The sequence below is a fragment of the Manacus candei genome, unplaced genomic scaffold, assembly GCF_025592945.1.
Source record: "Manacus candei isolate 608988 ecotype Guabito, Panama unplaced genomic scaffold, ASM2559294v1 h1tg000050l, whole genome shotgun sequence".
In the NCBI taxonomy this organism is placed as follows: Eukaryota; Metazoa; Chordata; class Aves; order Passeriformes; family Pipridae; genus Manacus; species Manacus candei.
Genome location: NW_026138098.1, coordinates 17941186 through 18165481, shown reverse-complemented (window position 1 = coordinate 18165481; position 224296 = coordinate 17941186). Strand labels below are relative to the sequence as shown.

The window sequence follows — 224296 nt, the reverse complement described above, 5'->3', positions numbered from 1 at the left end:
AACATTCTCTCATAAGTGTTGCTGGGTTAAAGGTGAGAGTTTTGCAAGCACACATGAATCTAAAGCAAGAATAACTTCTGTTAGAAGTAGAAATATCAGATTAATAGAGCTTGGATTCATTAAAAGAAAATTTTACCTCCAGTCAAGACCACTGTTTTCTGCCTTTCTAAAAAAGGCTAAAATTTCCTTTGTTTTACCATAGGCTACAGGAGATTCATAATCCTGTATTCCTCAATCATAGAAAATTTCATAACCATCAACTAAAAATGCTGCCACAGCTATTCCATAAATGCATTAAGCCACTGAACTAGTGACTGAAATTTTTATCTGCTAACACCTTGAAAGGTAGCTTTAGCATGAAAAAAGGCAAGCTAAGCCCTAGCTCCTCTCAGGGGTCAGGATACCCCAGTGCAGAAAGGAAAACCCCACTCCCAGGAGAGGAGAGTGACTAGGGTTGCTGGGGGCTCACAGTGGGCACACCTGCAGAGAGGGAGGATTTTACCACTTTTTCCTCAACAGAGCACCGCAATATTAGGAGCCTGGATATTCAGAAATTACCTTCCTGGAAGGTTTGCACAGACACCAGGCAAGCTGGCAGTTGGATGCAGACCCTGCTTGAACTCCAAAACCTCACTTATTTCCCCAGCTTTCTTTTCTACCAGAAAAGCACAAAACAGTCCAGAGAGTCAAGAAGTTTCTTTTTGGAGCCGGGGGAACTACTTTTTCATTCTCTTTATAATTGAAGTGCATCTCATCAGAGGACATGAGGGCAATTTACCCTCTCAAGGGGAGGAGATTGAGGGCATTCAGCTAATGGAAACAGTCTGCTGTCTAGCGGGTGGTCCAAAAGTCCTGTTTGTTTGTGCAGGGAGCAGTCCCAGCCAGGGCAGGTAAGCAGCACACAAGCCTTGCTGCTCCCAGTAACCACAACTCACAAACAGCCTCAATCAGCAGCCACACAAAGTCTACCAAGGACAAGAGCGATGAGCAATAATTTAGCACCGTTTACAGCACCAGCTTGGGTGAACAGCACCATCTTCCCCAAAGACCTCAACATCACCAGCAGAGCCCCTGTTGATGCAGAATGACCAGAAAAACAGACCCTGGAGCTTGAAGGAAAGTTATGTACTTTAGACTCATGAAAGTTTCATTTACTCTGCTTATAGCTGCTAAAGGAAGGAATTAGTGGCACTAAATGTAACATTTCTACCAAATACATTTATGGTAAGAAAAAAAACCTTTCAGCTGGGACCAAAGCTATTTGTGGACACAGACCAGCTCCAGCAGAACTTTCAGGTGAAAAGTCACTAGAGCTGCAGCAGGCTGTGTGCCACTAGAGTTGCTAGCAGAAACAGATCCACTCAATACCCTCTGCACGTGGGGGAACAAAACATTTTGTGAACTTGTTTCCAATTTGTTTGGAAGCAAAGCCAAACATAAAGCCTCAGACTATAGCGAAATGGAACTAGCCACCCCTGCCCTGCTAGCCAGCAGCTGTGATGCTAAGGCTAGTGACAGCACCAAACCCCATGACTCACCCTATATTGCCTAGCTGATCAATCAACATTAGCTGGCAAATTCTTATGTTCTCCCCTATCTTTGCACCAGTCCTCACTGCCAACAGTAACTCAGTTGAAACCTATAAGCCCAAGGCCTCTGTTTTGCTTTTAACCAAGGCTTGTGCCCAGCAGGCTCACTGGCAAACACTCATATCTCACTCAAAGCATCTCACTAGCACATGGGCCATACTGCCAAGCAGGGCTGCATGCCCAAAATGCCCATACAAGGTTCAGTTTGCTATAGCTGAAGTTGTCACCTGGCCCGAGACCCCATCAGGGTCACATGCTCATTGCAGCCTGCTCAGTTACCAAGCCTCCCCAGTTTCCAGCAGAGCCAGACACAGGACAAGCTTCTGCCCACCCTGCCAGGCACCCAGCAGTGCACATCTGATCCTCTGGGTAGCATGTTTTTCTGGAAGAGGCACTCACCTTTAGAACCAATCTTTCACCCAGGTGTCTCCAGCTCCCACTGTCAGGCAGGTCCTACTTTCAAGGTGCTATTTTGGTGGGGAAGTAAAAGTAACAGCAACAACAGATGGGCGAGGTCATTCCCTAATAGCTCAAAGTTCACTTCCCAACACGTAGTAGCTGTGCCCAGCTTAGAGCTGCCTTCTCCACAGGAATAAACATCACCCAGCAAAGCTTACTTAGCTACTGCCTTTGATATTTAAGTATCCTACTGTACTCCCATAGGCCACCACAACCAGCCAGCCCACCCTTCGCCTAAGACATGACCTCTCCAGGTGAATCTTGGTTGAAATCCTGAAACCCCAACAATTGCCCCAGGTGCAGCCTGGGAAGCAGGAAAAAGGCTGGGGAAGAAGCAAACAGATGGATGCTAGCAGTAGATGAGCAACAATATCTATTGCTAGTCTCAGATCCCAGCTTTAAGTGTTGGGATAATCCTGTAACAGCATGTTGAGAACATTTCTGGAGGGCATGACAGCAAGCTGTGCTTGGGCAAGCTGCAGCAGTGCACAGTGTAAAGTGAAGTTCATGATCAGATACAAACACAATCAAATACAAATATGTTCTGCTCAGGGACACGGTCTGTTTGCATAACAACATGCCTGACACTTTGCTTTCTTTTTAATGGGAACAATTTGTCAAAGAGTTTGTATCTCAAAGCAAGTTATAACTTTGTGCTTTAAATTTATAAGAATGCTTCTCTTTTCTGAGTCATTCCCATTCAGAAATAAAGCAATACCAGCTGGTCCATAACATCCCCCAAACCATCAGCAGCAGAGAGGGTGCAGTCCAAGCTTGTAAACACCAGTACACAGGCTGAAAGACATTACTCTGATATTTTTTTAAGCCTGTATTTAATTAGAAAATAATGTAGTATAGTTGGAGTAAGGGACAAGAAAATTTCATGCATCTTTGGAGATTTTATTCTGGGTTTTTTCTGTAATTTTGACTCAAAAATATGCCATGAGCAGTAGCACAAGCTTAGCAGGACCACATTCACATAAGGTCCTCTGCTGCAGCCAGCCCACCTCCTTCTTGTCTGAGAACTTCTGAAAAATAAACGCTGTTTTCAGTGTTTGGTTTGACCAACTTTATGCGAGGACTTACTGTGAAGAAGACAAAGGCAAATCTGAGACAAGTTACTTCCTATTTGGCACCAAAACCTGATCTGAAAGATGTTCCTCAAACTCAACCCCGTTGCCCATGAGCAGATCAGATCTTTGTCCTGTCTAATGTTTCATTTTTTAATAAGTATTTGCAATTGAGAAGCAAATGCTGCTGCACAGCATGTTTGTAGGAAGCAAAAGGAAGTAAATACATACCAGAGAGGAGGGGTGTGGGAGGAAGAGGAACACATAATCGGCTCCCAACTGTCATCAAATGATTCTCTTTCTGGGGGGCGTTCATTGAGAGAATGGCAGCAAATCTCCTGGATGCTCACATGAGAGACCCAAGTTAAAGCACTGCAGCTAGAGACCTCAGGCCTGACTCTGGTCAGTCTTATGTGATAACTAAAAATGATCAAATCAGTAGATAGATAGATAGATAGATAGATAGATAGATAGATAGATAGATAGATGTCTTATAGTCTATAAGTCTGGGTTGGTTTTGCAATTTCAAGTTGCATTAAAGTGAGGACGTTTACAGAAGGGCCTGAATCTGACCTGGGTTCATATCCAAAGGTGACCTCAACTTCTGGTCCTTTTGCTCACAGCAGAAGACAGTGGCATTAATGGCCACACAAGCCAAGAAAGCCCTGTAGTTACCTCCAGCCTCCTCAGTTTTCACTCATTTTCCCCCTTAGCCTTCTTACATCTTATTCCATCTTCGTTTTTAGCTTTCTAAGTCCATGGTGGCCTCTCAAACATACTAAATATAAATGTGTGGACTCAGCTATGTAAATAAAATGGCTTACGTGGTGAGCACGTGAGAGCAGGGGGCCTTTCCCATGGATGAGAAAGCTGATTGCCAAGCAAATCCCTGCACTCCTGTACAGAGAAAGGGAACCTAAGATTTAGGAGCTGTCACAACTTTTCTTAAAACAGATGATCTTTTCCTGTACCTAGGATAGAAAATGGCAGTCACTGGCACTCTAAAATCTGCTTCCAGCACCAGAAGATGGAGACTTGGAAGAGAGAGGGCCAGGGAATAGGGAGATGTGGGGAGGAATTTTTACAGATAGATGGTATGCAACCAGAAGGGAGGGATTTCTCCAGTCTTGCTGTTGTGTTGCTGGTATATGTGTACATCAGTGTTGAACAGGGTGGACAACTTATGTGGGCAGTTGGAGATAATTCATTTGAGTGAATCCCTTGTTCCTTCCTGAAAGAAAAGCAGCTCAGACTTGAAAATTAATCACAGGGCAGTTCAACAGTGATGTTGACTGGATCTCAGTGTGAAGTGAGATGCAACACAGCCAGTGGTGCGCAGGATCACGGGGGGGGCCAAGCCAGATGAATATAATACATGGCAGAAACTTCTGCCCATATACCACAGACTCACCTGGACATTTGATGTGATGGACAAACTCACATTTACATCCCAGCTTACCAGCTGAGGCTGGGACAGCCTCCTCTTCTTCCTCCAAATCACAGTAGCCATGGCAGGGTCACAAGGTTTGCAGGGCGAGCGTCCTTTTTTTGTGACCCAGTGCCTGGGGCCTAGGATGGGAGACAGAGTTGGGATTTGGGGTCCCTCCAGGGACTCCTCTAACCTTCTCCAATCTCCATCTCCAGGAGGTCTGTCTCCTTTGCTCTTCCTTCCCCTTGCTCTCAGCCTCTTCCTATTCCCAGGCCCACCTAGGGGTGACATGACAAACCTTCTGGTTTTAAACTTATATGCTTGAAACTCTTATAGACAACCTAGTAAAAGAGGTGGTGGATCCTGCTGTGCTTGTTTGCAGCCTTTTGGAGGCAATGCCAAATAAAAGGAAGCCCCAGAATAAATCCTACTGAACAGGAACATTTTTACAAATAAGCTCAGCTACACAGCTTCCAAGTGCTTGAGCGTTTCTACATCTCTGCAGCCAAAAACATGTGTTTTGTATTGCTTCACATAAATCTCCCTGGTTATTTATCTGCATAAAGCCTTCTGTAAATTGCTCACTGGGACTTGAAATGCAGCAAGTAGGCTCTTTGATGTATGTCTCAATCACCAGGTGCATCAATCATTGCTGTGTACACCTTGTTTGCTTCCATGCAGGAAGAAGTTACCAGTCCCCTTTGCTAGAAAAGAGGGCAGAGAGTCAAATGGTTTTGATGGATGGATGAATGTCTATGGGCTAAAGCTTATGCACAGAGCTTGTATATACTGCATTACTAGCACTCTAGTGCTATAAAATACTCCTCCACCAGCCTTCCTTATGAAATACACTCCAGACCAAGAGCCTGCACATGAATATTTGATCTCTTTGTGAGCTCCTTTTACGCTACTGCATTTCCTCCTGTGGTGGGAATTCCTCTCTGTACAGGAATAAGTAGAACACTAGCCTTATTCTGTAGTGTTAAGGTGGTATTTTAGTCTTGTTGCAGACCTGCTCCAGACAGAGGTGGATCTCACTCTGCATCATTATAGCACAACTTTTAGCATTCATTTTGAGCCCTGGAAATGAATCATGGGTTTAGGTTAGAGTTTAGCTGAGTAACTTCCTTGATTGAGAGCTAGCATTGTATTTCACAAGGGATGTGCAGACTCATTGACAGGCAGGCAAGATTCATCATCCTTGAGTAAACTGTAGTGCTGACATGTGATACTGTCTGGATCAAGGCATCACTCTGCCTCAGTTTCCCCATTCAAAATGAAAATTAGTCAGTGCAGTGGAAAAACTAAGATCGTTTACTTTATGTTGACACATCACTCCTGTTGGCCACATTTTCAGGTCTCAATGATGAGAATAAGCCTGCATATACAGAACACTGTAAGATGTCATACTACTCCAGGGAAAGCAATCCCTTGTGAACACCCTCACCCCTGCATGTGGCTCCTGCACTGCTGCCACAAGCTGCTGTCTTGCAGGGTGACAGCTGATATTACAAATTTATTTTTCAGAGTGGAGGTTGAAGGGATGGAGAAGTTGGAGGAGGGGAGATGGAACCTTAGAGCAGCCTGGCCAGCAGTTCAAACACCTACTGTGACAGCCCAGAGCTCATATCCGCTGACAGCTACTGAGGAAGAAATTGTCTGGCTATGGGAGCAAGCTACAAACTTTACTCAGGGGTCCCACCAGCAGCTGAACTGCTGATTCAGACAGAATATGTGTGATTGATTTCATCCCTTCTTCAGCTCTGTACAAATAGGCTGAAGCTGTTCTGGAGTATTAAATGGGTGATTTTTCTGCCTCTGCACTGCTGCTGTGTAGTTATCTTTGGTGCCCCCTGGACTCTGTGCTGTCTTGTGACCTGTGATGTGGGGCTGGACGTCTTTTAATACAGTCCACTGCTAGAAACAATATGCTATTATTAAAGGTGGGGATGGGTCTTTCAATCTACAATTACGTCCCTCTTTGATCGCTCCAGTCCCATGCGACTTCTTGTGGGGTGAAGAATTTTCCAGTGTCAGCGGGAAAAGTGGATGTGTGCTCACATGTATCCATGTGAGGTGAAATCCATGGCTTTCACATCCAGATCACCAGCTATGCATATATTGCAGTAAGTGATCCTAAGCACATCTGCTCTGCCTGCCCGTATGTGCATTACTGATCACTTCTGGCTGCCTCTTAGACAATACTAACCAACATATCCACCTGCTAGGACAGCTTTGTCACATCAAACTCGGGAAGTGTTTTAGACTTCAACTCAGATATGCAGGCTCTATGGAAAAAGAAGATGGACCTATTTTCAGTGGAACAGTCCATTGAGAGGCACTGATGCCAATTTCAGCGTGATGAGTCTCTCCCAAGTTCTGCAGCTGACTGATCCACGGTGGGGGTTCCTGGATGTGTGGGCCACATGTTCTGTGTGATGTGTCAGTTCACCTTTGAACCCGTCTGGAGTTCCCACAGTCATCATATGGGAGCAGTTTACAGCAAGGGAGTCTGCCCAAGCCCTTTCCTGCAAGAAAGAATGGGAACCGAGGGGCAGCAGACATATAGAGGACATGCAGGGACTCGTGCAGGGTGTAGCCATGCCTTAAGGCCACACATGTAGCTCCCTTTATGTTTCCCTTCCCTCTTTACATGGAAGTCGAGGTCTTCTGTCATCCACCTGAGAGCCAAGATCAGTCTCATAAAGACCAGAGATTCCTAAGGAAGATGGACAAGGCCTGCAAGTCCCCACTACCAAGCCCAGCACTGAGTTCTGCTTCCTTTGCCCTGGGTATACCACAGATGGGCATACCCATCACACTGAGACTCCCCCTTGACCCTGCTCCCTCTTGGTGGAGCTGACAACCAGCTCCTTTGCTGTGTTGCCCCACTGTGCAGGGCAGACAGTCCCACTGGAGAGGGCTTCTACCTGCAACCCGGAGCAACCCACCACTGGGTGCACCAGGCACATCCCTGATGAGCTCCCTGGCAGCTCCCTGGACAGAAGGCTCATGCCTCCCACTGCCTGGCATCCCCTCCCCCTCGCTAATTTGGGGGAGCATCCCTATCCCTGTCAGGCCTCTGCTGTCTCCACGGTGCTTTGTAGCTCCCAGCCCCACTCCTGTCTCAGTCCTTCTAACCACTCACTCTCTGCTGTCAGCAAAGAAACTGCACAGGCAGATGAGAAGTGGTGAGATCAAAGGCATTTGTTGTCTTGGGGCTTAGACTTGTAGTTAGAGTCTTGCATAATCACAGGTTTCTGGGAGCTGGACACGAGCCTCTGGGAGCCCTGCTATTGAACTGAAGATCAAATGCATAATAAATAAACGTCATTTTGATCATTCTTGTTATTACAGCTTATGGTTTTTCATTGCATACATACACACACATACATATGTGTGCATACATCCTGATGACACATCTCTGTGCCAAATACTGTGTAAAATGCCACAAAGTCAGCACACAGTGCCCAGCCCATTCTGTCTTGGAGAGCAGAGTGGCACTGGGATGGGGATTGATCCCAGCTGTACTGAGCAGAGCTGAGACCTGGATGATGGCCAGCCAGGAGCCCCTCACACATGCTTCCACAGGGAGCCAGTGTTAGTCCAGTTTTTGGAACCCTCTAAGGTTGGTGTCAAATAGGTGACCAAATAAGACAAGGGAAGTTTATGCTGACATGTTGCCTTCCTGAGTGAGAGGCGTTAGCCTGGGAATGAGGTGAGGAGGTTTGCAGGTTTCACAGGGAAAGTAGGAATCACCAACAAGTCAGAGGCACAGTCTACTTGGACCCTTGGCCCTCATCCACTGGAGGAGATAGAGGTGCTGTAGAGGTCTGTGAGATCCCCACAAGTGTATCAGATACCTTCCTACATCCATTTGCATTGACTGCCTTTGCCACAGAAGCACCAACCTCAGCCCCTTCCTCTGGCACCATCCCCACATCATCTCACACCACAATGTTGTGAGTTTTATTAACACCATATACCTGGATGAGAGCTCACCTCCCAGCCATTGCCAGGGGCACAAGGCACAGACTGTGCAAATGCCAGGCCTGGCCCCAGGATAAATTCAGTGTCTCTCCTTCCTGCTGTCAGTGAGAGTGTCCCTAGGAGAGGCTGTGAGCACAAAGGCTCTTCATCAGCCCCTCCAGCTCACCCTCTCTGCTGGTTTAGCCTCCAGCACTGGAGCTGTGCACCAAAACCCTCTGGGGCTGGCTAGTCTGATGTGGGACAATTGGAGCAGTGTACAGCTGAGCCTTAGCATCCCTGGTGGGGTGGGAAATTCCCAGAGGAGCAGATACATGTTCGGTAGCATGTTGATTCCTTTGATCTCAGAGCATAAAGTGAAAGAGGTCGGTTATTGATTTGTGTTTGCTGCAGTTCCGGACTCTCCCCAGCCCCTTCAGATCCATGTGGTGTCTGTCGTGCTTTTCTTGTTCAAGCAGTAAAACTTAACGGTGCTCTTTCATCCCCACCTTGCAGAGGGCTGGCTACAGCCTGCCTTTCGCAGGGAGCAGCCGGACTCTCTGTGTAGTGATGGGGCCCTGCTGTCCCCTGCTGGGCATCCCCAGCACGGCTTGTAGTGCTGCCCCAGGTTTGGGAACTCCTGGGGCATGATTTTGTGGTTATAACATAGGAAGAGGGGGCACAGGCACCCTGCTGCCATGTTTTTCTCTACTCCAGGAGAGGAAGGAGGTCTGCCAAGCTTGCCTCAGATGCTCTCAGTTCATTTAGACTGGTTTGGAAAGCTGTGGACCTCTGGGGATACAAGGCAGAGCAAATCTCTGGACTGCAAGGTGTTTGCACCCAGTGAACCCACAGTTGCAGGTCGGTGCTTCCAATCAGCTGGGCCCATCTACCATTAGCTGGCTGCAGTGACAATCCGTTTCCTCTCCACGGCAGATGACCTGGTGGAAGGAGGGCACAGGAAGGCAGCACATGGCACCACTGCAAAGACTCTGGGCAGCTGCCTGCTGGCCCCCTGTCCTTCAGTGGGCAAGGGAGGGTGTTGGTGTCAGTCTGTTTCAGATGGACACATTGATGGAAGGACCTCTGCTGCCACTGCTCAGAGAAGGGACCAAAGCTGCCAAGCAAGGCTGCCAGACATGGTGGTTATAGCTGAGGATGTGGAGGGAGGAGGGAGCAAAAGAGCAAAACCAGATTTCCAAATCATTGTACAAGGCAGTTTGGGAACTGTTTTTATACACTGGGCAAGCTAAGTCAAGCGTGTTTCCATAAGTTTCTTCCAGAGTATGGGTTGTGGCACCCTATGCCCCATCATGGGCATCTCCACTCTCTGCAGTACTCTTGCACCATCACCAATTTTCGGAGACAAACATGAGGTGTCTGTGCTGGTCCCCCACAGCCTTACAAGGGCAGCCACTCAGCACAGGTGCTGCACTGTGGCCTTGGTCACAGAAGAATGGCCACAATGGTTGTGCCACAGCAAAAATGACTTGAGCAAAGTGTGAGGAGGAAGAGATGAAGGCAAAGACTACCACCACCATGAAACCCTAACACTGAAATAAAATCCTCTCAAATCAACCCATAAATCACGGGAAGTAGCCTGTAAATGTGAATCCTGGCTGGCAGCCAAACTGCAAATGGCAAGCCTCTGAGCAAGAGAAGTGGCTTAATGTGCAGTGGAGACCATTGCTATTATGTGTCCTGGAACAGCCTGTGCTGGTGCATAGGTTTTGTAATGTTGGTTACAGTCTATTAAACCCCTCTAAGATCAGAAGTTCTCAGTCCTCTTCTGACTGCATAGCTCATTCCTAAAAACCTTACCAAAACACTCAAATGGCTTATAGCTACATTGAGGGTATCATCTCCCCACTTGAACAGAGGTGAATGAAAGGATTCTTCTAGCAAGGAAAATCAAGTTCATGTGAGGTTGCTTTGTAGGAGCACTAGACAAAGAAATCCTAAATGGAAGTAAGGAGTGATTAAATGAGTGTTGGTACAAGTCAAGTCTGAAGATACTTGTCCAGCTCACTCCATGCTACCCTCTTGGGCACTGGAGTGAGAGAAAGACCTAGTGCATGGAGAAACAGTGGGTGAAGACCTTATGTTACCCCAGGCTGGGGGTTTCCCCACGTGGGGGACAAGGACCTTCAGGAAGGCTAATATAGGCCCACTCAGAGGATGGAGGTTGGGCAATAGCTAAAGGAACACAGGAAGGAGATGGAAAGTTTAAATTGTTAATGTATTAATCTGCGTTTTCCAAACAGATTCTGTCCCTCCATCACCACCACCACAGGCACCCATAAATTTACATTTATTTAAACCCCTGAGGTATGTTGCTTTCCAGAAAGGAAACATTGCTGTCAAGGGCACTTGGACAAAGTCATTTACTTTCTGAGTGAGAGCTCAGTGAAGTTTAATAAGAGTTCCAGAGTAACAGCCCAGCATGCTGCAATGCCTATGTTGGCTAAGGGGACCCCCATCACCGGAGGAGGCAGCAGCTTACTGCCTTGAGCAGTGCTGGGTGCTGCTGAAGGGTGGGTGCTGACAGCTCAGGGTTGCACTGTGGTGTTTTCTGCTTTTCATCAAGCCTAAGCTCATGGCTCTAAGTGATTCTGAAACACTCTTATGTCTTCCTTTCATCTATTTGCTCTTCAAGTAGTTTTCTAGTTTTCATGTTTGCAAAGAGACACCTTAAATTCAATGCATCAATGTTAAAAAAAAAGAACATGGAAGCAAGGAAAAAAAGCATCCAGACTGTTTGCACAACCTCAGGGCTCTTAAACTGGTTTGGTGATTTCTGGAGGCAGAGGGTGTCCCTGGAACCTGCGGCACTGTGCTGTGAGAGGGCATGACCCAGGCAGTGCCCAGTCGCAGCAGGCAGGGCAGCAGGGTGCCCTGGCTGGGCTTTTCCTCACTCTTCATGTGATCTTCCCGGCTGACTGCCTCTGTTTTCCACTTTGTGTTGCTCTTAAAAAGGAAGTTTTGACACACCAGTGAGTCACCAGTTGTGGAAAATGGGTAGTTCCTTCAAACACCGGAGATGGTGCAGGAGGACAAGAGGAAATGTAAACACCCAAAGGCAGTGCCAGTGCTGCAAAGCAAAGACATGTTTTGGGTTTGCACCATTCAGCATTGCCCTCGGGATACTCTGGAAGCCCTTCTCCAGTGGGCTTTTCCATTTTTCACATGAAAAATGTGCACTGCCCCCAAACCTTGTCAGCACTGCCTACTGGAAAATCCCTTCTACCCATGATCTTGTGAGTGTTCAAAAAAACACTATCAGCAGTTATTTACAGGAATTATAGACTCATTTCATAAGCTGAAGCATTTGGCTGCCCTGGGAGAATCCCAGTCTGAAATACAGACTCAGATCCTGTGGAAGAGAAGCTGTCACTGTGCCCTTGGACCAAGTCATCTCTACCCCTGGGACAAGTCAGTACAACACATACTGTCCAGGTTCAGCATTATGGTGTCAGGCAGGTGAGAAGGGATCACAGGGGACAGGTTCAGCTGGTAGCTGCCTCCCCACAGGACTGTCTGTGCATGAGCTGAGTGTGATTCACCCAGCCCCTTGCCTGCACCACTGCCAGCTTCACAGCGAGCGCAGTGAGGGGCCAGGGCTTCAGTGACTTGCCAGACAGTGGCTGCAGCACAAGGTGAGCTCACTGACCTGTGAACCTGCAGCCCAGTGGCACCAGACATCCGTGCTGGGACTGTGCTGTGCTCACATACCCCTCCTGCTGGGACTACCATGACCAGATGCTGTTGCCCACACCAGCTCTTCCCTGAGCAGCAGCATGTGGGGATCGATGGTGAACTCCAGCGAGATGCACCCTGTTCGAGCACATAGGAGTGTGGGGCTGGGGTCCAGAGCAGGCCAGTTCTTTCTTGTCTTGTCCTTCTGACACACCTAGGGCTGCCCCTATCCTGAGGCAATGTGTCCTGCAGAGACAAGCCAAGGACCCCCAAGCTGTCTACCAAATCCAAGGCGAAGAGGTCAGAGTACCTGTTCAGCCCATTCTGCATGTTAGGACACTTGCGAGCCCCTGATGCTGCTCAAATGGCTCTGATAGCTACAACACAAAACCACATTTCACTCGGGTTCCCCAAGCAAAGAAATACGAATCTCCCTTGCTATGGTTGGTCGGAGTCTGTAGGACCTCTGTGAATAAATTTGATCTCCTTGTTTCTGTGGTTGCACATCAGCACAGACACTTCCCAAGCCATACTAGTCTGGAGCCTGGAAGAACCTGACAGTGAGCAGCAGCCATGGCAGGGGACTGAGCTGCAGGGGGCAGTGGGGCTGGGGTGCCTCTTGTTGCTTGCCAGAAACGTGCTGCTCTCTTGCCAAGAACAAATATTGTCATCCTCACAAATGGTTAACCTGCCGGGAGCTGCACAGCACTAATGACTTCACATTCATTTAATCAGCTTGGGCTTCCAGAGCCTCCTCCTCGGGAGCAGGGAAGGCCATGCACCCATGCACCCGGGGTACAAATGCTCCCAAAGCCGCACCCCTGCCTTACCAATCATTAATCACCCCGGGCCAGCAAGGAGCAAGCGGCAAGCAAGCAGGAAAAGGCCAGGTCTCCACAGCCCCCACGGGAGCAGCAGGAAGCAGTGCTGACCGGTTCCCTGTGGTGGCAGCTCACTCTCCGACCACCCTCCCCTGGGAGGCCCCGTGGAGGTGGCCAGTCCTGCACACACAGTCCTTTCCTTCAGGAAGGTCACTTGGTCCAGGGAGCCGGAGCTCTGCCTGTTTCTGGGAGCTGCTGAGCTGCACATGAGGTGGGGGCTCTGAAGAGGAGATTCTGCCTGGCTGTACCGCCGTCTTCATCTCTTCACCATGCAGCACAAGGTGTTTTGGAGTGCCCTGGAGTACACCTGCCGATTGCTGGGCATCTCCACTGCAGCAGGTAAGAGGAAATTCTCTTTTTCTTTGTCACTAAAAGGCACTGAGTGGGTGTTGGGACCCCCAAGCTGTCTCCCTGCTTTTGGCCAGGTGCAGCCACTGCCCCATCATACGAAGGGGACAAGGAAACTTGCTCACTTTTGCTTTGGGACCAAGGGAGGGAGCATGCTGAGTGCCTGGCCAGGCTCTTTCCAAACACTGCGGGAGGCACAGTGAGACATCAGAAAGGAAGAGCCACCACTCAGTATGTCAGAGGGCAAGATAAAGCACATATAGAAAAGAAAACTAAACCATATTCTTCTAAAACAGACATGGGCACAGTCAAGATGTGAATGAGATGGAAAAGCAAAATACTCATGGCTGTGAAAGACTGCCAGGCTGCTCTGTGACATGTGAAGATGAAAGAGGAGCTCCTTGTGCTTTGCACAGTGAAGTGTCCTGTGCCAGTCAGGATGGAGAGGTTCCATCCTAGCCATCACAGTACAGTTACTGCAAAAGCACTGCTCTGCCTCTTCAGTAACCTGTTGGGGAGCAGGCTCGGAGCAGTTCAGGTTATAGCTGCAGTACAAACATCATAAATTCACCCACCTGGCTAGTTGCATCCTCTCACCCACTGTCAGGGGCTGCTTTGGACCAGGGTGTTCTGCGTTTGGTGACACATCCAAGCACTTGGTTTCAGGTGACATGCAGGTGTTTTGAGCCAGGAGTCAGACACAGCATCTCACACAGAAGGACTGAACAACCCTCTAACATGGATGATTCTAGATGGGATTAGGGAAGAAACTAAAGCAGAGGGCCCAAGGGATGACTCTGGCACTGACTCACTGTTGCTGACTCACTGTTATGGGACAGGACAGACAACACTTTCTGCCTCAGTTTCCCCATCAGTAAAGCAGAGATCAAGGTGCCTGATTTGTCTAAAGGCTGGAGGTGTGACGCAGAGGTTCCTGGTGAGAAGTGACTTGAGGTGGTACCTGTGGTTCCTGTTTCAGACCCCCAGGGATTTCATAATCAGACACTGTAGAGGAAGTCACAGCAGGCCCTCCTACCTTCGCATTTCCTTTATCAACTGCGGACAGCCATAAAAGACACACTTTGCTCTTGTCATGGGCAAAGTAAAAAGCACACAGGTCAGCCGAAGAGTGCACAGGTCCCCAAGGACACACGAAGCCCAGCTGGGACAATGAAGGCCCTGGAATGTGCTAATACTGATAACAAGCAGTGATTTGAGTCTCTGAGTTTACACAAACTCCCAGTAGATAAGTGCACATCGTGATGAGACCGCAACAGTGGGAGTTGGGACACAGCTTTAATCAGCAAATGCAAATCTCTTCATTTCTCCATCCCCATCCCCCTTGGGCTCCTATGAGCCCCATGCTGGTCATATTCTCACTTAAAGCTCCCAGGAAACTCATAAAGACTTTCCTGGGATAAAATGTGAGTTTGTTGCCATGAGAAAACTAAAGCTAGATCAACAAAATTGAAAGTAATTTACAATGTGGAAGTGTGTTAGTGGAATATAATCTCTCTTTCCTTATTTTCTTTTCATCATTTTGCATCATCTGTATCTCTTTCTTTAGTTTTTCTTTAAATGAACAGTGCAGTTGTCTCTCTGCTGAGCATCACAGAGCATAGGACAGCTGTACAACCAATCTCTGTGCTTTTCCATACCTCTGGTACATTCCCAGTATCACCTGACTTTCCAAAAATACCATTGAAGGATGTGCCTGTGTTTTATTCCCCTTTGTGTCTCAATGGAGTAAGAAATCAGCTTGATGCAGTATTCAGTGCCTGATGAAGTGTGTGAGGGTTTTGCACGAAATGGAAACCACACTGAAGAGACTCCCATGGGTTTTGTTTGAAAAAAACTATGAAAGAGAGAGTGCATCAGCCTCACTAATTGATTCTGAGAAGGCCTGGCCAGCTCGATATGCTGCTAGTAAATACAGGTTATGCACATAATATAAACCTCCCTTTCCCCCAGGATCTTGGAGTGTAACAGCTATCTGCAATGGTGTAGCTACAGAGTTTCTTCTGCATGAGAAAATGGCTAACTTGTCTTATGGCAAGTTAGCAAAATCAAATAGCCCTGCAATTTGCTACAATATTGAGGCATCTCTCTAGTTCAGCGATTTTAGGCCTTGTGATATTTACATCTAGGAAAGAGTTCCTACTTACTTCTTAATTCTCATGCTTTCAACCATTTAATTCCTAATCATGTGCCTTTAGCCACATGGTTTGGACAAAATCCAAATCAAGGCAGCAACTAGTCCAAATAAACACCTCGGAAACAGCCCTTTTCTTCCTGCAGATTCTTCATCCAAACAGCTTTGTGGATAAAGCAGAAGCTGTGCAAAATGAGGAAACCTCCCCATCCAGAGCAGAGGCTCGAGCGTAACAGCCAAGCTGTTGAATTCTGCATTCATCCACAGGGAATAAATGAATAAATGAATGAACTCCACATTTGTAGGGAAGATTATAAAGAACAGTTCTCAGTCACAAGATAGTAGCGGACAATACTTTGTGTGTAGGATTACACAGCTCATGCAGCTTCACAGCCCTCTGATGAGACTAATTTCTCTGTGCTCTGCTCAGGGCTGGAAAGGCAGTGAAGGAGGGTGGCACATGGGCCCCATGTGTTCCCTTGGCTGACAGGGGCTGGCAGCTGCAGGTGACACAAGGAAAATACAGAGGTTCTTTGTTCAGCCCCTGTGGGAGAGCTGACCCTTGGTGTTGACCCACCCTGCAGTCTTGATGGACAGTGATATGCATCCTTGTTTGGGAGCCTGGTATCCTTCTCCAGATGGGACAAACCACAACTCAGAGAAATGGATCCAACCTGCATCTCAAAACTTGGGCAGTGGGCATTGAGCAGGATCAGTGGCGAACTTCCTGAGCACCGGTGAATGGGTGGGAGCTGCCAGTGAGGTGTGGAGACATCAGGTGCAGACACAAGTGTAGTGGTTGTCCAGAGTGATGCTCTGGCCGTAAAATCTGGGCTCCATTCATCTCTGTGCTGCTGGCACTGGTGCACTGTGACTGCAGCTGATGTAAGTCACTATGTTTCTGCTCCATTTTAGAAATAGTCTTGAAGGAAACTGAAGGATGTTTAAGGAAATGTTCCATCCCCTGAAGCTATTGGCCAATCCATCAAAGACTTTAGCCTTATTAATACTCTTAATCCCCCTTAAACTGACTCCCTGGTGTTCTGTACTGGATGGGGCACTGAGAGAATGTTCATTCCCTGTTTTTAATCTGCCTGCTCCCATTATATATTTTTCTGTTTGGCTAGCAAAGGATCTTGATGCTATGGCTACAGCCCTTTGTGAAGGCAGCTGGCACAGTTCCTGTGTCCTGCTGCTGCCCTACAGCCCTGTGTTGGGTGAAGCAGGCCTGGGCAAGCAGAAAGGGCAGGGAAGTGAGGCTGGCAGGCACTGGGGGGACCTGGGCAGAGATGGATGGGGCAGTGGGCAATGGGCCCTGTGGCAACAGTGATGTGGTGGTGTGGTAGAGGGTGAAAGGGTCACAGGTCACTGCTCACTTGCCCCATCAGTCCAAGGCCAGCTGGTAGCCCCAGAGCACCTTTCCCCAGCCCACACAGTGGCAAGACTGCCATAGTAGTGGTGCTGCTGAGATGGGTTTCAGGGCTGTGTGTCAAGGCCAGCATTGAGCTCTGACTCCCATGGGCTGGTGTGTCAGCATGAATCACTGATGCTGCCAGTCCTAATGTGCTGCACTGCATGGGAGAAGCAGCCTTGCTTAGCCTCTGGGCAATGAGGGCATTGATCCTGGGAGCTGGTAGGGCACCAGGGAATCGGGAACTAACCCTGCAGTCAGCATCTTTCCTATCTTCTCTTTCTAGTGCTGATCGGTGTGGGCATAGAAACTCTGCAGCGAGGACAGTTCAAAAGCCTGGCTTTCTATCTGCTGTGAGTATTTTTGCCCTTGAATTCAGAGCTGGCAGAGAGTGACACGGTCAACCCCTCCACCATATATGGCACCAGACCAGACTGCAACAACAGCAGGGAACAGTGTCCAAGGCTTTGGGGATTTCAAGTCTCCATATTGAGGTTTCAGAAAAATAAGCTATTTCTGGTAGAGAAAGACATGCTACTGCAGATTCAGGCAGGCCAGAGGTGACACTGGCTGCAAGTTGACTCCCTGGGGACAGGAGGGCTGTGAGCTCTCCTCTACAAACTAGCTGAGCAGAGGGTGTTTGGACCTCAGCACACAGACTGTTGTGAACTGGATAGTAAATTCTGGCTCTCTGTGCCCCTTCTGCCACCTAGACAGCACACTTAAGCCCAGCCCTGTCCCCCTGACAGCTCCACCTTTCAGTTTTTCAGGGGTTGCAGTTACTGTCTGTGAAGGCTTCTTCTTTATCAGTTTGTTCCTGGAGATGTGTTTCACGTGAGTAGACCCTGTCCACTCTTCTCCAGCCTTGGCGGGACCTCCTAAGGCAACTTGCCTCTTACAGGCAACACCAGACCTGAGGGAGCTGCAAGTGCCAGACCAAAGGTCCTTTCCCTAATGCCATGGCAAGTGTACTCAGGTAGGGGTGAGGTAAGTGGGGCCGTGTCCACCACCATTTACACCTGTGTTTTAAATCAGGCTTGTGCCTTAGTTTGCTGAGCATCAGCACAACAAACTCTGCTCTCCAGCATCCACTTAACACAGTATGTAGGGAAAAGTACGGGGGTCGAGGAAAGAGCCAGATCCCCAGGATGAGCTTCAGCTCCCTTCCAGAGACAGTGCAGAAGTTAAAATTAAAATGTACAAAATCCTTATGTACTTTTCAGAGGCTGAGCACTGCCACTGTCTTCTAGCATAAACTCAAAAGCCCTTATATCTTAGAGGCAACACCTTACTCCAGCTACTCAGAGGCAACAACTTACTCCAGATAATACGCACTTGATTAGTGACCAAGTGGGCAAACACATTGAGAGATTGTCTGAGATGCTGGCCTCTGGCAGATGCAGCCCCAGACTCCTGGCTTGGCTTACCTTCCCTGACCAATACACCAGTCTCCTGGAAAATCAGCGTGAGGATCTGCACATCTGGGTGGGTGACAGTTAGGTCCAAATTCTTACCATGTGCTTGGTGCCTCATCCCACAAGGACCTCTCTTTCTCTCCCCAGTCACAAGCCTGAATCCCTGGCACAGGCCTGCTGGAAGCGAGCTAGACGCCCAGGGAGCTTCCAGAAATTCCTGGGGTACACGCTGCTCTCAGTGGCTTGCTTCCTGCATCCCATCCTCGTCTGGCATGTCACCATTCCTGGTGAGAAGCTCGGGTGGGGAGCAGTGCAGACAGAAGAGGAGCATGGTCTGTCAAGAGCCAGTGAGGGTGGGGATGTGTGGGGTGCTGGACCAGTGGCAGATGGCAGTGAGCTAGCCAGACCAAGCACTGCTTGGTGAGCTCTTCCCACCTGCCACAGCCCTCAGCCAACATAGCCTTCTCCCCAGGGTCCATGCTGGTGCTCACTGCCCTGGCCTACTTCCTGCTGAGCAAGAGGAGGAAGAGCCCAGGACACAAAGAGATGCATCCCCAGATGAGCCAGTACTTGGACCCTTCAGCCACCATGGCAGCCCCAACCATCGTTGGTGACACTGAGCAGATCTACACCTTCCACGGGGCCCAGAGGGAACAGCACCACTCACTTCTGGGCCACATGAAGAGCATCCTGAAGGGCAGCAAGGACAGGAGCTCAGCCCCAGTAACTCCTGCCCAACCAGCAGCCATGTCAGTCCCTCGCAAGCAAGTGCACTTCCAGGAGAAGGTGGTGCAGATCATCCCCTCTGTCAGCGAGAGCTTAGAGGATGTGGAGAGTGAGGCTGAAGAGACCACATCAGACACAACACCCATCCTCACGCCGCCAGATGCCCCCATCATCGTCGCTCCACTCAGCTCCACAGGGCTCTTTTGAGCCCTCAGCAGGAATGAGGACATGACAGACCTGCTACCCCTGGCACTGGCATTGCTCCCTGATGCTCCAGTAGCCAAAGGGCCCCAGGAAGTGGCTCTTCTTGCCCTCCCTACGTCCAGGGTGGCAGCTGTGCCACCCCCCTTTTCAAGGGGCTGCCCACCCTACGTGGTCCCACATGTTGTGGCAGGGTCAGGGGACAGGCGGTGGTTCAGCCAGTGTAGTTCCAGGACAGAGAGGTTTCTGCTCCCATGGCCTCTCACATGGGTCACCCCTCTGTTACAGCACTACACATCACTGCAGCTGCTCCTGCCTAACATCGCAGCCACGGCATGTGCCTCCCCTCTGGCAGCAGCAGGCAGGAAAAGCGGAGACTGACATGCCCCAGAGCAGCCTCTGCTGGAGCACTTGTCTCCCTTTGGTCCTTTGTGCACATTGGAGAGCTCAGGGCTGGGACACGTTTGGCATGGGGCACTGCATCCTGCAGGTTCCCTCACAGCACCTGCACCAGCTGCAGCGGCCTGGGATATCCAAAATGTCATTTTGGAGGTGGGCTGAGACCAAATACACCCCTGGGGCTAGTACCTGCTCAGTACCTCCCCTGAGACACACCCTGAGCCCAGCAGGAAAATTACCTCTGGCCTTGGGAACACCCATGGGGCAGCAGGGAACACCCTGGGGCTTCCTTGTGTCCCCTGCTTGGACAGACCTCTTGAATTAGGAGAGCTTTGGGATTATATGGTAGCTCAGGTCCTGAGATTCAGCTCCACGCTGGCACGACAGACTGTGTGCCACTCCCAGTGTGTAATTATGGCCCCTAGAGGGCAAAGGCAATAATAAAATTACATCGCTGTCTCACCAGTTCCCTCCATGCCAGCTCTTCCCTGGACACTTCATCTCTGGCTTAATCCTAGCATAATTTCTGCCTCTTGAGGACCGTTCTCTTATAATCAGGCATTTCCCTCCAGTTCAACTTATGTCTTTGGCTCTATCCCACCTGAGAACACGTGGGAAAGAGCTCAGGTGGCTGGGTTTCCCCTTGAACATGGAACATTAAGCCACACTGTCACCCCTGTTGGGATGAAGAGTTGTAACTGTGCGGAGCCCAGACACACAGCATTGGGGTAAGACAATAGTAGAGAGAGAAGTTCCTTGAGACCTGCTAGACTATTTATAAGGTAGAAGCCAGTAAAGCTGGCTGTTTTTCTTGAAAATAGGTTATTTATTCTCTTTAAAATCTCACCTCTCCAAGTGACAATCATCATGCTCATCCAGGAAAGCGATGTAGGTCAAAGTGTAATCAGAAAACACTTGAGATAAGAAACCAGTGGTACTTTTTAATACACTCTTTTAAACTGACTTTTAATTTGGGAGATGGATGAGGAAGAAGGTGAAAGATGTTGACTCACAGTATTTGACTGCTTGATAATGAAATGCTGTCAATAAGAGAAGCTTACGAAGGGTTGCACACGCTTGTCATTCCTACAATCAGACATAGACAAAACCTTTTTGTTGCATCATCAACATTTAAAATGATAGCTGGTATCAATCTGCTCTAAACATGATGCATGGATTAGAGACCTCGTTTCTGACTGCAGAATTTAACCTTCCCCCCCTAATTGTGTGTTGGAGAAGAATCACGTACACATCTGCCTTTAGGGTAGATTTGCACCTGGAAAAATGTCTTCAGAAAATTGCATCTGGTTCCAGCTGATAGCAGCAAGCCCAGGATCCAACCACAGCTCCACCCCAACCTAGTGTGTTCTTCACATTAGGAAATAAAAAATAAAATTATTTTCCTCTGAAGTTGGTGACAAACAAGCATACCTGCACCCATGAAGGTCCTGATCCAGCCATGCTAAGTCACCCACCCTTGCCAACTGCCCAAAAAGGTTGTGCCTGCAGCTGGCTCCCCAGCTCAACTACACATCTGTTCTGCAGTTAGAACCACTCTCATACACAGAGTCAGCTTTCTGCATCATTCAAGGTTCTTCTTTGAACATTGCATAATTAATTACACACAGAGAGACAAACTTTGTTGAAAAGGCACCGCTCCCAGTGTATCATGCAATCTGCTGACTCCTCTCTAGCCCTCAGCAAAGGGCAGCCTGGGTAGGAACTGCTGCTCTGAAGCAAATTCCATCCTTCAGCCCTTACTTGATCAAGCCCTTACTTGATCCACATGGGGCAGCAGGGCCAGCTGGCAAGGGGAGAAGCAATGTGGTGAGAGCACCTGTGGCACCCTGAAGCGTGTGGGGCGCAAATTTCCTTGCTCTGTGAAATGCTTAAAATGAATTTGTAGTTTTTAGAGTCTGAAGAATTAGGTTTCAGTTTTTAGGCTCATCTTTTAAAAGTCTGTTCTAGGTTTCCCTTCAGAAGCAAGACTGGGGAAAGCTACAAGGTGAGGTGTTTTTTCACCCTTCATGGAGACAGCATTCAACCTTTCTTGCCTGCTCCCTTGTGTTGGCCTGGCTCCTCTCCAGCCTCACAGCTAGTTGGCTCAGGAGATAAAGGCTAGGAAAAAAAGCTGCTCATCTTTGCTGTGGTATTAAATTGACTGTTCGGTTAAGGTCCATGGCTGACTCACCCTGGAGTCAGCCAAGAGCCTGCATCAGTGCTAGGGAAGAGGAGATTCCTTCAGAGGCAGACAATTCGTGCCCCTAAAAGCACCAGAGGAGTGCGATCCCACCACAGGAGCTGATCTGCTTCCTGGCTTGCCCCTGCCAAGAAGTCCATTTGTACCTCCTCTGCTCTGCTCCTCAACACCCATCCCACCCCTGGTGCCATATTCCAGCTCCATCAGCGTACAGACCTTGTTAGACCAGAGGAAAAATAATTAGGAAAAAGAAAGCAGGTGGCTATCTTCTTGGGTAATGACCCAAGTAAATTCAGGGAGGGCCAGCCACAAATGAAGGGGATGGGGAATAAAAGCACCTCTTTCAGAGGCAGAAGGCTGTTAGAGCAGCTCAACTGCTTAAAGAAACACAGCCTCAGGCTTTCTTTAAAATCGCAGTGCAGGGAAATGTTCAGCCTCAGGGGGTGTCAGATGACTTTGCAGAGGCCTCAGAGATTATTCACTCAAGTGTACGCTTCTCTGTTGGTCCCTCTCCCTAAATCTATCTGAGAGGGTTATCCCAGAGGGTATAGAAAGCACCAGAGATGCCGTGGAGGGCTCTGGGGGGGTCTGTATGAGAAAAACTCTCATATATGCAGGGTAATTGCAGGAAAAGAAAAAGAGGAAGCACTTGATGCTATTAACTGTGTAGTGCAGTAGTATCTGAATTTGAGCTGCTTGAACTGTAAGTCCACACAGCACTACATGAACTCTGCTATATAATTTTTGCCTGCATTGCAAAAATTCATTACTCAGCCAGTCCACTGAGATTAATTTACCGAGTTAGAGTGCATAAAGCTATAAACTCCTGTGGATTCACATACTGAAAAGAAACAAGATGAATCATCCAAATGAAATACATGTGTAAGGTAAAACTCTGTGAGGTAATCCTGGCAGAAATCGTTTCCTTCCAAGTTTCCCTGAAAGATATCCCTGCATGAGGAAAAATTTTCCTGCTTTGCATATACGTGTGTAGTGGAAACACTCTTCGATGCTACTTGACTGCTCCCATCACAACTTTGTGAACTGCTGTGTTGCAAACAATTACTCCATTTTAAGTTTTATATGAAGGCAAAACCAGATTTCAGTGCAAGCTTTAGTCACAATTCTTCTCTGCCTCCACTGCACACTAGTATGAGTAGCTGTTGCAGAGCCCCAGAGACAGCCCCACACGACTTGCCCTGCCACAGTGCTCCCACCTCACACCAGGTACTTAGATGATCACCCTCCAAACTCCCTAGCTCCTCACTGGGACTCTGGTCCCCAGGTTCTCTGAGCACTGCTCCATGTTTGAAACATGGAAATGAATGTTTTTACCCAAACAACAGCAGTGTAGGAAAATAAGGTACATTTGGAGAGAAAAGTGTTCAGTTTCTGCAGTGTCAGTACTCAAAATCAGCAGTGCCCTGCTTGTATCTGTGACTGCAACACCCATGGCAGCAAATACCTGTGTCAGCATTGGTGGTGTGGGTGGCTCCTAGTTCAGTATTGAGTCATATCCCCATGCAGGAGAGGACCTGTCTCCTTTTGATTCCAAATGCTTCATGTTCACATACCTGCAACCCCACCACTCATCATCACTGCACCTTCTATCCCATTCAGGAGATTCTACCAAGTGCTGGACCAGAAATGCAGGTTCTGTTTTGTCTGGCCTCCTGCATTTTGTGCTGTGCAGGAAGTTACAGGAAGCAGAAACCAGATCCCAAACCTGCCTGGGATTGCTTGGAGCTGTCAGCTCCCTTATCTTCTTGACATAATGCAAAATCAGGAATGTGACTTCCAGCCACCATATCTCATCTGACATACCACTAGTGAAATGACTGCATAGGTTATATCTGAATGATGATTAAGGCACCTTTTGGATTCTAATTCTAGGCAATTATTCACTCAGCATGTGACTAAATTGAATCTTGTTTTGAGGCTCTTGGCAAAACACCAGAAACCAACCCAGGTCTTTGGATCGCAGACTAAAGAGGGAATCCATATTTCAGAGAGAAACTTATTTTTTCAACATTGTTTTTGCTAGACTGCATTACTTCCTTCAATAGCATGAGAAAGCAGAAGAACACAAGAGTTTTATTGTGCACAAAACTGAGCTGAAGAAGCTCTTCTATATTGGCTACTCTCTCACACACTCGAGTAGAATCCTCTGGGGGAATTTGGTATAGTGACAAGACTTTTGAATTTGGTGCAGTAGCACTACATTTCTCCCTTTCAAGGTGGGGAGGCTTACTCTGCTTTCTTTATTACTTCTTTCCCTGTTGTGCCTATTGAGGAGACAGTCCCCAGGACGGGAACAAGCCTGTTTCTCTGCCCAATCAAATGAAGCGACCACATCCCATTTTATGTCACACGCTGCCAACTTATGTCCCCATACCATGTGCTCAGAAAGACTGAGGCTGCCAGTGAATGTGCAGGTGTATTCTCTCCATTGGATTCTCTCCATGCTCCCAGATTTAGCGGGTGAAGTCAGATGGGCCATTTAACCTGAAGCTCTTTTCTGGGATACATTTGCAGCCGCATGGCAAGGAAGCTTGATCTGGGAGGTTCTTGGGGGATTGGACTTGAGAATGGAATTACACCTTTTAGCCACACATTCCCCTCAAAAACCCAGGCCCAGACATGAAAGTGAACCTCATCTTATTCCTCTCAAATTAATTATTATTCCATCTCAGCATCTGTTTCTCATGTAAGCACATGCAAGCACAGAAGAAATCATCAGCTGCATAAATGAAAATCCAAGTGTCTTCCCCAGCATAGACATATTATATGTTCCACACTGAGAGTGCATGTTGTGACAGTGTAAAAAATATAACAATCTTACTGTCAACATCTCTCGTGGAAGTGCCCTAAGAAGGAAATTGCAAACAAGTTCCTGCTGACTGCTTTGGAAATGGAGAAGGCTGTGCTTTTGTCATTACTTTTCCTGGCTCTTATCCAGTACTAAAATATTGCATTTAGGCTATAATTATTTTATCATTGTTACTCATTGTTTCAAGTTTTCTTCCCTTCCAACTAGTAGTCACAGGCAGAAACATTTCCTTATTTAAGCTGATTCCTTCTAAGTCAAAATTACATGCCTTTATTTTCCACTTACATAGCACTTTCAACCATGGAAAAGCTGGCACAAAATGGCAAAATATTTTTTGCTTTGTGTCCTGAAGCTACAACTAAGAATGCCCCAAACCCATTAATTGTAGCATTGCTCTTTCCTGAAAGAGTGCCATATGTATGAATTACTCCATTAATACTGTGTATCTACACAGGGCACTATGACAGATCATGCAATACAAGGCAAAAATACCATATGGAATTTATACTGCCATGAAATTCTCTTGCAGCCACTGTGCTGGTTCTGCCCTGATACAGTGTCCTGTGTGCCATTCTGGACAGACTCTCTCCTTTCTTATTACCTGCTTATAGCTGTAAATGACAGCAGAGAGATACCCAGAGCTCAGCTCCAGTTGCCTGCCCACCTGAGCATCTTCTGTGGCTCCCACTCTTGTGTGGCTCACACCTGTGAGACACTCATACAGCCACTCAGGACTGCATGGAACTGCCGTGCAAAAGCTAACCTTTGTTACTCAATACTTTTATTGAAAAACTAATTATTTGAGTTATTGCCCCACAAACAGCTAAATCAGTAAAACAGTTTAAAAAAAAAGTGTAAGAAAAATCAAGTTGAGCAATGTGTTAAATCTTTTTTATAGGACTGTAACTCCATGTTGCTGGCATTCAGATCAGCCATTCAAATGGGAGTGTTTTCTTGCTAAAAAAGATTGTACATCTCAGGCAAGCACCATGAAAATTACAAGTTGATTGGCATGCAATCAAATCTAGGCTCAAGTACAAAATCATTAATGATTATTTTTAATCAAGTAGAGTTTTCACTTAACAGTAACTGGAAATTACAAGTTGAATCATATTTCTGAACACATTCCATGGATTTTTAATGCATTAGTTACTAAGATGAAAGATAATTTTTATAGCATTTTCCTTTTGCTGTATTCTTTTAAGGAGTCTGACATCTTTGGAAACTTTTTTGTGAAGCTGAGTAGGTGTGTATATGGCTCTGTACCTGTGCAGGGTAGCTGCTAAGAAGAACTGAAGCCAAGTAGAATTTCTCTTTTACTATACTGTGGTTTATATTTCATTTGATCTATTTAATCACATTTAAAATCTGATTTATTCAAAATGGTCATGAGAAACTTTAACAGACTGCTGAGTTCACAAGTCTATAAATTTACTCTGCCTTGGGTGAATCATTCACAAATGGATGTGTACAAAAAGCAGGAGAGGTAAATGGAGATTTTTTTTTCTTTCATTCTGAGCAGAAATATGGCAACTTATAATTGAATTTGGAACTGAAATGGTCACATATGTTAGGAGTGGCTCTTTCCCCTTCAAAGACCAGAAGGCAGACTAAAAAAAAGCAAATATATAGCAAACATAAACAAACGTGGATACATGATGATTAATTGCCCTGTATAACTTTTCCATCAGCTTTTTAATTCTGAGATGGTTTGAACACCTTGTGCAATACTCTGCTGCTTGCAGCATCGCTGTGTGGTTTCGTGGCAAGAGCAGCAGGACAATGTGCATCACTTCTTAGTGCAGATGGAGATGACTGGATGGGACTCTGAGACATGGCACATCAGGCTGTGGAAGGGAATGGCCTGTCCTTACAGTGCCACGGCTGCAGCTAACCAGCATTTCCTCAGCTCATACAGGAGGTACCACGCCTCTTCATGCTATGATTGTATTTAACAAACCAGGTTCACCCTAAATGACCACCCCTATCTATTACTAATAAACAAGACAAATGTGCATTGCATAATAAGACCCTGCTATTTCATTCTGTGTCACTGCAGTAAATCCACATTGCTTTGATGGGAAATATCAAGATGATTGTCTCCAATTAGGTACGGTGACAGTATTTCTGACTGTGATTTTCCAGACAGCAATGCATGTGTGCATGCTGAGTGCAAGCCTTCTGGGATTCACATGCTAACCTCTGCAGCACAGTGTGTATCACAGATCTCTTCAAGCCAAATGGTCTGTTGCATGTAAGGAAATATACCATGGCTAGAAAAGTAATAGTGGTGTAAAGTAGCCTCACCACCAGAGTTAATACCAAACCAAATATATCAGAAACAAGAAAAAAAAAAGCAACACAACTGAACCAAAACCACCTAACCTGCATAACATCAAAAACTGGATAAAAAACTATATTACCTACAAAATATTCTTAACTCCAAGGATAATATCAAACCCTATATGATCATGGTAGTAATTTTCAAGCTTGTCATAGCTATGAAGAGCCATAATTTAAATCATAATTGTGTTATAAATTAATGAATTTACTAAGATTTTATTGAAAGGTTGGTTGTAATTTCCATTAAAATTACTACTCCTGGAGTCATGTGAGGATATACTGAGTTTCTGTTGAAAGAGTCATACCTCAGTCATACAGAAGAAGGTTGAAAACTGGGAACACCTGCTGATCCTGGAGAGTTTGTTCGTGTCTTTAAATGTACAGAACTGCCTAGTCTGCATCACCTGTTAAAGAGAAAATATTTAAAATTCTTCTCATAAACAGCCTCCTGCTTTCACCCTTTCTTCCCTATAATGTTCAGTTACAAATAGCATAAATTTTGCAGACAATAGATGTTCATGAGTTTAACCAACTCGTGTCCATTAGTTGTCACAGATGGACAATTTCTTCTACACCTGAAAATCTGGCTGTGCTTTGCATAAACCAAGTGAAGATTACCTGCAAATCCAGTCTTCATTATTTACTAATAGCTTTGTAAATAAAGCAATCTTTAACAGATAAGGATAAAACATAAGGTAAACACTTCACAGACTCCAGACATGATCTAGCAAGAAACTGGTTCAGCCAAAATTACTACATAGAAAGCCAAAGACAAATCCCAGAGGCAGGCAGGATGCCCAAGTGCACCTGAAATGGCACCAAACCCCATGTTTGGTTACTTCTTATTGTTGGATCCAGGGACTGATTACTGGTGTGTTGAGTAGCCCCTTTTGCTACACTCCTTTCTTTGTCGAGTGTTAGGTAGCAATGTCTAAAGATTGAAATAAAAAGAAAGAGCAGACAGATTAGTGCCTGAAATTCTGTGATTCTGCAAAAAAAAAATTTCCCCAAAATTCTCTCTGAAATGAATTGCCATCTAAGGGAAAAAATAGCCATTGTGAGTAGTGGATTTGTATGTGCACACTCTGTGTGCATATATACCTTGTATTTATGATTTCACCTGCTGGTAGTTGACAGCTGGTGTACCACGCAGAGGAGTCAGTTTGCCGTAAGCAATTACCTAGCTCTGGCTTTGATTTAAATTTCTAGTAAATAAACTCCAAGGCTGTAATTCTCTGCAGTCCCAAGTGAAAATTACAGGCTAATGGCCACAGAAGCCATCTCAGAGCTGACCGGCCCGATACTGCTCCCCCTCCCTGGCGCCACTGGCAACAAACAGCGCGGAGAAGGCATCAAAGCCATCACGCACGGGGAAGGCATCGTGTGGGAGATCTGCTGAGCCAGGCAATCCTGCAGTGGGAAAGGGAAGGCTGTCTCCTTCCACATATAATCCCAACAGCCCTCCTCAATGTCCCTTGCTAAGACATACAGTGTGAAAAGGACATTGTATGGTGACACAGTTCACTTCTGTGCCACCCGGAACAGCCACCGGGGTGTTGAACATGCCAGGTGAGAATTCACGCTACACAAAATGCTAATGTATCTTTCTGTGTACATTCCAAACCCCTCAGAGACCGGGAACTCCCATCCATTTTCAGGTGGATCCTGTCTTCTCTGAACAGGTCTTATTTCAGTTCCTCCCTTGTTGAAATTGAACCATGCACAGCCGTGCAGAAAGCAACGTCAGTGTGCTTTCTAAGCCGGTGCCTTCCATGGAAACAAATGCTTTCTTATGAAATTAAAAAAGCAGGTACCCAATATACACATCACATACAAGTTTTGCATGGCTCATTGCCCATCAGGCTGTGTTAGTAATATCAGAGGGTCCATAATATTGGAATGACTCATTTATTAAAAATACTGGTACATATCTTTATAATTTGAAAATTGTACTAGTCTAAAAAAAATAATTTTTTTTTGCAACGACAAAATCCCTTTTCAAAACATGAAGATGAGCAATCCAGCAGCAGTGTAGAAGCATACAGTGATTTTATTTAAAGGCTTAAGGAAGGATGGTTTAGCTGCCTTCCTGAGGGATTATGTGGTCTGTGTGTTCGTCTGCATGTTTCCTGGTTTTCACTCGTAACAGCATAGTCCTCCACAAAATATCTAGATTCATGCGTTGCATGACAAAAAGTTGACCAAGAGAAAGATTACAGGTGTCCTGACCAGTGAAGACTGTAGCACAATTAGGAAATTAGAAGAGGAAGAAGAAGAGCAAGAGAGATACCCCAATCATTGGAAATATTTAACTGGAGCTTGCAATCAACTGTAAGGTACAAACAGACAGGAAACCAGTGTTGCTTCACCTAGTGCTCAGGGAACAATTTATTAAGCACAGAAGAATTCTGGTAGGATTGAATGAAAATTCTGACAGCATTGCTAACTCCAAGAATCTACCTGCCTGTTAAAATTTTGTTTCATTTTTTTTCAGATATTTTCTTTTTTTTTAAGTCAAAAAAATCACTTCTTAATTTCCAGTAGTCTATTCTCACAAGTCTCTGTCAGTGCAATTTAATAAGGACATTTCTGTCTTTATGATTTATATGAATAAAATCTGACATCCCTTAGGGCGCAAAAGGAAGGATTTCAGCCACAATTTTCATTTACTTATTTGAATATTCATTCAGATTAGCAAGACTGCAACTTGAACTGAAATATCCCTTAGAAGCTGTTCAGACAAGTAGCAGGGACAGTTCGTGCACAAAATCCTCCTAATTGAAGGTGCCATCTGGAAAACAGGAAAGAAACAAAAGCCCTGGAGACCAAAATTCCTTGAGAAGATTGAATAACACCGATGAGTGGCCCAATGTCCTAGTCATTAGACCTGGACACCAGTTATTTCAAGATGTCAGGATGACCTGAGTGAGATAACAGGAATATAACAAGTGCAGAGTGATTTGGCTGAGCAGTGGTGTAGGGTGCCAGGGAGTGTAACAGCAGGGAGGTGTCAGCCCAGCTTTGCAGCTGAGGGGCAGGGTGCAGTGTCAGGGGTACAGCTCCTAAAAATGATGCTGCCAGAGCCAGGTCTTAGCTGGTACCTCATATGCTGCACTGTAGGGATGCTCAGACCAGAATCAGCCCGAGGATCACTGCACCACAACTTGTTGGACAGTGAAGATGTGACCAATTTTCCTGTTGGCTTTCAGAAGGAAAAACAAATTACCAGCTTTTCAGACCTGTTCATCCTCTAATATGGGAGCCTCTCTGCTGCAGATTGACAGTCCCACTAGCAGAGAGCATGGATCCATGAGGCATCCCTGCTGAGGGACAGTGTCCTCTTACACAGACCTTGGGAACTCACTACTTTTCAGATGGTCACTATTACCTGCTCCAGGGGAGCAAAACAGCCATGACACCCCTCTGCAAAGGGATCTTCCTGCTTCAAGACACTTCACAAAATGCTTCTAAAGGTCATCCTGATCATAAAAAACACATGGATTTCCTTTGTGACAGTCAGAATTATGCCCTTTTCTGATATTACTTGTCTTAATTAAAGAATATTCTCTTGCTTCATGAAAACTTGGAATGTCTAGTGCAACATCCAGTGGAGCAGAGTTGAAAGTGGTCCATAAGTTTCATTTGTCCTTTGTGCAATGTTGTGGAACTGTGTGTTGGCACTAACATTTTAGAAGTAAACTTCCTACACGTAGCAAAAGAATGAAATATTTTGTTGACATAAGTAAAATAGAACATGTAGATTCTTCATTTGGTTTTGAAAAGAATCACTTTGGGCTCAGCAGACAAATTTTGTCTTTATAAGGGAAAGCTTCTATTGAAAACACAGACTATACTAGATAAGCAGCTGTGCTATTTAAAGTGCATTTCTATATCTAAGGTTAAAATATTTTTATCATGTTCCATTTTCCTTACAAAAGGTCAAAAAATATTGTAAGTCTTAAGTGCAAAGTAATCATCCTAATTTTATAATTACTTTATATTTCATTTTTTGGTTTTTTTTGTAGAAGACAATGAGGGAAAATTAATGTTGACACCCAGAATAGAACAACAGTTTGTTTTGGTAATTGTATCTTCACTTTATAAAGAAAAAGTATTGGATCTATGAGTTAGCAATACCTTTGCTGTTTCAAACAAAATTCCTACTGTGTGTAAAGGTGCAAGTGAAAAAATAAGGGCTTTACAATTTGGAAAAAGCACATCTATGATTATCTAACCTGTTGACATAGCAAAAGTTAGTGGGATATTGTTTTTTATGCATGAAAAAATTCAACAAACCATGATGGAGATGATTAGTAGTGGAATTCATATTTGAAGAGAATTTTCCAGCAGAAAGAAGGGAAGAAAAAGGTGCTCATGGGAAGAAAAAGATGCTCATGGGAAGAGAGCCAGTGGTCCCAGCTTCCAGCCACCTCGATGCTCAGCCCTGACCTAATTTCATTGCCCACTCCAGGCTGCTACCAGCTTGACCCTCGCTTAGCCCAGTTACAGGTATGCAAAGATCCCAGTTTGAGTGGAGAACAGTTTTTGTGATCCTGTTCTAACCCCCCCCAGCGACCTCCTTCTGTCTCAGAGCAAACCTGTTACTTATAATTCTTAGCTCTAAGAAAAACCCAAGCCACTCTGCCCAGAATCCCTCTGACCCATCCTTAAAAATAGCTGGGTAGGTCCTACTGATGCCAACACAAAACTGACCATAGCACATTGCATGACCCAGCCCCACTCTCATTCATTAGTCCAAGCCTGCCAAAGCTTAATGGCTCATGCTCACCAGGACACTCACTAGCACTGACTGGTGCACACTGAGCGTTAAGTCCTGCATAGTGCTCATACTGGTTCCAGTTCTTCTCCTAGAGGATTTGAATTCACCACTCCCCCCCCCTCCCCCCAAGACTTTCATTTAGCAACAACTGCAAGAGAAATAAAGCATACTTAATTTTCATCTTTCCACACATGTAGGCAGATTTGTGAGTTCCTTTTTTCTCTAATTACAATAGATACCTATGGGGGTGATGAGGTATTACTCTATACATTACTACATTACTACATTACTACAAAATCAACAAAGAGATAAAAATTACACCTGCAGACTGTGGGGTAAAACAATTTGAACAGTTATGCAAAGCTTATAAATTGCAACACAGACTTCATCCACCCTCAGAGGTGAAGAAACCCTGGCTTCCATACATTTCACAAACTTCAGCATCAGCCAAAAAGTATTGTAGAAATAATTGCTGTTTTCACAAATTGTATTTTCCTTGTATAAGTTAAAAGAGAGGCCAGTGCTGAGCTTTTCATTTGCAAGTTGCCCCTTCTATGGGTGACTGGTGCTTGGGCAGGAGGCTAACACTACTTGGGACATTCCCAGATGAGGAACTAGGAGTGTGAGCAGAAGAGGCAGGTATGCAGCCCTCTCTGTCCTTCATGAGCCTTTCCTTTTGACACTTCTTACTATACCTATACACCCAAGATTCATAATTATCTAAGTGCCAGCTCAGAGCTACCTCACTCATCACTTATGAATATTGTGCCACTCAACCTCATTGCTGGAAATCCACAGGCCAGCCCATGCCGTTGACCTTGATGATGAGCACCAGGAATATTTTTGCAGGCCTGACAGTGCTGAGGAGAATCTTCCATCCTGTTCTCATTAGTGTTCAGCAAGTGTTCTCACTAGTGCTTTATGCTTTTGCACTCCAGTCTCTCTTTGTGTGGACTCCACTGGGAGGAATTCCTTCACTGTTTGGACCTGTAGGGTCCATTGCTGAATAGGGAAGGTCTGCCTTCACCCCCCAAAATACACCTGTCCTGGGGGCCAACAGTGGTCCAGCCAAGGCAACAGTATGGGGCAGGTGGCTGAGGGCAGTTGTTGCATTATTAATTGTATTATCCCAGGGACACTGTGGAGAGCACACTGTTAGACCCTGTTCTTAGTTCTCAGTGCTTTACTCACTCTCAAGAAGCAACTGCTTGCACCATTATGGCATGAAATGTTTTTAAAGCCATATGAGTGCTTGAGGGGTTCTTTCTGTTTTTTGCTGCTTTACGTTCCCTTGGAGACTCCTGGATGGCAGCTTTCACAAAAACAAGTCTGTCTCTCAATAAAGCATACCTCCCCTTAAAGGCCCTCCTTAACATACTTAAAATAGCCAAATGTTTCTGATAAGTACGTACACTAGCTGGATGAAGAAGCCAAAAGGACATATTTGATCCATGATGAACTGCTATATTCAGCTGTATACAAATATCTTTCATTCCTAAGTCACTTCCAGAGCCAGGTCTAATTCCCAAAATAGGAGAGAATGGGGAGAGCAAAAAGTTTACAGAAAACATCAAAATGCTAGCAATTATATGCTGGACATTGCTGGGGCTTTCATCCATAAGGAGCACTGAAGGAGTTGACTTTCATAAACTGAGTGTGTAGTCAACAATTTATACAGAAGCGCTTATTTATATAAGGGCACCTAGAGAGACCAGTTAAAAGTTCATTTACATATGACTACATTTGTGAAGATGCAACCACACCTCTCACAGCAACATCTCAACCTTTAAGCATTTCCACTTAATTCTACACCTGATTATAATGTGAGTAACTTCCCCTGAAACCTCTCAGTTTACAACAGTGTGCATGTCTAATCTTTTTAGAAAATCAGCCCAATACCCACTCTTGTTCATCTTCTTTCCCCACCTCAAACACTCGCTTCAAACACGTACTGCCAATAACCTGCAATGACTTTATCCAATAGTTTGCTATTTATGGTATTATGCCATTTATACCTTGTCCTTTCATGCAATATTTTTTTTACTGAGTTATTTTTGTCATTGAAGCATTGCTTTGCACTAAAGAATGAAGCTGGCTTTGTTCACCACGAGTTAATAGCACATCTTAATGACTTAGAATAGCATGAGGTACTCGAAGGCAAGTATGCATTTAAACACTTCACTCATGAAATTCATGTCAAGCTTCAAAAGACACTGAGACTTTAAAAAGGGGAAAACCTGCTTTTCTCAGAGGGAAGATGAAAGAACTTAGAGTATATGGAAGGAAATAATGAGAAGATTCAAAAAAAGCACCCCATCCCATGTGTAGAGTCAATATTTGAAAACACTCCATGTCCTAAACCAGCTCTTTGAAAATCATTTCCTCTCCTAATTCCTTGCCAGAAACTGAACTCAGATCTTTCTATTTCTCTTTGAAGGCCTGATAACAAGTCTTGTAGGAACAAGTCTTCTCTTGAGATTTTCTTTCATATTTCTTTCTGTAAATATTAAAGAAAATAACTTTTAAGGATATATTAAATATTTTTAGTCCTAACAACAGCCAGTACTGGAAGAAGAAAGCATGCAAGCTATAAAACAAATAGAAATGTCAAAGCCTGTTCAAAACCTTGCTCAACATTCATCTCAGTGTTTAAGCTGATCTGTTCTATGTGGATGAACAGTATCTGTAAGACGGGATGAATATTTGGACAAACAAGTATAGCAAAATGAACAAGAAAGAATAATTAGTTTAAAGATTTAAAAGTACCATGCTGGAAAGGCAGAATGTAAAACCCACCAAGTTTATACCAGAGTACATAAGTGAAAAAAAAAGCCTCAACTCAATCATGCAAAGTTTGTACTGTAGTTGTAGTGAAGACACCACTCCTGTGGTGAAACATGGCTCCACAAAAAGAGCCTCACAAAGGCCACTATCCCGAAGACATAACTGTCTACTCAGAACTACCTACTTAATTTCCATTGTTGGACAATATTGGCCCACTCCCAGTATGCTTGAGACCACTGACACAAGTCTGCCCGTTATGGTAATGTTTCCTGAGTCCATACAGATTATAGAAAAGCATACTAGTTTCATAACTATTCATTTAGAAAAAATCTATTGAATTCTATGGCCATCTAAGAGATGAAAATATAAATAGAGGAAAATGTCCTGAAACCACTCCTGCAACAATGTAGAATTATAGAACAGCAACAAGAGCATTAAAAGAATAAAAGAAAAATATGTGCAATAGCATCTGTAGAGGTATCAAGAGTCAGAGTTCCTTCCATCCTTTCCGGATAACATGAGAAGCTGGAATTGGTAGGTTGTTAGTAAAAGAGAAAATTGTTGCAGGTTTATTGACAATTTCATTAGGCATGATAAGGTATATCTATGAATATATTTGTTTTCAAAATTCCTGATCCTGCTCTGCCACTCCACAGAGGCTGGTATTCTCCTTAAAAATCCAGCAATCTGTGATAATAAAAGAGCCTTGTTATAGTTGTTGTGGCTAAGGAGCTGGAAAGCACGAGGTTTAAGGATAAAAGGAGTCACCTCTCTCTGGTGCTACTTTAGAGAAAAGCTGAAATGATAGTAGAAGGAATGAGGAGTGGGGAAGAAATAGCTACTTATTGTCAAGGTGCTGCATGATTGGGGAAAAAGCAGTGCATGACCATCATTTCACTGCCATCTTTACCCAGCACAACTTCCTAGCAGCCAGGAATTGAGTTTCTATTCTTCAATAGCCACGGTTGCTCAGCCAAACTCATGACTTCTGGCACAAGGTCAGTAATGCTTTCAGTTATTTCTGATCCAAAACTAATGAAGACTTTGTGGGAGCTGCAAAAGATGGTATCAAACCTGAGCTTGAGGATTTCCTTTAATATTTGGAAACAAATATATTTCATTGTGTTGTTTTGTTTGTAACTCATATGGCTCATATGTGACCATATGGCTATTTCTTTAAAAGTTCCTTTTGGATAAAGAGGAGTAGCCTGGCTCACCTACCATGAATTTAGGTAACTGTGGGATAGCTGCAGAGGTATGGGAAAATGGAAAGTGAGGGAATAAGAAAGCAGCAGCTTTAAACCAAAAGAAAGGATTCCAGCTCGGTAAAACAGGTTTTTTTAAACATCTGTTCCTTTTTCTGCAAAAGGAGCCAAGTATTTTCAACACACAGATTGTATCGGAATGTAGTGCTACGAATTTAGAATATAAATTGTTGTTCTGTCATAAGAAAAAAATAAGCTATCATATTACTCTGGAGAAAAAGTTTAGAAGTCTTCTTGTTTAGTAGAACAGTAAATGCAGTAGGTTTTTTGGCTGATTGAGTCTGGCTTAAAGATCTGTTACTGGGACAACAGAAGTTCAGATGTGGCCTCCAGGGGTTTGTGTCATGTAGAGAGGATGCTGATTCAAACACTGCATTTTCTTTGAGCTATGAGTATGTAGGTCTTCACAGACAGTGGAGCTGTTACGTGTGCATCTAAGCACACATAACATAGTTACCCTTCAGGTTTTTTTGTTCCTTACTTGCTGAACAAAACTGGATGTCCCTGCACTCAGTCTCTACCTAGCATTAGATTTAGCAAAGTTTTCTTTTCCTTTCTCCATCCTCATCCTACAGAGTTGAAAAAATTTTGCCATTGAGCAGTTTTGTATACTTTTCACCAGGCAACTATAAGTAACTGCTCTATTAAGGTTCTTAAGTTTTCGATTAAATGATATTTACTTTTTTCACTTTATTTATTTTTTTATTTTTTTTTATTACTGTCTTTGCTTTTTTCAACTAACTATCGAATAACTTGTTTGTCTGCACTTTGAAAACTTCACTGACAGTTATTGATTTTACTTACAAGTTGCCCGATAACACCTGTTTCCAGGGTTAGCCAGAAATGTTTCCAAATTCATCCACAGAACAAATGTGTGGTATGGTAATGCAAGTGACCTACTTCTCAGACAAATGAGTGAAATCCGTTTCTCCAAAAGCTTTGTTCCTTTTCTTGGATTCATTGATATTTTTGCCCCATCAAGAGCAACATCCTGATCCACACATTAGCAGAGAACCCAGGTTGCTGCCAAACTCCCTCAGATAGGTGTTTGAAATCAGCTTTGTTCTGTTTAATTAACAAGTAGAGTGTCCCAGACTGGCTCCATTTACTATTAGGCAGAACTTCCCTCATCAGGGACCTGTCTGGATTACAAGTGCAGAGCGGGACTACTGACAGATGAATGTATCGCTTTTTGCAGGGAGAAGATATGGCTGTTTGTTGCTGTGATGTGTTTGTTTCAGGGAATTACTTATTCAGAAGAACTGAGAAGAATGGAGAGAGCTGTGGATCCTGAAGCATTTATGAATGTTGTAAGTTGCTTGGTGGAGTGACCTGAGGGTGGACGTAATGCATGTCTTATAGTAGAGAGGTTTCTAAGTGTTAGAAAGAACAAGCTGCTTTATTTGACCTATCCTCTGTAGTCACTGTATATAGTATTGCTTTCTCTTCTCTTCTGTTTGCATGTCTAACAGCACATCTTCTGTTTGATAGAAATTGAGGCAAACACCCTTCCTTAGTAAATCTCCGGAGTTAATTTCCTTTTACACATCACTTACCAGTTTGCTGTTGCTGGTACTATCTGCATATCTGAAAGAATGACCATCTGGAATGTCAACATTTCATCAGCAAAGAAATCTCTAAATAACTAGTGGTGACCAGCATAGATCAGAAATGGCCAGCTTTTCAGAAGAACACCTCTCACCAAGCAAACTTGTTTAGGTCTTTAGTAGCTTTTTAAAATCTTGGGGTTTCTGTCCTGCATGACAGAATACATTGAGTAATTCTCTGAGTACAAGTTATAAAAACAACTCTCTTTTGTAAAAAACAGGTTGAATGTTACTGGGTAAAAATATTTACTTCAGATCTTAAGATGGGCTGTGCTAGTGATTTCCCTCATGACTATGCAACTGCCCGATCTTGTTTTTTTCATAATGTAGTCAGCTTCTCAGTAGTACTCATTGAATCTATGCAGTTCACAATAGGGTAGTTGTGAAGCTTTCTGGGTTTCTCTGAAGGTAGTTTAAATAAACTGGTTACAGCTTCCATTGCAGCAGACCAGGAGCATTGCACTCAGGTAGCTCCTCATCTCAGCAACACACCTTATCTCAGCTCATAAACTCCTGCTATGAGTTTATAGTGATTCTTTTATCATCAGAATGCAAGATCTTGTGATGATTGCATGGCAAGAGTATAATACAAGTTTTACATGACATATTTTAACTGAATGGTAAAACCCTAGATATTACAAAAACAATAAAGAAAATTTGTTGGTTTTTTGAGGGTTACAATATCCAGTCTGATGATGCTTTATTCAGATGCTTAATATATGTAGATTAAATGCCCAGTCTGCTTTCTAACATTTCTTCATTCTATCTTATGCATGTAATACATGAAATGGAGTTCTGCAAGCAAATGCATTTGTACCTTCTCTTCTAGAATGAGCTCATTACTTACAAAGGGTACCCCAGCGAGCAGTATGAAGTGATGACAGAAGATGGTTATATCATTACCATTAACAGAATCCCTTATGGTACTCAGAATCAAGGAAGCTCAGGTACAGTTCTTTAATATGACACAAGACCAGCCTAGATAGGGCATGCTCTAAAAAGTGATACCTTGTATTTGTATAATGTCCACCAAAGCTTGTATACATGAGTGAAATTTTAAGAGCGTTCAGGCTGCCCTGAACAACCTGCAAGATCTACAAAATTAATGTCAAATATACCTATTTATAATAAAAATCCATTATAATATGAAGCATATGCCTCCTAATAAGAGTTGATGAGTAAAAGTTAAAAAAAAAATAAAAATAGGATAAAGGTTGTAATTTGCCTAATCAGCCTGTTACGAGAAAGCAGTTCTGGCTTCTAATTTTGCTTTGGTTTTGCTTACATGAGGTTAATATCAGTGACTGATTCATATTTTGAGTAAAGGAAACCTCTGCAAACAATCCCACACCTTCATTCTCTGTATCAGAGTTGAGAATCTCAAGCTGAAGCAGCTGAGCTACACAAACAAAGACCAGAGGGTGCCCAGTTAGATGTCAGGCAGATCTTTCTGTAAATCCTTACAGAAGCTTAGAAGTTCTCTCTTACACACAGGGATGTTTTGTTCTTATGATTAGTTGATGCAGGAACAAATCCCAGTATTGAATAATATCCCTCAACTACAAGGAAACGAAAAAAAGTTATGAATTGTTGTTTTGTTTCTGATTTGCTTTTTCAGCTTCGAAACCTGTTGTGTTTCTCCAGCATGGATTATTGGGAGATGCTAGTAACTGGGTCACAAACCTGCCCAACAACAGCTTGGGCTTCATGCTAGCTGATGCTGGTTTTGACATTTGGATGGGAAATAGCAGAGGGAATCGCTGGTCAAGAAAGCATCAAAAATATTCCATTGATCAAGATGAATTCTGGGCTTTCAGGTAGACAGAACCATTGAAGGGCATATCCATTGCCCATCCTCACATATTAATTTCAGCTGGCCAAAAATCCTACCTTTTAAAAAGCATTCTTAACCTTCACTTTTGCTGAGGTGCCCCTATACGTGCATGTGAACTATAATAGTAAGGGAGACTGCTTTAATTACTGCTAGAACAGGTTCTTCAAACTAGAGGCATAGCAGCAGAGCAACTCAGAGGAACCTGCACAGGTGATCTCCAAGCCATTCCTATGCCCTGGAGGCAATTTTGGCAGCTATTAAAAACATTAGTCTGTATATTACAATATCACAAAAGTGGCAGAAGGAAAAATGTAAATAATTTTTACATTTATTTTAATGACCGTTTAGAAACAGACCTTTTTTTTTAATGCCAAATTGTATAAAATGTGTGATTCCAAGGAAGGAGTTCTGTTATTATATCATCACCTGTTTCTTCTGTATATTCAGTTACAATTCAATCTGACACTTCTTGAAGCTCTGGTCCTTCTGTTAAAGTCAAGGGAGAAATTACCCCAGAAAATCTTGAATAGTATCTTCCATATCCAGTGTCAGGAAAACACAGAACCAAAAACAGATGAATGATTCACTAAATGGTTCAGACTGTTTCTTTGCTGACAGGCCATTAATAAAATTGGGAATTCAATTCAAAGTCTGATTTTTCGTTTATGCATGCCTCTCTTTCAATCTCCTGACTGCAGTTTTGATGAGATGGCAAGGTTTGATCTTCCAGCAGCAATAAATTTTATTGTGGAGAAAACAGGACAGGAAAAGTTGTACTATATTGGATATTCACAAGGTACTACCAACGGTAAGTTACACACAACAGATGAATGCTTCAGAAAAACAGGAGTAAAATGTGATTTGAGATACTGAGCTACTGAATGTACCTGGGGTTTTTATTTACTCTTTATAGGTGTGAAAAACACATTTTACATTTATTATAAAGACAGTAAAATGTAATGGACCAAATGCACTGCTACTGGAAGTCTGTCAACTTAAAATTATACTGGAAATTACTGTGGACCATGAAAATTGTTCTTTCCAAGATGCAGGGGTGTGCCCAACAGCATCTGGTCAGTTGACCAAAATAAACAAAATGGGAAGATGAGAGTACAGACAGAGAAGTTGGCCAGTTTGGACCGGATGTACACACAAAAAAAGAAAACATGAAATTGGACTGACAGGAAGAAAAACAACTTCTCCTCATATGAAATGCATGAATATACATCAGAAGTATACATTTCTGTTTAAACAGGCCTGCAAGAAAGCTGCAAAGGCAAAATATAGAAATTTCTCCAAAAAGGGAAAAAACCTACAAGCTGGTACTCATGGAGATGAGGGATTTCACATAAATCTAGACTGAACCATAGTCTCTGAGCAACTAATAAGGTTGCTCGTAGGCTTGAAGTTTCAGAATAGCATTTATTAATAATGAAGGAAATGTACAAACAATGGTTTTTTAACTCATCTTTTTTGTTTTCTCAGCTTTCATTGCATTTTCAACAATGCCAGAGCTGGCTCAAAAAATCAAACTCTATTTTGCATTGGCACCTGTCACTGCTATCAAGTATGCTAAAGGCCCTGCCACAAAACTCCTCTACCTTCCTGAAAAAGTGCTCAGGGTATGTGATATCTTGGTTTTGACTGTTTAACTGTATACTTGTTTATTCAGCTCTTAAAATGGTTAAACAGAAAGTACAGGGCTTTGCGAAGTCTACTTATTTGCATGTGGGTAGGTTTACCTTACGGCTGAAGCCTTTGAAAGTTCAGACTGGGCATTAAGAAAAGCTTTCTATTGAAGGCAATACTGCAGCACTGGGATGGGTCACCCAGAAAGGCACAGAGATGCAGACCCTCAATGGTGTCCAAGATTTGTGTAGACAAAACCACAACTGATATGCAAGCTTAAAATTAACTGTGAATTGGAGTTAATGTTTAACGTATCTCTTCATTAAAAGTGATGTAACAGAAATTGAGTAATGCCCAAGAAGGCTGATGCAATGCAAAACCAAGTTATTTTTTCTTGTTTGTGGGAACATCATTTGGCAAATGGAGAAAAGCAAGCAAGAACCACTGACAGTGCTGGAGAAGAGGAACAATGTATACTCTTAAGTGAGTGATACTTTGTATTTCACAGGGTATGCTTGGCAAAAGAGAATTCCTTCCCCAGACTGAGGGTCTAACAAGGATAATAGCCCCTGTCTGCAGCCACCGAGCTTTTGCCAGCCTTTGTAGAAGTGTCTTCTTCAGTCTGGGTGGCTGTAACTTGAAAAACATTGATGTGGTATGTATAACTGTTGCCAGCTCTACTGGGAGTTTAAGCTTATGCTCCCAAAACTCACCTTCTGTCCTGTAGTGTAAATCCTGAATTTCTGTTAGTGTGATGTTGCAGGGAACAGTCCCCACTACTGGACAGCAGTATGTGCTGATTGCCCTATCACTAACAGGGGACCACTGCCTCACTCCTTAGAGGAGCACTTGGCAGCATCCCTGCAGTCAACAGCTGCTCAGAGCCCCCCAAAATTCTGTAGTCTGCCTTCTGCCAGACCTCACCCAGGGCACATTTTACTCCTGGTTCATACTGTGTCTGCCACTGGTCTCATGAGAAATATTTAGTATGCTGGCACACTGCAGAAGAAGAAAAAAAACACTTCATGTTTTCTCTTTGCAACAGAGTAAGGAGCACATATATTTCCCCTTGTCCTCCCCCATGCCCAGAGGCACAAGATACCTTGGGGATACCTGAGAGAGAGTTGGCAGACACTGTAGGGGGTTATTAAGACATACTTGGACACCTCATGCTATGTTCAGCTCTAGGTCAGACCACATCAAAATTTTGCTCCAGCATTTTTCAAAAAATGCCTCAGAGTGTGTTTGCCGAGGAGGGATCGCAGAGCAGCTTGTTAAGAAACCTGGCAGGACTAGAGTGTGTTTTCTTTCAAATAGTCATGCATTCCTAAGGCAATTACATTTCCCTTTGCTATTCTGTCCTAGAGTGATGCTCTCTCACATAGGATCTGATACAGATTTCTGAAAAAAACTCACCTAGTTTGGGGTCTAAATTGCTGACTTTCTATTCTATACTTTCCACCTGTAGATTCTTTTAGATTCTCAGTCATACTGGAAAATATTCTGATTGGGGGTTGTTCTTCCAGTGCTACTCTTAACCTAACACATTGCCATATCTGGAGTAAATCTGAAGGAGTCTCTAATCACACAAGCCCATTTTCTATTGGTTTTATCAATCCATGACACTGCTGTAGCAGATGTTTTGATGTACATCTGAATGGAAGAAGAGAGTGCTCACTGAGTATTTTCTTTCAGAACCGAATCAATGTGTATATTGCCCAAACCTCCGCTGGAACTTCTGTGCAGAACATAGTCCACTGGAGTCAGGTATGAGCAAACCCCTGGAAGACAAAATACATACTCACCTTGGGGTGAATAGAGAGGTTTAGAGATATCCTGTTATGAAGCCATGGCTTATTTCTTGGAGACACATGTAACTTATGGGGTATCTAGTACCTTTTATAAATGATGTCCACAGTTCTGTACAGAACTTCGCTTAAGACATTAGTCATATTTCCAGTGTGGAGTGAAGAAATGAGCAGGACTTAGGCTGCTATGTAAATGATCAATTTTACTAGTAAAAGCCCACATAGTTTCATCTCTTGCTTTCAAAGCTCTCAGCAATATAACCATAAATAGTAAACTCTTTATTTAGTAGACTCTTTATATCCCATACCTACAAGGTACTGCCACAGTACTCCTGCCACAGCAATGCTGATGGGAGCTGCCTTTCTGTGTTGGGGCTCACACTTTCAGGATTCATAAAGCCTGGGCTCACTCACAGAAGCCCCTGTAGCAAGGCTGGTTTCCTGGCTGCACCACAGGCTCTGGAGCAGCGCAGGAAGCAGCGCTGAGCACAATGAGCTTGCAAGAGTGTGAATGCACTTTTCAGCACAGCAAACACATGGGTATGTCTGAGTGACATCTGTGCAGACATTTACTCAAAATTAAACAATAGTTTTGGCTGTTCAAATAAGATATTAGATTTGACGAAGTTGCTTTTGTAACCATGACTTAGACCTGTAAAGAAAAAGGGTCCCAAAAACACAGTGGGGGAAGTTCTGTAAACTGGCGCAGATGTAATTCAGCATCTAACCACAGATTAGCAAGCACAAACATGCAGAAGTAATATTCCTGAGTCTTCACTGTCCTTCCTGTTATTACTCTTCAGGGAGCCAACAGACTTTCAATATTAAGATCCCATTGAAGGTGTCTCTCACAGTAGTAATAATCCATGCTGTAGACAAAGCCAAGGAGCACATAAGAAGAATTAGAAATGGTGATTTCTGTACTTAAAATAGAGTGGGAAGAGAAAACATAAGATGGAGCCACTCATAGAGCTGAGTGATGGCAACACAACTGTCAGAAGAGGACAAGACAGTAGCAGTGAGGGGAACTTGCTGAAGGCAGTTGTTATTAGCAGTTTTCCAACCTGAACAAATTGCCTGCAAGGACATCTCTGGGTCTTTCTGCAGAGGAGATGATTTTTTTGGTTCTGACAAAAATATTTGACTCCTTTTCACTGTTTGACATTTTTAATTAATTTACTACTGGCTCTTTCATAGCTCTTAGAAGAACTTCTGTTGGGGCTTTAGATTGGAGTCAGAGGCTCAGCAGGAAAAGAACGCACAAACTTCCTGAATAATGGCTTTATAACTACCCTTCTCTTGTTCACCCTTCTAGGTGGCCCGCTCGGGGAAGTTCCAAGCTTATGACTGGGGAAGTTCAAAGAAGAACATGGAAAAGTACCAACAGGTATGTTTTGGTGAAACAATATTACCACCCTTGGACATCACAGAAGCACAAAGGAAGAGAGCAAGTGTGTAGGAGGAGACATATTTTCAAAATATAAGTAGATGAAAATATTACTACTTTTCACTTGGGAGGTCAGTGGAGAAAGCATACAAGCACTAATGGAAATAATAAATTTAATACATTTTAAAAGGAAGAAAGAGAGCAGGGAAGAGCAAAACTTTTTAATTTCATGATCAATGGGAATAAGAGGAAGTAAGGGCAGAAATTATATAAAATGGATTTTGAAAAAGAAAATTAATGGAAAAGAATAGAGACATCTTACCTACTAGTGGATCTGAAACAGTTGACAATGCATGAGAGTTCACAGAAACAATATTAGGAAGAGTACAACTGAAGAAATAACAGCCACTCCTAAATTCTGGCAGCCAGAGACAAAAGGACTTTTTCCTCAAGAAGACTCTGAGGGACATCTCCATTCAGGACTCTAATCCCATCCTTGACCCTCCTACCCTTTAGGTCTCCACAACAACCTGTCATTATGAGCTACATGTTTTAATTATGGTTTGCATGAAACACAGCTTCTTTCGGTTTGACATGAATTTGCTTGCTCCTGGAAAGTCACTGGGTACCTTTTAGGTTTTGTGTTATGAGAAGTAATGGGATAAATACTTCCTGTGTTCTTTCTTCATACTATTTGTTATTGTATAATCTAGTCTTCTGTACTTGCTCTGGCCTCTGTTTTCCAAACTCAGAAGTCCTAAGCTACTTTCCCTCTCCTCCTACAGAAGCCACTCCATGATCCTTTTCATCCTTGTCTCCTGGACATTCATTCCTGTACTGTCTCATGTTTTCTAGGCTATTCCTCCTGTCTACAACATAGAAGAGATGACTGTACCAACTGCAGTGTGGACTGGAGGACAAGACTTGCTCGCAGATCCCAAGGATGCGGCCATTTTACTGTCTAAAACTAAGAAGCTTATCTATCACAAGAAGATTTCTGAATGGGCACACCTGGATTTTATCTGGGGATTGGATGCACCTTTGCATGTGTACAATGAAATTATTGATCTGATCCAGAAGTATCCTTAACCCACAGCCAGTAGCCTTACCTGACTCATTCAACAATATTCACTTTCATTCGGTATGAAAAAAAAACCTTCTGTTGCATCTGGAGGCAGAGAAAGGGTTCCTCCTGCACACCCCCTGTCACTCCAATGCTTTTTGCATCCTGATAGTGCACTTCATATTTTCTGGTAATTTTCTGTAATACTTTCTTGATTGATACAGGTTAGATTCTGCGATAACCATACTTTGCTAACAGAGGACAGGGTTTGCTTGCAGCCTGCTCTCTTCTTTAGGCTGTAACAGTAACAAAAGCACTTACTTTCTTTGGATACATTCAGTGATCTCAAGATGTTTTCCATTCTTCATGTTATTTCTCAGTTCATTGGTTTGACAATTATTTAAAGGCATAGTGTAAGCCAAGACTAACTCTAACAGTTGTAGTATTTATTAATTTTCTTATTAAATGAGATGATAACCATAAAGCAAAACCTGAATTAATACAAAAAAACCCTCACTCCTGAAAAGAAGATGATTCGTCTTAATTTTAAACAGGACTGCTCACTGTTTTCATGAGGAAGAGCAAGGGACACAGGGAGACCCAACAGAAAACAATAGCCAGTCTCATGGTTCAAGCATGCACTTGGAAGCTGGGAAACTTGGGTTCAGGGCCCACCCCGAGATAGGGAAATATTTACAAACTCTATCTCTGCTGACAACACTTTCAGGATCTGTGTACATGATCTTTCCAGTGTGGGAGAAAGGAGCCGATTTTATTTTGGCAACACTTCCACAGGACACTTTAGTTCAAAGTTATACCCTGAACCCAGCAGGAATCTCACATCTCCTTTTATTTCCCATGTAAGCTACTGGTTACCACACAGCTGAGCTGTTCTGACCTTCATCGTGGCTCTGAGCAGCCTCTCTGGAGTTTAAACACTAAAATGAAAAGCACCCAAACATTGCTAGGAAGAATCCATTATCTCCACCCCATGGGTATTTAGAGCACTTTGACCACTACTGAAAAGGGCTGCTTTCAAAACAGTGCTGAAGAAACTGTCATCCTATTAATTTCTCAGGATAACTATGACTCTACCAATCTTCTTTCAAAGAGGTAGTTACTGCACAAAACCACTCAGTTGAAGGGGAACCTCCATGGTTATTAGGTTACAGCGTTATAGGTCACCATCCCTCCACAATAAAATGCCATTAGCTTCACTGTGAAAAGAAACACAGTGCATTTAGGGGTTTCCTTTCAGCATGACAGCTTCATTCTCCGTTTGAATGAAATGTTAATGTGGGCCAAGTGTGGGATGCTATCCAGGGCAGGTACAGCTGTTAGACTAAGACAGTTCACTGGTGACACTGTATGACCAAAAGACCAGTGCCTCACTCTGTATAATGGTTCATTAGCCAAACAAATTAACCATGGCTGTTGCCACTTCTGCACCTTTCCCTTCCAAAACAAACAACAGGCCTGTTTCATCTTCTAAGCCCACTACTGAAGCCTGTTCTGTTTCCTTCTGCTTCACAAATGTAACTAAAGTTTGATCCAAACAAAACAGCTCTCCTCCAGACAAGGACATTCCTTACACCAAACACAAATTCCTGGAGTCAAATACCCTTCAGAGAGTCACTCTTTCTCACTGCTTGTAGGGGAAATGTATGAGGACTGAGGTTTGCATTATAAGTTTTCCATACTTTCAATGGTAAATGAAATTGCAATATATGTGAAAGTAGCCAGAGCATTCCTTAAAGTCACCTAGGAAAGAGCTTGCAACTGTACAGCTATTTTACTACCTGAGACACCATAGAGAAGGCAGGGTGTTGAATTTTCTGGAAAATCAGTAAAAGCAGGTTGGGCAAACAGCAATGGACACATTGTGGGGACTGTTGATCTCACCTTGGGACATGAGGAGGGATGAGGCATCATGTTGCAGAAGTCCTTCTGAGTGATTAATTTATGGTTTAATGAAAGTTGTCATTTACAGACATCAGGGAAGCCAAGTTATAATGCTTTTTACTGAGAAAATACCAAATTACATTTTTCACTATCCCAAACAACATTATTTACTTTGTATGTAAAGCAGAACTGCTACTGTGCCTTCACTGACACCTGTTATTTCACTCTTTTCCTTCCCCCACTAGTCAAAGGTATCATATCATTTGCAATGGTGTTCCCAAGAATGCACCCCTTTCATCTGGTATTCTTCTAAATGCTCATCAGCTCATGATGAAACATAAGTTCTTCTGAAGACACTTGTGAATGAATTGGCTGAGCAGGCTGATCCTCACACAGGAGGATTCTGCTTAGTTTATAGCCCAGATGCCCAAGGGCACAGAACAAGTCCTTCTGCCCATGGTCTTCAAACCAATTTCAGTGAGGACTGAGCCCTCAGGCTGACTATAACTAATTCAGCCATTAGGCAAAGATCTCCAAAGATACCATGTTTTCAGAGCTGATGAAAATGGCTTGGGATAAACAAGACCCCTTGTTTGTTCCCTCACTGGGAGAAAGGTTGTATGTTGTGTTCAAGCATTTTTTGGTGCTGGAGTGTGATAAATGCAGAATAAGATGTGTTTCATGACTTGTGATGCTCAGTGGGAAACAGATTTAGGTCAGTCTGGAATCGCAAAGTTAACATAAACAAATGAAAAGCAATAGCAGAGACTGTTCTTGAGAGACTGTGTTGGGAGAAGCTGGACACTTCCTCATTTTCATCTTAAAAGATTATATTTGAAGCAGCCCCTCAGTTGGGCAAAGTACTGGTCAAGGTCTGCCACAGCCCCAGCAAACTGGAACACCCAGGTCCCAGCTAAACATCCTAACCACTGATTTGTAGGCAGTCTGTAAACTCTCCTGCTCCATAGTGCATTTTGGGTTTGTGAATTAAACCGGAAGATCTTTTTCATCACAAAGATTTCCCCACTTCTGAAGCATTGCCAAATCAGCACTTAAACACGTTCTACAATACATGCTGCCAGCTCATGACACTCACAGCTGCTTCCCCGAAGTGCTCATTTTGTTTTGACTTCCTTTTATCTGCGCAGGTTTCTGCCAGTGAATCAGTCTGCTAGTGGAGACGGACGAGGCACAGTGGCAGAAGACACAAGCAAGGCAGTCAAAGCAGAGGTAAGTTGCTTGTACATATGTGTTCATGGTCTCTTTCTATGTTGCCTGTCTCCACAAAGATGTGCTGTCTTGGTTTTATGCAGTTCGTTGTAAAAATAGACAGTGTTTGCCTCTCTCATCTGTAAGCTTATTGCTATGCACAGAGGTGCTTCTTTGCTCAAGTTAGAAGGCAAATAAGTTTGACATGCACAAAAGGAAGAAAAAGAGCAACTATTTAATATTTCTCTACTTGTTTTCTTCAGTCTGAGAACAAGGGAATGAATGCCCCAGAATTGCAACAGTGTGTGTAATCTGGACCTCCCATTCCTGCCGTGTAATGCACATGTATGTTTTGTTAGTGAGTAAGGCAGCAAATTCTCATATGTGTTTAGTCACAGTCGCTTTTCTGGTTGGTGTGTGGTTGCCTTACAGCTTCTGTGAAATAAATTTTAGGCTTCTTAAAGCACAAGGGTTGAAGGATGAATTTCGGAATGGGTTTCATCTTAGTTTCACTAAATCTTAAAAGTACCTAAAGAACTTTCAAGGGCATTTCTTTCTCTGACCATTTTTTCATCTAAGCATGTTCTTTTATAACAGTTTGGTTTCACTAAATCTTAGAAGTACCTAAAGAACTTTGAAGAGCATTTCTCTCTCTGACCACTTTTTCATGTAAGCATGTTCTTTTATGACAGTTTACCATGCCCAGTAGTTACTTAGTTATTTCACCTCACTAGGTGGAAACAGCTGCTCACATCTCCTGTCTTTATTCCCAAAGCTTAAGGGAGTAGCAGCCTGCCAACATTGATAGTACTCAGCCCTCTGTGTCTCATTTAAAAGGTGAATACCTGGAAGTCCATGAGCCATGCCAGCTAAGCCAGGTGATGACAGAGTGCACTGAGGAAAGTTTGCCCTAACAAGAGGAATAATTTAGCCTCTGCATTGCCACAACTAATCTTGGTAGTGATTTGGAAACAAGCTGAGCGGAACTTTTTCTTCCCAAATGAGATTCCCAAATGAGAGAGGTATATTTTACTCCCACTAGAACAGAACAAAACAGCAGAAAGCAAAACAGAGTGTTGCACTGCCTGAGTATGTACTTGTGAGGCTTCCTGTTTTGACAACAGAAATTAAGAAGTATTTGATATACAAAGGGAATCAAATGAATGTGTTTTGATGCCAAGTTTAAAGTTTTGGGTGTTTCCAAATGCTGCCTCATTTCAACTGTTTGATGACTCATGAGATTTAACTTCTTCAAATTTGTTCAGTCAATTTTAAAGGTTAAATTGAATATCACAAAAAGTCAAAACATATTTTCCTATAAGGACATTTAGAGACTAAAAAAATCTCTTGGTTACCCCTCTCTCATTCCCACAAATCCTGTTCATATTCCCCATTACTTGACAGGGAATACTTTCTTATTTTCTCTTGATCTTGATATTGAACATTTCCAAGTACAAATAAACTTCATAGAGCACCATATCTCATCATAGCAGATGACTTATGCTAGAAGCAGACTCAATAAACATGTGGCTGCATGAGAACCTCTGTTCTTCATTAAAAATTACATTCTCCATGTCTAATGCCTGCTTTAAGAAAGACTTGTCTCCTGGGTCTGCTTAACTTCCTAATGAAAACTGTACAACAGACACATGTCCTACAAAATTCACTCACAAACCATGCATGCTGTAGCTACTTTGAAGCTACATGGACACTGAAAAGTTGACTTGCTCACTCTTGCTGACTGCTCAGCTGATTGCCAGACATACAACATCTGCCTTCAGCCTGCCTCCCCTCATGCAAGGCTAAACCCCGTTGAACAGTCCTTCCCTGACAAACAGTCCTCAGGAGCTCTTGTGAACCCCATTAACTTACAGGCTTGTATCTCAGTGCTGAACTTGGCAGATATTTGACAATTACATCAAAAGTTAATTATGAGATGGACAGAAAGGTGAACTAACACAAACACACCATGGTCACAGAAGCATGTCCTCTTCTTCTAAGGAGACCAAGCTCACAAGAGCAGTAATGTCCCCAGTCATTACTGGTGAGGCAATCTTACAAGACACCTTGATGAGCTGAAGCCTTACACTGCATTACGTGTACCTTTTGTCCCATGGATTCTACTGTTGAACATTTGGGTTTCCTGCCTGATCTTTATGGTCTTTATACACATGCAGAATGGCTGCTACTCTTCCCTTCACAGCCCTCATTCTCTCCTTCCACATTCAAGCACAGCATACAACAAAAATCAGATGTATAAGAGCTTTTCCAGAATGTGTGAGCACAGTACTGAGCTTCATGCTTTAATCTTTTTTGTACAGTTTTTTAGAAAGAATAATCCCATCCCCAAATCCCATCCCCTCCAGCTGTCTTGTAGGCAAGGAGCACTGAAGTTGTGAGCACTTCTCTTGCTCTCCAAACAATTTTAGCCCATAATCCCACACTCAGTAACTTTCTGGGTCACAGAATCTGTTCTTCCCTTTCCTAGGTTGTATTCAAGTCAAAATTTTCATGTCAAAAAAAAGGTCTGGGAAGGTCACAGAGAGCAGCGTTCCCGCTCTCATGGACCTGGATTCTGGAAAATAAAGACTAAAGCCTGGAAGCAATATCTCCTACTCCTACTGTAGGTGGAGTGGACATAGACTTGTACTAGGTCAACTGCACTCTGCAATTTCTATTCAGAAAAGCTAATCTGGCACCATCAGTCAACCCAGGAAAGGGCAAGATCTCACCTCCCCATGACCAATACAAGATTTGCACTGTGGACAGCCATTTCTAAGACAGAAAGGAGACAGGCCCTTGGCAACACAAAAGCAGTCTCGGGATCCACTGCTCACTGCTCAGGCTGCTTGGCTTGTGGCTGAGAGGTAAGGCTGACTGGGAACTGACTCATGGGAATTTTGGGGAGCCGCACATGGCCACCTTGTTTGCTTCATATTCTCAGAGGAACTAATTTCAAGCAGGACTTGAACCCGGTCTTGGGCACATCATCCCGTGATGAAAGCACAAGCTGGTACTGAACCGGTGCAAGTATGTTCCCCTAAGCCAAGTACATCTCCTCACAGAGTCCTTGAATCACTTCTGGCCCCTTCATGAGCCTCATTATCTGATCCGTCACCCCAGCATGCCACTGACAGCCCTAGGAATGGCATTTGATCACAGAAGAGGAGAGGGCAGGTGTAAAGAGAGCCCATCCTGATCCTCTCTCACCCCATTCCTGAGGAGACAGGAATCAAACAATACTTTCTTCTCCGTTCACCTCTTCTGCTGGCAGAAGAGTGGAGAGAGATAAAGGCAGGCAAGCTGGGTGATAGTCATCTGAGGTATTCATGCTTCTTTGTCAAGCTTCTCCTAGACTAATACCAAGACCTGGCCTTGCCTACTGACCACAGTTCTCTAGGAATCTACAGAGTGCTCAGGCATATTCTTGCATCGTATCCCAAAGTGTTTTATTCTCCTGTTCTGCAACCCTACCTGTTAAACAGGGTGAACTGTACACAGCCCCTTCTCACACAGATACTTATTCTGCCCTTTGGGAAACAGACCTTGGGCAACCTTCAGGAGATTTCTCACCTAGGTCTTCTAGTGGAATTCCACACCACTCCCTTCCTAACAGACACACCCCTGCATGTGCTCTTTCACACAGCCCCAAGATGTGGTGCCTCCTCCTGCTGCTCTGCTCCCAGGGAATTGCCTTTTCAGTAGGATTCACAGCACACTCCACTCTGAGTGCAGACACAAGCCCGTACAAGAAGACTCGCAACCCTGAATGCTTTATGAATGTTGTAAGTTGGATCACCTTCTCCCCCTTTCTTTCTAAAGCTTCTCTCCCAGTACCATTACCACTGTTCCATAACCAACAGTCCTTGTCAGGAAGCTAAGAAGGGCCCCTTTTACATTTCCCGTTTTCCCAATCTGCTCTTTCCAAAACCACTGCCTTAGAGTCACCATCAAAATGAGGTCTGGCTCTGAACGTGCCAGGGACATATTGCACGAGGGCAGACACATAGCACTGTGTCACAGTGCACAGCTAGAGAATGCTGGCTGCTACTTTTGGCTCCAAGGCTAGGCAACTCCCTAGAACCTCCTGAGGAGCACTGGATGCCCAGGCTACTGAATTTTGATCCCAGCAACTGGACTCAGAGGTGGACTGTGGCCAGAGCACAGATTACGTGCTCGAGTCCATATCAAACTGAACAGCAGACTTTTGCTGCATGTGTTTAGGGTGAACCCCAACAGATATATGATAAATGTGAAGCTGTGTCATGCCTCATGACAAATGTTTGCAGCCAGCTTTTTCAACACATGTTGGTATTTTGGGCTACCGCACAAAGGGAGGAGTGCGAACCTGGCAAGAGGACAAAGAGCCCTCCAGCAACAGCCTGGAAGAAACCTTGATTCTCCTATCTGAACAGTCTGGGCTGCCACAGAGAAGAATTCCTTTGCAGTGGAGGCAAAGGCTGGTTTCTAATCTCAAGTGAAGCAAAGGCCTGCCCTTCCATAACAACCTGTTTGCTCAGAGGTAGGAGAAGTTGAACCCCTCCTTCAAACAGCAGATTCTCACAACACAAACTAATCCAAGATAGCTTGCCCTGAATCACCAAAGATTTCCTCAGAGTACATGCAAAATTAGGTGTAGGTGGTCTTATCAGTTCCTTTGACAAGGTCTCCACCCTTATTTGCCTTGCCTGCATGGCTTACCCAACCATACTTTGGCAAGAAAGGATTCAGTATGGACCTCCCCACAGCTTTTAGCATTGTCTTATGCAGATAGGGCGGCATATTTAATCTGTAGAAAGGTACAACCTGTATCAGCCTTGCAAAGCATGACAACTTGTCTCCCAAAAGGTTAGTCACTGAGTACAGTTCTGCTTTGTCCCATAATAGGGAGCCAAAACCCAAACGACTACAATCTAAGCAGGTCTGGAGAGGACTCTACTGCGTCTTTTTACAAGACCTGTAATATTTATTGTCAGCCAAGGTTCTTGTGGCCAGGGGCCTTGCCCTACCATCACAGTACATCTCACATCCACACTGTTCATTTTGGTTACCTTCCAGAACAGGACAACTTGCACGTTAACAAACTCTCCTTTGGCTTTCTGCAGAGTGAAATTATCAGATATCATGGGTACCCCAGTGAGGAATATGAAGTTACAACAGAGGATGGATACATTCTTGCTGTTTTCAGAATTCCTGCTGGGAGGAACGGCCGAAATACAGGTGTGACAGAGTTATAGGACATAAAGAAGGTCTGAAACCCAACTCCTACTTGGGTCCCCTCCCCTTGGCACATGCAATGGCATGTGTACCACACCTTTCTATCTCCACAACAGCATCTCATCAGAAATGTGGTTTGAACACTGAATCCATCTGAAGTCTGCACATTCACTGTCTCTGCCCTTATTTCAGACTTTTCTAATAATTTTGTCGTATCCCAGTTTGGGGTTTTTTTGCTCAAATGAGCTGTGGGGATGGATTGGTAAACTGGATTTGGAAAGGTTTTGTATTAACACACTAAGTAATAAACATATAAAATAGAAGCCTCATAACAAAGCCTCTGAGGTTAGGCATATGAATATTCATTCCTGGGCTTCTGAAGGACAGAGATATTCTTGAGGAAGGAGGTAAGAAATCATGTCATCAGTGAAAAGCAAATGCATTGCATCAGTAGTTTCATCACATTTTCTGAATGGAATAAAAATGTCTAGCTGAAATTTGAAGCATCCTGGGTACCGCTACTTTGTTTAGTACTCCTTGTTAGAATTATAGAATTATTTATTTTGGATGCCTTCTCCTAATTGGATCTCTTCCTTTGGAGACCATTTGGACCAGCCTGACTCTCACAGTAAGGCTAACCAAGGTTAGATCAAGGGCCTCTCAGCCCTGCTCACTTCGTTACCTAAGGGTGGATATGCTTCTTTGGATGAATTTTTCTTTGTCTTCCATACACTATTACTCCCTCAGCAGTTTTCAGCTTTGGGTAGATGGTTTCAGCATAGGCCCTGTAAGTTGGCTTTCCAGTGCTAGAAGAGGTAGGGACAGGCCTCCTCAGTAAATTCTTTATTTGCCAGACCTGTCATAAAATGGCTATGAAATGTCATAAAAAGGTTCCTGCTTGCATGGAACAAACCTCCAGGTTTCTCAGAACAATATCTAAGTATAGTTCTCCTGGGAGCTTCTTGAAGAAGGAAACCTTTCACAAGCTGAACTCTGCACTCCAATGTTAATTACTGCTCCAATTAAGAATATTTTAATCTTTTTCAGGGCAAAGGCCTGTAGTCTTCCTACAGCATGCTTTTCTAGGAGATGCTACTCACTGGATTTCCAACCTGCACAACGACAGCTTGGGCTTCATCCTCGCAGATGCTGGCTGTGATGTCTGGCTGGGAAACACCCGAGGGAACACTTGGTCTTTAAAACACAGGACCCTTAATCCCAGCCAGAAAGAATTCTGGAAGTTCAGGTACTCTGCAGAGAGAGAATTACTCAACATAGAAACTCCAAGGGGACTAGATAGCTTCAGCCTTATGCCTTTTACCTAAACCAGCATCATAACAGGATCTACACCAATCAAGGAGAGTAGAGAACCAGATGAAGAAGGATGCTCATAGCTACTCAGAGTCAGGAGAACTGCCTGGGAATTTCAGACACTGGGAAATTAAATATCATGCTGAGGAAAAGAGAGTACTGTGAGAGGGAGAGCAAGAACCTCAGCTAGAACAGGCTGAGCAGCCTTGTCTAGAGATCTCTAATCTCTCACAGTTGAATTCAACCGAGAAAGAAATGTGTTTTGTAACCCATGCTGGTGAAAGTGTTGATTAAATTCAGTTCCCCAAGGGCTACAGCTGTCAGGCAAAACTGGCATCTGCTCCACAGAAAGCCCAAGGCATCAGGCAGCCTGGCTGTACAGCTGTGTCCTTCTGCCCACTTCCCCAAATCAAGCAGGCACAGCCTGCAACCTCATCCTTCAATGGGTCCTGCTGAGTGCAAGGAACAAAACTGACATTCACTAACTCACACTGTGATGGCTGAATTATCTGCAAGCTTTTTGTGTTTCTCCCTTTAGCTTTGATGAAATGGGTAAATATGATATTCCAGCAGAGCTGTACTTCATCATGAATAAAACTGGACAGAAGGACGTGTATTATATTGGTCACTCTGAAGGCACAACTGCAGGTAATGTTAGGACACTTATTCACAATGATTCATGTTCCAATCTGATCAGTAGGTGGGTCTCCCCATTGATTCTGTTGTTTTTCTTTTTCATAGAGAGCTAGAAAAACATAGAGGGTTTTCTGGGTTTAGATTTGGAAAATATGCAAAACTTTTCTAAAAACAGTTTTAGTCACAGTTAATAAGAAAATAAACCTAATAGCAGATGCAAATATAGTTTAACTTCTTAAATAATTAGAGACATAGAAGTGAACATTTACTGGGTACTTCAGGTACTGCCATTGGCTATTTTTCTCAGCAATAGGAATTTTCATTAAGTTCTTTGTTTGTATTAAGACGTACAACTAGAATCATAGAATCATAGAATATCCTGAGTTGGAAGGGACCCACAAAGGTCATCAAAGCCCAGCTCATGGCTTTGCACAGGCCAGCCCCAAGAATCACACCATGTGCCTGAGAGCATTGTCCAAATTCTTCTCTTCTTGAGCTCTGGCAGGATTGGAGCTGTGACCACTTCCTTTGGGAGCCTGTTCCTTGTGAACAGGTTGGAAAAACTAAAAATATAAAACAGCACATATAATACATAATTTAAATTAACAGAAGACAAGGAAAAATAACCTCAACATTTCTAAGTCATGTGACTTAATGTCAATCCTACAATTTAAAGTGTAGTTCATGAGTGGCTATAACTGGCCACATTACTGTTTAAAAGCGTAGTACCAGAGACTGAAAATTAGGAAAGAAAAAATATTATTAACTTCTTTTCTCTTAGGCCCAACCTTTAGCATTAATTTATTTCATGGCCTCTGAATGCACCTAACTTTCTTCTAGCATCAGTTGAAAGTTCTTGATATTTATGGCTTATATGTAAGATCCATGAACAGATATTGATCAGAAATGAACAACTGCCATTAGTGTAAACAACCCAGAAAAAAAAGAGAAGGAAGAGTGGGAAAATCATAATATTATCACAGCTCCAGATCTTACCTTCTTTGCCTCTCATAAGAGATTTAAAGACCCTCATGGCAAAACAAACTAACCATCTAGGCTTTCTTCAGCTACTGGTGATGCAAACAATCAGTTGAAAACATTCAAACCTCCCAGTATTCAGCTGATTATTGTACAATTTCTTCATGAAAGCATAAACAGATAATATATATATTATATACATAATATAATAAACTATAATCTGAAAACCTCATTTTTAATGAGTGTTTCTTGAATTTAGAGGGAATTAATGTTATCATGAAAACCTCATTAACATGTTGCTACAAAAACTGTTCTGATGAAGGCAATGCCCAGACATGCTCTAAACCTCAGAATGAACTTTGCCTCCCAAATAAATTTAGTTTCAAGACTTATCTTCAACACTTGCTGTAAGCAAAACACGCAGCACAGACAAACATGAACAACAGACAGCAAATCTGGTATCAGTACCTACTGTTTATGTATTTAATTTATCTGTGGAAGATATCTTCACTAACTCAGTCTGTCTCTTCTCTGTTTGCAGGCTTCATAGCATTTTCTACATACCCTGAGCTGGCTCAACGGGTGAAAGTGTTCTTTGCTCTGGGTCCAGTAACTGCATGCCCACATGCTACAAGCATTCTGGTTAGGATAACAAATCTTCCTGAACCACTGCTCAGGGTATGTCATTTTTCCTTCTAAGGGGCCCAATGTCTTAATAACCTTCATGAGGTTCACTCAGCCTGAGATGAAGTGTTCCCAAACAAGTGACCTGCTGACACTGAGCTTGGGATGAATTGAGTGCTTTTGAAAAATCTGTTCCCAAACTCCATGGGTAAAACAGTCAGGATACAGAGCTTTCAGCAGCAGATCCCTGTGAAGCAGGAGACTAGTGAAACTCTATCTTGTTGTAGAACTCTTGCAGTTTAACTAATATTTTGCTGGCCTCATGCAGGAGGAACTAAACCAGTGCAATAGCAGCCATGGCAGTCTCTGGGACTTCAAAAATGATTAGGTATTGGGGTCATTACACTAGAAATAGAAGGATGGCTTCCTCCAGGATTGATTATAATAATATGAAAAGGGAAGAATAAATGATGCACTATGGGGAAGAGGGTGTTTTAAGGGGTACTGTGAGGGTAAGCTGTTTCAGCACTCCTTGCTCTAGGATGCTAGGCTATTAGCTACAATTTCCTGCATAAAATGCTTCTGTAACAAGAAAAAAAAGAGTTGCACTTTTCCTTTCCTTCAGTTAATGTTTGGCTCCAAAGGAGCCTTTCACCAGATCGGATTTCTGAAAGGACCCGTGACACAGTTATGTACAAACCTGGATAAGTTTTGTGCCCATGTTCTCTGTTACATAGCTGGAGGCAGCATAAAAAATCTGAACACGGTAAGTATATGCAAGAACACCTATTCAAAGTAAAACTAAAGTGATTTTGGAAGTTTCACCTGTACATTCTCTCCTTACCCAGTTACTGTCATGCATGTAAACATACATAAACCACAACATAGTTCTCAGCAGACTGAGGGAATGCCAGGACATTGTGTGCTGTCAACAGCAGCAGCATGACTAGAGGTAGTGACAGATGGGACCAACAACTGGGTACATTCCTATTCCAGAAAGAAAGGACTGAATTCAGACTACACCTCTATTGTATATGTCAATAGATGTACTCTCTCTGGGGGTTAAGCCAACCAGAATTGGTCACACACAGATGTACTTTAAAAAGAGACAGTGAATGATGGAGTCAGATTTATTCTTGGCAATACAGTTGCCAGTTTCTTCCCTTGACATGTGGACATTGGGGTCCTCTGAACACCGGAATAGCTAAAAGTCAGGAAAAAGCCCCTTTTTAATTCCCACTTTTAAGACTACTTGCACCAAAACTTGGTCCCAAAGAACAACCGTAAGGGGCATTTTCCCATTTTGTTGACCTTAGAACTGGACCCAGCAGCTCAATCTACAAGGTTCAGAGCTACACAAAGTCCTTACGTTGTGCTGAGGAGTGCAGCACACCTACAGTGGGATTCACGAACACTAATGCATCAGTCAGAGGGGAAGGAGAGTTAGAAGAGTTTTCTGTGTGCTTGCCAGCATATGGACACTGTGGTGTCAATCCCCTTTACAGTGGCCAAAGTGCAGAAGCTGGCTGCATAATGTTTATTACTGCAATATCTGTAATGACGGGGGGGGGGGGCATTTTTTCCATCCATAACCACTTTTAAAAGCACATATGAGAAAGCAGTTAGAATCAAAGGTTCAATGCAAGAGAAATTAAAGGCATCACAGCCCTTTTGAATTGCAGAGCTAAACCATTAAGGATATTTCCTGATTTGTTAAGACACTCATGTGGTCCTCAGGGCAAGATAACATGGCTGAGGAAGAATCTGGGGAGATGGAACTGGAACATCTCCCTAATAGAACTACAAAAAATACAAACAGAAACAAAATGTATCAGTTTTGTAAGTTGGCTTCTTTAGGACTAGGAGTGAAGTGAAGAAAAAACCAAATCTTCATAAGACTTATAGATGCATGGGGGTCTGGTGTGAAATGGGAAGTCTCCTTTGAAAGAGTTGGAAGGTTTTTCCCTAATTTTGTGGGGCACAGGATCCCACAGCAGTACTGTCTTCGTGGAATGTACTGCTTTCCTGGAGAGGGCATGCAGATACATACTCTTAACCAGCTATTCTGAAGTCTGCTTTTCCATTTTCTGTCTGATATTCGAAGAATATCCCATTAATATGGAGGTTTAACAGCAGCAGTATGTTGCTCAGTTTCTTTGCATTTTTATTCTGTCACAACACTGAGTCTCTGTCTTTATAAAATTTCTGCTTTCTCCTCAGAGTCGAATAGACACATACGTAGGACATTCCCCAGCTGGAACATCAGTACAGAATATTATTCATTGGCAACAGGTATAACTGCGCACAGGTGTATAAACAGTCTCTTACTACTGCTTTTTATGCAACCAACAGCCTACAAGGAAATCCAGAGATCATGGATCTGGGAAGCTGACCATCACACTTTCTCACCTGCTGCCATGAGCACCTGCACACTTAATGTAGTCTAGAATGTAGATTTGCTCTTGAAGACACCCTTGACAATGATTCCCAGCAGTCAGTCCCACAAGATACAACTAGCCAGGAAATGGAGAAAACCCACTGACAGCTAGTGACTTTACAGTCTATTTTGCCAGCCTCTAACAAAGTCAGGTGGATAAAAGCAAACACAGATACAGCAAGATCAAATAGCAAAGACAATACAGCAAGCAGATTTCTAGCACACACCCAGCTACTTAAATCCTTGAAGCAAAGGTTTTCTAAATTGACAGGCCCTGGCTTTCTTTCAGCCTTTATTACATACAACTACTCACAAATGAAATTACTTTTCATGTTCATGCAAAAAATAAAACACCAAAACAAACAAAAAACTCCAGGTATATGTATTTAACTCTTCACTCATCAGTCCTGCAAGGCATATTACATTAGACTAGTAATAGCCCTGACCCATTATAGACATTCAGGTTCTCTTTCCATGGGACAACTGAACCCAACTCTGTATTATGAACAGAAACCCCAACCTTAGTTACCCAAGGTAGTAAAGCAAAATTGTAAGTAATAAAACATACCAAGGGTGGAAGAAAAGGATCATGATAAAAAATTAGCAAGAGAAAAGGCAATGAAGCCACTTATCCTATGATCTACCCTCAATATCCAGGAAGCCTGCAACCAGAGAAAGGTGGGGGAGTAACTCACAGTCCACTACCCAAGCCTTGACTTAAATCATAGGCAGTAAAATGCCTCCTGCACTCTGCTTCTTGGTCTCCTGTCACTGTCATTTTATCTGTTCTTTTAACAGCTTGCACATACAGACCAATTTCAAGCTTACAACTACGGCTCTAAGGAAAACATGAAGAAATACAACCAGGTAAGGCAATATGTTTTCCTTGAGAACTCATTCTTGGGTCCTGGCAAAACTAAGAATAGAAAAATTCAAATTTTAGCACATGTGAATGCTACCAAGGGAAAGAGGGGTCTCAGGCAATGTTTCAACTGAATCACACACAAAAGTATAAAAGTCTATTCACAGACATGGCATGGACGATCCTTGCAGACAACTAACAGAAGTTCCTTTTGCCTCCCCTACTGATGCAGGGATGTGTCCAATGACATGCCAACTTAAATGTCATTCTCAAAAGGCAGAGAGCCACACCCAAGTCCTGGGACCGGATGGGTACAGTGCTCTTCAATTCCCCCAAAATCTTCAGGATCTGCCTTTCAGTTAAGGGAGGAAATGAATTTCACAGCTACAGTGATCTCTCCAATGGACTGACAATCATTTCACTTTTAACCAGCACATTTGACTTGCAGTGTCCTGTGGTGTCTGCTTTCCACAGACAGAAAGACCCCAGAGATGTAATCAGTCCATTTCTATCTCACATACTGTCTCAGAAATTTTCTAGAGTGAAATTATAAATGGCCAAATTATTTCCTTGTCACTGAAGTACCAAGCATGAAAACTAAAATGAACAGTTGCACTCCATGCCCCAACGAAATTTATAGATCTTCACACCCTAAATATCAGGAAAGAGAAAGAGAGATGTTTGCACAGAACCTTCCCTAAACATAACTTTTGATACAACAGCATTTACTCAGGCTTCTTCCCTTCTTACAGACTGCTCCTCCTGTGTACAAGATAGAGAAGATAACCATACCAACTGCTGTTTGGAGTGGAGGAGAGGACACATTTGCAGATCCAAAAGACACGGCAAGGCTACTTCCTCAGATTAGTAATCTCATTTACCATGAGCAGTTTCCTACATGGGGACATCTTGATTTCATCTGGGGCCTTGATGCAACTGAGAAAATGTATATGAAAATCATTGAACTAATAAAAAAATACTTTTGAAATTAATGAAAACAGAAAACATGAATGTATTCAAGCATGTACTGCAGGGATCACTTAATTTGAACAGCTTTTATTTCTACGAGACTGATTTGCCTAAGCCTACATTCTGTTGTTTTCACATATATCTTATGTACTCCATCAAGGCATTCCCATGCCCAATTTGTGTCTTCCTGTGGAGACCTAAAAGTGTAATTTGATCATTTCTCTGTTGAAATGAGCACCTTTATTTACATTAAATTATTTATCCCCTTGACAGAGGACTTGGCTTTTTTTTTTTTATTATTTTTTTCCCTCCTCACAGAGATCTTCAAACACAAGAAACTGAGCAGACAATAGATGACTACCAAACATCAAGGAATTCAGCCTGAGAAAAACTCATAGAAGTATTCTGCTGCCCTCCATGCCAACAAAGCACCCAAATGTTTGTTCACACACTCCAAACCCCTCAATTTTGAAGACCATGGATGGCAGCTGAGGAATAATAAAATGCAGCCCCATCTGGCAAGGTGCACTCCAAGCAATACAGGTTCCACCCCATGAATTATTCTTGACACTGGCAATGAAGCTGTTTCAAGCACTCTGAGATATTCAGCTTCGACTTCTAGGCAGCTCTGTGTCTTCTCCATTCTTCCTTTAAGCACGTTCTAAAACATGGGAAAGCAGTCAGTTGTTTTTCCTTTCCAGCCATTAGCCCTAAGAGATGGCATCTTCATTATCCATGGAAGTGCCTCACATCTACTCACTTAGCTCTGGCAGGTAAGAGTGCCTGTCCCCAGATTACACATAAAGTGTTCATGATTACAGGCTCAAACGGGGAGCTTGGTTTTGTAGCGTGTTTCTGGCTGCAGACTCAAACTCAAATTGCCCAACCAAGACCCTTTGCAGTCGGAGTTGGCATCCAATAGAATAGCTACACTGAAAAATATCTGTCTTCTTCAACACAGGAAAAATACACTAGCTTGTCCCTGTACCTAGTGTAGCACCCATTAGCAGTGCTAATCATGGTGTCTATCTACTGCACTTCTGACAGCTTATGGGAAAAGGCCAAAATTGTTAACAAAAACAAAGATCCATTAGATTAAGAAGGCAAAATACAGCAGCCTTCCAAAGGAGATTCCCTTTTATTGCTGCATTATTAAATCACAAAGCAGCAGGACACTTTAATACATTGCTTACAAATGCGGGTTTTCCTCTGCTTTTACCTATGCAAGATAAGATTCATGGATATATTATTATTATTATTGGTATTATCCCCTGCTGCATGCACCACTCTGAAAAGCATACTATCCTGTCCAGTCCCATGGGAAGGATTCATCTGGTTCTCGTCAACAGCATTTCATTTATTGATTTTTTTTTCTTTAGTACACTGTTTATATTGGAAAGGTAGTCAAGAGACCTGTTTCTCTACGATGCCAAACATATTTTCATTATTATTTCTTAATGCATTAAAGTGATCTGGGAATTTGCTTTCTTTATGGTCTCCAGCAAGCCATTGAATCCCTTTTTGCTGTGTCTTATATGAAAAAAAAAAAAAAGAGAGAAGATAATCCTACCCTTGTAGCAACATAGTGAGAATTAAGGTGTCTGTAGGAAGGATGGAAGGAAAAAGTGCTCAGTTGAGAGACCTATTTTCCCAGTCACTCCCATTGTGGGAAGAGAAATACTAAGAGGAAGGGTACTAGACTTTGTACAACTGCTGTAGCATATTGTTTAGTTCCCCTATAGAACAAGTAATGTGCACTCTAAAGGATATTTTATTTTTGCATTGGCTGCCAACCATATGCAATATTTGGGCTTCCAGATATTTTATAGCTAGCTTTCAAAATCCACAGACTGCAGAAGTCAAGTAATAAGACTGATGAAGCAGATGGGAAGGGCAATATTTTGACCACTATTGCAATCATTCATGGCTCAGTAAAATCAAATTAACTCCTTTCACCCCACACATGGCCTTGGGGGTACTGACAAGTCTCACACAAAGTTGTCAAAGTCTACAGCAAGGAATGGGTGGATGTGGACCAAGTTTTTATCAAGTAACAGCCTTCACCCTCTGTTGGACATTTGCTGTTATGCAAGATGCATTGTCAGATGAGGTAATTTTCTGCATGTTTGAGAGTCCTTGATGACTAGGAAGCTTTTCTTAGCATGCTTTCAGTGTTGTGGAACTGCAGTCTTCTTGCTATATCTAAGGGAGTCTCCCCATCCTGAAAGAAACAGATGAAACACATTGCAATATCATAGATATCGATCAAGTACAAGGAGCTTTCCTGAACTTGTCACCCAGATGCAGTGGTCTCCTGTGTAAGTTCCCCTGTCACATCCATGCTCTAAAACAAAGGTTTCAGAACATGCTGGATCTAATACTACTTTGAAGACAGACAGCCATTCCACTGTTTCCTGGGACTAATATCCAAAAGTCAATTTTGGATATTAGCACAGCTTTAAATCTTAGCACAGCTAAGATCTGGATTCAAGAGCAACATGGGTAATACACTGCTCACCTCAACTCAGTAATGCAGATACTCCCAGGTCAGTATTGATTTGGGCAACATTTGAGCTATTCTGGTGACAGGAGCAGCTTGACTTAGCCTCTCGCAGAATAATGGTGTACAACAGCATGAAAAGCACCAAAGAAGGCTCTTACCACTCCCCTGTAGCCTGCTCCTTAGGGAACAGAACTGTAGAGCACCTCTGAGTTAAGAAGAGGTACTGTAAAGACAGATGAGATGTGCCAAACCAGGGGACATAAGGGCAGTGTTTACTGGTAGAAAGCCAGCAGTGAAGGATTTGTACTTCAAAGTTGCTCTTGCCAACAAAAGCAATGGATCAAACGTTTTATACCAAACAGGAAACAACTCCACTGCCAGGAAGCTGAGCACCCTTTTCTTTAAATTGCTGCACACCAGCTAAGACTTCCAGCATACTGATTCACCCTCATGATAAGGAAATACAGTTACCAATTTCACCTTCTTACCTGATTCTTTACAGAAGTGTCTGCATGAGCTTCAAGCAGTAGAGGAATGACTTCCTGATTTTTCATTTCACAAGCATAGTGAAGGGCTGTGCTACTAGACTGAAGGGATACAGAAGCAGATGAATTTTAGTTCTATGAATTCTGTAGTAGACCTTAAGCAAGTACTTGTAGCCTTATCAGTTTCCCTCAACAGATGGATGCAAAACACACATATCAGTTTCTACCACAACACACTACACAGTAAAACAAATACATTATCATAAGAGCAACAGGACCAACAAATAAAAATTATTCCTTCCATGGAAAGTAGCTGCTAAAACAGGTCTGATACCTTCAGCAGGAAGCCAGTAGTTCTTTACTAATTTCAGAGGATTCCAGGATATTGATCCCAACAATACTATTTGCTTGCACTTCAGCATTTTAGAATTTGGTTGCTGATAAAATTGGGTATTCTTTTCTATCTTAGAGTAGAGGAGGTCTTTACCACACCCAAGTAGGCTAGTGGATACAGGACTCTGCCTATGGCAGATCAGCACACTCTGACGACCAAGAGTAGACACAGGATTTAGCCCTGTGGCATGATTTTTGCCTAAAAATATGCTCCAGTTCAAGAACTCATAAATGCTGATAAACTGAGACCCTTATGTCAGTAGAATCTTTATAGGATTGGGTATGACACACACATAAGTATTTCAGCCCAGCTTACCTAGATTCTCTTATGCAGGCATTGTTCAAAAAAAATAATTAGTTGATCAGTGGGGATTATTTCTGTGTACATTAGCATATTAAAAAACTGTTGCCTAAACATCAAGGGGAAACACTGAATTTTCCTGGTACGTCACACTCAGTTCAGTCCCTGATCCCATTCTATGGCAGGTCTATGTTGCTAGAAGATTCTGAAGTCTGGTTTTAGAGTTGTTGCATGCATGCAAACCACATTTGCATTTTTATAAATCCACTTACAGAGTCTATAGCATTCACATCAGCTCCAGCTCTGAGCAACATCTTGATCAGGTTTTCATTCTGTTTAGTCTTTGAGACCTGTTTGGTGCAAGAGAAAGAGTAACACAGTAAGACAGTTCATCTATATATAGTGCTAAGTAAATTTGGGCTAAATACTGTGGGTTTTTTCCAAAAAGAAGAGTGTCTTCTGCAAATACCAGGCTGATGCAGTGCTGCAATTCTGTTCCTACACCAGCTATATTCACAGCAAAATTCCTGTTTCTTCTGTTGTATTCATCTAGTCCCTGCTTTAAGAAAGCAGTCCTGTGTACTATACAGGTTCCTAGCCTGAAATACTGCCATGAAAAATGTCATAAAGGGAAAGGGAAAGATACAGTGTTTTTCCTGCTTTCATTCAGACTCACCATGAGAAGATATCCAATAAGCATAACTGGCATGAGGATTATGATGAGCACATAGTCAAGGAAGGTAAACCGTTTTCTCACAGCATAATGCAGGCAAGTGCGGTCCTTCTAAACACAGAATAACTCTGATTAGCACCAGATTCAGTGATCTGACTTTATTTGTTTAATATCGACAAGAGTAGACCATTTTAGATTTCACAAGCTTTCTTTTAGACTATCTACTGGAAATATTCCTCTGATTTCCAAGCAGAAAGGGACACATTTTGCATTTTGCTTCCTTCAAGTAGAAGCATATTTAACACATATAGGGGCATGGAAATTGGACTACACGTGCAAGGAGGATGTGGGATCCAAAGGATTCCATGTGTATGTCTGCACACCTAGACATGGCTGCAGAGACTGAAAACACAGAGTGGACATCTCGTGGGTACTATCACCACCCATCAAGTTAAATCAGCAGGAAGAATCCCCACAGCTCCTCTTCTTATGGAGGTGCTGGTTACTGAAGCAAGGACATATGAGACTTTAGGACATCTCCTTTGGGACATCTGAGAAACACAGGCAAGTAGCAATAACCACCACAAATTCCTAGTGAGAAGAGAGTTTAAAGAAACTTTGAATACTGAATGTACCAAAGCAACTAACGGGCAGGGCTACAAAGTTTCATGCTAAAGTGTTAAGCTTCTCCCAGATTGTCAAACTGGAATTTGAAAAACTAGGTTATGTTACACAGGGGCCCAAAGTAAGCAGATAAGCCCTTCTGTGCCACCTGCTGTTCCTCATTCTCAGTCTTGAGCACCACAGTTAAGCTCTGTGCCTAAGGGCCTTATTCCATCTATGAAGGTGAAGCAGGGAGGCATTTAAGAATGCCAGGCATGGCTAGCAAATGGCTACCAATGAAATTTAAACTATCTTAATGCAAAACACTGAACCCTTTAAAAGGGACTTCGAGGTAAGATGGACAGCTTTCTGCATTAAGAAGAATAGGTGGGATAGAATATTCCACTGGCCTCATGAACATTTGCTGCCCTTCTATGAAATGAAAAAATGCACTGGAAAGCAGATATGTGAGATAGCCCACAAATGTGTAGGAACTTGATAAACGTTGCCTTGATATAATACAATTGACAATGCTGTGTGGTTTTTCCTTTTTAGCACCCTTGACATCATAAGAATAAATTACTAATGAAGCCAGAACACACATCTTTCAGCCACTTTTTATTTGTAACCTTCTAGAAAATTTATCACAAAAACACACTTTCTCATCACATTAGGCATGGTACTTAGTTGTTGGCTGGGGTTAAACAACAACAGCAAGGAAGGTTGGTTTTCTAAATTAGGGAACAGGGTAGGAAGACAGAGAAGGCTTCTCTTCTTGCCCCCTAGGATGCTACTGCTCTGTACTATGACAAGCTGCGGGTCTGGCAAGGAAGTAAGGAAGGTTTTTATAGAGTCAGTCTCTGGGGACATATTTGTGAAAGGTCAACAGGTTCTTGTTCAGACCTTCCTTTTAACCAGGGTGAAGAAAAAAGCAGAGGAAAAAAACTACAGAAGAGACAGACACAAGGTGGAGGGCAAAGTGAATGTGGAGTGCTGCATGGGTAAGCAGACAGAATCCACTGGGGACTGGGGATGGCATGCAGTGTTACCTAAATGGGGAACATGAACACCGAGAAAAATTCAGGTTTGCAATGTTTATTATCTTGTGTGCATTAACAAGTTAGGAAAAGACATTAGGAGACAAACAGAAACATATAGGTTTATTGAATTACAATTTAGGGGTTATAGTTATGCCTCAGTAGGAAACAAACATCAGTTTTGGCTGTGCTTGCCAGTGTGCCCACTGGCACTCCAAGAATCTGAAAGAACAGTCATTGCAAAGGAGTCAGTGTCCACTTACCTTATTTTTGAGGTTGACATCAGCATGTCTTCTTAGAAGATAGCTAACTATCCTGTTGTTTCCCTTTTTACATGCACAAATTAAGGGGGTGTCTCCACTGAAGCTGTCCTGGATATTCAGATAGTTGCAGTTGCGCTCCAAAAGGAACTGAACTTTATTGAAATCGTTGTTATAAGCTGCCTGACAAATGGGCTGAAGGGAGAAGATAATATTCATCAGTATATGTTTCATTAAGACATCCATACTTCCTATTCTGACTTACTACTTGCACATCCCAAAATAATGGACAAAGGCTGTAGTTCTTGGTGACTTCCAGAAGATGGTGGTAGGAGACACTCCTGCAGCTGCCAGACAGCAGCTCTCAGCCCTCAGCCCCAGAAGTCACAGCCTTTGCACAGTGGAATGAGTTTTCTGTTAATTTTGGATGTTATTTCTATAATTCAAGAAATAAATCCGGTTTATTTGCAGCCTTTAAAAAAAACGGCGTCCAATCTCATAGGAGCTGGTCACTGTATTAAGCAGCAAGCAAAGACAAGCCCAAGTTCTCTCTGAGTTTACAACAGGCTTTCCCTTTGTCTGAGTACTTCTGAACAGAAGGTACCACTCCTGACTCATCAGTTCTCAGAACAGAACAACACTTCAGGTGAAAGTTGAGAAAACAACCCCCCCAATGTTTCTTTTCAAGCTTCAAGCTAAACTTTTACCTAAAAATTATATGTCTTTATGTCCACAACTCAGACCCTGATTGGCTTTGGAGAACTGCTTGCTGCTCAACTTTTGCTTAGTATTTCTACACATCCTTGACCTGAATTGCAATTTCTTCCCTCTCCAGCAGCACAAATTCAGATTAAGGAGAGGCTGAGAATGGCAAGAGTAATACAAGTTTCTAACAGCCTAATACAGGCAGAAAGTAGCAGTGAGAGGTAGGGTAGGTTGGTAGCATTTGAGTTCTCCAGTCAAAAAGAGAACAATTTTCTTTTTTTCTGTCTTTGATACTGAGGATTTTATTCAACATTTTACAAAATAGTAATTTTCTTTAAATACTGTCTGCAGTTTTTCCTTTCCATTCTCCTTTTTTCACATCCTAAATACACTACATGAAAAAAATCTGGCCCTGAACTCCAAGCTGTTTCCTCACTCTGCCTGCAGTTACTTCCCTCCTCTCATACTCTCCTCCCATATTAAAATTATTCTTCTTATTTATACTTTCACTTCAGCAAACTTTGATCTACAACACAAGTTTACCTCCAGCATCATTACTGCTTCTGGACAGCTGCATAAGAAAGTGATTTGTTTCCTAAGAAAATATTTACATGTTTACCAGACCTTGCACCACTTCTTGTTTTGTTTTTATTATTTCAGATAAATATCAACAGAAAATACCTGCAATATTGTAAATTTGCACATCTGTCTGTATTCTTATAAAAGCCTACACATACCATTTGCTATTTTGCACTCCACCAGAATCAGAACTGTTTTAATGGTTTTGAGGAGAAACCTCTCCTTTAAACCTCTTTTGGTGTGACCAGCACGTAGGTGCCATCTAAACGATCAGTTTTCTGTCATGTCACTGTCTAGTACTGTATCTTCAGGTCCAGGAAAAAGAAGGTAAGTGGAGTCTGTCTGCACCTCTGATTTCCCTTCTATTTCTGCTTTTAGGTATTGCTTTGCTTATTTAAAGATGCAAAAAATTTGCTGTTTGGTTGAACACCTGATCAAATTGCAGTCATTTACCATACAGTCTTATTCTTTCCTAGAATGATACTTGCTAGTTCAGCAGCTCATGTCAGCAAATGACATGCTTTTTTGCTTTTCTTTCTGTACTTGCTAGGCCATTAAACCCAAGGCATTTTTGACTGATACTCTCACTGACCCGTGGGATCTTTTTCTAAACCTTACACTACTGTTGAACTCAGTTCTAGAGCCATGAATAATGATGGAGCACATACCACTCCCTAGGAGACCACATTATTTAGGACTGAAGTCATGCACAGAGACCAGCACATATGACTCATGCTATTTTACCTACCAAAACCAGCTGTTCTCAGAAAATATCCAGGGCACAGAGAATGTAAGGAAGCAATTCTCATCCATTCCTACAGCTAATACATAGGTAATTGATGTACTTGAAGTATTTTTTTACTTATTGCTATTCCACTGCAGTGGTGGTTCTTTGTAGAAATTATTCTCTCCTGCACTAATATGTTCTGTTCGTGTTTAAAGAAAAAAAATAGTCAAACTTTTTTCCTGGTTTTATGGGATTTTTTTGAGGCCCACTCTGCTGGTTTATATTCTAGAAAATGCCTCTTTTAGTCAAAAAAAATGGAAAAGTCCCATGGATCAAACTCATAGTATACCTCCCAAACTGGCAAACACAACTCCATGACTGGAAGGACAAACATAGTAGCAGAATATTTAAGTAAGGGAACAAAGCAATACAGACAACTATAAATTCATTATATTGATATCAATAACAATAGAGATTCAGAAAATGTGTTAGGAAAGAACGCAAATCAGCATTATTGTAATAAACTTGTAATAAATTTCAAATAAGTGGCAATCAGTCACCTGTCTAATAAAGGCAACAGTAACAGCAACCAGTGGCAAATGCTGTATTAGAGAGTCTCTCTCACAGAAAGAGAAGAGAGTTGTTATAGAAGGCACTTAACTGGGATAGTGAATACAGTTCTTTTCACTTGTGTCCAAAAATGAGATTAGACTATGGCAGGATCATGAAACATCTCTACAACTGAGGAATATGAAGAGCCTGAAGAAAGATTGATTTGCTTAGCTGGGCCAGGTACAGACAAGGTTGTAGGTGTTCCAAAATAAATTAAAGGGTAAGTGTTAATTGGTTTCAAGGAACAAGGTAAAAAAGGTGGTATATCTGGCCAAGAAATTTAGCATGAAAATTATAAAGAGATTTCTATTAATCTGCAGAGTAAAATAACAAAACAGGCTTTCAGTAGCAGCAGAACGGACACAAAACCTGACTGGCTCCAGGCTTGAGCACGTGCCAGGATTTCTGTGTTTGTGAAGTCTCTGCCACAAATCACTCTTCCATCTCTCACTTTTTTGGGTTGCCTCTCTGGCAGTCCTTTCTAAAGGAGGACTAACTGTGCTTAAGACTGTTTTAAACAATTCTCCAAACTTTGCTTACAAGACTAATAGAGATCAGCAGGGAGGCCAATTATGGAGTTAGAACAATGTTAGGTACAAGCAGTAGATTCTATCCAAAACCCAAGAAAACATATTTTCTTTAAGTCTACAGAAAAGCTTGGAGGATAAAAGACTGCAAAACCTCACTCAGTTATCTACAGTGTTAGAAGACTGCCTCAGCAGTGATCCAGCTTAACAACCAGCTTCAGATTTTCATGTTATTGTTATCCACCCATCATACACAAGGGGGGAATAAACCTATGAGATACGTACTCAGAATAACTGGGCTTCACAAGCAAGGTGGAAGTCATGTCCAAAGAATCCAAAGTTCACACCTCAGACTTGGGCTCAGGTGTGGAGTAGAGCAGGAGTGTGAGAGCAGAAATCTGATGGCAGTGGAGGACAGCTAGGAGCCCCAGCAGCTTCCCTTCTTAGAGATGCACTGGCAACTGGAGCACAGATATAATGTCTATGACGTCTTCTTTAGGTATGTGTGAGAAACAAGGGCCAGTGCTCCCACAACAAAAAACTCTGAAGAAAGCATCAGTGGGAACTGAGTTCACAACTTCTGGAGAGGTTTGCAGTCCAAGAGTGGCTACTCTTGCCTACACCACATTATTTATAAATCCCTATGTCCTGACTGCCCCAGAGAACTCACAAAAGACCTGGCCCACCTCCATAACGTAGCAGGGCGGATCTGGCACAGGCACAACAAACATTGCACCCAATAAAAACATGAGCTCAGGTGTGAAGGCAGGGGGAGCAGGACCAAGATTTCCAGTTTAGGCAAAGAGGAAGAGAGCACCTCTTTGAAGTGTCTGGCAGCAAAGCCCTTCTCCTCTGCTCCTAATCACATACTGCAGCACCACTCAACATTCAGACAAGATACAAAAGATGAACCTGACAGCACAATGTTGCACAAAACACATGATGGAAGGGAGGGAAAACAGAGAATCACAACAGCAAACTCCTTCCACCCCGACCAGTTGTGCCTTTTCCCTGCCATAGCATCAGGGCTAACCATGAACCAGAGCACAGCCTGCCCAACTGAAAAAAGCAAAGAACAGACACTGGAGGGTGGAGTTTGAAGATTATATATGCCAATGATTGAGTGCTTAAAATCTCTCTTTCTACAATACTTCTTCTGCAAGCCCTTCAGATCAGGATTTAATTGTTCAGTATCTACTTAAGGCTTCAGGAAAGGTGAGAAGTACTCATAGGAGAGACAAGAGTTTTCATGGCTGAGATCACTCAATACAAGATAACCAGATAAGGAGTGCAAGAGTAGCAAAAAAACTTTCACTGTCGGGAAATTCAACTGCAGAACGGATTCTTTGATTTTTTTAATTTTTTTTATTTTTAATTAACTGTGGGACATGTGATTGGTAGTTTACTCATATCCAGATGAACGGCCACATCTGAATTTGTCTTCTTGTTTTCAGGGTTTCTTGTATCTCTCTCTGCTTAGTTTTGCTGAGCTAGTGATAAACCTCGAGCTATTTAGCAAGTTCTACCACACATGAAATAAAGGTTAAAGGCACAGTATGAAGGACAAAGCATTCAGCCAGTAGAGAGGAGGTGAAGGTAAAGCCTGTCATGCAACTAGGAGAGCAATTTTGGTTTATAATTGCTTCCTCCTTTGAGAACAGCTGGGGATTGCCTAAATTACATCAACACTTTGCAGTTGTTTAGACAAAAAGGAGATACGTTGCAATGTCAAAATATTCTGAACCAATTCACAGCCTCTTCCTGTGTATTAAATTAATTCAAAGGCACAGTATGAACTAAAAGGGAAGTCTAAATCATGTTTAGGATGCTGAGGAATGCCCTAATATCCAATGTATACTTCTCAGAAAAGGCAACTTACACTGTCTTATTTTTATTTCTCTAGATTTCTGTCCTGTAGAAATGAACCATACTTTACCTAGAAAACTGTATCTCAAAATTTTTAAAGGAAGAAAGCTAATGTATATGAGAATATTGACTAATAAGCATGGAAAATATGGACAGCATTTGAACATTCTTTAAACACCCATTTAATTAAGCTAGATGATACTGGTTTCCTGTGCAATACTATCTCAGAAGAGTAGACCTGGAGAGAGGCAAAAAATCGTTTCAGAATAAGCTACAGTCTATTCACCAATCACCTTATGAATGCACAGATTCAAGGTCCTTGTAATACTGAAAGAGGAGAAGATACTTGATTTCACTGAATAGCTTTTTAAATATAAAAGAGTGTCTTTCAGCAAAGAAATGTAACCTTTTAAAGGAACAGCTATGTGATGCTATCTCCAGAAAAAGAAATAGCAGTGCAACACACTCTATTCATAGTCAAAAAGGACCAAAATCCTTATTTGTTCTCATGTGTACAAATGGAAAGTTTATAAAACAATATGTTTAGGTATCATTTATGTTAAAGTCTAGGAAAATACTAAATGAAGCATGGTCCGTGAACAAAACCATAAAGATAAGTCCAAAGAAAAAAGAAATTCCTTCCTAAAACAAGTTTGCAGGGAGGGGAATATTTTCTTAGGCATTAGCTTTATTATCTATATTCAGTGTAAGCCAAGGGGTTGTCTAATTTTGCAAAGTTGTCTGTTGCTTGCACCACATTCTGAATCATTCTGATCTCAACACAGAACAACAAAAAATGTTGAACACATACTTCCTGAAGTCACAATAATTACACTGGTTATTGCATTTCCTTTGCTCCTACAAAAAATACTTCTGACAACTCGCAACAGGCAAAGAAAAACATTTCCAAAGGGAAAAATGTTCCAGATCTGTATAAGCCTGTGTATGGGGGACAGCGAAGGGAACAAACCAAACCCAGTGAATATCCACACCTTCAACAGCTTCAGTTACTGTGCAAAAAATAGTCACGTACCTCTGAGTAGAGTATCCCCATGCCTGTTCTTCGCTGTTTGAGTTCGTTCTTCTTCAACTGCCCAACAAGTTAACCACACTTGAAATGCTCTAGAGCTTTGTTTGAATCTGGTTAATATTTAACTTAAAAGTATCACACTTTCTTATGCTACATTTCCATTCAGTGCGTTCTACTTGGTAGAATAAAACAATTGTCTTCAGAAACCCAACCCAGGGAGGTAAACGTGAGAACAGCAGCTTGCAGAAGACTGACAGAACAAGTTACAACACAGAAGCTTTTTCCTTTGTCATTTTTGCAATAACATCCTTCAGTTGCCTAAAAAGGAAAGCAGCAAAACAGGTCGAGGAGAGGAGGAGGGAGAGAGAGAGGAAGAAAGTTTCACGAGTGAAGAAATGGAGAATAGAATAAAAAGCATGAAATCTAAAACTTAAAATAAGTAACTACAAATGGTAGCTAGTGTGCCACACAAGCTACTTCTGACTAAAACATATTCCCAACGCTCTGCAAGAACGTCTCAAGACTCCTGTCAGGAAAAGGGAAGCAACTAAATCCCACGCCTTTAATGAGACCTCCCAGTATAATTATCCTCAGTCTCTAATTAAACAGGCCATCTGCTTTCATCATTTTTTGCTCAGTCTTCTCTTCCTAGCCCAGCCCAAACAATGAATATGATTCCAGTTTAACCTGATAATTTTATATGTTAATTCAGGAGAGAATTATTGTTGATGGTTCTGATGATAAGATGCTGTACTACACTCAGGCTTTCTGAGTAGGGCATGTGTATTTCAAGTGTCTGCACTCACCTCAAAATATCTTTTCCCTTTATATTTTAAATTCATGTTTCCTGTATTTCAAGCAAATTTTAAAATGAGTTTTAAAACATATGCATGTAAGTATGCATCTTAAATCCAAGCCCTTTACCTTACATTTGAGAACTTTAATTTCCACATAACTTTCATATTTATTCTCCAATGAGGTGGAGGACCATATAAAATTACTTACACTATCTCTATCCTTCTCCAGTTAAAGTACTAGTATAGCACCATGGCTGTAGTGTTTGTTTGCTGACACCAGTTTTAGTGGCTGTTTATCTGAAGAAAATTACATTGACATGTAACAGAAACAGACATCTACCTGTGACAAACTCACTAGGATCCTCACAATAGATTGCTCTTTCAGCACGTGGTGAAAATTCTGTAGGACTAACAACATGGAGGAGTGAGTAACACCTCAAAGGTGAAAAGGTATTCCTCACTCGTACTTCTTCACATCCAGCTCCTAAGGAATTCACATCTTCCTGCATCAGCTGGCCAGGTTGTTGAAATTTCTCAACTACAACTTGTTGAAAGACTTGTCAAATCACTATGAAGTTACATATAACAATTTAGTAATTTAATTAATCCTTTCCTAATACAAATAAACAAATGTATAGTAATCTAGAAAACTATTTTAAAGAAACAACAAACAAACTAACAAAAAAAAAAAAGACCATCCTCTACAAATCAGAGTAATAGCTTCAGGCAACATTTCTCCCAAGAGACTGTAAATTACTATTTAATCCAGCATCACATCTCAGGTCCTCTTGAAAAGCACTTTGGTTAGAGCTTCAGTTGCAGAACAGATAAGCAGCTCAACCATGATGAGGTATGAGACTCAAGCAAAGCTATATAGTCACAGGTTCACTTCTGTTACACATATGCTTTAGTGTTCTTTGCCATGCTTATAATTACATTAGAGTCCTGAAAATGTTGATTTTCGTTGTTGTTGTTGTTGAATATGTCTTTTTTGTCCAAAAGGTGCCAAGATTCAGTACATAGGCAGACTGTCACCTACTCAGCATGTAGGAAACATGTACATATATGCCCGTGGTCCCTTCCTCTGCTGCCTGTCTCCATAAAGATGTGCTGTCTTGATTCTGTGCAGTTGCTTGTCAGAGCAGCCAGCCTGCATCCTTTCAGAGCTGCAAGCCTGATGTTATGCATCAAAGTGTATGCTTGCTAAAGGAGAAGAGGAAGAAGTCTTTGACCCATGCAAATGGGAAAAAGGAATAACTGATAGTTTAATTTTGTTCTACTTGGGTTTTCTTCCCTTGGGATATCACTGTGGATGCGTGAAAATCTCAGCATTGAAAATGTGTACATAAATTGAACATTTTGCTATTATAGCTCCAAATCCATTTAAGTTTTCCTTGTAAGTTAACCTGGCAATTCTAACATCTGGTAAGCACATTAAATGACCTGGTGCCTTTCTGTCCCGTTTACAGTGTATGTGAAAAAAAATTATGACCCTCTCAAGAGTACTCTGATGAATTTCTAAAAGTTTTAAGGTTATTTTCATTAAATATCAAAAGTCTCCAGAAATGGCATTTTCAATGTATCTTTCAGATACCTTCCTCTACTTTTTTTTTCAATATTTCAGTTAATTCCAGTTTGCCAAAAATGCCACTGTTTGGCACTGTTTGGCACTGTTTCATTGCATAAAAAGACTAGATTACTGTTCCAGGCTCCAGCAGTCAAGACTTGGCCATTGAAATTAAGGAGACAGTGTTTGCCAAGCCTTAGAGTTAATTGGTGCATTATATCTAATTTAGAAAACATTCAGATAAAAGGCCTAAAACATGCCAGCTTAGCCAGGTGACCATTCAATACACAGAAAAAACATACCCTAAAAATGGTAACAATTTAGCTACCGTACTGCCTCACCTTTAGTACAAAATCAAACTGTGACCTATGCTGAACTTTCCAGTTTTGTTCCTAAACAATGCTCCACATGCAGAAATAGAGGAATGTGTTTTACTTTTGTTTGAACTGAACGAAACTGCAGAAAGCAGTGGAATATCTACTATAAAACTGAGCTTCCAGAGCACACAGGTGGAAGGATTTCTATTCTACTGACAGAAGAACTGGAGTATTCTCCTACAAAGTGGACTACAGTGAGTTTAGATGTCAATATTAAGGATATATCCAAGTTGTGGTTTAATCCAAATGTTCTATTGACTCAAGGGATATGATAGATTTAATAAAAAATAAAAATAATTGAGAAGTCCCTCCTTCATGAAGATAGAGATACTGATGCATGGTTACTCTCTAGAAAGACACAACCTATATCAGCCTTGCAAAACATGACAAAATATCTCCCAAAAGGTTAGTCACTCAGTACAGTTCTTTTTTGTCCCACAATAGGAGGTCAAATACCAGACAACTACCATCTAAGCAAGTCTGAAGAACACCTTACTGCATTCTGCTACTCTTGTAAGTCTGTGTAGTGCTTGAGTACCAATGCTACAGCAATTACTACAATTTGAATCATACAGCACAATGTAGTGTACACAAACCACATCACAGAAACACACCCCAACTACTCTCACTGCCGTTTGCATCCTCTGGCCTCCGTGGTTAAGGCATGGCATATATTGGATCATCCATGAAAGAGAGAGATGTAGTTTGGGGGTTTTTTTCCCTGCAGGAATCCCTTTTGGTGTACCCTTCTACCAGTATAACACACAGCAGTAGAGAAAAGCTAGCAATATGTTATCACATTTATCTTACTGGCATATTCTTGGTTACGTTCATGTTCCTGGACAGAAGCAGCCTCTAAACACCTTCTACACCAATATCTACACTGTAAATGTATAATAAACTGTCCTTTGGCTTTCCACAGAGTAAAATTATCAGGTATCATGGATACCCCAGCAAGGAATATGAAGTTACAACAGAGGATGGATACATTCTCGGTGTTTTCAGAATTCCTGCTGGAAGGAACAGCCAAAATGCAGGTATGACAGTTGTAGGACATAAGGAAGGTCTGAGAGACAACTCTTACATGGGTTCCCCATCTTTCCCCTTTGCACACACAATGGCATGTTCCATACCTTTCCATCTCAGCAAAGGCACCTAGCCATTCAGCCTAGAATGTGGCCTAAATTCTGTACATGGGTTAAAAAACTCCTGCAAAACCAGATTCTGCACCCCAGTTTTAACTACACATTAGCTACTACTACAGCCTAAGAAAACCTCTTCTGTTTTAGGGGAAAAGCCTGCACTTTTGCTACACCATGGTGTTCTAGCAGATTCTATTAACTGGATTTCTAACCTGCCTGTCAACAGCCTAGGCTTCATTCTTGCAGACGCTGGCTATGATGTCTGGATGGGAAACAGCCGAGGAGATACCTGGTCTTTAAAACACAAGACTCTTAAGCCCTGCCAGAAAGAGTTCTGGCAGTTCAGGTACTCCATGGAAAAAGAATTACTGAAGAAAGCAACATTCAGATGAAAGATTAGCAAGCAAGATTAGGTGGTTACTATCAAAATGCAGAACCTTTCCCCTTCTGGTTCTACAAAAAAAATACCTTTTGAACTATATGAAAACACTACTGTTTTTCATATAATCTGACTTCCAAGTGGGACATGCAACATCTAAGAAGACTAGACCAACTCTTTTCCACAGATACAGCCAATGCTGGGTATGTGAGGGGGCTCATAAGAAGGACTACATCATCTGGATGGGCTCTTTTGGAATCAGCACATACAGAAGCAAAGCTGGAAGTACACAGATCACCTCTGTCCATATACCATGCTGGTTTCTTTGGGAACAGGCTTCCGAAACTGGGAGGCATCTGTAGCCTTGAAGTCTCACCCCATTACCATGTCCCAAGTGCAGAAAGGAGACTGATAAGCTCTGTTGAGAAATCTGATCTACCACAAATGATGTTAACTGGGAGAAAAATAATTCTTGTAACTCATGCTGGTGAAAGCATTGATTAAATTCAGTTCCCCAAGGGCTGCAGCTGTCAGGCAAAACTTGCACCTCCTCCACAGAGAGCCCAAGGCATCGGGCAGCCTGGCTGTACAGCTGCATCCCTCTGCCCACTTCCCCAAATCAAGCAGACACAGCCTGCAACCTCATCCTTCAATGGGTCCTGCTGAGTGCAAGGAACAAAACTGACATTCACTAACTCACACTGTGATGGCTGAATTATCTGCAAGCTTTTTGTGTTTCTCCCTTTAGCTTTGATGAAATGGGTAAATATGATATTCCAGCAGAGCTGTACTTCATCATGAATAAAACTGGACAGAAGGATGTGTATTATATTGGTCACTCTGAAGGCGCAACTGCAGGTAATGTTAGGACACTTATTCACAATGATTCATGTTCCAATCTGATCAGTGGGTGGGTCTCCCCATTGATTCTGTTGTTTTTCTTGTTCACAGAGAGCTAGAAAAACATAGAGGATTTTCTAGGTTGAGATTTGGAAAATATGCAAAACTTTTCTAAAAACAGACAAGAGCTCTGGTCTGAAGACAGGAGGAGTAGGATTGAGAATTCCAGCTTGCCAAAGAGGAAGTGTCCACCTCTTTGAAGTGTCTGGCAGCAAAGTCCTTCACCTCTGCTCCCATTCACATATCTGCAGCACCATTCAACATTCAGACAACACATACAGGATGAACCTGACAATGTGATGTTGCACAAAACATACAATGGGAGGGGGGAAAAAGGAGAATTGCAACCGCAAACTCCTTCCACCCTGACCAGTTGTGCCTTTTCCTTGCTGTAGAATCAGGGCTAACTGTGAGCTGGAACTCAGATTCCTCATGAACCAGAGCACATAGCTCTGCCCAACTATAGAAAGTACTGGGCAGATGCTGGGGACTGCCCTTTTAGGGAGCTGAATGAAGGTGGATCTAGCAGTGCCTCAAAATCTGGTTGTGTGGACAGAGATCTGAAATTAGGCTTAGTCAGCCTGGAAACAGCCACCAAGGGCCACTCTAGGACATCAAGTTCAAACTTTCCTAGAGCATCTTCCTGTGCTGTACAGGAACCAGCCACAGACACACCCTGCAAGAGGTTACAGTGAAGCATTCAGGTCTGTGACCAACACGGCTTGGGAAAGAACACAATGTGCAGTGTCTTCAACACTGAACATCTAAACCAGCCTAACATCAGAGTTTTACAAGTTTTTTAAACAGAAGACAATTTCCAAATACTCATTAGATAGGCGCTGCACTTACCAAAGTTTCCTACAACCAAACTTTATCTTATTGCCATTCATCAGAAATGCAGTCTCCTATCTGAACAATAAGAATACCCACTCTTCACACTTCACCTTGGAAAACTGTTAGCTACCCAGGCAAACTCCTTGCAGCACTGTAAGTGTCCCTTCCATGTCTGCTTCAGGATGGGATTAACTCAACAGCCCCACTGAAGCCCTTCCATGGCATAGGCTGGAGCCTCTAACAACCAGCAACAAGTTGTTCCTTGCCCAGACCAGTCCCTCCTGTTCTTAAAGCAGGACCAAGACCTGTTGCTGCACTCCACAGCCACCAGCACCAAGAGTGGTACTTCAAAGCTGGGATGCCCAGCAGCCAGAACGGCCTTGCACACAACGAAAGGACTAAAAGGGAAATGCCCCTACCATGTTTGGGAGGGTAGGATGAGCCAAAACCAAGTATCTTAGACCACATCTAAGACTTCCATGTCCAGGTTTGGGCCACAGGAAAGACATCAGTATGATCAACATCTGCTGAGCAAGTTCAACAGAAAGACAACAAGCAGGTCAACCAAACATACCATGGCGAGTAACTGCTGTGTTGGCAGGACATTTCCATCAGAGATCTAGGCCAGCCCACAACACTGCCCAACTTCTGCAGAAACCCAAGCTGTGACCCCCTACCTCCTTCGCCTTAGGGGAGGAAGTTTCTCCTATCCAGCATCCCTCTTCCCAGACACAACAGCCCTACACCAACCACTACTCCTTCATTTTACCCTTTCTCCTCTTCCTCCTTGCTCACAGACAGCCTCCTCAGCAAGGCTGCTAACAGTGTTTGCTCCCAGTTAGCCCGCTGCAAAGTTCAGGAGAGCCCAGGTGAGCTGTGCGTATCCTCCGGCACACAGGCGTGGCCGGGCCGACCGCCGGAGGTGCAGGGGGGGGGACACACACGCCAGGTGAGCTGCACCCCCGGGCCCCTCTGCCTGCGTTCGCCGCCGCTCCCTCTCGCCCCCGCGGGGCTGCAGCGGCGGCGGCGGCCGGACCCCGCGGCGCAGAGCGGGACGCGGCCACGCCGCTCGCCCGGCGCGGCGCAGGCTCCTCCCTTCGCCCCGCACCGTAACCCGGGCGGCTGCGGCGGCGCAAGGCTCGGCTCGGCGCCGCCGGCACCTGCCGCGCTGCCCGCCGCTCCCGCGCACGGCGCCCGGGGCTCCGCGTCCCGGCGGGGCGAGGCCGGCGGAGCAGAGGGAGGAGGAGGAGGAGGAGGAGGAGGAGGCCCAGGCCGCCCCGCCGCTTCTGCCTCCCCCCGCCCCGCGCTTTGTCCGCGGCGCCGCTCACGCGGATGCCAGACCCGGTAAGCGGCCGTCGCCCTTCCCCGTGCGGGGAGCGCGGAGCTGCCGCGCCGCCGTCTCCCGCCTCCATCCCGCTGCTCTGCGCCAGCGGTCCCTGCGGGAAGAGGGGGAAAAGGGCTGGTAGCCCTTCCGGAGCCGGGAGGCGGTGGGAGCCAGGGCCGGTAGCAGCTCCCTCCGCCGCGCCGCGCCGGCGTCCCCGGTCCCGTGCCCGCCCCGGTGTCAGGTGCGGCCACCCGCGGAGGCCTGTCGGAAACAGCCCTCCTCCGGGCAGGGCGGAACTTCGGGCGGGAGCGGCCCCGGGCGGGAGCGCGGCGGGGAGCGGGAGCGGCTGGCGGTGCGGGGATGCAGCGCGGGCATCGCGGTGCCGCTGGGGGTGTGCGGGAGGCGGGGGGCTGCGAGCCCGGGCCGCCTAAAGCTGCTGACTCCGCTGCGGCTACGCAAAGAGGTGGTGGCAGGTTGGTGGGGAGCCGAGTCCAGAGTGTTACCGTGTTCCAGGGAGAAATCACACTGATAACAATATTCTAGTTTTTTTAATGATTTTCATATACATGTGAAAGATTATCATCGGAATAGAAAGTGAAAGAATGTGAAAAAGTAGAAATTGTGTTCACTGGGTATATGTAACTCTCGGTTTCTGCTCATGTACTTCATTTTGTACCTGCCTCCTTCTGACCTCTGTAGGATCGAAGGTGTCCTTCCGAAGTGCACGGAGGAATGTAATTCACTCCTCTCGCACAGTCTGCTCTGTTTCAGAAGGGTACCCAAAAGTCTCTTCTGGGGAAATTCCCCTTGGTCTGAAATTATTTTTATTTAATATGCACATGGTTCTGAATATTCAGAGAAGTCATGGGCAGAAAAAACACCACCATTTACTGAGAATGGGAAGTGGTGAGATTATGAGATCTTGGATGGACAGTAGTTCCGAGGGAGTTCATCCCCAGGTGAAGACCAGCTTTGAGAAAGTTCTGTCTTCACGGAAGTGGGCTTTCTCCTCTTTGCAAGCTAAGGTGCATGACTGTCCAAAGCTGTACTTAGCATATATTGATGAATTGCCTTAGACCATCAGGTCCTAGAAAATAGGACACAGACCCAGAACTTCATTAAATATTCCCAGGAGGATGGAGTCTAAGTTTGTTCCTGTGGGTGCTGCTCAGGCAATATATTGTGTTACTCTGAAACAGGCTGGATTTTCTGACATACTAAAATCATTTCTGCTGGTATCTTGCATGTCTAAGTGCTAAATATTTGAATAACTAAACTGAAGGCCAGTGTTGACAAATCTGGAGTTTCATACATCACAGGACACTGTAGGAATGTAGGAAGCATTCATCTCAAAATCTGTATCATTATTTAGTTACAAATTTCATAGTTGGGGGGGGGAGGTTGTTTATAGTATTTTTAAATGGCTACAAGTGCAGGGGAGTTATTTGATAGTGTTACATTTAAAAAGTAGGTTTCAGTATCTTGATCAGTCCTGCAATCATTTGTATTACTTGGTACTGCTATGCAAATACCATGAAGGCATTTTTCATGTGGTTTTCCTTATGTGCATGAAGCATGCTCAAGTTCAGGCCTTAAGGCATTTTCTGAAGTTAATCACCAAGCTGAGGAAGAGTATAGCTCAAGGTGAGGGGTCATGAAATCTTCAGCTGCTGAGGGAATGGCATGAAGACACAGAGAAAATGTTGTATAAAAATATGTACTTGGTTTCTGTTTGCTGGACATGTATGAACAGTGGTTTTTTTCTGCTCTTATCTAGCTTCTAAAATTTTATTTTTGCATCAAAGGTTACACCTCCAATTTGTGTTCTTAAAAGTAGTTTGCTGCCACTTAAAGAAAGTCTTTATCTATACAATTTTAATAAAATTAGAACATCTGGATTTTCATGCCAGGAAACATATTTCTGGTCATAGTTTCCATTATAAATAGAAGTATCAGTCCATAAAAGCAAATGATCTTGCTTGTACAGTTCCTGGATATGTAGTTGGTTAGTACTGTTGTTGCATAGAAATCCCTTTTATAAAGATCCAACATTTTCAATCTTGCATGGCTGATGATGCCTCTTGGTAATGCTGTGAGTCAGTAAACTCCTCAGACACAACCCATTGCCTACCACTTCCTACTGGCAGCTCCAGATGACTCACAGTTCAGCACACAACATACGGAATTACATTATGGAAGCTGTGGGCTCACTACAGAATCAACGTAGGAAGTGTCTTCCTCTTTTAGCATCTCTGAACCATTGTCAAAAGGCCCTCAGAGATATCTATGGCTCTGTGTTGACTTGGAAAAGAGTTTGTATAGGCTGCAAAGATCAGTGAACTCATCCTGAGGGGAAAAGCAAATAATTTGAAAATAGACTCAAAGGTAGTCTGCATACCTTCAGTGGGATGAATAGCCTGGTGGCCTGCAAGCGTATAAAATGTTAACCACAAATCATTGCACTCAGCTTTGATATTCTGGATAATTCAGCTGACTGTCAAGCAGCCCTGTGAGCTGACTGTGTTACAGATCACTGTGCTGCTGTAAAACTTGTGCTTAGCATTGTCAATCTTAGCAAACTTACATAAGAGAAATTAAATATTGTAACTATCCCAGTAGAAAAAGTAGTCTAAATTCTCCTCATAGAGCCAGACATTCCTGTTGTTTTTCCCATCTGCTCATAGCATGAGACATCCTGAATCATCTAGGCTAGGGCAGAAGGTCAAAGATTTCATTATGAAATCAACTAACTGTATTATCTTAATATAGGCATCATACTACAGAAACATGCCGTAGTTATTTGTATTGGTTGATCACACTTTATCCTGTAGGTAATATTACTATCCATTTCTTACCTGCCCTTTGATTACTTAACCATTAGTGTACAAAACAGTCAGAATCCTTCGAACTAGTGCCCCAAAATATTTTTTCTAGATTTGAGGCCACAAGACAAGCTTCATTCTTTATAATAGGCAATTTAATAGACTTCAGATGAACTGTGAATTTGTATGTCAGAAATGCCGAGTAAATTTGGTTCTCCTTTATTTTCTAGCCTGTATTATGAACATAAGAAGTAAGACGGAGTAGGAATTTGTCATCAGATAGAAATTGCTTGTTGCAACCAGTTATGCACTTAATTAACAAGTGTCCTTATTAGAGGCTATGGAGTCTGAATGTGTTCAAAATGAAGTAGGAAATATTGCCAGAAAAGTCATTACCTTTTATAGGAAAACCCAGAAGATTCTTAACCCTCCTAGCCTAGGGGAGGAGAGTTTCTTCTGAGAGAAATAGGACTACAGGCAGAAAAAAATTGTGAAACCTAAGACTTTGCAAGGAATCATGCTTTCTTTGTGTCCTGGAAGTCTATGAAGTTGCAGGCCTCTGTGCTGATTTTTAGCCTCTCATTTGTTTCCCTTAGCAACACAGCTTCTTGTCTTCATGGTGGAAGTTAGTTTTGTCAATGATGTTCTGTATTGCAGGTATCTCCTTTTTTCAGTATTTCAGTTGAGTCATCAAAGAACAAATTATATAACAACAGCTATTTCTTTTATTTCTGCCCTCTTCTGGGTTACTGTGCCCTGGTACACTAATTTTGATGGGGGATTGTTGTAGATTTCCTAAAGGAAGGAAATGGCACTGTTTTTCTACACCATGTCTAGAACATCCTTTTAGTGGGTCGCTGGAAAGATGCTGTTCTGTGTTGCATAAGTATATTTCACTGAATGCCTAAGAAGGCTATTGCTTGTAATCCAAGACATTCTACCATTGGTGATACTTTATCCATTATTTTAAAAATACTTTTCTGCTGCAACCGAAAGGTGTTACCAAAAAAGGGAGAGAGGAGAGGGATTGTTTCAACGCAAAAAACCTCAAGAGAAAGAACTGTCAGTTCACAAATGCGTGTTTGAATATTCAATATTTCCAGTCCATTTTTCAGGACATTCTCTTAAATATCCTGTAACTAATATTTTTGTAGACAGAGCATATTAATAAATCAGGTAGCAAGCCATCATCGAGATGTACAGCTCAAGTGCATAGGGTTATGTTATAATAGCACAAACATACTAAATGTTGATTTCAAAACAGTCTACCTAAAAATGAATGAGAAAATAGTTGAAAGTCAGAGGTCTACTCTGTGCTTTGAAGCTAGAGGAAAAGCTTGTAGGTTCTGTATTCACATACTCTGTAGGGAGTAATAGTCAGGTTCTTGCATGTGGATGTTACCTGCATATTGCAGTGGTTTATCACTCTTACAGACCCAGTAGCAAACTAATTTTATTGACATAGCTACTTTATTCACTAATATTCATATCTGTGCCAAAAGGAGAACTGTCCCTAGAAGACAGCCAATCAATTATATTCAAGGAATTACATTGACTAACTGCAGTCATCCAAATATTTGCAGACCAACTTTAAAAGCCTTCAAATAATTATTCTAACTTCTTTTTTAACTGTGAGAAAACAGAGCCTCATGGCACCCACTTTTTCTTTAGATGAAAATAAAGCTCAGTTTTGTGATGTAAGATACAGCACTGAGTGGCCTAACCATATAAGCAAGGCATGGGTTTGGCAGATCTGTGCATGGAGGATCTTCCCTGCATGTGATTTCTCCCTCTCAGCACCCAAGCCAAGGAAGGTGCTACTGTCTATACACCACTGACATGGTCTGCAGAGAGACCTCTCAGCGGTGTACTGGGACATGGTGGCGCTGGTTCTTTACCAGTGAAAAACAGGAAATAATCTTGACCTGCTTCTAGGAGAGATGATAGTATAGCTTGGAAATTGCCTCTGAGAGTTAGGGGAGCTTAGGAGGAGGTCTTAGCAATGCTGTTTAAATGAAGCCATGAAGCTAAGGACCAATGTTAAAGTATGAACCATTACTGAGATGGGCTTTTCTAGAGCCAAGCTTAGTAGCTCCTACTGTGAAGAGCAACTTCTCCATTGAAAGGTGCAGGGTTTTTAGGAAGCTACTCCTCGCAGTGCTTCCTTTCACTGAAAGGCCATTCTGTTGGGTTTTGTTGATTGGGTATTTCCTCTGCACAAGAGAATGATCTTGCCATGACATTCAGTGCTTTGCTGTTTTTTTTTCCAGAAGAGACTCCTTACTATACCAGCTGAATCACTTGCTGTGATTCTGAACGGTTGTTACAAAAAGCATGTTGACAGATGAACAGGCTGTTTCTTTTTGGAGAGAACCAGCGTTTGCTATTTAGGCTGGTATTTAGCATATTTATATATCAAACCCAAGTGTGTATATAAATTGTTATGTGCTGTGCCAATACATGGCCTGGCATTTCAAAAAGAGCTGAGTGAGGTAGATGCCTGTATTTCTAACCTATTTTTCACCACATTCACTTGAACATCCAAGTACAGAAGTAGAAGTATCTGCTTCATGGATGACTTATTGGCATGAAACAGTCCCTTACCTTCATCTGGCAGTTGCTGGCGTGCCCTATTTAAAGTTTGCTGAGACAATTCAGTTCCATTATGGGTAATTAAAAGGTGTTATTTGCACTTACTAATTTGGCTGTTTTAATGAGAACTGACCTCTTTATGGTTTGAACTGCATCTTTATTCTAGGATTCTGTAATCATCACACTTCCTAGAATAGTAAATTGAAGTCTGACTGTGTTAACTTCTCATGACAATATTGAAATAAGCTTTTTCGTGCCGTGGGATGAATGCAGAAAAGTTCTCTCAAAAGCAGTTTGTAAAAAGTAGAACTATACCACATTTTAGCTCCTATGTTAGCAAGTATTTCTAGATATACTGTAAGGATCCTGATCCCAATGTACTGAAGTGAATGATTTTTGTGGGAACCTCATCTGGTCTTTACATTCCACCAAAATATCAGACAAAAGGATGAGAAATTCTGAAATAATCCGCTATTAAAAATATGCAAAGAATAAATCATTGCATAAGTAAGCTCCTGTTATTCTTAACAGAACCTAATCTTTGAATGAAAAAAGTGCTTTGGAAAATTTTACCAGTGATCTCTTTAATGCAGCTTTTTAGTAAGACCAATAGGCAAAATATTGACAAATGTTGATGACAGCAGTGAAGTCAGTGTTATGAATAATTCCCTTAGAATTTAAAAATGTTACAAAGAGGAAACTAATATTTCAAATTAACTAATAACAATGTTTCAAAGTAATCTTAAAAAGTGAAACTAAGTATTAAACTAATATTTATTGAAGTTAGTCAGTTACTTGTTTAAAAAAATCCAAAAAGCTGATTCAACATTTAAAAGCCTCTTCTGAAGAACTGAAGAAGGAAACGCAGCTTTCAGATGATCACAAGGTGTTGAAATTCAGTCCTCACAGTCTGCAGTCAGCTACTTTCTGTGAGGTCCTGACACTCTGAGCTCCTCTTTGTGCCCGTGTCCTCTCCAGAAGGTTGGAGCACACAGCTCCCGCTGGGGTGCCGCAGTCACTGTGTGCATCCTTGGGCAGGGCTTTGTTGACTGTGCTGGTACAGTCGTCTCACTCAGTCAGGTTGTATCAGTGAAGGACACACCGTACTAATCAGACATCTCAGAGTCTGTCATAGCAAGGTGCGAAGGCAGATACAAGCTCCTTCTGCCCAGGCTGTGAGCTGGCTCCACTGAAGGCATTGCAGACACAAACTGCAACTTAAATAGCTCATCCTGCACTCGCGCCGATAAGCCTTGCTGTGCAGCCACGTGCACCACCCCTCACTATCACACCGCAGTTTTGAAGCTTGGAAAATTAGCAGGGCTGTGCCTCTTGGGCTCTGAGAACAGGCAGGGTGGCTCATTTGTCCACATCCATCCTGGCAATTGTGTGAAACATCATCATGCAGCAAACTGTGAGGGCATTGGAGAACCTGTGATGAATTGTGACATTATACCTCTCAGAAAAGCATGAGAGTTTGTGCATGCATTCCCCAGATCTTCTCATACCACCCCTGTCTTATTAGCCCACTCCTAGGGTACTCGATATGTCTTGATATATTTATTCTGTCTTCATGTACTACTATTTGCATATACTTTCAGTTGAAATTGCTCTCTCTGCTTTTCACTTCCCTGGTACTTGGTACCATGCTTGTTAGCCCGAACAGAAAAATGACTTTCAATGCCATTTAAAATGTTGATTTTCTCACTTTGTACTGTTTCCGGTGGCTGAAGGGTTTGATTTAATAAAGCTGGATTTTTCAAGGATTGATACATAGCATTAATAAGATGGATCATATAGGAAAACAATGGCTTTTGAGGAAGAAATGGGATATGGTGAGGAATGCTATACCAATGAAATCAAGAAAAGTTTTTTAACTGTTGAATGGATGTTAAATGATTATATTCTGGTAATGACTATCAGAAAACTCATAATTAGAAAAAACTTGATTTGAATGACAAATGTCCAGGCATTTCTTCTCAAACAAACATTACTTAAGTTGATCTAAGTTAATTTGAAATGCCTGAATTAGCAAAGCAGAAAAATGCATCTTTACTCTTGGAATTTAGAGCACTTTACAGTCTAATAGCCTAAGACAGCTCCAAGCTAGTGTTGCTATTTGTCCCTGTGATTGTGGTTGGAGTATAGTTCACTGTATTAGCTTAACTGTTTTGTATATTTGAGTATAATCAGTTATACTGAGTGGTTGGGTATTTGAATTTATCTTTACTCTTGTAAAGTAAAATATAAGTTTATTGTCAGAAAACATGTCAGGACTGGGCAATTTTTGTAGGTGCTATACAAGCTCTTATAGTGTCTTTTCAAAGTCAGTTTATATCAACCTAGGACAGCACTGCCTCAGAAAGGAACTAATCTGTTTTGCTGGCTTCATGGTTCTGCCTCCTCCTTTGCATTTTGATTTTGAGAGGAAAGTAGTTAAGTTTAAAAGTCCATTTAATTTTGATTTGGATCAGCTACAACTTGCCTTGAAGTCACTGGAGCCAACAAAATTAGAATACAAAGAAGCATGGTGAGGGTGAGGTGAGCCCCTCGGCAGTGTCATGCCCTTCATCTGGCTAAAGGTGACTGTGAGGCTGTGCCGTGAAGAACAGAGGCATTCCAGGGAGCTGGCACACATGCCTGTGGTGGTGTTTTTAGTAAAGCTTAGCTTTCTGCGTTTTAATCATTCATTATCCTACCAGTGTGTCCACATATAATATATTGAAGTGCTGTCATAAGACAACCAGAGTTCTTTTTAGAATTTTTTTCTTAAGTTACACTGCCACCTGTAATAGCTAGTATATTTGAGTCTTATTTGAGGTTTTGGTAAAAGTGATACAAATTCATCTTAGTATTTCTTCCTTATTTGCAATGTCTGGTTTTTAAAATGTTCCTGAAGCTAAATTTAAAAAGTCTGTTTCCTCTTTTATTTGCGGCCATTCTTCTGCTAAGCTCTTGCACTGTGACTGGTCATATGCTCTGTGCAGAGCTTCTTCATCCTTTTCAGGCTCTGAGGAAGTGTGAGTTTCTGCTATTACCAGATGTCTCCTCTTTAAAATACCCACTCTTACACTTTTAAAATTAATGCTATTACTATTAATGCTTCTTTAGCTTAAAAATTCACTGAATTAACTTATGTTTGTAACTTTAATATTAGAGGAAACCAAGTTGACAAATATTTGCAAGTAAAGGATTCTGTGATGTCTCTCTTTTTAAAGAGATTTTGACTGGGGAATACCATAGACTTCTTCAACAAAGATCTCTTTGGGAATACTGGCCTCCCAAAACCAAACCAAACCACTAATTAGTGGCTCTTGTTTGCCACTTGCTGCACCAACTTTTTTCCACTTGCCTACCAGCTCGGCTGAGAGGTCTTCAAGCAGTGGTGATAGTTGAAAGAAGTATTTGATCGATATCCTGTGTCCTCAGTAGGGAAGCATGAACAGTCTCTTCAATGTCCATTTCCTCACTAGACTTTGGTGAAAGTCTGTTGAGACAGAAAGCCTTGAAAAATGGTTTTCTTGCTCAGAAGCTGCTAACTGAAATAAGGAATTGAACAGAAATGCATTTCTGCTGCTTTACTTTTGAAGGAAAAATTTTTGTTATATGTTGAGTGACTAGAATATTTTGCAGTTTGTTATGCTTGGATGCATACTTTAGACCAAATCCAACCTTTCATTCAGGTGTTGTAGATGTCGCAGTTGCTTCTAGGGGAAATAAAATAAAAAATCCAAAAGTAATGGATAAATAGTTTTAAAATATATACTTTTTAGCTCCTTTTTTTTTGCTCATTTATTTGTTTGATTTGGTTTTCAGTTTTTGTTCCTAAGCTCCACAGATCATATAAATGCAGTCTCTCACTGATGATTTCATTTCTGCTTAGAGTCTGAGCTGCATAGGCAGAAGATTAACATGAGCTCTGCACTGGGCAAGCTTTTAGCCCTCTCCTTTCACAGTCTACCACATCTCCAGTGCTTCAGCTGAAGAAGGGCTTCAGGTGGAACTAGGTGTAAAGCAGAATATTTCCTGGAGTAGGCTAAAGCAAAAATATTTCATTATTGTTGTCCCACAGGGCCTTTCCACAGTTTGTGAATAGGTAATGAGTAGGCTCTCCTGCCAGGCTGATCATTTATGCCAGAGCTCCATATATATAAAATTGAATTGTTTAGAGAGCAATTTCCATTAGCACAGCAACCACAACTAAGATTGCTTTCTTGGGTGTGTAAGCTATGTTCCGGTTTTTTTGGTTACAAATGGTGCAAACAGTTTGAATACCTAAATTTCCAAAAAGCAGGCCTTGAAATTGAATTCACATATCTGTGACATACCTTATGATGAGAATAAAAATCTTGAAAATGAAAAACATTGGTATAAAGGCAGTCAAGAATATACTCATTGAGATCGGGAGGTCATACATAAAATTGGAGTAAGATTTATTCAATAAGGTGGAATGAATATACCATTAAGGGCTTTTACAAGTAAAACAGGATGATTCTGACTATTCCAAATAAAGTGTATTACTTAAATGAATTTAATGTCTCCTATAATACTGGCACTAATGGTTAAAGTTTAGGACTAATCTAATAGATACTGTTGGTTTTGGAAAAAAATGAGGAAGACACAAATATAAAAATCAATACTTGAGAAATACAGCCAGCTAAAAACACATTAGGATTGTTTTTCTCTAACTCAGAGTTCTCTGGCCTCTAGAAAGAGGTAGGCTGAGAAAATATCTTTGCTGAACCCACTCTGTGCTTTTACAGAAGCATAAGCATATTTATTGCAACATATAAAGTGCCTTCAACATTCAGGATCAAATCTGTTTAGACTGAGTGCACAGAAGGGAAAAAACACACTAGAAACCTAATTTTCAGATTTCCCGTGTAATTTAAATAATTCATTCCTCTTTCAGTGTTGGGTTTTTTGGTTTTGGTTTAGTTTTGGTCAGGTTTTTTTCTGAAGACCACAACATCTAAATACTCGTCTTAACTTGTTCAAAGCTGTGCAAGGAGCAGTTATTATCAGTTGACTCATCAGAGTTCATCATATTTTGAGTGTTTTTGAAGTCAGCAAGCTGTGCAGGTGGAACACATGGTGCTTGAAGTATTTTCTCTGCTTTATGTTACTGATACGAGTTTGTGTGTAAAATTTTATTTTTAATTACAGGCTTAGCAGGAAATAAAGATGCCAGATTCACACTGTTCATCAAAACATATGCTCAAGGAAGCACAGATTCTGTGATTAGTCCTCAAACTTCTGAGTTTTTCACTTAATGCTTGAAAGTTGGGCGTTTTTTAAGTTGCTGTAAAAATTGTAAAAATAATTTGTTATATCATGTTCAAACCCACTGTAATAACATTAGTGCAGGTCAGCTAGTCCACAACTGCACCGAAGCCCCCATGCATTCCCAGTTTAAATTCTAGATGCTTGGTGAGTTCTAAATTGTTATTAAACATGGAAGTACTGTGTCATCAAAGTAATGAGTGAGTGCTGGCATGCAAACTTATGTGACATTTGAATGTATTTCTAATCTGAATGACTTGTCTTATTTTTTCCAGCACACAACCACAATCAACATATCTATTTTCAAGTTTCCCTTGGGCTATTAAACCCTGAGACATCTGGTTGCAAATATTGAGCGCTGGATTGATACTGCCCTTTTCAGTCAGATGGAGACTTTGGGGGAAAAGAGCAATCTCCTTGGTTTGCAGGCAGACAACAGCATGGAACAACCATTCACTGTCAGCTCATTGGTGCGTATTACAAAGAAATGCTTCAGTGGCTGAGCAACTCCTCTTTCAATTAGAAATCAGTTCAAGAGAGCTGTTTAGCAATGTTGGCTATCAGCTCCATGGGTCTCTTTCTGCATGCTGCCAGTTCCTCCCACATTCTGCCTGATGGTTTTGTTGGAATTCTTTTTTATTTCTATATGCGTGGTTTAGGGGGTTTCAGCAATCAGGTTTTTAAAAAGTAGAAAAGGACATTTTGAGTAGAAAGAGTAACAAATTTCATCAAAGTGAGAGGAAACAACTTGCACTAGCCAATTACTGAGCTACTTAACAGGAACATAATGACCACAATAAGCAGCTATGCTTCTTCTTCAGTAGTTAGTTCTAACTTACTTAGTGGCCTCATTTAAAATTGGAAATGAAGATTTGAAGTGAGCTGTTGACTGAATCAGGGGAACTTATTACTCTTTGTTACCTGAACTATTCCAAGCAGTCAAAGCTATACATCATGTGATAGGAGTCTGAGTATTCAGGACCTCCATCAAATTATTTCAATAATTTCAATACTTAAGACAGACCCTTGTAGAATTCATGTGCGGGGCATTCTAAAGGGTTCTATTGCCTTTGGGGGGTTACTTGATTTTATCTTTTTTTTCTTTCTTTTTTTCTACAGGGGTTTTCCTAATTTTGTCTTTTTTGGGGGGGAGGGGGAAAGGGGGATGAGATCACTTTTTATTTTAATTGTAATCACAATTTATTTTTCAACTGAGAAACATGTTAGAATGTTTCAGCTGTGGCTAGCAGTGAGGAAACCAGTGCCTGTTACGAGAAAAAATTAGCTGAAGATTTCCCTTGAGCTTCTCGACTGAGACCGCTTACTGACAGTGAAACGGAATATTCTCTTTGCTAATCAGTCTGTTCCTTTTCAGAAAAAGCTAGTAGCTATTCCTGACCACACAGACATCTCTGTGACTCCAGAAGAGAGAGTACGTGCCTTAAGCAAACTGGGCAGCAATATCACAATCAATGAAGATATCACTCCGCGCCGCTACTTTAGGTCTGGAGTGGAGATGGAGCGAATGGCGTCAGTGTACATGGAGGAGGGAAACCTGGAGAACGCTTTTGTTTTTTATAATAAGTTCATAACGTAAGAAACCAACTGTAGTCTTTACAGCTTATAATTCTGAGTGAACTGAAATAGAGAGCTGCAGTGAGAAGCCCTTTAGATGAGGAGAAAATTGTTCAGTGTGTTCTTGCAGAATGACTTTGTTCTCTGGAGGTCTTTATGCTAAGCACAGGCTTTGTTAAAATTGCATCTCACCTGTATGGTAGTCCTACCCATCTCTTAACTGCTAGGCATGAATTAACCTAATATACAGAGGTTGGAGTTTACTGTGCAGGCCATACCATGAGCACTGTTGCCTACAGATTATTCTGTATATATCAACATGTTGGTTAAATACAGTGTCTGACTTACAAAGCAATGTTTAAATAAGATTTCTGAGCCTTTAGTAGTTATGCTCTATGGGTGTCTACTGATCTTAAAGATGGTAGTATTGCACAGCACTTTAAAAACATGAAAAAAATGGCTTTTTGCTTATTTTTCACTTTTCTTCCCCAAAAGGATCAAGTTTGTTACAGGAATAAATGCAAAACCTATAATATATGTTCATTGTATGATTATTCTCCCCACTGCAAAAAACCAGTTCTGGCCAGCTTTCATTACAACTCTCAAAATAGACAGCCAAAAAATATATTAGTGGCAGATTTAAATGTTTAACCTAGCTAGTTTTGCTGTAGTATTGCTTGGTTTGTTTTATTACTTCTGAAAGGTTTTTTTTAATATGCATATTCTAAAATTTTTATAATAGGAAACATCCTTCCTCCCTCCTTATTTTCCCCATGCTCTGAAAACTAGACCAAACCTTTCTTATCCCACTTGATTTTAAATTTATCTATGTCCATAAAAAGAGGGTCTAGAGGTGAACATTGTGCAACTTGCTGAAAGAATGATAGCAGCTGTATATTCCAAACTCTGTGGAGTTGAGTGTTGCCATAATTTATCTGTCAGGTAGCTGTGCAGCTTGGTCTGGTAAAAATAACTGCTTTAATGATAGTCAGTGTCACATTCTTTCTTTAAGGTTCAGCATTTTGGCTAAGAATAGATAAAGACAGTAGAAATAGTATTTATTAACGCTGAGTAGAGTGGAGGGTGCTTTTCATGGATATTTTTAGGTGCTGCTAGTTAGTCCTTTTTTTTTTAATCCAACCCACTACTAACGAAAGCCAAACTATATATCAAATGTGGAAAATAATCTCCTGTCTTTATCCTGTGTGTCTCATGCAGGTCCATACAATAATGTGTTATTTTAAACATGTGTGTAGAAACCTGCTCCAAGTCATCTGGAATTCAGTGTTTAACAGTTATGTGAAACTGATTTTTCTGCCAGCATAAAAGCTATTATGGATATTTCTCTGAATTCTGAGGCAAACACATGCATGTTTAATTTTCTAGATTATTTGTAGAAAAGCTGCCCAGTCACCGAGACTATCACCAATGTGCAGTACCAGAAAAACAAGATATTATTAAGGTAGGGTTATGGTTTCCTGGCATTTAAGAAATGTTTTGCACAGAATCTCTCAGGGGCATCCAACATGTCTCCCCTATGGCACTCAGCAGGATTAAGCAAATGGTCTCTTTCCCTTCCTTGCCTACAGCCCCCGAATTATTTTGTGGTAGCCTTCACATTAGTAGAAAACACTGGGCATCGGTTTTGTTTTACAAACGATATTGTTTTGTCTTCCAGGGCTGTCACAGTAAGCTACAGGGCTCTTCAAAGAAATGGGTTTTTTTTCCCCACCTGGAAACAGGCATATCTAGACGTATTTATGACTAGGAAGTCAATGCAATGATCCTACCTGAAACTTTGAAAGTTGGCCTTAGCTTTTTTATAAATTACACCTGCAACAAAAATGTTAGTCACCACACTCTGTTTAAACAAAACAGAGATAACAGATTGCTATTAAAAGAGCTGATCTTTCCTTGAGAAGTAACCATGTCACACCTTTCACTAATATAAATTAATATAACTTTATTGAAATCAGTGTACTATAGAAGTTTCATAAGCTGATGATTTACTATGTATTTCTTCCTTCTTTTTTTCCTGGGAGAAGAGCAGGGGTTTTTTCTATTTTGTATTTTTTTAAATCTATTACAGCTGAGTTTGTTTTCCAGGTGGTTCTTTTAAAAAATGAAAAATAAACTTACGTATCTTTCTCCCCCATTCCATCCCAAAGAAATTGAAGGAGGTTGCGTTTCCACGGACGGATGAATTGAAAAGAGATCTTTTAAAAAAATACAACTTAGAATACCAGGAATACATGCAAAAAAAAGTAAGTTTTATATGGTTATTAAATAATGGTTTGCATGAATATTTAAATTAAATATTAAAAATTAAGCAGTAAAATGCCAGGTCTGCAATAACCTAATAATTTTCTGGGCTGATTAGTAATGACTTTTCATTTCTTCTTTAGAATCAGCTTGTCCTTTGAAAATAAGTGATGCAAGTGTGTGCTGGGAAATACATATTCTGTGATATTTACTTAATAACTGTCTACAAATATCTGGATAGGTCTTTGGTACACTGATTCTGTTTTATAAAGAGGATTCAGTTGATATTTATATCAGTATGTGGAAAAAATCCCTTGACTCCAAATATGCTCAAGTTTGAATTGAGTCTCTAAGTAACTGTAAATACCAGCATCTTGTGTTTTGAAGTCACTGAAAACAGGATTTATAGTTTAAAAACTTGTCTTGGAAAAAGCATCTGAGAAAACATGTATTTTTCTTTCCATCCCTTAAATACTTATTATCTTTTTCTTACTACCTTTGGAGGGTATAGTTTTATTTTCCAGTTCAGCAAATAGGTTCCAAAAGACTCCATTTTTTATGACAGGATTTGATGGCTTTATTAAACTGCTAGATTGCTGCTTTGCTTTCATTTTTTGTAACTTTTTCTATGTTCTGAGAATACCATTATATTGCATATGTTTCAGAACAAATGTAACACTGAAATTCTGAAGAAATTAGAGCATCAAAAGCTCATAGAGGCAGAGAAGAAACGAATTGCACATATGAGGCAACAGCAGCTTGAATCAGAACAGTTTCAATTCTTTGAGGATCAACTTAAGAAGCAAGAACTTGCTCGAGATCAGAAAATCAAAGAGAGTGTGGCTATGTCTGAACAGATAGATGGAAGTATGCTATCTTGTATTTCTGTACCAGAGAACAATTCCCTATCTACTGCAGTGCTTGAGAAAAAAGAGAGGAGCGGCACATCTGGCTGTGCTGGACATTCACCTCCAGTAAACCGGGTCTTAAAGCCAGCTGCTACTCTAAGTGCTGTTCAGAGTAAGTGCAGAGATTTCTTTTTTCCCCTATTTTTTTTTATCTATGTGCATATGTATTTATTCATTGTGAGGATTTCCATAGGGAAATAAACATTAATCGGTTAGTGTACACACAATAGTTCTCTACAGTTTCTTTATTTTAAGAGAGGACATTAGTTACAGTTTCACATTTTCCAGTTGAGTACCAATGAATGGATCTAGAGAGTGAGACTTAGTGTTCCTCTGGAATGAAGTCTGAATCTTGCCATGGGACCTCAAGGGAGCAGAGGTAGAACCTGCAGTGGTTCACCCTGAAAAGCCCTGGCCTGGGAGATGATATCAGCTCACTGTCACCTCAGGGACAGGCTAGTGAGCATATCTTATGGGCTGACCACTTCAATTAAGATGAAGTGCTTGTTCTGTAGATTTATTCTTGTTAGAAATCTATGATGTGGTAAATAAAAGTCTTCCCCCTTTAATAATAGAATATAAAATACTTTGTGTATTTCCTTATTTTAAGGATCTTCACTGTGTAAGCTGTAATTGCCTTTTTATCTCTCTTTCTCTCTCTTTTTTTTCATTTTTTTTATTCTTGGTTAGCTCAACTGGCTGAAGCGCTCAGAGGTGTCATTTTGCCCAGGGATCTCTGTCACAAATTTCTGCTGCTAGCAGAGGCAAATACAGTAAGAGGAATAGAGACATGTGGAATTCTCTGTGGAAAACTGGTACAGTTTAATGCTCACATTTGTATGGGGAAGATGTATTTGATTGTACTGTGTTATCCTGTGATGTATTGATTTCAGAGTCGATCTAAATGATCAGTCTTTAATGTAATTAACTTCATATTATAATCTGAGTGATCACTTCAGCATTGTGGGCTTGCTTTACTGGGAAAACATCTGATCAAAGTACTCTGTTGTTATAAAATGTAGCAAGTTTTTCAGCTGGTGTACAACACAGGCTTTTGCGAGTACTTTCTCTGGCATTCATCTAAGGTAAGTGAGGTTTAGTTACAGGACAATGAAATATAAAGACTGCTAGAATCCACTGGAGTCATCAAATTCATAGTGCCACAACAAAAAAGAAGAAGAAAATCCCCCTATCAAACTGTAGAACATCTGATTTTCAGTCTGTTTTTTTCCCCTTTGACCTAGATAACACTTAATGTCCTTCAGAGCAGGAAAAGATGTCATGGCTGATGCTGGCATCCAAAGAATTTTAAAGATGATCTCAAGTGTATTTGAATTGTATGGAGAGAAAGAATAGCAACAGTAATCATGTTCCACGTTTCACAGAAAATAATTATAGTTTTCTCAAACCTCTTGTATATGTTTTTAATTGTTTTAAAGGATAATCTTTTCACAGTGATCTCTGAGAATATTTCAATACAACAGTCTCGTGTTGTGACTAATGCTACTCTGTGTGCTTTTATAATAAAGTGCTGAGGCATATTTTCAGGTGCAGTGTGTTAGTAGAGCCACACTGGAATCAGTGGAGCCCATCCTGTTTTGTTTTAGCTGATAGGCTGACATCTTTCAGATTCTGATTCAGCATTTATTCATTAGTTCGTTTGTTCCACTCTAAGTCAACGTTTGTTTTACAGACACATAATGAATTTACTATTACACATGTAATAGTGCCAAAGCAAACTGCAGGACCAGACTACTGTGACATGGAGAACGTGGAAGAATTATTTGGTATTCAGGATCAGTATAATCTCCTCACTTTGGGTTGGATCCATGTACGTATGATTCATAAATTCTGGCTTTTCTATATTGGCTCTAAATACTGTGTGCAAAAGAAACCTGGAAATAAACTTAAGAAACAACTGGAATAATCCAAATGAATTTGCTTACTTAATTCTAATTGTAGTGATGTAAATGAGCACTAATGTTGTCCACAGAGTATTTCTTATTGCAGTTGAAGCATCCTGTTGACACAATGGGCCTGCTTCTGCCTGTGCAACTTTTGTTTATATTTAAGGGTATTTTATTACTTTCTAATGCTGTATTCAAAAGTTGGGGAGGGGAGGTATTGTGTTGTTGAAACTTCATATTCATTTTACTCTTAGGGATTTTGTACAGTCAAGGAATTTCCCTTTGTCTTGTGCTTTTTCATTCAACCTTTCCCTCCCTGTGATCAGAAAACTGCTTATGTACCTGACTCTGAATGTGCCTCCATGAATCTCATCCTGAAGAGCCACCCTAACAATAAAGAATCTGGGTTAATAAGAACTTAAGAAACCAACCTGAGAAAGTACTGATGCTTTCACTTGTCACAAATTATTGTTCCTTCTTGAATTTATGTTGACTTTGATCTATAAGAATTATTTCATGATGTTGAGTTTTCCCTTTCTTTTTCTAGACACATCCAACACAAACTGCATTCTTATCCAGTGTTGATCTTCATACTCATTGTTCTTATCAGCTAATGTTGCCAGAGGCCATTGCAATTGTTTGTTCACCAAAGCATAATGAGTGAGTTCTGATTTTTTTTAAGCAATATTTAGATATTTTTCCCTGCTCCTTCTCATAAAATTTGATCAAATGCAAAGAGTACATGCCAGCTCAGATAAAGGGCATGAATATTGAGTTGAGTGTTTGTTTTCTATATGTAGCTCAGACTTGCATTTCAGTCAGTCCCTATGCACAACACTGTTTTTGGTTTCTCTCTCCTCCTCCCTTCCGAGACCCAGGTTTTAAATTTTGTTTATTTTTAAATTCTGCTCGACAAAGTATTAAGGACAAGAGCTATTCTTCTGGAGTCCTCATTGCCAGTGGCCTTTTTCTAACCCCTTCCCCTCATCACCTCTTCCTTTATAGGAATGCAACTCCCTTTGGTTTAAAATACCTTTAAAAATCCAACTCAGCCTGAGCTCTTGTGTATCGAAGGTCACCAAGTGCCATTCTGTTGTCCTTCTCTTAAGCTAAGCCATTTGTGTGTGAAACCTTGGACATGTATTATGGGAGCAGTGTGTAACAGGAGTTTCTTGTTTTGCTTTCCAGCACTGGCATCTTCAGACTTACTAATGCTGGCATGCTAGAAGTATCTGCTTGTAAAAAGAAGGGATTCCATCCACATACAAAGGACCCTAGGTTATTTAATGTAAGTATATAATCCAACACGGTTTTGACTATTTAAATTCTTGCCCATGAATCTGCTATGAGCAGAAATCACATGTGCTTGGGGTTAGATTTTTAATAACCTTCCTGCTGTCTTAATGTTTCATTACCCTTAGTTGACTGACTAAGGTGGACAGCAGGATACTGCTTAAGCAATCAATAGCAGCCATGAAATGAGTGTTACATGCTGCCATTTAAATGGTAGCTAACCAGAGGCAGCTACCATCAGTCAACACTTCTTGCCTGCTGCTTTCTGAAGGAGCAAAAACCACATTTTCAAATGGGAGTTATTCCTGAGCTCTTCAGTTTTTAAAGAAAGAATCAGTTCTGTTCATCTCTCCAACTGTAGTGTCCCAACAGAACATCCCAGCTGCTAAAAGGTGCAGCTATGAGTAGGTTAAGCCCTATTTTTTTCATTGCCCATAATTTTCCCCTGGCTACCATATCTTTTGATAATAACAACTATGTTGTAATAACATACTAAGCTATATGTATGGCTCAACAGTAGAGTCAGTCAGAGTTGTCTTCCAGATAACAGTAATATTTCTTATAAGTCTTTACCCTTGAATAATTAAGAATTTGGGGTTTTTAAGTAGGCCTCACTTTAAATACAGAAGCATCTCATATAGCTCAAAATAAAGTGATCAAATACAGAGAAGTAATGCTGAGAGACAGTGGAAACTACTTTGTTGTCAGACTTTCTGAATGTCAGTATTAGTCCTCAAAAGAAGGAGAAGTTGAGGTTCTTTGTTTTGTTCTGTTCTTTTATTGTTCATTATAGAGGTAATGAGAAGGTAGTCCAGCTCTGAAAAATGTTAAGATTTTTTGTTCCAAGTGGGCCCTTTTCACTGGTCCTTTGCAAACCTGATTCATGAATGAAGTTACTGGCTATTTTACTGAAACTGATTTCTGTCAGTAATGGGTTGACTTCTTCTGCAGCCATGTACCCATGTGGTTGGGAAAGACATAAAGATAATTGTGCTGGATCTGAGGTGATACGGACGGATGATATTGATGTTGTTCTACAAAAGGCCAAAACAGAAAAATGGATTCCTGTTTTTCCTACATTTTCAGAAATTACTTTTATATTTATACATTTTAGATTGAATAGTTTGATATTTATTGCTGTAGCCTGTTTTGGAGTTATTTTGTTGCTCTGTCAAGGTGGTCTTCAGTGGCATTACCCCTGAATCTGTAAACAAACCTCACCTATAATACACAATAAAATGAACTTCAAACAACAGTAACTGTATTGAAATAAATAATGTTTCTTTTATCACTTGCTGGAATTAATTGACTTCTGAGAATCAGAGATCTTTAACAGGTGTTGGCTTTTTTGTGATTTCCAGCCATGTACGTCTATTCAATGCTTCAGTGAATTTACATTATGTAGTAGTGGCAAATAGATCCGTTTGGGCGATTCTTTTTTCCATCCTTTCCCCCCCTCCAACTTGGTATAGCTGAAGTTTCAGCTAACAGGAAACACTTAGGAAAACACAAATCCTTTACCTGAGAGCTGACCCCCATCACATCTTGGGATAGCAAAGATGCATCAGAGTCCTTTGGAGAAATGTGTCTCCTCCAGCAATCCTCTAGTAGAAACTTTCAATTTAAAGACACTTCTTATCCTGCAAAGGATTCCCTGGATCTATCTAGAGTTAGATAAAAGGATCTAGATAGAGTTAGAAGGAAGAACCATACAAAGTTATTTGCTTTTACAAGAGTTTATTTAGTAATTGTTCCAAGAACTTAGATGACCTATATTTTAAATAATGAGGTTAGTACAAAGAGGTTTGCAACATGTGCTAACACTCAGAAGCTGGACAAGATCTGGAACGCCGGGGTTATGCAGGTAAATAAAAGGTGCTGTTGCAAAGAGCTTACAGTTTGAAAGATAACAAGTAACAGGCACGTGAGATAAACTATTGAGTTTAGGGAGGAAAATAGGTTAACAAAAATAAATAGCATCCTTTATCCTGAACTCTAATGAATACAGATTGCAGCAAGTTCCTTAGAAGTGCCCTTTTCCAGGTCTGTCTCAGTGAATTCTTTATTCATATATATATATATACTTTTCAGATAATATTACTGGCTTCAGCTTCTGTGCATATGCTTTTAGCTGACTATCAGTTTTGATGTATTTAAGATTATAAAAGGAATCAGAAAAATCACAGAAAAAGAAAATTGTCTAAATTATTTTAGCTACTTTGATTACATTACTCACCCACCCAACGCCCCAAAAAAAAGTTCTGAAGAGAAAGTGTATTAAGCCAGCTTAATTACTCTTTAGATCTTGCTAGAAATCACAACATAAAAATAATAGGCTGCACTCATCCTGAGGGCATATGTTCAACCTAATATTAATGTTTAGATATGCTCCCAAAGGAACAGGTTTTGTTTCTTCAAAGAAATGTTGTGGTACACATTGTACACCTCTGGGCCATGTCCTGTAAGCAATTAGCTTTTCCAGCATGACAGCTGTGAATTGAGAAGTGACGTGGAGAGATAATATTTCTGGATAGAGCAGATGCAAAGCAGAGTGCCCATGCTCATCCTGATATCGAACACATGCTATGCTCCTTTGGTACTGGCCCAGAACTTTGGAAAAAATCACAACATGTTCTGTTTGCAGATTAAAATGTTTTCTGAGGCTGAACTTTGAGAACGTGCAGCCTGATAGGTAAGCATTTTCTGGCATTAGTATCATTGAGGTAAAGGTACCCCTTTTCTGTTTAGCCCAGTACAGTGTAGTAACAAATTCATGTCACAAGATGGTGCTTCAAACCAGCTGTAATGGCATCTCCACACATGCACGGCTTGGCTTTTGGTTTTGTTTTTTAAATAGGAGCAGCAATTTCATAGCATAATTAAAATTTATTTAAAAAAAATACACAGTATCCAATTAATTAGATTAATTATGATGAAGGATTTATGGAATGAAATTATAAGAATGTATTTTCCTGAATACATTCACACGAAGGAGACATATAACGATAAAGCAATTTAAAAGCATTTGCGGTGAACAATGGATGGGCCAGCTTCATCATATTCCTGTTTGCTGATCCACATCTGCTGGAAAGTAGACAGGGAGGCAAGAATAGAACCTCCAATCCAGACAGAATACTTGCGTTCAGGAGGAGCAATGATCTGTTTAAAAAATAAAAGCATTAATTACAATTGTCTACTGTGAACAAAATGCATTTTTTATACAAAATTAGTAAAGCAGTGACACGTGATATTAACAAAAATACTGCATATATGTGCTAGTGTCATCACTGGCATTATATCTAGCCTTTGCTGCAAGCAGTAAAGTTAACAATTTGTTATATAAGTGTATACTTTCAATTTCTCTTCCTGAGTCGGACTCCACATTAACCTCTATCCCTGATGTATTTGTATACTCACTGCCTCATATGAGAAAAGAGAGATAATTGCTCTGGAAACAAATAATGATAGTTCAGGAGGACTTGTCAAAACAAGAAGGAGGAAAGATTGGTTTGTCAGGGTCTCCTTTTTTGAACTTGTAGGCCAAAGACAAAGCCAGCATTTCTCTCTCCCATGTCCATCAGATAAAAAGGACTGAAAAAATATCACATACAGCCCCAGAGAAAAATTTATGCTGCTGGGTCCACAGTATTCTTCTTTGGCCATGTTAGGGCAGTTGGCAGAATTCAACATGAACACAGAAATGAGAGATAAGAGGACTCTTCTTCCAGCACCAAAGTTACCAGGTGGTGATTATTTGTTAAACAGTCCACATGTGATTCAAAATATGTTAAAAGCACTTACTTTGTAAAGTGTCACTATTTCACTAGATCTTTAAGGACTTTGTAAATGCCAGCTTATATAGTCTACAAATTATTCCACCCTACATACCTTGATCTTCATAGTGCTAGGAGCCAAAGCAGTTATTTCCTTCTGCATCCTGTCTGCAATACCCGGGTACATTGTAGTGCCTCCAGACAGCACATTGTTGGCATAAAGATCCTTTCTGATGTCTATGTCACATTTCATGATGCTGTTGTAAGTGGTTTCGTGAATGCCAGCAGACTCCATGCCTGGGGAAGGTACAGAACAACACTGAGGAAGCAGCTCTGTACAGAGACTTAAAATTGTTAACATAGAACATGAACTTTAGCATCTCTTTAGAAGATATCAGTCTTCAGAGCTTTGGAAATCTGGAAAGTCATTCTGCAGTTGCCTAAATTATTTGCTTAAGAGTTCCTTGGTGTACAGCTCTCCTCTCCCCCTTACACACACATCTCCTTAAAAAGAAAGCTGGGGGTCTGGAATAGTAAAGTTTCCACTCGGCTTTTGCAGGCAATCTCAATTGTACTAAGAACTCCTTATATGGTCTTGGAATAACTTGTTTTCTTTTTTCTTTTTAAATTAAGTTAGCTTAGACACAGAACAGTCAAAATATGTCCTAATACCTCTAGGTATGCAACTACGTTATGTTTGAGCTGAAATTCTGCCGATTGGCAGAACTGACATTGGATTTCTGTGTGACCTAGTTGCAAATCTGCCTTCATGGATGTTGATTAGCATGGCATTGCCTTGGCTTTGCTCTGAAAATGCGATGAACCATGGATACTGCATGTTGAGCAGTCTTTTGGAAAAATAAAAGTAGATCTTCCTGCCTGCCTTCCCCTGCCACCCCTCCTCACTCCTGGCAACCACATTCAAACACTCAAAATGGCACAGGTCCAATGCCAGAAGCCAGGAATAAACATTGTGGGTTTATTTTGGGAAAGCATTTTGCCTAATTGTTTGACATGAGGTTCTTCCCACCACATTAATAGTACTGTTCTGAAAGATTATTTTATAATGGATTCTAGGACAGCTTGTGTATAGGTCTGAATGAGTTAGTAATGGAACACAGTCAAAAGAAAATAGGGACTTGTTATTTATGTGCAGTTTACCAAGGCAGAACAGTCATTCAGCTTACCAATGAAAGATGGCTGGAAGAGGGTCTCTGGGCAGCGGAAGCGTTCATTTCCAATGGTGATGACCTGACCATCAGGAAGCTCATAGCTTTTTTCCAGAGAGGAAGAAGATGCAGCAGTGGCCATCTCATTTTCAAAGTCCAGGGCCACGTAACACAGCTTCTCCTTGATGTCACGGACAATTTCACGTTCCGCTGTCAAGAGGATTCAGTCTTTACAATGGCATTAAGGAAGGACCCAGACATACTAACAGGTTGTTCCCTTTCATCCTCCAACACCCTCCCCATATTTTAAACAAATCATTGCTAGTCTTGCAAGAGACTTTCATGTTGAATCCTTCTTGTGCCTGTTTAACTGCAGGACCATTGCTAGTCCTTCTAAGGCCAGTAGAAACATTGCACTCTCCTTCTCAGTCAGCAGCATGTCCTTACCAGTGGTCACAAAGGAGTATCCACGCTCTGTCAGGATTTTCATGAGGTAGTCTGTCAGGTCACGGCCCGCCAGGTCCAGGCGCATGATGGCGTGTGGCAGGGCATAGCCTTCGTAAATCGGCACGTTGTGGGTGACACCATCCCCGGAGTCAAGCACGATCCCTTTGAGAAGATAACACGATTCATTCCCAGGCCCTCATCAACACACGTAACTATTTCTAAGTCTATGTTGCACTCTCCAGAGGCCTACCTGTGGTACGTCCAGAGGCATAGAGGGACAGAACAGCTTGAATAGCTACATACATGGCTGGCACATTAAATGTCTCAAACATAATCTGAAATGCAATGAAAATAATTGTCTTAATACTGGGGGGGTTTAGCTTAGTTGAAGCAATTGACTGAAAGAGAGGTAGGATACAAGATTTTCATATTTCTCAATGGTTTTACAAGGTTTTACAAGGAAGTAAAACACAAAATCTAAATCCAAAAATATTTGTCCAGTAAGGTATGTCCCTGTATTTGGCCTATATCTTTAAGGTATTTAATATAGACACATGCTCATATTAAAGATAATTTTGTAATAGGCCTGGGCATAAAAATAGATTAAGATGACATAAAACTTGGACAGACCAAAGTATTCATATGTGAAGTGGATACACTGATTTTCTAAAGTAAATGTAATAATGTGTAAATAAAACAGGTGGTCACTATGCACTTTCCATCTTCCATAACAAAGGGAGAGAGACTGCTGGACAACATGACTAACTGAAATGATGAAGGTCACATCCTGTTGGACTGCAAAGTTGGATTATCCCATAGCTTTAGTGTGAGCTCACCTGGGTCATTTTCTCACGGTTGGCTTTGGGATTCAGTGGTGCTTCAGTCAGCAGAGTCGGGTGTTCTTCAGGCGCAACCCGGAGCTCATTGTAGAAAGAGTGATGCCAGATCTGAGGATAATGGAAGAAGCCAAAGGAAAGAAACACCATCATCCAGCAGGTCAGGATCACTTCCAGACAGGAATTGGGCTCCAGCACTCTGCTTACAGCCCTAGATACAGACTAGTGATGTTTCTCATGCAGTTGTTCTTACTGCCTTCATAGAGATTACCAGAATAAGTGTAGAAAGAAAAGCACTATCCTCAAGTTTTATTGCCAGTAATATATGATTTACTTTAAGGACACATAAGTTAATGAAAATTGATGTTATTCTTACAGTAGAAAAGAGTGAGCAGGACAGACTTGGTTCCAGCAATGCTATTTCAACTACTGAAAGTTAACCAACTCCAGAACATACACAGAGTTCAACAAATAATAGATTTCTTGACAATTTCATAATTTGGTTTGTAGAGGCCAGCCCGAGAATTCATAAAAAGAAATGAAGGTAAATGGTTTGTGGGGTTGCAAGGCAACTTGTATTTATCACTTCCACACAACTCATTCCTACAAGCTGTAAAAATGTGAGGCCAAGTGGATTGCAATGAGGAGGCTAAGACACCAATAAGAAGTAAACCAACCAGAAACTTTAGTCTAAAGGCCAAGAAGTTTTTGCTAAGCTTGTTTTCAAGGTGGTGGTGATTAGGGATCAGTTAATATGTTTGGATCTAAAAGACTTTGCTTTCAAGTAAAATCTACAGTACTGAGACTCCACACATTTACAGTGTGTTGTGATGTCCTCACTGTTCCAAATAGCCCCATTTTCACAGAACAACATTAAATGGAGATACCATTTTAGAATCACAGAAATTATATTATCTGTACAAATTATGACTATACACATAGTTCTGGAAGCCCTTCATCCAAATACTGTCTCTGAAATGGATGCATTGCACTGCAATATTGCTAATCTTTCAAACATTAAAAAGTGTGTGTATAAACAGTGCCCTTCACATAAGAATCACATACACACTTTGCATTTTTGCAGAAACAGACACCTTCTTAATTTCCATTTTCTTACTAGCAAATTGACATATTCCTTTTCTTTCTTTTCTCTTCTCTCTTCCCTCTCCTTACCTTGCCACCCCCCCCCAGTAATCAGCAAAGATCAGATGGGAGTAAAAGAACTCCCAATGACTATTTTGATGGACTTCTAGTGATACTCAAGCTTTAGATGCAAGTTAAGCTTGGCTGTTAACAAGCTTCTCATTAAACCACACTGGATAGCATGACACTTTCATCTAAAATTTAGTGGGGAAATATTTGGTTCAAGTAGTTTTGCTTACTAGTGATACACATCAACTTTTCAAAACTGAAATACCTTCTCCATGTCATCCCAGTTTGTAATGATGCCATGTTCTATGGGGTATTTCAAGGTCAGGATTCCTCTCTTGCTTTGAGCCTCATCACCTACGTAGCTGTCTTTTTGACCCATACCAACCATCACACCCTATAAAATAATACAAATTGAGTTAGTCCCTCAGGGAGAAATGTCACAAAGTAGACAAAACATTACCTGTGAAATAAATCCAGTTGCCAGTTATGCTAGTTACAACATACTTTACAAATACCAACAAATGCAGAATTATTCGTTGCTCTTAAATTGCCAATATTAAATGTTTAGTTCACTTAAATCCCTGGAGTTCATGTTTGCACTACAGTTTAAGTAAACAGAACAAGTACAATATTAAATACATCAAGATAAAGTGGAAAAATAAAGTTGTTTTAATACTTGTTATTATTTAGGGATGAAATGTCTGCTAAATTATAATAAAGTGGAGTAAAAGCAGAAAGTGATATTGTGCCATCTAAGGGTCAAGATGGAGCGATACACATTTTATATTTCCCAAAGCTTAAGTTTCAACATTTTTTAATCCTCTTTTTGAACACCATAATATTGTAATTAGAGAAAGACTATTTAAATCTAATGGTACAGGCTTTTTTATATGTATTTTCATGGATCCTGTAGTCCTAGCTTCTATACTCACAGGCAGATATTTCTCCCGTCCTGAAGAACTTAAAATGCATTTGCTGGGTATATAAAGTGCCACATCTTACAACCAGCTTACAAACAGTTTCTTTCCACCAGGGCCTTAGGTGACGTAGAAGCAAATAGGTGGATCTGCTAATTATGTGAATTAGTTTGTTGTGGCCTAGCCAAGCTGCTCTAGTTCATGCTAATGATGATCCATCTCATAAACTCCCTATATTTAACAGCTCAGATAATAAATGTATTTTGCAAACTATTAAAATATGGAATGCATCATATACTCAAATGTAAACCTTGAAGCTAAAGAAACTCAACCCTAGAAAGGTGCCCATTTGTGATACAACTAAATGAATAAACTCAGGAAGGTTAGTAGGAAGCTGACTAAAAACTTCTTCCTCCTTTAGTTTTCCACATATTACCTATCATTAGCTTTAAGGGCAGTCAAAATTTCCAGATATATTTCTCTGTTGGGCTTACTTGGGTTTGGGGTTGGTTTTTTGGTTTTTTTGGGTTTTGTTGTTTTTTTTTTAAACCAGTTGTATTCACCAAGTTTTCTGGTTGATTCACAATTAAGTGGCACAGAAAAGGTGGTATAGGAGGGAGAGAAAAATTTTAGAAGGATTCCTTTCATAAGGCAAGAAACTTGCTTTGACTCAGGTGAATGCACTGCTGGACTTCTTTTGCCTGGAAATACTGTGTTACACAGATCACCCCAGGCTGGACTAGCTCCAGACATAGGAAATGGTGAAGAGCTGGGGTCAGGACAGCAAAGCCTTCTACAAGTCCAGTAAGGAATAATCAATGTTGTTCATCACCTGGTGCCTCGGACGACCCACAATGGATGGGAAAACTGCTCTTGGAGCATCATCCCCGGCAAAGCCAGCTTTACAGAGCCCTGACCCATTGTCACACACAAGGGCAGTGCTGTCTTCTTCCTCACACATCTTCTATGTCAGTGTCCTCTGGCCCTCCAGACAGAAAACAGCCCTATAAGAACAGCAGAGAAGAATTAAAACAAAACCAAAAAACATACTCAGGTATCAGATCCCCCCTGAAGACAGAGATGGCTGCATGAAAGCAGCAGCACAGCAAGGAGGGGCAAGGCCCCGGTCTGGCAATCAAGGGCTGCTGGGCTATCCGAGGGAATGGGCTTCCTTTTGAAAGCATGAGAGGTTTCAACCATGTCTACCAAGGGGTTGTGTGCACTAGGCATTATCCAGGGAATTCCAGAGGAGACTTCCAGCCCTGCAGCATGGGCAGAGAGATCAAGGAGCAGCAAATGTTTATCTAAATTTGGTCACAGAAATCCACGGCTAGGGGTGGGAGATAAAAGACAGAACTGGACTGACAGCTGCAAAAACAAAGATCCATTTGCACTGGATTCAGCACAACTTCCTCCACTTTTCTATCACCCTGATAAAATCCTGACACATGTGGAAAACTGTCAAAGGTAAGAGCACTTCATCTTTCCCTTTTAGTCCTGTGCTTCCCAGCAGCTAAGCACATGAAATGCTATGCATGTACCAGGGGTGTTTTCTGGAGGCAGATATTAACCCACTGGGTGAAGATGGCCAATTAAGTTTTTGTTGAACCTTTTAAAAGAGAAGAAATGTTCTAAATCAAAAAGAAAAAAAAAAAACAACAAAAACAAAAACAAACCAAGCATTTTTCAGTCCTCCCCTAATCACTCAGAAAAAAACCAGCACTTTTAAAATGAAGCCAGAGACAGTATGTATTTTTAAAACAGGCCATTTCATATGCTCTATCATCATTTCAAAGCAGCTAATAAACTACATTTGTAGAGTGACAGAGCAATTTATGTTGGCTCCTTGACTCAGTAAAAAGAAACTGTTTTCTTCCTCTGGCAATAGGATGATAATATGGGTAATAAAAATACTTCAAAGGCTTTGTATTAAAGTCAATTACAGAAACAAGCACTGAATACCAGGACTCAAGAAGAACTATTTGCTTGCAATTTATAGTGTGTTAGGGAATCACTTGGCTCACTCTGAGCCTGGGCTTCCATGCAGAATTCAACAAATTGCAATGTGTTAACAGCTAAAGGAGACAGCTGTCATCCATGGACCAGCTGGCTGCACATGCAGTCAAAACCTTCTGCCACAGGAATAATGGAAACGCAGGACAAAGTGGAAATGCAGTCAGCAAGAGCCATGGCCAATGGGCAAAGGAGTCCACAATCTGTTCATCCTCTACCTGGATGGAACAAGCATGGACAGTTCTTCCAAATGCTTCGAGATCCTCTGCCTCTGCCCAGACAGCCACCAGACATGGCTGCAACCCTGCTCCTGCAGGATGAGTGGGCAGAATTCCCAGGAGAAGACACAGATAAAGAAATCCTAAGTTTGTGTACTCCAGATATTTTATCATTACAATTGGGAAAGCAGGTTGCAATTTCTTCATTTATTAAATTCCTGAGGAACCAGGCTCTTTACATTCAAATATTTACTGAATGGAGTACAAGAGTTATCAAACATGAATGAACAGACTGGTTTGGACAAACCATTTCCTAATTAGGAAATAGGCTTTTCAACCATCTGTTTTTGGAACTGAGTTCGAGGTCAGGGGGTTTGTTCAAACCAATGCAGCTAACGCAATGCCAAAAATCACTGGGGGGAGGGGAAAGAAGGGGGCAGGAAAGGCTACATTTCTGAGCCTAGTGGACTCTAAATGAAAACCATATTTAGTAATAAAGCACAAAAAGCTGAAAAATCAGACAGAGGGCTCTGCTGCCAACCAGCGAGTTACAGCTCAGGACTGCTGTGGCATGCAGTAGCAACATTTAAGAGCAGCAAATGTCACTGAGTACTGTGGAAGACAGGACATATTTCTCCCAAACAATCAATAGTCTCTAGTCTCTTCTCCTTGCCTTACTTCTAAATATAATCAATCACTTCACCAATCTCCACAACAAGCTATTAAAGAGAACTCCACCTCCACAAGAAGTCTGTGTGTGTTTCTTAATGTTTGGCATTTTACAGAACAGTAGTTTCATATACACAGAGACAAGGATGAATACACACACATCCTCATTTTATCCTATTAGACACTGCTAATTTGCACACTTCCAACTCTTCTTGCAGTCACATTTCCCAAAACAGTCATGTATGTTACACTGGGTTAACAGCACTGAAGCAAATCTGCTAAGAAACATGACTGCATACCCCTTCAGGAACTTTGTTCTGTCACAGACTGACACCCCAAGGTCACACGAGTTCATTTAAACCTGAACAAAGCTGTAATTCCAGCTGTGGCATTACACAAACCATTTCTTTATACAGTTACTGAAGTGCTGGTAGAATCAGCAAAATTATTAGGTAAAACTTTTCTGACCCTTTCAGAAGTGCTATAAAGTCAACTCAGTACAGATACTACAAGTATTTTATCAATTCAATTCTAATAAGTAAGTTTGCTTAAGCAAACTACAGCACAGCAGTACATCCTCCTGAATAGCTTCCATTTGACATTATTTAATTGAAGTCCTCCAGCAATCTGTAAATCATACTATTGGTTCCGTGCCACTTACCCTGACAGTGCTTGGCTGGGGTTAGCTGCTCTGGGATGGTGCACACTGAAAGCTCTGAGGTTATATAGCCCCTTCAGCTCCTCTCCTCCCACTAGCCTCCCAAACAAGGAGCAGAGACAGACAGAGACAGAGCTGAAGTCTTTAACAAAACCATATAGGGACCTTAATACAAAAACTCTAATCTGGGTGGCCACAGGCCCTGGGTCTCTTCCACTGCATTCCAGTGTAGAGCTCATGAAACAGGAGGAGACTTTCAGCTGTGTAATCTAAACACTTTAAAACTTCAGGAGAGTTGCTAAAATACAGAGAGTCAGAGCATGCCCACAATAGACATCTTCTGGCAGGACGATCATGTGTTCAAACAGGAGAGGTCCAGGACTCCACAGTAACATCCAAGAGGCAGAATGAGAAATTGGAAGAGCAGTCATTTATAACAGGGAAGGTGTTTTTAAAGAAACACTTTCCTGTCCTTAAAGATTTTGACAAAAACAATGAAAATATTTCTGGCCAGCTAAACAGCTTCTCAGTTTTTTTACAAAGTCTCTTTAAAAGCTTGGCATTTTGCTTGTATATAAGTATTGCCCATAGGCTTAAAGGTAGTAAAAAAAGTACCTGCTGTTGTTTATGGTTCACAGAGAAGTCTTTGAAGGTTGTGAAAAAGTTCAGTTAAAAGATTATTATGATCCCCTCTGGATTATGATGGGTTAGAATCCATTCTGTTTCTCAGTCAGCTTGTTTTTCAACCCTGTGACCTGCAGGCCAAATATGCCCTAGTGCTACTTCACTGAAGGCCACAAGTCTGGACTGCCATAAACTCACGTCTCAAACTGTTTGTAGTAAAGTAGTTGAATTTTATAACCCCAGCTAGCTTTTCCATTGAACATATTTTTAGCAAATAAAGGAATGGTTCTCCCTGTACAAGTTATTTTTATCGCAGGCCTCAATTTTTACAGCTGTAGCCAACTGTTCTCTGGACAGGCTAATTCTAGTGTAGCAGCTCTTTCATAGCCAACATTTTGTCATTAAGTTTTTACAAAATACCAGAAACAGCATCTCTTAACTCCAATGCTAAACCTTACAAATTTAAAACTGGTCCAAGCACACAAGCCAAGAAGGATGTGAAAATCCAAGTGAGATCCTTGCTTTGTGAGTCTTGTTGCAATAGGGAGAGGCATCGTGCGTTTGCTTACGGAGCGCTTGCTGCCTAATTGAGCAGCCTTAATATGAGAAAATCTCCCACAAAACCACAGTGAAAGTTTTTCTGATGTGAAAATTTAAGGAATAAGCTAGTAGTAGAGATAGCAGATAGACAGAATTATGGATTGAAGACCAAAAGGAATTTAACTTTTAAGGAAAGGAACTTTGAAGGAATGTAACTGCCTTGGAGAGTCAGAAACAGAAGCTATCAAATGTTGAAACATGAGCCATGCAAAAGCTATTTATTATTTCACTGCTAGCATCGGGGCAAAAGACAAAGACTTAAAAAAAAGTAGAAAAATAAAAAAAGGAAAACAAATTTAAAAAACTCAAACTACCAAGGTAAGCAACCTAAAAGAGAGGATCTAAACAGGCCCTTTTTTGCATATCTCCAACTGACATTCAAAGGACAGCCAAAACCAAATTATTTGTTTTCAAATAACACTCAAGAACACAGCTGAGAAAACTTGTATACATCATATAGAACATATGGTATTAGATAGGGAACTTTGGTCAAGGGGAAGAATTTCACACAGCATAACCCTTCAGTGCAGTATCATGTCTGATTTTGATAAAAACATCAATTACCTTCTAGATTAGAAGAAACACAATCCTAGGTTTTCAGAAACATCATCAACTACTACTCCTTGGAAATACCAAGACTGGGACAAAGATTCAAAAGAATCCAAACTTTTTGCCTTACTGAGCAGAAGTTTACACTCCAAAAAAGCTTACTAGTGATGATGCTACAGCAGATACAGCATATATGAGATTGCAGAGCCAAGTAAACAACCCTTCAGTAGAACTGATACATCATTCACACTGCATCTCGGTATAACTAGAAATATCAGCAACAGTTTTCTACAAGAGGCCTCTGTGAACATTAAGGAAAGAGTGGCTATGCAGGTACCATAGACTTGTACCTCTGTTGAGCTTCATCAGGACACCTATAAACTTAGCCTGGTGCACACCACAATTCCTGTTGGTGGTAATGATGGCAGCAGCAACACCTTAGCTGCTTTGAGGAATGTTTTTTTGGGTGGGGATCACACATCACCTTACCTGTCATGGGCACCAAAGATGTAGGAGTCCTAGTTTTCAGGGTGCTCATGAAAAAGACACAGCTGACACAGTCTCACTCAGAGCAGGTAGTTGTTGATATGGTGACACAGAGGAAACACCAGTTGTTTGGAAGGACCTGCTGTATGAAGGACATTTGTTAGAGACAGACATAGGCAGGCTAGAAGGAAGAAGTAAGCCAGAGGCTTGACTAAGCAGTAGTGATGGATACACAGAAACAGCAAAGGAAAAATGTAGAAATGCTGCCCAGCCATGCCTCCAGCACACAGTGAAGAGCAGTGCTCAGCAGGCAGCATGTCTCTGCAGTGTGATGTTATGGAAAGTGCTGGGGCAGGAAGGAAGCAGGCAAACAGGTGAACTATGCAAGGAAATTAGGTCAGTCCAGCTCAAGGGACATTATAGAATGAAAGTATTCCTTTCTTTTTGGTGAGTCCATGCTGAAGTTAGGGTCACACAGTTATTATTAAACATAAAAGTACATCAGTAGTTTACACCTTTTTTTCAGCAACTTAGGTTATTGTCAGAAGGGGGGGCTGGGAAGGGGAGAATGTACTTGGCATGAGATATGAATAATAACCTAAAGAGAACTGAATAGAACAAGTCTTCTGAGAATCAAACCTAAATGCTGGGGATCAAAACTCTGAACTCTCCTCTGCAGCTATAGACACAAAAGAGCTTAGCCCAAATATATATATGTGTATGTATGTGTATTATATATGTGTGTGTGTATATATATATATATAAGGTAGATGGGTTTGTTTGTTTCTTTCTTTCTTCAAGAAAAAGAACACAACACCATTCCTGAAAGTAGTTTACCTTTTCTTCTGGAGGCTACTGCCATCACCAGTTTCTGCTGCCTATCTTTCAGTCCTTATGCCACTCATTTGTATAGAAATCATAGAGCACAATTGCCTGGTGTGTCTATATCCCAAGGTTTCCATTCTTTCTTTGTATCCATAGCCAAAACCTATGCTTTTCATTAGCTTCCCCTCAGAACTTTGTTTTTCCATACTAAACCCTTTCGCAGTCTCTATCACAGGAGTATGTCTGGAGTGCAATGAGAGAAAGAAAAACAGGAGGAAAAAGTAATTTTGCCTCTCTCTTAATACCCTTTTCCCTGATCTCCTTATAGAGACACTAACAAAGCTCCAATGCACACTGGGAACTTCCCTATTGATTTCAAGCATCTTTCAATATATCAGTGGAAACTCTTAGCTACATCTTCCTTAAGTTCTTTCTTTTTCAGTAACTTGTGCCCAAAGTGTACTTGGGACTCCACAGCAGCTGTGCAGCCACCATGCCTGGGAAAAGAGCTCCAGCTGGCCTGAAGAATGCCAGCTCAGAGGCCCCACACCAGTGAGTAGATGCCATACTTTTTTGGTAAAGGAGGACAGAAGCTGCAGGCTTATCCCAACTGCTATAGAAGACTGTGAATAAAGTAAACCCTTTACTTTACTTTATAAGGGAAAACAACTTCTGAGATGTGCGTGGAGACCTTCCTGCCTGCATCCAATTGGCTGTTTAGGAATGAGGCTCTGCTAAATATGTATCTGGCTCCTTTTTATTTGGGGATTCCTTTCATCTTCGTAACATTAGCAGAATCTCTAAATGTTTTGGTTTGTCTGGCTTCAGGCCCTCTATCTCATTGATAGGCTTCACACTTCCCCACCCCACCCACTCACACACAGCCTCATTTTGAGAAAGACAGGAATAAATAAGCTTTAGGGATCATAAAGTTGCTCTAATAATCTGATTCATTGCAGCTGTCACACAGTATGCATCTGTAAAGTGTCAGATTAACCATAAACTGTCAGACCCATAGATTAGCTTTCTCTGATTGTCAGGCTCTTGCACTGGTGTCTCTCTAAGAACTAAGCCAAAATTACTCTAATCATTCTAAAATATGGCAATTTTCAACCTACAAAGTTTAGAAAATAGCTTTGCCACTGCTGTTCAAGAGCTAACGGAGCCAGTGTTTGCCTCCTGGGCCTCTTGAGCACGGTGATGAAGAATGTTAATTCACAACCTTCCTTCAGCTTGACAAGGTATCTTCCTCCATGGTAATGCTGTAGTTATCCTTCATTCAAAATCAAAGGAACACGTTCAAAGTAAAAATGAGATAATGGCTCTCTCCTCATTCCTTCTTAGATAAATAAACAGAACATAAGTACAAGCCCTGCTGGGTCAGGCTGGTATCCATATAGCTCAGTATCCTGTCTCTGAGATTTCCTGATACCAGTTCTCAGGAAAGAAATAGGACTTCTACAGTGGTATTTTTTTTCCTATAGCCTTTCTCCTTTCATATATGCAACAGAAGGATTTCTTGAGACAGGAGTTTGTACTCATGTCCTCATGCATAATAGATGCAGATTTTTCCACCATGAATTCGCATAATTTAAAACACATAGTTTTGAAAGCCCTTGATGATTTTTTATTTTCTTTTTTTTTTTGTAGATATAAGCTCTATATTTTGTCTGCAAGGCATCACCCATAGTTCACACTCCAGCTGGTGTAGACTTGCCTAATATTAGAAACAAAACCTCAAATATATCAGAAGCATAGTCAAAGGAACACTGTCTATACCAAGAGCTGCAAATCCAGAGATCACAGATAAGCCCTCAGGCCACTGGCCAAGGCCAAGCTCTGCCCCACTGTGCAAACTATTAGCAGCACCTCAGTAGCTTGTTCACAGTTCATGATGACATATCTGTCTGAAATTACATTGTAGAGAAGGGTTCACAATAATGTTACATTGGCACATCTCCCAAGAGTTACAGGAGAACAGATTCCCCTAGACTATTATCAGAACCTCTTCAGTAACACGCTGTCTAAATTTGACAAAATGTAAATGAAATCTTCCCACTGTGGAAGACAAGTCCTGTACTTCTAAGGAAGTCAGACCTACACTACATGTGCGTGGGACAGGCAGAGCACAGGGGTCCTTCCTCCACAATGACTTCCAAGCTCCTCAACCAACATATTCCCAGACTGACAGCAACAAGGAGGCCAATTCCCACTACATTTTTGTAAGTGGCTTTCCTGTTATTATTTCACCAAGAGCAAAGTTTCAAGGTGAGCTTGCACAATATAAGAAATCAGATGTTTCCCATGAGAGAAATTTGCTGGAAGCGAGTTTCATGGAGCTATTACTTACAGATCAAACCTGTGGGCTCTGCATGCCTAGCTATATCACAAAGCCTCACAAACTCAATGCCTGTATCAGCCAATTTGGCTGGCCCTCCAGCAAACCATAAGGAAAAGGACCTCTACAAAGTCATCTCTTTCACTGGCAAATTTAATAATTTGCCGGAGTGCCAGAGTTTCACTTTCTGTAGTCAACACATCTTCTTTGCCCCTAGGCTCTGGATTATGACAAACTGCAGAGTTACTCTCACCACAAATGTCACCAAGCCAGTACCTGCTCTCCCAAGCGTTCATCTCTGGTCTCCAGCCCCTTTTTGCTGGCACCTGGGTTGGAGCACTCGGAGCAGTTAGGTGTCGCTGCTGGGCAGGACAAGGAGACGTGGCTCTGCTGCAGCTTCCTCATCTTCTGTATGAGTCACTCAGCACAACCTGCAAACAACTGAAAGCACAGCTGAACTGTTTATTTTTTTTTAAATCTATACAAGAACAACTGTATCGCAGTGAAGGAATGAGCATTACTCGCAATAAACACAAGAACGTACAAAATATACAAGCAGAAATCTACGACCTGCGTGACTAAAGTGAACATATACTTTTAAAAATGCCTCAAGATAAAAAGGAAACCTACTTTTGGAACTGGCATGCCATTATATGAAAGTGTATGTTATTATGTGCAAGAGTAAAAAATAATGTGACAAATGCAAACATATTTAATATACGTGCATTTTCTGTACCGGGGGGGGGGGGGAAGCCAGAATTGCAAAATTGTTTGTGGCTTTTTAACTTTTTTTTTTAATTTATTTCAACTCCACTGCAAGAGGGTGCTAAAAGAGCAGTAAAACTGGGCATGCACATTGCAGCAGGTATGAACAGCCTGCATCCACACAGGTGTTCCAAAGCACAGGCCAAAGTGCCTCCAGAACAATTAACACTTATTTCCATTAGCCCTTAAAAATGCTTAAGGGGTTTTCCCCAGGAAGAAAGGCAGTTCAACAAAAATTTCAAGCATGTAATGAAAAGAAGTAGCTAACTACAAACTTGGCAGATGAACACACCACTCTAAGTTAACCTATCACAGCTGCCAATACAGAACTCAAATAATAAAAAATAAAATGAGATAATATGATAAACATTGATGAGTAAGGCTGTATAAAAATTACTTCTTGTAAAGCTTTTTTAGAGGAATATTATAAACACATTTGTAAAAGCCCTCTAAAGCCTTTTATATTCTAAAACATGAAATAATTACAAATAAAGCAAATGCAGGTCCAACATATGCAGAGTAGCAAGCAAACTGCCCCTGAAGCTGAAGCCTTTCAGCACAGCACAGGGAAGTCACTGCTGAGTGGGTGCATTTCTGTGGGACCTTCCCTACCCATCACTGGCCTTCATCAGCGATCTAAAAATAACATAAGTTAAAGAAAAATATCACAGATAAAATGTGTTTTTATAACTTGCTACAACCTACATTACTGATCTAAGATAAAACAGAGTTCTCCCCAACAGAATCCTGTTTATAATACGAAGCCTTGAGAAGACTCTTTCCATCTCTGACCTCTACAAAAGGATCCTTGCCCCTCCTTACCTCCACGGAACTTTTGCTGAATGTCATTTTGGTTAATGAAAACAAGGTACAGACAAACGCACCTGGCAAAGTGGTGCCTAAACACTGCAGCCTGCAGGAAGGACAGGACTTCACTGGTGCTCTCCTCTGCCTCATGAGCAGTGTCACCCTGCCTCTGTCACACCTTCCTGCACACATCCTGGCTGCTGCTTGGGCCTGGAAGACCATCCTGCTACCTAGTGTGGTGCCCCAAGAGACTGACAGCTGACGAGGGTCGGTCACTTAGCCAGGAGGAACTTAGCACACAGCTATTATTCATGCTCTAACATATTTGGCTCATAAACCACTCCCCAAACAATGCTAAAGCCTCACAAGAAAACTGAAGCAGGCAGGTTTTTGGTCCTTGCTTTGCAGATGCATCTTAGTCACATAAGGTAGTTTCTTCTTCCTCTTTCTTACAGGCAGATGTAAGAACTATGGAAAAGTACAGATAACATGCTATTTTTGTTTAATAATTTGGTAGGTTTTCTGAAAGTGTACCAGAACTTTCCAGTCAAACTCAGGGTTTTCTTTTCCACTAAATGTGTTTTACATGCTCAGATTTCCTTCTCAGGCCAAATAAAGATTTATTCTTTCCCTTTCATAACTGTAAGGAAGACTTAGATACACAATTCTGAAACAAACATAACCATCTTTCAGAAATACAGAAAAACTCAGAATTCTGCAAAGCTTTTCCTCATTCTAGCCCGTTTCAAGACCAACTGTTGTACCACTGGTGTCACAGGGGATGAAAACTGTCAGGACTCAGGTCTAATCTGCCTACAGTTCAGTGGGAGATTTCTGCAACCTCAACTGCTTTTTGATCCATTTCTTAACCAGGATAAGATCATATATACTGTCCTGTATTACACACACCCATATAGTGTTTCCATAGGGATTGGTACAGGTACAGCTCTCCATTCCACCGACAGAAGGCTAACATTTCCCTGATTTCACTGCAATTTTAAGGACTTCAAGAATATTCCAAGTACCTTTGGGCAGAAAATGCTAAAGCCTGCTGATTCATATTCTGTTCTTCCTGCAAGTCAGTAACAGCACTAAAAGAAGGTCTCAGAATTATAATTTCTACCATGTTGTCAGCCCTGTAAGTACTTCCCAAGTTTCTTTCTCTTTCAGTTCCTTGCTAGTAACTTGTTGAAAAGATGTAGTAACTCCTTTCACTGCTGCAAAACACTTTTGTCCAAGGATCTTGAAAATGCCTGGAGAGTTTCCACCTCAGGATACCAGAACTACACAACTCTTCCAGCTTCTTAATTATAGCCTGTTACTTACTGCATTGTATTTAGCTCTCTCTGGAAATTCATTTACAAGGTCAAACGCTCAGACTTCTTCAAAACAATATAAATCATTTCCCTGCACACTGATTAGTCTGTACTACACAGCATGAACACATTGTTTAATACAAGGAGAAAATTATGCAATTAGCAGATCTTCCGCATAAATATGTTCCCCTTTCTGAATTGCATTTAAATAAAATAGTGTTGGTACAGTGCCACTTGCACTGCAAATGGCCAGGCCTTCTCAGAAAAATAGGTTGGGAGGAACAGGAGACAACCACACTTGGGAAAAAGATCTAACATCTGTGTTCTTTTATTCTGCAAACACAATACAAGCTACTGTTTGCATGAGGGCTAAACCTTCCCCATTGTCTATATTTTAATAACTTATAGTTATTCTTCTGTAAATTGTTTTTGTCAGATCCTATTTTTCAGGTAGGCCCCCTGAAAAGAAAACATGTGGGGTTTGTACCAGGTCACTCAGGAATAGTGGAACAGCAGCTGGGAGGGCAAGGAACAAGTTCCACGAATCAACAGCCTTTCACTGCAGCAAGATGAGACGCCCCAGGCTCTGCCATGTGGTTAGTGCAGGGCAGACTGGGCTGCCCCTTCAGCGAGCTGATGGAGAAGGGGTAGGTGGCCAGCCCTGCCTCCCAAAAAGAGGGAAGTCCCCAGATATCGATATAACGTATCTTTACATGTGCTTTGTGCATGTGTAGTGAAATCTTATCTTCAAACAAGACAACATCAAAATTACCATTGGTCTCAAGTAAAACCATGGCTCACTGAAGTTATGAAATGAAAGCTGAGAATTCAGTCCAAAACCTCTACTTCAAGAAGATAAGACAATTTCCCTATACTATTACAGCAAGTGATTGTGAGTCCCTCTTCATTTCCCACCTGAAACTGAGGGACTACTCTCCTCTCAGCTGGCTACCTCCAGGCAGGGAGGTTTCTGAGTATCCCCAAGCTGGGAGAAACACATGGGAAACCTGTGGCTGTTAAAACTGTGGCCTGCACTGACACCAGATTCTCTTGTCTATCCCAGGGAACGAGAAACGCACATTCTGCTGTCCATCCTTCTTCAGTCCCTCATCCAGTTTCCTATTCCTGCATCTGAGCTGGCTGACAGCAGGAGAGGCAGCTACTGTGCAGTGTGGAAAGTCTACCTCTTTCAAAATACTTGGCTTCCAAGAAATATTTGATAAATGATTCAGCTGAAAAATATCACTAATGTCTTATCGGGGAATTTAGCAGACTGCTTCAGAGAGCAAACATGAATGTATCCCTTCTTGTTATGACCACCCTTAGAGACACACAGCTTTCTAAGCCCATCACTTAATTGCTGATGAGAACCACTGACAGAAAACAACCAACTGCATCTTGAAAGAAACATGAATCAGTTTGTACTATATACTCAATTCATTTGCTACAGCTCATAAAAACTTACTATGCAGTGGGTTGTGCAGCTGAACAGAGAAGATATGACTCACTCCTGCAGCTGCATAAGCTACCCAGGCCTCTCTGCTTTTTGTGCGGATGTGTGATAGAAATGGGTTAGTAGGTGAAGGTAGGGAACAGCCATAGTCCCCTCATCTCCAAACTTTGTTCCTATCACAACAGCTTCTCTCTATCAGGAGTTGTTAAACATCTACCTGAAGCATAAGTCCTGGTTAAAACCACACAGCAGTGCTCAGGAGGCAAACATTCAGAGCAAGATCACGGCATCCTGTTCTCACTCTGAAGAACGTTTGATGTCACAGAGGATGCTGAACTACATCTGAGGCATCAGTGGGAGGGATAAAACTTTTCACATCAGTGTCATGTCTCCACCACCCCCAAAGAATTTCAAAGGTTAAGAGATATCAAAAGAAACCAAAACAAGACTGTTTGGAGTCTCAGCCACAAGGCATTGCTTTATCTAGTTTCACTTATCAGATGATATCCCAGAAAGAGAAGCATGACAGTGCAAAGCAAAACAATGGAACTGAATCCCAAAGACATAATATTTCTTACAATCTCAGAAACTACACTATGCTAAGATCCTTTAAAATGTTTCCTTTAGCTTCTCCTGCTCACTATCTTTAATAAAATTTTTCTTAGCTTACTTTCAAATTATAAGGAAAACAGTTTTCCTTGAAAGGTAGCTGTTTGGGTGTCACTTACTCAACATCAGAAATAAAGTCATCTGGTACACCTGTTACTGTCATCTTCAGATTAGAGGTTAAAAGCAAAACTAAAGATCTCCTTTTACTCACATTTACCTTTTAACTCCGGACATTTCTTTACAGATCTTCCCTCTCTCATCCTTGGTACAAGGATTCAGTCTTGGATTTAACTCACATATTAAATCAGCAGTGGTCTGTCCAGGCAGTGCCTGAAAGGAAAAGGTTTGAACACTTCCTCACCCCTGGAGAACATCTAGCATCTCTAGCAGATTATCTCAAAAGCTTTTACATCTCATCTGTTACACGTTTGACAGTTAGCATTTGCTGTACATCAAGCTTCAAATGTGTAAAGCATAATCTTAGTAATAGCATCTTCAAAAAACAACTAAGACCAATTAGCTTGAAAAAAGAGAAAAGAGTACCAGCCAGCCTGTGAAGCTAAGCTGCCTGCTGCAAGATCTGGATGGAGACAGAGCTCTGCAAAACAATTAAAAGAGATGCATTTACAGTCTATCAAGTCACATAGTCAAATTTGAGTGAGCTCACATAAGTCAGCCCATGTGATATGCAAAATATTTGCTAAATAATGCAGCATCCAGTATCTCAGCACTCCCTGGTACAGTGCACACACAGAGGACTGGGACAGGATGGTCCCATGGCTAAAATAAAGTCAATAATCAACTCTAAGATAGAAACACATCTACATTTATGGTAAGGTTATAGTGATTGGCTGTAGGAGCCACCAGGCATCCAGCCAATTTGCTTTTCCAGTCTAAGGAAATGCTCGGTTTGTTTGAAAAATGATTTTTTTTCCCCTGCTGTGAAGAATGCATTGACGTCATCTGAACTGGGTCTGTTGAACGAAATCATGGATCCAGGGTTGTGTCAGGAAGTTGAATTATGAGAAAAAGGACATCCGTCTGTTACAGCTTTCCTTTGGAGAGCCAGGGCCTATGCCCAGTTCTCCTTTATCACTGTCTCCAGAGAAGAACTGCTAAAGGGGAAAAGGTACTTGCTACAAGTTTCAGTTTCCACTGTTTTGTTCTATTCAGGTTTTTTTGTTTCCACTCTGTTTTCTTGCTCGTGTGTTTTTTTTTTTTTAGATAAACACTAGCAGCTATGGCTCCACAGGCAGTTATATCAGACATCCATTATTTTTAAAATAAACATGCTGCATGTCAGAACTTCCTGATTTGATATAACACCACACGGCACCCTTATGAAAAAGTCCACAGGGTCTTCATAAACCTCTCTGCTCACACCCCGCTTTCCCACTTCAATGAAGTCATATCAGCTTCTGCACACACAGAACAGGGTGTTTGGTCTACCACATCATCTGACCAAGAACCTTTCGCTATACCACAAATCCAGATGATTCTAAGTGTTACGAAAAAAGGGAGAAGGGTAACCCCCAGTTGTCAGAATCTGGCCACACCACACTGCAACACAGAAGCCAACAGTTACAGTGGTTACAAATCTTTTCTGGCCTACAAGACCTCAGAACAAAGGGTGCACCTGGTGGCTGGAGCAAGGTCACTGTTTTAATGTTTCACAGAAGATTTGGAAAACAATAAAACCATCATAAAACTGTACTGAGCAAGAACTGATGATTTAAGGACTGATGCCACTCTAATCATTTCCCAATAGTGTAGGCTGATGCTTGTGATGAGAGTCACATAAGAGAAGAGGTTTGAATCAAGGATGAAGGAGATGCAATAGAGCTGCACAAGTAATGGATTGCTTACTCTAGCACTTAAACAAAAAGTCAAAATTAGGTTGGTTGTTCTGAACCAGAGAGAGGGGAGAGGCAAAACAGAAAAGCAAACTAAATCAAAAGGCCGACAGAAAGTGCAACAAACAAATAAGCAAAACAAAACAGAAACCTTGGGTCCAATTATTAAGTGTTTGAGCTCGATCTTCCTTCCCTTTAAACTTCAGGGTATTTCAAAAACATGAATCACATAACAAAATGTATAATTTTAAGTATCTCTAAAATGTACATTCTGCATTCTCTTCTATTTTCCTCCCTTTCCAGCCAAATCAAGTTGTCCAAATACAAAAGTTGTGTGCCCTAATCCACATTTTAAGGCAAACTTATTACCTACTAAAAGACAGCAGAATAAGTCAATATATACAAGAAAAGAAAATACAAAGTTAACAGGAAGACAAATGTAGTAGGGAGTTCTTAATAGCTCCCACATTTATTATATTAAGGTATCTCAGAGTAAGTCTTCTGTTCAATAATAATCTTCTAATGTGTATTTTAGGTCAAAGGAGAATTTAAGTTTGGCATAACTACTTTGGTTAAGTTATGCTATATTAATCTAATTGTTCAATCTTAATACAAAAGAAGTGCTAAAAATTACCAATATGCCAAAACAAATCTAAACAAAATATTAAAAAAAAAAATATTAAAAAATCTGTAACAATTTAACAGAGAAGCAAGGAGTAGAAAGCAAGCCAGATCTTATGCTTCCTCCCCTGTTATTTTCCTTCTGGAATATAAATATGGATTCCACATTCTGAGATGAGACCAATACAATGCAAAGGGCTCTGGGCCCTCAATTACATTTTATTGCACCTTGACAATTTTTTGTTCACCTGGAGAGATTAGTTAAGTTAACCCTCTCAAAAACTTAGCAATTCATAATGTCATAATATCCCGACAGAGTTAGTTTCTCTAGGTGCAAGTAAGTTTCTGGAGAAGGAAGAAAAGGTTTGATGCCAGTTAAGGCATGAATACAGATCCCAACTCAGCAATTCTAACAGTTAGAATAATATGATCATGTGTATTCAGAATTATTCCTTTGGTGTTTTTGCAGCTACCTGGAATAGAATTTCCTATGACCAGTGTACATATGTGGATACAGGACAACAATAACAAGGAAAAAACAAAACAACAACAACAAATCCAACCATCACAGTAAAATAAAATAAAATAAAAATAAAAAATTTCACTTTAATTCCAGGACCTTGCATTTCTAAAGGCGGAATTGCAAAAGAGCTAAAAAGTGTGTGTTAACTGTTCCTCGGGTTGCATCTCGCCCCAGTCAGATCCCTCTTCGCGAGTTAGGAGAGGCGCAAGGCCATCTGCTGGCAAGAGAAATACCGCAGCGCCTGCACTGCTTAACATGCCTCTGCTGACACCCGAATTAAGCTTTAGATGAAGGTTGAGTAAAGATGAGTCAACGCTACAACTTTTACCAGCCAAAAAAAAAGCTGCTGCAACACAGAAAAGAGCAAAACACTGACCTTCTAGTGCTCACTGATACCAGCTCAGGATAGTCAAACAACAAACAAAAAATTCTGCAAACACATTTCTCTTTCTTCATTATATATATAAAACTCCCAAACAACTACGTAAGGTATGACTGCAAGCAACATTCAGGCACTGCTGTTTTGACATGAATGTGGTGACTTCTAAAATTTCTCTCAAAGCTCCCTATCAAGACAAAAACACTCCACCGCAAAACAGCTACATGCACACAGTCATCACACCCCCGGGGGGGCAGGGAGGAGTGCCAACCACATGCACCTAAGAAACATTAGCTACATTAGCAGAAGATTTTGGATAACTGGGGCAAGGGACATATCGAGGTGTTACCCAACGCTAAGCAATGCCTGCTGAGGGCCCAGGCACATGCAGTTTTGCTTTTAGGACAAAACACAATCCCCTGAGTGATGAATTTGGAAATAATTTTACCAAGCTTTCTGCTGCAGCAACCATCCAGATCCGGACAAAGTTGCTTGCAGTCCCTACTCCACCCCTACTCGCACATAAACTTCCACTAAAAGTAGCAGCCTCAAGTGCACACCGATTTGGGTTTGCCCAGTAAGAACTACACACATGTAACCCAGGTGCTACACCCAAGAGAGGTGCCTCTCATTCCTTATATTCCATACTGCCATTGGGAAAGCAAAAAGTTGATTGTTCAAGGATACTCCAAAGGCAGCATCTCTAAAAATGTGTCAGCAGTGCATTTCAGTTTATCCGGAAGTGGTTAAAAAGCCCGAAATATTTAAAACAGCAGCTATTTTTTAGTGATGTTATGAACCCAGCTTATCTGTATAGCAGCTAAGACCCATACTAGCAAAAAAGCTGAAGAGTTTCTGAAAATCTGAGTCATAAACCACTGAAAAATGGTGTTTAAAATGAAAATGCCAGCTCGATTGCAACCATGTCTTCCCAAGGCAACAGCATCATGTCAAAACCTGAAAGATCAAAACACATATCGATAACTCACACTCTCACGTTATTTCTAACTCTACAAAGGAGGCCAGACTACCAGTATTTCAAAACACTGAAAGCTTGCACGAAAAACACAAGGGACTAAAGAGCTACAAAACGTCACAGGCTTGAGCAATCCTTTCAACACGACAGCAAAGGGCAGTATCTTCTGCTGCAGTGCGTTTAGCCTGTTCTGAGACTGCTCCACTCCTACTGATTCAGGACTCCCTACCCCAAGCCTGTCCTTGTCAATACTACAAAAGCGGAGTTTCTGCCCTCGGTGGGGAGGGCATTGCTTCGCCCTGCAGCTAGGACATGAAGTAGATTCCTCATTCCCAGCCCAAAGTCCGTTGGCTTCGTGACCTCGGGGCTGTGCTTGGCATTCACGGGCTGCCGAGTGGGTGTGTCTGAGGAAGAGCCGCGATCCCCGCGGAGCTCCGGACAGGCGCCGTGCCCTCGCTCTCTGTGACCGCGGGGCTGTGCCGGGCCGTGCCCGCGGGCTCACCCCGCGGAGGGGACCCTGCTCGGGGCCGGTTCACCGCGCCGGGCACCTGCGGGGGGCGGCAGCGCTCCCCAATACTGCTGCCCGCCCCTCCGCGCCAGGGATGGGCCGGGCGCTGTTTGCCAGCATATGGGAGGAGCCCGGCGGGCAGGACCGCCTGCCTTGCCGGGGCGTGCGGACTGTGCTCTGCCGGAAGGTGCGGGACAGCGCTGGGCAGCGGCGGGATGGCCCGGGGGCTCCTTCCCCTGCTCCTCGTAAGTGTCCGCCCGGGCGGGGCAGCGGGCCGGGGGCGGCGGGACCAGCCCGGGCGGGGGCTGCGGGGCCGGGCGGGGACTCGGCACAGCCTGGCGACAAGCGCTGCCCGGGTGCCGATCGCCGCCGGCAGCGGCAGGCTTCGTCCCGAAATTCCATCTAACTCGTTTAGGCGATGTTTTAAAAGGGAAAAAGAAAACCCCCACTTTCAAGTTTAGGCACTTTATGATGTTACAGCCACTTCGGAGGGTGCAGGGCGAAGGGAAATGGGTATTGTGGAAAAGCGGACGGAAGAAAAGGAGTATGGATGCGGGGCGCTGTTAGGGACACCGGGTCGTGTGCTGGAGGTGGGGGGACGCAGGGACAGCTGTGGCTGGCCTCGCTCCGCAGCTGCCGGTGCTGTCCGGAGACGCTGGACAGCAGGTTGAGCATCTCGCACCGCCAGCACGGTGAGACCCGGCACCTGCCCGCGCTGAAACCACGTTAGTGGGGGAGCTGTCTTGCACTGCGCCTCAAGGCATCCACAACACAGCGATTCGGTAAAGCAACATAAAAGCAAATACCCGTGCGGGAGGAGTCTGAACCACTATGACAGTGACCCAGGAAAAGCTAGAGGAATAGTCCAAGCCTGGCGGCACGGTGTGCAGCATTTACTGGAAGCGGTGGGGCAGGGCCTTCCCGTCTTGCCTGAATCATCCCTGTGCGCACAGTATGTGTCCCAGCGGCTTCAGAACTTTGGTCTCGTGTCTCACTCTCATTGGTAAAGTTACCTTCACAAACACCCATTTTGAAGGGCTGCTGCCAACAGGAAAGGTTAAGAGGTGTGTCTGCACTAGTACAGGTGCCTTAGGCCAAAGAGCTATAGTGGCAGCAAGCTCGAGGGCAGGAGACCTAGGGACACATGGATGCCCTGACTCAGCCTGGGCTCTGCTAGAGCCGCCCCCAGGCAGCCCTGCTCCCAGAGCCCAGGCATGGGATAGTGGGGATGAGGCAGGTGACAGTGAGACCTGCTGCATAGCAGAGCCTCCCACTGCCTGGAAGTGTGGATGCAGTACACATTGCTTCCCCAACCCCAATTTTCACCTGTTTCAGAGACAATTCACTGCAGCTGACATTTAAAGTCTCTTCACAGTGTGGTTACATTGCTAGCAAACTCTAGCAAACACAGTTTGTTTGCGGTTTGTTAGGTTAAACATATAAACCACTCAAATTCTGATCTGATTTACTGTACAACAGGTAATAAACTATCTAAAGCATTTCAGAGAGTTCTATCCGTGCCCCTACACAAATCGCCAGAGCACAGTTAAATACAAAGGATTTTCATCTGCTGACAGAAGGGAACAGAATCTGTTCCTCTACAGGAGCAGCAAACCACTGGCAGAAATATCAGTCTGGCTTGCTGTGTTGGAACTATTCAGAATATGTATTAAGGTTAAAAGTACTTTCTATCTTATCTCACTGCTCCCAGAGAATATATAATTTATATTCTTATTTTCAAATTGTTTCCATATTTCAGTACCCCTTAGAAAGACCATAACACTCCTAAATACTTTCTATTTTAATTTTTTTTTTTTAATTAGCATCTTGTTCCACTACTTATAAATCAGTAAACCTGGTCAAGGTTTGGTGTGTTGTTTTGGTTAAACCAGAACATGAAAGTGGTTTGTTGAACAAGACCTCAGTTTTGCAAGGAGCTCTGTGCTGCACTGAAGTCACAGGGATAGTCACACAAAAATAGCAACGGTCTATGTAGGTAGAAAACATCTAAGTTCTCCTTGTAAAAAGAGCCACAAAACTTCATACTACTCGGAGACACTCTAAAGGAACAGAACTAAAAGAACTTTGAAGAGAGTGAAGTGTTGTCTAAATATTTTATCTAGAATATTTTTTATCTGATATGACTACAGAGCAGGCAGTTTTCTGGAAATTCAGAAGACATACCCTTGAAAACAGGACTCTTACATTACAGTGCTGATCCTTCTTTTCTCATTTCACAGGAAACTAATACGCACCTTTACATGTACACGCATAAACAGCCATAAAATGGGTTGGGATGACCCAAGATTCAAGTGAAAAGTATAAGGGCCCCAGTTCTGGAAACATGTCTGGGCATGTTCCCGCAGAACTGCCTTTATCTTTGCAGTAACTCACTGAACAAAGAGAAAGTCACAATAAGAAAACCTTATTGTTTACAAAAGCAAAAAAGGAAAGAGTTGCTAAAGTTCTATGCTGTCCAGCTCTTATTCATCCTTAACCACAACATCAAAGTGAGATGAGAGCTGTTAATATTATTCCAACTCTTCCAAATTGTATTTACTAGGTGCTCATTAGTACTGTACTCCTGAAAAAACAAAATTAAAAATCAAAACCCAACAAAATAACAAACCGTACAACTCCCAGCCTCAGTGTATTGCTGTAATTTGCATGTGAGTCAGCTGAGATGTGAAATAATAATTAATTGAATTTAGACAGTGACTATTTTAAGAATCTGGACAATAGCTGAGGCTTCTTGCTTTCACAGGCACTGAACACATGCCTTTTCAAAATTTAAGAAGCTCAGGATGCTTCTAGTGGTGGAAAAATACCAACTCCCATTGCTGGGCTCCAGAAAATGGAACTGGTTTCTTTTTGTCCTTCCCATAAAAGATTTTAGAATGTGCACTACTATTTTTAGAGGTTATTTTGGTGCTAACTATGAACTGCAGCCTTGGTGGCAGAAAAAAAAAAAGAGTTGGAGGGAAAGTGATACTGGAGATTTTGGAGGCAAAAATTACATGTCATAGTGAAAGAATTGGAGTAGAGAATCCTCTTAACATTACTCTTTGAGTGAAATTATTCTTTGAAAAAGCTATCCTGAAAGAGTTAATACAACGGAGATTAACTACAGAGAAAAGTGTATTAAGATGGAGCTAACTCTAGCAACCCAACTTCCACTAGGCAAAAAAAACAAAACAAGAAAAATCCCTCCCCCTTTTTTTAACACTTAGAAAGCCCCTGATGAGCTCATGCATCTTACTCCATGTAACAAATGTGTAGTGGAAAAAAAAAGGCCACCAAGTTCTGAAGGCATCATCCTTCTCATTCACTGGCATCTATGGATTAGAAATGAGAGAAGTGGTTTGCTAAAAATAAAATGTATTGTAAAGGTAACAGGAGAAAGCAGAGACAATTTTTTTCTCAGGGTTAGCATTGCAAAATTTTAAAAAGTCCTGTATGCAAATTACACATTCACACACTTTGAAAGATGGGATTACATGCCTATAAACTATGTCTGCAGAAGCTTTTCAGTTGAAGTAGGTTGACATGTTATGAAGAATACTCTGATAAAGGAAGAATTGGAGGCATGAAAATCCCCAAATGACATGAATATTCAAAGAAACTAAAGTTCTTGTCACTGCCCTCGGAATGCAGATGAAAACAGGTTTTATAAGTCTCCTTAGCAAATAGCTGTTGGTGAAAGCATTTTGGAGGACTCAGTTGAAATGAAGGAGAGGGAGCGGGTAGAAAACTCTCTTCATTGCCTGGGCAATGCAAATGGAAAGAAACCAGAAAATTTGGGCTCATGTGATAATTTTTATGGATTCTGTTAAGGTTAGGTGTCCCTGACTGATTGATCTTCTTCCCATTGACTGCCTAGTTCAATCTAAGTCTTCAGTTTAGATATGAAAACTAGTTTTCTTTTTTTTTTAGGTTAAGATGAGAAAGTTAGAAGAGAGCCTCTGTGAGTCATTTTAGGCTGAGAACATACAGCTGCTGCTTGAGCGTACAGATCACAAAAAAGCACCTATCATCCCTGCCTGTATAAAAGCCCCTAAGTGCTTCCTTTCTGATATTAGTGTTACTGCTCAGTGACAACAAAAAAAGCAACTAAGGTGTATACAGGAAGTGAAATGACTATTGACTCTTTTTTTTTCCTATAAGAAACACCAAAATTTTTATATAGAAAGTGGATTGCCATTAAGCAGGTGAGAAAAGGAGCAGAAATGTTTGAAAAAAATTAGGGTGTTGCTTTGAAAAATATCTCCACAGTTTTATTATTATTCCTTCTGCAGAACAGTGTTGTAAGATGTCTCTGGGAGCAGAACCAATGTAGGTGTTTGGTACTGCTTAAGTGTCAGATTCTGAGAAGTGACCCCCACTTCTTGTAAGTGTACCAGGAAGTTCATCTCCATGAGCAAGAGCAAAGGGCTTCTATCTAAAAATTTATGACACTGTAGCCCTTCACTGTACCAACATAGCTCACTTGTGTAAGAGCATAAACAAGAGGCAGAGAGGTTTGTTCATGTGAGGGAAGATGTGTCTCTGCACAGACTGTATTTGCAGGCATTTGGTAAACACACCAAAAAAAATCGCTAAGTTTTGCTGATATTAGTAATTTAGAAAGATGTTTCTTTCTTTCATTATATCCCATTTTCTGCATGACTCTCTGGACATTTTCTTCATACTGCTTTAGGGAAAGCCAAACTAGAAAGGTTGAACATCCCTGACTACATTTGAGTAATTACTTTTTAATTGGACTTTCTTACCCAGTATTTAGTAAGACAGTTCTCCCAGGCAAAAGGAAAACAAATCACACTAATTTGACACATCCATTTGAAAGCTTCTGTTAAGGCCTTACATTGACTTCAAACTTTTAAAAGCATTACAGTGGGATTCAGAAAAGAGCTCTGTGAAAGCTTTGACAGCAAAGGAAGAGAGTGCATTGATCAGAGGAAGTGATGGGCTGAGCATCTATACCCACAGATACCTAAGCTTCTCCTCCAGGTGCAAAGAAAGGTCTTCTTAATTTTAGCCTAGTAACTAATATTATATACATTTTTAAACAGATGGCTGCCAAGGAAATAAAATGCTTTCCACCTTCCCATCTCTGAATAGACTAGAGGATCAAAAGAAATGGATATTTTTAGAAGTCAGAAGACAATGATCATATTGATTACATCAGTTATGCAACAGATAACACTTCCTTCACTTAAGAGCCTAGTTTGATATCCAAATCCATTTTTCAGCAAGTTAACATAAAGAGTTTTCTGCATCTAACTAAAGTAATGGTCAGCATGCAAGCAGTACATAGCTCCATTATATAGATATCTCATATTTAGTGCATGCAGAGTATATACTGAATTCACCAGAAACTATTGCTGAGACAAAGGCAAACTATAGCAGATTTATCCTTTTCGTTTTCCCATGTTACTCCGAAATAGACAAAAAAAAAAAAAGAAAAGAAAAAAAAAAGGAATGGTTTGACAGTGCTTTATTATTATCATGGAAAATTATATGGACTATTAGTAAAGCTATTAATGGACTACTAATAAAGCTCCTACTGACTAGTAACAGGAAAAAACCCCAAACAAACAAACAAACCCAAGCACTGTGCAATTGAACTTGACATTACATTCAAAGAAATTCAGAGAAGTTGATCAGTTGTAAATTAATTTGACAGGAGAGTGCCTGGAGAGGTAGGGTTCATGGCTTTCAGTCTAGTATGTGTTCTCATTGTCCGTTAAATTTTCTAAAGTAATGAACAGTTTTAATAAGTAGGTGCATGTCAATATGTTTAGCTATAGAGTAACACTTCTGATGTGACTGCTAGTATTAAAACACACCTACAGTCCTTGATAGCTTTTTGTCTAATTTGCTGTTCTTCTCTTCTAGGTGGCTGTCTTAATTATTGAAGCACAGTGCAAAAATGATACTGAAGCTCTAACACACATAGACTACAACAGAAGGATCATTGCCAGGAGGGAAATTAATTGTAACCAGGATGAATACGATTTAGATGGTCAGTGTTGTAAGAAATGTAAAAGTGGTGAGTATCATTGTAATATTGTATTTGAGAAGTCATTAACAGCAGAAACCATAGCATGGGCAATTGCTTTGTGCTGGGATAAGTGGCATGAGGTGGTTTCCTAGATGCAGTGCTTCATTCTAGCTGTATCTTTCTTATGAAAGTCCTATAGCTGGTGGCTTCTGTCCATATTCTGGTTTTTCTTTCTCTACAGGTTTTGTTAAAAATATCACCTGCCCAACAGATATTAGCAAACACTGTGCTCAGTGTGAAAGTGGAAAGGAGTACACAGATCACCCCAATGATTTGAATGAGTGTGGGAGATGCTCTTCGTGTGACAGCGTATTTGGTATGTCTGTAGAAATGGCAACTCGTAATGACTCTGATACAGGATTTCACTGAAAAGTCTCCACAATCCCTGAATAGTGGGTAGCATGCAGATTCAAAACTTTTAGTGGTAGAACATAAATGATTTCATAAGAAAGTCATGTTTATCCTCCGGTTCCCGTTCATCAAGCACAAAGTAGGAAGAAGAATAGTTGGTCCATTATTTATCCTTATATCTGCCTTTGCTCAGCCAAAGCCAAAGTCCTTGCAAAGCAGAAGCTATACAAACTGGTTAGAGGCCAGGAAGAGAAGCTCTTCCTCTTCTTCACTCTCTATTTAAAAGAGGGGGTGTAAGAAGCAATGATGGGAGAATTCCCAATGGTTTCTTTTGTAGTCTTCCATGTAATTACTTATATTATTTAAAATTGCTAGAGCTGATAGATTGTTGTCATTTATACATTCAAGATGCTGTGTGGGACATAGGGTCAAACTATGAGACTAACAGGCATGCCCTACTGGGTCAGACCAGTGGCCCACCTACCCCAGTATTCTGCATTCAGCAGTGGAGGCAAGAGGTGCTATTTAGAAATAACACAAACATTTTCCACTTTCTGTGGTCTGTTCCCTGCAGTCTATCAGCATCCACAATTGTGGGAAAGGACATTAGAAGATCTATTCCTACCTAGTCATTTTAGTGTCTATTTATGAGCCCTTTGTGCATGAAACTGCTGGGCAACCCCAGGTTCCAGAAATTCACTTCCTGTTGCATAAATACTCAACACCGATTATTTTTTTTTTTCAAATCCATTAAACTTATCTCCTACCAATTCTAACAGGTGTCCTGTAGATCTAGTATACTGAGATTTAGAAAATGATAATTCTTCACTCCTCATACCCCAAATCAAATTTTAGCAAGTGGAGAGACAGCTCTTAACTTCAGTATGGTTGTACTCAGATCACCTGATGGAATATCAACCTCCAGTGCTCTCCTCTTCTTGTAAGACCCCAATATGGACAGAAAATTTTCCTCTCATTTGCTACTATAAATAAGCATTTTTGCATGGGTGATGAAGCTCACTAGAGCTAAACAATTCAATATTTTGTACAGTGCCACAAAGGACTGAAGGGATTTAAACTGAAGGGAGGAAAAGGGTAATGGGATAGCTAGTCACATTATTCCATGGACAATAATGTAGTTGAAGAAAAGTCAGTAGACTACCTTAGGCAAGATGAAAATTACCACATGAAGGATATAGGATCATTCATGTTTGCTATTTTCATGAGTTGCTTCAGCGCTTGTTTCACAATAGAGCTTCATCAAATTTTGAAATATAACGTGGTTTCCCATTATAGCCCGGCACTGATTGTAGTAATTATTTTTTTGATGTTTTTATATGCCTAAGAGAATAGCTTTCATAGTAGGTAGATACTTACATTAATTTTTAATGCAGAAATATTTTTTCATAGATGGAGATGGCATTATCATATACACTGAGGATAGGAGAAAATTAATTCGTTTGTTTTGATACTTACGCAGAATATTTCTCAAGACTATGTTAGCTAAAAAGAGAGAGTGGAATTCCTCATCACTGGAGGTCCTCAAGAAAAGATAAAATTTGTTGTTTGTAAGGGAGAGTAAAGAACCCATCTTCAACATTAAGTGAGGAGATGGGCTATGTGTTTTTTCTGAGTTTCCTTCTGTCTTCCTTCCCATTCCTTCTGAATGGGAAAAAGAAGTTGGGATTTAGCAGTGCCGAATGAGTTCTCTTCTGGCAGGAACTTTATCGTGTGATCAGTTTTCTGAGCTCTCGGCCAGCAGAGGTCTCTCTGACAGCTCCGAATTCCCAAGGCTCCGGCAGCCCGGCTCCTCATAAAAGCTGTGTATATGCGTTCTAAAGTTAAGCCTCGCCAGTGCCAGCAGTGGTAGAGCTAAGAGCACGTAAGTCTGAGGACAAGATCTTGTGAGCACAAGCCTGCTTTTTCAAACTAATACACTTTGAGAAATTTATTTTAGGTTTGGAGGTTGTAAAGAACTGTACCCCAGAAGAGAACACGAAATGTGCCTGTGTAAAGAACCATTTTTGCAATTCTGTACCATGTACGGAGTGCATTGCATGTACCGTGTAAGTTTATGCCTTCATCACTACATATGAAATTGTTAATATCATATGTTATCACAGTTTTTTCCAGCTAGTTTCAAGACAGAGGCTAAGGTAATCTATAACCTAAGGGAAAGCATACTAGCTTTCCTTTGCATGTGAGATGATGTAGTTCAGTCAGCTCAATTTGCATCCATGGAGGTTTTCCAAAGGCATGCAGAAAAACTTATATGTCCACCAAGACTGTATATACTTTTCAAAACACATAATAAAATATCTGAGCTTTCCTGTTGTCCTTGTGTACCCTACTGTTACATTCGGAAAATAATTGCACACCTTTTCCCACTCCCCCACTTTTCCGTGCTATTTTCATACCTTTCATTTTAATTTCTAAACTCCAAGACCTTGATATATGAAATATTTAGCTGATAAAGTGTTAGAAGATAGTGATTTGTTCTTTTGACAGTTTATAAAGAGAAAAAAAACCCCATAATAATTTTTGTTCATGTTTTCTGCAGATGTGAAAGTGGCGTGATTGAAAAACAGTGTACTTCAACTTCAGACACTGTGTGTGGAATAAAAGGTACCATTTTAAAACCAAGCAAGGTCTAGCATCTGCTGTATTTTGGGAGGCTATTGCAATTGTAGTTTCTACACACTGGTCTGTAGTGAATTGTAACAGCTAAGGGCATGATACCTCCTGGGCCCTGTACTGACCTCTGGAGTATGATTTTCCCTTGCTCATGGTGGAGATGTAGGAGTTATTAATCCTTTGCAGAGGCAACTCATGATTAACTTAGTCTTTAACTAAGAGGTAGCTTTTGCCATTAGGAAACAACAGGAAGGCTTCTCAAATCTGACAGTCTTGTTTAAAACTTAGAGTGTGTTGTTGTATTGCATTTCTTGAATTAACTTTCATGTAAATTTTCCAATGTTCCAACAGAAACAGGAATGCCATTGTGGCCCATTGCTTTGCTAGCTGTGCCAGGACTACTAACAATAGCTGGAGCAATATTCTGGTGTAAGTGATTCCCTATTCCTTATTCCTATCGTACTCTCAATAAGATATTAATCTGCTTACTCAGATGTAATTTTATATTCTTGGAGTCTAATGGGTAGATATATTGTCCTTGATTTTAAAAATGCCCTTTTTTTGTTTCAGGGAAGAAAAAACAGAAGAGTCTTACAACTAAAGAGAACCTAAGTGAAGTAGTGTTCAAAGCAGAGCCTTCTTATGTAAGTATTGTTGTATAGATCACAAAAAACCTCAGCTTCATGCAAGGAACTCCATTCCATTTCAATTACATTGGGACTCCCCATGTGTGTGTGTGCCTCCCTTCTGTGACATTAATGAAGTAAATTTCACCACGAGGACTCTTTTGGGAGAAGTAAGAGAAACCCTTTATAATTCTTGCAGGATTTGTTGGCATGCTTCCTAAGTTACATGACCAAGATCAAAACTTCATAAATCATCAGGCCTCCACTGACCCAGGGTATCTCTCCTCATGCATAATTTTAGGCAATAGCAATTGTGAGGTGATTCCCCAGGCTTACTCAAGTCAAAAGAGGTCTGTCTGTCTGATCTGATTCCCTCACAAATAAAATGGAGGAATCATGGAGAAAACAAAAAGAAAATTAAAGAAGTGTCATGAATTGTATTTATCCTCTTATACAAGATTGGTGTTTTACAAAACGTGTTTCTAGTCATTTCTCTCTTCCTTCTCTTTTTAGGAGAATGTACCTCTCATAGACACAGGTAAGAGACGAGTAATTTCTCAAAATTCAGTAGGAAAAAAAGAGATACAGATATGTTAATCCTATGCTTTAAAAAAAAGAGTATTTTTGTGTAGACTGCTGCTGTCCAAACCTGTCATTCTAGCACAACAGTGAACACTTACTAGAGAAATACCAGCTCATATTGTGCTCATTAAGGCATTTAGTGGTATCATAAAAGTTTTGCCTCAGGAGGAATGTCTGTGGTATAGGAAGCAATTACTCATTGTCAACAGGTGAATTTCAGTTCTGCATGGGGACATGGACAGAAACAGTAGGAGAAAGGAAGCTGCATTTCTAGAATCGTGGATAATTATGGTAAGGGAGTAGTCCCACACACAACAGTGGGATTGCAGAATCACAAACCTACATTATCCACAGTAGTAATACACAATAGGAAAAGAACATAAGCTCCAAAACTGTATCACAGCGAGAGACCTGTCCTGTTCCAGGACCTCTCCCAACAGTGTTTTGAGAAAAGCAAGTACATGAGGGGTGACCAGATTTCAGTGATAAAGACAGAATAGGTTACAGAGGGAACTGATATTCGAAGTGGTATAAAGCAATGTGGATGCAACCCTAACTCTCTGCAATACATAGCATTTGGTAGGAACATGGAAAGGCAGACCTGCTATGTATTGTAAAAAATTACATATAAAACATACTGAATCATGAATACCTGAAACTTAATCTGGTTTGGATAGAAGAAGTATCAACTCTGAGTGCAGGTGATAAAACCCAGTAAGATACAAGTGGCAAGTGCATTAATTTTGTTTTATGCTCCTAGATGCTGACCTGAGCAGCCATATTGCTGATATTGTGGAGGAGATGACATTCCCACAAGTCCTGACATTTGTTCGTCATCACCGTGTACCAGAACCTGCCATAGATCAAGTTATTCGGGATTGTCCTGGCGATACATCTGAACAGAAGATTAAGCTGTTTCGAACCTGGTATCAACGTCATGGGATAAAAGGAGCCTATGGAACCCTAGTAAGCAGTCTGAGACAGTTAAAAATGTGTGCTGCAGCTGATAAAATCGAGGAAAAACTGAAGGCAGCTGTTTCCAGCTGTCAGGAAGGGAGACAGTCTTATAATGGTGACACTGAGCAAAGCAAAACCTGCACTCAGGAAGGTAGAAATTCTTACAATGATAGTGCTGAGCAATGTAAAACATATGCTGGCAGTTTGGAAGAGACAGCACAGAGTATTATTTCTAATTAAATTAGTATTTTTCTACTAATATAAGTAACAGAGCTTTAAAAAACAGCATTTTCATTGGCTGTTCTAATTGACTCAAGGAAGTTACTATAGGAACAAGGAAGAATTACGATTTTTGTAACAATATCTTTCCTTTTAAAAAAGTTTTAGCTTTTTTTGGTTAGTAAGAACTGGAAAAAGTTTTATAACTCGTTCACTAAAAGGTACAATATAAGACTGCAGCTATAGGATTCTCTACAAGAAGAAAAAAGTAGTCATGATTTGAAGAACGAGTGTTGTTTACATGTATGGTTCTGCATTACTTAATCAATGTAATGCTTTGCTTACATTAAAACTGTGGGATGTTGTATTTCTCAAAGTGAAAACTTGAGTGTTATGAGTCTACAGAGTGTATCAGGAAGAATACTTGAAAAAAAAAATTACCTATTATACCCCGATTAATTTGGAATAGGCGTTGCTGTGTAGATTCTATGCTGTTGCAAATGGGATGTCTACCTTGTATAAAAGCGCCTCTGTTTGTGTGTGGTATATGTGTCTGTATATACATGCAAGTTTTCTATTCAAAAGCTCCCAATTCTAAGTAAAAATTATTATTTATGCTGTTCTCTGCAATGTTTGTAAGCCTCTTCTAATGTTAAAACCCTTCAAAGAAATAGGAGCTGAAGCAGCACAACAGAACTATGTCTTTTGGAAGGCAACCTGCAGAAGGTATGAAGCTTTTCTAATGCAGAAACTGGTACAAGGAAAACATCTTTGTCAAAAAAAAAATCTGCATAATGCATGACTTCTGTCTTTCTTAAAGAAAAGATAAATAGAAAATGTGACATAGAGATGTCACATTTAGGTTTTCTTTTACTCAGGTTAGTGAATCACAAAAAAGGAGATCACTCTCGTAAGAAATCCACCTCAACTTTCTTCCATCCCAAAGCACAGAGGACTCGGCTCCTAAATTCAAAGAACCAGTATAGTGCTGGCAGCTTTGCCCTGAGGCCTTTCCCTCTCCCACACCTATTTGTGCAAAATCTCCCAAAATCTTTCAACAGAAGAGGAGACCTTGCTGGAATGGTTTGATTTTTCCAGGTCACACAGTAGGAAAGATGACTTTCTTTGGCTCTGCCATCAGTTACCTGGAGAAAATCTCTAGCCAGTATCAAGACTCAGCCAAAGCAGGAGGACACCTGCCTGGGCTTGCTCCCACCTGCCAACCAGTGCACCAGTGTGTGGGATAGGGTCCTATGGCTGCCACCTGGTCCCAGAGCCTGGAAAGGGCAGGGCAGGACTGGCTGCAGGGTGCCAGGGGCTGGAAATCAACCCCTGGCAATGCTGGGTGCCCACAGCCATGTGGCATTCCTCCAAAAGGCCACTTTGCTGGAAGTGAGATTCTTGGGAAGGCAGTACATAGCCCTTGAGAACTCCAGGCTGCTGCAGTCAGACGGTTTAGTAGCCCTGCACCAGGCCTGTGCACCCATGGACTGATTAAAACTTAGCATTGTATAAATGACTTGTGTCTGTGCACAGGTCTGACATGCTGTGACAATGTGTTGCTCCTTGCCATGTTTTGTCCAGGCTCCACATGTAGAGGAGAATAAAATACCTGCCTTTCAGAAAAGCAGCACAGCAGTGATGTAGGCTGTGCCATCTTTCCTAGGATGCAATTGTGTAGAAGCACAGGGAGGGAGGGAAGAAGGGAGGTAAAAGGGAAAAAGGGAAAGGAAAGGAAGAAAGAAGGCTCCATGCTCTCAAGCCCTGGTAGACAGGCTGCTCCCTGTACCATGTCCCACCCAGGCAGGCATGAATGCAGCTTAAAGGTATGTTGGCAGGTGCCTGACTTGAACTTTGGCTTCTGGCTTTATTTCTCAAGAGTGAGGCACCTGGTGAGCAGAAATGAAGGTAGTCCACCTCTCAGGGTTTCAGTGAATCAGTTAGTATAACCAATCTTAACTATGTAGACCTTAAAGTGGAGGCACTAAACCTCATAAATTTGTGACTGAAATAAAATGAGAATTTTTTCTTTCATCACACTGGAATTCCCCAACCTCAGTATAACAAGGATGGTTAAAAAAAAGTCCCTGAGCAATGAGTCACATTGTTTTTAGGAGAATGTCTGCTGAACTCAGCCTGCCATTAACTCTAGTGGTTAGCATACATCATAATTTTTTTCCCTACCTGGAACACTGTGCATCAAATAAGAGGATTGATTGTATTGTGCAGTTGGTTTTACAAAGGAGGGCATGTGTCTACATTGCAGTCAGCAGTGCAGGGTAGATTTTGATCAAACTTAAAGTATCTGGACCAGGGACTGAAAGCGATTTAGTTCAGCTGACCTGCAGTAAAACACACAGCTTTCCACTGCCTCCGGTTTCTGACATAATTTTCAAACTAGGGCTGCACAGGCAAAAAACCAAAACCAAATCTCTCCTGTTTTGTGGAAAGCCAGTATCAGAAAAGCAAGTGAAAACTGAAACAGAAACTTGCCCAGGGAATGACTTGTCACGTTTTGAAAAGCAGATTACAAAGGAGAAGCTCCCTCTTCAGGAAGCCAAGACTTTGCAAAACAATTGCATTTGTAATTTAAATAGGAAAACCAAAACAATTGCTATTTAAAAATAACTACAATAGAAGAACAGGAACATAGAAATAGAAGGCCAGAGAAATGATCTTACTTCAGTTCCCCGCAAATTGAAAGTGACCACACGTGGGAGGGGTCTGTTCAGAAATTCCATGGGTTGTTTTGCTGTGCACACCCACTCCAGCTGCTCCCCCGTGCTGTAAACTGTAGAATAGTTCAGGCTGCCCTGCAAACAAAACAAAACCAGTCAGATGACAGAAACAAGATCAATATTACAGTGTGGTACCAGAAGAACACAGGAATGGTTAAAAACAGCTCAAGTATACAGGACTGCCGTAATATGAAATAAATTATTTTCAAAGTTATTCTGCAGGCTGCCAGTTCTTGAAAAGATGTGTCTGAAAAATGAAGTGCTGAGACTCTGTGCACAGACTCTGAGGCGTTTCTGCACAGATAGTATGACAAGCATATTGAAGTGTGGGAGAGCCATAAGGCTTATTTCCTGCACGGAGGAGAGGAAAGAAAAACAATACCAACAAATTCATGAGAAGAATAAAACTGTATTGGGAAAAGTTTTCTTGTTTTGAGGGAAGATACAACCTCAAAACTCACATCCCGGTCTTACTGTTTGTCCAATACTTTGATTCTGGACTTGAAAGGGAAGCTTGCATTCCTGCTATCCCACTGCTAGGAAGAGCAAAAATACCCACCATGTGTATCTAGCCTCTAGTGCAGAGCTGTGGTTGAGAATTATGAGGGATGTGGGAACAATCACAAAACAATGTACAAGTCAGTGTTTTCTGAATAGCTTTTTGGTGGTTTTCGTTCAAGTTCCTTTCCAAACTGAAAGGAAGACTTTTAAGGCTTTTAGAGTTCTAGAGAGCCCTTTCTCATCACTTTACACAGAGGTATTTTGCTCCCCCAATAAATCAGCAACTATGACAAAGCAACTATTTTCAAACTAGTGGGGAATCAGCAAAAAATGTCTGTGATCAAAGGAATGCTGGAAGGAAGGTCCTGAACAAATACAGGAAAGGAGTTAATGATGGAAAGCAATGGCAGGAGGAAGCCAAAGGTGCAGTCCCTGGAGGGACAGTTCCACACCCCAGAGGCATGCAGGACATGCAGGCCGCTGACCCTGCCTCCCATACACCTTCCCACAGTGGTGTCCATACGACTGGCTGTCTACAGGAGAGGATAAAGCTACCTGTGTGTGTGTCAATGGGATATGGGCAAGAACCGATGAGACAGAAGTACCCAGTTTCATTTCCTGCATATTTATCCTACAGTCAGTAATGGGATTAATACATTCTCTAGATTATGAGTATCTGAAGATTTATGTTCTCTTTCTTCAACTTTTCCTGGTCCTTCCTTCGTACTACATGAAGATGACTCCACACATACCTCTGGGATAGCTGAAGCTGCAGGGAACACTGTGAAACTCCTCAAATTGCTGTGATGCACAGTGAGGCCCCTGGTATGCCAGTCTCCATCCCTGCTGGGGCTGGCTGTGCCCTGGCACCTCTGCTTTGCTGGGTGGGGACCACAGCTGTCACTGCAGTTCATGGGAAGGATGGCCGTGATCTGGGCTATGTCAAGGGATCTTGAGGTTCAAGGTCTGTCTCTAAGATGTGAGGACAACACCCACTCCTGTACTTTGGGGGCAGGGGGCCAACTAAATTTGTACCAGACAGTGTCCCTTCATTTATCCAAGAATGGATAGTGGTCACTAAATAGTTCCGTATTTTTAAACCTCTAAGTCAAATCTCTTCAGTTCTTAATTCCTTTAAACTTCTTTAAACTCTAAACAACCTCTCTGGGTGGTGGTGGTTTTGGTTTTGGGGCGCAGGGTGTAGCAGGCAGAGCCTGCCTCGCCGCTGGCGGAGCTCACCAAGCGCTGCAGGCTGCCTTTGCCTGTCCCCGCTGGCAGGTGGCACCCTGTCCCCGCGCAGTCCCACGTGTGTCCCCTCCTGCAGTTCCCAGGGCCCCCCCGGGCTAGCTTAGCAGGGACGGACCGCCTGCAAGAGCTCCCTCCCCATCGCTGCCTCCCCCGGCTCCTTCCCAGGCCCTTGGGCTGGCTGGCTCTCGGGGGATGAATTATCCTCACAGGGAAACGAGCTCACACACACACGAAGCGAGCCGCAGACTGGCTTGACAAGGGCACAAAGGCTCGCTCTAGCAGAGCTCAGCCTGCCGTCGGGCTGAGCCAGCGCCAGCTCTAATTTTACATGCGATCCCTCAAGCCGTATTCCAGAAGACTTAAAATGACACCTATAATGTCATAAAATGCTGTATGACAGCTTTTGTAACACGCCTCAGATTTGAGGATGAGCACAGCCTGACTCCCTTCAACCAGTTCTAGGATTAGGCAGCTCAAGAAAGTCCCAAGCTGCAATGCCAAACTCCACTGCAGCATCACTAGTTTTAAGTTTAATACCACATGGAAAAACTGTGTCATAATAACACATCCGGGCTGCAAACTGAGCTCTCTGAAATCTTGAATTGGCACTGTGACTGAAGGACGTGCAACAGTACCTGTGCCAACATGAACATGCATTGCAGTAAAGTCTTAGTAAATATTCACAAAAAAACCTAAATCAGTTGAGACTTAGACATTCATTTTGATTATTACTTCTGCAACTGCCAAAATACCAATCAAAGTCAGGCGTCAGCAGTGGTTATGAAAGTCTAGAAAAGACAGTATGGCTGTCCTGAAATTTGGCTCTCTGAAGGGTAGTCTTTGTGTCACCATAATCAAGTGAAAAAGCAACTGGTAAAGCTGGGGGAGGAGAAGGGGTGGGTGGTAACAGCTTAGAGGCTTCCTGGAGGAACTGGCTTATGAATAATACCCTTAATTGCTACAACATGCTATTGTCTTCTTTCTCTTCCAGGCTCATAAGTTAGCCTATCATTTTAAATAACTGTACATTAAATGCAGTTTTGACTTCTGTTTTTAGCTACAGAAATGTTGGGAATAGCCACCTCAGGAAGTTTGTTGCCAAGATTTTTTTTAATCTTACAAAATCTATGGCTGTTGCTCCCATCAGAAAATTGGAATGAGTGCTTGAAAATATATAATCCTGTACCATGAGACATCAGAGGTTGCAAAGTACTCCATATATTGTGGGCTTTTCTGTTAGCTCTATCTTTAGCAAACAGCAAATTGGCAACTGGCAGTGCAATGTACACAGCTCCTTTACTGAGATGTCTCCCCTGAGAAAGTACCCTATGGTAGGAGCTTTATTCAGATCTCCCTACAGCACTCAAAAGCCTTTCTCTGGTATCAGACACATTGATGTAAGGAACTTCCAAAGAGTAACCCATAAAGATACTATAAGAAAAGCAATGAGCAATGTTACTCAGTGCAACCTAGGTAGTAATAATGGGTTACATGGACAGGTACTCACAGGCACCCTTTAGGGATCCCAGGGTAAGCAGTTTGATAAACAGTTACACTAACATGTACTTCCAAGGATTCCTGAGCTGTGGTACCACTGCAAGGTACTTGGGGCCCAACACCTATAGACCACAGGACAGAGTTACATTTACCTGATGACCTAGAGAATAAACACTGTAGGGAACAGCAACAAGATGCATAGAAAATTTGTGGGGTTATATGTCCTCTTATCACTGCTTGCCTTTACAGCTGTAAAACTCTATTAACCTGCTGTCAGTGCAACCTTTTAAGCTCTTTTTATTTGTAAATGAAAACAGATGAGTAAATCCATGAGCTGGAATTTGGGGGCTAGGCACAAGATAAAAGATCTGCTCTGCCTAAGGGCTGGAGTCAAGAGTCAAGTCTTTCAGAGACCTTCCTTCTCCCTCATCCAAATGCATTCATACATACATCACAATAAAAATGCACAGATCTTCCAGGAATTGCAGTTTTTAACACCCTCTAACTCATCCAAGTATAAACCAACCACTAATAGAACATGCAAAAGCATTTCTCAAAAAGAAATACTGTTTTCCTACTTTCTTCTCTCAGCTGTGGACCCATTTCAAAGAAAGATAGTCATGTATTGACTTTTTTTCTTAAATAGAGGAAATGGTTCCTCCAAATGTAACTGAAAATATTGCTGTTCAGATTAAATCAATACATTATGTTTGGACAGTATCCAAATTCAGAAAATTTTAGCAAAGCAAGTGTTAGAAGATGTAAGTAGTTCAAAATAGGACTTCAAGTGAAATCCTGCTCTACTTAGATTCAAGTTAGCTATTAGGATTGCAGAGGCAAGCTATTATCACTGGAAAGCAAGGAGAATTTTTCTTTTCTAGGCAGCATTCCACCTGAGGATCTAATCAGTCATCAGCCTATACTCTCTACTTAACAAATCTGAGCAGACTTACAGACAACCTTAGTATGGACAAGTCCATGGGGCATCCATGACAGAGTCAAAAAGCAAAAAACAGACTTCTAAAATCTAAAAATACTAGAACAGACTTCTTGAAGTTAAAGGCATGACTTAAAATGCAGTGATGCCTGTCTTTTTGGTGTCTTGCCACACTATCAAACACAGAAATGCAAGTTCCCCTTTCTTCCACTCCAAACACATACTCATGTGGTAGATGTTAACATTGACATGAAGCTGTGGCAGAACTTGGCTGGAATAACCCTCTCTGGTCTGGAGCAGAAAATTGCATGCAAGTCTCCCACTTACCAGAAGCACAAGTCTGGACTATTTGAGGACATCTCTTTCCTCATCACTCTTGTTGAACCTGTTCCACTCTGTGTACTTAAATATTCACTGCTGTGTAAGTTTGAGCTTGATTCTCTCTGTTCCAGGGTACTCCTTAATGATTAGGTTAGTCCCAGTAGTTATCTAGGGGACCAATGTCACTGAAAAGGCAGACAAGGAATTGTCATTTGTGAACCCAGCAAATGCACAGGGGCCCAGCACTGAGAACTCACTTGTAGGCACTGGCATCTACTGAGATACTAGGTACATAAATTCTTCTGTGGGACTAATTTGGGTTAGATTGCAGGAGTTCACAAGAATAAAAACCATGCTGTAAAGGCAGTATTACACTATAAAGTTATTTACTTGGTCACACCACACTGTCCTTTAGGAATTTTTTTTTGTATTGTTCTTTCTTCCTAATAACATATCTGGGACTTTCTTTTTTGAAAATACAGTACTGTTTATAATATCAAACAGGAAATTAAGTCTTCCAGCTAAGGTGAAACCCAGGAATTTTTCCAGTTAAACAATGGACTCCAGAGAGAGTTCCTATTTAGATAAGAAAGGGCTGGAAATTCCAGCCACCTTAAAATAGATGAACAAAAGTCTTTCTGCTTTAAAAGCCACTGGTTATTTTCTGAGACTCCTAAGACTAGAAGGGACTTTGAAAGGTCATTTATGCCAGTCCTTTGTCCTGCCAGTCCTTTGCCCTAAGGCAGGATTAACTATATGTTTTTGTCCTATCTCAGAGATGGAGACTCCAAAATTCCCTAGATAATTCATATTGATATTTCACAACCTCTACTCTTCAGAAGTTTGTCTTAATATCAAAATGATCTCTTGGTGTATTTCCAGACTTCTACATCTTGCCATACACACTATGACACGGAGAAGAGATTGCTCCCTTCCTTTTTAAACCAGGAGCCTTTTTCATACTTGAACATCATTATCATGCTTTTTGCCTCTCCTTTTTTTTTTTACTCCTTTAGGCTACACAGCACCAGTTTGTCCAGCCTTTCTTTGAGGGCCACATCTTGTGCACAATGACAAGCACATGAAAATGAAAAGAACATTTTTTTCCCGTTTTTTGCATGATCACATTAGCATGATTAAGCATACTAATTCAGTTACCCTTGAATTGCCCTATGTTGTCTACCTCTGAAACTTATTAATTAGTCTCCAAAGTAAAAGTATACTTTTAGATGTATACATTGTGTGTATACACTGTGTACCTTGCAATCCACAGCTAAAAAAGACTCTCCCTCATGTGGCAGTATATAGGCTTAGGGGTATATAATGTCTAATCCAGGATTCTTTTTGAAAATCTTATGCTAAATTATTTTAATCTAATTCTGCTAATTCTTCTGTGTTCATTACCACCTCATACAAAGAAGCAGAATTTATGCAGATAGTGCTTTAATTCCACAAACACTTGGCAAAAATGTAACACCTTAAATTAATTTCCTTGGCCCCTAACCAGGCACGTTTTGCTAGTGTGAAGGTATTTTACACATGACCGAGTTTGCTGTCACAACCAGACCTTGGCCTATTCTGGCTCTTTTTTCTCTTATCCTCTGAATGGTGCTCTGTGGGAAGCTCCATGGAGTTGGACTCTGTACAGAATCGTTGGGTATTACAGTGCTTTTGGTTTCATTTCCAGAGAAAATGTTGTTTTCATCAGGATGAAGTTTGTAGTCACCTAGTTTAGCTATATGATATAAAAGAGCTCTGTGCATCTGTTTCCTTTATTCTGCTTTCGTGCTAAGGGTCTGCAAAGGAATTCTCTCTTTCCTGCCTCATCCTTATTGCAACAAGGCCACAAATATGCAAATATTTATTTCTTTAAATGGATGCCATTTTCTGTTACTGTGTCAGGTCCTAAGTAAATTTCTTAACTTTTTATGGGATCATTAAATTACTGGAAGTGTTAGGATTTATCTCTTCAAAACAACAAGAACAAGACTTTAACATTTTGTGCTAACCAGAGTCCTTTAACCCCTGTCCCTTGCTGTCAGAATTTAGCTGCTTTACCCATTTTCTCAATATTTAGTTACAAGATACAGCCAGACCATTACCAGGAAAACTATTGTAATTATGACCCATCAAAAATTAGTTCTTTCCTGGAATTAGTCTTTAAAACTTAATTTCAACATAACTCTTATCCTCTTTGTGACTGTAGCACTTTCTGAATCATTGTAGTGGCTTTCTGAATCATTATAATTTATCAACTCTTTCTCCACTGTTGGGACATTGCAGGCAGTCAGAGAAGGTACTGATTCATTCTTTTAAGACATAACTCCTGGTGTGCCCTACCTTGGCTGCTGTCCCTACAGGGCAGCCAACACTCCATGCTCCACTGCACATCATTACTATGTAGGCAACAGCACAGCAATGGTAGCTGTGGACAATAACAGTATATGAGACAGAAGAACAGATGAAATCTTTAGATTCAAAATTAAATTTTCCTCTTGAACATCAGTAACAACCTCCTGGAAAAGAACCCTAAGCACACAAATTCAGGCATTCATTCAGAGCAGATTTTAGGATGTATGTAGATACGAACTCCATCAGGAACACTGCTCAGTGCCAGAGGAAATTCTTTTTAAAATACCTTGTTACTAAAATAAAATCTTAAATTAAATTAGATAATTGGATATCAATAATACTAAATGCATTAAACCAAGTGAAGAAAAAATTATTTCTATCCCTAATTCAAAGGCATAACTTTATGTATAGACATATAAATATATAATGGGTTATGAGAAGACATGCAATAATTTAGTTGAACAAAATAATAAAGAATAGTGAGAAACAGGCATCATGTGCCCTAAATCCTACATATCCATGTGTCCTGCATGCCATCCATTACTGCTGGGATTCCTTTCACATCAGGAGTTGTCAGCATCATTGGTGTATAGATCACACAACTAAGATCCTACAGATGTGATTATTTTGTAGTCCACTGCCCTGAAGAAGACCAGTTTTCAGATGACAGCAGTGAACCAGTTTATCACCAATATAAGTTAGGATTTCAAATAATTTTTGGACCTCGAACCTAGGCAGGGATCTAATTAGCCATTTGGATCTACATCCTTAGGGATGCCATGTGACTTACCAGCTCGGAGGGAAGCTCTATGATCCAAGCTGGGCACCGGCTCCTTTGACACCCTTCCCTGCACAAGCAGTCAGACTTGCTGCATTCTGATGAAGTGAGAAGGAAAAGAAAAAGAAATACGGAAAATGTTTAGCAGAAAGCCCATTTGAATATAAGTAAAGTAAATAGCATGTGCCACAGCAACAGAAATAATGTTTGGAAGAACACACTGCTAGAGGGCTGCCAGCGGTCACATAGCTAAAACACTTCCAGGATCTGGGACATCAGTCACAGTGTTTATCATGAGCCAAAACACAGGCGGATTCAGCAAATCAGTCAAGCACTGAACATGACCAACATCTAAAAATTCATTCTGAGGCCTCACAGGAGTATTGCAGTCTGAGATATGATAGTGTCTGACAGACGGTCATCTCAGCAGCCTCTCTGCACACCCACTAACCTGCCAAAGCTGGTTAGTGGCATCTGAACATCCATGTTAAAATACACAGAGCACTATTTGTAAATGCACTGTAATTGCAGACATATAGATATGTCATATTTTGTCCTTTACATGAAATCATTTTAGTGGCCACGGTGGTACAGATGTTCAGAATATAAGCAACAGATGTCAAAATTCACTTTAATCTTCAAAAAATCTGTTTTTCTTTTTCCATCTCCGCATCTGTTAGTTTTAGTTATGCCAGATAACAAAAAACTAGGGGCACCTTCAGAATGAAAGCAACAAAGACAATGGTACAAACACCTCCACTGGTAGCACAACAGCAACCTAATGCCTTCCTGCCTCTCCTGGGGATTAGCAGCACTGGTGCCAGCCATACAGACAAACAGCAAGTTTCTCTCTGAGTATTCAAAACTGCATTATCATAGAGCAGATATAGGATAAACTGTAGGGAGACATTCCAGATAATTAGGAAGAACTGTAAATACATGATAGGAACTCAAGTAGTAATCACAACTGATTGCATATTGTTCATCAGTGCACTGGGCAAGTACCCAGAGCAGTACTGTAGCTGCAGGTACCATCAGGTTTATTCTGCAGTAAGGTGGACTTTTCAGTATCCTAATCATGGCAGCACTACATGCACCAGTCTCATTACACTTTAGTATATGTAGAGAGGCTCCATGTTGCCAGGAGGGTGAAGAGGAGTAGTTACCCTGCCAGGAGAAATTAGGGACAAGCAGGTCATCTGGAGAGTGAAGCAGGTCCAGGGTGAGTACCCGTCAGGTTTGAGATGTGGCAGAAAATCGTAGATATTTTTGAAGGCTTCATGTGCTGGTATCTGATCCATGGTAATATGAAGACTGTATGAGAAGAAAATCATAAGTGAATAGGTCACTTACTTATATTAAAAAAAATGTAACTGTAAATTAAAGGAAGATAAGGGATGCTACCAAAGCAGAAAAAAAACCCAGGTCTTATGGCTGCCTGTATGTTAATTTGACACTTTTTCTGCCTTGGCCTGACCGATGTCAGTATAAAGTGTAACCCATGCCATTGCTATAGGTAACACAGATAAACACAGCTAATTTTTTATATGTAGCTACAATCAAAGAAAGTGCTTCCTTGTTTTTGATTGTTACTAAATCAAGTCTAAGCCTATTAGAAGAGTCCCTTTGAAATTAATAGATTGAATTTTCCTCACATTTAGATGGCTAACAAAACTCATTCATTTTCACAGAATTACTTCTAATTTCTACCAGTGTAAGTTAGAGTGGAATTGCAACAGGATGATGTGTCCTTACTGCAGGATTCAGAGTGGATCTTCCAGACAGCTGGTCTGGAAGGCTGCCTGTCACATTGTGCAATGGCTGTAGAAACTTTCAGTTCCATCCATGTGTGGAAAGAATAAAAATAGAGAACTGAAGAAGAGTCTGGTTTTGAAATGTGTAGGAAAAAGCCCGAACCAAGGGCTTTTGTTGCATGTGTTGCATGATGGTAAATCACAGTAAGAGGACTTACTATTATCTAACATAGAGGAAGAAAGGAAAAGGAACTATAATACATAGAAGTTCAACATGAGATGTTGATTCAAAAAATGAAACAACATGAAGGTTTTAGTGTCTTTCAGGAAGCTAGACTGTTGCAGCAGCTGCAGCCATACCACTCCAAGTGCAATATAAAACTTTCATGTGACAAGCAATGTGACAATGGCTCCACGTAGGCTACATCCGCAAAAATTTGCTTTTCCTCCTTCACTGTTAAATCAAGGTGTCAAGAATAATAGCCAAACTGCATAAATGGCCACATATCTTTCTTCCTATCCATCACCTACCTATTCTTAAACCTCAGGCTATCTCTTTTCTTGGATTGTACTAAAATTTCTGTCACAGTCTCTAGCATCCCCAGTGATGAGGACAGAAATACATCAAAATATCTTAACATTTTTGGTCAGTGCCACGAAGGGTTCATCAATTCGGTTGTACCTTAAAGCCCTCAAAGTTCTATGCTAGCCTTGTGCCTTTTCCCTAAGGTGCAGTTGTCTAGTCCTCAGTTTCCTTGCCATACCTTTCTTGGGGTAGTGGGATCGATGGCCCTGTACATCACTATGTAGCACAGCAGTGCCCAGTTGGTTCCCTTGGCCCACTACAGTAAGTCACATATGCAGCTTTTCTTTGTCACACAACTGCACATGGAACAGCACAGCCTATTTCTAGAAGAACAGTGGGTCTGCTGCTGTTGCAAAAAAATGGATTTGTTGTACACATACAGACTGGGTGTGCAATGCACACACTGTCCGTGTGGTGCTCCTTGAAAGCACTGGAGCTACTGGGTGGTGCACCCAGCCAGTGAAGCATGTGCATGCCTGGGGAGGACACCAGCAAGGAACAGGTTGCCACTGCCAGAATATTTCCTGCAAGCTACTGCCAGCCACCTTCTTCCTCAGGAGTAACCTGAGAGCACACAGGGACTGAGCCAAAGAATTGTTCTGGAAACAGAAACAGCTTGAACCTGGCCACCTTGAGCTCCTAGCCCCTCCTATCTGATATATGCCCATCTTCTTCTAGCTTGGAAACCACCATGTGCAGTTCAAGATGACAGGCAAAGAGACAGTTCCCAGTTTTGTTCCCACAGCCTGCTAATATACATCTGGGGCAAACAGGAAGAAGAATGCTGGATGCTTTGCCTGGTCTTGAGGGCATCTGCTTCTCACCTGGCAGTGTTGCATCCTTGCCAAGGATCATGTTCTGCACAGAAACTTTCCACTGATCATGTAAGACTGCCCCTGGAAGAAGAGGAATTTTATTAGTCTTTCCTTGAGGTTCTTAATTTTCTCTCCTCTGTCACAGGTATGTTCCAGGACAGTGACCGGGACGGAAAAGCTGTGAGCTTAGTAGAAGTGTATTTTCTGCTAATCCCCCAGCTTTTCTGTCCTAGTTAGCAGAGGGGATCAGAAGCTCTGCCTTTCAGGACTTGATCCTGCTTCCAGTGCTTGATTCTTCTCATAGCGTTCACCCTTACCAAGGGAAATACACCTTTGTGGAGCATTTCAAGGTATTTGCTGTTCCACTGTGACAGCCTAGTGTGCTTCTTTGCTCTCTTCCCCCAGGGAAAGGCAGTGACTCTCTGTGCATGGCAAATTTACCATGATATATGCCACCATGCATCTCCTAAAGAACACCTCACAAAAAGAGCTTATTCCCAGTACTGTTATCAAGAGTGAAAGAAGAAGAGTGGAGAAGAAAGAAGAGTGAAGAAAAAACTATAGGCTATTTCCATAGTGTCATAACTACCTTGTTTCCTGCCTTCTCAGTGCAGACCTCCTAAGACTTCTTTACTGAGTGGGAGCAATAAGGCTAACACCAGTGAGATGAAAAAAGACATATCCAGGATATGTCTGTGAAGAAGCTGAAGTTTATGGCATCAGCTGAAATAAGGTCAGAGAAAGCATGCTGAAAACAGGAGATGGGGAGAAAATTAGTTGAGTGAACAGCAAAAGAAGATGGCTGATTGTGTCATGTTTCTGTGTCAGTAGCTAATAGAGATGCTGTAGAAATGGATATGCCACTGCAAGAAGGAGGATCAGCTATACCCCTTGACTGGGGCAATTCTAGAGCATGTAGACCTCTCTGCCATCCTGACCAAAAGCTCTGGAATGCTGTGTGTTCTCATTTTGCCAACAAGATGCAGAGTGTTCACCCATTAAGCAGCAGCACCAGATATGTTTATTCTGCTTCCATCATTATTTCATGACAGGGGAAGATATGGATCTCAGCCCAAGCTCCTCCATTGCTCATCTGACCCACCAGTTCAACTTCCTCTTCCTTAAAAAGATGCAAGAATGATCTTCCACCTCTGTCCCTTAAAAAAACAAGCATCTGGTCTGTCTAACCAGAGCTAGCTCAGTGCCTCTATTTTCCACTCCACCACTTCTCACTTCCCCTCCGGAATAGCGTTTTATACTTGTCTCTTTGTTCCACAGAGCGGTGGTACAGGCTCCTCCGACCCCAGATATTCCACTTTATATGACCAAAAAGGAAAGAGAAGATATTTCACATGGAATCAGCGTACGAACATTTCGTGTGACGTTTCCTCCTCCAAACTTGGCATGGCATACTGGCTAGAGTTTCCAGAATTGTTTACATGGAAGTGGTTTGGTTTTGTCTGCCTGCTTACTTGTCATTTGCTTGTGTTGTTTATCTGTTTTTGCCACTCTAGATACTCATACTAAGCAAAATTTTTATTGCAGTGGTGTACAGATCCTTTTCTGACCGCTATAAAATCATGCACATGCTGCATCCCCTTCCTCTCTAGTCTGGGCTCTCCTAAAGTCAGGTGCAAATCTGAACATTAATGCACCATGGCACAGTGTCATCTCAGTGTTACAGGAAGTTTGTTTTTTTCTTTGCTTTTGGGGTTTTTGTGTTTTGTTTGGTTTTGTTTTTTTAAACTGGCCTTGCATAAGGACATTCAAAATCAGGGAACAGTTGTTTTATTTCCTCCTACCACATGTTAAGCAAGACTTCTTTCATTTTCTTGCAGGGTGTGCCAGCTCCCTGCCCCAGATGCTGCCAGAGCCCCTGGCATGGCAAACCCTACCCAGGCTGCTCGTCACGAAGGCGCTGGCACTGCTGCACCCCCAGCTCTGGCTCAGAGACTCAGCAAGCAGCTGCCAACAGAACAGATGCCGTTTCCCTCAAGGCCCTCTAGCTTTTCTTGCCCTTAGGCCTGGTGTTGTCCTCCCACCAGAAACTGGGGTACCAACACCTCCCCAAGATCACAGGCAGAAGCTGCATGTCTGAAAGCACAGCTTTTCAACACACAGACCCAGAGGGACTGTGGCTACCAGTTGGGCAGTGGATCTACATCTGTACATAGAACATAGAAGAACAAAACTATGTAGACAGCAGTGAAAAGAATAAAATTTGGCAATTACAGAAGTAATTACTGATGTGCAAGTTTTAATCCCATATGCAGTTTGAGTTCATGGCAAAATCACTAAGATTTTCCCAGCAATCAAGAGCAGAAATAAGCCCCAAACCAACTCAAAGTTTTCAAGATTCAGAAAAATCTAAATTCCCAGCTGGTTAAATAGGAGAAGTTGTGCTGAATTCAATACATCCACACTGATGCATGAGAAAACTTGCTGCTCACATTGCTTAAATCTGTGGGGTTAGACCTATCTAAATCATCAGGATCTAAATGTAAATTTGTTCTCTGGCCACTGATGAGAACATTCTATTCTCAATGCCAACTCTCAACAGATTTCAACAGATCAAACCCAGTAATCCCTATAAAAGCTGCAACAAGCATTCATAGGAGGTTGGACTTACACAATGCAAAGATGTTTTCTGACCTCAGAGACTCAAAACCAACTTTTGATAACACATTAAAGGCAAAAATTTTCTTTGATAATTAATTTGTCAATTCATCTTCTCATAACGGAGAACTCTCATAAGAATTAAGAACAGTCCCTGAGGGGGGTAAAATTAAGCCAGCCAAACAACAAAAAGACCAAACATAATCCTTGTTAAAAAATTAATCCCATCTGAAATTCTGTGTCTGTTTGCTGCTAATAAGAAAACTTGTAAAACATTTGTTGAAAAGTCAGGAAACAGCAGAGGCTACTCAGAAACTTTGCCATAGCAAATTAATAGATTCAAATGGAAACACGACTCAAAAGTAAGTTTTTCATCTCAAATAAAATCACCTGACCAGGAAGTCTCATCAGAAACAAAAATGTTCTACAGCCTATAACAGCCAGCCAGGCGAGTCTGATCCTGCACACACAGAACTCAATGGGAGCAATTCTAGTAGGTTACCTGGAAGTATATCAAATCTACCTTGACTAATTATAAGTAAAAATAAAACCTTTTTAGTGAAGAACCATTGTTTGAATAGGATGCATTAAATTTTACAAATTTTCACCAAACATTCAAAAGCCTGTAGAAAGGAAATTTTTATCTCCCCTCACCAAAGTGAAAATAATTCCCAGTTTTGCACCTATGAGGATTCCCTTGGCGCTCACTGCTTGGAGCATACCCAAAGGGTAGGGAAGTCCATCTGCACAGCAGACAATACAGTGAAATGCCCAAGTTTTCTTCTGAACCATAAATCACTCACCATTTACATAAGCACTCAATTTTACAAGTCTCCACCAGCTCCCAGAACGTGAATAGGGCTTACACAGCCCACAGTTCACTGAGCCTTAAGTTTCATACTGCACACCTGAGAGGCACAGCCCAGAACTTTACCTTTAGACCTTCCTGAAGCTATTGTGCAGCCAAGATCATTTAAGTGTCTGCGAATGCTCATGCAGGTTACAGGGTGCTCGAACTTGCCAAGGTCCTTAACTTGCATACTTTTCTTTTTAGAATTTTGTCTCAGAAAGTTGCTCCGGAAATAACATTCAAATTACAAAAAGACCCACAAATATTTTTCTTCTAAGATGCCCTTAATGCCATCTAACTTAACTGGCCGCAGCATCAATGATGTTACATAAGGGTGATAAACCCACCTATTTGCCAGCAGAAAATTCATTAGGCATAAGTTATTTTCCTGACCACCAGGTTATGAAACTTCTCAATTTCTATTCAGCCTCTTTGAAGAGGATGTGCCTGTGGTGTTGGCCGGTTGTTGCTCTGTGTGCTATTCCTGGTCCATGGAGCTCTCTATTGATCTGTTGTGCATATAAATGCACATTTACAAGGAACTGTAGAGAAGCAATCAGATAATACAAAGTCACTCAAAAAATTGGTGGAATGGGAAAAAATTTCTACATACCATATTGCCTTTTCAATTACTGCCATCAGAAAAGTTCTAACCAGTGTTTCACTTTTACTAATCTCATGCAAATTAAGCAACACAGAGGATAGGAATGAGTTATGAAGAGAAGCCAGCAGAGTCCCATGAATTCAGAGTTGTCCCAAGGCCTAGGCTAGAGTTATATAACAGTCTGGATTTTTCCACTTTACCCAAATTAAATTCAGTCAAATACTAGAAATGTACTCTTTAATCTCAAAAAAAACCCATCAAGAGCTAAGAAAGAGCAGACATTGAGAATGGCTGCCCTTATGCTGCTCATGAAGGACCCTATCCTGTGGCTGCATTCCCAAGGCAAGGGATTCTGGGGATGAAGAAATTCCATGAAGTCACCTTTAGTTTCTTGATTTCTGGAAAGAGATAGAGGCAAAAGTCAGCAGACTTCTCCAACTCTAACTTTCCTCCTCTTTATAGCAACAAAGATTTAAGTGTTCCTTCCCTTCTGCAGATGAGAGCTCCACAGTACTCGGAGGCCTCTCCAGAAGCAGAAAGACAGAATACCCTGTGCCATTTGGATAGCTGTGGCACCTGCTCCTGCAGCCCATAGCAGTGACTTAAGGGGTTTATGACAAAGACTACTTGCCATTGTCACAAGCAGGCAGCTCACAAGTGCCACTGTCTGCTTTGGTGGAGAAAACTATGCAAAGCAGGCTTTGTACAGACTAGAGAACACCCGACCATCATTTCCTCTACTCCACTCTACCTCCCTTTCCTGCCTCCATAGGGCAGTAAAACTGCCACTTTCAACCTGAATTTTTATGTGATCATTCCCACAGCATATGAAAGTCTGTCTGTCTTTCATGTTGTTGCCTCCTTTTCCCAATAGCTTAACATGCTCTGGCCAGTCTCAAGCAAATCTGACAACAGGATACCAGCCACAGCAAAAGGTTTCTCCAGGTTGCAGAACCTGGAGAGGCAGATTTTGTATTGAAGAAAGGGCTACACTGGGGATGCCACTGTAATTAAACACTGGGGAATCCAGGCACAAGCCATGACTCCACAATACTGGCATGCCATTAACTCTGCTGCTTGTGCAACACTTTGTCAGTCATGCCCACAGGAGCATTCAGTCCTTCGGATATTTATCTGGGGAAAGTGGGTATGTCATCAGTACAGGAAGTCAAAATCAGTTCTTTACTGCACAGTGTTTGCACACCTGGAGAAACTTGCTGTCCCTAAGACTATTAGGCCACAATCAGATTTGCTTGAAGGCAGCCAAAGGCTGGGTGGGAAGTTATTGGGAAAAGGAAGTGAGTAGATAGCTGACAACTATACTAGTCACTAAAATAATTCTGTTTAGACAGATTACCAAAATATAACAAAAGTCATTGGTAAAAAATATAGCTACTTCTGGATGTGTTTACTTATGAAGCAGCTTATATAAACACAGAACTTTCTCAAACATGAATATAATAGAGATCATACAATAATACAAGCAGAAGATTATTCGACTTCTCTGTTTTAAACATGACAGTATTAGGGAAAGACTTACAGAAAGGCTAATACAAGATCAGAGAAATCTTAGATTGCACTCTGTAGAAAATTTCTATTTGTCAGGTTCCTGTTGCATGCTACTGGAGCTTCCACTGCCAGTTGGATTATGATTACTGTTTTTGCTAAGAGGTGCAGACACGAGAGGCACAGCCCCAGCAACACCTTACTGAGCAGCAGTTTAGGACATGGGTGCAGTATATACCAGGAGAGACAGCTTCCTCATTAGGCCTCTGGGGACACTTTTCTCTGTTCACATATCCTGGACCCATCTGCTCTTGTCTTGGGCAAGTCCTGTCATGAATGGGTGCTGTATTAAGCAAATCTGCAAAAAGATCGTTGTGGAACCTCCTTTCTCCATTGCATCTGACTCCCCTAGTACTTGGATCCCATCTTATCAGTCCATCCTGCTCACACAAGAGGTCCAGGCTGAGGATGACAGTACCACTATAGCTACAGTGAAACCATTCATGTTCTGGAAAAGCAGCATTCACTTTTGCCCAGATATATTCCATTACTGGGTCAGCACTATTCTGGACTGTTCAGTAAGTGCCAACAACCTCAAAAAACAGCCCAGGCAGAGAACTGCAGAACTTTAAACAAATTAGTAGAATGAAGAGCCAATGGGGAGAAAATTACAGGTTTTATTTTCTCATTTCAAGAGTACTGACAACCTCAGACAAAGCTGGATGACCACTAGTGGCTAATCTCTAGCCACAGAGCCCAGGGACAGAGACTTGACTGGAAACAACTTCTCTTGGACCATGATGTGAATTCAGTATTCTGTGTCTGCTTGAATCAGAAGCACATGACAAATGCTCTGAGGTCTTGCACATAAGCATCACACAAAAGCAGTACCAGGCAAGACAATGCTGAAGGCTGATGCAGTGCAGTGATAAGATCACCCCTAGAGCAGTGACCTCTTCACCTCTCCAAGACTTCTGCTTATCTCTGTCCCATGCACCCAGCCCCTCCAGCACGCACATAACAGGATAATGCATAACAGGACCCATGATCTGGTGGACCAAGAGTGGACTGCAAAACATACCTTGTGTCTGATCATCCCTGTGTGATTTAATCCAGTACTGTCACTCTGCAATCTCTCTGTATTGCATTCTGCCTAACACTGAAGGAAGTCAAAAGATGAGATTTCTCTCTGCACAGAGGCTGCAGAAGCTTAGTCAAGCCAAGATCCATGCTGCAAGGGTTGCTGCAGCATTTCTTGGTAATTCTTGGTAGGAGGCTAAAGGAGAATGCTACTTTCATAATGACGAGTTACAAATGATGACTAGCCCTGACACTGCTTAGAAAAGCTACTTCCCAAGAAAGTAAATGATCTGAGAAACAGAAGGCTAAAACACCAAGAAAACTGCTCCAAAATCCCTATAAGGGAACAGACCTTGTATCAGAAAGTCAGTGATACAACACATCCCTAACTCATACCAGTACAAAACAATAATTTTCAAATTATCTTCATATGATCCAGCTACAAACCTTAAACTGTCTCAAAACTTTTCAGCTGACAGATCTGCCATGCAGACATTTGAAGTGCTCTAAGAGCACATCTCACCAATGTCTGGACTTGCACATGGTATGCAGATCCTATCACATCTTCTTCCAGCTGCCCTTTCTCAACTTTGTCAAGACAGTCAACCATTCAGTGAGTGTTCTCTTTATTCCTCCAGGAACTGAGTTGCAGATCAGATCACGGTATTTTATGATGGTTCAATCTGCATTAACAGGCAGGAATTCAAAAAAAGAATGCTTAAGTTTGCCAGGAATACTACCACAGTCATCAGAACAGTCACTGTCCTTGTGCTGTGACACTTCTGTCCTTCAAGCATAGCTTTCAAAGTCATGGAGCCTCTCTCACAGGATGTTCCTGCTTGATGACCTCTCTTGGTCAAGTAGAAGGGCTTGTTCCTCTATGTCAGCCAGTTTTGGAAGGATATTTGTATTGTCTCGGTTCTCTGATACAACACAACACAGCAGATGGATGACCAAACCCAGGGTATTTAAGTAATTAATGGGTTAGTATTATCTCCTAAGGCTGTTACTGGAGCACTATCACAGCATATTTACCCAACTTATGCCATAGTCACATTTTATAATGCAGAGATTGGTGACTTGTGACTTGCACCAAATTAATCTTTTACTTTTTTTTCATAATTCTGGGGCAATGAGAGGATCTAGGCAGGAAGAAGAGTTAGTGAAAATGTATTTCACCTTTTATGTTTCCCTTGGCATTCAAGTGCCAAGTCCACAGACTGTTTAGCTACTAAACATGTAAGTGATTTCAGTGAAAGTGTAAGGGCTTAAGTTCCTTTGTGTGACTCATTTGAGCTTTTTAAGACAGACCAATCTCATTATTTTACCAAACCCTACAAGAATAAGGGTACAAGATTAGGTGGCAGTGGAGAACAAGAAGGAAAGGCAATGACAGAAGAGAGGGTAAAATTTATAACTAACTAGAGTCTTATCAAAGCAAAGAAAGATGGCATAAATGTGACACATGGATCGAAAACAAATGATTGTTAAAGTAGAAACCTAAAAGTTTAGAAATTGTCAATCTGGCTCATCTGCATGTTGGCAGCAGGAAGAGCTTTGCAATCCTTGCTGTCCAAGCATGCACACCAGCACTGACCTGCATACTGATGAGTTTCCAGTATATCCCAGGCCACCCCTAATCCACAAAGCTTACAAGGGTTCACCGCTTACAGGCTGGTGAATGCATCAGAGAAAGCTGTTGTTGAGATAAGGCCATGTCTCAGCTCATCAGTTCCCTAAACAGATGGATGAGGAAAACCTTCCTATTGGTTAAAACCTTAAATTCTGAGTCACTTTAAACCTGATAAAATGCAGGTAAAAGAGCATTTGTTCATCACAACTAAGTCAGAAATTTGTAGATTTTACAGAAATTACTAAGGAAATCAGAGAATTCTTACCCTGATATTCAGATGATTTGGTTTTCAAACAGGTTTAAAGTATATTGGCCTTGACTGAGACCAGATGCAACCAGCCAGTTCAGGATGATAATTAGTTTGGGATGACTGTCCCCCACAGTCTTTAAAACATGTTATACCACACTCATGGCATAAGCTCCATACCATACTTTTCACAGGCTGGTGGAAAACACCCAGGTTCCCAGGATGCAGAAAGATGTTTCAGAGACAGAGAAAGTTAAAGAACTGGGGAAAAAAAAAGAAAAGGTATGTTTTTTCTTCTTCCAACTGCAGCCTTACACTCTTCATCTCACTCCTGTGTCTTTTTCCTCCCCGCTGTCTGGTCTGGCTCTTGACTTCCAAGCACTCAAATCAAGCATAGGGAACCACCTCACAGTCACTTGCTCTTATGAGTCAGAAAGGACTGAACATGCTCAGCCACAAGAGACCTGCAGAAAATTTTGATTTTCTACTTTAAGAAGCTAGTGCTTGTCATGTTTTTCATTAGAAAAGCAACATACTTGTTACAGAGTCAAAGGTCACCACCCTCTGTTGATATTTGAGGCTGATGCACAAGGGCAAGAGACCACCTGAAGGAAGGAATCATCAGAATAGTTTTAGCATTGCAAAAAAACTTATTATCAATCCCTAATGTAAACTTGTCCCCTTTGTTTGTCTATTATTGGACTTAATCCACTGTCATTAACTATTCTGTTTTATACTCCTAATCTTGAGGAATGATTGACACTGAAGTATTTGAAGCAGATTTTGTGCAGTGACTTTCATGGGGGACTGGCTCAGATTTTTTATTTTTGTATGGTTTATACCAAAAACAAAGCTGTCCTTTGCAGTGTTGCACAGTTTGGCAAAAGATCATGTAACCAATGTAAATCTGTGTGCAAAGTTACAGGATTTTGGATGTAATTTCTGACCAGACTCTTACTTTGTTAATAGTATGTCGTGCTTCTTTGCATAGATATGTATGCATTTGATGGATATAATCTTGCTAAAGTACAATTTCTTTTGGTGTGTGGTCTACAGAGACAAACTGTTGAAGTTTGGCCTCAATGCAAACTGTAAAAGCTTCCTGTCAGATAGCAACTATCATAGTAAATGGTCAACTACAGAGTCCCTTTTGGCATCAAAGGGTAGTGCCCTAATAATTTTCTTAAAAGAAATCTGAAGACATTTCCAGTTTTCAGCAGAGACTGTTTACGGTATTTGAATACAAGGAAGGTCAAACAGATTACACCTGGCACTGCTGAGAACTGAAAAGTTTCTGAGGAAAACCAAGAAAGGTCACTCTAAAAAAGCAGCTGAAAGATTCCAATTTCTTTACTACATTGGTAATAAAATGAGGTTTCAGAAAGAGTCACGAGAGAGAACAGGGAATTTCCCAAGATTTCAGGACTTTTTGTCTATGTATAAACCTGCTCATATTTAAAAGCAAATACAAATTATGTAACAGAAGGGAGACAGCTATGTTATATATCATTAGCCAGCAGTGCATTTTGAGCTGAGTAAGAGATTATAAATGCAGAGACATGGAATAAGAAACCTGCAAAATCCAGCCAGTAGAGAAAGTAGCTTAAATTCATCAGAGACCATTGCTTCAATCTTTTCAAGTTACATAAAATCTGTTTGCTGAGATCATATTAGGACTCATGTAACACAGTTGAGCTGTTGTCCAATCCACTTGGGCTTTCCTTATCTGAAATGGAACTGCTAAGTTTCCTGGTTTACTAGTAGTTCTATTTATAGTCTATACATGCTTTCCTTTTACACAGAGACACAGAAGGAGCCATTCACCAGGAACTGAATAGAGTGAGTGCCCAGAGGATGAAAGGAGAAAGGTAAATGCATGGACAAAGTAGAGAGTGGGGAATTCTAGCACTGTTCAGGTTAACAGTGAGCTGCTGACAGAGCAGAAAGATGCTCCACACATCATTTGACAGATCTGTGCCACTGGCCTTAACCAGCAATGCGCTTCTGGGTTTTCCCAGGACTGTACAGAATTGAGCAACAGAAGAACCCTGTTAACATATATCTGTAAACACTCCCTGTGTTAGGTCAGGATCTGCAATCCATATGGATCCTAAAGGGTTTCTCTGAACTGCTCTTTCTGATGATGATGATTGAAAACCCACCAGAGAATCATATTCCAGTCTTACATGATCTTTAATGCTAGTATGTCTTCCTAGCACATTACATTACTCTAATATCTAAGCAAATCTTCCTTTATTGCAGTTGAAACTGATTATTTCTATCCTACCTACAGTAGGTACAGAGAAAAAAAGCAAGCTGCTACTTCTGCCTTTGAAGCAGTACTTTATTCATTTGAGGAACAGTATGTCTCCCTTTAGTCTTCCTTTTTGATTAAGCAATTTAAGTGCTAGGTTTTTTTCCATCTCTCCTTGTAGACCATGTATCCTGCAAGACTCCTTATTGCTATTCCTCTCCTCTGAACTATCTCCAATCTGTCTGCATCATTCTAAAGTCATGCTGCTACAACAGTGCTGCAGCTAACATTTTGCTAATGTCAAGTGGAAAACCTTGATGTTCCCTGCAAGCTAAGCTTTGTTTATATGACCCAGCACTGTTAATGTCTTTTCACCCACTCAATCCTTTTTCTTCCACTTAACCACTGGTTCCCCACAAAAACCTGTGACAGATGAGTTGATCTGTTTTAAAAACACATCCTATTTTTATCAAAACATTTCTTCAATTTATCAAGATCATTTTGAACTGTACTGACCTTCAATTTACTGAAGATATTATCAGACACAAGACATGCTTATGAGGCATCTGATTCCTCCACTTTATTCATCCTGTACTAGATTTATCTACATCATGTTTCCCTGATTTGCTTATCTGAACATCAAAAGCCTCAGTAAAATCACAAACATCTGAAACTTACTCTTTCCTCCATGAACATAAGGCCAGTTACAGTGAGCCTTAGAAGGGAAATAGTCTCATCTGCTTCGAAATCCTTTCCTAGTTCATTATGACGTGAATTTAAACTAAGCTTCAGTTCTTCTTTCCCACTTCTCACTGATACTCAGAAAATACAAAGAATGTCTGAGCAGAAGACACAAGTGTGTATTCAGCTCAGCTCAGCAGAATTTTGCAGAAGTTGCTGAAGTCAGCAGTGTACTAGGGGATACCAGAAAAAAATTATTACAGGATTAAAAGTAACACTATGATCAGTCTATTGCAGTAACATGGGAACTTCTGGAAGGTCAGAGTCTTCTTCCCAGGCAAGCAGCAAATAGCTGGTGTTCAAAGGGAAATAGTAGAAAGCATGAAAAGTGCATGAAAATTTTTAGAAGAATGTGAAAAATGGTTTTAAACTGTAGTCTAGATGCGAGCTTTACATCCTGTCATTTCCAGGAAAAGAGAAAACCTACTTTAACTTGTTCACATATATCTGGCAAAAAAAACAAAATCAATTTTCCAAATTCGTTTTTAATTAAAATAGCCTGAAAATTCTGAGTGAATACTCAAAAAAACCCCAAAAACCCAAACTAAAACAAAGAAAAAGCCCAAACCAAAAATATAAAAACCCCAAAAAAACAAAAAAAGAGGAGTAAGTACCTTCCTTCCTTAAACAAGAAAATTATTGACTGATTAGGCCTGTTCAGAAAAGTGATTATAATTGGCTGAGTATGATCTCTTTCAACTATCTAAAAATGTGCTTCAGACATCACAGCTAGTATGACAATGACAGGTCTTTTTCCACACAGTAAATCCTTCTGTAGTTTCCTAGTGTTATGACATGGAACATTTTCATCCACTAGATCTCATGAAATCATTGAAGATAATCAATTAAAAGATCAGTTAACTTATTGATAGAATCAGTAAAGCTGGAAAAGACCTATGATGATCATCTGCTCCAGCCCCCTGCTCAGGACAGGGACAGCTTCAAAGTCAGACCAAGTTGCTAAAGGCCTTGTTCAGTCAAATTCTGAAAATCTCTAGTTCATAATATATTCCAGAAGTTATCCACTATGAAAGCTTTTCTTGAGGAGTGCTGCTGCAATTTGCCATGTAAGTTGGCTTTACCACACATACTGTCTCTGGTACAGCCTTGGTCCTCTCACACGAGACACAGTCAAAGTCAATGATGCAGCATCACCACTCTGTACCACATACATGTTATATTTTATTCAAATAAGCACTCCTAAAGTAAGTGCTGCCAGCATATATTACATGGAATGGTTAAGTAGCAACCAATTAATCTGAGGCACTTTTTTCTCCCATAACGTCTTCGTGCTTACAGAATCACCTATAAAAATCTTCCAAAACTTTTTAGAACTATAGTTCCACACATATTTATGGTATTATTTAGTGTAGAAAGAAACCTTTTGGGGCCTAATATAGAATAAGGAAGGAGGATTCAGCATCAGCAAGGCATTTAAAAAGATTCACAATTTTTTGCAATCAGAAGGAAGAATTTGCCTGTCAAATAACTATGCTATATGGAGCTATGCAAATTGCCCTCCAGTGCATGGATAAGTTCTGGAACACCTCACTGGTGGAATGGAAAGTATGAATGCCTCCAAATGCTGACAGACAGAACATGTAGGAGTACAAAACAATTATAATTCACTTAATGAAAGCCCAGAGGCCTACTTTAGTTTCAACCAGCTGACATCACCTAGCATAAAACAAGTCTAATACAAGTAGGTCTGCTGGCAGTGGCACAGCTGGAGGAGTGTGGGCACATAACTATTCTCATTACCAAAATTTCCATTCATCTATTCAGCTTCCATGGGAATCCCTTATACATCAAGAGGAATGCTCCCATATTCTTTCCCATGTCTTAGGGCATGCAGGTTGGCATAATGCTCAGAGCTCTTTGATTTAATTTATTTAAACTCTCTCTTCTTAGTTAATCACTTTTAAAGAGAGAGAAATTGATGCATAAGGAAAACTTAGAGCTTTTCTGCATGTTTCTTGAAAAAAAAATTATGAATTGAAACATACTTTTCTAATCTCACCACTACTGTCAGCCAACTTGTTTTATGTGCTAGATTCATAGCAAAAAAAGAAATACTTCAAATAAAGTTAAAATAAAAAAGGAAGAAAATTACAAAAGAAATATCAACATTTCAAAACTATGATTTTAATTCAGATTCCTTTAAGAAACAATCCTATTCTTAATATATTTCATCCCTGCTTGATTTTACATGTTGAAAGACAAACAAAGACTCTGGAAATAAAACATGTGATCTATCACAAAGTAAATAATCTGGTGGATGTATTTCCTGGGAGAAAAAGGAGAGTTACAGCTTGCTTCAGCTAGTCCAATTCCCACATGCATGCATGCTAATTTTTCTTCTTATATAAAAAAAAAATCTATTCATTCTCACCACTGAACATCCCTGCTATTACTGAAACCAAAAATACATCTATAAGATGCAAAGAAGTATCAGCTAAGCTTACCAAGGCCCAGCTTCCCCTAAAGAGTAAAATGAACTGGCTGATCCTGCTTCCATCCATCCATGTCTGCTTTTTTGCTCTCGCTGTTCCCATGAGCCTGGCTAGATGTATGTACACTGAAACCCTTGGACAGAGTTCTCTTACCTCTTTGCCAGTGCTTTCTGGCTGACAAAACATCCCCTACTTCCCCACCCATAACATTATCCTTACCAGTGTTGCAAGCAACTTACTTCTCAGCTCATATTTGCCATTTCAGTGCCATCATGTACCAAAGGAAGATTCCCTTCCTGAAAAAGCAGCACTGGCTTTTCCTGTAATATCAAAGTGTCATTTCAAGATGGTAGGTGGATGCTACACCCCCAAAATTATCCCAAAATTCACTCCAATTTTTTTGCCAAGCACTAATTCACAGCTGCAGACAATCTCACACAGATACAAGAACTACTAAAGCCTAGGTCAAGTGACAGTTATGGTCTTGTTATACAACTTGAAGTCAGTTCTAGGGCAATTCAATTTTCCCCAAAAGATATTTTATTATGCCAGGTGGTCTTGTTTGGCCGCCATTTATCTCATCTACCATTAAAGTGATGTTACATGACTGACATAAAAGAAGAGACTTCAGGATCATTGCTACAAATTTCCTTGCAATGCCTCAGCTTTCCCTGCCATACAAATAAATGTTTTGCAACATAAATAAGGGGCTTAGAGCAAACAATCTCTACCTAGAGGGGCAGTATGGAAATGAACAATCAGTCTCAAGATCACCCAAAGCATTTGGCTGCTCTGGGCCTGGCCAGCTTAGGTAGAATACAGACATGGGCAGAAAGTCTTTGACCATTTGAACTTACCCATTTGAATGAAGATGCCCATAGGAACCACGTAAGGAACGAAGAAATTCTGTTTCTCTGTGAAACTGCTCTGAAGAGAAAGGTAGAAGAGGAATTAAAGCAGATTCAGGGCAAAAAACCCAACCAGCCAAATGAAAAAGAAAAAACCAATATGATATGATATTAGTTCCTTGGATAAAACCTGTAAGGATTGTATGTGGTTTAGCTGTAACATTATTAAAGGCTTAATGTTAGACATAAAATCTGGCACCTGAGAAGTGGTTTGAGCTCCTGAATGTGGGTATCAGATGCACTGCTGGTGAACACTCCACTAAGGAGTGCTGATACTTAACATGAGGAAACATCTCATTAATAACATGAGAATAAACACTTACCCCGACTCCAAAAGATAACTCTCTCCTGTGTACATTGCACTTACTCAGCTCTCACCAAAAAGGAAACTTTTAGTAGTTTAACAAAGGCTTGAACACTGAAAGAGACAACTTAATGACTCACCAAACACGCTGAGATCCCAAAGAAAAGAGCGTGTCCCCAGAGGAAACATCTGGACAGATAAGGGGCTTTTTACCTTGTTTGGTTCTGGGAAACATAATCTTTTAAGCCTAGCTTCTTCCCCTAAGTACACAAAAGTCTTAGTGGAAGACTAGTTTTCACAAGAAGTACTGATTTAGTTATATTTGTTGAAGAAAATAAATATACATATTACAGTAAGTGAGTGACATGGAGAATCTGTTAGAGATAAACATATTCAAGGGAAATTTTTCTTCATTATCAGAATTAGTTAATCTTAAAAATAAATGGTGTTGGGGTATATACAGTGAAAATTGAAACCAAATTAATATCATTTTCTAAATCTCAGTATTTGCCAAATTGCAGTGTTTCAGCTCAGACTTGGTAACATTCAATAAAAGATGGAAAAAACAGCTGGGAGCAGGCTGAATTTTTGAAGACTACAAATTAAGCAAATACACACAACTTTCTCTGACATCATAGTGTTAGCTTCTCAAATGAATTTGAATTTGGCCTTTACTTGCAGCTGTCTCAAATGCTGTTTATATTAGGCTGATCACTCTGCAACTATTTTCTGGGATTAGATCCCACTTATTTTGCTATTTCTCACAAAGCAATAGTTCACCATTCAGGAGGATTTTCTAGTAAGTTATTCCCTGCAAAGTTGATTATTTTGAAGTAAATTGTTACTCCAGAAACAAGAGGGGGGAAAGCTTGCTGCTCTCACTACATCATGCCTTTTCTTGCAAAGGAATACATTAACAAAAACATTGTTCACCCTTTATTATTTCATAAAGTCACACAAATTGAATGGCCTTTTGAATAGCTCCCCAAATAGAAAACTTTTATGGCATTAGGGTGTTGAGAACATCTGTTATACTTCTCTCAGAGCCAAAAATAAAAACATTTAAAATGCAGGAACTGATCTGTATGATGAAGTGCCAAATGTAGTCATAGTATAAATCAATAGTACTGTCCTGTCTTTTATCCTCTGCCTAATATACCTCTAAATCAAGCTCACGGGGGTTACTTTAACATGTTCATGAAAAGCATGAAAGGTCTACTGAGACATTTAACTTGTATTTTTTTTTCTCCCCAGAAGCAGAAGTAACTCTCATCTTCCAACCCACCCAGTTTCCACTGTGTATTTGTCAGAAGTCAAAGACCAGCATGAGGTCCCAAATCTTTTTGTCCATTACTGTTATGTCCAAATAAGGAAAGAGACAGCCTGCAAGTCCCAGCTGAAAGGCAACAGGCACCACATCCACCCAGGTAAAACTGGCACCCAGCTGCATAAGTGCTTCTCCATTATCTTAGGGATAAGTGATGCTGGGAAACTTAATCAATGTCTGTCTTGAACTAATGTGCTTGTTCCTGTGTGCGAACAGAGAAGAGCACATAAACACTCAGATTGCTGTACTGGAGATAATTGCTGCAGTTTCCATTGTCCATGTTGGAATGGGCTTAAAATAGTCCAAACCACTGCCTGTCCTCTCTCATGTTCCTCTCAGCTGGCTTTCAGAATGGAAAGGCCAGAGGAAGTGACAAGGAGATGGACCAGAAAGATTAACTGCTTGAATAATCCACAAAGCAGGTTAGAAGCTCTGGCCTGACAGCTCTACTTAATGTTTAAAAAACCCCAAACCCAAAACCAACCAAAACCAAGACTCAACACTTTATCTACAAAATTATTTTCTCTAGAATAGTTGCTGTGCTGAGGTGAAGCTGAAAAACAAGCTCCTGTTAAAGTCAAGGAGAATTTTAACACACGAGTCCTGTTGGAAAAGAGCGTTGTCCAAAGAATTTTTTGGAAGTAGCCTTCTCAACACTGTTTTAAGGGTTGTTTGTGGGGCATATCTAATGATGAACTAAATTTCAGAAGCCTCAAGAAATGCATGAAATTACTTGCTCAGGCTAGCCATGGTCTTTCCATAAGAGCAGGCAACCTAATTCACTGATTTCACCATAAGAAGGAGCTTGGAGGCTGAGTGCTTGTGTATCTTCTGAAGAAAGACCTGAGTCCTTCTTGTAGGTGACTGAAACATTTCCAAGATATACACATTCCTCACTGTTCATGGATTCCTTGGAAGTAGAGCTTTACACAAAAATCTGTTTAGTTCAAGAAATACTGTCTTCTGTGAAGGTAGTGTTCACCTATTACTAGTGGCAAATGTTTTGACATAGGAAATGAAATATTTTCCATCTCTTTCTGGAAAAAAAAGTCAGACAGATCCATAATTAGATGGACAAATTCCTATGAAGGATATGCTCAGGCATAAGTTATACAGACCTCTGCTGAAGGCATGAAGAGGTCAGGTTTCAGGCAACACACAGCAAAGTTCACATTCTTTTCTTCCAAAAGATGCACTTTCAGTATCGAACAGATTGAAAGAAACTTCTTTCTCCTCATTTTTTTATTAGCTTCTAAACAGTCAGAGAATGACTTATATAGATGTAGAGATTCAGATATTTAACAAGAGAGGAAAGAAATACTTTACATAGAGCAGGTGTCAAGTCCAGCTGACACGCACAGGTAACTGTGCTCATCATTTGGGTGAACATGGCTCTGACAACATATTCTCAAAATACACCTTCTTCACTTTTTGTTGTGTTTCTTCTAGCTCTGCTGCCTGCACTTGACTGAATAAACTCCTGTGACAACTCTGTCTCTGCTTAGGGAAGAGGCCCATGTTATTCAAAGACACAATGTTAAATAAGGGATTGAAACTATCTGTATCGAAAGAGAATTATAGTCTGGGTTTCTTTGAATTAGAGTTGGTTGCAATAAGACCAGCAATGTGCAAGGCCAGCTTTATCAGAAACTTGTTAGCCGTCCCTATCTGGAGTCTGAAACCAACTTGGAGCTGACTATCCCATCCTCCAAAGCTAAAACGTTTCTTTCCTCTGCTTGTTTTCTTTTGACCTCAGACAAACAAAAGGTCATAACTTTTTTACTTATGAATCTCCCAGAAAGAAGATGATTCATATTCATGTCATCATGTGCTTTTCTCTGTAAGGGAAGTGATCCAGGACTTCAATCCAACATTCAACCATTTTGATCCCTGACCTCTTGAGATGTTTGTTCTCATTAGGGCCATTGAAATCATTAGGCCCATCCGACCTCCTATATATCACAATCCATATATTTCCTATAGGTTGGTGCTGACCAAGACTGTCAGTCCTCTAAAACAACCCTTAAAGCAGGTGCAAAGAACAGGAGAACTCAAATGTGGTCAGTGCTGCTTGAACTGGTGGTGGCACCAGGCAGCTGCAGGGGCCAGACAGGCTTGTGTGTGTTAATAGCAACAAGGGGATCTCAAGGCACAGGGGAGATTGCATGAAAGGAGACAAAAATAAAATAGAAAAAAATAAAAGATAACACTGTCTTGATCCAAAATTAACTCTGCTTTTACCTCATTCTCAGAATCCTCTTACTTCCTTTTATTTCATCTCGAACTGCACTTCACCGCTCCCAGCCTTCCTTTCCTTTTCCTCTTCTGCTGAATCTCTTTTTGCTACTGCTAAAAAAATGAATTTGAAAACCTCCAACTTTCTCTGCATAGGAACACTGAAATTGGCCTACCCCACTAAAAAGAGTTTGGCTGCCTCTGTGAACCAGGAGTTTCCCAGCATATAAAGATTTGATTAATGTGAGATTTGAATGTCAAGTAACACTCATAATTACATTTTCAAAACAGAACTAAAAATAATAACAGAAGTTATTATTATGTTTCCACAGCAGAAAAATTCCCTAATTTCCCATAATTATAGCTAAGTCCCATGCAGAGAGGGTATAATCAGAATAATAAAACTGTTTGTTGAAGCATTCTCTTGGTAGAACTAAAATTGCAGTTTTAAGCAAGATACTTGTGCTTTTGGAAAACTGAAAGTATCAAATCTCTTAACAGGAATATCGCATGAAAATAAATTTGATGCAGTAACATTAAGTAAGTTTTATATTGGAAATTAACATTTTCTGGAATGCATAAAGAAGAGACATTGCTGCTCAGCCTATTCCCTGTTAATGCCAGTAAAGACTGAACCTGACTTCAGGCAAAGCTGGTACAAGCTCTCCAACAGAGAGAAATTCAGTAATAGAAGGTGGCTCCCTTCTTGCCTGTGCAGAAATGAATTTGTGCTTTGTTGGATGAACTGGAAAAAAATGTATTTTGCAAATATGCCCTCTCATATATAATGAAACCCCCACCCATACCTTCCGAAAGAACAAATCACATATGCCAAGAATTAGAGATTGACCCTGACTAGATATAATGCAGTAGAATCCTTCTCACCTTTATTCAGCTTACTTCAAATTACTCGTGAAAATCCTCAAAATGACTGAAAAATCCCTTGGAGTCCCACTTCAACACTGGAAATGCTATTGTCTTCCAAGTGTCTTGGCTGTAGAGATTACAATCATAAATCTTATCCCTGATGAGTTGCACAAGTCAGGAAACTTCCTTGTTATTAAGGAGTTATGTCAGCTTCCATACTTTGACAACCCCTTCCTTCCCTCCCACACAGGCATATACTCACTGGATTAGTCTACCACTTGCATAGATCCTTCTACAAGTGAAAACATATTCCTGCTACCCGTATTACACAAATATTTGGACATTGAATATTTGTTGGTGAAATTGTGAAGTCCAAGAAATGTCAATGCCTACAGGAAACAAACATCATAATAAGAAAAAATTAGAGCTTAAAGTGTTCTGGGAAAAAAAAAAACCTTCCATTTTGAAAATCCATGGAAGGAGAAACGAGTTATCGACACCAAGAAAACTCAGTCCATCTGTACAAGCTGAGGCAATTCAGTACTCTGGAGTTAACTAAGGTCGTGGGGTTGATGTTCATGTGGGAAGCAGATTGGTTTGATCTGCATTTAGATGTCAGTCATAGTTCTCTTATACGTTACCTGGACCCTTCGGAAAATCTTAGAGATCTAAGGACTTTGAAAGCTTAAATGAAACCAAATTAGATGCACATAGTTAAAAAAGAATGATCAGATATCATCCCAACAAAATCCACCAGGGTAACAGATCCTCCCAAACCCTTCCCTTATGCCTGGTACAGCCATCTCCAAGTACCTGAAGTATGACAGGCAACACAGGCTCTCATTTGTCTCTCTGCAGACACTAAAGTTTGGGACAGGTAATATAATTTTCTGGGGTCTGCTTGCCTGAAGGCTATTTCTAAGCCAAAATCCCACCTTAAGTCTTCCTCAGCAGACCCTGAACTCAGCACAGTCTTTACTGGCCATAGAAGCTCTCTCTTGCTGCATTACCATAAACATTTCATGATGAAACAACACGGCCCTTTCTAGGCTTTGTTCTGCAGTTGACTGAAGTACCACATGATAGTAAAGCTACATTAAGTTTGGGAACTGGATTTAACATTTGAGAAAGCAACGAAAGCCGTTTACTTTCAGAGATCCTTCAGTTTTCCTTTTTTTTACCTTCACAAGCATTATGATAACAATCAATAACAAACTTAGTTCTCCCAGCCCTACTTTCTCAAATGCTGTCCCTGAACTCAGTTTTATATACAAATGGCAGATATTTCAACATCTCCAAGAAACAAGCATAAGGTATTTGTTTCCGAGTGCTTAGGATCACCCTCTACCTGACAATATCCAGCAGAAAAACATCTTTTCTGGGTCTGGATTTTTTCAGCCACTTCTCTAACCAAAACTCTAATTTACCCATCTCCATAACCAGAGATTAAACACTTCAGTCCTAAAGAAAATACTTTCTGAAGCTTTTCAGTCAGCTCTGTTTCTATAGTTCCCATGAGTAAATCTTCCTCACCATCTCCAGCCACCTCGAACACCAAGCCTAATCCCGAACAACAGACTATCCCTAGCTCTAACACAGGTATCCCAGACAGCCATTGAATTTAATGTAAGCCATTCTTTCCCACTGGTACAAGTCCAAAGCCTGTCTTTCCAGGAAGTACAGGGTTTCTCCCATGTGGGCAAGACAGGCTTAAGGGGGTAAGCTATACCTGTACAAAGTGGAAAAAGCCCTCTAGGGTCACATAAGTAACAGCAGGAGATCCAACAGTGCATTTTGAGAGACAAGGCATAGGACAGGAAAAGGGTTACCTCACACCCTCATACCTAATACAATGATGTCAATGTTAACTTTGGTCGAATGATGTAAGAATGGTGTCTTGTTCGTGGAAAATAGGAGAAAGAAATGCTATTCATAATGTTTATGACAATAATTTCACTTCCTCATTAAGGTTCACTTTGCTGATTACATTTTCCCCATTATATTTGCTGAGCCAAGCTTTTGTACTGCACATGAAAGAAAATGGTTGAATGAAGGAACATGCATGCTAGGAAACTTCCTGTCAAGTCATTAATGAACAAAACCTAAAAAACCTCATAATTTCTGAGAATATATTTTTTAAAGGTAATTTTTACTACTTTTTGTTTCTTTGCCTGTCAAAAATGGGTCAGTATAACAGTTTTTAAAACCTCTCCTGATGTTTTTCAGGAGTTAAACTGTAAAACATGCCCTTGATACTTTCTACTCTCACAAAGTCTAGCTGCAAGTAAGTTAATCCTCAGTAAGTGAATAATTCCATCAAAATAAATTTAAATATTAATATCATAAAGTAGACTATTAATAAATATTACTAAAATGTAATATTTGTATTTATATAATTACTATTATAATTAATCTTATTGTATAGTAATACATTAAGATGATACAGTAAAATTATGTTTAACTTTAAAAATAAAATTGAATATGAAATCCATACTATACCTCATCTAGAAATGTTGAAAAGATGTCTTTGTTTCTTAAGTTTTGCAATACTAACACTTTGAGCTATCTGTAGTTCCAGACCTAAAAATAAAGTCCTAAAATATCATTTTTGCTACAACTGAAACTAATAACCAGTAAACCAAGAACAGTGTCAAGCAAAGAAGACAATCAGCAAGAATGCTTTTTAGAGGTCAAAGAAAGCTGTTAGTCTCAAAGCTATGAAAAAGTTAGTGAAATCTTGGGTTCTAGGTTTTCATATAATTTTTATATCAAACTGTTACTCTGAAGCAATGTTTCTTTCTATATTTGAAGGACAAAACCTTCATTTAATATCAACTCACATTACATATTTGGGGTTTGAACGTGTTATAAGAAAAAAAAAACATTATTTCAGGTAATACGTTCTATTAGGCAATCCAATATTGCTGAAAAAAAAGCACGGACTTATTCTCCAACAACTTTGGCTGGTTTTAGCAAAAGATAGTACAACTTCCTACAAATGTTACTCATTTTTATAATGGTTAAATTACTGTGTAGTCTTCCTAGCTTCCTTCCTTTCTTCCTTGCGAAAATTAGTTGTTCATCCAACAATCCATCACCTCCATCCTTCCTGACCCCAACAGTGAGAGAAAGTTTGGACTTCAGTTCTCCTCTAAACCAGTATTTAATGTTTATCCCTTTTGAGTACCAGCTGTTTTCCAAGCTCATAAATATACAATTCTTTCCACTTCTCCATTTATACCTTAGCTCTAGTAAATCATAAGATTTACAAACTCAGCCCCCATCTCTAATCTGACAGTTTATAGATCCACCCCTGAACACCAGGAACTTTTGTCCCAACAAAACTTTCTTTCATACATCAAGTATCTTCTCAGGGATGTTAGGATTACGTCTCAAACCTAGCAAAATCTGAAAAGAACTCATAATTCCCTTCCAAATATCTTCCCATCTTTTTTTCACAGGCACAATGGATAAGATGCACTGATGTCAATAGAACGTTCATTACACTGTTTCTGACACTGACTTGTCCTTAAGTCCTCATATTGAGGCTATGCCTAAGTCTTGCCAATTCTTTTCATACAACACTACCAAGAGGTCCTTCCTTAGCCTTTTACATATCTAAGACTTGCTCTTCAGGTAGTCATCTCACCACTGTAATGTCTTTCTCCTGAAGAAGACATTCTTGATCTTTTCATACATAGCCTATAGGCTATTTCAAAGTTAGTTTCTTCCCTCTGTTAGAATTTCTCAGTTCTCTTTTCATCTTTCCTTTGCTGTAGTACATCGAATATAGATTATTGGTCTTCTTCTTTAAGATTTTTCATAACAAAATCTGTTTATATACATCATTTCCCATATAATAAAGTCAGACTACAACTCCCACTGTCAGTGATGGTTGTTGCCTAACATTACATTCTACATTTGAAACTTCTGCCTTTGTGTTTATATCCACTTCACACTCGAAACTTGGAAGTTCTTTCCGTTAATATTTGCAAAGTGAAAATTACTGTTCTTCTTCAAGTACCTGCTTAAAAACTTTCCCTTGTTGTAATACTGATAGAATACTGAAAACAATTTGGAATACAATGACCACAGTTTCTCTTCATGGTCATTGCTGCCCTATTGTCTCTGCACACAAGTCCTCAGGACATTTGTGTTGTTTTACACTTGAACTGCAACCTTTGTGAAGCAGGAACCTTTTACTCTGTGCTATGGTCAAAAGACAATCTTCCTCTGCAAATACATTTTTCTGGCGTTGCAATAATACTGGCAGGATATTAACAAACAAAATGCAAATCAGAAGGTTTTTGAGCTGGAAAAGAATGAAGCCAGCTGAAGAATAATTCACAAGCAATATCTCTGTTTATTGAGCTTGAACTAAGTAACAGTTAGTCCCTTTGCATTGAGACAAATTGGGGTTTTTTTCTGTCTAAATTTGTCAGAATTCCATGGCCAAGAAGTTGGATGCAAGGCAAAAGGAAGACTGAGGATGCAACCACATTTCTTTAGGAGCTATTTTGTGAGAGCATGGTAAACCTCTGTTTCAAAATTGTTCATATAAGCAATTATTGATAACAAAGCTGAGGGAACAATAGATCTGTATGGAACAGAAACAATTTTGGTACTGGAATGGGTGACAGTCTCTAAAATAAGGGGCAATCAGGAGAATTACTTCAGTTGCAAAGTTCAATACCCTTTATTGTATACACATCTGAAATTTGATATAAGAGGGAGAAGAATTTTCTCTTAAATGAAAACAGCCTTTGGGGAACAGGGCTCGTTTGGTTTACATTTTTTAGTTGTGACCTTACTTGTGAGACATTGTGGTTTCAACAACTACATTATTGCTAATCTGTTCTGGAAATTTTCAAATTTTCAGTCTGAAAGGGTTGTTTCTGCATTATTTTTAGTTTTTCCAAAATCCCAAGAAAACCCAAAGATAGGGGTGATAATGAAGATCTTCACCTTCACCTACTCCTGTTTGCATTCATAAGAGGGTGCAAATAATAGAAGGAAGAAATTTATTTTAATGAAAAGTGAGAATAAATTTGCTACCATGGGATGCTTCATTCTGTCAAGGAGATCTGTAGCTATGCACATGTAGGTCACTTCCGTTTTCCTGCCAATTTGGCCTATTTTTTGGACCAAGAATTTTTAATAGATTCTTTATTATATTAAAATCCTGTGTCAATTAATTCCTTTAAATACATTCACCTACCCAAAAGACTACATAGTGAGCTTTCTGACAGTTTGGACTGCCAAGACCCACCCCCATCCATGGCCTCACCTCTCTGTGCCATCAGTGAGGGGAAGCACAGCTGGGAAGGGCCTGGGCTCTTCCCCATCACAACCAATGCAGATGACCTGGAAGAAACCCCACACAGCCTATGTCCAGTGGTCCCACAAAAGGAAGGGGACATTGCCTGGTGAAAGCAGGCATAGCATGAGCTGGAGTGACATGGGACAAGGGAGGAACGGAGGACAGTTTGAACTTGTAATCTCCAGTGGCATCTGGAGATGGTAACATTACCTATATGTGATGTTCTACTTGACTTGTCTTATTAATAGTCCACTGCATGCCAGTGGTCTAAGACCAGAAAGGCACTGAGATGCACAAAGTGCTGGTCACTTCTCCAAGATAAACTCCTGTCTTCTGTAAGTGGAGCCTTTATTTTGAGACAAATGGGTGGTAACCTTAGACAAAACAAGGCAAAAAAAAAAAATTAACAGCATATCAGGATTAAAGTATATATAAAACAAGATGAAAGTTTAGGCCCTTTACAGGTGATTCATCAAACCCATATTCCGAAGAACTGCACTGATCTGGAGATCTCAGGTTCCCTGAGCTACCAGGACCTCTCCAAGAGCTGTCAATGTTAACTGTGTACATAGGAGCCAAGGCATTTTTGGCTCCTTGCCTGAGATTTGAATGTTCACTTCCACACACTGAAAATGGTCACAGACCTCACACACAGCACTGTCCTCACAGCAAAGGCAATTCCAACCTCCCCTCCCAGAACCTATTAACCCTACAGTAACCTATTAAACAATAAACCCAGAACCAATTAACACCAAAAAAGATAACACTAAAATAAAGGGAAAATTGATCTTGATTACAAAACATACTTTCCACAGTGCAGGACAAGGAAGCAGGTAATGTTTATGTTGCCAAAGCAGCTCATTTCATGCACTGTGCTTTCCAAGGAGCTCTGATGCCAATGCACAAACACAAACCATGCAGAATTCTGCTTACCACAGAGGGGCACCAGGTTGAGAAATTCTACTCATGAAATAGCCATTCCTCACTGGTTTGGACTGCATAATCTATCTGTAAGTGCAGGCCAGAAGAATTTTTTGACACAAATGAACTACTGGGAATTTTTTCTTAAGAAAACCTCCTACAGGCTTGTACACTCAAGACCAAAGCAGGAAATGTGACATAAAAGCAGCACAGTCAGTAAACACAGAAACTGTTTAGATGTAGTCTTATGAGCTATACCTGCCAAAGTTCCCACATCAGGTTTCATGGGGTTTTGCTCATATTTTCCTATAAAAGGTATTTTCTCCTTTCACTGTAAAGAAGCTACATTGTCATCAGAGGAAATCAACCAGACAGAGTACTTTATCTGTAGTCAAGCTCACTTTGAAGTCAAACTGAAAAAAAATTACGCTGATAGTTTGGCCAGTTAATTTCTCCCATTTAGCTTAAAATAAAACCAGGTGATGCAAAGTTACATTGTTCCTTGTGGTTGCTGAGATGATAAAGCCTAGAGTCTCTACTGGGGGATTTGCCAATCTCTATAGAAAATGGGTTTACTTACAACCTGGTTTGTATGAATTGTTCAGGTATCAAAGTTAAACATGCCTAAATATATCCAAATATGTACTTTGATTTTAACCTTTACCATTGTGAGCTGTTTCACATTTATATTTTTAATTTTCTAGTTTTGTGTTTCTGTGCATTGTTTTGCATGAGAACTGGACCCTCTTAAATATCTGATTGGATCAAAATTCAGCCCTTGTTACGTGCTTTGCACTTAACAGGACTACTTCATTATCATTAAATGAAAATTATACACTCTGGGTCTAATGCTGACCAGTAAAAAATTTACAACTGTGAAATCAGGTTCAGACTCAGAAGGCTAAATGAAACCAGATTTCCCAGCCACTGGGAGGGGATTGTCCCTCCCTACTCACCAGCCACTTATAAATGGCAGCAAAAGAATCACCCATGGGACTGCTGAAGTGTGCTCATGTCATTGCTCTGATGAGCTCTGGTCTCCAGCACAGGAAAGGAGGAAATACGTTGCTTTATTTTAATTCCCTCATGTCATTGTCCTTCCTTGTATTGTGAGTGGACTAACCCACATGACACCCAGAGATGGGAGCCACCTCCTCTGGCAGTTGACTTATGGGTCATGAGGGATTAATTACCTGCCTGGCATCTGTGAGCCAGGTGAGGGGAAATAAAAGTTTCAGTTCACCTGTGGGTGAGCAGATGGGTTTTGGCTCCACACCACTACAACTCACGTGTTGCTAGATCACAAGCTGATCTGTTTACAACACCAGCACATACTTCAATTCCCAGACTTTCTCACAGGCTCACAAGGGATTTTCTCGTAAGGGAGAATTTACAAATGGTAGTGTAAACATCCCAGCTGCTCAGGCCTCTGGTTACGTTTCCATTTGTCAGAACTCTGGAAGTTTCTGATGCATTTGGCAAACAAACGAACTAACAATCAAACTTGCAAATCCATTATAGAAGTGAACAAATTTCCATGGCTACAGGACCTACTTCTATGCTTTGACTGAACCAAATCTTCTTAGAAATATAACTTTTAGGTTCTAAACATTGAAAAAAAATTTTTAAAAGTTTCACAAAATCACAGTAATTGCCTTTAAATGAAAACCAAGGACTGATGTATTCCCCTCTGATGTATGTGGTGGAGCTGATGCTGGATATTACAATACAGGTGGTTCAGACAATCTGCTTAACTCAAGAGAATTCCCTCCAAGTTTCCTAGAGAACAGACAGTTTCCTGTAACACTATTTTTGTCTGTGAGAAGCTATCATCCTCTCAGCAGTGTGTCTGATGCAGACAAACCCTTGCTAAAGAGAAACTGAGCCCCACTAGGAAGACAGTGAAAGAGTCATTGCACCATTCAACACTGATTCAGGCTTGACTGGTATCTGATAAACTGTAAATAGCCTACAGTACATTTTAACACCCTATTCACTTTCACTCATTATATTTGTTCAGATCAAACATAGGGTAACAAAGTGTGATAAAACTAAAAACCCACCTTCTTTAGACTTGCAAGTGGAACCTCAGTGCTGCAAACAAACACCACACATCCTTTATCAGAATTTTGGGAGTTCACTGAAGTACATTTAATTTTGTTTTTGTTCATTACCAGGGATCAGATGTGTCAGTATAGTCCACAACTCACTCTCTTCACCTTATGACTTTCACTGCTTTTTCTGAACTCTCTTAGTGATCTCTGTGTGATCTCTGCTTAGCACTTCCCTCTGCTTTTCGCTTTATCCTCTGTGGAAACATCCTAAACACCTGTTACAAAATTAGCCTGCTCATTAACCTACATACTAAATCCTTGACATTTTATATATTCCTATGAATCAGTATTTTAACCATAGTCTATTTTCAACATATCTGACCTCTTGTATCCCTTTATTCCATCCCTCATTCCTTTTCCTCTGTGTACAAGGCACACCCTGATAACCAGTTTCTGTCCTCTACTTCTAAGTGTTGTTATCTGTTCTCATAAATTTTCCAGATAACATAGATAACGGAAGTTTTTTGGCAAGGTACAATCTCATGTACATAAAAACTGAAAAGAGAGTAACATATAATGGAAGAGGGAAATAAGTTCAAAGGCAAGCTCCTAATAAAACCACCTAAGAATGTGCCATGCTAGTGTACAAATGAACTGTAATGTAGACCATGACTACTCAATAAAGAACTATAAAAAACCTCCTGTAAAATAAGAGCTGAAATCCAACTGCTAACTTTTATCCAGACATGCTTAACTTTTAATCTAAATCAATCCCCTATTTTTCCCCTCGTGCTTTCCAGATCTAGCAACCATTTCCCCAGTTAACCCCATGTAAACACTCCAGCTCATCAGTCATACAACATTAGATGTCACAGAAATTGTTTGCTTCCACACTACAAACTGGCAGCTTCAGTAAAGCTAACTGGAAGTACAATGTTAATTAATGGACTTCTGCTTTTGACAACAAAAAGACAAAACCTTCAGTAAGTAGCTCACCAAATGGCTGATTTAGGCTCAAAAACTGTGAAGGGATAAATGAAGTTCAGATGTCTGTTGAGAAGTGTTCCCACAAAAGTAAAATAAAAAAAATTACTATATTAGCATCTTCAATTCAGCTTTTAATTCCTCTTATTCTCCTGCCTCCTTGCTTGCAGCTATGCCTTTTGTCTACCCAAAACCAAGGGACTTGGAGACTGGTTCCTCTTTGAGTCTTCAGGTTTAGCCCACAGCTAAATCACAGCAGTTGTTTTTAAGACATTTCCTGCTCCAGCCAGCCAGCCAAAAATCCTATCCATGTTCTCATCATGTCAAGTACTGTAACATCCTTTTCTTGAGAGTTATCAAGCACTGTCTTGTCTTGCTTAAATTCACCTCAAAAGCAGCTGAAAAGATCCAACTCTCCTCTGTTCTCCATCATATCCTTTCCTTGTTGGCCCCCACATAAAACTGAAGCTCTTTATCCTACCGTTCAAGGCCTTCCTTATTTCTGCCTATCTGACCAGCTGTCTAGCTGTCCATGTACAAAGATTAGCTCCCAGCACCATTCAGTCTATTCATCACCACTGTTCATCTCAGGAAGGCACCTCTCACAAAAACTCATGCGTGCAAGGAGCACCCATTAAACAGAAGCAAGAGCATTTTACTATCCTTTGTCAAGGATGCACAACCCTTTTTCTATGGTATACAGATAAGAAACTCCCTCCCTTACCTCCTTCCCACTGCTTGGACCTTTCTGTTATCCCATGCTCTACACCCAGTGCATACACTGTAATGGAGGGGGCGTGAGAAGGGAAAGGAAGGATGTTGTAGGCACTATATGTTTACACAGTTCCAGCCACAACAGAAGTCTTCATCCATCAGTGCAGTTCCTGGACACTACAACAGTAAACAAACAGTAACAGCACATCCAGCAGACAGGCTTCTAGATCCAGGCTGTGTGTGTTGAGTCCCTCTCCAGCACAGCACAAATTTCACAGCTGCTCTCCTTCCAGCTTCATTCCCCTGAAGAGGATGCTCCTGGTGCTCCCAACACTCAGCTCTACTCTCACCCATCACACAGGAGCTGCCAAAGTTGTAAAAAAGCTCTCTGGGCAGCTGGGGGCTTGGAGCAGACCCCTGCACTGATGCACCCCAGTGGCTGAGTGGGTGTCAGGAGCTCCTGTGCTTGTGGTGAAGAAGGGAAAGCATGACAGCAGCCCCACAGTGATTCACAGCTTCCCAGGAAGCACTTTCCTATTGATATGACTGCGCTCACTGCCTTACTCACACTCTGTGACTGACTGCAGACAAGTTCAAAGGGTCAGCGATCCTGTAGCACATGCTGAGAGAAGGCAACCAGCAGAGCCATCTCCAAACTACATCTTCAACTCCATCACCAAAGAGAAGGAAGCATGGTGCCACCACACCGTATTGCAATGGGAGCGGGGAGAAGGGGCTCAGGACTCCTTCCAGGGAACATCAACTGCCAGTTTTGTAACTCCACGTAGAACATTATCAAGGTTTAAAAAAAAAGTTTACCTCTCTGCTAGCTGAAGGTAACACAGAGGCCTCTGCACTTGAGAGGGAGTCCTGCTGCAGTTTATTGCTCCTCTTCCAATTGGGAAGGCTGAGCACAGGTAAGGGTGAGAAACACTGGGAGGGGATAGCAGAAAACTGGAGAAAATTCAGAAGCAAACCCTCCCCTGGGAAGCAGCAGTGCCTGGCACAGAACAACACTCAACTGGCTGCTTCAGGCCCATATGGAAACAGAGGAAACCATGTGATTCTGGAGGCTCACAGGAAAATGTGGCGATCACCTAGTCCAACAGCTCCCAGCAGGGCTAGCTTTAAATAGCATTGACAAACCTCAGGGAGCTCTTGTCTCTGTGCCAACCTGAGAGACCTCACGGGTTTCAGGGCCTGAGCTGAAGTCAAATGTTTGTAGTAACTGAAACAGAAGGTGCCTTGAACCAGTCTGAACACAACACACGAGTGCCCACAGTGCCGCAATCAAAGGGGATGGGGATACCTCCACCTTACACACACATTTGTTCCTCCATCCTCACTATCGGCTGAAAAGCCAAGCGGCCCCTTCATCTGTGTGCAAGAATAAAAAGACTAAGTGCCAAAAGTCATTTGCACAATGAAGACATTGTGTCCCAGACTTCCTCAATATCTGTGCTGCTCACGAAGGAACAATATCAAAAGCCTCGGTATGGGAAGCATTTGAGTTGACATTCAAGCACAAATAGCTTTGCTCTATTAGACTTTCTGTCACCAGAAGTGATTACATTAGTCAGAATTTGAATACACTCTGACCTAGATTTTCAGAAGCCCATAAAGAAGATGGTTATTCTAATCCACTTTCACAGATATGTACTGATTTACTAAGGATTTGCTGTTCTAAATTTTGAAAAATAAAAAAAGTATTAAAAATCAACATATACAGACAGTGAGTTGAGAGTTGGACTTTGAGTGAGGATGAAAACAATCCACATAGGGAGTGGGAGCAGTACAATTTTTTTTCTTCCACAGAAACGTCTGGGTATTTATATTTTATATCGCCATTTGAATATCAGCAGGAATGTTGTCAGCAGATTGATCCAACAAAGTCAGTTAATTTCCTGGTCCTGCTGCTAGGTTTGTTATTAGCCAGTGTCAACTAATGTTTCAGCAATGAGTCATCTCATACCTCGTAATATGTCATTCTTCCTTGTCATTAATTCTAAGTTTGCCCGAAAAGCAGAGTACAACGTATACCTTACGGGAGCCTTCTGCTGCTTCTTTTGGAAAGTTATCTGGCAGACCTGGGCCTCATGGCAGGTACAATCAGAGATCTACTGTTATCTTACAATGATTTATGTAACAATACATTAGTGTGGAGCCATAAAAAGCCATATTTCTCACAACATGAAGATTGAAAAGTATCAAAAGTTCTCAAACAAGCAATAAGAATTTTACGGTGGCAAAGAACGCACAATTTTTAGTGGAGAGGGCAAATGAGATGATGGTGCTGATCTATTTTATTTAACGATTTTTAGTATTCTCCTTTAAGTTCTTAAAATACAAGAGGAATGTTTCTAATTAAACTGAGTTGGTAAGGAATTCATCTCTAACCTCTAAATGAGAAAATGCACTATAAGCACTCAAAAATTACCTGCTGTTGCAGTCTACTTTCATTTTCCTTCTTGTGGGTGTCCATGTCACAACAAGTTACCTTAGGCAATTTAGCAATAAGTGATTCTAAATAACTGCTACAGGCCTCCTCCCCAGCCTCACAGGGGATCCAGCAGCTCACTTTAAGCCAGCTTCCTCAACCTCCATAAATTGCATCGGATAGCCCTGCTATTCCAACCTCCTTTTCTTCTGCAGCATGCTCACTTCACTCCCTGTTCATGATTTCCTTCAGTGCCACATTCCCCACGACTCAGCTGGTTTCCCAGTCAGTGGAAACCACCAGGATTTTGTATCTTTCCTCCTTAAGGAAAACAGTAGCACCTAAAGCTACTCAATCTTCCTTCACAGAGGTTTGCTTTTCTTTTTTTTTTTCCTCTTTTCTTTCTTTCATTTCTGGTCGGTGGGTTGGTTTTTTTTGTTTGTAAAGAAAATAAAAGACAGTGATGCCACAACACAGTGTCTTCCTTCAGTCTCACATCTAAAACACCACTAAAAATTGTGGAGCGTCATTAGGAATCTCAGCTCTGTTTCTGACCGTGCCTTTTGCAGAAAGCAGCTTCTCAGGATGCTGAACTCTATGTGACTTTAAGTTCTTTGAAATACAGGCCACCCTTCACTTCAGCCCATTTCCAACATACTGAAGCCTTACATCTCTCTAATCCAGTCCTGCCCAGCATGCTGCTGGGAGTTTCTTTGCTCAGCCTTGGCCTCGTTCGTGCAACCCACAGTTAAGGATTACACTGGCCTTCAGAAAAGAACAGAATTCAACAAAAGAGCTTTGTGGACCAAACTCATACAAGCTTTAGTGGCCTCTTCAGTAAAGAGCCAACAATTAGTTTCAATTCTGAATTATATGTGATATTTTCTACAGGATCCAGCACCTATGGTTATGACTCCCATCGAGTTAGAAGACATGCAATCAGAACAGATTAAGCAAGCAGGAATGAAATTGCTTTGTATGTGGCAAAATAATTCTTGGGTATAAAAAAACCCCACAACAATTAGGGTGAAAAAACCTCTGAGTGTCTGTAAAATAAACACACAGGCATGATTCAGCTGCAAAATGTAGAATGACCAACTGCTTTTAAGAGTGGCAGTCTGCAGGGTTTTGCATGGGGGACCATCACAGCAGCAGCAGCACTCAACCGTCTTCAAAGTTAAATTTACACTTTCCTTTCCACCTGTGGCCAGCCTACACCCTGTACAGTAGATGTAGGCAATATAAGCCACAGATCTATGCAGAATATATTCAACTAAGATTTAGCATTTGTGTCGCTCCTTACTTCCTAAGGGACCAGCAATTAACATTTTCAATCAAATGACAGGCACCTAATGGCCTCAGTACAGTTTGGAATTTGCTTCAGTTGCGCAGATCTCCAAGAAAATATTTCTGTTATCCCAATTTCCAGACAAAAAGTTCCAAAATGTTATTACCTATCCAAAAATTAAAAAAGTATAAATTCACGGGTGAGCCTTTTCCTTAAACCAGACTGACAGTAGTTAACAAGACTATTCCCAAAATCCTGACAGATGAAAGGCTTTGACACACATTATCATATTGTCCTCAGTGTGTGCTTAGAAGAGTTGTGAACTAGCATCACTTCTGTATGCTCTCAATTTTCATTCCCTCAAAAGGAAGCCCAATAATAAAGTTGACCAAGAACCAGAAAGCTTTTGAAGGCAAAATTAGCATTGCAGAGTGACATAGCAATGAAAAGAAGGTTGGAAGGGAAAAAAACAACCAAAAGAAAGAGAACTGTAAGTACAAAAATATCAATATTCAATGTAGAGCAATTCTTACTGCGAAGGCAGAGATAGTCATTCTTAGCCCGTGTTTGAACGAGTTATTTCCACGATTTTGTTCTTCTACCTTTTAAGTGCTGCTTGAGGTATAACCAGGATTTCACATGGACAGGAAACTCCCCCTTTGCCACAAGAAAATTCTGCTCTCTCTGTTCTTAAAGACTGTTATTCCCCTTCTGCATTACAAAGTTGAGAAAACCCCAGAAAACATTTCAGATCCTCGTATTTTTGAGCAAGCTTTTTTCCCCACCCTTCCAGATTCAGATGGTAATTTCAGCTCATGGGAAACATTGCTGAAGTCTTCATCAGCACTTCCTTTTTCTCAAAGGGAAAGTTTAATCTTCATCTTGACAGGCTGCAAGCCAAAACCAAGCTTCTACCTGGGGGAAAGGATTAGGGCCCACTCAGTTGTTTTTTCCACCCCATTCTTTCTATTCCATTACACCAGCCAGGATGACACAACTTAGATCAATGCAACACCTGCAGGCAAGGCAAAGTGCTCTTAGAGTATTGCTCAAGCAAAGTAAGGCAGCTTGTTTCAACCAATCTCCAAAAGAGGAAGCATCTCTGGAACTGGTAACATGATGCTTTAGACAGCTGCCACTTGGTCAAGCTGACAGCAAAATGCTAAAGAGAAATTAAATTAAATAAAAAAAAAGAAGAAAGAGAAAGAAAAAAGCTTGAGTGTTTTCATTTTCAGATAGGCCACAGCACTTGTTCCTGCTCTGAGAATGTACTAAGGGATGTAGGAGCAGGAGAAGGGGAAGCGAAGTATGGGAAAAGAACTGGAATTACCTTGTGCAAGGGAGGCAGAACTGCAGGGAGAACTGGGCTGGATTAGGTGAGGGCTGGTTTTGTTAGAGTGTGGGATTCACAGATCCTTGAACAATCAGGTGTGGAAGGGAGAGGACAGCATGTATTGCCACAGTCAAAGAGACTGGAGGCCAGACTACTCTGTTTGGGACAGATCAATGTGTTTGGATCTATAGAACAGTCTCTTATAAGGAGAAAGAGCCATATGACCTGAATCTACACATAGCTTCCTGATTAGTCTACTCAGTTTTCAAAGACAAATGAAAGAAATTTGTAACTTCTAAGAAAATTCTTTACATTGATTTCATGCCCACTTAATGTGGAGTACCTTTGTTCTCATAAAAGGTTATTTAATTTGATAACTAATGTCTCTGCTCACAGAATTTATAATGGTTTACATTAGTATAATGCAATCTTGTGTCTTAAATTCATCTAAACTATATAAATTAACAGAGAAGTGATTGACCTAGAAAAAAAGTACACAGTAATAATATCAGAAGCAGTTTTTGGTCAGAGATGATTAAAAGCACAGAAAGTTACATATCTGTGCAATTAAATCACAACATCTCCATGCCTTCACTCAGAACTGCTGCCATTCTGTAGTAAAACATTCTTGTCTACAATTATCTGTCCTAAAATAATGTGGGCTCTGAAGGTAGATACCTCCTAGGATTTACTCCATGCTTCCCACCACTCAGTTTTCTCTGTGGTCAGTCTGACACCTCTCCCTCTCCCACAGCCCTGACCAAGAGCTGCTCTTCCTTTTAGCAAAAAGAGGTCACAGCTCTGGAGCTCACCTTCCTGTGGAGAAGCATGACACTGCTGAGCCATCACTAGATCTCTTCTGCAGAACTGCTCAGTTGGGATCACGAGTTGGCTCCCGAGTTTGTCACTGTTTTCAGTGAAAAACAAGGGGAGTAGTTCGAATCAAAGAAACTGCTTGAGAGTTGTAAATCCTTGTTTCCTGTGTATTATTGACTTTATGAGTTACACACTACAACCACAAAAACCACAGAACCTCTGCCAGGTCCTCCTTGATACAGTAGTATCTCCAGCTACCTCCACATTTTTTATTCTGCCCCACAAAATCCTCACTCCTCTCCCATGTCCCCAAAGCTCACCCCACACATACACCTCCCAAAACATCCTGCTTTTATCTGACTCAGACTTAAACTAAGGAACAGCACAGGCTGCAGTTAATCCGGAGCCACACACTTGTGCAGGGCTGTCAGACCACTTTCACACAGAGTGAAACAGGGTTGCTTCCTCCCTGAATGGGTAGTTAAAATGATGTAAATATCTCTTGCCTCTGCCCAGTTAGTAATTTCCATAAAATGTAAGAGCACTTACTATCTTGGGACCTCTCCTGCTTTGCCCAATTCTGTTGTGTAACAAGCCCAGAAATTACTGGAAGACTGATATTTGCTCAATTGCGCAACTGTTGTTTCCTTTTGAAACTGAGCAAAAACCAACATTATCATCACCATGAAAGCTTCAGCTGTCTTGTTCCCTGTCAGCATGTCTTTACCTGGGAGAAAAACCCTTAGGTTGCTCCTGAGATTGTGCATGCATGCCCACATCCTGCATTAATGCCCATCATTGCTCCCTCACGGTCCTTTTGGGAAGTGCTTGCCTTTAACTAAGGCAAGTTAGTTAAAGGTTTCTTACACCACACCTTATCTACCATATTTTTATATATATATAGATAGATAGTAGATACAGATATACCAAAAGAAAAAAGCGATGGGGCATTTACACACACACACACAGACACACATATTTATATATGTAATATTTATATTTCTATATTTGTATACAGAAATAAAATTTATATATATATATATATACATGCACTGTCATGAGCTACATCACATAATGCTGGACAATCACTAATAATCTCATCCTGGAATTCCCACTCAAGCAGAATGAAAATACAGTTCTACCCTGAGAGCCACTGGCAAAGGGAGTTAGACAAAACACCAGCTACCTTTCTGTGACTTGCATCTAAACTTTGCCTTGAATCCTATGCTGGTTTTCTTATGCTGATATCAGGAATTTTGACATTGAAAGGCAGAAGTACCATAAGTACACAGCTGTAACAGTATGATTATTAGAGATCCAGTATGACACTGGATTTTACACCACTGTTCATGTGTATTGCAACAAGAAAAATAAGCTTCTAAATCTTTGTCTTTGCCACAGCCAGCTGGGAGCTTAGTATGTGCTATGTCTACATTAAATAAACAAGATTTTTAAGAACAACACTGGGAAATAAAAAAAAAAACCCATTACTTGTTTTGTTTGAATATTAGTGCCTTGTATGTAAAACACAACTCTAAGCTTTGCAGGTGTCTCAAAGGGCCAGTTAATGCCAAGTCAAATTTAGATATCTGTATTGAGAAAGTTTTGACTAAATCCCTCTAACAAAGAAGCTAATACAGTTTCACAAAATACATGTTACAGATTTCTTCATCTTGGTTTAAAACTTCACTGTAGCCACCAGGACTAAGTAATTTCTGCACGCAGAAAGTCCATACTATGACTTTAGCCTCTTGGGAGACAAGTTTTTTCCTGTTAGTTTATATAGCTCCTGGCACCTAGAATTTGATCCGGGTTTCACCATAATACTGTAAATAAATAAGAGTAATCAAATCAGTGCTAACCACAAATATTAGGATCTATTAGGATTGCTGACTTCTAGAAACAGTACTGATGTTAGTACATAAGCACTAACTTATCCCATTACCATTAGATTGAGAGGTCTAAAAGAAAAGCAGCAAAGCAGTAAGCTGAAGTTCAATAGACAAAGGAAATAGAGAATCAGCTTGTTGTGCTGCTATGGCTGAGTGCATGTGCCTTTCCACATGTTACATGCTCTGCTCTTTTGTTCTCTGTCCACAGCTTTCAGAGTATAACAGTGCTCGTCTGCTAGCTGTGCCAAGTGCAGAGGGAAATGAAATTCCTTCCTCTAAAAAATGGTTCAATTAGTCAAGATACAAATCTGAGTCACAAAAAGAGAAAAAAAATGCATACAGCGTATTGGCTAAACTATGCTATTAATCTCAAGAAAGAAAAGGAAGGAGAGCAGCAGGCTTAGAGTCCAGGTTTAACAGGGGTGGAAGGGGAGTTTTAGTTAAGAACACAGGATCGGGATTTTCTAGAAAGCAGATAAAATAGTAAACTCTCAATCATGGTACTTACAAAAGAGTGTTGCTACAGAGACTAGTTATTTGCCAGCCAGCTGCAAGCTCCAAGCCAGATTTTGTTTCAGCTTTCTGGTTTAGGAAACAGGCCTGCTACATAATACAAAATGGAGATGTCACAAACTGGAAAAGCAATTCTCCACAAGCGAGTCACAAGAAACATCAGACAGTGCTGAATCCAGGATGAGCCATGGCTGTGGGAACAGAGGAAAGACACTGGAAAAAAATCAAACCCACAGAATAAGTAATTACATTATCTTTTGCTTTCCTCACCACAAGAGTAGCAAAGTTACTAAGCCATTATTAGCTTTGGGTTAGCCCTGATCACACTGGAATTGTGACTGACGAAGCTTTGAAACCCTCAAGCACTGCATCCTGCAGCTCTATGTCAGCATGGCCCTACTGACTCAACTTTCACGGCCCCATCAGAGCCCCTTCCCCTCACACACCATCAGCATGCTCTGCTTCCTCACCAGAGGACCTGGCATTTGATTTACACCCAGGGAAGAGACTGCACACGGGAGTATTTGAGCCTCCCCCTGCCATAAACACACCTGCACAGCAGTAAAGTCCATCATGAATTCAGGTCATTTCAGTGATCACACTAAGCCAAGCCAAGCCAAGACCTCCCTGGACTAGGATTCAGGAGGGGAAAGTCTTTCTTCCTGCTCCTTTGAGCTGGGCTTAAGTGAGCTCTAGAGAGGCAGGTGGGAAGATAACAGGAGGCTCTCCCACCCCCTGTGGGAAAGACTTTGAGAGAAAACACCTGAAATGCAAGCCATCCTGCCTGGAGCTGAGTAGAAGAGGAATATGGACAGAGGAAGTGCTTGGCTTCTCACACATAGTTTTCTAGGACAAGGCGTGAGGGTTAAGCCTCAATTTGCAGCAGGACTTGTGCATGCAATGTGTTACAGGTTCTCAACTGATGCAGGCACCTGGGAGTGATACATGGGATAAAACATGGCAAACTTGGCAAAGCAGGACTTGGCCAGTGTCCTTAGGGGAGGTTCTCAGCAGCTGCTCAGGAGAAGTATTTTGGGGTTACCAGGAAAAGAGAATACCAGTGGAGAAGACTGCAAGGATAAAAACAGAGGGAAGTCAGCTGGTAGGCATTTGGTTTTTCTGTAAGCTCAACTGAGCAGGCCACCTCTGATCCTGCACACTTTGTAAGCTGCAAGTGTCAGAGGAGCATGCTTGTGCAGAATTAAATCATTCCAGTGCTTAGCACATACATATTTCCCATGTTCGTTTGTCTTGATAGCTTGACAAATTCCATTGTCTCAGCTATTAAGGCTAACTCCGGAAGTTTTGTAAATAAATCCCTTAAAAGGGCTGTAAACTACCCATGTTCTTAGGGTATAATTTTCCACAGCTGGTGTGAATGACTGAAGAGGTGTGTAAACAGGCATAAACACAATTTCGAGCAGTGCTTTTTTATAATCTTTTGATAAAGACGGTACCTCTTGCTCACCTTAAAATGAGATTTCTATAGCTCATCCTAGGCTTTGAACTACTTAATCCCCTGAGTTGTTTGCTGCTTTCTTCTGAGGACAAATAAAAATACCTGCCATCTAAATTCTCCCTGGAAGTATAGGTAGCACGTCCTTCCACATCTCTCTGAATCATATATCTGTACTGTTGAAGTCTCTCTCAACAGACTGAAATCTTTAAGAAGAAGAAAGTCTGAAAAGAAGGATTAAAATCTCAACATCATTTTCCACAGCTAAAGGGCCCTTTGCATTGGTCCTGTTTCATTTAAAGTCTGGAATACTTATGTTGATTGGTTTGGGGGGTTGGGCACGGGGCTTTTTTTCTGTGAACAACTTCAAATTTCCATGAATCAGAAACACATTTAAGTTTTGGAAAACAATTGTTTGGCAGCTGCTTTTACAAGAAAATCATGCTGTAAACACAACTCCAGACTGTGCTACAAAGACCCTTCAGGTTGGATTGTACTGAGCAATGCAGGCCCAGGGTAAATATTTGAGCACACAATGCCAGGGTCTCTGAAGCAGTTTACATGTAAATGTGATAGTCAGTTTGCACTGATTAGTTTCTCCTCCAAGGAAATCTGTAAGTAAATCCAGTGGGGGTTCATATTTTGAGACTGTCCAAGGTGGCTGATTTTTTCAGCTACAGAACCATAACTGGTTCAAAAAGGGTTGCATGGCTGTAGGCAGGTAATGCAGAAGCTTAATACTTGTGCATGAAAGTAAGATTAAGTAAAACTGCTGAAGTGACTGCTCAGTCCACTCAGATAAAGCCACATCAGTTATTCACTCCTTCCAATGATATGAAGGGGCAACAGATGACAATTAAGTGTTCAATCACTATAAATTACTTCAAAACTAATTTAGAGATAGCATAGCCCAAAGAGATGCTATTTTTTCATTTAATGCAGATAACACACTAAATTAACTGAGTCACTAAATCCATTAATGATATAGGTTATTTTTCAAATCATTAAAAGTCATAAGAAATCATACTTGCAGACTGTAGACTGTGTTGGTTTTCCCCTGTAAAGTACTTGCACTTGCTTAACATGAGAGAGAACCAAGCCTTTTCCAGAGCTGAATATTGACTCAGCATGGTTATAAACATCATACACTCACTCCAAACACCTGTGGAGCCCACTTTCCAGAGGTGTTGAGAACACACCCACTAAGTAAAAACCTGTCCCTTTGCAGTGGTGGATACAAAATTGCTGAAGTGGGTATCATTTGAAAGACTCAGCCTAAATTTCAGAAGAATTATAGTAGTAATTGTCAGTGAGAGTTTGGGAATTCCTACAATTCATAAGTTCAGACAAAGTGTTCAATATTTAACCATGTGCCTAAGAACTAAGACACACTTACAAAGAGAAATGCATAAAATCTTATTCCTTTAGCTTTATTACATTTTAAGATATAAAGCGACAATGGCAGCATCAAAAAAATCTCATTTTATAGCTTCAAGGGTCTCTGCAAACACCCTCTATTTACTCACAATGACCACTAGTTAGCTTTTGGCAGATTAGATAGGAAGTCTCTGTGGCACATCATGTCACATCATAATGAGGAAGGAAACTAGGCGAATTTTGGAACAGAAGAGAGAAAGTTGGTTTTGGTTTTCTTACATAAACCCTTACAAGAGAGTGTCATGCCTTTCCATTTGTCTGGTAAAGACTTGTGGTAAAAACCATGGGGAAATGCAAATATAGGAAGTAACATCTGTAAAATCCTATTTTCAAGTCTCAGCACTATCAATACACAGAACTTGCTGTTCTCTCACACTCGGCGGCACAATATATGCTGAATTTTCAATGAAAACAGGAAAAAAAACAACCCTTATTTGATTTATCTTCAGTATATATTTTTGTCTACATTTTGCTTTTCATTGAATTGCAAAGATCTGAAGTTACATGTTTATTTGGGTCTTCTTTGGGTCATGAGTTTTTCTCATACACCCAGCTAAACTTAGATTATAGTTCACTGTTACAGAAAGCACTTCAAAGTATACACAATATGCAAACGGATTCAATCCCTCAGAGTTTAGTACTTAAGTTACCTTCAAAAGCATTGGACAAATAGGGACAAGGTGTGCTAGGATTATGTCATTATGATGAAGTACAGAAAATGTTTTTAGCATGGGATTCAAAAAAGCCATTTCAGACATATATTAGTCAAATTTTCATTTGACAACCTTTTTTTTTTTTTTTTTTTTTTTTTTAGTATTCCAAATTGCTGCAATAATGAGCCTTTGGCTAGAGGTTAGGTACAGATATAATCTGGGGGAAATTCCATATCTGAGGAAATGCATTCTTGGTGTGTGTCTGAAGTCACACAACTGTTGAGGATGTGAGGGAGAGAAGAGCAGGCAGGATTGACTGCTTCCCTTGTCAGTTTGATCATCCTCAGTGCTGTTACACCGCGCAGTCAATGCCAAACGAGACTATCATTTCACTTGACTTGACAAGAGCAAGCACAGTTTTGCCTGCAGCTGACTAGAACTCTCTCCAGGAGTAAACTATTTATTATATCGACTCTTAAGCTTCATACAAAAAGTAGAATAATCCCCATGGATTCAGTTACAACCTTTCTTGTGGGTTTTGCTCATAGGCTTCCTATAGCAATGTAGCAAAGTACCAGTTAGCCTTAACCTTGCTTACTTAGAGAGCCAATAGTACATGAAACAGACTGTTAAAGTGTACAGTTACAATATATGGTATAAGGTATAACTCATTGAAACCGCAGATTATCCCCATCAGATGCTCAGTATTTGCCAAGCTGAATTAAATGGGATTTCTAGAACTGAAAGGATAATTTTGGGATACCTCAAAATGGCTGAACAGCTCAAAGAAATCAGAAAATGTATTTTGCTTTGTGTTTTTGGCCGAAAAGAAAGAATATTTCCCTCTCTTTGTAGAAAACACCAAAATACTTCAGGTTACAATCATCAGAAAGACTGGGAATTCCTTCTTACAGCTGAATAGATAAATGGCAAAGATTCCAGTTTTGTACTCTTTTAAGGCTCAGTTTTTGCTCTCAGTATGTGTCATGTTCTTACCAGGGAAAAGAAAGGTTGCTCTCCTATGATATCCAGAGAGCAAAGGGAGTAGTTAAGTACTAAGATTGCAGCATTTTGTACTGTTTATGAAGATGCTTATGAAAATTATTTCCTGCTATCAAAAAGACACACTGTCCAAAAATGACGTTCCTTTTATAAAATCACATCATTGGAAATACTAAGGGTTCTCTCTTCTCCTGGACAATCAGCCTCTGTAAGGTCACACAACCCTCTAGACATAAGGACAAAGACATTTTTGGACGATGATGTGTAAGTGTTCTTTACACACTTTCTACATTATTTGCACTTTCTCTGTTTGCATCATTACTCTGAGAAGTTTATTAGTAATACAGGATAGATGACTATAAGCATGAAAATGTTATGTAGGAGACATTAGAAGTCCATGTTTATCTCTGCTGAATGAGACATTAAAGACTTGCTTATCTCTTCACTCTTAATTTTTCCAGTGTGACTTCTGTGAGACTGCATTTTGATCTTCTACATATAACTGCTCTTCTAGCAACATGTAGTCACTTTGTTCTGTGGCTTAGGATCCTGAAAGGTTTGATTCTATTCCTCTGAAATCTGGTTGAAGGAATCATCTACTTTGTAGAAACCCTGTTTATATTCCTTGGTAGGTTTTTGCATGCAAGTAACAATTAATTGATGTGATTGTGAAGGACCAATGCTCCCTCCCTTTTATTTAGAGGCTGCTGAATGTTTTGTTTTCACACCATAAATTTAGTGAAAATTACACAAACTTCTCGAAAATGTAATAATAAAATTTCACCACTGCTTTTTAAACTGCATTCTTCAATATCACGTTTCTACAAAATCAAAAACTATTTTAAAATAACATATGACTCTGGAGAAAAAGTAAATGGTTTACTTTTGAAATAATATTACAATACTTTAATAATAAGAGTCTGCAGCTCTGAAATTGAAGTGGATGTCAGTCTCTTTTCCCAGGTAACAAGGGAAAGGACAAGAGGAAATGGCTTCAAGTTGTGGCGGGGTAGGTTTAGATTGGATATTAAGAAAAACTTCTTCACCAAAAGGGTTGTCAAGCATTAGAACAGGCTGCCCAGGGAAGTGGCTCACTAACCATCCCTGGAGATATTTCAAGGGTGTGTAAATGTGGCACTCAGGGACATGGTTTAGTGGTGGACTTGGCAGAGTTAGGGTAATGGTTGGACTAGATCTTAGAGGTCTTTTCCAACCTAAACAATTCTGTAAGTCTAGAATTCAAATAAATGACACCTATACAAAAGGAATCATACATGTTCCTAATATGAATAGAGGAATGAATAAAATGAAACATAATATGATTTTAAAAGAATGACCATATTTATTTTCTATTAAAAACAGACAGTACATCAAGGTTGAAAATATAAATATGAAAATTATTGCACAGTTAGCCAACTACCCTGGTTTGGCAGCAATATTTTACAATATCATTGCGCAGTAATATGCTCTGGCAGATTAAACTCTACAAAAATCCATGATGTGTACCTTTTCTGTTTACATCATAAATCATCCTACAACAGTAAGATAATTGTTCTGGCGTATGTATAAAACATCATACAGTAATATGATACATGCTTTATGAAAGCCGGAAAGAAGGAAAAAAGAGAGAATGTCTCTTAATGCTTCCCTTAAACCTTTGACTCAAATTTAAGCAACACATATTCACCTCCCCATTTGCAGTCATTTAACACAGGCAGTTCCAAGTACACATACAAATACACATATATTAAGAGGCTTTGTTATAAATAGCTATTGCTTTAACAGGCAGATTCAAATATACAATCTTCTGTAGGTCTTTAAAAAAATAATGTCCCAGTTCAGTCTATAAAAAATATGAGTTTGTCCATTCTTAATTAGAATGTGACTTGGTGAATGTCCCGAAGAGTTTGTCCCAGTGTGTGAAATAAGGAGCATAGTTTGATTTGAATTTCAGATGGTGGAGATCATGATGTGGTGCTCCTCCATACAAACCAAAAGGTACAAGTCGGTGAGTTGACCATGGAAGGTCATATCCTGAATGGTCCTCTACTGACAGAAAAATGTTTACAAGGAAGAAAATCATTTCTGTCAAAGGATGGCATCCAAGGAGCAGTGGGTTAATAGCAGCAAAAAATCCCAGTGAGAGTAACTCCCATACACTGGAATACTGTGTAGTAAGGGCAAACGTCGACACGTGCTTGTGATGCACCTTGTGGAAGGTCTTGTAGAGCCAAGGCACCCTGTGATGAAGCAAATGCCACAGGAAATATTCAAAATCAAATAGCAGCAGGCAAACTGTTACTTGCAGCAGGACCTCAGGTAGCGCTGGAGCTGTCACTGGTAGATTCATTGGTCTCCAATACCAGTGGAGAAATGTCACTGGGAAGATCAACATAACATGGTGATACACACTTTGAATAATGCAAGGCACCATCATTCCAAGCGTTGGATAGTTCTGCGGCTGGATTTTGTATTTTCTCAAGTTTGGTAGTCTAATGCTTAAGAAGTCCAGTGCAATATACGGAAGACAGAAAGCCATGTATGCTGTAAAAGAAAACAGCACTGGAAAAAATGGTGACTTGATCAATGGCTCCTTTGCTGCGACAAAGTCCCAAAGAGACTGTAGGCACAGCCTGTGCCGCCGTCCCTCCATCGTGTAGTGGAGCAGCGCTCCGTCTGGCAGGCTGCAGTTCATGCTGATCGCAGTCTGAGAGGGCTGTTAATCCCGCAGCCTTTATCTGCTCAAGAAATAGCTCCGCCCCATCAGAAATCCTCCTTACATAGTAACGTGCCGCTTTAAAGAGGAAGTTCCTTTCCTGTATAGAGATGATATAATGCATTACAATCTCAGAGCAGAATTAGCTGGGCAAAGTAATCGCAGAGCTCTACGAGAGACTCGCAAAGTAGGAAACACAAGCAGAAGTGGAGAACTCCTAACAATGGAATTCAAAGAAAAAGGGATGGAAAACACTCCACTTAGTGCAGACACTTGAAAAATTGCTGTTTGTTACTAATTTTAAACTGTGTCATCATCCTTCGTTATCTTTTTGCCTTTATAGGTAAGGAAATACAAATCAGCTTTTTTTTTTAATATGTGACTGCTACCAAAGATGTATGGGTACCTAAGCACCTGGTCTGACTTGTCGGTCATGTGGTCAGTAATGGATGTGTGCAAATACATGTTTTCTTAATGATCCCTTGGTTATACAACAGGCTTAGTCAGAACCTTAAGGTGACCTACACTGTGTTCCCAGTCTGAATGTGGTGGCTGTGACTTGTCTCCACCTACTTTTGAGGCCATGTTCTCCTTCATGCACTTGTACTTGACATGAAAAAATTTTAGAGTAGATGCAAAATTGAGCTAACAACTTTTGAAGAACAAAGTATCTCCCTGCTTTGGAGAACAATACAAGGTAACACCTCACTATGCTTCCAGACAGATACCTAGTGACAACTATTATTGCATTATTACAAGATTCACTCCACAACTCCACAGGTCTTTGAGATTGATGATATAGAAATCATCCATTACCCAAGTATCAAACTAATGTAAGCAATTAAAAGGTGCACCAGTTAGACCTATATCCTTTAAAGGATCTCCCTGTGACCACAGGCAAGCACATTGCAGACAGAAACTAGCAGGCTTGACTCCTAACTTTTCTAATTTGCTAAAAATATTTTAGGGGTAAATGATGGAGGTTTTGATTTAACCACTAAGACATCACTTCTTTTGTGCTTTTAGAAAAAGAAAAACAAAGCTTTGAACACTTAGGGAAACAAAGCTTGCCATCAGCTTCCTATGAACTCACTTCTTTTGTAGGTACAGAATTTATTCTGCTGTTGGAAATGAGCTCAACTTCCTGGATGACTTTATTAGCTTGTTCCGATGATTTTAGCTCTTTGCTAATCAAAAAAGAAATCTGATGGGGGAAATGGGAGACAGATTTTCCTTGCTTCTCGATAATTAAGAATTATTAATTAGCAGTGAGCTTTTCTGAATATGCATGAACTTGTAACACTTAAGTTTGCTCTCAGTCTCAACCATTTTCTCTTCAGTAGATTCTGCTCTTAAGGAAGATTTTGCTCTTTCCTTAGGCTTTGAGGGGTTTGCTGAAATAGTAACATTAGCTGTGCTATTATTCAGGCAATCAGAATTTCTTTGTTGGAGACAGGTCTACCTGTCCCACATACATTTTGGAAATAAATTCAGATTCTTTGCTATTGTGAAACTGTTTTGTTGAATTCAATTAATTCAGACTACTAATTGTAGTGAAATTAAAACCCATTAAGAGACACCAATCTAACAGATGAGGATCTATAACCAAGAGCTTAATATCAATCTTCTGACTGTATTTTATCCTGATCTCTATTTCACAATAAGGACATGAAAAATGCATTTGTAACATAATCATCATCTGGGTGTGAGAATATTCATGTGATTTCTGTTGATTTATATAGCTACAATCAGAAATTAAGTTTCCCAGGTGGGATACATGATTCTCTATTTCATTAGAATTATGAAGGGACTAAATTTATTCTATATGGTATTCCATGTCTGCCTAAAGGGAGATTGACAGTAGTTGCTCAACTATCTTAAAGACACTCCCCTGACTAATCCCTACAGCCATGTCAGGTTTTAGAACCACTGCTACCTACAAACTAAATTTTAAAGAATAGGCATTTTGCCTGCTGTTTAGGTCATAGAAAAATATTCTGAGGTCCCTTAAGGAAGAATAACGGAGTTCTGCAGTCCTGTTACTAGTATACCCTGCAACACAAATCCCAAGCAAGGCGCAAGAGAGCAGCACTTACCTGGGTGGCTGGCGCCGCCCAGAGCCGGGGCCGCACCGAACCTGGCCCCGCGGCAATGGGCTTCGCCACGGGAATGGGCTCCGCGGGAATGGGCCCCGCGGGAATGGGCTCCGCCGCACGGCCCCCCCCGCTGGGATCCCGGCCCCGCTCACCGAGCGGCTGCGCTCGGGAGAGTGAATCCTCACGCATGAGAGAGGGCAAACCCTCATCCTCCACAAACCGTGTCCAAGCCGTTTGGCTCGGCCACCAAAACGCACTTATGACACATCTCCGTTTCGCTCACTTCAGTTTCTTGGTCAGCGTAAGGAACAACGCGAAGAAAAGACCGAGTACACACAGATCCTTTCCGTACCTAATTCAGCAACACAACCCCAGCTTTTTTCACTCAACTTACAATGCTGCCAAACTTTCCCATGTGTTACAAGAATCTAAATGGTTCTCTCAAAAGCTCGAGACTCCTGCTACAGAGTTTAGGTTGAAGGGCACATAGTTTGGAATGAGGCCCCACAAAGGGTCTTAAATAGATTCCACATGAGCACAAGACGCAAGCACCTACCCCAGGCTGCACTGTTAGGTACAAGCTACAAGGTAAAGTCAAATACTACCGTGGGTAGGAAAATGAGGAGAAGTTAGCAGAAAATTAGAAAACTGGAATCAACATACTGAAATTAATACAGCAGCAGAGGGAAAAATTCTTTTTCTTTCCTCCTCTTCTCCCTCTCTGTATGGTAGGATTGTTGTTGTACCAGAAGTAAGGCAACATCGCAGTGCATGCTGAGCCTTCTAGCGGGAAAAGGGTGCTGGGGAAGAGGGATGGTACCTTGCTCAGGACCAGTACCAGGGAAGCAGGACAGCCACCAGAGCAGAGGAAGGCAGAGGCAGTCCCCTGCTCTCCTTTTAGAAGGAATCGTTGCCATGCCGGGCACGCACGGTCAGCCCGAGGTGCTCACACCGCCACTCACCTGATCCCGGGGCCGAAGCTCGGGACGATCCCGGAGCGGCGGCGGCTCCGGGGGCGGGTCCCGCGGCCCCCCCGCGCGGCCGCTCCGCCGCAACAGCGCCCCCCAGCGGCAACCGCGGCAGCCGCGCCCCCGCCGCTCCCCCTCGGCACAGCGGGAACACCGGGAACAGCGGGAACAGCGGGAACACCGGGCACAGCGGGAACAGCGGGAACACCGGGAACAGCGGGAACAGCGGGCACACCGGGCACAGCGGGTACAGCGGGCACACCGGGCACAGCGGGTACAGCGGGCACAGCGGGAACAGCGGGAACAGCGGGAACACCGGGCACAGCGGGAACAGTGGGAACAGCGGGAACACCGGGCACAGCGGGAACACCGGGCACAGCGGGAACAGCGGGAACACCGGGCACAGCGGGCACAGCGGGAACAGCGGGAACACCGGGAACAGCGGGAAAAGCGGGAACACCGGGCACAGCGGGAACACCGGGAACAGCGGGAACACCGGGCACAGCGGGAACAGCGGGAACAGCGGGCACAGCAGGCACAGCGGGAACACCGGGAACAGCGGGAACACCGGGCACAGCGGGCACAGCGGGAACAGCGGGTACAGCGGGAACACCGGGCACAGTGGGTATAGCGGGCACAGCGGGTACAGCGGGCACACCGGGACGCATCCTTCGGCCAAACGTCCGGCGGTAACAAACTGTAGGCTGCTTTGCAGCAGGACAAAACGCGGTAGGCACGGCCTTATAGGAGTACGGGTTTGCAGGGAAAGAGGAGCTTGGCATATTTACCACTTTTAAGCTTTTTCATGGGTTGGACTCAACGATCTTAGAGGTCTTTTCCAACCTAAATGATTCTATGATTCTAACCTATAGCCCCCTTCTGTTTAGTTGTTCTGTATATTCAAGTGCAGGATCTGGATACAAAGAAGGGACATGAGACTCCTCACATCTCAGGCAAGCAGCTTGAAACCTGAGCCCGTGGGGATGCCAAGAATTTGAGGATGAAGAACACATATTCCACTTCAGTTTTGATTAAAAACTTTAGCCTAAACACAAAATACTTTTCTCAACAGAACTAACCCGTTGTCTTCAACAAATTCTTAATCTCCATCTCCCCAGCTAAGCTTAACTCTGTTTTACCACCTCTTCCTATGCTGAGGCACTTCTACGTTGCTCAAGTTGATGCATGTAAACTTTTGTTGGCATTATCACTAGCCATGGAATCACTAATCAGCCTAAAAATGCTCAGCCTGGAGCTAGTGCATCACTCAGTACACTCCATTAACATACACACACTCCACCATCTTAGGCCTTCTGCATGAAATGAACAGTGTGAATGTACTTGCAGATGACTACAAAAAAATTCTTTTCAAATTCCAAGCACAAACATGAGGACAAAAACATGCCTTTACATCTGTGTTAGCCCTCACAGGTCCAATTGTTGTCATCTCTAAGTCAAAGCCCTGGACTGTGTATTGTCTTCAGATGCACACAGGTCTGTGCATCAGCTGAACAGGGACTACTTTCTTCTGGCTTTCTAGTAAAGTTTGATCATGTCACTAAGTTCTGAGACCAAGTTAGATGAAGGTGTCCAGTGCCCTCTACTAAGCTGGTGCACTTTTATATTATCCAAAGCTGATGTCCAGCCAACCTTCAACATCATATATATACACACACCTGTAACACAGATGTTTATAAAACAAGCACTAAGCATGTAAGATCTGCTTAGAAAAATGTACCATCCACCACTGCTGATTCTTATTAGATCAAGCTTCTTGCTCTTCTCCTCTGTGTTCAAGGTGTTTTATTTTGCACATTTCTTTCCACTGACACCTCTGCAACCTTGTGTCACACAGTGCTTGTCACTTTAGCCAGCCAGGGAGAGCACAGCAGCTCACAATTTTCATAACCATCCCTGCTCCAGTGAGGGAGAGAAGCTCCACAATGGCTTTTATTTCCAGGCACATCAGCTGACAAAGGTGGCAACATGTAGGATTTAATACACTCCACTGTCTTGACTGCACAACTATAGTATTCAGAACATACAGAACAGTATAGACTCGGCATATTTATTATTGTAGGTGAAGGTGACAAAGCTCAAAAGCTGGTTTAGGTGTACTATGGCAAAGATTAGTTCCCCAACTTACTGTGGGGTTATATGCTATTTATGAGATTACCAGACAGCCTGTTAAGCAATCCAATTACCCAAGGTTTAAGAATGTGATACAAGAAGCTTTCCACCCTGTCAGTGGTTTGAAAGAAGCCTCACCTGGAGGCTTAGAAAATTACTCTGTCTTGTGAGCAATTATTTACAAGTAGTACCTTACTTAAAGTCTTGCAAAACAACAAGAATGGCCTTTTAGGTTTGGTTTGGGAAAAAATTCTTTCAAGGAAAAAGTAAAATGAAGCTTACTTGGCTATTTTACCTTTTTATTGTGCTTGTTTTACGGACAAAAAGCTGTGAAATACAGATTTGGCTTTCTGGATTCTGTCTCAAAGATTCACATACATTCATGAAACAGGAAGTGAAACGCCACACCACTGCAAATGCCAAGCAGGTCTCATGTTTATTGAAATATCTCAAGGTTAATAAACATGATGCACATGGCTCTTGCCATATCACATACTCTCACAACGGCTAAGTTAGCCACGTTGGATTCCTACAGAAGCTTCCTTTCAGCACAGCAAGGTGAAGCAAATCTGGCTGATACAAATATAAAGCAAACTTAGAGGTCCTGCGAGGAATTGCAACCAAAATATCCTGAACCAATGAACCACTTTTTCCTTAAACAACACCTGACAATTCCCTGAGTCTGAATTAGTAATAAAATAAATCTGAACAAATAAGCCCTAATTTATGGCTTATGAATATTTTTTCAACTTTTTTTTTTTTTTAGTAAAAAAGCGTGGCTCAGTTTAAAATGCACGATTTCCTATACCATGTAGAAAGGCTCTTTATCCTGTTGGGATTACTGACAGAAATCTGGGTTAAATCCAACCATGGCACAGAAACTATCACTCGCACTGAGGCAACTAGCTCTGGAGATTGTTCATTTGGCATGGAACTTTTAGGCATTTCAGAGGAGCAAAAGTCCTCTGCACAGTCAATAGAAAGAGCTCCAAAGTAAGAACTCTGAGGCAGACGTGAATCCTCTTCCCCATTAAATGGGGGCTTAGCCCCAGTTTGAAGTGGAAACTGAGACAAATGGAACTGCTGTTAATACTGTCAGACTTCTCCAGGCTGTTGTACAGTTCCTGAACACACTGGTGGGGAGCACCATATAAACAGTTAAGAAATAAATTATCTTCAAAGCAGCACATGATTAAAGGGGAAAGTCCACTCAAGCTGTAGAATTAATGCTTTGGCTCTTCTCCCACCAGTAGTTTACTGGAAGAGTTTGTTTTCTAGTTAGTGGTCAGTGCAAAATGCAAGTATATGTTAAGTCAGTCATTCTCCTTGAAAGCCATAACCTATTGAAAAAGTTAACTGAAAGTGGTTTTCTTTGAACCACTACTCTTGTTCTAGGAATCTGTGAGGGCAAATAACAACCTGTATCTATAGCTGGTATGTGAAACATGAAAGGCTTCAGGGACACCATTAAATCAAGAAAATGCAGCAATGAATCAGTCCCAAAATAGGACATTTTAACAGACAGTGGTCATCTCTGGCTTCATGACAGTTCTTCTGGGCAGAATATTGAAAAAGAAAGTAATCTGATGTAGCTAGCTTTTATGTGATGGCTAAAATAATAACACAGCCAAAAGTCACTAAGTGCTTTGTAAAGTGCCAGCACCAAATGGGTCACTGCAGTGCACGGAGTACTTGTGAAAGGTACTGAGAAATGGCAGTGTTTTATGCACAGTGAAATACTTATTGTTATAATTTTCAAGCAGCTGACGTGCTGAATGGACTAACTTGTCTTTCAGACATGTCACTAAATTTATGTGCACATGACATACTCCTTTTGTGCTAAGACCTACTGCTGTGTTTTGAGTACCATGCCACTGTGTGCAAAATCAGCAGAATACGATGAGGAGAGAGAAATAATACTGAAAAAAACCAACCCAATATGAATCCGATTCACTTGTCATTGCTGGCATTTTAAAAATGCATCATACTAAACAATGTAGCATTATTGCCAGAAGAGTGTATCTTCCAAAAAAAAGAAAAAAAGACAAATTCTTAGTGAAGTAATACTCTGAAATACCATGTCAGTTTAGAGATACTTCCTAATCATATTAATTATTTCATTATACATGCGGTAAGGTGCATCAAGGCCCCAGATGAAATCCAAATGTTCCCATTCTGGAATGTTTTTGTGGTAAGCCAAATTTGTGATCTGAGTGAGCAGCATAGCAACATCCTTTGGGTCTGCCAGCCAGTCCTGTCCACCAGTCCACACCGCAGTTGGTACAGTCATCTCTTTTATTTTGTAGAAAGGGGGAGTAGACTGGGAAGGGGGAAAGTGAAGACAAAAGCATTAGAAAGAGAAAATCTTCAGTATGATTCTACTCTGCAGTGTAACAATAACTGCAAGAATGTGTCAGATTCTCATTTTCTCTTTTGGGCAGCTAGAGATGGAGGTGGAGTCCTGACTCAATCAAAAATGTAACTGCAAGAGTCCTGCAATATTACAGCATGCCTAGCAGTAAAGACATGGTTTGAGGAGTTTACAGGACAGCAGGGTAGCAGAAGTCTCAGAGAAGGCATCCTGTTCAAGGTATTGTGTGCAGTAATTTAGAAATAAAAATGCATGAAGGTTAAACAGGCTAAAGATAAGCAATACACATGAACTGACACTTTCTGCCTAATGAGGAGAAGTGCAGGGGATCTCACGATCTAGGCTGGCAGGACTCCCCCTCAAGAAGCAGTGTGCCTCCATAAGTTCATATCCAAGGATGAGCCCCATACTGAACTAGGGCTACCTCATAGCTCTACAGTCCTTTCTTTTTTTTTTTTTTTTTTAAAAAGCAGATCTCCAACCTGGTTACTGGGTAACACTAATGGCTCTTTAGCATGCAGCATAAACACAGTACTGAGAGAAGTGCCTGAGGACTATTTTCTTATGACACTCAAGAATTAATCTGTAAAAGATGTCTACCTGGTTGTAGTGAGCCATATTTGCAGCCTTGCTTCCCCAGTCATAAGCTTTGAGTTCCCCAGTTTTCACAGCCTAGAAATAAACAAATACACATACAAAGAACCGCAACACTATCACAAGAATTACAAAGTGCAGGTTGTCTGGACAACTGGCAATGGCAACCAATACAAACAACAGTGGAATACCAAGTATTACAGTGTCACTGCTTTGCCCAATGTCACAGGAGTGGGAAACACTAACACTCAACACCATTAGACTTTGTTCCTTAAGATTCCAAACGCTCTCATAGCAATAGTAGAAAAGATTAAGGAAAACAGTTTAGTGTATCCAAAGCCAGGATGTGGCAACTCCATGCTTACTTCTCATACATTTACCTTGCTGTCTAAATATGTATTAATAGAGCATGGAGATTTCTTAGAAAGTCTGCTCTGCATGATTTACCATCTATTTTTGAGAAACAGATGTCTATATAACAGGGATCTGGAAAAAAACCCAAATCTTCACAGATTTCTTTCTGAGCCAAGAGTTGAACAGCCTTGTAGAGCAGAACACATTGCTTCTGATTAGGTGACCAAGTCCAGCTACAAGATCACAGATAGCACTGAACACTGCTTCTGTGGCAAATGTTTCATTTGCCAAACTGCTGAGCAAGCTTCAGGCACAACAGTATCACAGGTATTAAACTGTGCATTGAGATGAAATTCAAAATATACTAATAAAATATAAAATGAAGCCAAACAGAATAGAATAAAAAACCTCCTGTTTTCCACTGGCTAAAAATATAACTTGTAATCAAAACAGGGTTTGCTGAAAGGGTAACAAATACTTGTTACAGCATCTCTGCAAGTTAAGTTATTCTGTTGTATTTTTTGTTGGCCTGAAGTACTTACAGTTAGCATATTTTCAAAGAAATAGGGAAGAGGGGTGAACCACTGCAAGTCCTTACCATGAAAAAAGACAACACCTGCTGTTCTGACAATTGTCAGTTCCAAATTTCACTTGGGCTATGCTGCATATATATTTTTGGCATTTTATTCCATTTAAATATCAGAGGCATCAATGTTCTAAAAACAAGCTAGAATCACGGACATTTCAGATTTTGCAAACTCTACCTGGCTCCAGTGGATCATGTTTTGGACAGATGTTCCTGCAGGGCAGTGTGTCGAATACACATCCACTCGGCTCTGCAACAAGATAATTAACATGTTTTATTCCTCATAGTGCATCAGTTCTACTCATTGTTGCTTCCTGAACAACTAACAGAAACTACTCCATTCCTCTTAAAACCGTTATAAACAAAAGTTAAGTGGAACCACAAATATAAACGAGATAAAAGGTTCAGACATTTGGGGGATTAACTACAATTAACTGCAGAACACTAAAGCTGAATTTTAAACCTAATAATGATATCCCTAAAGTTTTTATATATTTAGAAAAGAGAGTGCTGGTATTGTAAGAATTGGGTGCACATAACTAATATTTAGATGGACCTCCAGAAATGTTGCTACTCTACATTTAAACTAGCAGCTGTCAGTCCAAAGTGGTTCAGAGTTTCCTACACTTTTTATTTGGAAGTACAGAGTAGCACAGGGAAACTTAAATCCTAACAGAAAAAAAATATTATCAACCATTAAAACTATGAAAACCGTATGTGTTGGGCAAGGAAACACTGAAAACCTGTACTTTTTACTTTGATATAGGTTACAAAAAATGTACACTTTTGCATCCAGAGTGATTAAAAAAAGATAATTATCTCACTCCAATAAAAAAAATTCTCAGCTTTCATCTACCTGTGGTTAAACTGATATCAGTTTTTACTGATTTCAGGGAGCTGGAAACACTTTAAGAAGCACTAGGAAAAAAAAGCAGTCTCACACCACTTGCTGTTAACCAGCTTTTAGATAACAAAACAAGTTCTGTGAACAAATCCTTTGAAATTAGAGATGCAGATGAAGCCATCGGCAGGGTCAGAAACTGGTCTCAGAAAAAGTAATTGCATACATTCACCAAGAGACCAGAAAACTTCAACAGTACTCTTAAAAAGTTGAAAATTATATCTTTATTCCTCAGTTCCTTGCAAAAGGAAGCAAATACTTGCCCCATCATATTAATTAATTTCTCTGATTCTCTTCCCCAAAAGATCTGAAATAATGTATTTTAGTTTTCCAGTAACATTTTAAAAGGTTAATTCTATCCATCCCAATTGGGGAACTAACCTATACAAAGGAAAGACATTAATCCAAATTCAGTATGATAAAGGCAGCATTAGTGGTCCATCAGTACAGCGACACACAGTCAATACTGTGTCAGAGTTCACCATAACTTAGCTATTAAAAAAAAGTCACTAGAACACACCATATTCAAGTTCCTCTCATTAAAACCACACAGAAGAAAGAATAAGTTGCCACAAAGATCATCAAGAATTCTGTGGGTGCAAACATGGGTAGCAAGCCACTTCAGCACAGAATTCTGCGGGAGGAATTGCTTCTTTCCAAACATGTCCTACAAAATAACAAACACACAGGACAAACATGTAATTGCATAGAATGACGTTTCCAGTTTTTACACTACAACATTCTTGATGTAATTATTTCCATTTGCACTGGTGACAGGTGTGTCCTATGAAAATTATTTATCTCCTTATCAGCCTTGTTTACAGTCCCATGGGAATGTCACAGTTAATGCTTCTGCTACAAAGTGTGCAGTCCATTAACCCCATGAAAAGTAAATGGGAACTGGTAAAATCTTGCAAGAATTCCAAACCCTCAAAATCAAATAAAATTTAAATTCAGTATTTTACAGGAACACTGTACAGTTTCTTGTCATCAGAATTGTTTAGGGTTAAAGTATATTAAGCTGTGTCTGCTAATGTTAAATGGTTTTGTACTTGAAACTTCCTCTCTTCAACCCATGAGAGAAAAAGAAGTTGCAAGAGCTGTGGTGACCCCTTCCTCTTGATGGATATTTTTAAAATGTTCAAGGATTTTAAAATAGCTCACTGAGAACTTCCTTGAAAGTGACAGCTCTATAAAGATATGACTGACCCATGGGTTTGTCACTTTGAGGAACTCCATGCACTCCATTTTTTTGCAAGTCATCATGAGAATCAAGTTCCTCAGCACAACATGAACATCTGCACAGGGCACTGATCAGCCATTAGTCTCCTTTGGCAAAGTTCATTATGCAAGGAACAGGAGATCACAATTGTTAGTGTCCCTTTTATGTTAACTGCCTTTGGAGCAGGGAACTAATAATGTAGACAACACATTAAATCAGTACAAGGTACATCAAAGGAGGGTTTATATCACAGAACAAACAGCTTTGTGTGGGAATCTCCATGGGTGGTGGCAAGACAGTGATGGTTAAAAACCACACACAGCAGGGTGTTCACAATGTCTGACTTCAGGCACTTACTGCAGCCTGCCTACATTCCCCTTGATGTTAATGGGTAAAAGGTAAAATCATCCAGAGGATGATTCACAGCATCTAAATAAAGCTGCTGCTCTTAATCACCCTCTGAAGGATCATCTTCCAATACTAGATGGTTAATTGTGAAACAAATCTGTTAAAGTGCATGACAATTCGGAAGTATTCTGTATAAACATATCATATGACTCTTCCAAAACAGAGCAACTATTTAATTAATCGTGATTTCAGTAGCTTAAATTCTAGAAAAATGTTAATGGAAAAACATATTTTTATTCTATCTATTAAGTTGTAATTGTAAAATACTACTTTAAACCAATGCAAATTGTTTCACTAGACAGTAATAAAGCCAGAGAAGCCACTGCTGACTTCAAAAGCATCATTATGGTAAAATTGACTCAGAATTCTTGTCATACATTACTCTCTAATCCACAGCTATTAACATTCTTTGCTATGCTATTTTCAACTAGAAAGGGGCATAGCTCATTCGGCTTAAAACATTTACACTCAAATACAAACCTTGAGTAGCAGGTCAGGAAACTCTCCCAGTTTTACCAGAGGGCTAGTGGCAAACTTGACTGTAGCTACTGGTGCCAAGGCAAAAAACATTTTGATTTTCTTAGCCAGCTGTGGCAAAGTCGAAAAAGCAGCGAAAGCTGTAAACAATGTAAGAACAATTAACAAATCTCACTGTCACAAGTTAGATGAGATTTTTTCCCGGTAGGAATTCTACAAAAATCTATGAACAAGTGTGGCAAAGTATTTTTACATTAATAGTTTCATTGTAGTATCTAGGATCAATTTAGATAATGTAAATTAATCTAGTTACTACAAAATACAAATTAAATGCTTCCAAAAAGCAAATTAATGCTTACTCACCCAACATGTCTAACTCTTTCTATTAGAAGGTCTAAAGCACATGCCTTACCTACAGCAAAATATTCTGGAAATGGGAATCTTAATTCTATGTGTCTCACGAGTCTAATTTTGTTATGCACAGCTCATCAATTTGTTTTAATAGAAGCCATTCTGCTGGATACCCATGACTTCAACTTATCATTTCAACACCCTTCCACTTTAAAGTAAACACAAAAGGTTAAGTATTTTCATTTCAATGCTGATGAATATTCCAGGAAGCAGCTAAAACCCAAAAGCAGTAGATTTCAAAAGCCCTACTTTTTCATCATTAAACCACATATGTGGAACTTAATACCATTTCGAACACAGTATAGCCTAACAAATGCATCTCTTCACATACCCATTGTGGTGCCTTGTGAATGGCCAATGTAAAATACTTGTTCCTGGCCAGTTTTTGCCAAAATGAAGTCCACTGAGGCTGGAATGTCATACTTAGCCATTTCATCAAAGCTACAAAGCAAAGACAGAAAGTCAGTTCTGTAGGTAAAGTTATCAGTGAGGAACAGCTGCACAGAGCTTCCCTGCACTGTTGTCTGGACATAAAGAAACACTTCTTTTGGCTGAAGCAGAACACTGGTTTTAGAGTCTTCACACCAAGCACTGGTGAAAGCAATTAATGTTCTACTGACCGCCTGTGAATCTCAGCACACTGCACTGACCACAAAACTCCCCTTTGCTGTCCCTACATATGTGACAGCACATGTAACAAGAAAATAATATTTTGTACCTTCACAATGTGATTGAAGATAGCAAGACAAGGATACCTGAAAACCCAGAATTCTTCTTGTTTCACTGTGAAGTGTGTATGCTTCCTGGACCAGGTGTTCCCTCTGCTGTTTCCCAGCCATACATCATAGCCAGCGTCAGCCAGCATAAAGCCAAGGCTGTTGTAATCCAAATTTGTGATCCAGTTGCTGGCATCTGCGAGCAAACCATGCTGCAGAAACACAGCAGGCCTTGGACCTGAAAAATAAAGCATTTATCATAGCTTCCTGTTCATTTGGAATTGAATACCTAAGAGTAATTCAAGTGAGCCATTGCAAGTCTGTTTTAGACTTGCACTTTGAGTATTTAATTCACTTTATTTCATCTACTAAGACTAGCAATTTGTATAATTGCTTTGTCATAATGCTATGAAATCACACGCTTGTTCACAAAAGCTACTTTTTATCATTAAGGATTTTGAACCAGCAGCTTGTTAGTTTCCTAACTTGAAGCTCAAAACAGACAACAAATATGCAAGAAGCAAAAAGGAGAAAAGCAGGAGCTACAAGAAAAATACAGGTAGCCCTTACAACTGTTTCAAGCTCACAAGGACAAAGCCAAATGGCCCAAACACAGAGGCTGTTAAACTACTTTGGAACCTTCCCCTGCTCCTACACATGGGGAAGGCATTGCCACATATGTGCTACTGAGATCTTTGTTTTCCAGTTAAGACAATGCCAAACAAGTGTGCTGAGCTCTGGAAATCTCTGCAACTGGTACTGATATTATCTCTATACAACAACTCCCTTCCGTTACCAAAGCTCTGGCAGAACCTGAAGACCAGTACAGTAGCCAAAAAAATAATCTGCATTTCAAAGGACTTTCTCCTCTTGACTTTAGTTATAAAAAACACAACTAAGACGCATGTAGAAGTTAGGAAGACCCTCTTCTGACTTCCCCATCCTGAAAAGGTAGATGACACCTTCATGTGGAATACAGATCTAAAAACTGAAGGTTCCTGCTTCTACACAAGGAAAATAAATTAACATCTAATCCTTTAGGAGAAACATGACCTTCAGAAAATACGAAGACCTGTCTCTGTTTCTCATAGTGATACAGGTGTTTTGGGTTTTACTTCTGCTTTAATAACTGAAATCAGATAACATGATAACTTTATCTAAGTGCCAGAGATTACACAGGAATTTACAACCTCCAATGACACATTGCTCTTCTACAGTACAGAATCACACAATACTTCCTCCATTGATAATTTAGACTTGGATCTTTCAGCAGAAACAGCCAAATCAAAACTGTTTCAGTCACCTATACCTTCCATTCTAGGTCATGTCCATAAACATTTGCTGCAAGTTCCAAAAGGCAAATTAGCAATATTCCCCTTTTCTGTCAATCTTTATACTTGTGATGGGGAAACTTTTGAATGCCTGTTTTTCTCATTTTGTTAGAAAAGCCCACGATGCATATTGTGAAACAAGTGGAGCAAATCTCCAGCTGTGCCAAACTGGCTCTGGAGACAGTACTGTTCAACACAACTGTTTACTCTGCTGCAGTAATATTAATTGATATTAATAGGATTTTCAAGCCTAACACTGAATTTGTTTCCCTTTTAGCTTTGATACCTTTTTCCCTTTTACTAAACTTATATAAACCAGCTTCTGATTTTTTGAAGAACAGGCTCTCCTCAAGCTGCTATCGCATGTTTCATGACATCAGAAGGGGAAGACTGTTTAACTGCTTTAATGCTTTAATTCTGTTCTCCTGTTAACCTCCAATTCCTGCCAGTTCCTTTTTCACTTTACTAAGTAGTCAGCAGATCTCCACGTGAATTGCACAATCATATGACAAAGTGACTTGGATGACAATAATTCTTTTCTATCACCTGTGATCCCGAAAACCCCAGAGGGGAAATAAAAAAGGCAGGGCCTTAAACACCCTTTCTGCATAGAACATTTTGTTCTCTTCACTATAAACCCAAGAAGTTGAAGACAGACTTATTTCCATGACCTTCTTACCCATGCTATGCAGTTGGTTTAGGTTTTTCTTTAATATTAAAACCAAAAATCATCCATGTTTTGCCTTTAGGTTCTCTGGACATTTCTCTTTTTTTTTTTCCCTGAAGAACTGTGGGTTTTGTTCCAAAACATCATGTGATACATAATTCCAAGGGATCCTATTCACATTATGCAGGTATTGCAAAAGAAAAATACGGCACATATACGCTAAGTCAGCAGTAACACATCATTGGTATCTTTCTGAGAAAAGATACCAAGTCTATAAAAACTGAAGATCAACATGAACTTTGAAATCTTCATTCTCCCAGGAGCTCATACTTCCACAAATGTGCTCAGTAATCCTTGTTTTTAAAATTAAAGCGCTCTGCAAAACGTGAACTTGGGGTCGAGGGTGCGGCAAGGGGAATGTGGAGAATTCCCAGAGGTCAGGAAACTTCTGTTTGCTTATGTCATCAATGAAGGATTCAACAAAATCAACAGGTACAAAGGCAGCCTGTCTTTTTCCTGTGGGCTTCTCTGAATTTAAGTACAAAGACACCTGCCAGGTTTGATGGGCCTCATCCATGCACTGATTTTTACATACCCCTTGCTAGAGACAATGGACAATGCAAACATCCTAACCCACACCAAACCAACAGATAAGGTCAGGAAGACTGTTGGTTAGCCTTTGGCAGGGGAAAGGGTTTTTCCACAGGTCTTGCTCACATCAAGGCTATAGGACAATCACTGATTTCTTTTTTGAGCTCCATGATTTTACCCCTAATCCTAACTTCTTTCAGTCCAAAGCATTCTAAGGCAGTGCTTAGAATATGTACAGTTTCTATTCAAATGGGCTGCTGCTGTACAAATGTCTGTTCGAATGTTTATAAGGGATGGTGTCAAGACTGATACCAAACTCAGCCACTACTTGTTCACATACTCTGTTAACACCACATGAAGTGTATGAGGATAGCAAGTCAAAGGGTACATGTCCCTCCTCTTCCACATCCATTTGTCTCATTTTTAAAGCATTTCATCATCCAGTCCTCACTAAAACCTTTGCCCATATTGCTCCCTTATAAGTTTGAGCTTACATTCCTCCTATCCTTTCTCTCCCCTGCCTCCTCACCTGTACACCTCCTGCATCTCTTCCATGGTTGTACATCAGCTTTCACAGTAATCCTTACAGCTTGTAACAGCACTCTGGTAGCATGTGCCAATGCTCTCCCAAGGCCTCATCAAATCACATCCATAAAACAACCTGGCTGGGGGTTACTGACATCAACTACCTGTAACACATCCTAATTTGCAATATATTTTTAAATGTTTTGTACTCAAGATATTCTGAAGCAATTTTATCCTTTTCTTTTTTAACCTATTTAAGCAGCTGTGTGAAATATGACATCCCAGTAGTATGCAGTATTGGTCTGGCTTGTACCTTACTGAAAAGGGAGCTTCAGAGAGGTTAAATTTAAGAAATAAATTCTTATTTTATGCAAAAATCAAGCAGTAATTATTTTGTGAACATTCTAGTGAGAACTCTTGCAGTTTAGTTATACTGCACCAAAAGAGGTACATGATCTGGCCCTACTTCTGAAAACAATCGTGCATTTTAAACAAACTACTTGTTAAAAGGAACCATTTTTAAAAACGGGGGTTGAAATAACCAAACAACGTTACAAGCAATATCTTTTCAAGAGACTTTATCACTTTAAAACCCCAACAAATCTAAACCCTTATTTTTCACTTGCCAAAAAAAAAAAAAAAAAAATCAACCAACCGTGAACAGCTTTGTATTAATGACACAAAAAGATAATGCCAGGAAAACATAGCTTTTTAAATCCTTTTCCCTTCCTTTATTCAAGCCACTCTACAAGTGCCTAATCTATTTTGTCCACAACATTCACCAGTAAAATCTTCTAATTGCATAGGTCATGTAGTCTTTAATCTTTTTCTGGATTATTACAGGAGCAAAAGTTTTATAAAGCAATTGAGCTTTTTCACTACTTCCCATTTTTCCAAATGGACAGAAATCTTACCTTTGCCTCCCTCATAGCCCTTTCTTCCATAAGGAATTCTGTTAATGGAAAGGATATACCCATCTTCTGTTGTCACTTCGTACTCCTCACTAGGGTATCCCCTGAAGGTGATAATTTCGCTCTGAGGAAAGAAAAGAAATCATCTTGGAGCCAGACTGTCAGGCTCCTCAGTCCAGGAACATATGCAAAGTACACTGGGTTTCTTCTAAAGACAGCAATGCAAAATTAAAGGATGTGGTAGGAATGTGCAATACCACCTGCCCATTCAATGCAGGCAGGTTTTCTTAATGAGACTTACCCCGGTACAGAGTCAGGAACTAACCAGTGCACAGACCTTATCCCAGGAATCTGAGAGGACTCCCTGGCCTGTCCCTAGCCACATGGTGCTTACAGCAAGAAAGAAGATGGAAGTGTTGACAAGGAGACTATGGTAACAGGACAAAACACCGGGATCCAGATTTGGCAGACAAAAATTTAAATTGTCTGCTCTCAAGAAAACAAGTATCTTCTGGTAATAAACAAGTGAGGGCAGAAAAAACTGGCTGGCATCACTGCGGCATATGGAAGGAGAGAAGGATGTGCCATTTCTCTCCTTTCTCCTCAAGCCTTATGTCTGTTGCAGAGCTTTAAGTGACTTTGTTGACAAACCAAACAAGAAAATAACAATAAAAATCTCTACACTCATTTAACCCTATAATTTCATTATTAGTTTTATCTTCTATCTCTTAAATCTTGGGCTTTATGTTATTTTATTTTGATGCAACTCCATTAGGGCAGTGAGCTTGCTATTTAACTGGTTTCATGACATCAACCTGTCTTGAGAAAATGTAAGAAATGCAGGACATGATCAGAGTTCTACTCTTAGACTGCTGGGCAAGGAAGGGGAGGAGAATTTAATTATGCATGCCATTTCTTTTAAATATCTTTCATTATCCACAGTGACACTAACATTCCAAAATGATTTCAAGGCTAGCTTCTATTCAAATGCTATTAACCTTAGACTAAATGATTATTTTCAGTCCTTGAAAGTGTATTTGCGTGATCCAAGCACTTCTATTCTCAAAGACCTCGAGCATTTCTAGCTTAAAGTATCTCCTCGCACATGTGAAAAAAATCTCAGTTTAGATGGGGCACACGAAAGACCAACTAATACCAGTTACCAACAGCTACCAACAGCAAATACGTTCACGAGCTGGCTACTGCAGCAGGAGGAGAATGAAGTTAAGAGAGTAAATGCGGAACGGGGAGAAAAGCAGTTCTGGGTTAAGAACGCGCGACCGCGGCGCTGAGAGCGCAAGTGTGCTCCATGAACATCCGCTTTTCTAGCAGTAAAGAAAGAATGTCCGGACTCTGGCAGAAAACCCGTAGATCTACGTTAGACAATATGAGAGAGAAAGATTCGCCACACGCAATAGGGGACAATGAAGGACCTGGAAGGAAGAGAAGAGAAAGAGGAGGTGTAAGCAGCGAGTGTGAGCAGCTGCAGCCCTGGGCTGGCCGCGCACAGGTGGCCGGAGCCTCCGGGGCTCCCTCTGCGCCGCTCCTCGCCCCGGCACAGCCCCGGCACCGCCCGCGGCCGCGCCCGCTCACAAGGCTCGAGCACTTTCCCCCACGCCGCGCCACTCACGATGTTCATGTTGGTTTCGGGGTCCACATTCCTCCTCCCTGCGGCGAACGCGCCCGAGCCGGCGATGCTCTGCAAAAGGAGAGCGGCGACCACCAGGGCCCGCATCCTGGTCCTGCAAGAACGATGCGGGACGCCGCGGGGAAGCAGAACCCGGCACGGCTGCGAGCGGGGCCGGTCGGGGATTATGTGCCGCCCCTCCGGGACAGGGGCGGGGGCAGCGGCGCGGCCGGCGGGGCGAGGGCGGGGAGGCCGCTCTAGCGGCGGTACGAGCGCGGCGGGGCCGGGCGGGGTGTGTCCCGCACCCCGGCGGTGCCTTGGGCGGAGAGGGGCGGCTGCAGCCCCGCCGGGCCCGCCCGCCGCCGCTGCCGGCGCGGGGATGGCCGGGCGGGAGGAGGCGCCGGCCCGGCCGCCGCTCGGCCCAGCGGCGCGGCCTATGGGCGGCGGGGCCCGCCCGCACCGCCCGCCCGGCCTTGGGCCGCCTGAGCCGCCGTGATTCAGCGTTTCTCCAGCAATACCATGTGGATCCCCCCGCCTCTCCCTGGGCTCCATTTGCAGGAGCCGCTCAGCCTCCGGAACGGCGCCCGTGGACTTGCCTCCCAGCCCTCCTCGTCTTCTGCATCTGCCCGCACTCTGGAGCCTGCAGAGCCTTCACGGAGCCGCCCTGCGAGGGTCTGCTGTCTGTTCCTGACGGCCCGCAGCAGGGCCCAGGTAGAAAGCGGCGGCAGCAGCGAGGAGGGAGGGGATGAGCCGCGCCCGCCGCGGGCTCTCCCTTTGTCCGCAGGGAGCATCCCGGGGATGCCTCCCCGGCGTGCCGGGTACCTGCGCCTCGGGAGCCGCCGGCCCTTCCTAAGGACTGTACAGCGTTGCCAGCAATCACTGCCATTCTTACACAAACAGATCGTTCGTCCATCATCTGCGAGCATCGTCTAAACATAGCAAACCTAATACAAGCGGGCTTAAGTTACACGCCGGCACGCAGTTACAGCAGGGTTATCATCACTGCTTCCTGCAAACCTGCGGCAACTAATTGGCAGGCACTGCGTTGCGTAGCTATAATTTCCCAGAGAAGCGTGTCTGTGGTCAAGGAGTATGTGACTGGGCTTGAAAAAACTTGGACCAAATTCAATCCTTTAATATAAATATTCATGTTAATAGGCCAGGCCCATATCCATAGAATAATACAGAAACCTGATACTAAACACACAGCGGTAGAGCAGGAGGGTGTCAGGAACTAAAATGTTTCTGTTTATTTAGAAAGCATTAAGATTTTAATCGAAAAATCATTGAAATTTTCATAGCATACCCTTGTTTTGATACAATGACACTGTGTGATCCTTTGCATTCCTGGATCCCATTTCTTAGGATTGTTTGGTTTTAAAGAACTTGGGTAACAAAAATATTGCTCGGTGATTCACTTGGGTTGTTTTGTCAAATTAATTACAGAGCATTCTTCCTTTGTAGGGGAAAACTCAAATTATAAAATGCCACAGCTGCTACTTTCAAATGTAGTAATTATATACTAACTTAGGCTATATTGAAACCTGCATAATATACGATATTTAAAGTGATCCTGTTATTTATACCATTCATACCATTTAATGGTATCATTCATTTACATTATTTTAATAATGAAAATTTCAGGCAATTGTTTGGCTGGGCTAATGATATGAGGGGGAAATTCTTTGTCAGCATGTATACTTTTCAGCTCCAAGGAAATGTCCAGATATGAGTTTTCTCCCACAAAACGTGTAGATATTTTTGAAGCCATTTCCTATTCTTGTGTATGTACAGAACACTCAAGTAAAGTCTTTGTATAAAACAGGAATGCAGTTGTTGTTCCCCGCCCACTTCTGGACACGTGTTTTCCAAGAAGCTTCTTCTGCATTTCCTGCTATGCAGTGCAGCTTTCCCTGATGGCAGTCTGCCCAGCTACAGCTTTCCCTGAACTGAAACCAGCAGGGATGTAGGAGGATTTCTGAATTTTCCCGTGCGGTGCCCACCAAGTTACAAAGATGACTGCAGAAAGGCATTGCATAACTGTTCTCTTACTCTATTTTAAGCACTTTCCTGCATTTATTTTATTTAATAGGCATTTGTGTCAGACCATAGCATATAGATGCAACTAAATTTATAAAAAACAAGGAAACTGGAGCAAATTTTTGCCCTCCAGCTGGAAGATTGCTGCATTTTCCCATATGTACCAAGCAATATACCAAAGACAACAGACACCTGGGTCAGAAGGAGAGATCAGGAATCCAGAGATACTTAGTAGCATAATGAATCATTGGTGTCCACATTTGATTTTGGCATTTCAGAAACCTTATAAACACACTTTTCTACAACTACCTGCAACACTTATTTTCCATAAAATACATGAATATGTGTAGATACTCTAATCCATTTTCCTTCTCAATTCACTGTCTCTTTTCATCACTTACCAAATACCTGGTTGCTAGAACCTTGAAGGTTATTCAGAGTAGTAGCTGTACTAACCTTTTTCTTGAGCTCTGAAACATCAACTCCAACAACCCCTCTGAACACACACATACACACACAGTCACTCAAATGAGACACAAAGAGGTGTGTGTGTGTGTTACTAAGGCTCTCCAGATTCTGATACAAACCAGAAGTTCTAAGTAAGACCGATTTGTTGGGGGTTTTTTGAAAGAAGGAAAAAGAAGAAGAGGGAAAGGAGGGAAAAGAAGGAGAAGAGGGAAAGGCAAAAGACAGCCTTGTCCTGGAGAGTCGCTGCCTGCCAGGAATTCACTCCATGCGACTGGAACTCATGCTGCCAGGAGCGGTCCCCAAAAGAGCAGTTCCCCAGTGGCTGCCCCAGCTTCCCCCCGAACAGCCCAGGGTCACTGGAGGCAGTTGGACAGAGCCACAACCTGGCCAAACCCAGAGGATAAGTGCAGTTTACCACCAGATCCAGAGGTTCCCTCTGCCTTACATATGTGGGAAGGTGGGGATATAGACTGTTCATACCACAGAAGATAAAGTTTTATAAGCCAGAACCTACAATTCTCAATTACAAATTGGCAGTCAGAGGTTATATAAATTTATAAATAAAAACATGGAATACCATTTATTCTTGTCTGTAGTTGCAGAGATTGAACATGATGGCAGCAGCAGCAATTATGAGGTGATAATGAGGTTTGATATAAGTGATTTCTGGCTTTTTAGGACAGAGGGACAACCTGTGCATCCTCCACTAAAAACTTCACAAAAGAAGCCAATTGAGGCAGCCTTATATGCACTTTTATTTGATTATTCCTACAAAACAGGGCAGGGGGGACACCTCAAATTAAAAATTAAACATGTTTTTTAACAAGATGCTCTCAAGTTTAAAAATGGAATGGATTCAAGAATGGAGAGAGGTTCTGTGATATTTATGGGTAAAGATGAAACAAATCTTATATAGATAAAGTTTTTTTTGTTACTACAATGAAAATCAGTCTACAATCAATAAGTAGCATATTACATAGTAATAAAGAATTATCAGTAGTCTGGATCGAATTATTAAAAAAAGAGGCAATAATAATGCCTTTAAAGTACTTATTTACAGAACAAATTCTACTAAACCAGTCTGCATTTTTTATTTTTTTAAACTAAGCATCAGTGAGTTGTTCATATCCATACAGTCCCCAAGCTGTGCCCTTCTCTTTGTTACCATGTGTGTAGCTCTGTAACACAGCATTGCTGTTGCTCCCAACAGGCCATAAGCTTTGCACTGAGTTTGCATGGCCTTGGGACTGAGGCTTGCCAGGTCTGCTCAGTTTGACCTTGTCCTGATCCACCTGTGACTTTGTTTTGTTTGGCACAACTGTGACAGCAGTTTTTTGAACTGACTGCCTATATCTAACTTGGTTTACGAAAGGTTAATTCTGGGTTTATGTAGAGAGAAGCGACAAACAGTTCCTGCAGGTGGGATGAGATATTTAGTACTCTCAGACAATGACACAGTCCAGAGAAACACAGGCCTGGTACAACAGCAGAGACCTTGTGATGGGGAGGCACAGGATGAAGGAGAACAGGCAGGGGCTGTGCTCATGTGCATGACCAAACACCAATAAAATCGGAGCCTAAAGCATAATGTAGGTGTGCAAAGGTGCAGAGGTGAGAGGAGGAAATGACCCTTCCTGAGCCTGTACATGATAACCAGGTCAGCCCACACTAGACTGAAATATTCCCCCTATCATAGATAACCCCTGCCTTTGAACAGAGTAAATGCTGGAAGCACTAGGAGCTTTTGCCACATTCTCCACAACACAGAGTAATATATGGCACAGAGCCAGGCTGAAAAAGAGCAGCTTCTTGATGCAGCAGTTTCGATTCTCCAACTGCAGACTGTTCTGCTTCTTCGGCAGACTCAGAGAAAAGCTGCAGTTTCACTTTCTGTTTCCCGTGAAAGTGGTCACAGACCACATGATGATTGGATTCTATAAAATGGGAAGCATAACAACAGTGAGCAGCACTCCTTCAGCTTTGAAGCTACCTGAAGACAAGTGAGCAGAAAAGGAAAACCATGAGGTAAGATAGCAACCCAGTCCCTGAAAGATGCTTTTTCTCTATGCCACAGGAAAGTAATGCTTATTATTTACATAAATGTAACCAGTGAGGGACTTTGAGCATTGAAACAACAGAAAATATTTTACAGAATATTTACTAGAAGAATCAAAATAAAATAGGGATGCTTTGGAATATTGTCATGTTATTGCTTCTCCAACAAGGTTCAGTTTCTGTAAACAGAACAGAAAGTCAGAAAGATTGTGTGCATGCAGTTTGGGAATAATGTGGATAACACATTCATGTTTTTTTGTTGCCAAGTCATGTTTATCCTAGTCAAGGACTTTTTTGTGTCTCATGTCCTGCCAGTGAGGAGGAGCACAAAAAAAGCTGGGAGGGAGCACAGGTGGGACAGGTGACTAAAACCAGCCAAAGGGATATTCTACACCACAGAATGTCATGCTCACTATATAAACTGGGGGAGTTACTTGGAAGAGGGGTTGATTGGGGTTTGGGGACGGGGTCTGGCATCAGGCAGCAGGTGGTGAGCAATTGTATTGTACATCACTCAATTTTCCTTGAGATTTATCTTTCCCTTTTATTATCATTTTTTACTATTATTATTAGATTTTACTTTGTTTCAATTATTAAACTGTTCTTATCTTGCCCTACAAGTTTCTCTTTTGATTCTCCTCCCCATTCCACCAGGGTGGGGAGTGGGGATTAGTGAGCAGCAGCAAAGTGCTTAGTTCCCAGCTGGGCTTAAACCTCAACAGGGACAAAGGGGTATTAAGGACCAGCTGTATGTAAACAGGGTCTGGTCAGTAAGTGTGTGTGTTTGTTTAGGGGTGAAGCACCTGGAGAGAGAGAGAGGCTCCCTGACCAGACACTGGATGTCCAAAGTCAGCTTCTGAGGAGCCATAGGGTTAGTGAGTGAGCACGTGGTCTGTACCAGCAAGTGGAGTGGGCCTGTACACCCAAATGCTGGCAAACAGGGAGACTGCTGTGATCTGGGATCCAGCTCCTGGGTATGATAGTATAACCATAAGATAAGAATGGTGCCGTGATCTGACAAATGAGGATTTACAAATGCAGGAAATTCAAAATTAAATTTATAACATAAACCATAAAATGTATAGAGACATAGGAAAGGCACTAAATCACTTTCTCTATATGTTAAGAGAACCTCTTTTGGGTAGGCTTCAGCAATTGTTCCCAGCACAGGATATATGTTTCTGAGGCCCAGAGGTGTGCCAGCTTTACCACAGAGACCAGCCCTCCTCTTTAATATCCAGAACACCAGCTCTGTTGCAATGTAAGAGATGTCCCCATATACAGGCAAGGAGAATTACTAAAATAACTATTCAACACTTTAGACCTGTGGTTCCCCGCAGCTTTGGCTCATTTGAAGTATTGTGGACTAGGGGCATCAGGTGAGGTACTGTCTGCCTTTGAAGTATATCATGCGTGGTTTAAAAACAAGAACAGCAAAAGGCAAATAGAATATAAGTATGTTTTTCTTTGATTTCTTCTAGTACCATTTCCAAGAATTCCTTGAAGACTTCCCTGCTGCAGTTACAATGTCATTTTACATGGACTTTGCTGAAGCAGGATGTAGATCTTGACGACCTAGAGGAAACAATAGTCAATCAGATCAAATATTTCACAGAATCTAACGTAACAGATTATAATCTACTATCCTACATATGTCACCTAAAGAATTCAAATGAGAAAGCCCTGAGAAATCTCCAGAAAGCTGAAGAAATTGTTCAAAAACGTCATCCAGATGAAATTGCCAGGAGAAGTCTGGTTACCTGGGGGAACTATGCCTGGATCTGTTACCACATGGAGAGATACGAAGAAGCTCAAACTTATGTAAGCAGAGTGGAAAACAGCTGCAAAAAGCTTTCCATTACTGCTGATGGGAAGATGCAGCTTCCAGAGGTCTATGCTGAGCAAGGATGGGCATTATTACGTTTTGGGGGGAAACACTATGAGAGAGCAAAGAATTGCTTTGAAAATGCTCTAAAGGATGAACCCGATAACCCAGATTTTAATGCCGGCTATGCAACAGCACTGTATCGCTGGGAAAATTTAGCTTCCAGATGTGGTGAAGACACAAGCCCATCCACTGAGGCCTTGAAGCGGGCAGTGGAACTGAATCCAGAGGATACTTGTGTCATGGCATTACTTGCATTAAAACTTCAGGACTTAAATCAAGCTGATGAAGGTGAGAGGTACATTGAAGAAGCTATGCAAAAAACCCCTGATCTTCCTTATTGCCTGCGATATGCTGCTAAATTTTACAGAAGGAAAGGAGAAGTGGGCAAGGCAGCGAAGATTTTGGAAAAGGCCCTAGCACTGACACCAAATTCTGGCTTTTTGCATCACCAACTAGGAATCTGTTACAGAGAAAAAGTATTTCAATTGCAAAGAACAAGAAATGCACCTCAAGATCAAGTGGAGAGACTCATCGAACTTGCCATTTCTCATTTTGAATTTGCGGCAGACCAAAAGAAAAAATTTGTTGCTACCCAAACTGGCCTAGCAAACGTGTATGCACTAGGCAAGAGATATGAAGAAGCAGAAAAGATATTTCAGGAACTGTTTCAGAGAAATAATCTACTCTGTTATGAAAAACAAGAGCTCTACTACAATTATGGCAATTTTCAGCGTTTTCACATGAGGTCAGTATCAAAAGCCATTGAGTACTATATAGAAGGGCTGAAAATGAAAGAAGAGTCCTTTGGAAGAAATAAGTGCAATGAAGCTGTGCAGAGATTGTTAAGACAAAAAATTGAGAGAGGTTCAAGAAATGCAACAGATTTTGGTACACTTGGACTCGTTCATACGCTAAATGGTGAGAAACAAAAAGCAATTGAGTGCTATGAAAAAGCCATTGCTTTGGATCACAATAATGAAGAATATCAGAATGCATTATTTGAGCTACGACTGTCTATCTCAAGCTAAAGCTCACAAAAATCCTTCACACCCAAAAAACTCCAAACCCAAGGACATTTCAAGAGACTCCCTAAACTTCTGTTGTTGGTTGGTTGGTTGGTTTTTGTCTTAAGGTAGACGTTATGACCAGATGAAACATGGGTGGTATCACTTTCTGATCATAATGGAGAAACTGCAGACAATGATTGTTCATTTGTTCATTTGCTAACAGAGAGCACACTTAGATAGCTATATAATGTAACATATAATATATAATAATAGCTATACAATAATAGCTCACCTAACTTAGGTCTTCAATGCTAACGCGGGTCTAAATGATTATCAGTAGAACACAGAACTTCTAAGCTAAAAATGAGATATTACCTTCTACTGAGAAAAAGATAAGGGAATCATATGGTAGTATTTTGTCTAGATAGTTGAAAGGCATGCTTAAACCAAAATGGAATTTCTGATGCTTTTTCAAGTATTTCAAAAATATCTTTTGTAGAAGGAACTTTTGTTGAAGGCTTGTTCAGTTTACTAACTTGTATGCTGTTTAATTATGAAAAATATTAAAAAACATTGTTTGCTGTAAAGCTTATAAAATGTGTATTATTGTTGTGAACTACGAAAGGGTATTAAATCCATCAGCTATTGCTTCTGGTATCTCTCTGCTGACCAGTCTTCCTGTTAGTAGATTAGGTAAAAGGAAAATGGCCATTTGAAAAAGTAACAGGGATAGAGTTTTGGAAGGATGTGAAAGACTCAGTAGATAACCCCATTTATTTTCCCTGGGGTCTCAGCAAAACTGGCTTCAGAGGCGTTGCACCAGAGAATCAAACTGTGCACAAAACAGCACCTGTCTCGTTTACCCAAAACCACACTATGAGGAGCCACTACAGCAAACATCTGGAGAGGGAGGAAAGGCAGTCCCTGAGCTGCCAAAGAGATGGCTATCTGTGGCCGTGGTTGTGAAACAAGCCATGGGTAGCAAACACACACGAGAAATGAACTAAAGTGGGCACCGAGGGCAGAGCACAGCTGGAGACAAAAGTTGCATGAGCACCAGAGAGCAGGGC

General features: G+C 41.2%; 10 protein-coding genes and 1 long non-coding RNA gene across 22 annotated transcripts; 6 read left to right on the top strand and 5 right to left on the bottom strand.

Annotated features, from left to right (window-relative positions):
* Window positions 1-13282: 13282 nt before the first annotated feature.
* Window positions 13283-45405, top strand: LOC127477250 (lipase member M-like). 2 transcript variants are annotated; one of them, XM_051801291.1, is made up of 11 exons: window positions 13283-13429; window positions 17288-17354; window positions 37143-37254; window positions 38381-38498; window positions 39170-39368; window positions 40084-40193; window positions 40871-41007; window positions 41523-41669; window positions 42710-42781; window positions 44138-44209; window positions 45065-45405. In XM_051801291.1, exons 1-11 carry the CDS (start codon window positions 13360-13362, stop codon window positions 45296-45298), a joined length of 1338 nt encoding a protein of 445 aa, XP_051657251.1. In that variant the 5' UTR covers window positions 13283-13359; the 3' UTR covers window positions 45299-45405. The 2 variants fall into 2 exon arrangements, with proteins under 2 accessions (XP_051657251.1, XP_051657252.1); XM_051801292.1 differs by lacking the exons at window positions 13283-13429; window positions 17288-17354 and adding an exon at window positions 35484-35677.
* TMEM72 (transmembrane protein 72) lies at window positions 13348-22303 on the top strand. 4 transcript variants are annotated; one of them, XM_051801301.1, is made up of 5 exons: window positions 13348-13429; window positions 17288-17354; window positions 17764-17988; window positions 18564-18703; window positions 18889-22303. In XM_051801301.1, exon 5 carries the CDS (start codon window positions 18894-18896, stop codon window positions 19347-19349), a length of 456 nt encoding a protein of 151 aa, XP_051657261.1. In that variant the 5' UTR covers window positions 13348-13429; window positions 17288-17354; window positions 17764-17988; window positions 18564-18703; window positions 18889-18893; the 3' UTR covers window positions 19350-22303. The 4 variants fall into 4 exon arrangements, with proteins under 4 accessions (XP_051657261.1, XP_051657258.1, XP_051657260.1 ...); XM_051801298.1 differs by having other exon boundaries at window positions 17764-17977; window positions 18889-22302; XM_051801300.1 differs by having other exon boundaries at window positions 13351-13429; window positions 17772-17835.
* A 2647-nt stretch (window positions 45406-48052) lies between the features above and the next one.
* LOC127477251 (lysosomal acid lipase/cholesteryl ester hydrolase-like) lies at window positions 48053-61833 on the top strand. The gene is made up of 11 exons (XM_051801296.1): window positions 48053-48110; window positions 48323-48404; window positions 52030-52168; window positions 53489-53603; window positions 54648-54846; window positions 55450-55559; window positions 57067-57203; window positions 57775-57915; window positions 59370-59441; window positions 60385-60453; window positions 61201-61833. The coding sequence occupies exons 3-11, from the start codon at window positions 52037-52039 to the stop codon at window positions 61432-61434; spliced, it is 1209 nt and encodes a 402-aa protein (XP_051657256.1). The 5' UTR covers window positions 48053-48110; window positions 48323-48404; window positions 52030-52036; the 3' UTR covers window positions 61435-61833.
* A 125-nt stretch (window positions 61834-61958) lies between these two features.
* On the bottom strand, window positions 61959-80643 carry ANKRD22 (ankyrin repeat domain 22). Of its 2 annotated transcripts, XM_051801303.1 has the most exons (7): window positions 74977-80643; window positions 73722-74036; window positions 67676-67867; window positions 65776-65883; window positions 65372-65449; window positions 64409-64507; window positions 61959-63638 (listed from the first exon to the last, which is right to left on the bottom strand). In XM_051801303.1, the coding sequence occupies exons 2-7, from the start codon at window positions 73740-73742 to the stop codon at window positions 63561-63563; spliced, it is 576 nt and encodes a 191-aa protein (XP_051657263.1). In that variant the 5' UTR covers window positions 73743-74036; window positions 74977-80643; the 3' UTR covers window positions 61959-63560. The 2 variants fall into 2 exon arrangements, with proteins under 2 accessions (XP_051657263.1, XP_051657262.1); XM_051801302.1 differs by having other exon boundaries at window positions 73722-80643.
* Window positions 80644-80837: 194 nt separating this feature from the next.
* Window positions 80838-100931, top strand: STAMBPL1 (STAM binding protein like 1). 3 transcript variants are annotated; one of them, XM_051801288.1, is made up of 11 exons: window positions 80838-81058; window positions 92011-92205; window positions 93111-93328; window positions 94697-94772; window positions 95479-95574; window positions 96238-96592; window positions 97171-97295; window positions 98174-98311; window positions 98935-99047; window positions 99576-99675; window positions 100632-100931. In XM_051801288.1, the coding sequence occupies exons 2-11, from the start codon at window positions 92122-92124 to the stop codon at window positions 100686-100688; spliced, it is 1362 nt and encodes a 453-aa protein (XP_051657248.1). In that variant the 5' UTR covers window positions 80838-81058; window positions 92011-92121; the 3' UTR covers window positions 100689-100931. The 3 variants fall into 3 exon arrangements, with proteins under 3 accessions (XP_051657248.1, XP_051657249.1, XP_051657250.1); XM_051801289.1 differs by lacking the exon at window positions 80838-81058 and adding an exon at window positions 81142-81279; XM_051801290.1 differs by lacking the exon at window positions 80838-81058 and adding an exon at window positions 81430-81511.
* A 466-nt stretch (window positions 100932-101397) lies between these two features.
* ACTA2 (actin alpha 2, smooth muscle) lies at window positions 101398-111653 on the bottom strand. The gene is made up of 9 exons (XM_051801297.1): window positions 111536-111653; window positions 108807-108978; window positions 107323-107451; window positions 105906-106016; window positions 105320-105404; window positions 105070-105231; window positions 104641-104832; window positions 103569-103750; window positions 101398-102839 (listed from the first exon to the last, which is right to left on the bottom strand). Exons 2-9 carry the CDS (start codon window positions 108933-108935, stop codon window positions 102696-102698), a joined length of 1134 nt encoding a protein of 377 aa, XP_051657257.1. The 5' UTR covers window positions 108936-108978; window positions 111536-111653; the 3' UTR covers window positions 101398-102695.
* Window positions 111654-116787: 5134 nt separating this feature from the next.
* Window positions 116788-148722, bottom strand: LOC127477248 (uncharacterized). Its single transcript, XR_007906903.1, has 3 exons — window positions 148579-148722; window positions 140876-141007; window positions 116788-117395 (listed from the first exon to the last, which is right to left on the bottom strand). It is a non-coding gene; the product is annotated as an uncharacterized LOC127477248 (long non-coding RNA).
* Window positions 126704-138824, top strand: FAS (Fas cell surface death receptor). Of its 2 annotated transcripts, none has more exons than XM_051801287.1 (9): window positions 126704-127009; window positions 132660-132813; window positions 133007-133141; window positions 135134-135242; window positions 135737-135801; window positions 136162-136239; window positions 136381-136454; window positions 136950-136974; window positions 137779-138824. In XM_051801287.1, exons 1-9 carry the CDS (start codon window positions 126980-126982, stop codon window positions 138213-138215), a joined length of 1107 nt encoding a protein of 368 aa, XP_051657247.1. In that variant the 5' UTR covers window positions 126704-126979; the 3' UTR covers window positions 138216-138824. The 2 variants fall into 2 exon arrangements, with proteins under 2 accessions (XP_051657247.1, XP_051657246.1); XM_051801286.1 differs by having other exon boundaries at window positions 126729-126951.
* A 46777-nt stretch (window positions 148723-195499) lies between the features above and the next one.
* On the bottom strand, window positions 195500-200776 carry CH25H (cholesterol 25-hydroxylase). Of its 4 annotated transcripts, none has more exons than XM_051800733.1 (2): window positions 199799-199929; window positions 195500-199330 (listed from the first exon to the last, which is right to left on the bottom strand). In XM_051800733.1, exon 2 carries the CDS (start codon window positions 196859-196861, stop codon window positions 196037-196039), a length of 825 nt encoding a protein of 274 aa, XP_051656693.1. In that variant the 5' UTR covers window positions 196862-199330; window positions 199799-199929; the 3' UTR covers window positions 195500-196036. The 4 variants fall into 4 exon arrangements, with proteins under 4 accessions (XP_051656693.1, XP_051656694.1, XP_051656695.1 ...); XM_051800734.1 differs by having other exon boundaries at window positions 195500-198276; XM_051800735.1 differs by having other exon boundaries at window positions 195500-196982.
* Window positions 200777-202493: 1717 nt separating this feature from the next.
* LOC127477033 (putative lysosomal acid lipase/cholesteryl ester hydrolase) lies at window positions 202494-216124 on the bottom strand. The gene is made up of 9 exons (XM_051800716.1): window positions 215772-216124; window positions 214145-214265; window positions 210156-210354; window positions 209732-209841; window positions 208993-209129; window positions 207403-207549; window positions 206160-206231; window positions 205048-205119; window positions 202494-204396 (listed from the first exon to the last, which is right to left on the bottom strand). Exons 1-9 carry the CDS (start codon window positions 215874-215876, stop codon window positions 204163-204165), a joined length of 1197 nt encoding a protein of 398 aa, XP_051656676.1. The 5' UTR covers window positions 215877-216124; the 3' UTR covers window positions 202494-204162.
* A 574-nt stretch (window positions 216125-216698) lies between these two features.
* LOC127477032 (interferon-induced protein with tetratricopeptide repeats 5-like) lies at window positions 216699-223764 on the top strand. The gene is given in 3 exon segments (XM_051800715.1): window positions 216699-220265; window positions 220267-220301; window positions 221813-223764. Coding segments are annotated over 3 exon segments (1737 nt in total). The 5' UTR covers window positions 216699-219998; the 3' UTR covers window positions 223248-223764.
* Window positions 223765-224296: the final 532 nt, after the last annotated feature.

Coding starts and splice junctions, on each gene's coding strand:
- LOC127477250 (XM_051801291.1), top strand. CDS start 13,360: ATGCAGCACAAGGTGTTTTGGAGTGCCCTGGAGTACACCTGCCGATTG. Junction 37,255..38,380: donor CTGAAGCATTTATGAATGTT/GTAAGTTGCTTG, acceptor CTTCTCTTCTAG/AATGAGCTCATTACTTACAA. Junction 39,369..40,083: donor GATGAATTCTGGGCTTTCAG/GTAGACAGAACC, acceptor TCCTGACTGCAG/TTTTGATGAGATGGCAAGGT.
- TMEM72 (XM_051801298.1), top strand. Junction 18,704..18,888: donor CTGGCATGTCACCATTCCTG/GTGAGAAGCTCG, acceptor CCTTCTCCCCAG/GGTCCATGCTGGTGCTCACT.
- LOC127477251 (XM_051801296.1), top strand. CDS start 52,037: ATGTGGTGCCTCCTCCTGCTGCTCTGCTCCCAGGGAATTGCCTTTTCA. Junction 52,169..53,488: donor CTGAATGCTTTATGAATGTT/GTAAGTTGGATC, acceptor GGCTTTCTGCAG/AGTGAAATTATCAGATATCA. Junction 60,454..61,200: donor ACATGAAGAAATACAACCAG/GTAAGGCAATAT, acceptor CCCTTCTTACAG/ACTGCTCCTCCTGTGTACAA.
- ANKRD22 (XM_051801302.1), bottom strand. CDS start 73,742: ATGGGGATACTCTACTCAGAG. Junction 65,884..67,675: donor ATGTCAACCTCAAAAATAAG/GTAAGTGGACAC, acceptor TTCTGTGTTTAG/AAGGACCGCACTTGCCTGCA. Junction 65,450..65,775: donor TTATTGGATATCTTCTCATG/GTGAGTCTGAAT, acceptor TGCACCAAACAG/GTCTCAAAGACTAAACAGAA.
- STAMBPL1 (XM_051801288.1), top strand. CDS start 92,122: ATGGAGACTTTGGGGGAAAAGAGCAATCTCCTTGGTTTGCAGGCAGAC. Junction 94,773..95,478: donor AAAAACAAGATATTATTAAG/GTAGGGTTATGG, acceptor TCCATCCCAAAG/AAATTGAAGGAGGTTGCGTT. Junction 98,312..98,934: donor TCACTTTGGGTTGGATCCAT/GTACGTATGATT, acceptor TTCTTTTTCTAG/ACACATCCAACACAAACTGC.
- ACTA2 (XM_051801297.1), bottom strand. CDS start 108,935: ATGTGTGAGGAAGAAGACAGCACTGCCCTTGTGTGTGACAATGGGTCA. Junction 103,751..104,640: donor CTTCCAGCCATCTTTCATTG/GTAAGCTGAATG, acceptor TACCTTCCCCAG/GCATGGAGTCTGCTGGCATT. Junction 102,840..103,568: donor CTAGCACTATGAAGATCAAG/GTATGTAGGGTG, acceptor TTTTTTAAACAG/ATCATTGCTCCTCCTGAACG.
- FAS (XM_051801286.1), top strand. CDS start 126,859: ATGGGCCGGGCGCTGTTTGCCAGCATATGGGAGGAGCCCGGCGGGCAG. Junction 136,455..136,949: donor TCAAAGCAGAGCCTTCTTAT/GTAAGTATTGTT, acceptor TTCTCTTTTTAG/GAGAATGTACCTCTCATAGA. Junction 136,975..137,778: donor TGTACCTCTCATAGACACAG/GTAAGAGACGAG, acceptor TTATGCTCCTAG/ATGCTGACCTGAGCAGCCAT.
- CH25H (XM_051800732.1), bottom strand. CDS start 200,728: ATGCCAAGCTCCTCTTTCCCTGCAAACCCGTACTCCTATAAGGCCGTG. Junction 196,983..199,940: donor AGCTTCGGCCCCGGGATCAG/GTGAGTGGCGGT, acceptor ATCTCTATACAG/GAAAGGAACTTCCTCTTTAA.
- LOC127477033 (XM_051800716.1), bottom strand. CDS start 215,876: ATGCGGGCCCTGGTGGTCGCCGCTCTCCTTTTGCAGAGCATCGCCGGC. Junction 214,266..215,771: donor CCGAAACCAACATGAACATC/GTGAGTGGCGCG, acceptor TTCTTTCCTCAG/AGCGAAATTATCACCTTCAG. Junction 204,397..205,047: donor ATATGGCTCACTACAACCAG/GTAGACATCTTT, acceptor CCCCCTTCCCAG/TCTACTCCCCCTTTCTACAA.